Here is a 243,477-nt window from a genome sequence, read left to right on the forward strand (position 1 = left end):
ACTACCATCTGACTGTAAATAACAAAATGTTATTTTAAAAAATTAGTAGAGGATAGGGTTTCATGGGCAGAAGGTGATGGGCAGTTTTGTTATTGGAAAGGGACCTGGCCTTGAGTCTGCCTGCCTTGGGCCAGCTGGTAGTGTGTAGGTTCTTGATTTGGTACAGGAAAGATTTCACAGCACAAGTCCAGGTGATTTTTAGAGGATGTTTGTTAAAACGGGGAACAGCCGGGACCGGGTTTGGCTCAGTGGATAGAGCGTCGGCCTTCGGACTGAAAGGTTCAATTCCGTTTCAAGCGCATGTACCTTGGTTGCGGGCACATCCCCGGTAGGGGGTGTGCAAGAGGCAGCTGATGGATGATTCTCATCAATGTTTCTAACTCTCTATCCCTCTCTCTTCCTCTCTGAAAAATCAATAAAATATATATTTTTAAAAATAAATAAAATGGGGAACAGTGAAACGGAAGGGTCTTAGATAGAAGAAGCAATAGGAGACACAGTGAAATGAGCATAGGCTGTGCTGCTTTGGCTCACTAAGAAGTAAGAAAAAGGCCTTTGGGACAGGTTCAGGCCCATGGCTCCCTGGATGCAAGTCTTGTGGGAGTCCCTAGTTAGGAACTGCATGCCTGTGGAGGAAGAGAAGGAAGGGAAAGATGAGGTGTGCTTCCTGAAGGGAGTGCCCTGTGGTATCTTCATTTTTAAGGTTTTTAAAGGCTGGGAGTTTTAGGGAGGAGTTATGGAATGAGCTCAATAGAATATGTCAGCTCTATGCTGATGTGCCAAAATTAGATTTATTCCGTTAACCTCATCTGCCCTTGGGTGTAGTTGGCACAAATGGCATTAATAGGATTTCTGATTTAGGCTATTTACCCTATTTATCCTATGGCTGGGGAGAGGTGCCAGCCATTACTGTTAAGTGTCCTTGGTTTAGTGAAGATAGGATTTTGCTAGATGGTTGTAAACTACTTGGCGACTTAACTATCTGCCCCTGTTTCCCTACTCTTTAAAAAAAAAAAAAAAATATATATATATATATATATATATATATATATATATATATATATTTTTTTTTTTTTACTGATTTTTTACAGATAGGGAGAGGGATAGAGAGTTAGAAACATAAATGAGAGAGAATCAATCAGCTGCCTCTTGCATGAAGGTGCCTGCAACTAAGGTACATGCCCTTGACCGGAATCGACCCTGGGACCTTTCAGTCCGTAGGCCGACGCTCTATCCACTGAACCAAACCTGTTTCGGCTGTTTCCCTACTCTTGTTCTGGCTTCCGGCCATCTTTACCACAGGTGCTCTGAATGAACCTCTGCAGTGAAGGTGGGAGTCCCACAGGTGTGGGTGTGGGAGGCAGTGGATATGAACGGTGGGAATCCACTGGCAGAGCGGATAGGGAGGCCTGGAGATCTTGTGACCAAGTCCAGACAGGCCGAGGATAGCTGGAGCCCGCCGACCCACTCAGTTTCCCTGAAATGCTAATCCCAAACTAGGGAGCAGGAACCTGCCGCGGGGAGGAAAGGTTACCTCAGGAGAAAGGGCTGGGAAGTCCGCAGTTTTCCCGCCACTGCCGAGGGCGTGACCCCTGACGTCAGGCTCCGCCTTCGCAAAGTGGCGGGAGGCGGGCTCCGCCCTTTCCAAGATGGCGACACTCGTGGGAACGGAAAGAGCTTACAGATTTTGCGCAGATCCTTCGAGGTGGAGGCGGGACTTCCCTGCGGAGCGCGCCCACCCCTTCCGCTGTGCGCCCGCGCGGCTCGATGACGTAACACGCCCCGTCCGGACCTCGCTGGGTTCCCGAGTTCCTGAGTCGTGTGCATCGGCAACGGTAGTGACGCGTATTGCCCGGAGGATGGCGGACACCGGCTTGCCCCGCGTGGTTCCCAGCGACCTGTATCCCCTCGTGCTCGGCTTTCTGCGCGATAACCAGCTCTCGGTGGTGGCCAAGAAGTTCGCCAAGGCAACAGGCGCTGTAAGTCCCGGACTTGGGTCACCGGCCGGGGTGGGAAGACCACAGGGGTCCGGGCCCCGACATGATTAGGTCTCCAGGTAGAGAGGTCCGTGGAGTCCGCCTGGCCAGTGTCTGCGGGGCTTTTGTGCGGGTTTTCCGTGGTGACTGGAGAGAGCCTGGAGTCCGCGAGGTCTTGACCAGGTAATGCTGGGTCTTGTAGGTTTTTTTCTGTTGAGCGGTGCAGTGGCAGCGGCGTGGGACCCGCGTGGTCCAGGTCACGTGGCTGGCGGAGCGCGGTGAAGTGGGAGCCAGTCTCACCGGAGACATTGGAAGCTCCTGGTTCCTTCTTTTGGCTTTAGGTAGTTGGTGGGAAGCGTGACGACTTTAACTCTTAGTTGAATTTACTGGGGAGTCAAAGATACATAAAATGCTTTAGAAGGGTGGGAGTTTCCGTGGTAGAGAAAATGAACGAAAATAGAGGCAGGATTCTGCTGTTATGCCAAAGTAGCATAAGTGGTATTGAGCATCATAGTTATGCCATGCAGGCATAACAGTGAGCTTGGATCTTTAACTCGTGGAATCAAATGTAGGGTTGGAACCAGGTATTGCCATTCATTTAAAGATGTATAATTTGGGCAGCTTGATTAATCTGAGTATTTCTATTTCTATGGGGAAGTCATCGTACATTTTATAGGATTTCTGTGAGGTTTTTTTAAAAATATTGATTTTTTTACAGAGAGGAAGAGAGAGGGATAGAGAGAGAGAGAGACATCTAACAGCTGCCTCCTGCACACCCCTCACTGGGGATGTTCCCGCAACCAAGGCCCATGCCCTTGACGGGAATCGAACCCGGCACCCTTGAGTCCTCAAGCCGACACTCTATCCTCTGAGCCAAACCAGTTTCAGCGATTTTTGTGAGTTTTAGTAATATATATGAAGTGGCAATCCCATCCAGTGCCTGATGCTCATCAGTGAGTGAAAGCTGTTATCATCTGGTTGGTAACTTAGTATGTTCGGAAGACATGTGAAAGGAAGATGACTAGGAATGTGAAAGGTTTGGAATCTACATTTCAAGAAAAGCAGACATGATTGCATGGGCAAACACCTTGAGAGAGGATAGACTTTGTCTTGATCTTTTTTTTTTTTTTTTTTTTTTAACTTTTATTGATTTCAGAGAGGAAGGGAGAGAAAGAGATAGAAATGTCAATGATGAGAATCATTAATTGGCTGCCTCCTGCACGCACCCTACTGGGATGGAACACACGACCCTTCAGTCTGCAGGTCGATGCTCTATCCACTGGGCTAAACAGGCTAGGGCGGCAGTCTTGGTCTTTAATTAAGAAAATAGACTTGTTAGTGGCAGAATCCAGTTGTGCAAAGAGAATCGGATCAACCTCAGAAAGGACTTCCTTAAGCTGGGGCAGCCTGCCTTGAGATGAAATGTAAGTGTTTTTATGTTGTAACTGTTTGGAATTGACTGTTAGGGAGGCTGCAAAGAGTGTTTCCACAATGGGCTGGATGGAATTAAGCCTTTCAGAACCAGGATTATTATTATTTTTTTAATGATGTTTTTATTGATTTCAGACAGGAAGGAAGAGGGAGATAGAAACATCAATGATGAGAAAGAATCATTGATCAGCTGTCTCCTGCACACACACACCCCCACTGGGGATCAAACCCACAACCTAGGCATGTGCCCTTGACCACAATTGAACCCGAGACCCTTGCGTCCCCACCGTCCCCAGGCTGACTCTGTAACCACTGAAACAAACTGGCTAGGGCAGAACCAGGATATATTTTGTTTTTAATTTAATCTTTATTGTTGTGAGTATTTATGTTGCCCTTTCCCCCTCCCTCCATTGACCCCTTCTAGCCTACCTCCACCTCCTCACCCCCACCCCTGCCCCAGGCCTTCACCACCTAGTTGTTTGGCCCATGGATTATGCATATAAGTATACATCTCTTCCCACCCATCCACTCCCCCTCCACCTTCCCTCTGAAATTCTGCAGTCAGTTCTATGCTTCTAAATCTCTGAATCTATTTTGTTCATTTATTTTGTTCATTAGATTCCACATATGAGTGAGATCCTGTGATACTTGTGATACAAACTGGCTTATTTTGCTTAGCATAGAACCAGGATTTTCAATGTGGCAAAATCTTTGTGGAGGGCTTAGTAAGGGCCAGATGCTTTTTCCAGATTCTAAACACTTTATATGCCTTATCTCTTACCTCAATAATTTAAGATGTATAGTATTACCTTAGCCTTTTATAGATATAGAATAAACTTGCTTAATTAAAACTGTTTTCTAATTTAGCTAAACTTTTTTCAGCCCAGAGAAGCACCTCAACTTCTCTTTCAGTTAGTTGTCAGCAACACAGCAGTAAAGATCACCACAAAGCAGATTATTATTATAGGTCATTGAGGGAGAACAAAGGATAGAATATTTTTAAAAAAAAACTTATTTTATTGATTTTTCACAGAGAGGAAGAGAGAGGGATAGAGAGTTAGGAACATTGATGAGAGAGTCATCAATCAGCTGCCTCTTGCACACCCCCTACTGGGGATGTGCCTGCAACCAAGGTACATGCCTCCGACCGGAATTGAACCTGGGACCTCCCAGTCCTCGGGCTGACGCTCTATCCACTGAGCCAAACCGGTTTCGGCAAAGGATAGAATATTAACTGCAGCAGTGTTTGACTATATTCTTCACAGTGAGAAAACCTGAAGTCATTTTCAGGGTCCACCATTTCTTACTTTTTAGCCAGGTGTTTTCAAAGCTTTCTAAATCTCCATTTTTCAGCTAATGAAAAGAAAATAGGATTCCATCTAGTCTTCTCTCTACCTATTCCAGGACTTCTGTAAGGATCAAATGAGATGACACTCTATCCACTGAGCCAAACCAGCTAGGGGTATTTTTTTTTTCTTTTTCTTTTTCTTTTTTCTAATTTGTGCAAGTAAGAGAAGTCATGAAAGCTGTAACTTTTTAAAAATCCTCATCTGAGGACAGGCTGAGAGAGAATCATTGAACATGCCCTGACTGGGAATCGAACCCACAACCTAGACGTGCATCCCCAATTGAGGATCAAACTGGCAACCCTTTGATGCACAGGTGCACAGGATGATGCTCAACCAACTGAGCCACTGCCACTGGACTGAAGCTATAACATATGAACTATAGTAATCCTATATAATAAAAGGCTAATATGCAAATGGACCAAATGGCAGAACAAACTACCGAACACAAAACGCAGGAGCTGTACTCTGGTGGTTAGTGCACTCCCACAGGACGAGTGCCACTCAGGCAGAAGCCAGGCTTATGGCTGGTGAGCACAGCAGTGATGGCAGGAGCCTCTTCCACCTCTGGGGCAAAGCTAAGGATGTCCGACTGATGCCTCCCAGGCTGCAAGAGGGCGCAGGCCAGGCTGAGGGATCCCCAGTGCACAATTTAGTTTACCAGGCAACTAGTGGGTAGTTAAACAGGTCACTTTTAAGAAAGAGGTTTTTATTGAGTTTTGAGAGATAAAAGCATTATCATCAGAAACATCAATTAATTGCCTCCTATATACACCCCGACCAGGAATCAAATCTACAACCTGGGTATTTGCCCTGACTGGGATTCAAACTGGCGACCTTTCCATGCATGGGATGATGCTCAACCAACTGAGCCATACCAGGCAGGGCAGAGCGGGTCATTTTTAACCAGACAGTAACACAAAATCTGATCTCCCCTAGAATAACCAGGATAAATTTTTTTACCCAGCTCTTTGTCTTTTCTCCTAAAGACCCCGCAGGATGCCAATGCCTCTTCCCTCTTGGACATCTATAGCTTCTGGCTCAAGTAAGTCTTCCCCGGACCATTTTGGCTGTTTTCCCGCCTCAAGTGTACTGGGCTGTGTTTCTTGGTTTGGGAAGGTCCTGAACCCCCAGAAGTTAGCCTGATCTACCTCAGTAGGTCCACCAAGGCTCCAAAGCGGAAATTACAAGCAAATGGACCTGGACCAGTGACTAAGAAGGCTAAAAAGAAGGCTTCATCCAGTGAGAGCAGTGAAGACAGCAGTGAGGAGGAGAAAGCCCAAGGACCTCCAGCTAAGAAAGTTGGTAAGACGGGTGGGGAGTTGGGATTAGCAGTGTAGTCAGGGAAAAGGATGTGTAGTCTGCCTGTACTGCGTAGCTGATTCTTAGTGGGACCTGCGCTTTTGTTTAGCTGTACCTGCCAAGCGTGCCAGTCTACCTCAGCCTCCTGGAAAGGCTTCAGCCAATGCATCAGAGAGCAGCAGCAGTGAAGAATCCAGTGATGAGGAGGAAGAGGAGGACAAAAAGAAAAAGCCCGTCCAGGTTTGCAGCTTGGGAAGGAAAGGGGTTGCTTAAGGGATTGGCAAGAAAACCTAGAATCTTGGCTTGTAGCTTGTGACCAAGAGCTGGTGGTGGTCAGGCGATTATGGGGCAGAAAATCTGGGGGCTTTTTTTTTTTTATTTTTTTTTATTATTACCGTGTTTCCCCGAAAATAAGACATCCTCTGAAAATAAGACCTATCACATGGAAAGATAAGACATCCCCTGAAAATAAGACCTAGCGCAACTTTGGGAGAAAAAATAATATATAACACTGTCTTATTTTCGGGGAAACAGGGTATCTGTGTACATATTTTACCATTGCTCTCCCCTCCCACCCATACCCACTCTCCCCAGAGTTTTGTGTCCATTGGTTGTACTTATATGCATGTATACAAGTCCTTAGTGGATCTGTTATCTCCCAATCTGGGGACTTTCAGAGATGTGATAGAAGTATGAAGCCTGAAAAGGATATGCGAGGTTGAAGTTAGACTCTGAATCTAGAGTAAACCAACCCAGGTATTGGGTTTCCCTGGGACACTGTCTAGGACTTCAGGGGTAAGGGAGTGTGTTTTGTATACAGATGTTGGGAGCTCCAGATAGAGAATGGCAGGGACAGATCTAGTGGATCGTGTGGCTGAACTTTTTGTTTCTTATTAAGAGTTTGTTGTCTTTTTCATGTGATGTCCTGCTTAGCTTTCCCTCGCCCCTACTGCTAGCCCAAAAAGATAAAAGGAGCTTATGAAGCTTTTTACCTTAAGATGCTGCTGGATACCCAAAAGCTCTTGTGCAGTCTCTTCATTGTTTGTTTTCTCTCAGAAGGTAGTTAAGCCCCAAACCAAGGCGGTCAGAACTCCTCCGAAGAAGGCCGAGAGCTCTGATTCTGACTCTGACTCTGACTCAAGCTCAGAGGACGAGGCACCAAAGAGCCAGAAGCCAAAGGCAACACCCATGGCGGCTAAAGCTCAGGCTAAAGCCCCAGCCAAGCCAGGTACTCTTTCTGTTCTGTTTCTAAAAGACCAGGCCGAGACTAGCTTGTTTTGTGGATAGGTATTTAAATTGCTTATTCAGCACAAGGGTGAAATGGTATTGGTGGTTGAACCAGAGATATTGATTAGTGTTACATTTTTATTGATTTTAGAAAGAGATATCCATTTGTTGTTCCACTTGTTTATGCATTTATTGGTTGCATTCTGTATGTGCTCTGACCAGAGATTGGACCTGCAACCTTGGCATATTGGGATGATGTTCTAATCAACTGAGCTCCTCAGCCAGGACCTAGTTTATATTTTTTTAAAGATGCTAATATTTTTTAAAAATATTTTTTATTGATTTTTTACAGAGAGAAAGAGAGAGGGATAGAGAGTTAGAAACATTGATGAGAGAGAATCATAGATCAGCTTCCTCTTGCACACCCCTACTGGGGATGTGCCCGCAACCAAGGTATATGCCCTCGATCGGAATCAAACCCGGGACCTTTCAGTCCGCAGGCCAATGCTCTATCCACTGAGCCAAACCATTTTTGGCTAAAAGATGCTAATGATTAAATGTATAATAATTAGGGACTAATAACTAGAGAAACAATTTGTGGCAAGGGAAAATGTATTTTTTAAAACGGTATCAGTTTGTCATTTCTTAGTTGCATTTCACAGATGTTTTATGTTCCCACAAATTCCATTTTACTATGACCACTTGCACCCCTATTTCTTGTTCTTTTCACTACCATTAACCTTCCTAAATCTTCATTCCATAAGACAAATGAGAAGTTTTATTCTATAATCTTCCTGTAGTGAAGGTTAGATTATGATTTATAGGAGCTCCTCTGGAAGTTGGAGTGACAGACTTCAGGAGCATATTTAAATTATTTATATTATGTCACTTTTAAAGATAGAATAGATTTACTCCTTATGTTTGGCAGGAAAGGCCTCCTTAGTATAGTAGCAGTCTCCTTCATGTCTGCTCTGGAGGCAAGAAAATTGATATAGACTCCTAAGTTCTGGGCAAATAAGATGGAGGTTCTTATGGCCCTTTAATTTCTTGATACTTCTAACACTGTTTCTTTTTTCTTAGGCACACCCACTCGAGCAGCACCTAAAATAGCAAATGGCAAAGCAGCTAGCAGTAGTAGCAGCAGCAGCAGTGAAGACTCAGAGGAGGAGAAGGCAGCAGCCATCTCTAAGAAGGTCTGGACCATAACTTCTACCAGGGAAGAGAGGGGTCTGGGGGTTAAAGGGGCAGTCTCCATTTCCTGGCAGGAGTGACTGAGTCAACATTTTCCTGTGGTAACTGATTTCTTTGTACGATGCAGACTGTGCCTAAAAAGCAAGTAGCAGCCAAGACTCCAGTGAAAGCAGCTGCCGCCCCTACCCAAAAGAGTTCCAGCAGTGAGGACTCCTCGAGTGAGGAGGAGGAAGAAGAGAAGCAGAAAAAGCCCATGAAGAAAAAACCAGGTGACTAGATATGGGGAGTCAAGTACATGACTGTTACCAGGGCCCATACACGGAAGGACTTCTGTAGTCACCACGTGGACTCTCCAAAGAACTGCTTGCCATATCTGCTGGTTTCTCCCAGAGAAAGGAGAAAGGCACCCTATCTTGTATAACCTAGACTTTGAAAATGATGTGTCAGCATTCCTGCCGTATTCTGTTTGTGGAAAATGAATCACTAATTCTAACTCACACTTAAGGGAAGGGGTTAAGCTCCATCAAAGTTTGTATACCACCCCATTCTCCGTTTTAAACAGGTCCATATAGTTCAGTCCCTCCGCCTTCTGCTCCCCAACCCAAAAAGTCCCTGGGAACCCAGGCTTCCAAGAAAGCTGCAGAGAAGAAACAGCCCGAAGAGAGCAGTGACAGCAGTGATGAATCTGGTGAGTCATCACAGTGGTGAGTGGGTCTGGGGAGTGTTTGAGAAATAGAGGAAAATCTCTGTCCCTCTTTCCACTGAAGCAAGAGAGGACTGAAGCTCTGGTCTGTGCATCCTTTTTATTGCTCCTGTTTGGGTCAGGACTCTGGGCCCAGCCTAATGCCATAGTTCTCTCCAGATTCAAGCTCTGAAGAAGAAAAGAAGCCGCCAGCTAAGCCAGGCATCTCTAAAGCAGCTACTAAACCAGCTCCGGCAAAGAAGGCAGCAGAGAGCTCTTCCGACAGCTCAGGTGAGGCGTGTGGAGGCCCTCCGGCAGGGCCACTCCAGGGGCTCCTCTCGGTCTAATTTATAATTTGGGGAGCTATTCATTCTACCCTCTTGTCTAGACTCTGACAGTTCTGAGGAAGAAGCTCCTGCCAAGCCAGCCAGTGCCACAAAAAATCCCGCAAGTAAGCTAGCTACCACTCCTAAGCAGCCTGCAGCCAAGACGGCCACAGCCCTCAAGCAGCCTGCAGGCAGTGGCCAGAAGCCTCTGACCAGAAAGGCTGATAGCAGCTCCAGTGAGGAGGAGAGCAGTTCTAGTGAGGAGGAGGAGGAGGACGTGGGGAAGGCCAAGAAGACAGTGACCACCCCTAAGGCCAAGGTGATGGCCAAAGCAGCACCATCTGTGCCTGCCAAACAGTCCTCTCAGGGTGGTGGGGACAGCAGCTCTGAGTCAGACAGCTCCAGCAGTGAGGAAGAGGAGGAAGAGAAGGCATCTAAACCTCCAGCTAAAAAGAAGCCACCGAAGACAGCGGGAGCTGTGGCCCCTTCCAAGCCAGCCTCCACAAAGACAGCAAAGGCCAAGAGCAGCAGCAGTTCTTCAGATGACTCCAGTGAAGAGGAGGAGGAGGAGAAGCCCGAGGGCAAGGGTACTCCTAAACCAAAAGCCCTCAAAACCAATGGCACCGTCACACCACCTGCCCAGAATGGAAAAGCAGATAGGATCAGCAACAAGCAGGAGGCAGGAAAGACCAAGGCAGCAGTAGCAGTTTCTCAGCCAGGTCTGTATCCACAGAAGCTGCCCCCTTGGGTTCCCCCGCAATTAGGATGGGTATATGCTCCTGGGGGGTGGCGTAGAGAGAGGAGGCAGAATGACTAGGTTCCAGTTGCAGGCCCTCTGCGGCAACATGGCAGAGGAACAGGATACTGTCTGAGTCTGGCTTTTTTGTTTTGTAGGTTTAGGAAAGAAACGAAAGCAGAATGAGGCTGCCACGGAGGCAGAGACTCCTCCAGTAAAGAAGATAAACCCTCAGACCCCTAACACATTTCCAAAAAGGAAGAAAGTAAATTGTCTTCTTTTCCTCTCGGGAGTTAGCTTTTATTTATTTATTTATTTACTTATTTATTTTATTATTATTAACAGGAGGAAATAAAGTTTTAATGCATGTGTGGGCAATTCACATATGCATGAAAATTTCAGACTATGAGGCAACATTGGGTATATAAGCCATATTTGGACAAAGGGTGGGGGTGGGTATTAGATTTCATAAGTGAGAATGGGGAGCTAGTCTTCCAAGAGTAGAAGAATCTAGAATTATCTTACAGCTCTGCCCGGCCTGGTAAAGGTGCACATGTGTGTGGCTTAGGAGGGATTTTCTGTTATCTGACCACTCCATCTTTAATTTGGTACTTCATTCTTATCCAGGCAGAAAAAAGGGCATCATCTCCATTCCGAAGGATCAGGGAGGAGGAAATTGAGGTGGATGCTCGAGTGGCAGACAACTCCTTTGATGCCAAGGTGAGGAGAGGGAGTCCCCATTCTTGAGCAGTGTTGGGTGGAAGAGGACAGTTGCTTCAGATTGGTGGGAAACTCTGGGTTCAGGTTGCCTTGAGCAGGGACAAGAATGTGACAGGCCCTGGTGTTAACCATCTCTCTACTCACCAGCGAGGTGCAGCCGGAGACTGGGGGGAACGAGCCAATCAGGTCCTGAAGTTCACCAAAGGCAAATCCTTCCGGCATGAGAAGACCAAGAAAAAGCGGGGCAGTTACCGGGGAGGCTCCATCTCTGTCCAGGTTAATTCAATCAAGTTTGACAGCGAGTGACCTGGAGTGACCTGGCAACGCAGGGGTGATGATCCAAGACTACTGTCCCCAGTGGACCTAGGAGCCCTCAGCTCTGTTAGTGGGGAACATCCTCTCTGGTCCTTTTCTGTGTGTGTAGTTTTGTACAGATTTGTTTGTGAGTGTTGAGTAGCAAGGACAAGGTAAGGGGAGTGTTCTTTTTTAATAAAAATTAGTTTTAGTTGTCATTCCCTTCTCCCTGTTTTGTGGAAGTCCTCATGCTGAGAAATTTGTATATTTTCTATTGAATCATTTCCTATTGATTTTTGTTGTGATTTTTCAGAAGTGGGTTCCCATAGATAAAAGGTATTGCTCAAGACATCCTAAAGGTTACATGTGTGAATATTTATAATTGGAGAATTCTGCCTATGTGAAATGTCCACATTTCATCCCTCCGGTCACTCAGCCCTGGTGAGGGGCAGTTGAGAATGGTTTAATGTATATGTCTGTTAAGCATGCACTGTGTAGTTCTTCCTCATTCATGCGGTCTAAGACTGAAGTTTTTAGCCAGCATGGATGTAGCTAGTTTGGGGTATAAAATCAGCTGTTTTGTTACAGGCAAAATTATGGTGTAGTGTGAATGCTGTGGAGTCAGTCTGAATAGTTTGTTTTCTGTAATTTTATCATTATTATGGAATATTTGCAATACCTGTTTTTTTATTTGAAAGCATAAACTTTTCTATTGTTCAAAGACTTGTTTTGATAACTTGACCCTTAAACAGTGTTGAGTACTAAATTGAAAACTGCATCATCTGATTTTTTATATTTTAGAGAACAAAATAACATTAATTTAATCTGGAAAGTACATATCACTTGGTATGTATCTTGGTCGCAGTAGTGACACAAAATTGGTTTCAATAATTCCTGTGTGATTGGGAATCATTGATTAAGAAAGTGAAATAAGAAAAATAACCTCGATCCTCAGTAGGAATTAGATTATATTAGGTAAATTTATAGGTCACCTATGTATGTGCTAATGAAAATGGGAAGAACCTTTACAAAGCATATTATCTGGTAAAACTTGAATAGAGTGGGTTTGGGAGAGCATCCTAATAGGACTAATGTGTCTTGTAATTGCTACGTGGGAGCAAGTGATGTGCCCCTTTCAGAACCTTAACTGTCAGTAACAGTGAGGGAACAGCAAACACCAGTGAGCAGAGCTGTGGTGGGCTAGGCTGGCTGATGGTGAAGCTCAGGCCGAGCACAGTGGAGAAGGAAGTCAGCAAACGCGGCGGGGCTGTCCCTGTGGTGGGAAGGTGCGTCCAGTGTCATGGATGAGGTATAGGTCCTGAAAGGAACCTCTCCTCTTTTGGATTCCATTCTCTCCAAAGAACCTGATAATAACCTGGTTTTCCATGTAACTGCCTCCAGGTAGGAAATGCTCTGTTCATGCTGATATAGGTGTTTCAGTCTGCATGGTAAAAGTTACACATCTTACTACAAATTAATAAACTGGTTGGTTTCTAAAGTGTCTTGGAGTTTTATTGTGAATCCAAAGCTCTCCCACCTCCTATTCACACCAGAACTTGGGTGCCACTTAAAGGGCTGGGTCTAGACCTCAGTTCACTGCAGAGCCTTCTTGGGCATGGCCATACCTTGTTTCTTGGTGCCTTTTCTAGGCAATAGTCTAGCCAGTGTGTAGTCTCAGTTGGGGTTGGCAAATGGCCTGTGGGCCAGGTCCAGCCCACGGCTTGTGTATTATTAAAAAAAACAAAAAAACAAAAAACGAAACCGGTTTGGCTCAGTGGATAGAGCTTCGGCCTGTGGACTGAAAGGTCCTGGGTTGCAGGCATATCTCCAGTAGGTGGTATGCAAGAGGCAGCTGATCAATGATTCTTATCGATGTTTCTAACCCTCTTTCTGTAAAAAATCAAATATATTTTTTAAAATGACAAACTTCAAATGACCCATAAAACCTACGATATTTATTATCTGGCTCTTTACAGACAATGTTTGCTACCCCTTGGTATACATCAGTGGTTTCATAACTTTGGTTGAAAATTAGAATCCTGCCGAGACCGGTTTGGCTCAATGGATAGAGCGATGGCTTGGGGACTGAAGGGACCTGGGTTCGAATCCGGTCAAGGGCATGTACCTTGTTTGCGGGCATATCCCCAGTGGGGGGTGTGCAAGAGGCAGCTGATTGATGACTCTCTCATCGATGTTTCTAGCTCTCTATCTCTCTCCCTTCCTCTCTGTACAAAATTAATAAAATATATTTTTAAAAAAAATTAGAATCCTCTAGGATACTTCTAAAAACTGATACCCAGGGCCATCCCCTGACTGGCTGAGTCAGACACTGGTTCTCTGTGAGGCCTTTTAGCTCCCAGGTGACTCCTAACAAGCAGCCAGTGCTGAAATCCACCGAGGTAAGAGTATCTGAAAAATACTTTATTCTTTCCCCTCATGGTTCCATTAACAATGTCCTGGTTAAGTCTGTATAAATATCAAATATAATGTACATGCATTAACTTTTTTACTTAGATGAATAATGGGTACGTGTACTGGTTATTGTTTAAAGCTATGGCTTATTTTTTCTTTTGCATTTTATAAACCTCTTTCCCCTTAGGCCTGAACCTGCTACATGATATGCAGCGAAAGTGTTAATGCAAATAAGGCAGTTTAGCAAATTGTCTAACAGCATTTGCTAGGAAATTACTTAAATCTCTGAGTTGGTTTTCTCATACTTAAAATTAGAGTATTTTCTCATCTCATCTGTAAAATCTTGACCATTCTGAAGGGTTGTATGGACTGAGAATTTAGAGCTTTTAGCAGGGTCGCTGGCACGTTGTGAACACTCCTTGGCTATCACTTGGATAATAAGAGGATTTTGGAAATGCAATTTTTTGGTGTCCCTGTGATGTGCAACATGCCATTTCATCAAAGACTCAAATTGGAACAGAGTCAAGGACAATGTTTTCTTTTTCTTTTTTCCTTTGTTGTTTAGTATCTTTATTCATAATGCCAAGGATTGACATGCAGAATTGATCTTTCTTATTATAAACTAGTTTTGTGAGGGATCTGAAATTTCCACCTATCATTGATGGGTTCTGGCACTATTATTGAAATCCACAAATTCAGTGAGCTAAACACCTGATGGCTCATGCCTCTACCTCAAAATGCGCACAAGGCAGGATACTGTCCTATGCTCCTAGTTTCGTGCTACACAGCTTATCTCTCTGCAACCCAACTTTGTCAGGGGGATATTAATTAACTAAATCAGGGTTTCTTAACCTTGTTATTGCCATTTTGGGCCAGATCATTCTTTTTTGTGGAGGATTGTCCTGTGTGTTGTATGTGTAGCAGCATCCCTGCCCTCCAGTTTGGCTCAGTGGATAGAGCGTCAGCCTGCGGACTGAAGGGTCCCGGGTTCGATTCTGGTCAAGGGCATGTACCTTGGTTTCGGGCACATCCCTGGTGGGGGTTGTGCAGGAGGCAGCTGATTCTCTCTCACTGATGTTTCTAACTAATTGTTTCCCTATCTTCCTTTCTGTAAAAAAATCAACAAAATAAATATTTTTAAAAATGGTTTGCTTAGGGTTGATAACTGCAGTTTATTGGCACATGGAGACAAGAACCCAGGTGTCTCTGAAAATCAGCTGCCTCTAAAGGTGAAGTTGAAATGGGAACAGTTCTGTTCAGTGTCTCGAGTCCTGTCACCAAGGGCCAGAGTAGCACTGCAAAGGGGACAAGCAAGAAAATCTCTGGGCTGAAACCGGTTTGGCTCAGCCGATAGAGTGTCCGTCTGCGGACTGAAGGGTCCCAGGTTCGATTCCGGTCAGGGCCATGTGCTTTGGTTGCGGGCATATCCCTGGTGGAGGGTGTGCAAGGGGCAGCTGGTCGATGACTCTCTCATCAATGTTTCTAGCTCTCTCTCTCCCTTCCTCTCTGTAAAAAATCAATAATATATATATATAATAATATATAAATCCTTGGTTCAGGATCCTGAGGAGAGGAACAGTTTAATTTACCATGCAGTGAAGAGGACATTTTTTCAGTGGGATGGATCAAGACTGTGTAGAAGGTAGGGGCAAGATAATGCTAACTCTGACTCAAGATTTAATACCCATGGCCAAGGCAGGGGTTAGTACCTTATTTTATCCCCCCTGGGTATTTTAGGGAATTGATAGTCCAGTGCAATGTTCCTGGTGCTAATACAGCTGCCAGGAAAGCAAACTTCCCACTGATCACTTGAGTTTTCACCCTCTGCTCCCTGCAGAGCCTGCTTAAGCCGTCTGCAGTATCTGAACGGGCCAATAGGTGGGGCTTTTGCCCTCTACAAGGAGCTGAACTGGACCAGTTAAAGCCTGACATTGTCATCATTCCAGTTACATTCAACAAACTCGGAATCTGCCATGAATTTTTGGATACAAGCCATGTGATGAATTAACAGGCCCTCATTTGAGGGCACTTGTTCTGGAGTGAGGAAAGGCCCTTCTGATTATGTGAGAGGTCACATGTGACCTGGCAGCCATGGCAGCCAGCTTGACTTGTAGGCGGTGTCTACCATGGAACCTCCATCTTTCCTCTCAGGTTCTACAGGGCACTGGAGTTCCTAAAAGGGGGCTCAGCCACATGTCCCCATTGCAGACCTGAGCCTTCCTAGGCCTAGGTGCTCAGAGGCCATGGCACTTGCCCATCTTCCCTTTCTCCCCTCCTCTCCCAACATAATCCCCTTTGGAGCTCAGGATTGAGAATACATACCAGGCTTCCACCTTGGAAGTGGGTTGGACGGTGGAAAGAGTACAACATTTCGATAAATTAGCCTGCCAGACACACATTCATACATTTAGCAAATATAAGTGCTTACTTATGTGCCAGGTACATAATATGTGATTTTGTGTCAGAGACTTTGAAGACACAATCATGAGTGAATAAAAAAACAGCTCCAGCAATCAAAGTTTACCTAGTCTAACGTGGGGCAAAGATATTACCCTGTTTCCCCGAAAATAAGACATGTCTTATATTAATTTTTGCTCCCAAAGATGCGCTAGGTCTTATTTTCAGGACATGTCTTATTTTTCCATGAAGAAGAATACGGTACACATTTATTGTTAAATGAAAATAAAGGAAATGTATTACCTGTATATGGTACAGTAGTATAGTAGTTGTCAACACAAACCAGACAAACTGAATCCTACAGTATCAAGAATTTGCCGAAGCCGGTTTGGCTCAGTGGTAGAGTGTCGGTCTGCAGACTGAAAGGTCCCAGGTTCGATTCCGGTCAAGGGCATGTACATTGATTGCGGGCACATCCCTGGTAGGGGGTGTGCAAGAGGCAGCTGGTCGATGTTTCTCTCTCATCGACGTTTCTAGCTCTCTATCTCTCTCCCTTCCTCTCTGTAAAAAAAAATATATATATATATATATATATATATATATATATATATATATATATATATTTTTTTTTTTTTTTTTTTTGAAAAAAAAATATATGAATGAGAATTTACTCATTTATTCAATGACAATCATGTCATCATCTTCTGGAAATCATCATAACAATCCAATTCCTGAATTTCCTGGTGAATTTCTTGTGACTCCATTTCTTTCAGAATCAGTGGACCAAATCTCTCATGTTTAGCCTAGGAGGGGGCCTTATTTTCGAGGGGATGCCTTATATTTCACTCAGAAGGAAACCTGTAAGTAGGTCTTATTTTCGGAGGATGTCTTATTTTCGGGGAAACAGTAATCCTCACAAAGTATAAATGTAAACTTCAGTGCAATGAAGGCAAAGAGCTATGAGAACATGTAACAGGGGAACTGACTCATGTTATGTTAGGACTTGCTCATGGATAGGGTAACCATGTAATTTATCATTTAGACTGGGATGCTTTTGAGAGTGAAAGGAAGAGCTGTTAGTAAATAGGGTGAGACGAACAGAGGTAAACAGACTATCCTAGGCAAGTCAGGACATGGTCACTGCAGTAATAAAAGTCTTTACTGAGTGAGACTTGAAGGTGAGAATTACTTAGGTGAAGGTGGTGACCTGTGCATTTTTTCCAGCTAGAAGGAACAGCATATACAAAAGCCTTTTGGTAAGAGAGAGCTTGATGAGAATTAAATGGAAAGAAGGTATACTAGGTGTATCAGTTAATGCGGATTTTGTAATAAAAGAAAACACAATAATTTCAAGAGTAACTTCAAAAGTGCTTTATTCAAAGGAATATCCATCGCTAGCTACATATTTCCCCCATCTTTCAGGTAATTTGTGGATACCATCCTGATAGAACTTTCCTTGTTTTGAGGCAAATGATTTAGAGACCCAATTGTCCACTTTTTCATACGTTTTGAAGTGCTGCTCAGAAAGTTCGTGTGCCATCATCGATCAGAACAAGTGGTAATCTGAAGGAGCAAGATCTATGGTGGGTGGATTAATACTTCCCAGACAAGATCTTTTATTAAAATATATATTTTATTGATTTTTTACAGAGAGGAAGGGAGAGAAAGTTAGAAACATCGATGAGAGAAATATCAATCATCTGCCTCCTGTACATCCTCCACTAAGGATGTGCCCGCAACCAAGGTCCATGACGCCTGACAGGAATCAAACCCGGAACCCTTGAATCCACAGGCTGATGCTCTTTCCACTGAGCCAAACCAGTAAAAAAAAAAAAATCAATAAAATATATTTAAAAAAAAAAACTGAGATGAGGGCGGGGTGTGAAGGCATGTGCCAGGGGTGGGGGTCGGGCAGGCCGGGGGGAGGTCAGTGGGGGAAAAAGGAGACATATGTACTACTATTTGTAATACTTTAAACAACAAAATTAAAAATTTTTTTAAATGTAACAATAAAATAAAAAAACTGAGGTGAAATAGTTGCCCAGCTTCTGACAGGTGGGGGCTCCTCTCGCTGCTTCCTGCATACGGATTCCTTAGTAAGTACCAAAAATCATGTTTCAAAAATTGTGGTCTTTCCCAGACGGCATGGCTCAGTGGTTGAGTGTTGATCTATGAACCAGGAGCTCACAGTTCAATTCCTGGTCAGGACGACACTTGCCCAGGATGCGAATTCAATCCAAAATGGGGGGAGTTCAGAAGGGGGTCGTGAAGGAAGCAACTGATTGATGTGTCTCTCTCATGATGTTTCTCTCTCCCTCATTATCTGTGAAATCAATAAAAATTAAAAAAAAAACACCTGTGGTCTTATTTCAATAATATTACACATACAGTGAAATGTGATGCAATGTTAAAATGAATACAATAAGGAAAAGGAGGTGGCAGGTACAAAAGCTGCTAACATTGACTATTTAAATTTTTTTTTTTTTTTTTTTTGGTTTCAGAGAGGAAGGAAAGGCAGAGAGAAACATCAATGAACCTGGCTGGTGTTGGCCAGTGGTTGAGCATTGACCTATGACCCAGGAGGTCATGGTTCAATTCATGATCAGGGCACATGCCTGCCTGGGTTTCGGGCTCAATCCCCAGTAGGGGGCATGCAGGAGGCAGCCCAGATGATATGTCTCTCTCAGCAATATTTCTCTTTTCCTCTCCTTTCCTTTCTATCTAAAAAATGATAAAAACAAACAAAACAAAAACAAACATTTTTTTAAATCAATGATGAGAGAATCATTAATCAGCTGCTGCCTGCATGCCCCCCATTGGAGATTGACTCTGGGTTTCAAGCATGTGCCCTGGCTGGGAATCGAACCCTGACCTCCTGGTTTATAGGTTGATGCTTTAACCACTGAGCCAAACCGGCCAGGCAACATTGACTAATGAAGTGGGATAAATGCAGGTAAGCTCTTGTAATGATGCATATCTTTGAAGTAATCACTAGACGCATAATAAAAGGAAGTAGAGCCTAGCCTGGTTGGCACAGTGGATAGAGTGTTGGCCCTCAGGCTAAAAGGTCTGGGGTTCGATGCAGGCCAATGCCCTGTAGGGGGTGTGCAGGAAGCAGCCGATCAATGATTCTTGTTGTTTCTCTCCCTCTCCTTTCCTCTCTGAAATCAATAAAAATATTTTTCAAAATATAGACATAAAAAAAGAAAGTACAACTAAAATGCCAAACAGGAGGAAAAAAGTGGAGTGCAAATTACTTTATTAATCGAAAAGGAAATGAGAAAGGAGGAACAAAGAACAGGTAGAAAAAATAGAAAATAGTAAGATGGTAGTTTTAAGCCCATTTATAAAATCAGTAGTTACATTAAATGTAAATGGTCTAAGCACTTCAATAAAAAAGATTATCAGACTGTATATTAAAAAGAAAAAGAAAAAGCAAAGCTACTTAGAGGGTGCTTATAAGAGACAAGCTGTTTAACATTCAAAATCCACTTGAGCCCCTCTCTCCAGCTGCAGCTAATGTGCCTGGTCCTTCGGAGGAAGCTAAGCCACGTTGGGGTGAGATCCTCACTTCCTCCTGCCCCTAGCGCCCTCCCTCCCGGCATGCCCGCCCAGCACTTGCCCCCTCGATGGCTTTCACCTCAGGGCTCACCTGCATCTACTTGGCCTTTATCCTGCCTGAGGAAGAGGTGACAGAGGATAAGATCAATGCCCTCATTAAAGCAGCTGTTGTAAGTATTGAACCTTTATGGCCAGGCTTGTTTGCAAAAGCTTTGGCCAATGTCAACATTGGGAGCCTCCTCTGCAGTGGAGGGGCTGGTGAACCTGTCCCAGCAGCTGGCATTGCCCCAGCAGGAAGTCCTGCCCTCTCACCTCTGTTGCCCCAGCTGAGGAGAGGAAAACAGAAGAATCTGAGCAGTCTGATGATGACATAGGCTTTGGCCTTTCTGACGAAAACTCTTTTGTAACACATTTAATAAAAAGCTGAACTCGGGGGGGGGGGAGAAATCCTTTTTAAAAAAATATATATTTTATTGATTTTTTACAGAGAGGAAGGAAGAGGAAAAGAGAGTTAGAAACATCCATCAGCTGCTTCTTGCATTCCTCTACCTGGGGATGTGCCTGCAATCAAGGTACATGCCCTTGACCGGAATGGAACCTGGGACCTTTCAGTTCGCAGGCCCGTGCTCTATCCACTGAGCCAAACCGGTTAGGGCAAAAAATCCATTTGAAACAATCACCAACTAACAAAGGAGGAAAAAAATGTGATTTTTAAAATTATTTTTTAATTTTTTATTCATTTATTTATTAATTTTAGAAAAATGGAGAGAAAGAGAAAGGAAGTGAGAAGGAGAAACACTGCTTTGTTGTTCTAGTTATTTATGCCTTCATTGGTTGCTTCTTGTATGTGCCCTGACAGGGGATTGAACCTGAAACCTTAACATATGGGGATGAAAATCTAACCAATTGAACAACCCCGCCAGGGCAAAACATGATTTTTTAAACAGTTGACATACAATATTATATTAGTTTCAATATTATATTAGTTTCTAATCACAGCAAAGTGATTAGACATTTAGATACCTTATGAAGTGGTTACCCTGATAAGACTAGTAACTCCCTGACAGCATAAATAGTTTGTTCCTTTTTTCTTCTTTCCTGCTTTCCTTTGTATTAAATGTCTTTCATGGTTCATTTTGGCCTCCACTATTGGCATATTAATTATACCTTTATTTCTTTAGTTGTTCTAGAGTTTATAAAATACATCTTTAGCCGGGACCGGTTTGGCTCCATGGATAGAGCGTTGGCTTGGGGACTGAAGGGTCCCAGGTTCGATTCCGGTCAAGGGCATGTACCTTGGCTGCGGGCACATCCCCAGTAGGGGGTGTGCAAGAGGCAGCTGATCCATGACTCTCTCTCATCGATGTTTTTAACTCTATCTCTCTCCCTTCTTCTCTGTATAAAATCAATAAAAAATATAATAAAAAATAAATAAAAATGAAATAGCCAAAACCAGTTTGGCTCAATGGATAGAGCGTCGGCCTGCGGACCAAAAGGTCCCGGGTTCGATTCCCGTCAAGGGCATGTACCTTGGTTGCGGGCACATCCCGGTAGGGGATGTGCAAGAGGCGGCTGATTGATGATTCGCTCTCATCGATGTTTTTAACTCTCTCTATCCCTCTCTCTTCCTTTCTGTAAAAAATCAATAAAATACATTAAAAAAAATAAAAAAATAAAATAAAATACATCTTTAAGTCTACCTCCACATAATACATTTCTTCATGTGTTATTTCCTTCTTTATTATAGTCATCTTACATCAAGTGAAGTGGTATCTCATTGTGGTTTTTGATTTGTATTTCCAAAATTCATTCATTCTTTTTATTTATTTTTATTTATTTATTTTTTATTAAATTATCTGTGTACATATCTTCCATTGCCCACCCCCCTCCCATACATGCCATTCTTTCTTTCTTTCTTTTTTTAAAAAATATATTTTATTGATTTTTACAGCGAGGAAGAGAGAGGGATAGAGAGCTAGAAACATCGATGAGAGAGAATCATCCATCAGCTGCCTCCTGCACACCCCCCACCGGGGACATGCCTGCAACCGAGGTACATGCCCTTGACCGGAATCGAACCCGGGACCTTTCAGTCCGCAGGCCGAAGCTCTATCCCCTGAGCCAAACCGGTCTCAGCCATTCTTTCTTTTTTATTTATTATATTTTTATTGATTTCAGAGAGGAAGGGAGAGGGAGAGAGAGAAACATCAATGATGAGAGAAAATCATTGATTGGCTGCCTTCTGCACGCCCCCTACTGGAGATGGAGCCTGCAACTCCAGCTTGTGCCCTGACGGGGAATGAACCGTGGCCTCTTGGTTCATAGGTCAACATTCAACCGCTGAGCCACGCAGGCCAGGCCCAAAATTCTTTCTCTGTGCATCTTCCTCCTCTCAACACACTGCCCTGCAGTCTATCCACCTTGGCCTTCCTGACTGCAGAGACTTCTAGGCTACGTTTGCTTTCCCCTTCCTTGCACTGCAGCCCGGAAGCTGCCTCCACGCAGCGAGACAGCACCATCACAGGGCTCGCAGTGCTTGTTTCTCTGTTCTCAGGGGTCCCAGGCCCGTGTTGCCTATTGTATAGTGTCTGAAAACCATTGTCTTAGATATTTAGTTGTTTGTTTTCTAGTTGTTTAAGGCAGAAGGTAAATCTAGTGCCTGTTATTCCATGTTGTCCAGAGGTAGAAGTTCCAACTCCCTTTTTGTCATCACAGTTCTGAGTTCTGTGCTGCGTAAGCTTCCTCTCTAAGTTCTTCGCTGGTGAGCTGTATTTCAGACTTTTAAGCTGGAAGATAAAAAAATCTCCTACTTGGATCTGAGTGAGTCAAAAGAGCTTTAGCTCACCTGGTGGGTTAGGTGCTGTGCTACTTGGAGACAGAGATGTGTCAACCACAGCTGTCCTGGGACTCTGGCTCTCCAGCGGCAGGGTAGCAGCTGCTCACTGTATTGCCACAATGGCCTCGAGAACATTGTACTCCCACCACCAGGGAATGAAAAGACTTACGCACATCTAGCTTGAGTAATGCAGGTTTGTGGTGCTTCTGCCAAGGCAAATTACTTGCAGAATGTATACATGTGTGATTAGATGAGATTAATTTTCATAAAGGAATATTAGTTTTAAATCTGTTAAAAGTGTGTGATGGATAAATTTTATAATAAGACCCAGTCCCAGTACGCAAGGAACTTATAATTTAATAGGAGAAAAACAAAGTATTTATATGACTTTTATTCGTTAAATCAAAAGAAAAACAAAGGGCTCCAATTTCTGTACACTCTCATCAACATTTGTCATTTTTCTTTTCATTCCACAAGAAAGCCATAACTTTATCAATGACAGAAACAGATCGATGAGAGAGAATCATCGATCAGAAAAATCAATAAAATATATTTAAAAATATATATCGATATATTAAAAAATATATATATAATAAATTTTGAAATCGAGAAGCATTAAAGAGTTTTAAAGAGGAAAATAACATCAATTTATATTTTTAAAAGGTTACCTTGGGGCTCCTCAAAAAAGTTAAACATATAATTGTTAATAGTCCAAATATTTTAGTCTTACATATATACTCCCAGTGATTAAAAATAGGGACTCAAACAAATACTTGTATGCTAATGCTAATTGCAGCATTATTCTAGCCAAAAGGTAGAAACAACCAAAGTGTCCATCAGCAGATGAATGGATAAATGATGTATTATATAAATACAATGGAATATTAGCCGAAATCGGTTTGGCTCAGTGGTAGAGCCAAACCTCTCTCCCTTCCTCTCTGTAAAAAATCAATAAAATATATTTTAAAAATACAATGGAATATTAGTCAACATATAAAGAAATGAAGTTCAGATACATGCTACAACATGGATGAACCTTGTAAAACATTATGCTATGTCAAAGAAGCCAGACACAAACAAATAAATATTGCATGATTTCACTTATATGCAATTTCTAGGATAGACAAACTCAGAGATGAAAAATATATTAGAGATTATCAGGACTTGGGGTGGGAGAAATGAAAAATTATTGCTTCATGGGTACAGAGTTTCTGTTTGGGGTTATGATAAAAGGTTTGGAAATAGATAGTGGTAATGGTTGCAGCACATTGTAAATGTAACTAATGCCATTGAATTGTACACTTAAAATGGTGAAAATGCCCCAGCCAGTTTGGCTTAGTGGATAAAGTGTCAGCCTGTGGACTGAAGAGTCTTGGGTTGGATTCCAGTCAAGGGCACATGCCTGAGTTGCAGGCTTGATCCCCAGTGAGGGGCATGTGCAGGAGGCAGCTGCCAATGGCTCTCATCATCGATGTTTCTGTCACTCTATCCCTCTCCTTTTCTCTCTGAAATCAATAAAAATATTTTTTAGCTGAAACCAATTTGGCTCAGTGGATAGAACACTCCTGAAAAGGTCCCAGGTTTGATTCTGCTCAAGGGCATGTACCTTGGTTGCAGGCACATCCCAAGTGGAAGATGTTCAGGAGACAGCTGATCAGTGTTTCTCTCTCATTGATATTTCTAACTCTCTATCCCTCTCTCTTCCTCTCTGTAAAAATTCAATAAAATATATTTTTTAAAATTATGATGAAATAGATATAAAATTTGCCATTTTCACAATTAAAAAAAATATATATATTAAAATATATTTTATTGATTTTTTTTTTTTTACAGAGAAGGAGAGGGATAGAGAGTTACTGGTAGAAATATCAATGAGAGAGAAACATTGATCAGCTGCCTCCTGAACACCTCCCACTGGGGATGTGCCTGCAACCAAGGTACATGCCCTTGACCAGAATCGAATCTGGGACCCTTCAGTCCACAAGCCGACACTATGTTAGTATATATTTTATTGATTTGTACAGAGAGGAAGGGAGAGAGAGAGAGAGCTACAATAGAAACATCGATGAGAGAGAGTCATGGATCAGCTGCCTCTTGCACACCCCCTACTGGGGATATGCCCGCAGCCAAAGTACATGCCCTTGACTGGAATCGAACCCAGGACCCTTCAGTCCCCAAGCTGACGCTCTATCCACTGAGCCAAACTGGTTTCAGCTGTGTGCCCAGTCTTGTAATTAAGTCTTGATTGCTGCTTGTATCACTGGGAGGAATTGACCTCCAGGCCAATTGGCTGTGAGGACCAGCTGTGTCTAGAATGGGAGAACTGCTGTGCTGGAGACACACTTAAAGGGCAGGACTTGCTTCAGTGGGGCTTTAGTGCCCACTGGGTCTGCCCTTTGAGTGTGCGTTTATGGATGTGAAGAGTTGTAATCTGGTTTTGTCTCACACTGACAACTGGGTACACTGACTCTTGGATCTCCAAGGATGTGCTAAGTCAGCCACTGCCTAAAGCCACCCAGAAGGAGCTATAGAGAGATCTGCAGATTCCTCCTCTTTGTTTGGGGTTTGGAAGTGCCCAGATGAGGCCCAGCTGTGAAGCAATGCCTTCTTTTGGAAGCTTTGGAGCTCTCTGACCCAGTTGTAGTTTGTTAGGTTTTAGGTTGCAAAATGACAGGCCTTAGTCCTTCTTTTTGAAGCTTTGGAGCTCTCTGACCCAGCTGTAGTTTGTTAGGTTTTAGGTTGCAAAAGGACAGGTCATTCATATGCAAAAGCCACTGCACACAGCATGGGCGGGTTTGTAAATTGGGTGGGGTGGGGTCTCAAGGAGTCACCAAGGCAGAGCAAACAGCAATGGTTGCCATTCATCCCTGCCCCAGAGAGGTCCCCATGAGTCTGCATCCAGCGCCCCTGTGCAAAAACATTGATCACTTTGGGCACCTCTGAGAGAAAGCTGCCCTTGCGTTCTGGCCTGATGCCAGACAGTCCAGTTTCTCCCTGTATGAGTCTGGGTCCCCAGAGTCTCACCTGCAACTGGAGTTCAGAGAAGTTGGGAGCTTGTATCTCCCTCCTGACTGAAAACAACAGCAGCGCACCCAGTTGCCAGCCCGTTTCACATGCGCCTTCCTACCTCTGTACCTCCTACCAGTCTCAATGCACGTTTTTCTTTCCTCCTAGTTGTAGAACTTCCACTCAACCAGCTTTCCCATGGTTCTGGATGACATTTGTTTTGTTCTTTAGTTGGAGTTTTGATGTGGTTGAGAGAGGCAGCAAGTACAGGTGTTTACCTATGCCACCATCTTGGTTGTTCTCTGAGCCTTGAGGTTTTGATAAATTGGATGGTTTCACAGATATGGCCTGTGGCTATAAGAAAAGTTCTCATAAATTGAGTAAGATAGGACACACTGTCTAGGAGAAGAAAAAAAAAGGCAGCAAAAACACAAGATTCAGACTCATACCAACTAATTATATTCTGGCTATAGTATCAAGTTCCAAAGTGGCTGGGACAAGCTACTCAATGTACTAATCCACCTATTGACTTGCCTGTGAACAGAATTTACTCTTCTTCAAGCTCTCAGATTTGCAGGAGAGAAACTCGAGGAGGTTGGTTGGTTTCCACAGAAGGGTCAGAAGAATGGAGTGTCCCAAGGAAGCAGTGAAAATAGAGTTGTGTGTGTGTGTTTTTTTAAAATATATTTTACTGATTTTTTTTACAGAGTTCTTAGAAATGATACTAGGGAGAGTGTCTAATAAATTGGGTAAAGTGTCAAGATTCAGACACTGTCTTGCGATGGCTATCTCCCAACCAGGTCACCTGGAGATGAATGGGAACTGCAGTCTGTGGAGATGTTCAGGCTTCAGGGTTAATGAAGCAACACCCTGTTACATCCAGCAGCTGCCCTCTTGTGCTTATTACATCCCTGAAACCACACACAGGACAAAATGAGGGAGATTTCTCCATCACAGACCCTACACCATTTATACCCTCCAACTATTTCCTCACTTGCCCTCTTTGGCCTGAATACCTTTCTTCCACCTGGCTCTTCCAGCTGCTGAAAGGCACACATAAAACCTATGTCCCTGGGAGGTGGGGGAGCATGAGAGTTTGAGGTGTCACTCACACACTTCAAGTTATCCTGTGTCAGACAGGAAATCCTGCCTGGCTCATTTCACTTTGATTCAATATGAAGAACTCTGATTGGAGCTTAGCTCCACAAAATAATCCTTAGGTCTGGGCCTTTGGACCAGTTCTCTGAGGTCTGCTAGCTGTTTCGTTCCAGCATTTCAGACCAAGGCCCCGTGCGTGGCTGTGCCAATACCATGAACTCTCTTTCTTTCTTGTTCCTATTACTTGACTCCCACAAGAAGCACCCATCCTCTTAATCTTACTCCCTTCCATGCTGTAAGATCCAGACAGGACAGTCAGCCAGATGTATGATCTCAGGCCCATTACTTAACTTCTATATGCCTGAAGTTGTTACTTATTATTGAGCTCTTAGCCAATGCCTGGCACCTAGCAAACTCAGTAAATCTTAGTTGTTATATTTTAAAAAAACAGCAATATGTTCATGTAACTGGTACAACCCATTTCATCAAATTTGAGGCTTCTGCCAGTATAGTTCTGGTTTATTTTTTTAGATGGCATCATACAATATGTGTTTGACTTTTTTCATTTAGCATCATGTTTTTGTGATTTATCCATTTATCCATAATATGTTTCACATATTAATAGCTCATTTCTTTTTAGTGCAGAGTAGTATTACCTCATAAAGACATTTTGAAATCAATTATCAGTTAATAACTATTTGATTTGTTCCAGTTTGTGGTTATTATAGAAAATTCTATTTGATTATCAGTTTTGATGTATATATTCACATTTGTTCTTGGGTAAATACTAAGAGTGGGATTGCTGGATCATAAGGTAGGTGTATGGTTTACTTTATAAGAAAGACACTGTCAAACTGTTTCCCAAGTGTCCATACCATTTGCAATCTCACTTACAATTAGAGTTAAAATAGATGTATTTTATATATTTTTTTTCTTTTTAATCCTCCCCTGAGGATATTTTCCCATTGATTTTTAGAGAAAGTGGAAGAGAGGGAAAGACAGAGAGAAACATTGATGTGAGAGAAACACATGAATTGGTTGCCTCCTGCACTCGCCCTGACCAGGGCCTGAGCAGGGTGGAGCCTGCAACTACGGTAAGTGTCCTTGACCAGAATCAAACCCTGACCCTTTGGTCCGCAGGTGACACTATCCACTGAGCCAAACTTGCTAGCAAGCCTTTATTTTTGTTAATAGTTAGAGTGTAATTGCTGGACAAAAAGAGCAATAATGCAAATGTAATAAACATTAGCAATTGGTGAATCTAGAAAACAGTATATGTGTTCATTTTACTATTCTTTCCACTTATTCACACCCCCCCCCCCCCGCCACTATCTTTAAATTAAAAAAATTCAAAACAAAAAGCTGGGAGAAAAACTAAGTTGCATATTATATGGAATTGAACTGATTCTAAAGTTAATCTGGCAGGGAAAATGTGCAAGGAGAGACAAGAAAATTTTGAAAAAGAACAACGAAGGGGAATGGGTCCTACTAGGTATCCAAACTACCTCTAAAGCTATAGTAACTTAAACCTATTTTATTGTTGTACACAGAAACCTCCCAGATAAATCATACATAGAATCTAGAAAGAGATTCATGTGGCTATGGATATTTAGTTTATAATAAAATGGCATTTTAAAGTTAGAATGAGCCGAAACCGGTTTGGCTCAGTGGATAGAGCGTTGGCCTGCGGACTGAAGGGTCCTGGGTTCGATTCCGGTCAAGGGCATGTACCTTGGTTGCGGGCATATCCCCAGTGGGGGGTGTGCAAGAGGCAGCTGATCGATGACTCTCTCTCATTGATGTTTCTAACTCTCTATCTCTCTCCTTTCCTCTCTGTACAAAAATCAATAAAATATATTTTTTTAAAAACAAAACAATTTGCCATTTAAAAATAAAAAAATAAAGTTAGAATGAGCCGAAACCGGTTTGGCTCAGTGGATAGAGCGTTGGCCTGCGGACTGAAGGGTCCTGGGTTCGATTCCGGTCAAGAGTGTATACCTTGGTTGCGGGCTCATCCCCAGTAGGGGCTGTGTAGGAGGCAGTAGATGGATGATTCTCTCTCATTGATGTTTCTGACTCTCTATCCCTCTCTCTTCCTCTCTGTAAAAAAATAAATAAAATGTAAGAAAAAAAAAAGTTAGAATGAGTTAATATATCATAATGGGACTTGACTATAAAATATTTTTAAATAAACACTCTATCCCATTTATAAATATGAATTCAGGAAATACTGGAATTATAAATATTTTAGAAGTATAATATATTATATATTAGCAGTATAAAATATATTACAATACTGAAAGTATAAATATATTAGAAGAACTATATGTGCTTTTTTATAAATTTGGAATAGGCAAATAGTAAATAGTAAAATTGAAAAGGAATAAAGAAAATTACTAGCTGTACCGGTTAATAATGTGGATTTTTTTTTCAATAAGTGATTTAATCCAAGTTGGTTTCAATTCATTGCAACCTTATTCCTGCTTAAATGGTAGAATTTTTGGTCAGAGTGTGTTTATTTAGATTAGCTCTTGAGTCCTTTTGACACATCAGTTAACTTCTTTGCTTCCTGATGTGACAAGATATTTTTAGGCTCATCTTCTACAGAGTCTGGCCCAGACCTGGAATCAGCATCTCCAAGGAGTTCCGGTTACCTTTGCCAGGAAATTATATTTAAAACAACAGCCTGGCCTGGCCAGTGTGGGTCAGTGGATGATCATCAACCTATGAACCAGGAGGTCAAGGTTCAATTCCAGATAGGGCACATGCCTTGATCCCTAGAGGGAGGCATGGGTTCTGCCTTGATCCCTAGAGGGAGGCGTGCAGGAGGCAGCTGATGAATGGTTCTCTTTCATCGTTGATGTTTTTTTTCTCCCTCCCCCTTTCTCTCTGAAATCAATAAAAATATGTTAACACACATACACACACACACACACACACACACACACACACACACACCAAAAACCAGTCAGGTGCTAGAGATGCTCATTGGATTGGTCATGGATCTTAGATCCTTTTGGCTGATAGAGTTAGAAAAATTTCCCTCATGACACTTTGAAGTCAATCCCCTCCCCATGTTCCTTAGCCTCTGTGTATAATCCAATGGATTTTGGTATATTAATTTTTTTAAATTGTGGAAAAAATATATGACATAAAAGTCATTTTAACTATTTTGAGTGTACGATTCAGTGTTATTAATTACATTCTCAATGTTGTACAACCATAATCACTATTTCCAAAACATTTTCATCACTCCAAACAGAAATTCTGTACCTACTAAGCAATAACTTTCCATTACTCCCTCTTTCTAGCCCCTGGTAACCTCTAGTCTACTTTCTGTCTCTGAATTTGTTTATTCTAGATATTTTATGTAAGTAAAATCGTACAATAGTGGTCCTTTTCTGACAACAAATTCCCTTAGGTTTTTTGTTTTTTTCTGGAATAGTCTTTATTTCTCCCCCACTTTTAATTTTTCTGTATACAGATTTTTAGATTGATCAGTTTTTCCTTTCAAAACTTAAAATATTTCAACCCACTCTTCTTGTTTGCATAGTTTCTAAAGAAAAGTTCAATGTAATTCTTATCATTGTTCCTCTGTATGTAAGGTGGTTTATTTTTTCTGTTGCTTCTTGCAAGATGTGTTTTGTTTTGGGTTTCCTATGGTTTGAATACGATATACTTAAATATAGAATTTTTGGTATTTACCCTGTGTGGTGTTCTTAGATCTTCCTGGATTTGTGGTTTGGCTCTGTTATTACTTTTGGAAAGTTCCCAGCCATTATTACCTCAAATAGTTATTCTCTTTTCTCTCTTTTCTGGTATTCCTGTTATATGAATATTACTATACCTTTCCTATTCCCCACATATACTGTTTCTTTTGATTTTCACGATTTTTTCTTTGAATTTCATCTTGAAAAGTTTCTATTGATATATTTTCAAGATCACTTGCCCTATCAAATTATCTCACATTTTAATGTTTTTTTTAAACCTCAAGGCATCATCACTTTTATTTTATTTTTTAAAATATATTTTAAAATATATTATTATTATTATTATTATTATTACTTTTACAGAGAGGAAGGAAGAGGGATAGAGTCAGAAACATCAATGAGAGAGAAACATAGATAAGCTGCCTCCTGCATACTCTCTACTGGGGATTTGCCTGCGACCAAGGTACATGCCCCTGACCGGAATCGAACCTGGCACCATTCAGTCCACAGGCTGACGCTCTATCCACTGAGCCAAACTGGCTAGGGCAGGGCATCATCACTTTCAGATAACAGGTAATGGGGAAGATACAGTTTTCAATATTGTTTTTTCTTTCACATTATCTTACAAACATGGTTTCATGTTTCTTCATGTTATGGTTTCCACAAACTGTTTTGTAATATTAGTAATTAATAATGTAATCACTTATTGGTGGGTTTCTATTATTCTAAGTCACACTGACTTACATACAGATTTTATTTTGGCCTATTTCACTGGGTTTTTAATTCCTAGGTGAAGAGACCAGGACAAAAGGATACCCTTTGGTTCTTGCTAAGTATTACCTAAGTGTGCTTCTTGAAGGATTATGTCAGTTTATCTGGCCACTAGCCAGGTGTGAACGTATCTGGTTCCCAAAGCTTTGACCGGCGTTGGATATTTAATTTTTACACAGTTTAATGACTGTTAATTGGGACCATACTACACATAGAGTCTTTAATTTGCATTTCCCTAATTACTAAGGAAGTTGATGTGTTTAAAACTACATGTGTTTATTGTTTGTATTTCCTCTTAGGTGCCTATTCAACTCAAAGCAACAGACATCTTTTGAGTGCCCACCATGTGCCAAGTCCTGCGTGCTTTCCTCACAGAAGAATGACCTAAATAAAAGGACCATTTGAGATAGGGTGGGGGAGCCAAGGCAGTATAGAAAATAAATGACTAACTCTACTCAATTGGTAGAAGCACAATATTGGCAGGCAGTTTGGACAAAGTCCTGTGGGTTGCAGACAAAGTAGGAAGGGGTTGGTCTCCATAACAGATTAAGTTTTTGCAGGGCAAGTGACTTTAGAGCTGGGGCTGAACAATGGGTAAGATTTGTCCAGGTGCTAAAAACATGTCTGGGGAGAGGGAATAATCATTTGACTGTTTCATTATAGCTAAATGAGAGAGAGAGAGAGAGAGAGAGAGAGAGAGAGAGAGAGAGAGAGAGAGAGAGAGAGAGAGAGAAATCATTGATGAGAGAATCATTGATCTGCTGTCTCCTGCACGCCCCCTACTGGGGATTGAGCCTACAATCCCAGCATGTACCCTTGACCAGAATCCAACCCAAGACCCTTCAGTCCACAGCCTGATGCTCTGTCCACTGAGCCAAACCAGCTAGGGCGATAATGTTCTTCTTTTTAAAAAAAAATCTATTTTTTTATTTATTTCAGAAAGGAAGGGAGAAGGGAGAGGAAGAGAGAAATGAAACATCAGTGATGAGAGAGAATCATTGATTGGCTGCCTCCTGCATGCCCCACACCGGGGAGCCAGCCTGCACACTAGGCATGTGCTCTGACTAGGAATGGAACCATGACCTTCTGGTTTATAGGTCAATACTCAACCACTGAACCTGGCTGGGTGGGCAGATAATGTGTTTTAACATATAATGTGTTTTATATGATCTCCTTTGATTTATAAACATGCTTCTGAGGTAGGTGTTATTCCCATTTTACAGATTATAAAGTTGAGGCCAAGAGGTAAAAAGACCCAACAAATTTGCCATTTTTATCTCTAAAAAACAAAGAGCACTATACATATTTATAGGCTGAGGATTTCATTCATTTAGTCATTCATGAAATAAATATTACCTGAGTACTTATCGTATGCCCAGGTTAGGTGAATGATGTTGAACAAAATAGACATATTGCCTGCATTATGGAGCTCAAGGACTAGTGGGGGGAAAAAAGCATTAACCAATAAATCACAAAAATAATGAAGTAATTATAAACTCTCATTGAAGAAAAGAATACCATGTCATGAGAACAATTTCTATATAATAGAGATGCCAGACCACGTCCTAGGATCAGGGAAGGTTTCCCCTAGGAAATAATTTCTGGAGATATTTCTTTTTCTCTTCCACACACTGCCCTCAAGCCTCAAACTTCACAAGGATGACAATGTAAAATGTCTTCATTTGAGAGACACCCACGACGGAATATACACATTCTATGTGCATTTGTAAACCTTTCAAAATTATTCACCCTGACATTTCTATGTGTCTTAGTCCATAATATCCTTTCATTGGCATTATCTGGCTTGTATACTGACACCAACCTTGTGAAGTAGGCAGGCAAGCATGACTATCTACATTTTACTGATGAAGAAAGAGAGTGTAAGAGAGGTTAGGGCCTGGCTGGTGTGGCTCAGAGATTGAGCATCGACCCATGAACCAGAAGGTCACCAGTTCAAATTCCTGTTCAGGGCACATGCCCGGGGTACAGGCTTGATCCCCAGTATGGGTCATAAGGGTCATGCAGTGTCAATTTTTATCTCTCTATAACTCTCCCTTCCTTTCTCTCTAAAATCAATAAAAACACACATATATATATATATTTAAAGAGTTACCAAAGGGTTTTAAGCAGGAAAGTAGCATGCTCCAATTTAGGTTTTAGAACTCACTTCTGGATTAGAGGACAGAAAGTGATGATTTTTAAAGTATGGTCTGGGTCCAACTACTGGGTCAGAATCTCTGGGGCTAGAGCTCAGGATACTTATGACCGGCCAGATTTGGGAATTCTTTACAGGCTCTAATGCAATAGAGAGAGAGAAGCACTGTATTAGAGGAAGTGGTGCAACGAGTTAACATGACTCAGACAGTGGCTGTAGTAATCAGGTGAGAAGTGATGAATGAGGTAGAGAGACAAAGGACTGCACTTGTGACCCGATCCCCGACAGTGGCTGAGGTCAAGGAAGTGGAGCTGTGGTTCCCACCTGGGTCCTCTGGCTCCAGAGCCCATGGGCTTTGCTGTTTATAGCTCTATCTGGCTTATAAATACTGTATATTATCAATAGTATTCAGTTATCTGAGCACTTGTCTTGCAAATCTTGCATTTCTTTCTCACTTTTATAAAACCTAGCAGAGAAATAAGGGACAGACGAGTAAGTCCTCAAAAGGGCTGAGTACACAGGCAATCACAGGTTGGGGGAGAGAACAGAACATGGGAAGATACACTGCATCTCCTCTTCTATGAACCCCAGGAGGCCTCCAGGAAACCTTAAGGCAATCATCCCGGAAGCCCAGAGGGTGACCCCATATCCTTCCCTGGGTTATTACCGGGTGGCAGGCTGAGGCAGTTCAGGAATCCAGGAAATTGTAAAGAAATCAGGACAGCCTCCACAACTATCTCCTCAAACACAACGTCAACCACCTCAACAATAAAATTCATTGGCATTCACCTCCCTGCCACCCACAGCGGCAGACCTGAAGGAGGCAGAGGGAACTATGGGGAGAGGCCCTTCGCCGCCGCTTCCCCAGCCTGAGTTTCCCAGGGTCTCAGGGGAGCGGGAAACTGACACGCCCATTTCTGGGTCAGGGCCCCGGAGACTGACGTGTCTCCACTCTCTCCTCTCTGTCAAGTAGGTCAGAATTAGAGCAAACTGAGGTAAAGGCTGAGGTTGGCGTCCCGGGGAAGACTCGGACGCCCCAGTCCCTGGGAAGGAAGGCCACAGGAGCTAAGCCAAGCGAGGGAGAGTGGAGATGCTGGGGAGGGAAAGGCTGGGGAAGGCGTGGCCGGGTGTGTGTGTGTGTGATGCTGGGGAGGGAAAGGCTGGGGAAGGCGTGGCCGGGGTGTGTGTGTGTGTGTGTGTGTGTGTGTGATGCTGGGGAGGGAAAGGCTGGGGAAGGCGTGGCCGGGGTGTGTGTGTGTGTGTGTGTGTGTGTGTGTGTGATGCTGGGGAGGGAAAGGCTGGGGAAGGCGTGGCCGGGGTGTGTGTGTGTGTGTGTGTGTGTGTGTGTGTGTGATGCTGGGGAGGGAAAGGCTGGGGAAGGCGTGGCCGGGGTGTGTGTGTGTGTGTGTGTGTGTGTGTGTGTGTGTGTGTGTCTAGGACTGGCATTTGGGGCGGGCGAGTGTGCGGGAGAGTGACCAATCAGAGAGCGGGCTTCCGCAGGGGGCGGGGCCGCGGCCGGGCTCGGCGGCGATTGGATAACGGCGTTATATACGCCCAGGCGGCCGGGCGGGATGGGGTCCCACTGCCGCTGTCTGAGTCGGGCGCTCTCCGCTGCCCGCGGAGTCCCTGGTCCCGGTCCGTTCTGTCCTGCCCCCACGTTCGCTCCTCGGCCCCCTCCCCGCCTCTTCCAACCTGCCTTGACATCTGCAGAAGGAAATGGGGACAGTCCTGAATGCCTCCGACGGGAAAGAGCCGCTGCTCCAGCCCTACAAGTTCGAGCAGCAGGCGGACATAAGGCCCTTTTTGGAAGAGTACTGGTGAGACGCGGGGAAGGAGGAAGGATGACTGACAGTGAGCGGGGGTCGGGGGAGCCACTGCCCGCAATGGTTTTCTTTCTTTTTTTCTTTTAAAAATATATTTTATTGATTTTTTTATTGAAAGGAATAGAGAGCTAGAAACATCGATGAGAGAGAATCATCTATCAGCTGCCTCTTGCACACCCCCTACTGGGGATGTGCCTGCAACCAAGGTACAAGCCCTTGACCGGAATCGAACTCAGGACCTTTCAGCAGTCCGCAGGCCGAGGCTCTATCCATTGAGCCAAACCGGCTTCGGCTGCAATGGTTTTCTTTAAAAACAAAAGGTACTGGGCTCTCCCGTACTGGCTGCACATTCCCACTGTCCAAGGTGCAGGCAGTCAGTGTGAGGCTGCAAAGAGGTTAGATCTGGAAGAGAGAAGGGGGTCGGGAGAGAAAGAGAGAGAGAGGCAGAAATAAGAGGATGGATGGGCTGGGGAATGTGCGAGGAGACAGAAACCAAAGGGAAAGAGTGTAGTGAGAACTGGTCTCTGAGGAACGGGGGTGATTTGAACTCCTAGCCCCCACCAGTCTACAGACGGTTCTTCTTTGTCCTCTGTGTCCTCTGGTGGCCGGGGCGTACACAGTGCTGGTGCCTAGGGACAGCCAGCCCTTCACAATCATCACGTTGTTCTCCGAGCGTTTCATCGTCCCAGCTGCGGAGAAGGGGGCAAAGTCCGGGAGCTCCTCAGGCTCTCCCTCGGACTCTCTGGCCTCGCCCCGAGCCTCCTGCAAGGTGTCTGTGGGCTGCTCTTGTGCTCCAGCCAGCTTGGTGGAAGCTATTTGCCACATTCTTCTTGCACCATAGCGCTGTGCTGATTCTAGGCATGGGCCAGCACTTGTCACCCACGTCCATTGAGAGGGCAATTGCCTCAAAACCCCTGGACACAGCCCCTGCAATGTGCTATGTACTTTTTTTACTCCTCACCCGCAGATGTGTTATAATTGATTTGAGAGAGAGAGAAGTATCAGTGTGAGAAACATTGATTAGTTGCCTCCTGTTACGTTCCCTGATGGGGGATCAAAACCACAATCTGGGTATGTATGTGCCTTGACCAGGTTTGAACCCGCCACCCTCTGGTGTACGGGTCGATGCTCCACCAAGTACATCCTAAGTACTTAAATAGTATCGCTCTCAGGAGAGGAGTCTTATCCCCTTTTACAAATACGGAAACTGCGGCTCTGAGGACTAAGTAGTTTTTCCAGGGTCACAAAGTTAGTGGGTGGCAGAGGTGGACCCGCAATCCAGAGCACTCACTTGGAGAGATGAGTGGGTATTTCTCTAACCAGCACCCACCCACGAGCCCATCCCCTGTGCCTTCTGCCCGCCAGGACAATCTCCTTTCCCATAGCTCTGATCTACCTGCTGTCCATCTTTGTGGGGATCAACTACATGAAGGCGCGGAAGGGCTTCAACCTGCAGGGGCCTCTCACCCTTTGGTCCTTCTGCCTTGCCATCTTCAGGTAAGACACTCCTCGCCTATCCTGTACAGACCCTCCACTCCAACCCCACAAGCTTTCTAGAAACCTCAATTGCATCAACTCCCCAAGTTGCCCCCAGCTCTCCCTCTCCCATTCTCTCAGCTCTAGCGCCCCACCCCAGCTGCCCCTCTCCTTCTTCCCCAGGCACCCGACTGGCAGTTTCTGTTCTCTCATGAGTCCTCTTGTGCTCATGGAGTCTGTATACTTCCATCAATTTTCTCCAGCCTTTAAGGTCCTCTAGTAACTTCTCTAGCCCCTCATTACCATATTTCCTGCCCCATTGATATCCCCCATCCTGCCACCCATCTCCTCATAGGATTCTACCCACCCCAAGAATTCTGTTCCTTAACTCAACTTGCAGTCCCATCCTCCAGCATCCCCTGGTCCTTTCCCAGCCTTCATCTCCTCTAGATTGCTGGTTGGATTTTACCAGATTGGCTCCAGGATCTCAGAAGCCATGACTCCTGGAAGGATGGATGGGAAGGTGGTGGAGCTTGGGTCCTGACGGGGCTAAGGGGGAAGGGTGGATTGGTGTCTGGGAATGACCTTACACCCTTTTCCTCTGTCCCGTTTCAGTATCCTGGGGGCAGTGAGGACGTGGGGCTTTATGGGAGCTTTGATACTTAGGCAAAACCTAAAGCAAACTGTGTGCTTCACCACCTACATCGACAACTCTGTAGTCAGCTTCTGGTCCACCAGCTTTCTTTTCAGCAAGGTCATTGAACTTGGTGAGTGGCAAGGTTTTGTCCCTCTGGCACCCAGTCAACTGCATCCTTCCTCGCCCATCCCATGGAGAGTCCCTTCCCTACCCTTGGTCCTAACAACGCCTCTCACCCAAGCCCCCCTCCAGATTCTCTGCCACAAAACCCCCTCTCCCCGCCCTGAGAATTCCCCCTTTGCCCCCCCCACCACATTCAGTGCAGAGGGGTGGTCCCAACTCGGGGTGGTATGTCAGCTTTGACTCCCCATCTCCCAGGAGACACAGCCTTCATCATCCTGCGCAAGCGGCCCCTCATCTTTGTGCACTGGTACCACCACAGCACCGTGCTGGTGTTCACGAGCTTTGGATTCAAGCACAGGTTGGCTGCCGGCGGCTGGTTCATGACCATGAACTTCGGCGTGCATGCCATCATGTACACCTACTACACGCTGCGGGCTGCCAACGTCAAGCCCCCCCGGTGGCTGCCCAGGCTCATCACCAGCCTGCAGATCCTGCAGATGTTTATGGGAGCCGCCGTCGTCATCCTGGCTTACCTCTGGAGACAGGAGCAGGGCTGCCACACCACCACGGAGCAGTTCTTCTGGTCCCTCATGGTGTACACGACCTACTTCGTCCTCTTCGCCAACTTCTTCTACAAAACCTACCTGATGCCCAGCGTCAAAGCCAAGGCGAAGAGCGAGTGAAGGGTTGGAGAAGACGGGCATGCAGGCTCTCTCCTCCCCAGGGCACGCAGGGGTTTAGGTTTGGGAAGAATGATTTGGAGGTTTTCCCTGCATGGTTTCTCCACAGGATGTGTGTCCCAAGGTGGCAGGAAGTCATGACAGACAAGAAACATTCACCGTGGGAAGGGGATGTGATCTAGTACTTGGATGTTTCTATTTTTAATGTGAAGGCCAAGCAGACCCTGAGATGGGGCAGGGGACCGGGGAGGATCCCCACAGCCGAGTTATTTATATTTCTGTATAGAAACCTTTCTCTTCTTGCTCAATTTTTAAATTAAATATTTCAAGAAGACTTTGAGGGATTTTGGGGGAATGGCTGCTGGCAATGGGATGATCAGTAGGTGAGACGTCTAAGAGGATGTGTGGATGAGAAGCACATACGCAGACACTCAATAAGAATCCTAGTTTCGGTAGGCACTTAATAAATGTCTGTTACAGACCAGAATTTTATTGCTGTTGGAGGCCCCAGCCCCTCATTGGAACAGTGAGAAACAGGTGCAGAAGGGCGGAGTAACTTCTCTAAGGTTCGTAGGCTTCCTAAAGTTGCAGAAGTGACACACCTGCAAGTGTTACAGACCAGATCTTCCAGTTATCCTCCACAAGACCGCAAGGTGGCGCTGCAGCACCAGCTTTAGCCAACGCCCGCCAACCGGCGGGTCCCCCCTCAAGCCGACCACACAGACCCGCCGGCACGCGCGCGCCCCTCCTCGGCTCCCGGGCTCCCCCATCCCGGTGTTAGCGGCCGAGGGGGACTGAAGCCCTAGACACGTGGACCCTCTCCGCTTCCTGGACACCCCAGCTCTGTTTTAGACCTGGGGGAGGAATAGGGGAAAAGGGCTCAGCTGCAACTCTGAATCATCAGGCCTTTCAACTGTCCGCGCACGTTTATTTCATTGATCTTTGAAAATGATAAACGGGAGAGGAGGAGTCTGGAGAAGGCGGGGTGAGCCCAGGCCCAGGGTGCGTTGGCCCCCGGGGAACTGGTCCCTGTTCCTGGCCTTAGTCCCAGGGGCATGGCCTGTGTGTAAGGGCCCAGCCCGCCGCTCAGGGCTGGGCGTGGGAAGGCTCGCTCTGGAGCTGGCCGCCTCCCTCCCGCCCCCGAGCGGCCCCAGCATCCCTCTCAGGCTCCCGTCCAGACGGCCGCGGTCCAGGAGGCTATGGCTTACGGACCCCGTCCTCGGGGACCGTAGACTGGCTCGGGCACTCATACGGGCCGCTCCACGGCGTACTGGCAGGGGCTGAGGTTGGCGGCCGGGGGCGGCCCGGGGACGGCGGGGTAGCTGAAGGAGGCGTGCTGTTTGGCCTTGAGCCGCAGGCTGGCCAGGCTCGAGTTGCACGGGTCCCGATAGACGTAAGGGGAGGAGGAGGCTGCAGCGGCGGCGGCGGCGGCGGCGGCGGAGGCGTAGGGGCAGGACACCGCCCCGGAGGACACGGAGGCTGGAGCCAGCCCCGGGGGCCCCCCGCCCAGGCCTTGCAGGGCCCCGGGCCCCGGCACAGCGCCCGGCGCGGCCGCGGAGGGCACCATGGAGGCGGCGATGGAGCTGGGCGGCGAGAAGACGGGCTGCGAAGCCAGAGGCCCCACGTTGACCGAGTTGAAGGCGAACGGGAAGGTCTTGGCGGCGAGCGGCGGGCCGAGCGCCTTGGGCGGCCAGTTGCCGTAGGAGTAGCCGGGGTACACGTCCTCGTAGGGCGGCACCAGCCCCCCGAGCGGCGCCGCGAAGCCGCCCTTGCACAGCTCCGCCTGCTGGCTGCGCTCGCGCTTCCGCCACTTGGCGCGCCGGTTCTTGAACCAGACCTGCGGGCGGGAGGGCGAAGGGCTGTCGGGCGGGGAGCCGGGCATCCCGGCCCGGGTGGTGGGGGTTCAGGCCGCGGCCCCCGTTCGGAGGATTAGCTAGATGCGGGGGCTGGGCACGGGAATGGGATGGTGGAGGAGCACAGGGAGTCGGGGAGCTGAGGACCGAAGCAGTGGGCGCAGAACTAAAGGGAGTCGTGTGGGTCCGGGAGGGATGGCGAGAAGAGCAGCCATAGTCCCGGGGGAGAGGAAGCGTGCGGTCTGGAGTGATGGGGTGAAGGCTGGTGGGAAGAAGGCCATGTGGGGTAGAGGACCGGGGCTTTGGGACTTTGCCGGGTGTCGGATCCGAGGATGGGGCAGGCAGGGCAGAGCCACAGGTGGCAGGTGTCTAAGCTACTCGCCGAGCGGCCCCAGAGGAAGACCGGGGTGGGGCTGCGGATCGGGGAGCGCCATACCCGCACGCGGGCCTCGGTGAGGTTGGTCCACACGGCGATCTCCTCGCGCGTGCTCATGTCAGGGTAGCGGTTCCTCTGGAACGTGGCCTCCAGCTCCTGCAGCTGCTGGCTGGTGAAGTGCGTGCGCTGCCGCCGCTGCTTCTTCTTCAGCGAGCCGTCTTCGGGGGAGCCGCCGGGCAGCGAGGCCGAGGCCTTCTCCGAGTCTGGGGCCGGGTTGGGGCAGGTCACGGGGATTAGCGGGCTGGGGGACTACCTCTTCCACCAGCTTCTCGCTCCCACCTGGGCCCCACCCCCATTAGGGACTGAGCTGTTATCTCCCCTACGCCCAGAAGGGGGCGCGCTCACCACTGTGTTCTTGGCCCTTGCAGCCGTGCTCTGGGAGTGGGGGGTGGGGAGTGCCCGCGTCTGACAGCGTTAGGGTCGGGCTCCGGGCCTCCGCCTCGCTGAGCAGGCCGAACTCCATGGAGAGAAGACTCTGGAGGGAAGAGAAGACACAGACCAGGCCGATGGGGATAAAATCTCCGTGTTATCTGGTTCCCAGAAGTGTTTCTCCCTTCCCCCTCCCTCCCCAGGTTCACTGTCCTCTTGCACAGCCACCAACATAAAGATACTCCTGTGTGGGGTGCCCTGGGGTAGAATGGGGAAACAGCAGCCTAAGGGGAAAAAGGTGTATACTCAAAAACTTTATGAGTTTACACACTAGACTGTGTTTTGTTCACTGCCAGGCACCGAGAACTGTGCCCGGTGCACTATTGGTGTTCAATAGATATTTATTGAATTAATGAAAACCACAACGATTGCACACCATACCATCCCTCTCACATGAATGCCCAATTTCCCCATAAACTTATATATGCCCCTCAGTCCATCACACCTAACACATAGCCGGAACCTCTGTTGCTCACTGAACCAGGCCTGATACTTCTCCCATAATCACTGCTGTCAACTATGAGTGCTTACTGTGTGCCTTTATCTCGTTATCTCCCCCCTCACAGGAATGCATCAATGTTAAGTGTGATCACCTTTTTCAGGTGATGAAATTGAGACTTGAAGTAACAATGAAGGGTCACAGAGCTTGTAAGCAGTGGAACTGGGATCTGATCCTAGTCTGTGAGACTCCTAAGATAATGTTTTCTTTTTTCTTTTTTTTTCTTTTCTCCTTTATTTAAAAATACATTTTTATTGATTTCAGAGAGAATGGGAGAGGGAAAGGTAGAAACATCAATGATGAGAGAAAATTATTGGTTGCTTCCTATGTGTCCCATACTGGGGCTTGAGCCTGCAACCTAAACATGTGCCCTGGCTGGGAATGGTTCATAGGTTCATAGGTTGATGCTCCACCACTGAGCCACACTGGCTGGGCTTCATTTGCTTTTTTTCAAATTGTGTTCTTTAGGGCCCCTACCCTGAAACCCTTTCAGGGACTGGAACTCAGGGCTAGTCTCAAGGATGGTACCCTAGCCTGGTCTTGATTTTATCTGCTACACCTAGGGTAGCTCTGCTTTTGACTGTTTTGTTCATGCTTTCTGGAGAGACTTTGTTTGAAAAAAAAAGGGTTCCAGAATAAAAACCCAGTTTGAAAACCACTAGGCATTCGGCTCTGTCTGACTCTGTGCCTGTCCAGACACACTTCACTTCCTACTGGTCATTGTTCTACTCACATGCACAGCCTCTACGAGGCCCACCCCAGGCAGGCAGTAGATATGAGCTTCTGAAAAACCCCTTGCTACCTTCACTTCCCATCCCAAACCTTGCCTGATGTTACCCAGGAGCCTGCCTGGGTCCCTCTTCAAGTCTCTCCTGCAGACTTCTATTTCCTGTTGGCTCTCCCAGGCCCTCTCTGGTAGGAGGAAGGGAAAGGGACACTGGCGGGGCTTGAGAACTCTGGATGCCTCTACGTCAGAGGAGAACCAAAGGAGGGTAGGGACAGAGGGACAAGGGTGAAGAGCGGGGTGGGAGGGGTCCATCTACCTTCCCATGAACAGGGATTTAATAGTCTGTGCAAGGTGGCATTGATGTGGTGGATTAGCCCAAGTTGAGATGTTTTGTCACTCGGCTGCTCTGAATTTATTAGGAGCCTTTCTCGGGGAGGCACAGATGGGCAGTGGCCTGTATTTGCACATGGTAATGCCCCCTTCAACCGGCTCAGAGAGGACAGCTGGCCCCTGCCCCCCACCTCTCCAGTAATATTGGGGTGGGACAGAGGTCAAGGCAGGAGTGGAGGAACAGCCCTTGATCTTTCCACCGGCACAGGAGACTAGACCTTGGACCTTTTCCTAGGACTAAAGAGGCAGGCCTGATGGGGGTCTGGGAAGGAAGGAGGGAAGTCAGGCCAGGGTGGAGGTGCTCAGCTTACCTCTCTCAGGCCTGAGGTCAGGAGTCAGAGGCTTGAGGCTGGCTCAGTGCTCTGGTGGAAGGGAGATGCCCTTGGGAGGGGCCAGTAGCAGTCTTGACTAGTAGCTGAGAGCTGGACAAAGGGGTGCTCTGGACTCTCCTTTTACTTTACACCACATGTGTCAAACACAAGGCCCGCGGGCCAAATCCGTCCCACCAGGCCTTGCAATGTGGCCCGCACCGCGCTGTCATCACTGCACTCCGCTGCGTTTCCATCACAATGACAGTTTATGACTGTTCAGTAAACCATTCGGCCCACGATTTAGGCTGGATTTTAGATTTTGGCCCCTTCTCTGATTGAGTTCGACACCCCTACTTTACACCCTAGAGGACCAAGAAGGTAAAGGGGGTCCAGTAAATGATGGCAGAGGAGACTGGACTGTGGGTGGCGAGCACACAATAGAGTATACAGATGTCTTATTAGAAAGTTGCACACTGAAACTTACATGATATTAACCAATGTTACCCCAATAAATTTAATAAAAATTCAAATAAGATAAATATAGTTTTTAAAAGATGCCCTCAGAATGTAAAACCAGACCTCTGGTTTCTCCAGAGGTCCCAGGAGCAGCAAAGAACTGGGAAAAGAGACATTTGGGTTTGCCTGTAGGGGAAGCTAAACCCCACCGTTTGCCATTTATCCTCCCAGTCTGCTTTGGCTCCAGGCTTCTAATTTTCCAAACTCCCCTTCCCCCAGCATTCCATACCTGTGTCTTGGTTTCACCCTTTATTTCAGCAAAGGGAGGCAGGGTGAGGAGAGAGAAGGGCCAGAGTAAAAGATGAAGCTGAGAAAGCAGAGTTCAGGCAGTGTGTTCCTAGAGACAGACAGACACACATGCAGACTCACAGAGGCCCCCACTCAGACAAAATAAGCACTTGGACTTGGAGCGGGAGGCATACAAACACACACTCTCCCACACATGTGCTCCCACATTCAGGCAGACAGACACACTGTCACACAGTCTCCTCTCTCTGTGACAGGGACAGCTGCCTTGGCTGTTTTGGATCCAGCCATTACCCTCCCCCCTCCCTTTCCTGGCCCCTCTGAACCTCGGCTTTCAGTCCCAGGAACTAAGGATTCTGTGGGGGAGGAGGAGGCCAACGGAGCCAAGGGAGTGGTCTGCACTCAGTGGCTGCTGGGGAAGCCTGTGTGGCTGAATGGGGAGGTGGCACGAAAATGCTGGAGGAAGAGGATGAGGTGGGGATGGGCGGCAGAAACTGCCCAGGCCTCTTTTAGGAAAGTGATCTGGGATAGCCCAAAGAAATTAGGTTTAGAGCCATAAGATCTTGGTCCATATCCTGGCCCTCCAACTTACTAGCTATGTGATTTTTAAAAATATATATATTTTATTGATTTTTTCACAGAGAAGAAGAGAGAGGGATAGAGAGTTAGAAACATCGATGAGAAACATTGACCAGCTGCCTCTTGCACACCCCCACAACCAATGTACATGCCCCTGGCCGGAATTGAACCCGGATCCTTTCAGTCCACAGGCCGACGCTCTATCCACTGAGCCAAACCAGTTTCGGCTAGCTATGTGATCTTGGCAAATTACTCTACCTCTCTGAGCATATTTTTTTCACCTCTAAAAGGGAGATCATAACCCCTTCCCTACCTACCTTCAGTATTGTTATAAGGTTAAAATGAAATATAACATGTAAAAATGGGTACAACTCTATCCAAGTATTTTTTTTCCTTATTATTCATAGACGAGATGCTTATTTAGCACTTTCTATGACTTGGGATTGAGTAAGGCACCAAGGATAGAGTGGCAAATATGAGCTCATCCTCATCTCTGCCCTTGCTTGAGTGGTTCGCCTCCTTAGACCCTGTATCTCCCAGTGAAGAATTTCTCTGGTGAGTAAAGAGGTGAGTACACCGCATTTTAGAGAAGGACGCAACTGTGTGTTGTGAGCCCGCTGTCCTGAACATAAAGACGAGCCCAGTCAATAAGGTTAACAGCAAAAGGGGTAGAGTAACCCAAGTTGGGAGTCACTTTGGGGACTGGTAAAAGAAAGAATGAAGCCTCAGGCTCCTGACTGACTGGGGTGCTAGTAGGAGATAGAAGGGATGAGAAGGGCCCTGACTGTAAAACGGAAAACAACACTAAAGCCTGACAAGTGATAGGAAAACGAAGGGTGGGGCATAGGTCTCTAGCATACTTGTGCCCTGGTGGGGGCTGCAGGAGCCAAGTGGTTGTCTGAGCTGGAGACAGGTCGGCTGAGAATTAAGCTCCCTAAACTGCAAAACTGAGACTGAGGCCAAGGATGTCACCTCACTCAGTGGACAGGGACAAGCAGTAGGTCTTGTAGCCACAGGTTTGGCTGATGCTGATAGGAAGTGCCAGGCAGGACCAAAGAGAGACAAGAGGGAAGAGTGGTGCTGAGTTCAGCTTTGGGAGGGGCTCCCTGTCCCACCACCAGTCTTTCAGACCCCCCCCGCCCCCCCCCCTGGTGTCAGAGAGCAATCCTAGTCCTAAGGAGAAGGGAGGGCCTACAGGGGTGCTCTGATTGTGAGGTACAGGCTGGAATGACAGAAAGATGTCATAAACTGCAGCAAGAACAAAACACCCAATATATATTAAGGTGGAGAGCAGAGAATATCATGGGCCAGAGAGGCCATCGTGGGGAGGCCATGGTTGATCCAAGGGGTTCGTGGCAAGAGGTCAACTGCCATGTGTACCCACTTTTGTCCTGAAGCCAAAGGGGTAAACCAGAGCCACAGCCAGAAAGCCCCAAAGAAGTGACAACAATAAATGCCTAAGGTAGGAAACACACCCTGGAACGTAAACAGGAGAACTTCCTCCCCCAGGGACAGAATGGAGGAAGACAAGAGGGGACGGAGTTGTGATGCTGGGGCTCAGTCAGCAGCACGTTGGTGAACAGGTGCAAATCAGGTCCCTAAACCATTCTGTAAACCTGAGGCTGAAGCCAGGCCCTGAGTGCACACAGCTTCACATTCGCTGGTGATGCCGAGCACCCACACTGTCTGGCCTGCTGAACTGCAGTGACAAGTGGGAACGAACCAAGACAGCTGAAGACAAGCTCACAGCCCCAAGAGGGAACCCTAAGATTCAGGCGGAGGCAGCAATAACTTGATAGACTTAATTTACTAAGGGGTAAGGCAGGGATCAGAGACATGAACCTCCACACTCTTCCTTCCCTTCCTTCTTTCCTTCAGCAAGTGTTGGTGCTAAGACAGAACCCCAAGACTGGTAAGGCAAAGACCCTAACTTCTAGGAGCCTGCAGTCTAGGGAGGCAAACAGAGCACAGAATGAAATGATGGGCTGCATGAGTCTGTTTCTCAGATTTTTACAGATAGACCAATGGAAGCCCAGGGGAGGTGTATGTTTTGGGGCTAAGACATTGTAGCAGGTTCAGAGGGCAACAGGGACAAGGAGAGAACATAACAGAATAATGGGTCAGGCTGGGGAGGGGTCTCCAGTGAGGGGTGGTGGTTCAGGTTTGATACGATCTAGGCTAGAGCACCTCCAGATTTTCCATTAAAAACCCCACCAAGACTAGTAAGAGAGAATATCACCCAGGAAAAATAGGGGCACAACCTAAAACAGATGCCTGCCACCAGGATGACATTTCTTTGCGCTCTCCAGCCGTACGTTAAAACTGAAAATAATTTTCGCATTCCATTCCATACGTTGTTATGCTTGTTTTAATATAAAAATAAAGTGTTCTCTCCAAATCCCCAAGTGACATCATCACACCAGGAGGATAGATGGGCCATGGTTAGCCTGCAGCGTCATATTCCTTTCTCTCCTATATCGCCCTCTTCCATGTCAGCCCCCTACAAAGAGCATTGCTCCAAGCAGTGGGGGGTCACTGGAGGCTTAAGACAGGAGAGTGACATAAAAGCAGCATCTTGGGGACCTTTATTTGGCCTTGGTGAGCAGAATAGATTGGGCAGGGGAGAGATGGGAAAGGGGCTCTTTGAAAGCAGTTCTTTCTCATCCCACCACCTCTCTTTTCCTTTCTCTCTCCACCACTCTTATCATGGTCCCTGTTGGTGACTATGGGCTAGACAGTCTAGATAATCCCAAAGCTCGGGACCTAATGGATCCTTCAGATTGGCTGCCATCTCTCTCCCCCACACTCTTGGAAGCATCATTTAGAGTGAATAGAGAAGAAAAGAATTGGGTGGTTCCTTCCATCTCTCATCCCCATCCCAGCTCAGCGTTAGTCTGCCTCCCCTCCCCTCCCTTTCTGGACCTGGGTCTCAGATCCATATTCACATCCTTAAGCAGCAGACAGGCAGGGAGTAGATCAGGATATTTGGCCTGGTGGAGGAGTCAAGCATTTGGGGAGCTCCTTTAAACTCTTCTCAGAGAGGGGCAGGGGTAACGGCTGGCATCCGAAGCCTGAGATAGGCTGTTTCATCTGTCATTGAGAATCTCCCTGTGGCTGGATCGGGGATGCTGGCCGGCTGATTTAAGACTTGAGACACTACCCTTCCAAGCGAAGATTCTGCAGTTTGGGCGCAATAACGGACAATAATATTTCTTGTTTCTGTGGTGCTTTTCCGTTGGCAAAGGGCTTTCATATATATGATTTCATTTAATGCTTACAATCACTGTGAGTGGCAGGAATGGCCAACCCCATTGAACCTCTGAGAAGATGAATTTGTCCAAGGTTACACAGATTGAAGACCAAGAACTGAGGTCTTTTCCCTCCTAGCTGCGCCCCCACCCCCCACTCCCAGCAGCCCTCTGTGGCTCTGACATGCGCTGATCCTCCCAAGCCCCAAAGAATTCCATTTCTACTTCTTGACTCTCCCAGCCCTCTGGAAATGAGCTCTGGAAGTTGACTGCCCACCTTGTGCCAAGGGACATTTTCCTATTCATCTTGTGCTCGCATCATTCCAGCTGTAAGAGGCCCCTCATCTCCGGTTTTAAGATTTGAGTTTATTGATGCCCTTCATGATTTTGTGGATTTTTCACCCTATCTCACTTTCCAGAGGCCTCAACTTTGAAGTTTGCCCTCTCCAGCAGCCACTGGCTCCCCAATTTGTGAACTGTTTTCTGACACCTCTCTAGGTCCATGGTATTCTTCCTAGGAGCCATGATGCAGGCATGCCCTCCGCTACGTGGTTTTATGCAAGGATGCGAGAAGGTTCTGCCTTCTGTTTCCAGTCATCTTCATGATAATGCTGTTGCTTTTTGGTCTTTTTGGAAAAATCAGAACTTTGGGCTAAGGTCTTCAGGGAACCATCTGTAACACCTTCCCAATTCCTTTCCTGACTCAGAGACTTTCATCAGCCATAATGTCCGTGATTTTTCAAAGGTGATGGGAGCTCAAGCCCCTGACAAGGGGATCAGAATATGGTGAGAGTACTGGTTTGACTCTATGTTTATCAAAGAGGGGGAAGGAACAAAGAAGGCTGCGAAACAATGTTCTAGCTGGTAATACGTGAACTTTAAAACTGAAGAATGGAGGTGGGGGTGAGGGTAATATGCATTCTATGTCACTCATGGGTGGAGGATAGGAAAGTTTGATAGCCACATGTTTAAATTATTTACTCATTACTAAACACATCACCTTGCACTTGCCCCATGAAAACCCAGTCTCCAACCCGGCTGCTTTTCTCACTAACACAGACTGGGAGAGTTCTCTCTACTCTGTTCTCTTCAGCCTCACCGGGGTTTGTCTAGTTAAAGAGTTGGGGTCAGGGTGGGTGGTGATTGCAGGGGTCCAAAGAATCAGGGCCCTCCCCCAGCTAAAGGGAAAGCACACAGGACAGTGGGTATGGCTGAGACCTCCTTCCCAAACAGAGTTGGGGGTTTTATGTTGGACCTAAGAGTCTTGATTCCACATGTCTCCGTCCTACTTCGGCTCAGCCATCAGGGTGTTTTTGAGATCGGTGGGGCTGAGGGAGCAACAAGGGAAACAAGACCACAGGGTTTGCTTTGCTAATGGACTGCTGCTTTCTCTCCAGGCCTGGGTTCCTGCTCCCTGCAGAGATGGCACCTTTAACCTGCTAACGCCCAGGTAAGAGGTTTGGGGGTGTCTGATCAGCTGTCTTAGAATGAGGGGTTTCCTCCGAGTTAGTGAAGGCACCGAGGATTAGCAGGGGCTTGTGCTGGGCTCCTCCTCGGGCTCCCTCCCCACCATTGCCCTTTGTGGTTCACTCCTTTTTCTGGACTTGATTCCCACTAGCAGCCCCATTAATGGATTTTTCTGCTCAGATTCGGATTCTGGAAGTCCAGGCGATGCTTGGATCAGGTCTGAGTTGGAGAGGGAATCTCTCCCACCACCAGTCACATCGCCCTGAGACCCAGCTGTAGGCTTTACTCTCACTCCCTGCTCCCAAGCCCCACAGCCCCTTAGGAGCAGAAGCAAGTTTGCAAAGTGGGATTTGAGGCGACCCACCACAGCGAACCCCACTCTGCACACGCAGCACTGGGGAGGCGCTGCCGGGTAAATGGACAGGCCACTAGGCCAGGGACATTCTGTCACCGCTGCCTGACACAGCGCCTGCTCCAGGGAGACCCACCTCGCCGCCTCGGACATTCTGTCCGCTACCAGCCCTTCGCGCTGCGGGCGGACATTCTGTCCGACTTCGCGGCGGCCTCGGGCTGGGACCCGCGCGGACCCTGACACTCCACGCCGGACGCTCCAGCCCCGCTGCCTGCGATCCGGGCTGCCCGGCCACTACCCTACCGCCCGCACAGCGACCATCTGACCTGGTGGCGGCCAGCCGCTCACTACAGGCTCCTGACGCAACTGCGAAGCAGCTGAAAAGAGAAGCGTGAGCGACTCAGCGCACCCCTACTCCCAGTCCCCGCTGTCGGTCCTGAGCCCCATGCAAGGGGCGCTGGACGCCACCAACTGCCCCTATGCTGGGCAGCCGCTGCCAACCCTTCCCACTGGCCAGGGCCTCGGCAACCCCTTTTGCTCCCTGGCTGTCTGCCCTGCGCCCTCTGATTCTAGGGTGTTTCCTGGTAACCGTTACCCGACTTTCTCTAGACCCCGCTTCGCGGGGTCCCTGTCCTGGTTTCATGTCTCCGGCTTCTCTTCGGGTCCCCCGACTTCTCTCTCCTCTACCCCCTCCGCCCCGTTTCTGACCTCCAAGTTCTGACTCTGAATTTCCTTTTCCCTAAGTCCTGGCCCTGGGTCTGCAGTCCGCCCTCCTAGTTTCGACCCGTCCCTCAGGTACCATTCCCCAGTTCAGCCGACCCAAGTCCCGTTGTAGGGATCCCAAAGTCCAGCCATGGCCCCTGGACCCTTTGATCCCGTGTCCCCGCCGTGGTCAAGCACTCACAGTGAGTCCCGCAGCAGGCAGACTCCCGGCGGCGGCGGCGGTGGCGGCCGTCGTCTGGAGGGCAGGCAAGGGCCAGGGGCCGGACACCCGGCCTGGATGGGGGCCGCCCCCCTGCGCCCGGGCCGCCGCTCTGCTCGGGCGCTCCGGGACCGAGGAGCTGAGGGAGAGAGAGAGAGAGAGGGAGACTCGCCGCGAACTGCCACCCCCCGCCGGCGCCCATTCACTTTATGGCAGCCCAGGGCGCCCCCAGCCCGCAGCTGCGAGCCTAGCGGGCAGGGACCCGCCCCCTTCCAGCTGCTCTGCCCAGGCTTTGCCCCTTTCCAGCTGTGACTCTTCAGGCCCCGCCTCCGGGGGCGGGGCCCGCCCGGCGTGCTGCCAAGAGCCCCGTCCCCTGACCAATCGGAGGCGCTCCTCAGCCGCTGGGACACGCCCCCTCCCACGTGGCTGAAGCCACGCTCCGGCAAGAACGCTTTGGCGGAATCAGACCCGGGAGGGCAGGATGGGCTGTGCGGTCCCCGGCGCAGCCCGGTCCCGCCAGCGGCGAGGCAGTGCCGGGCCGCCGCCCCGAGCGCAGTGGAGCGGTGCCGGGGATAGGGCCGCCGGGGTGCCAGGTGGGAGGGCGCACGGGCCGGGAGAGGCCGCCGGTTTTCAGAGCTCAACTTTGTGGCCGCTCAAGTTTCCGCAATTTTCCCCACTTGTCGCTGTCTGTCTCTTTGCCCTTTTGTGTCTGCTCCAACCCTCCCACGTCTCGCCTTTCTTTCCTCTTTTTTTCTCCTTCACGGCTTTGCTCCTGCTGTTTATTCCTCTCCTTCCTCCTCTGCCACTTTGAAAGGCTGCGTTATCTTTCCCCCTACTCCTCTTTTTCCTCACATCTTTCTTTTTTAATTTGTTGTTTATTGTTTAATGTATTGCATAAGTCTTCCCCCCCGCCCCCATTCACCTTTTCTCGACTGCCTGCAACCCCAGCACGTGCCCTCAACTACCCCTCCCCCCCCGCGTCTGTGTCCATTGGTTATGCTCATACGCATGCATACAAGTCCTTTGGTTGATCTCTTACCTCCCCCCAGCCCATACCTTTCTCTCCTTCCTCTTTTTGACTATATCCCATCCTTTACTTCGTTTTTCTCCTCCAAGGAAGGTGGCTTCATGGAGAAAGCAAAGTTTGGAATGAGACAAAGCAAAGCATCATTCTAACCCTGCCACCAACCACACCATTACTGAATGACATTACTTTTTAAAAAAATTGATTTCAGAGAGGAAGGGAAAGGGAGAGAGAAAAAAATGTTAATAATGAGAGAGAATCATTGATCGGCTGCCTCCTACATGTGCCCTTGACTAGAATTGAACCCAGGACCCTTCAGTTCACAGGCTGACGCTCTATCCACTGAGCCAAGCCAGCTAGGACCTGAGTGACCTTGGACAAGTAACTATCACTCCCTTAACCACCCACTCCAAATAGTTTAAGGTGACTTTCACTGAACTTCAGGGCTTGGACTGGACATTCCTCAGAGGCCTGGACTGTTCACCTGTTAGTCTGTGCTTTTGGCTTGCCCAGGCTATGCTCTCCCAGCCTTACCAGGGCTAGCTTCTCCTTGGTGATGCCAGGTTCAGTTCTGTGGGTAAGGTGTGGCCTTGGTGCTTGCTAAGTAGGGAGTTGCAATGGATAGGACAGATGTCCCAAGGAACGTGTGGAGTCAGGTCAGGTTGTTTGGGTGCCTGTGAGGGCCCTAACCCCTATCACACAATATGCTCCTAAGATAAATCTGACCAGTCATGTCTCTGCTTAAAATCCTTCAATGGCTCCTGCTTAAAATCCTGATTGCCCTCAGGATAAAGGGCAAGCTCCCTTGCCTGGCACATAGGACTTTCAGGATCTGACCCTGCCTTAATGTCCAATCTCCTAGTGGTTTCCTGCACATCTCTGGCCTTTCTTCTGACAGTAACATATTTCTAGCCAGTCTTCATTTTTTTTATTAGGTCTAGTAATAATTAATGTCGTTTTCTAATACTTTTTAAAATCGAATTTATTTAAACAATACAACAAAATTTAATCAACAATATAGTTGCCATTGTTTTCTACTACTTGTGCCCAACGCTCAGGAAGCATTTTAATCCCTCTGTTGTAAAATTCTTGTGATTTTGATGCAAAAAATTCGGTCAATGCATTTTTGAGGCATTCTTCATTATTAAATTTTTTTCCAAGAAGAAAGTTTTGCAAGGAACAAAACAAATGGTAATCGGAAGGGGCAATATCAGGAGAATATGCAGGTTGAGGGAGAACTTCCCATTCCAACTGGTGCAGTTTTTCAGCAGTGATTCTTGCAGTATGCGGTCGTGCGTTATCGTGGTGAAGAATTACGCCCTTCCGATTAATCAGCGCGGGTTCTTTTTCTCTTAAAGCTTGGGCTAACCTTTCCAATTGGGCACTATACACTGCACTTGTAATGGTTTGGTTAGATGGTAAAAGTTCATAATGAAGAATTCCTTTAAAATTCCACCAACATCACTTTTTTCGCATGCAAGTCAGGTTTTGGCGTGGGCTGCGGAGCCTCATTTTTGTCCAACCATTGAGGCCGCCTTTTCAAATTAACATACAGCACCCATTCTTCATCTCCGGTAACAATTTGCTCTAAAAACGGCAAACGGTTTTGACGAGAGAGGAGCGAACTGCAAATTGTGATTCTTTGATTACGGTTGTTGTCGGTCAACTCATGAGGAACCCATTTTCCAAACTTTTGGACTTTGCCAAGTGCACGCAATTGATTGGAAATTGTTTTCTGTGAACAATTTAAAGTTGTCGCAAGCTCTTGTTGGGTAATTTGAGGATTTTGCACCAAAAGAACTTGAAGAGCTTCTTGATCAAAATTGGACACACGGCCTCGACCACTCTTGTCATCTAACGAAAAATTTCCCTCGCGAAATTTCTCAAACCAACGCTGGCATTTTCTGGCGCTAACTGCATCTTTTTTTTTATTTATTTTAAAATATATTTTATTGATTTTGTACAGAGAGAAAGGGAGAGAGATAGTTAGAAACATCGATGAGAGAGAGTCATCGATCAGCTGCCTCCTGCACAACCTCCACTGGGGATATGCCCGCAACCAAGGCACATGCCCCCGACTGGAATCGAACCCGGGACCCTTCAGTCCCAAGCCGACCCTCTATCCGTTGAGCCAAACCGGTCTCGGCCTAACTGCATCTTGACCAAGAGCACTACAGATGTTTTTTGCAGCCTCACTTGCTTTTCTTCCTAATTGGAACTCGTAAAGCATGCAGTGCCGAATATGCTCTTCCTCCATCATCTTCTTAGCCCTAGTTTTGCAACAAAAACCAAACCAAACACAAACTTTTTCAAGCAAAACTTGTTAATTGCACTTCACACGTTCTGTAGATACCACGTGTTTGAAGGTTGTGTCAATACAAGTCAACACTAAGCAAGATTTTAAACGAATGTTTAAAAACGACATTAATTATTACTAGACCGATAATATCTTTTCTAAAAAATTGATTTCATAGAGGAAGGGAGAGAGAAATAGAGATGAGAGAGAATCAGTGATAAGAGAGAATCATTGATTGGCTGCCTTCTGCACGCCCCCTACTGGGGATCAAGTCTGCAACCCAGGCATGTGCCGACCTGAATCAAAGTGGGACTCCTTCAGTTGAGGCCTGCGCTCTATTCCCTGAGCCAAACTGGCTAGGGTTATCCAGTCTTTATCTTGTCAATTTCTACTCATCCTCCTAAACTCCACTGAGAGGCCTCATTATCTCTGAGAAGCTGTTCCTAAACTCCTGGGTTAGCCAGATGTCTAGCCTCTTGCCCCACAATCCTCTTGTGCACATACTCTTATTACCCACACACTATATTGACGAGATCAGCTTATATGTTGTCCCCTATAATGATAAGATTTAGGAGGGTAAGTATCATATCTCCCTCATGTTTCTATTCCTAGGCATAACGTAGGTGCCCAATACCGAAATCTAAGAGGGAGATGTCCTGCCTGAGATGATTGAAGTTAGCAGAGTCTAGGGCACATGTGTCAAACACAAGGCCCGCGGGCCAAATCCGTCCCGCCAGGCCTTGCAATGTGGCCCGCACCGCGCTGTCATCACTGCACTCCGCTGCGTTTCCATCACAATGACAGTTTATGACTGTTCAGTAAACCATTCGGCCCGCGATTTAGGCTGGATTTTAGATTTTGGCCCCTTCTCTGATTGAGTTCGACACCCCTAGTCTAGGGCATTGTCATCGTTCTCTTCCTCATCTGTAACACACAATCCCATCCATCTTTTAGGTCGGTTAAATTTTGGAGGTATGTGGGAATGGAGATGGGAGAGTAGGTAGTTTTGGCCCACTTGGAGGATTTTTCAAATTTTGGTTATCTAGAACCTCTCCATCTGAGATAAACCTGAGACCAAATCCCAGTGTTCAAATGAAGTTGGAAAATAAATGGCTCAGAGGTACTGTGGAAAGAGGTGCTATTGAGGTTGTATCTTTTCCCTCTCTGGGTGATTTTAAGCTGGATCTAGAGACCAGGAGCCCAATGTTGCAGGTGCAGGAAGTTGTTTAGAATTTCTTCAGGTCTGATGCGTTCTTCAACTTAGAGAATCCTAGCACGTGGATGTCTGATTTTGAAACCACATTTCTGTAGGGTTAGGTATATAGACTTGGGTCATCTATGATTGGGAGGAAATAGGGATAGAGTTAGTTTCTTTTTTCACTGCTTCCCAGAAGTCTCTTCTGGTCTGCAGGGACATCTGGGCTCCATTCTAGGAGACAGGCTAGGAATTCCACCAGTCAATCTGCAAGAAAAAAACCATTTAACTGTCCTTTTCCTACACACTTTCACTTCTAGGTAATTCTAAATATCCTAGCAACCTCTATCATCTTGTGCAAGAGGAGAGGCACCTGGAGGTAGGACAGTGAAGACTGGGGTGGGCAGTTAGCCGTTAAGCTTTTTAGTATTTTAAGGCAAACAGGGAAGGCTTCAGTTTCCTGTCACTGAAGTGACTAACCCGTGTGATTAGCTTTGTTCCAGGTGGGTAAAGTGTCCAAGGCTTAGTATGAGAGGCAGAGCTGTGAGTCACAGTCTGATAGACTAAGACATAAGAGATAGTGAAGGGCAGCCGAAACCAGTTTGGCTCAGTGGATAGAGCGTCGGCCTGCGGACTGAAAGGTCCCAGGTTCGATTCCGGTCAAGGGCATGTACCTTGGTTGCGTGCACATCCCCGGTGGGGGGTGTGCAGGAGGCAGCTGGTCAATGTTTCTCTCTCATTGACGTTTCTGGCTCTCTATCCCTCTCCCTTCCTCTCTGTAAAAAATCAATAAAAATATTGTATATTAAAAAAAAAAAAAGAGATAGTGAAGGGCAGTGGGAAAAAAGAAAAAGAAAAAAAAAAAGCCTGAGCTGGCAGACTAGGACACCTGGGTTTGTCTTTCTGCTCTGCCAATATGTAGTTATGCAAACGTGGGTACTGTCTTTCCACTCTGGGACTTGGTTTCCTGCTTTATAAAATGAAGAGACCGGAATTAAATACCCAAGGTTTCTTCCACCTCTCTCTCTCTGTCTCTTTCTCTCTCTCTCTCTCCTTTCTATTTCTGCATGACAGGAACGGGATACAAGACACAGAAACAGATGGGACAGGCAACTCTATGAGAAGCCCTACAGGGTAGGCAGTAGGCAGACAGACGTGAGAGTGGGGGAGGGGAGGTTGGAATAAATTGTGGGACTGGTCCTAGGATGGAGGGAGCCCAGAAACTGCCTCCTGACGAAGTTTTCTTTCTCATGTTTTAAAAAAATACATTTTAAAAATTGATTTCAGCGAGGAAGGAGAGAGAGATTGAAACTCATTGATCCATTGCCTCCTGCACGCCCCTTACTGGGGATCCAACCTCAGGCCGATGCTCTATCTACTGAGCAAACCGGCTAGGGCTCCAAGCATTCTCTTAAGGGGCAGGGTTTTGGTCCAGCTGATTTTGATAGGGAGTGGCCGGGGTGGGACAGGGAGGAGGGAGCAGAGTCGTTCGCTCGAGCTCTCAGAACGAACTCCGCCCCCTTTCCAACAAATGTAAGCTTTCCTCCCCATAATGCCCAGCAAACACTTCCAAGCGCACTGCAACCGAACTCTACTAACTCCGCCTCTCCAACCGCCCAGCACAATTTCTCCCTTTTTATTGGCTTTTATTACTGTCACTCAGAGGAGTCCTTCTATCCATTGGTTGTCCCTTACCTACTCTTTTCTTTCCCTTTTAATCTCGCCTCCTCAGGCACAATCCACCTCTCGAAGACAATCTCTTTTCTCCGATTGGATAGCTGGGGTGCCACTTCCCACGGCGCAAAGTCGTGATTGGCTGTGCGCGCCGGGGCTCGCGCAGTTACCAGGCAGCGGGCTAGTCTGAGGCTAGTTACCACGTCAGTGAGCTGACAGGCAGGGTAGCCGGCTCTGCCGCCCGATCCGGCCGACTCTTCCCGGCCGCTGTGCGGTCCCTGATTGCGGCCTCAGCTCCCAGGAAAAGGGCTACGTCCCTTCTCCCACCTGCCGCCAGAGTCGGGAGAGCCGCTCGGAGACGCCTTCGAGGCCCGAGCTGGACATGAGCAGCGGCTGCCGGTCCTGGGACTAGGCCCCGCCATTTTGGATCCGCTGACAGGTCAGCGAAGTTTCTTCTTAAGAGTTCCAGGGGGTGCGAAGGCCGCCCTGACACCGCGATAGGGAATAAAGGGAGGAGGGCCCTTCCTTCGGACGAGCCGGGGCGGAGTGAGCGCACGGGGGCAGGAATCAAACGGGGGAGAGGTTGTTGTGGAAGGCAGCTGGGAAGAGGAGTGGGGGCAAAGGTCAGGCCCCGGCCGCAGGAGGGGCGGCTTCAGTCCTGACTCCTGATCCCTTGCAGGTGCCCCGTCTCCTCCCGGTGTTCCCAGACTTAACCTAGCCTGGAGGCCCGCCCCTCCGGAGCTTTCTGCATCCTAAAGAGCCCATTCCTCAGAAGCTGAAAGCAAAACCAAAGGAATATCGTATCTAGGGTTATTAGACCTCAGACATGAAAATCTCTTCGGATTGTGCACAGTGTCCATTTCCGTGGGGCTGCCCCATTCACAGCCGAGCTGCTTTATCGATACTGGATTAATGAAGTAGTGCAATATGGACTCAGGTAGTGAGGAGAGGTGTGGAAGGATGGAGGCCAGCAGTGCGGGGACCTGGGTTTATGAGAGGCTTTCTCCTCTTAGAGGGCAGCTCAATTGCCATTCCGGGTCTGTGTCTGTGGTTTTATCTTCTGAGCTGGTTTCTTCCTTTACACAATCTGTTTTACAGATAGTCTCTCCAGGTGTATGTTTTTGGTTGGCATTTTCTCCCCAGGTCTTCTCTTCACTTGGTCTAAAAGGACGAGGTTCAATCACAAAGAAGCCACTCTTTTATGACATCTTTGGCTGAAAACAGAGAGGGATTTGAGGATCGGTGAAGTTTACCATTTTTGGCCTATTATTTTTAGTGGGTAAAAAGAGTCATGAGAGATGTTCAGTCAATCTAAAAGCCCTGGCTGGTTTGGCTGAGTGCATAGAACTTCCCATTGCGGACTCAAGGGTCCCAGGTTCGGTTCTGGTCAAGGGCACATGCCCAGGTTACGGCCTTGGTCCCCAGTGGGGGGCGTGCAGATCAATGAGTCCATCTCATCGTTGATGTTTCCATCTCTCTCTTCCTTTCCCTTCCTCTCTGAAATAAATTTAAAAAAAAGAAAAAAAAAAGAGTAGGGTCAGAGGAGTAGAATGAATGATGGAGGATAACCCAAAGAGTGGTTCATGGCACTGTGATGACATTTGATAAATTACTCTATTGTAAATCTTAAAGTTCCCCAAGGGTAAAGAGTGCCTTTAGAAATGACGAATAATGCCGGAACCGGTTTGGCTCAGTGGATAGAGCATCGGCCTGCGGACTGAAAGTCCCAGGTTCGATTCTAGTCAAGGGCATGTACCTTGGTTGCGGGCACATCCCCAGTAGGGGGTGTGCAAGAGGCAGCTGATCGATGATTATCTCTCATCGATGTTTCTAACTCTCTCTTCCTCTCTGTGAAAAATCAATAAAAAATATTAAAAAAAAGAAATGACGAATAGTGAAGACAGTATTTTTGTTTATTTTTCCATTTAAAAATTTTTTAAACAATATATTTTTATTGATTTTTTGCAGAGAGGAAGGGAGAGAGATAGAGAGCTAGAAACATCGATCAGCTGCCTCTTGCACACCCCCCACCGGGGATGTGCCCGCAACCAATGTACATGCCCTTGACCGGAATTGAACCTGGGACCTTTCAGACCAACGCTCTACCACTGAGCCAAACTGGTTTCAGCTATCTTTCCATTTTAAAAAAAAATCTTTATTGTTGTAAATATTACTTAAGCCCAACCCCCATAAAACATAGAAATTTGTATTCCTTTAATTCAGGTACACAAGGCACTCCTCAGGGCCCTGTGACAGATACAAATGAAAAGGACTATTTTGGGATTGCTCTGCTCAGTTTATGCACTTCTTAAAAGCAGTACCATATATGTGCAGTGACCTGGTTAGAACATGTAGCAGGGATAAAGTAGTATCGATCTAATGTCTTTCAGCATGTAGTGGACACTCAATAAATGTTATCTGTACCTAGTATTAGTGTGTGTGTGTGTATATATATATATATATGTGTGTGTGTGTATATATATATATATATATATATATATATATATATATTTAGTCTATTGATTTGAGAGAGAAAAACATCAATTTGTTGTTCCATTTATTTATGTATTTATTGGTTGATCCTTGTATGTGTCCTGACTGGGGATCGAACCTGCAACCTTGGTGTATTGGGACAACACTCTAACCAGCTGAGCTACCCAGCTAGGGCTCCTACCGTGTTTCCCCGAAAATAAGACATCCTCCGAAAATAAGACCTAGTGCATGGAAAAAACAAGACATCCCCTGAAAATAAGACCTAGCGCATCTTTGGGAGCAAAAATTAACATAAGATACTGTCTTATTTTTGGGGAAACAGGGTAGTATTAGTTTTAATATGTGATCCTAAGTTGTGGCATGGTTCTGGTCCTGGCATTCGGGACTTTTGCATGGTGAGGTAGTAGTGACAAGGAGAGTCAAAACCTCATTGTATTAGAAGGGAAAACTATCTAGAATTTAGAGTGACTAAACTGTTTCTACTTAAAGCCCTCTGCCCTCCTGAAATTGTGTGTGTGTTGGGATAACATTTATTGATTTAAAATAAGTGGGATGGAAGTGGTACAGGCAATATTTGCATTTTAACTTTATGATCTAAGTTGCAGAATTAAAAAAAAAAAAAAAAAAAAAGGCTAACGACATGACATAACCCAGGAAGTACCTAGGTTTGATGGGCCTGCCTTGCTCATTGGGGTTGATATGCCCTGTTGAGTCCTGTTGAGTTGATACGCTTTGCAAGATAGTGTGACCAACCCAGCATCTTTTCAGTTGGGCCTGGAGATGACTCAGGCATCAAAGATTTTCCCTTTCTGTACTTAAAAAGTCATTTCCTAGATAGGAATAGGTTTTCATTCCCTGCCCCCACCCAAAATCAGAAAATTTGTGCTTCTTTCAAGACATGTTTAAGTTCATTTTTTTTTAATATTTTTATTGATTTCAGAGAGAAAAGGAGGAGATAGAAACATCAATAATGAAAGAGAATCATTGATTGGCTGACTCCTGCATGCTGCTCTCTGGGCATGTGCCCACAACCCGGGCATGTGCCCCTGACCGGAATAGAACCCAGGACCCGTCAGTCCGCAGGCCAATGCTCTATCCACTGAGCCAAACCAGCTAGGGCTGAGCTCATTCTTAAATGTAGATTGTATGTTCTAATCTTTACAGTGATGCTCATTGACACAGCAGAAACTCAGGTTATAGAAACTCATGTTATAGAAACTCAGGTAGATACTTCTCACGTATAGCTGGGCACCAATCCCAGTTGAACTTGTAGTTCTCAGAGTTCCTCTACTATTGCACTTTCCTGTGATCCAGAAGGCAGATATGACTGCCACTTTTAGATAATAACTTCATTGATAGGGTCCTTAGACTGGCTACTGTGGGCAGCAAGAGTGGAAAAAGACAACAGCTCCTGCTTTTAAGGAGACCCATTAACTTATACAGTACTCATTGGAAGGATTATCCTAGCGTTTATATGCCATTTGTAATGATTGATCACAGTCTGTTATTGTGGTTAGTGTGACAGAATAGAATGATTCTGTTTTTGGGATAGGGTGGAGTTGAGTTGGAGGAGAAAGAAAGGTTCATTTTACCCTCAGGCTGGAAGAGCTATGTAAATATAATTGGCAGCTATTTAGCTATTATTGTTCATCTTTTCTTTTAGTATGTTCAATAGTAATTGTTTAATAAAATAAAAATATAATGGTGTGGGGATTTGGAGTCCCACTTGTAGTGGAAATGATTGAGGAGGTAATGATTTGTTGCAGTTGATATATAAAACACGGATTACAAACTCAAATGACTGTATCAAGCAGGTAAATGTAAATGAGTGAAGTGAGCCAGGTGGGAATGTATTAGGATGTAATGGGGATTGTAGTATACTGGAATGTGGGCATAGTATGCTAACTTTTCCTGCCTTTCAGAAGAAATTAGAACTTCAGATCATTGGGTTTGAAACTGTTGGCAATATTTAATTTTTTGCAAACCTCTGCAGGTGGAACAAAATATGGATTCTTCCCCATAACAGTGGATGATTACCCTTGATACACAAGATGGGCAGGCCTTATGAGACTGTGGTTCTCTTTATATACTAGTAATCACACAGACTAACTTTTTATCTTGGTCCTACTTTGCCAACTATCGTCCTTATATTTTGGATGCTCTAAGTCTGTGGTCAGCAAACTGTGGCTCGCCAGCCACATGCAGCTCTTTGGCCCCTTGAGTGTGGCTCTTCCACAAAATACCACAGCCTGGGTGAGTCTATTTTGAAGAAGTGGCGTTAGAAGAAGTTTAAGTTTAAAAAATTTGACCCTCAAAAGAAATTTCAATCGTACTGTTGGTATTTGGCTCTGTTGACTGATGAGTTTGCCGACCACTGCCCTAAATTGTTTAAGGATGAGAGAAGCCTTATTTTATTTTTCATCTCTTAGCTGGCAGAAGGGATATCTTTGAACAGCTTTGGACATACCTTAGTGGCTTAACGTGGGTATAGTTCTTGGGATAAACTCAGAATCTCCAGAGGGAGGAGGTGCTATGGTAGAGCTGAAGTCACCTGATTATCAGGTTTGGGAGGATTTTCCAGTTGTGTCCTGTCAGGGCACCGGCCATTTTCCTGGTTTGACTTTCTCTTATCTCCACCCTTTGAGTAAATTTCTTGAGCCCAGTAAATTGTTTACTAGTACAGTAATTCTTGGTCACTTTCAATAAAGCACAACTATGGTGTGTTCCTTGGCCAGCTTTGGAAACCCTGTATGCTCTACATCTTTAGTGCTCCTCTTGGTTCCTGAGCCACACCAGCTGGGCACAACTACTTTTATAAAGAGCCTACTCATTTAAAAAATCAGTTAACTAAAATAAAAAAGTAGGCAATATTGTGTGTGACACAAAATTCAAAAGATGCAAATTAACATACAGAGAAAAGTAAGTGTGCAGGAGGCAGCCAATCAATGGTTCCCTCTCATCGTTGATGTTTCTCTCTCTCTCCCTCTCCTTTCCTCTCTGAAATCAATAAAAATATATTAAAAAAGAAAAATATCCTCAGGTGAGGATTAACAAAAACAGACAAAAACAAAAATTTAGTATTTTGTGTATGGTGGATTGGGTTTTACATAAGTGATAACACACATTATGTCTGACAGCTGTTTCCATGTCTTACCGTATTCTCCGGCATATAAGACGACATTTGAAACGAAAAAAAGTCAACCGAAAATCGGGGGCAAAAGACCAAAATTGCACAAAAATTACCTGCAGATCTTGACGGCAAAGTAAGTCTTTTCTTTGAAGTGGGGTGTAGTCTTATACAGCGAATATAGGCCTAAACCTATGTTTTAACTGTAAAATTAGGGGGTCGTCTTATATGCCGGAAAATACGGTAATTGTTTTGTATCCTTAGTACTCTGTTCGATGCCTTATGCATAGTAGATGTTCAGTAAGTAAATATTTCTGGAATTTCTTCTTCCCTTACCTATACTGTTTAATTATCCTTTTGCCTGATCTAAATGTTGGCCTAACTGTATACACCAACATGCCTACCTTTGTCTTTCTGAGAAGGGTTTCTAAATCATGGAAAGTGTTGATTTGGGCCGAGACCGGTTTGGCTCAATGGATAGAGCGTCGGCTTGGGGACTGAGGGGTTTCGGGTTCGATTTCGGTCAAGGGCATGTACCTTGGTTGTCGGCATATCCCCGGTGGGAGGTGTGCAAGAGGCAGCTGATCGATGTCTCTCTCTCATCGATGTTTCTGGCTTTCTGTCCCTCTCTCTTCCTCTCTGTAAAAAATTAATAAAATATATTTTTTTTAAAAAAAGAAAGTGTTGAGTTGGTCTTACATACTCCTAGGGTTTTCTCATGCCAAGAAGAAATTCTGTGTGTTTTTGTTAATCTTCACCTGAGGATACTTCTTTCATTGATTTATCAGAGAGTGAAGGGGTGGGGGAGGGCAAGAGAGAAACATTGGTGTGAGAAGGACACATCAATTGGTTGCCTCCTGTACACTCCCTACTTGGGCGGCGGCGGCGGCGGCGGCGGCGGCGGCGGCGGCGGCGGCGGCGGCGGCGGCGGCGGCGGTGGCGGTGGCGGTGGCGGTGGCGGTGGCGGCGGCGGTGTTGATGGTGGTGGTAGTGGTGGTAGCCTCTCCTGCTTCCTCGGCTGCGATAAGGACTCCTTGGGGAGCGGGCATTCCCTGAGGGGTCCTGGACTGCTGAGAGGGTGCAGGCCAGGGTGAGGACTTTCCCACCCCATGCACGAATGTCATGTACCAGGCCTCTAGTATCTTTAATAAACTAGTAACACAGATATATCTGCATATCTAAAGGCTTCATAGGAAATATATATATCTTTTTAAAATATATTTTATTGATTTTTTATAGAGATGAAGGGAGAGGGACAGAGAGCTAGATACATAGATAAGAGAGAAACATCGACCAGCTGCCTCCTGCACATCCCCCACTGGGGATGTGCCCACAACCAATGTACATGCCCTTGACCGGAATCGAACCTGGAACCTTTCAGTCCGCTCTACCACTGAGCCAAACCGGTTAGGGTGGAAAGATTTTTTTTTTTTATTGTTAGTATTGCACATGTCCCTCAATTCCCCCATTTCCCCCACTTCACTGAGCCCCACCCCACCTTTGAAGAACTTTACATGTTTGCTAGAGATTGTTGAGGGACCTTTGAGAAATTTTCTGGATTGATGCTTTTTAAAAATATATATATTTTATTGATTTTTTACAGAGAGGAAATGAGAGGAATGGAAAGTTAGAAACATCGATGAGAGAGAAACATCGATCAGCTGCCTCCTGTATACTCCCTACTGGGTATGTGCCTGCAACCAAGGTACATGCCCTTGACTGGAATTAACCTAAGATCCTTGAATCTGCAGGCTGACGCTTTATCCACTGAGCCAAACCAGTTGGGGCTAATGCTTTTTTAAAAAATTGATTTTTAGAGAGAGAGGAAGGGAGAGGGATAGAACAATAAAAACATTGATAGAGAAACATCGTCTATTGACAGAGAAACATTGATAGAGAAACATCGTCTATTGGCTGCCTTATGCACTTCCCTACTTGGAATCATCCCTTCTTGGAATTGAGCCAGTGATCTCTTAGTTCCTGGGTTGAAGCTCAACCACTGAGCCACGCCTGCTGGGCAGGATTGATGCTAAAAAAAAAAAAAAAAAAAAAAAAAGAAGTTTTAATTTATTTTAGAGAGAGCGGAAGGGAAAGAAAGAAACATGGATGTGTGAGAAACATCATTTGGCTGCCTCCTGCCCACCCCCCTACTGTGGATCGAGCCTGCAACCCTGGCATGTGATCTGACTGGGAATTGAACCTGCAACCTTGTTGTGCATAGGCTGACATTCAACCTACTGAGCCACACCAGCCAGGACTGGATTGATGTGTTTTGAATTGTATCTTGAACTTCCAGAAATCTTGGTATTTAAAAGTTAAATTATAATTATAATCTTAGCAAGTATTGATTTAAGCATGCATATGCTCTGGGTAAGAAATATTAACTATACTTTTTTCTTAACTGTTTTGGTAGGTTTGCCAGGATGGTGGATAAGAATATTTACATCATTCAAGGGGAGATTAATATTGTGGTTGGGGCCATCAAACGAAATGCCCGATGGAGCACCCATATTCCATTGGTAAGTGGGGAATGGGCAGAAAGCTTGATCACTGATTTGTTGTTAGGGATCTGTGCATAGTTAAAACGGTAATCAATTTCCCAGTAATAATGAGGATAGTAGGAATTCAAAGTTCTTTTTTTTCCTTCTTCACAAGAGGATATATATTTTTCCCCCATTCATTTTTATTTTTTTTGAAAGTGGAAGGGAGGGAGGAAAGGAGGGAGGAAGGGGAAAGAGAGAGAGAGAGAGAGAGAGAGACATTGTCATTGGAGAGACATATCAATTGGTCAATTGGTTGTTTCCCGAATGAGCCCCAACAGGGGCCTGGGATCAAACCTGCAACTGAGGTATGTGCCCTTGACCAGGAATCAAACCTGAGACCCTCAGGTCCGAGGGCTAATGCTCTAACTACTGAGAAAAACCGGCCAGGGCTCAGAGTTGTTCTTGATATCAAGGACATTCTCTTTTATTCCAGCTACTGTCAAATTTACAGGCGGCCTTTTTTTTTTTTTTCCTCTGGGACATAAAAGATGATACCATTCTTCTTCTAACTATTTTTTGTAAATAACTTAAGCTAGTATTTGGGACATTTAAAATGCCTAAAAATGTCAGATTCCTTATATTCTAGGGCTATCACATTTGATTAGTTTAGTTATTTATACATGGGGTATGGCTTGGTGATGGTATTTCTTGAAAATTCATCAAGCTTCTATACATAGAGTAGGCCATATCTTGCTAATCAGATGAATAAGAAATTTACCTGTTATAGCCGAAACCAGTTTGGCTCAGTGGTTAGAGCATCGGCCTGCGGACTGAAGGGTCCCAGGTTTGATTCTGGTCAAGGGCATGTACATTGGTTGCGGACACATCCCCAGTGGAGGCTTTGCAGGAGGCAGCTGGTCGATGTTTCTAGCTCTCTCTCTCCCTTCCTCTCTGTAAAAAAATCAATAAAATATATTAAAAAAAAGAAAAAGAAATTTACCTGTTATAAAGATAGCTTTCTTTGTTGTATACATATGTTTAAGGATATTTTTTGTACAGTTGTATAAAACAGTTTTTGTAAAAAAAGTTTAGACATTTTCAACTAGGAGTTTGGAAATTTCTTATGCTCATTTATAAAAATAGGTTTTAGAAATGAGAGTGGATTCAGGAATGCGTTTGAAATGAGCATGTGTGATTATATAATAAATATAAAGAAGAAGACAGAATGATTTACACTGAGTGGCCAGATTATTATGATCTCTGAACGCATAATAATCTGGCCACTCCATATATATATATATATATATTAGAGGCCCGGTACATAAGTTTGTGAATGGGTGGGTCTGGCCAGCCTGGTCAGGGGGAGAGGACATGGGTGGTTGGCTGGCCTGCCTGCTGGTCGAACTCCTGGTCGAGGGGACAATTTGCATATTAGCCTTTTATTATACAGAATATACTCTGAGTGGCCAGATTATTATGCATTCAGAGATCATAATAATATGGCCACTCAGTGTTTATGTCTAATCTGTTTGGGATGCTGTAACAAAAGACCACAAACTGGGTAGCTTATAAACAATAGAAATTTATTTCTCACAGTTCTGGAGCTTGGAAGTCTGAGATCATTATGCCAGCATGGTCAGATGAGGGTCTTCTTCCTGGTCTTTGATTTCATATTGTGTCCTCACATGGTGGAAGGAGCAAGAGAGCTCTTTTGGGATTCTATTATAGGCCATTAATTCCATTCATATGGGCTCTGCCCTCATGACCTACTCATCCACCTTTTAAAGACCCTCATCTCCTGATTCTGTCATATTGGGCATTAGTATTTCAACATGTAAGTTATCCTATATAATAAAGAGATAATATGCAAATTGACCCTCCACACCCTAACAAGATGTCTACTACCAGGCCAGCAGGAGGTTAGTGAGGGACAACCAAACGACTGTACAAGCAGGCTGCATGGAGCAACTAGCCCGGCAGGGGGGTTAGAGTGGGACGACCAAACGACTGAACAGCAGGATGCATGGGGTGACCAGGCCAGCAGGGGGAGCAGTTGGGAACGACCAGGCCAGTGAGGAATCCAACTGTGACCTCCTGGTTCACAGGTCAACTGCGCCATGCTGGCCAGGCAACATGCAAGCTTTTACGACAAAACCTTCAGACCATAGCAAATATAAAGGACGTGGCAATCTATGGTAGCTTGAGTGCTGTGGTCATAGTGTAGATTAAAACTTCAGGATTTACTATTTTAGGTAAGCCCAGAGAACCTCTATGAATTAAGAGATTAAGAAACTAGAAAAACTATACTAACTTCCTTTTCCTAAGAATAAAAACTTACTGGATTTTCTGGTTGGATTCAGAGAAAGAGCCCTTGATCTCTCCTTTGTTTCCTTTTTCCTCTGTGTTTGTAATGATTTTAAAAAACAACACCTATTTGTTGCAGGATGAAGAACGGGATCCTCTGTTGCATAGTTTCAGTCATCTAAAGGAGGTTCTAAACAGCATAACTGGTAAGTACTCACATCTATGTAAGATTATTTATCTTGGTAAAAAAGACATGTTTGATTTACTGCATGGATGGATAAACTTTTTTCTGAAAAGAACTATTGGATAAACTTTTTCTGTAAAGTAAATATTTTGGAGTTTACAGGCCATAGTAATTACTCAATTCTGCCATTGTAGCTCGGAAGCAGACATAGATAATACTTAAGTGAATGAGTAATAAATCAAATTTTCCTTAAAAAAACAGGTTGCAAGCCAGGTTTGAGTCATGAGTATAGATTGCCCCTGGCTTATTGTATTGCAGAACCTTTTCCTTGAGTTCCTAAAAGGACATCCCTCTTTAGTGGGGAATCAGCATTCATATAATTATAAGCTTCCTTCATTGTGTGAGTAATAAATAAATTATTTTGGTTTGAGCTACTTTCTTTGTCTACCTATGCATGCCATAAGGTAGGAAGTTGGTGGCACAAATAAAGTTTTTAGTATTTGCAACAACACCTTCCTGTTGCCCTAACTGGTTTGGCTCAGTGGCTAGAGTGTCGGTCTGCAGACTGAAGGGTCCCAGGTTCGATTCCAGTCAAGTGCATGTACCTTGGTTGTGGGCACATCCCCAATAGGGGGTGTGCAGGAGGCAGCTGTTCGATATTTCTCTCTCATCGATGTTTTAACTCTCTATCCCTCTTCCTTCCTCTCTGTAAAAATAAATAAATAAATAAATAAATAAATAAATAAATAAATAAATAAATAAAAATAAATAAAATATATTTTATTTTAAAAAACAAAAAACCTTTCAGTTATCGAAAGTCATTGTTGCTTTTAGGGCCTTAGCTCTCTGTAATACAGATCTTGAATCTTTGTGTGTTCCCGAATCTTTTTTTCCTTTTTCCCCATCATGTTTCCCTAATGATAATAAGCTTATGTAATATTTATATGTTTAAATCCATTTTTATGTTATTACCTTATTGAACATTTACATAACCCTATAGGGGAGGCGTGACATATATAGTCCCATTTTATGAATGAAGTTGAAGCCGAGAGACATTTTAGGTGATTTAGCTGAGGTCACACTAATCTCAAGAGATAGAGTCAAGCCAAAACCGGTTTGGCTCAGTAGAATAGAGCGTCAGCCTGCGCACTGAAAGGTCCCAGGTTTGATTCCAGGCAAGGGCATTTACCTTGGTTGAGGGCACATCCCCAGAAGGGGGTGTGCAAGAGGCAGCTGATTGATGTTTCTAACTCTCTATCTCTCTCCCTTCACCTCTGTATAAAATCAATAAAATATGTTTGTTTGTTTTTAAAAAGAGAGATAGAGTCAAAACTAAAATTCTGGCTCCTGATGTCTGCTTTAGTGCCCTGTTCAATATTTCTTTTGTTCATGCAATTAGAGGAGAATGTACACAGGAAGTGCCTTATATATGTACTAGAGGCCTGGTGCACAAATTCATTCATGGGTGGGGTCTGGCCGGCCCACCCAATGGGGCCCATTAGGCAGGGCCTGCAGGGGCGGCAGGGACCTAGGTGGTTGGCTGGCTGGCCCCAAATCGGGTATTGGGAGCCGATTGGGGCTGGGCTGGCCTTGGGTGGGCTGATCTGGGCCTGGAACAGGCCGGTTGGTGCTACAGTGCACATCGTAGCCACATGTCATTCTGGTTGTTCTAGTTGTTCTGCTGTCCTGGTTGCTGGGCTTTTATATATATAGATATATACATGTGTTTTGGGTGGGTGAGGCAAGACTCAACACCTTTGGGTTTTTCAACAGGAGTGATAAAGACTGAAAGGGAAAGCCTCAGATCTGTGTTACTCTTGACTGTAAAGGACTTTTGCAATGTATTATCCTTGAAAAAAACTATTGCAGGGATGGACAGCTAGTAACATATATAAGACCACAATTGAAATCATTTTTAGGCTTTTACAAATTACATAACAATAAACAAATACATTTTTCTCCTTTTATGAGGAATGTAGAAGAATATCTGGAGAAAATTTCCTTTGTATTTTTCCTAAACATGGGCTGATGTTATCTAAGGATTCCCTATAATCTTTTCTTTAAAGGAACAAATTCCACTTTATTGAAAACTATTGGAAATGTTAGGAAATGTTAGCCAAGAAGGATCAAGTATAGAGGAGGTGGTTGTTAACTAGTTAGCAGGGTGAATGTTGCAACTAGGTGGTAGATTCTTGTTTTATGGCCTGTATTGTAAGTGACTTTGATGCTTTAGAAAGAATTGACTGCCTGCAAAAACTTATCTTTTTTTTTCTTTTTTTTTTCTGAACAGATAAAGCTTACATATCCCAATAAGAAAGAGTAGATATTTACAACTCTTTTTGGTGGGTAAGAGTGCAGAGTACTATCTTTCTAAGAGATGTTAAAGGATTAAACAAGTGAATATATTTGGAAATATTTGGCCAACATTTTATGACACAGCATGGTTTTGGTTGGGAACACTCTAAAATTGCAGATTGTAATAGCTTTGTAGATCTTTTAGGCACTCTGGACATTGAGGAGCTGAGGTGGTGATGCTCTCCTGACAGCCACATATCCTGCTTGCCATCCAATCCATATCCTGTACTTGTTTTCCTCTCCTGACATATCCTGAGACTTAAGCTCAGAAACCATATCTGTGGTATATGGTACAGTCCAGGAATTGGGGTCTGTGGACTAGGGATCGCTAACCTTTCGGACCTCACAGACCTCCAGTGGTTCGAGGACCACTGGTTGGCGACTGCTGCTCTAGATCATGTTAGAGCTACCAAAGTTCAATCTGCTGCCTAACTTTCTTACATCCTTGGGTTAGGAATCCATGTTATCTGCTCTTTGAAATTAATAAAACCTGAATGTGCTGAGGAGCCAGTTCTGTCTGTGGTACTAGGAACATACTTGGGTGTAACCAAGCTTTCCTCCAGACAAAGATGAAAGGTGCTATTAATAGTACTTTCTAGAGGCCAACAGATGTAGCAGTTTTTGAAATGTTGCCAGCCAAGGTTGCCCCGTTGTTCTTGGGTTTTAGCTTATTACCTTCGTGAGAAAAATGATAGAGTGGACCCAAAGTAGGGCATTTTATGGTCTTCTGATTGGTTCTGACCCCCCACACAGTGTTGGCTTCTAGGAGCAGGTTTATGCGTGAACTGCCCCTGTGGTCCTGGACTCTGCAATCCATGACCAATTTCTTGTTTCTTTACTGAAACGAACAGATTTTTTTTTTTGATTGGCAGTGTCAGGAGGACTGCTTTCTTGGAAGCATGTTAATGTAGGAGGCTGGGAAAGGGCTTTGAACTTGGAGAGAGAAACTAAAGAGACTGCCCTTGCCATGTGACTGGAAATGGTGGACCATTTAGATTGGAGGAAGTATGGCAGGAATTCTAGGACTTCCACTCAGTTTAACTCATAAAACTGATTTGGGTTTGGTCTCTTTTTACAAGAAAGCTTTCTATTTGCATTCCCCCCTCCCCCCAGGCTTTCTGCTGGTTTAGTTGGTTAAGAATATCACTGTTGATACCCAGCCAGTGTGGCTCAGTAGTTGAGTGTCCACTTATGAACTAGGAGGTCATAGTTTGATTCCTGGTCTGGGCGCATGCATGGGTTGCAGGCTTGATCCCCAGTGGGGAGAATGCAAGAGGCAGGCAATCAATGATTCTCTATCATCATTGATATTTCTCTCTTTTTCCTTCTCCCTTTCTAAAATCAATAATATATATATATATATATATATATATATATATATATATATATATATATATATATTTTAAAAAGAATATCCCTGTTGGAAATAGGTGGTTCATTAGACATTGTCAGTAAACCAAAATGATGTTTTTTGTTGTTGTTGTAAATGGTCAGAGAATAATTTACATATATAAGCCCTATCTACTCCTCTAGGATTATTCGCATTGTGAAGGAAATAAGTCTATTATCTCTAGTAAGGTTGGTTAAGTCCATATCTATTATTCTTACAGATATATAACTCTGGATCACATTTATAGTCAGTATTTGCCCAAACTGCCTGACAATTTCATGTTTTGTAGCATTTAAAGTAATAGAATATTCTAATAAGAAATCTAAAGATAAGGTTACATTTGGAAGATACAGAGTATCTAAAAACAAAGTTTGAATGGTAAGATATATACAGATATAATACCTTAATAAAAAAAAGAATATAATAAAAAAAAGAATACAAAGTTTGCATATTTCTTCCTTAGCTCACCACCTGAGACTTGACAGCTGTCCTTTTTAGGAATTCTTTTAGGATGTTATTCTGAAGAAGATGTGTGATTACCAGGGTTGTTGAAGGGGTGTGGGAAATGACTGCTAATGGGAACAAATTTCTTTTTGGGTGTTGAAAATGTTCTGGAATTATATAGTGGTGATGGTTATATCACTGTGAATATATGAAAAACCATTGAATTTATAATTTAAAAGGGTAAATTTTTTAAATACATATTTTTTATTGATTTCAGGGAAGAAGGGAGAGAGATAGGTAGAAACATCAATGATGAGAGAGAATCATTGATTGGCTGCCTCCTGCACGTCCCCCACTAGAGGGAATAAAGCCCACAACCTGGGCATGTGCCCTTGGCCGGAATCGAACCTGGGACCCGTAAGTCTGCAGGCTGATGCTCTATCCACTGAGCCAAATCAGTTAGGGCTAGAAGGGTGAATTTTATGGAATATGAATTATATCTTAATCTTTAAAAATCAGAAAATGTAGATTGGAAAAGTGATGGGGTTTACCAGTTCTTTCTCCGGGCTCAGAGCTATGGAGAGAAGCCTCTGACTGTATCTGATGCTGTGTTTTGAACCCATTGTCCAGCAAAGGCAGAAAAAGGCTCTCTGTTCAGCTTCCTAGCCCAGTTTGTCCTTTTATGTCTCTCTCATTAACTCCAGAAGCACATGGCTTTTATATTTAAATTTATTCAAGCTGTAATCTTTGACATTTGAGTTAGCTTTTAGTACAGTTTTGCATTTATAGTAATATATATTATGTATTTTCTCTATCCCCAAAGAATCCGTTTTAATCTTTTCCGGATGCAAATTTCAGTCTGTCTTGTTCCATGTTCCCTCTCTTGCTCTCTTTCCCCTCCCCCAACAGAGTGTGTTTGATCAGGTGTGGCAGGAATATCCACTGTCAAGCTGCGCCCTTTATATTAGTCAATATTTTCTTTCTTTCCCCCCTCCCTGTCTGTCTGCCCCTTTGGGCTTTCCCAGTTGATTTATAATTTTGGAATTCTCATCGGAGTCTGTAATACAGTTTGTTCATTATTTAACCAAAACCTGTTTAATGAGCAGAGAGAGGCAATGTAAATGTTAGGCATGTTGCAGTGATGTACCTTTGTGCTTCTCAAACCGGGTGGGTAGTTAACTCTCTGCTGCCTGGAGGGGTGGGGTGTCCTGGCCTTAGGGGCAGAAGGACCACTGCTCTCCCAAAGCCCTGGCATAGACCCATTTCCTTTTATCCTTCTAGTAATCTTGTGGGGGTTCTTGCACATTAGAGATATCTTCAGTCTCATAGATAGTCTGTGGAAAGATCTGTGGCATGGGCTAGGCCCTAGGGGATGAAAGGGAAAGTGAAATATCAGGATATTGTACTTGATATTGTTTTTGGTTGTAGATCTGATTTAGAAGAATTCTTCTAGCTGACATAGTCTGTGGTTGTTCTATTTGTTCTCAGACTAGATCAGTGTTTGCAAACCTTAGTACCCTTCATCCACTGAACTTCATGGAAAGGGCTCTAGTAAGTTGTGATTTGTGGTGTTTGGCTGTGGTCTTTTGCTTCCAGATTTAGGGTGCTTTTGTCCTTGGTCTTTAAACTTATATCATCACAAATAAATTCTTTAAAAAAATTTAGCTTTAAAGCAGAGAGAGAGAGAGAGAGAGAGAGAGAGAGAGGAACAGTCTAAAAGGTCTAAAAGTCTAAATAGTCTAATAGTCATACCAGACTTTTCTCTTAAGGCATCATCTCTTGAGGACTTTAAAGCCTTTAAAAACTTCAGGGCCAGGGCTTGAGGAAGACTTCTTAGTGGTGTGTATGTCAGAGGTAGTGGGGTAGTGAGTTTGCCTTTGGAGATTAATGCCAGGCATTTTTAATTTTGAGGGCCTCTGAAGAATGAGGGTATTCAGCATAAGACTAAGGTGGTCTTGAGGTTCAGTGTAAGCACGTATAGGAACTGTGAAGCTGCTTTAGCTTCTTGGACTTGTTCTTTCTGGGATTCACCAAGATTTGGATACCTTCTGTGTATGGTTTATTAAATTGCTTCTAATCAGCCAAAGTCGGTTTGGCTCAGTGGTAGAGCATTGGTCTGCGGACTGAAAGGTCCCAGGTTCGATTCCGGTCAAAGGCATGTACCTTGTTTGCGGGCACATCCCCAGTAGGGGGTCTGCAAGAGGCAGCTGGTCGATGTTCCTCTCTCATCGACGTTTCTAGCTCTCTATCTCTCTCCCTTTCTCTGTTAAAAATCAATAAAATATATTTTTAAAAATTGCTCTAATCAATACTGTTAGACTATCAATTTGCTTAGGCGCTTAGCCATTGGGTCTGTCATGGTATACAAACAGGCAAACTTTTTTCCTGCCCCAATTACCACTGGTTTACAAGATTAATGGCTTTAGCTGACCATGCCATGGCTAACCTTGCGCCTTCTACATATGGTTCTCTATCGAGTATGGAATGCATGATAGTGAATGAGAGCAATCTCTTATGTTTTTATTCTCACTCTTACCTTTGTTAACAAAACAAGCCAGAGAAATGAACAAAAATGATAGCTTATACATTTACTAATTTGACTTTCTCATGTAAAGCCATTCTTGCCAGAGTTTAGATATTGCCAAAGGCATAGAATAATTCTGAGGAATATGCTATTTCTTTACTGAGCTTACCAGAACTACAAAAAAAAAAAAAAAAAAAAAAAAAAAAAATATTTGAGTTTAAGAGGGAGAATCAGGTGCCTGGAGAAAGTAGATATATCAGAAATTTATTTAAATATAGATTATTCTGGACAAACACACCTGTAGGGTACTGTCTGTCTTAAACTTTGTGAATTAAGTTTCTGAGCTAGGTGGTTTGAATCCATGTAACCTCCAGAGATTTGCAGGGAACATTTAAACAGAGTCTGCAAGCCAACCTTTAGGAGGAACTAAAACTGAACAGTTTTTGGCCTACGCCTCTTAGAAATAGACTTCTAAGTAGATAGAAGTAAAATTGTCCAAGGATATCTCAAACCTCAATTTTAATGTTTCAATTGGAAGATGGGGAGGTATAAATTTTAGTTGTCACTGTCAGGAAAAAGATTAAGTTAAGGACACATTATTTGAAAAAGAAAAAATTTTGCTAGTGTTTTCATCTTCCATACTAATTGAATGCATATTTTCATTTTTTTTGATAGGGGCTTATGGTTTCGGGAGTAGTAGAGTAAACAATATATCACTGTTAATCAGCATGAGAAGAAGGTTGAATAAGTCATTAGCTTTGTCCTACTTGGAGTTGAACTTGTGAATTGTTCAAGGCTTGACTAAATGGAGGCTAAAAGACCAAGTGTAATAAAATTTGGCAGACAAATTCATGTAATGGGATGAGTGTTGGAAGAGGCAAAGTTGGACACACTTATATAAGTATCTGTTTCCAGTGTCCTTTTTGACTTTCTTGTTCTACATTAAAATATAAGACTATATTAGTTTGGAGATTATTGAGTCAAACTGACTTTGGCACCTTAGAGTCTTGGTAGCTTGATTGGCCTCAAACTTATGGGCATTTCAATAAAAATACAGTGCCCTTCCTCCCCCAGAGAATATTCATATAAATAAGATAGCTCTAAGAGGCCTGTATTTAGATGACTTTACTTTGCTATTTCTTTTTACTGGAGCCCTTCCCCAACTGACCTGAACCCTCTTCACATGACATTTCTAAACCAAGTTCTTCCCAAACATTTACTTGTACTTGAGGTTAGAAAATGAAGACTTTCTTGAGAAGAAGCAGTTCTGTATAGTCTGGTTTCCTACGGGGTCCAGTTCTCTTTTTTTTCTCTTTCTAATAGTCAAACACAGTTAGCCATCAGAACTAGTCTGCTGGCACATTTTCCACTACATGTATCTGAAAGGGGGTTGTCAAAAAAAAAGTATTCTTAATAGCTTGGCTCTCATGGGCAGAGGCAAAGGAACCTAATTTCTAATAGAGGTTAGGGGTGATATGATAGTGTGGTTGTGGTGGATGTCAAAGTTGCTGGTATTGATCTCACTGCTATTGTTCTATTTAGCACTGCCACCTCTTAAAAGGCCTGGAATTATTCTCTGGTTATGTGCTCAATTTATGACAGCAGTCAGATGAGTAAAAAGAGGAAAAGCCAGCTGCTGCTTTTTTTTTTTTTTTTTAATATATTTTATTGATATTTTACAGAGAGGAAGAGAGAGAGATAGAGAGCTAGAAAGGTCGATGAGAGAGAAACATCGACCAGCTGCCTCTTGCACACCCCATACCGGGGATGTGCCGGCAACCAATGTACATGCCCTGGCCCGGAATCGAACCTGGGACCTTTCAGTTCGCAGGCCGATGCTCTACCACTGAGCCAAACCGGCCTCGGCCTGCTGCTTTGTTTTTAACAAGGAGACAGGCAGAGTCCTTTTCTTCTTTCCACTCACTCAAACTCAGGGCAAGTGCCAAAAGGGTTTCAGAAGAAGCCAGATGTTTGAAATTCAATGTGCAGTTTTGATTAGGAGATATAATAAAGAGTTATTTTATCAGCCTGGCCCCCTCTAACCACCTCTTTATGCTCATAGTTACTTAATTGGTCACCTCAATTTCTAAACAAATGTTTGTTGTTGTTAATCCTCACCTGAGGATATTTTTTCCCCATTGATTTTTTTTTGTATTTTGTTTTTAATATATTTTATTGATTTTGTACAGAGAGGAAGGGAGAGAGATAGAGAGTTAGAAACATCGATGAGAGAGAGTCATCGATCATCTGCCTCCTGCACACCCCCTACCGGGGATATGCCCGCAACCAAGGTATATGCCCGTGACCGGAATCGAACCCGGGTCCCTTCAGTCCCCAAGCCGAAGCTCTGTCCATTGAGCCAAACCGGTCCCGGCTCCCCATTGATTTTTAAAGAGAGTGAAAGGGAAGGGGAGAGAAAGAGAGAAACGTCAATGTGAGAGAGAGGATCGAACTGCAACCCAGGTATGTGTCCTTGACTGGGAATCAAGCCCATGATCCTTCAGTCCACAGGCCAATGCTCTAACCACTGAGAAACTGGCCAGGGCCTCAATTTCTAAAGTGATATTTAATATGTTTAGGGAAGGGGTGAGTACATTTGTCTTTCCTGGCACCCATTAAAAGATAGAGCCTGGTATACAGCAACATGGAGATTATATCATTTCAGTTCAGATCATTTCATTTAAAAAGGGTGGTAAATGGAGAGCAGTAACTAATTTAAGCTCTCCTGTTTGCTTCTGGAAACTAGGTGATAAGATGCTCCTTACCAGTTTTGAGGTCTTTGTTTCTTTACTTTGGTCTGGAGAGATTAAGTTAAGGGCACATTATTGAAAAAGAAAAAAGGACTTAGATGGACAAGCACTCCTGGCTGCCCGTTGGCTAGCTTCTCATTGCATGCCTCTTCTGTAATACCAGCTTTCTGTTACCACTGGTACTACTGTAGGTTGAGTTGTGAAGGGCTGCCACATGTGCATACATCACACTGACCTTTCCTTGTCTCATGCTTATTGAGCAATTACTTGCCCGTTTGTGGAACTCACATTATTGCATTGGACTTTTGGCTCACTGTGAAGTGGGGGCATCCAGCAAGTAGCCTGATAGACTGTACATCAGAGGGCAATAAATTAGCATTTGATTTGATGGAAAGGCAGGACCAGATGTGGTATGGGAGCAAGGGTTTTTCTGCAGTCAGCCATGCAGCTTGTTTCCAGGTGTTCTGGAAAGCAGCTTGGGAACTGGAGGCTAAGGGTACTTGGGGACATTAATTGTAGAGGAAAAGGATCAAAAGAACTTTAATGTAATATGCCCGGAATTGGAAAAATCCTCTAAAAGTAGGACAAATAAAATTTCCCTGACATTAATAGGACTTTTTCTACTGATTATTCTTAATTTTCAAATAAAGTAAGTTATTAATTGGCAGAAAAAATATAAAACTTGGGAGACCCTTGACAAAGGGTTACAAAATAAGAAAGCCTTATCCCACAGGAGTATTTTCATAAAGGTTCATTCTTCTTTTTGGGCAAACCCAGGCTTAAGAAAACTGACTCCAAATTGATGATTATGTAAGAGCTAAGATATTATTATAACTGCCCTACCATTGGCTACAGATTATATCTTACAGCCTGCGAGTTGCATTCTATTGTATTAGTGGATTGCTATATCATTTTAAAGGGTTGCACAGCATTTTCCCTCAAATTTTTATTATGAAAAATTTCAAATAAACCAAAAATTTAAATAACATACCACAGGACCAAAGGGTTTTGATTTCGGGTCAAGGGCATGTACAAAGGTTGCGGATTCCTCCACCCCAATAGGGATGTGATGGGAGGCAATGAGTTGATGTGTCTCTTTTACATCAATGTTTCTCTCTCTCTCTACCTCCTCCCTTCCTTTATTCCACTCTCTCTAGAAATCAATAGACAAAATATCATCAGGTGAAGATTAAAATTTTTTCCCCCATTTGTCCCCACATTTTCTTTTATAACTATAGTTGGTTTTATAAACCAATATCCAAGCAAAAGTCTCATTTCATTAAGTAGTAATATCTCTTTAGACTTTTAAAATCAACACAGTTTTCTCTACCTCTGTTTTTCCCCTGTTGGTATTGACTTTTTTAAGAGACCAGGGCATTTATTTTTAGGATGTTCTACATTCTGGATTTGTCTTTGTCATTGTGGTGTTATTTTACTTGTTTCTGTAGCCCAGTGGTCTGCAAACTCATTTGTCAACAGAACCCAATATCAACAGTACAACGATCGACCAGCTGCCTCCTGCACACCCCCTACTGGGGATGTGCCCGAAACCAAGGTACATGCCCTTGATCAGAATTGAACCTGGGACCTTTCAGTTTGCAGACCGACGCTTTATCCACTGAGCCAAACCGGTTTCAGCTGATGATTCTGTTATTAAAAATACCTACTAGAGATTTGAATTTTTAAAAAAATTTAATAAATCTTTATTGTTCAGATTATTACAATTGTTCCTTTTTTCCCCCTTCATAGCTCCCCTCCATCAGGTTCATTCCCCCCTACCCCCCCACCCTTGCACTGTCCTCATCCATAGGTGTATGATTTTTGTTCAGTCTCTTCCTGAATCCCCCACTCCCCTTTTCCCCGAGAATTGTCAGTCTACTCCCTTTCTATACCCCTGATTCTATTATATTCATCAGATTTTTTATTCCCTTGGTTTTTAGATTCACTTGTTGAGAGATAAGTATTTGTTGTTCATAATTTTTATCTTTATCTTCTTCTTCCTCTTCTTAAAGAATACCTTGCAGCATATCATATAATTCTGGTTTGGTGGTGATGAACTCCTTCAGCTTTTTAAAATTTTTTATTTGTGAAGCTCTTTATCTGGCCTTCAATTCTGAATGATAGCTTTGCTGGGTAGAGTAATCTTGGTTGTAGGTTCTTGCTATTCATCACTTTGAATATTTCTTGCCATTCCCGTCTGGCCTGCATAGTTTCTATTGAGAAATCAGCTGACAGTCGTATGGGTGCTTCCTTATAGGTAACTAACTGCTTTTCTCTTGCTGCTTTTAATATTCTCTCTTTGTCTTTTGCCCTTGACATTTTAATTATGATTTGTCTTGGTGTAGTCCTTATTGTATTCCTTTTGTTTGAGGTTCTGTGTGTTTCCTGGACTTATAAGTCTATTTCTTTCATCAAGAGGGGAAGTTTTCTGTCATTATTTTTTCAAATAGGTTTTCAGTATCTTGCTCTCTCTCTTCTTCTGGCACTCCCATAATTCTGATGTTGGTTCGCTTGAAGTTGTCCCAGAGGCTTCTTACACTATCTTCAACTTTTTGTATTGTATCAATATTTGTTTTTTGCTTTTTCGGAGGAGTGTTTTTTGCTTCTTTGTATTCCAAATCTTTGACTTGATTCTTACGATCCTCTAGTCTGCTTTTAGGTCTCTGTATAATATTTTTTATTTCATGCAGTGTATGCTTAATTTCTAGTTGATCCCTTTTCATATCCTCAAAGGTCTCGTTAAATTTATTGGCCTTTTCTAGGAAATTCTTGAAAAACCTTACAATTGTGGTTTTGGACTCTATATCCTTTCTTTTGCTTTCCTCCATTTCATTCATTTTAGGCCTTCCTCTTTGTTTATGCATTTTAGCTGCTTCCCTGAGTTGATGGAGTGGCTTTGTGTGGTAGGGTTCTAGCAGAGCCCAGTAGCTTAGCCTCCCCAGTTATCTGAGATGGACACTCTTGGTGCAGCCCTTTGTGGACTGTGTGTGCAGACTTGTTGTAGTTAAGCCTTGATTATTGTTGGTATCACTGGGGAGAGTTGATCTCCAAGCCAATTGGCTGTAAGGATCAGCAGTTTCTCCACTAGGAGGCCTTCTGTATTCAGCTTGGATGGGGCAGAGTCTCAGGGTGGCGCAGACAAGCTTTGGTTTCCCGTCAGCCCCGCCCTAAGAGGGCCCTGTTCTTCGAGTTCTGCTATAATGGCTGCTGGCGGCGGGCACCTCTGAGAGAAGGCTGCTCTCGAGTTTCGCCCACTGCCTGACAGTCCAATTTCTCCCTGACCGGAGCTGGATATCAGTGCAATAGGAAGGTTTTGTTTTCCTCCTGAACAAGAAAGCTAGCTGTGCCTTAGCTGCCTGCCCTCTCCACACACACGCACCGTGAATAAACCAGCAGCTAATTCAGCCACCCGCCCTTTCCGCACCTCCACAGCTCCTGAGGTTCAGTGTCCTTTTCTCTTTTTTTCTAGTTGGTAGTGCTTCCACTCAGCCAGCTTTCTGGTGGTTCTGGATGATGTCCACTCTGTTTTCCAGTTGTAATTTTAAAATTGTTGTGGTAGTCTACATTTAGGTGTCTATCTTATGCTGCCATCTTGGTTTCTCTCAAGATCTGAAAATTAGAGAAAGGTTTATTTCAGTCAGGCTTGACTAGGGGCTTGATAATTTTCTAGATTATGGCAACTTAATCCAACTGAAATTTGTTCTCTCTCTCTCTTTTTTTTTTTTTTAAATATATTTTATTGAGTGTTTTTTTTTTAGAGAGAGGAAGGGAGAGAGATAGAGAGCTAGAAACGTCGATGAGAGAGAAACATCGACCAGCTGCCTCTTGCACACCCCTACCGGGGATGTGCCCGCAACCAACGTACATGCCTTTGACCGGAATCGAACCTGAGACCTTTCAGTCCGCAGACCGACGCTCTACCACTGAGCCAAACTGGTTTCAGCTGAAATTTGTTCTCTATTCAACCAATAGCATTAATGCTTCTCTAAGCCAGGCTGGGAACGGCGACTTGAAGCTGATTCCCTTTTCTCTCTCTCTTTTCCCCTTCTCTCCTTTAAATAAGTAGGATAGTAATATGAATTCATCATCGTTTTTCAGCTTTTATTCTCAAATCTGTTTTAAAAGCCAGATGGGGCTCATTAAGAACTTCTACTTGCCTTAGCTGACTTGGCCGGTGGATAGAGCATTGGCCTGTGCACTGAGGGTCCTGTGTTTGATTCTGGTCAAGGGCACATGCCCAGATTGTGGGCTTGATCCCTGGTAGGAGGCATGCAGGAAGGAGCCAATCAATTATTCTCATAATTGATGTTTCTGTTTCTCTCCCTCTCCCTTCCTCTCTGAAATCAATTAAAAAAAAATATATATATATACACTAATACTGTAGCTTTTAAAAATCTGTCTAGTAGCTTTAAGAGAAAAATGGTTAAATAAGCATTCCCCCATTCTTATTTACTATCACTCTTTTCTCTCTTTTCTTTGCATTTTTTCCTTTCTGCCTCTGCCTCTATTTTCCTTTCATTCCTTTGAAGGATCTGGTCAATATGCATTCATGTGCCTCCTTAAGAAAAGATGACAGTTTTTTTTTCTTTTCTTTAGATCCCACCTATAAGTGAGATCATATGGTATTTATCTTTTCTCTGACTGGCTTATTTCACTTAGCATAGTAATCTCCAGTTCTATCCATGCTGTTGCAAAAGGTAAGGTTTCCTTATTTATTTATTTATTTATTTATTTATTTATTTATTTATTTTACAGCCACATAGTATTTCATTGTCTAACAAAATAGAAACAGAGTCATGGATACATGGAACAGACTGACAGCTGTTTGAGAGAGGGGCAGAGGGTGACTGAATGAAAGAAGGTAAAGGGATTAGCCAAAGAACATATATGCATAGCCCATAGACACAGATAACAGTGTGGTGATGGCCAGAAGGAAGCAGGGGCAGCGGCTGAGTGGAGGTGGGCAAAGGCAGGAAAATGGGGGCATCTATAACAGTTAAAAGAAAGAAAGAAAAGGCGAGAGAAAGAGGTATTGCTCTTGAGTCTCAGATTCTTTGCTGTAACTATTTTGGAGAGTAGGCTATTGATATGATATTACTAATGAAGACTTGTCAGCTATCATTATGTTTTGTTGAGGGAACCTTGCCCATGATAAGGTTTTCTAAAAGAGAGATAAATAGGGAAAGGAGAAAAGAAAAGTAACTGAGAGGCTGGAAGAGTGTAGAAATGAACAGAAAGGAGAAGAAAAGGACTTGGGACTTGGGGTACAGAAATGGGTGGGAGGGGCCAAGAATACAGAGCTGCTAAAATAGAAAAATGGAAGTCAACTCTAACATTTACCTTTACCCAGTCCAGTGTTTGGGCTTTCCCCCTTTCAGTGGAGAGTACTGTGAGGTAATGTGAATTGGGGTGAATGAGTTGGTTCCATTCTTGACTCATTGGATTCATCCACCCAGAACTGAAGAATTTACCCTGGAATAAGGTGACTTGATAGCCTGATCCTAGTAGGTTGTGTGGAAGAGGCTATTAAGTGATTTTTTTTTAGGTGACTATTAATAGTTATTTTTAACCTCCCATCTCAGTCCCTTCATTGTTTATGCTCCTCCTTTGGCTACCATGAGAGCAGTCAAAATTAGCAACTATATAAAATGAGGTACCTCTTATCTCTCAGTCACTTCCAAAATAAACAGGGACTAATACTGTCCATATTTTGTCTCACTTTACTCTGAAGGCTACTGATAGAGGAAGCATGGATTAGTGTGTAGTGATTTCTAGGCTCTGTCCTCTGGACAAATTCCCCTCTGAATGCTGTGGCTGAGTGACAGGACCATGTGGCAGGAGTGCAGCTGGAAGTATATCATTGGCAGATTTGGGTTGGGTAAATATAGCAGGAGCAGGATGTCAGTGTGGGAGATGGATTGTTCTGGGAAAGGAAGTGTTGTCTTTCGTCTGAGAAACAATTTCCTGCACTTCTGGGGCTTTCTCCTTCTTCTTTGTTTTCAAGTCAGAATAGAAGTTGGCAAGGCTTGGGTATATTTGCCCTATTCCCTCTCTGGGTGCCTGAGACATTTGAAGTTGGGAGTAGGTCTATTCCCAGATCTATTTCAGCCAGTTAAGAAATGGACCCAATAAAATAGCCATAACCATGCCTTACAGTTCACTTTTTATATTCTTAAATTAAAGCATATACCTGCATAGAGCCTCTTTAAAAAAATTAATCATTCTTTTAATAATACAGACAGGTTGAGAGACAAAAATAATTATACAAAGAAAATCAACTCTATTGAAAGTCAGACATGAGACACCAGCTGGCAGGAAACAGCTGGGATGCTTCTGGGGGCTAGACTCTTCCACCCCAGAACTTAACTCTTCAAGTTATCTGTTATTTAAGCTACTGAAAATGGCTGTCTACTTACCAACAACCTATACATATACACTAAAATATGCGCTATTTTACAATATAATTGACAAGGACTTTACAATTTAGAAAGTGCTTTTGCATTTTTTTTTTTACTTTTTATTTTAGAATATATTTAGATTGATAGAAAAGTTGTAAAGAAGTTTCCATGTTCCCCACACCAAGTTTTCACTATTATTAAGATTTTATATTAGTATGGTGCATTTGTCACAATTAATGAACCAATATTGATGTGTTGTATTAACTAAAGTTCTTACTTTATTAAAATTTTCTTCGTTTTCACATAATGGCCTTTTCTTGTTTAGGATTACTGCATTATATTTAGTTGTTATGTCTACTTAGGCTTCTGTTGGCTGTGGCAGTTTACATATTTTTTTTTTCATTTAAATTTTAAAACATAAAATAGAATGGGTTTTTGTTAGTATCATAAAACTAAGGCTCTAGAAAGGTTAAGTGACATGTTCAAGGTTACACAGTTAGAAAAAGCTTCTCTATGAAAATGTGATTATAATATATGAAAAAGGCAGTGAGATAACTATTTGCCTTTTATATGAATGAGGGCAGAATTGTAGGTAACTTTTGGGTGGAACATTTGCAGGAGAGAAACAAGAGACAGAGGCAAATATAGGTTACTTTTTTCTTGACAATTCTGTCTTACCTGAATACAAATTATTTATTATTTTAATTATAACTCCATGGGGAATACCCTTTTCCTTTGTAATTATGCTTTGTCTACCAAAGAAGCTAGTCCCAGAGAATCCTGAGCTGCCCGCATAGTTACCTCGTTCTCTAGCAGCATACTTCAGGCTACCTCATGGGCTCTTGTTAGACACCCAGATTCAACAGAAAGGTCCACTGAAAGCATGACATAAACACTAACATAACCAGGCTATTTTTGACATGTGTGAAGGTAACTATCTGGGACAAAAGCACACGAGTTTTTTAATTCTGATGTTTAGTTCGGCAGGCTGAAGTTCTGAAGAGGGGTTAGGAGATTCACAGTACTGGAATGCTGAGAGGTAGTAGAAAAATTAAAAATCTAACAAGACATGGCAATTACTGGCTCTGACTGCTCTACCCAGAGGGATGAGTGAGAGGGAAGGGTGAGAGAAGGTAAAGTGTAATATGTTACTCAAGATCCTAGATTCTATTGTATTTAAAGGTCATCTCAGGGTGATGGAAACTATGAAGGTATAAGCCATCAGATCTTTTTTGTTGTTGTTAATCCTCACCTGAGGATATTTTTCCATTGATTTTAGGGAGAGTAGAAGAGAGAGGGAAAAATAGAGAGAAACATTGATGTGTTTCAGGGCCTGGGCTGGGGAGGAGCCTGCAACCAAGATACCTGCCATTGACTGGAATTGAAGAGGAACTCTGGTCTGCAGGTGGATACTCTATCCACTGAGCCAAACTGGCTAGGGCCAAACCATCAGATCTTAAGGGAGGGAATACCACCTCTTGCCTATAGATGTAGTCATATGATTATATTTGTATCCTACAGGGCAACTTTTAAAGTGCTCTAACTTAAGCTGATGGGTAATTAGTTTATTGATATCATTAACAACCACTTTTATTGAGCAGTGTTTTTAAACTAATGGGCATAGGATACTTTTCATTTTATGCCTTTATAAATCTGTGAGCATAGAAGCTGGTTTGGGAACCATTGGTAGTGAGTGACTATTGCCCTTTTTTGTTGACTCTGAGGCTGGGAAAAACCTGATGTTTTTCTCCAAAAGAAAGCTATGAAAATAGCAATAAATGAAACAATGAAGAAGATCTTTAGAAAAGTTCACATTATGTTGTATATCTTCATGGCACCATACAGTGGGTTGAGGACAGGGTAGATATTTTAAAACACCAATTATAGGAGTTTTTAAACATCACAGGACGGATTTCATACTCTGAAATGCTTTGCTTCAATAATTTGAAAGAAAAAAATGTGAAAGAATAAGAATGACTGTTTGAAGTGTTTCTACCAGAAAAGCCTATCCATTGGTGAGATTGAAACTGTCCTTTGGGGACTAGGGGAGTCTAGGGGAAGGTCAATGGAGGTGGGGAGAAGGAGATATATGTACTACTATGTGTAATACTTTAAACAATAAAATTAAAAACAAACAAACCACCTGTCCTTTGGTAGGGAAAAGACTGAGAGGATCTCTTGTTCAGAATGCAAGAGAAGAGATGATGAAGTACCTCTGTCTCCAGGGAACTCTGCATTGAGCTCTAATGAAGGAGGGGGAAATTCCTTACTCTGGTCTTGCATAATGTAAAAATCTTCATATGAGTCTCAGCAGATGTAGAGTCTCCAAGGAGGAGTTTGTGGCTAGTTCAAGCAGCTTGGGTTCAGTAAGCCTCCAGTGGGAGTACAAGACAGAGTTGGCTCACTGACATTTCTACTTCAGGGCAACCAGTTTTGTTGAGGGGAAAGCTGCCATATATACTTCACTTTGGCAAGAATCCAGAATGATCCCTTTGCATTATGGACTGAGGTGACTACTTGTCTCTATAAAAGTTACACAGGAGACCCCATAGGCTTTAATTGGAGCTTACTTATGGTTTCCCAGAAACAAAACTCATATCCTATTAAAGAACTTTAGAAAAATAAAGTAGAACTAGAGATAAGAAAATCTATACTTTCATTCTCAAGAACTGTTTTTAAAAATTGGGGTGAAATTCATATAACAAAATTAACCATTTTAAAGCAAACAATTTAGTGGCATTTATTTCATTCATAATGTTGTAATACCACCACCTCTATGTAGTTTATTTTCTTCACCTCCAAAAGGAAAGCCTGTATTCATTAAGTAGTTGCTTTCCCTTTTCCCTCCCCTGCAAACCCTGACAATCACCAATCTGCATTCTGCAATCTGCAATCTGATTTACCTATTCTGGATATTTAATATAAAAATAATAATATGTGATCTTTTGCAATTAGCTTCTTTGACTTAGCATAGTGTTTTCAAGGTTCATCTACATTATAGCATGAATCTGTATTTTATTTCTTCTTATGGCTGAATAATATTCTATTGTATGTATATGTTTTTTCATTCATCCATTTGGACCGTTTTACTTTTTGGCTATTGTTAATGGGGCTCCTAGGAATATGTGTATATGTGTATTTGAGTACTTATTTTCCAATTTTTTGAATTATATGCCTAGGAGTGGAATTACTAGATCATATTGTTACTTACTATATGTTTAACTTTTTGAGGGACTGCCAAACTGTTCTCCTCAATGGCTGAACCATGTTACAGTCCCAACAGCAATGTGTGAGGTTTCCAGTTTCCCCACATTCTCACCAACAATTGTGATTTAACAGTTTTTAAAATTATAGCTTCAAAATCTTTTGAGACTGGATAGGTCTGTGATGATAAAACTTTTTCCAGTCCATATGGATCTCCTAGCATGCTTCTCTTGAAGTAGCTACATGGCTTTTCTATGCTAAATAAGACATTGCGGTTCTAGCTTTGTGCTGAAGAACGACTTTCTTCTAAAATCTGAAGCAAACAGCCGAGACTGGTTTGGCTCAGTGGATAGAGCGCCGGCTTGGGGACTGAAGGGTCCCGGGTTCGATTCCGGTCAAGGGCATGTACCTTGGTTGCGGGCACATTCCCAGTAGCGGGTGTGCAAGAGGCAGCTGATCGATGACTCTCTCTCATCATGTTTCTAACTTGCTATCTCTCTCCCTTTCTTTCTGTACAAAATCAATAAAATATATTTAAAAAAATAAAATAAAATCTGAAGCAAACATAGTCATCACAGCTGATATGGGTTGCTGATATAGGGCTGAAATATGATTTGCCAGAAAAAGAGTGTTGGTAACATTTTGGGTCTTGAGAGTAGATGGCAATATTTCAGGTTTCATCTGCCATTGCAATCCTGGACCAGGCAGTGGTCTGGGTCTTGCTGACTATATAGGAGGCTCAGTTTGCTTGCAGATTGCTTAGTATTTATTTTCCTATTTGCTGAATAACCTTCTGAAAAGGTAATTAACTCTAACTCCTGAGTAACTGGTTCTTTTAAAGATGTTATATAAACTGATTTTAATTGTTATTCCATTACTACTTATATAAGATTACATACAGTCACTAAAACTCTAGTGTTTCCATTTTTTTTTTATTTTTCTCTCTGGCAGGATAGTTTCTTATTTTGATGTCTCTCCATCAAATTTTTGTGTTCCTACATGTCTTTTTCTTCTCTTTTTTAGGCCATAATTTCTACTACTTGTGTCTATATATTGTGATTTATCTAATAATAGTCACTGTCGTTAATATTTTAGTATGCCTTATCTACATTTATTTTTTGTGTGTGACAATTACTTTATTCTTGTGGAAGGAGAAAATTGATGCTGAGATATGAGATACTTAAATTTCTATCAATAGTTCTTTCCGTTGTCTCTACTAATTTAGTTTTCCTTTTTTTCTCAACACTGTTTTCTCTAGTTTATGTGTTGGGTGGTTGATTTTTCTGACTTATAGTAAAAAAAAATTTTGTTACTGTACTGTTTGCTGTGTTATTATATTTCCTTGTAATATTTTAAGTCAACAAGTTTCAGTGTTTATTGCTTCCATTGGTTGCTTTAAAAAATGAGTTTGGATTAGTTTTCAAAATAAACAAAAAATTGTAGTCTCTACTGTATCTCCCTCTCACCCTCAACACACACTAGGTTTGCAAATGCATTCTAACCATTTGATCAAAGTCAGGCTTTGAATAAGGCTTTATATTATAGTCAAGTATGTTTGAATGACATGTGTGTCTGGATTTGGTCTTGAGAGATTTGGGGATGTACAAGTGTGAGGGTTTTCTTTCTCTCTTTTTCTCTCTTTCCTCCAGTAATGTACTGTGGTCTATAATAGGTTGAGTTGTAACATTTATTAAACCACTCCTCACATTGCCTGTTTTCAAGGCTTATCAGGATGACTTTGATTTAGTTATTTGGAACCAAAAAAACAGTTGTGGAGCCTGGTCTGGAGTTGTGGAGCAGTAATATATCAAAGATCAGACTTAGGTCCCAGTGGGATTATTCCTCAAGATTTATTTGACTGGATGTACACAAGGAGCCAAATAGTATGTATGGAAAGCTTTGCTGGAATGTAAATTGGACACATTTTGTTGGAACCTGCAGGGGATTTTCACTGTTTCATAATTTTTCAAAGGTTTGTTTTACATCAGACAGTCACTGCCTCTTCTTTAAATCTTTAAATCCCCCTTCTTTTTCCTGTTGTAAAGGTCAGATTTTTTTTGACAACTGTGTGCAGGAACAAGATTTGCTAAATCCCTTCATTTTTATTCATACAAATATCAGCATTCAGTGAGCATCAGTTATCCCAGCATGTAGAGGTAAGGAAAACTTAGGGAAAATCTTGTGAATCTCAGCTTAGTGCCAGGCATATATCTCTGGGAATAAGTTTGCTGCCTCAGCTTTAACCATTGACTTCTCTGGTATGGGACAACACCCTCACAATGGCTAGCATGTGAAGCCCACCTTATACTAACCTCATGTCTATGGCTGAAAGGTAGATGATATAATTAGTGGGAAGGAGCTGTGTTGGATTCTTCCGATGACAATCCTTACATTAGTGTTGAGGAGAAGGACAACTTATTCCTTCCAGTAGAGCCCCTTTAGCCTTACTTATATTTTAGTGGCATCTTGGACAGCAGATCATTTTTAATTTGAAGATGATTTTTTTTCACCCAGTTAGGTGAAATCATGATATACAATATACTACAGTTTCCCATCAAACTTATTTAGGTTGAGGTTTTGTTATCTATTGCTATATAACAAAATACCCTAAACTTACCTGCTTAAAAGTTGTTTTATTATTATTATTATTATTATTTTAAATATATTTTATTGATTTTGTACAGAGAGGAAGGGAGAGAGATAGAGAGTTAGAAACATCGATGAGAGAGAGTCATCGATCAGCTGCCTCTTGCACACTCCCTTACTGGGGATATGCCCGCAACCAAGGTACATGCCCTTGACCGGAATCAAACCCGGGACCTTTCAGTCCCCAAGCCAACGCTCTATCCATTGAGCCAAACCGGTCTTGGCTGTTTTATTATTTTTTACAGTTTCTGAGGGTCAGTAATCTGGCTAATGGTTCTGGCTTAGGGTCTCTCAGATGGTCCACTTGGGCTATCGTCATTTGAAGGGTTGGCTGGGCTGGAGGATCCATTCCGAAGCTCACTCATGTGGTTATTAGGAAGAAGCTCAGTTTCTCACAGGCTATTGTCCCGAGGCCTCAGTTACTTGCAATGTGGATCTCTCTATGGCAGTTGGCTTTCCCCCAGGTGAGTGATCCAAGAGAGAGCACAGAAACCACACTATCATTTCTGACCTAGAAGTAATGGACCATCAATTCTGCCATGTTATATTGGTCACCCAGACTAACCCAGATACAATCCAGGAGAGGATTGCACAAAGGTCATTGTTATTGGGAGTCATCTTGGAGACTGGCCTCACATGCTGTTAATTGGCTCTTTACTTGGAATAAAGACTGACTTCCCCAACTTCCCATTCTCACACTCAGCCCTCTCTCTGTCTTTTCTCAAACTCTCATCTCTGAAATTATTTAGGGTGTATGTGGAAATATGTAGGTGTGAATATTGTTTCAACACGTGAATCTCCTTTTCTTCCATTACCATCTCAGCCTTAAGCACTAATAAAAACCTTCTCTTTCTATTTTTTAAATTTTTTTCTAAAGCAAGCCAATAAGTTTTCTCTTTCCTCCACCCTTTCTCTTCCTTTCCAGGAAGTATCTTGTAGCTGTTGGTTCAAGAAGCCCTCTCCTTTTTAGAACCCCTCCGTTGGATTCAAGTAATCTTTTGTTTCCTCAACCCATATACCACTGACCTTTAAAATTTGTTGCAAATAGACTAGTGTGACCAGAGTTATGGGGCCACCATTGATCTTTCAGATCTTCTTGAATCCAATAGAGGGGTTTTAACCAGAAGCTCTGAAATGGAGATAAAGACCTTGTAAATGGGAGATATTTTAAAACTAAATTATTTGTCTGTTACTTGGTGGTTTTATTTGGTTCTTTGTATATCATTCAGAAAGGAGCCTGAAGAGTTATTTGCTATTGTTCACTTTTGTAGGACAAGCAGGTCTATAGTCATAGGTTGATCCTGAAGCTGACCAGGAACACTGTCCTGCTTGTTCCATGATTATGAAAGCTATGCTGTTATATTGACATCTTTCTTCCACCTTGGTATATTCCAAACTCTATACCTGATAACAGAAATCTTTGTTGTGAAATTGAACTTGTTCAGCCATTGCAAAGTTAAAACAGAGAATTAATTTCATTTCTCAAAAATTTCAGAGGATCTTTTGTTTCCTAGGAAAGCCTGAAACCATGAATGAACTCTGGTCTTATATTCTTATTATCATTGACTAGTAAAGTAGCAAATTTATACCTGGGAAAATCATTGAATGCTTTAATTGGGTTGGTCTTTACAGAACCAGAGATGATCCAAAATTATTGTGTTTAAGTCTATAGAAGATTATAAACAAAAGTAACAAAGTAGTCAAACAAGAATAAGATCTTTTCTCCATAAAATCACTTTTTACCTAACTCTCTGACCTCCTCTAATCCTTATTATTATACACACATAATTTAAATAGTTTAATCATTATTTTTGTTCCTTTTATTTAACAAAATTTAATACAGAATTTTCCATCCATTTACCTATATATTTATTATTTTTAACAGTATTATAAAAATACATCAAAGTAACTATTTAAAATGTTTTTCAATGTATTACCTACTAGAGGCCCCATGCATGAAGATTCATGCAAGAATAGGCCTTCCTTCCCCTGGCTGCTGGCACCACCTTCGCTACAGCCAGAGCCACCTTCTGCCTCTTGCTTGTTGCATGAGTTTGCATATTCCCTCCTTATTGGCTGTGGGGACCACCATCTTTGTTGTGGAGTTACGGTCAATTTGCATATTATGTCTTTATTAGATAGGATAGTGAACTTTAATTATCTTTGTATTGATAACATTTATTTCCCTTTCTAATTATTTTTATGAAATAATAGTCCCACTAGAGGAATGATTGAACTTTATAGCTGTGCTATATCTGATATTGAGTTTTCTAAGTTTTTAAAAAATATATATTTTATTGATTTTTTACAGAGAGGAAGAGAGAGGGATAGAGAGTTAGAAACATTGATGAGAGAGAATCATTGATTAGCTGCCTCTTGCACACCCCCTACTGAGGATGTGCCTGCAACCAAGGTACATGCCCTCCCCCCACTTTTCAAAAAATATATATTTTATTGATCTTTTACAGAGAGGAAGGGAGAGGGATAGAGCCAGAAATATCGATGAGAGAGAAACATCGACCAGCTGCCTCCTGCACATCCCCCACTAGGGATGTGCCCGCAACCAATGTATATGCCCTTGACCAGAATCGAACCCGGGACCCTTCAGTCCGCAGACTGATGCTCTACCACTGAGCTGAACCAGTTTTGGCAAGGTACATACCTTTGATTGGTATCGAACCCAGGACCTTTCAGTCTGCAGGCCAATGCTCTATCCACTTGAGCCAAACCAGTTTCGGGCTAACTTTTTGCTAATTTAGCTGACAAAATACCTTTATAATTTGTTTTATAATTCTTTAATAGCATTTTCTCAGGTGTTTTACTCTTTGGATATTTTCCTATGTGAATGATCTGTTCTTAATTTTTGGTCACTTATCTGACGGAAATTGGAGTGTCCTTTCGAATCTGTGTTAGCAACTTTCATACATGGATAATGCTTTTTTATATTTTCATATTTGTTGTCAGTATCTCTTGTCTACCCTGCCCCCCTTCCCCCTGATTACTATCGGCTGTTTGAACCTAGGTAGGTAGAGGTATTTTTAGTTTTTATAGAGAGGTACTTGGGTATCAACTAGTTTGTTTGCATTTGAAGTGTATAAATGAGAGGTCCTGTGAGAGCATTGGCTCAGAGTGTGCATGGGAGCCTCTCTGCGTGGAGAGTAGGCAATCCAAGGTGTAAGGAGGGGAGATGAGGACAAGGCTGACACCAGATCTATAAATAATCTAAAGTTTAGCTTTGTGCTTTGAAATAGGAATTAGGTCACTTTTATTGTCTTTCTCAGGTTATTTACTGTTTGGCTATGAAGAGGAGGCATTAAGATTTTTAGAGAAAATGTTACTATTTTCAGCTCTCAGAAAGTGAAAAGTGCTGATATGGTTCAGTTCTGTCTCTTGTTTTCTCATTTCTCTTAGAATGAGATGACTGAATGAAAAGTCTGGGTTTAGGGATTTAACTAGATATGATACCCAGCTTCCTAAGTAGGGAAGTGGAATTCTTACTAGTGGAAGGGCCTGTATCCCTTTGCAGTGGCACCATGCCCAGGACAGATTGATCATGTAAAAGGTGGAGGTGGTAATCCACCATGGAATTTTTTTTCACCATTGAGCAGTCTCTCTCTCTCTCTCTTTTTTTTTTAAACCTCTGTTATAGACTGCCATGCCTTATCATTTTCATTGGTATCTGCAGAGAGTTAGAGGTCCAGACTCTTAGAACTTTTTCTAAGGTCCCAGTTTCTAGTATTTGCTCTGAGCTGTCAATTTTCTTTCCTAAGGTTCTTTGGTTCCATTGTCCTCTCACAGTTTGGAAATACTTTCAGAAGGATTTTATTCTACATGAATGCCATTGAATTTTACTTGTAATGAAAAATTTGATGTTGGAATATTACAGAATGTAATTTAAAGAAGAAAAGATACACACTTTTACCTCTATGTATTTTGAGGCAGTGTGATTTTTCAATTTCCCTTTGTCCTGCTATTGTCTAGTTAGGTCAGTTTTCAGATAAACTGTGCTTCAAATTTGTTATGTAATTTTATAATGGCCATTTTAGTTTCAAGTGGATAATTTCAAGATCTTTGTTTTTTTGTTGTTGTTTTTTTAAATATATTTTATTGATTTTTTTACAGAGAGGAAGGGAGAGGGATAGAGAGCTAGATAGACCCTTCAGTCCGCCAGGCTGAAGGACCCAACAGTGCACAGATCTTATATGCATACTAGGCCTCTAGTATGCATATAAGATATTTGGTTAATCCAGGCGTCTTCAAACTACGGTCCGCGGGCCACATGCGGCCCGCAGAGGAGTCTGATCCAGCCCGCCAGGTTTTTTGGGCAGTGAGCGCAGCCGAGGTGTTACAGTAGGAATTAGTAGTTCATATAGTCCGGCCCTCCAGCTCTCTGAGGGACCGTGATCTGGCCCCCACTTTAAAAAGTTTGAGGACCCCTGGCTCTTCCCACCCTCCCTCTTCCCCTTTCCCTCTGAGATTCATCAGTCTATTCCATGTTTCCATGCCTGTTGTTTCTGCTCCTCGTGGTCAGTGTGTGTCATAGTTACTGGCCTGTTGGCTGGTCAGCTGATTGCTTAGGCATACACACACACACACACACACACACACACACACACACACACACACACACTAGAGGGCTGGTGCATGAATTCATGTATGGGTGGAGTCTGGCTAGCCAGCAGCAGGGAGGGGACGTGGAAGGTGGGCTGGCTAGCCCTGCTCCAATGGGGTAGGGCCGGGCCGTCTGGGGGACAGAGGTGGTGGGCAGTTGCAGGGGCTCATTAGGGTGGTTGGCTGCCACAGTGCATGTCATAGCAACCAATCATTCTGGCCGTTTTGCTGTTCTGGTCGCTTGGCTTTTATATATATAGATTATTCAACTGACTTAATTAAATAAGAAAAAAGGGGTGTGGTTTTATTTGGCAGTTTTTCTGTTTCTTAACCTTAGCTCTTTTTTTTTTTTTTTAGAACTCTGGCTAGAGATTTGGCTTCTTTCTTTTTGTAAGATGATAGGGATAAAAGATTCAGCCTTAAAGTCTGGTGGAAATCCAGGCCAAGGGGTGGTTATATTTCTTAGAATTATAAGGAATTGCAGAGCTTACACAAGTTATAAGCATAAAACTTTAGCTGAGACAGGACTGAGAAAATGAACCCATTGGTTCTATTTGATCCACAAGTGAGATTTTACTCCCACTAAAAATTATTTCTCTTTGTGAACTCTTAACTTTAAAACATATATATTTTAACTATTTTCTCCAAGTCCAAAGCACTAAGTCAGTAGCATAGATGTGCAGACTTGCCAACTGTGGGGAATGTGTTGCTAAGTAGCTGTGACAGGGTCTTGGTAAAATGCTTTACTATAAAGCTGTGACTATGTTTTGCTTCCAGGTCAAGTTGGGAAGTAAGGATTTGGACAGCCTTATTTTATGTTTTATTTACTAGTATATGCTTAATTTAAAAGCCTAATAAATCTGAGCTGACTTTCAAAGAGTTATTGCTGTACTGGTAAAGATGCACATAGTAAACATCTAGGGAAGAGGATTTATAGAAAGTTCCAGAAGAAAGTAGAATGACTCTTATAGATTTCATAGTCTTTCCCCCATTCCAGCTTATTCTCCTATTTGTTGCCTTCCTAATCTATACCTATTTGTTTATATATTTTCCCACTAAGACTGAACAGAGATAGGAGGGAAGGAAATGATTTTACAGAATTCCTTTTGGCAGAGAATTTAAATTCTTTTTAGATTTTAACTCAATAACCCTTTTGAAGCATGCCCTGCTTTCCTAGAGAACCAGTCACTTAAGTGTCACAGAACTCGGGCTTTTATGTATTTTATTTCCTTTCAGGTGTTAAAAATTATTAGGACAAATACCATTTTAAAGTTGATACAGACACCTGGAATGAAAGAGTTGGAACTAGCCGATTTTAGAATACATTCTAGATATTAACTAGTAAAAACTTCGCCCTTATCTATTCCTAGGAACTAGAAGACAGGTAGATTACACACCTGAGTCTTCATTTTTATTTTTAAGAAAATTAAATAGAAAATTAAAGCTATTGGCTAGAATTAAATTATGTTTAACTCCATATTTTATTTATAGATCCAACCACACAATGGGATATATTATGTAATGACATCGATTTTATTTTAAGGAAAATATTCATCTCAAACTAGAATATAGTAGTATACTCCTTGTACTTAGGGGTCATGCTTTTTAAATTTATCAGAGCTTAATGAATACTGACATATATTTAGTAGGTATTTTGTTTGGCATGCCTTAACGGCTATATTCAGTATGGGACACAATAATATTATACTGTTAGGAACATATATTATCTCATTTAATCCTTCCAAGAATATTTCAACATAATATCCTTATTATTATTATTATTATTACTTAATATTTTTATTCATTTCAGAGAGGAAAGGAAAGGGAGAGAAAGATAGAAACATCAATAATGAAAGAGAATCATTGATCAGCTGCTTCCTGCACTCCCCCTACTGGGGATCAAGCCTGTAACCTGGACATGTGCCCTTGGCCAGAATCGAACCTGGTACCCTTCAGTCTGCAGGCTGACACTCTATCCACTGAGCCAAACCTGCTGGGGCAATATCTTTATTTTATAGAAAGAACTGATGTTTCAAAAAGTTAATTCGGCCGAAACCAGTTTGGCTCAGTGGATAGAGCGTCGGCCTGCGGACTGAAGGGTCCCGGGTTCGATTCTGGTCAAGGGCATGTACCTTGGTTGCGGACACATCCCCAGTGGGGGGGGTGCAGGAGGCAGCTGATCGATGACTCTCTCTCATCGATGTTTCTAACTCTCTATCCCTCTCTCTCTTCCTCTCTGTAAAAAATCAATAAAATATATTTTTAAAAAGTTAATTTTTGTAAGGCCACATACTTAGTAAGTATCAAAACTGGGATTCTAAACTGAGGCCTGTTTCATTGATGATTATCATATTATATTACTTTAAGAGCTTTGGAATCATTGCTAGAAATCTTGACAAACTATTCTCAGTCTCCTTTTGGTAAATATGAAACTCATTCAATCTGTAGTTCCAAAAGAGCTCGTTTTGTTTAAATCAAGATTATGGACTGCTCTTCTGAGAGCCTGTGCTTATAGGGGGCAGTATACATAGTGGTTAAGAATATGTGTTCTAGAGCTGTGCAGACCTAGGTTTGAATACTGGCCCCACCTTGGTGACCTTCAGTAGGTTACTTAACCTTTCTGAGTCTCAGCTGTCTTATCTGCAAAATGAGGATAGTACGGAATATATGCAGCAATAAGAAGGAATAAATTATTGATTCACATAAGAGCTTTGATGGATCTCAAAGCTACAATATTATGCAGAATGAGTGATTTCAGTTTTATGGCAGAAAAGGTGAAACTATGGAAACAACAAACAGACTGATTGCCAGGGGTTAGAGGTAGGGACAGGATGTGATTACAAAAAGGGACAGAAGAGGGAATGTTTGAGGTGATAGAATTGTTCTGTATCCTCATTGTGGTGGTTACATGACTCTGTTTATGTTAAAACTAATAGAAAAATACACAAAACAAAAAAAGAAAGTCAATTTACTGTGTTCATTTTAGAAAATAAATTAAAAGTAAAAATGAGGATTGTAATAAAACCTTTTTCATGCCCTAACTGGTTTGGCTTGGTGGATAGAGTGTCGGCCTGCGGACTGAAGGGTCCCAGGTTTGATTCTGGTCAAGGGAATGTATTATACTTTGGTTGTGAGCAAATTCCCAGTGGGGAGTGTGCAGGAGGCAGCTGATTAATGTTTCTCTCATCAATGTTTCTAACTCTATTCCTCTCCCTTCCTCTCTGTAAAAAAAAAAAAAAAAAATCAATATTACATTTAAAAACACACACACCCTTTTTCATAAGATCATTGCAAAAACTAAAAACAAGATAATGTAACTAAAGTGGTTATCATACAATAGTATGATATGGTATGTAGTACACAATAACTAAATTACTGTTATATTGTTATTTTTATCATTAAATGTATGATATTAAATTTAGTGATACTCATTGAAAGGACGATGGAATAAACTGTCACACCATCTGTATTGGTACAGTTAGTAAACAGTGAGACAAATGAGTAACCATGAGTCAGATGGAGTATGTGTTTTCACATGACTCAGCAAGGGCCTTGAGGTCTTCTGGAAAGTAGGGGAAGATTAAGTCTAGTATTTCTGGAGTATCTTGCAGCTGGCTTCTTTTCTGGCTGTGTATATAGGTAGTTCCCTTGATATTATTCTTCAACAGAATAGCTTTGGTCTTGGAAACCACAGCTTTTACTGGCTTCAGATTAGATCTGAAGTTTTGATTGAGCAAGCTGATCAAAGAAGGAGCTGAAGTAGTTCTCATACTTGGAAGACGGTAACTGGTCTGTGTAACAGCTGTGGCTTCCAGAGCCATTTCCTCTTGCCAGCCAGTCTCTGGATTAGACAGTGACAGTAGGAGTGCAAACATTATTCAAGAGCTAAAAAAAAAAAGTTAAGGTCAAAGTGGCATTGCAGTTATATTAGCAGTGAAAAAGAAGCTCTCCTTTCTCCATCCTCTTCCCTTCCTCCTCTCTCACCCCTTTTCCCTCTCCCTTTCTCTGAAATAAGGAAAAAAAGAGAAGATCAGTAAATTCAAAAATCACCATGCTCACCAAAACCGGTTTGGCTCAGTGGTAGAGCGTCGGTCTGTGGACTGAAAGGTCCCAGGTTCGATTCCGGTCAGGGGCATGTACGTTGGTTGCGGGCACATTCCTGGTGGGGGTGTGCAAGAGGCAGCTGGTCGATGTTTCTCTCTCATCGACATTTCTAGCTCTCTCTCTCTCTCCCTACCTCTCTGTAAAAAAATCAATAAAATATATATTTTTAAAAATCACCATGCTTAGTTGCACAGCTCTGAATATACTAAAAACCAAACAAACATTAATTATATACTTTAAAAGGGTGAATTACATGGAATGTGAATTTTCTCTCAGTAAAAGCCATTACAAAAAAAAAATTATACTATCTGTACTATCACTGACCTTTTAAAAAAAATTTCTCACCTGAGGATATATTCTTTTTCACTGATTTTATAAGGGAGGGAGGGAAAGAAACAAACATTGATGTGAGAGAGAATCATTTGCCTCCTACATGCACTCCATAGTGGATAGGATCATATCGTAGGTAATTGCCCTGACCAGCAACCCTCTGGTAAAGATGTTGTAGCCAACTGAGCCACACTGATCAGCGCCTGGAACATATTCATTAAAAAATATATATATATATATTTTTAATTGATTTTTTTATATATATTTTATTGATAAATATATTTTATTGATTTTTAAGAGAGAGGAAGGAAGAGAGATAGAGAGTTAGAAACATCAATGAGAGAGAAACATCAGCCAGCTGCCTCCTGCACACCCCCTACGGGGATGTGCCCACAACCAATGTACATGCCCTTGACCGGAATCGAACCTGGGACCCTTCAGTCCGCAGACCGACGCTCTACCACTGAGCCAAACCAACTTCGGCTAAAATATATTTTTATTGATTTCAGAGAGGAAGGGAGAGGGAGAGAGTAATAGAAACTTTAATGATGAGAGAGAATCGTTAATCAGCTGCCTCCTACTTAGGACTGAGCCTGCAACCCAGGCATTTACCCTCACTGGGAATCGAACTGTGACCTCTCCATTCATAGGTCAATGCTTAACTACTGTGCCATGCCAGGTGAGCTGGAACATAATCTTGAAATTTCTAGTTATGTATAAGAAAAAATCCTTCCTGTGTAAGTAAATTTATAAAATTTCATACAAGAGATTGATTTAAAAAGAATTGAGATCAGACATTCTTTTTCTGTTTTTAAATATATTTTTATTGATTTCAGAAAAGAAGGTAGAGAGAGAGATGGAAACATCAATGATGAGAATCATTGATCAGCTGCCTCCTGCATGCTTTCCACTGGGGATCAAGCCTGCAACCCACCCAGGCATGTGCCGTGGCCTGGAATTGAACCATGACCACCTGGTTCATAGGTCAACACTCAACCTCTGAGCCACACTGGCTGGATAACATTAGAACTTATTTATGCACTAGAATGGGATTTAGGGATTAATAAACACCCTGAAATTATATGTGAAATTGTGTATATGTACACAAACTTTTTCTGGGAAGAAGATTCATGTCTCATCACCATCTCATCAAAGGGATATCCTAAATCTCTGAACTTGATTGAGCAAGTAACTTTGTTTCTGTGCTTCATTTTCTTTCACCTATAAAATGATGGAGCTATCCTGTGATTCTTAGTTTCCTTCCAACCCTGGTGTTAAAATTTCCTTTGCTTTTTAAAAAAATTATTATTTTATTTATTTTTATTTTTTAATTAAATCTTTATTGTTCAGATTATTACAGTTGTTCCTCTTCCCCCTCCCCCTCCCCATATCTCCCCTACACCAGGTTCCTACTCCACCCTCTACCTTTACCTCCCCCCCCCCCACTATCCTCATCCATAGATGTACAATTTTTGTTCCATCTCTTCCCACAACCCCCCTTTTCCACTCCCTTTCTATGGCCCTGATTCTATTATATTCACCAGTAAATACTGTTCATCAGATTTTTTATTCCCTTGGTTTTTAGATTCACTTGTTGATAGATACATATTTGTTGTTCATAATTTTTATCTTTATCTTTTTCTTCTTCTTAAAGAGTACCTTTCAGCATTTCATATAATTCTGGTTTGGTGGTGATGAACTCCTTCAGCTTTTTCTTATCTGTGAAGCTCTTTATCTGACCTTCAATTCTGAATAATAGCTTTGCTGGGTAGAGTAATCTTGGTTGTAGTTTCTTGTTTTCATCACTTTGAATATTTCTTGCCATTACCATCTGGCTTGCTTAGTTTTTGTTGAGAAATCAACTGATAGTTCTGTGGGTACTCCCTTGTAGGTAATTAACTGTTTTTCTTTTGCTGTTTTTAATATTCTCTCTTTGTTTTTTTACCCTTGACACTTTAATTATGATGTGTCTTGGTGTGTTCCTCTTTGGATTCCTTTTGTTTGAGGTTCTGTGTGCTTCCTGGACTTGTAAGTCTATTTCTTTCACCAGGTGGGGGAAGTTTTCTGTCATTATTTCTTCAAATAGGTTTTCAGTATCTTGCTCTCTCTCTTCTTCTGGGACCCCCATAATTTGGGTGTTAGTTTGCTTGAAGTTGTCCCAGATGCTTCTTACACTATCTTCAACTTTTTGAATTCTTTTTTTCCTTTTCTTTTCCGAAGGAGTGTTTTTTGCTTCTTTGTATTCCAAATCTTTGACTTGATTCTTACACTCCTCTAGTCTGCTTCTAGGTCTCTGTATAATATTTTTTATTTCAGTCAGTGTATGCTTAATTTCTAGTTGATCCCTTTTCATATCCTCAAGGGTCTCATTAAATTTATCGGCCTTTTCTAGGAAATTCTTGAAAAACCTTATAACTGTGGTTTTGAACTCTATATCCTTTCTTTTACTTTCCTCCATTTCTTTCATATGTGGCCTGCCATTTTGTCTTCGCATTTTAGCTGCTTCCCTGAGTTGATGGAGTAGCTTTGTATGCTAGGTGTCCTAGCAGGGCCCAGTAGCTCAGCCTTCCCAGTTACCTGAGATGGACACTCTTGGTGCAGCCCTTTGTGGGTTGTGTGTGCAGTTTTATTGTATAATAGTTAAGCCTGCATTGTTGTTGATATCACTGGAGGGAGTTGACCTCCAGGCCAATTGGCTGTGAGGATCAGCAGTCTCTCTGCTGGGAGGGCTACTTTCAAGACTTGCTTTTTTTATGAATTGGCATTCTTGAGTCCACATGCCTGAGGAGACGTTAGCTTTAAACTTGGTCACTTCAGTAAAATAATATTAGGAGGCGCCTTTGCACTTCTAATTATAGATAATATCTCTATCCTAGCTGTAGAAGTTGAAGTCTTTTCAACTATGTTTCTCTTCTAAAGATAATTTCAATAATTTTTTTGAGTGTTTTTTTGGTGCTTTGTGGAATATAATCACATTTAATGAATGTCATTAAGAGTAAAAGTTGAGCATTCCTGTAAAAAAGATGGAGGTAGGATAGTCCAGGGTGTGAGCAAGAGCAAGGAATCCAGTGGAAAAGAAGTTATAAGTAGATTGGATTCATGTTATAGAGGATCTTAACTGCCAAGAGGGAGGCCAATAGGTATAATGAAAATAGACCTAACTAGCCCTAGCCGGTTTGGCTCAGTGGATAGAGTGTTGGCCTGTGGACTGAGGGGTCCTGGGTTCTATTCCAATCAAGGGCATGTACCTTGGTTGCAGGCTCCTCCTCAGCCCAGGCCTTCTCACATTGACATTTCTTTCTGTCTTTCCCTCTCTCTTCCATTTTATCTAAAAATCAATGGAAAAATATCCTCGAGTGAGGATTAACAAAAAAGAAAAGAAAATAGACCTAATTGGAAATCTGATGACTTGAGATGTAAACTGGCCTTTGTCATAATTATGTGTGTGATCTTGGGTAAGAGATTTAATCTCTCTTGACTTGAGTTTCAATACTTACCCTCACAAAATGCTCTTAAAAAATACCAGGCAACCTCATGGTATTTCACTAAAATTCTGTTATTATCCTTAATTCAGTTAGAAATGGGAAACTATTGAAAGTTTCTGGCATGGTAATTTTCATCAACAGAATTTTTGCTGTTTTGCTGCTTGGATTCTTCTATTTGTTAATGCTGCTTCTTCCACAGTTATGTGATTACTCTGGAAGTACTGTCAATTTATTTAGTTCTTAATGTGGTCAAGGAGTTGGTTTGTTGTTGTTGTTGTTGTTGTTGTTGTTATTATTATTATTATTATTATTTTACATTAACAAGAACATGGAAATTACCAGGTGTTTGTTCTTGAATCAGATCTGAAGCTAGTCTTGTTTCCTCATGCTATCAGTCACTGACCTGAGAGCTAGACCAAACATCTAGAGTGTGGGCAGCAGGTAAGTGCTGACATTTTGATGGCCACATCAGATTTCAGAGATCTATGAGAAGTCCTGTAATGACCATGGAAAGCCAGCCAAGAATTTCCTTGCCATGGACAAATGGGAGAAGTTACTAAGTTTAGCTGACATTAAGTTTCAAATTATTTGAAAGGTGGAAAAAGATTCTATTCAGAGGCTATCTAGAATTTCCATTTACTAATCAGGCTTGTGTGTTGTAGGGACTTTTATCCCAGTGAAAGTATTGCCTTCTCTCTTCCTCTTTTCCTACACTTTGTCCCTGTTATATTGGGAATTTGCAGCTCTTATTAGGACCTGGCACGTTAGTGATGCCTGCTAGTCTTTTAAGCCGCAGGCCTCAGGTGATAGAATCAGAGGTTGGAACTGCTAGTTAAAAATGAGAATATGAGCTTAGTTGGACTTGAGTTTTATCCAGAGATGATAGAGACATGTATGAAATACAGTATACTCTTGATTTTTTTAGAGGAATACTTCTAGTGATATTCACATGTCAATAAATTTGGCAAACAAAAGAATCTGTAAGAACTTTTATAAATTAATAAGGGCCAATTTTTTCAAACAGAAAAATGGGCAAAAGACTTGAAAAGATACTTCACAAAAGAAGATATCTGAATAGTCAGTAAACATAAGAAAAGGTGCTCAACTTCATTAGTCATTAGAGAAATTCAAAGCCACAATGGAATACTACTACCCATAGAGCAGAATGACTAAAATGAGCTAATATGCCCATATGCTGTATAAATTCCTATTGGACATATCCCTAGAAACCTAGGCATATGTTCACTAAAAGATGTGTATAAGAATTTTATAACAGCGCTGTTAGTAAAAGTCAAAAAAGGAAAAACTACTCAAATGTCCATCAGAAATAAATAAAATGATGTATATTCTCACAATGGAATACTACACAGCAAGAATTTAGTGAACTATAACATACTACAACACAAATGAATTTTTTCAATGTAATATTGAGCAAAGGGAGCCAAATACAAAGGAGTCCATACTACATGGTACCATTTATATATTAAATGCTTTTCATTGATTATGCAAAATAAACCAGTGGTATTAGAAGTCAAACTAATAGTTACTTTTGGAGGGATTGTGACTGGAAAAAGTCATGGTAGGGACTTCTGGGTCTTGGTAGTGTACTGGTTACATGGGGATTAGATTTGTAAAAATTCATTGTGCTGTATTTTTAATGATGTAATGTATGTTAATTTAACAGTTTCCTAAAATGTGGAAGAAGAGTTTAATTTGCAGATGCTGAGTAGTTATCTAGGCTCACTCACAAATGAAATAACATTGCTAAAAATTAGCCTTAGAGCAGAATTCAAATTTTATCTCAGGAAAGTTATTTATTACAATTTGTCTTGAATCTTCAGAGTCACTTTATTTTAGCAGTTGGAATTCTGTTTACTATTTATTTATCTATGTATTTATTTGTTTTTGAGAGAGAGTGACAGAGAGAGAGAAAGAGAGAGGTTTATTGTTTCACCTATTCATGCATTAGTTACTTGTATGTGCCTTGATTAGGTATGGAACCCACCACCTTTGCATATAAGGGAGCTATACAACCAGGGCAGAGTCACTCTTTTTAAAAAATATTTTTTATTGATTTTTTACAGAGAGGAAGAGAGAGGGAAAGAGAGTTAGAAACATGGATCAGCTGCCTCTTGCACACCACCCACTGGGGATGTGCCCACAACCAAGGTACATGCCCTTGACCGGAATCAAACCTGTGACCTTTTAGTCCTCAGGCCGACACTCTATCCACTGAGCCAAACCAGTTTCCGCAGAGTCACTCTTAAATACTTGAAATAGTACATGTTAAATCTTTGGATATAAATGTACTATTTCCCTTGATTACACTGATTTCCCCCGTCAGAGTCGGACTCCAGAGGTTCTAAATGAGAAGCTTGTTCTTTCTCTTTAGGCAGCTAAGTTTGTGGCTTTTCTTAGTTTTGCCTTACTGTCCTCATTTGTAAGATATTGCTTGCCCACCTTCCATCATTGATAAGCATCTCTGATGCTCTATATTATTCAGATTAGGCTGCCTTTTATAAATGTATTTTAAATTTATTTCAAAGAGAAAGGGAGAGATACAAACATCAATGATGACAGAGTATCATTGATCTGCACATCCCCACTGGATATGGAGCCTGCAATGAGAGCATGTGCCCTGACCAGGAATTGAACTGTGTCCTCCTGGTTCATAGGTCGACACTCAACCAATGAACCACACTGGCCAGGCAGCCTTTTTTTTATTCTTTTGAGAATTTTTAATCTTTCTAGTTATGGTTTTTATGTGCCTTTTTTGTGAATCTGGAACTTTGTAGAATGAAAAGTAAAATATATTTTGTTTTCCCAAGTTTGCCCCCTATTCTAGATCTGCATTCATAAAGCTTTAATCAGAAGCTAATTTAGAGATGCTGAGTTAGGTGTAGAAATTCCTCCTTCAATTCTAGTTTAATTTATTCTGTTTCTGGACTATAGAAAAATCTCATTTTATGATTCTTGGTTTATATTTGTTTAATTTGGGAAAATAGGATCATCTATATTTTAAATATATATAGGTCTTTTCTGTTGGGTTTTAGGAGCTGTGTTGGATATCGTGAAACTGAAAAGAGGCCATGGGGATAGTTATGGGATTTAGGTGAATTTGTAGTTGATAGAAATGGTGAATTGGAAAAGCGGTAAGTTACACATATTTCTCATTCAAGTCTAGTCTATTGTTACTGTTTGATGTTGGAGTAAAAAGTGTTAGTAACTCCAAAAGATAAAAGCAGCCTAACAGAATGAAAAAAAGTTGTGTCTGGTGTCCTATTGATCAAGGAGAGGTTATACTTTTAAACTAGCTTCCTGAGATGAAATTGAAGTTGTATACTTGCCCTGCTTATTCTTCTTAGCACTGATTTTAGTTTTTCAAATCTTCCCTATTAAATATTATATTAGCATTAATATTTCAAAGTCAGCTATTCTTGTATTGGTTGAGATTCCTATTCATCTGTGTTAGATTTTTGGTCTCTATTAGGTCATTTCTACTACTGGCCTCTAAAATAGAAGCATGCATACATGCTTGTATTCTGGTGAGTATAAGAACTAGGGTTTTTTTCTTTTCTTTTTAAAAAAAAATGTATTTTATTGATTTTCTTACAGAGAGGAAGGGAGAGAGATAGAGAGCTAGAAACATCGTTGAAACATCGACCAGCTGTCTCTTGCACACCCCCTACTGGGGATGTGCCCGCAACCAATGTACATGCCCTTAATCGGAATCGAACCTGGGACCCTTGAGTCCGCAGACCAACACTCTACCGCTGAGCCAAACCGGTTTCGGCAAGAACTAGGATTTTTTTCTAGGATTGATAGAAAACGTTGTAGTGTAGCATTAATGTAGGAGAGATTTTGGAAGGGGGATGGTGATCAGCTTGTGGCCTCTACACCAAGACTATTCTTTATCAGCCCCAAGCTGCAGGGGTTGAGGAAGAGGGGTTGATTTTCTGTTTATTAGAGGTGACATGAGCAGTGGGGCAGCGGCAAAGAGGCCATGTTGCTCTTGCTAAATATACATCCCTGACAGTTGGATAATAGGTTCCAGGAAGTTCAGTGGAAAATTAAAACAAAGCAACATTTATAGCTGATTGAACTTGAAAAGCCATTTTGGTGTTGAATGGCAAATATGTAGACTTCAGCATTCCTGGGTTCTGATGCACCCATTGGATGTCACTGTTCCTGTGTACATGATGGCCTGGAGACTCAGCAGTACGCAGGGTGCTCTTTTTTTTAGAGTGTTTTGAGGAAAGTTTATTGCTGCTTACAGAAATTCCTGTCCCATAGACTTATGCAACACAGGTTCCTTCTGTCTGGGGAGCCTCTTTTCTCCAATGGTTGAGGACTTATTTGTTAGAAGGACAGGAATGTCTGGCAAGAGACAGAGGAGCGCTTAAGTACTATAAATACTCATACTCATTCTGTATTAGGGCTGAAGCTCTAAGCAAATTGCTGTGGTGGGTATACTCATGAACATAGCATGGTGGCACTTCTTATTAATGATATTAGCTATCATAAGGCCACTGGCTTGAGCCTTAAGCTGGTGATTGGTTGAAAAGAGGGCTTTGGACCCTTGTGTGTGGGGTGGTTAATTTTCTTGGAACTAGGAGAGAGACTGCAGAGGATGGGAAGATGAATAAATGGTACAAGGAATGTAGGTAGAGAAGAGAGAAAACTGAACCTTAAGAAAAGTTCCTGCATATGCCCATCTTTTTCTCTAGATAGTCTCATGCTGCTATTCTGTAGAGAATGAGGCATGATGGGAGCTTATGAGCTTTAGTTTGATTAGATTGATAAAGCCTCTGCCACTTAACCCCTTGGGAACATGCTAACCAGCCTGGCTATCAGGAAAACATGAATTGTGGATGTGGGTCTCATTTTTCTCTTTTCCCACTCCTGTGCACTATCTTTGTTGACTGTAGAACCAACAATTACTGTGCCCTGTGAATTTTCCCAAGTTGAACTCTCTGGTGAAACTGAGTGTTTTTATTTTTTATTTTTATTTTATTTATTTATTTATTTATTTATTTTTACATATTTTATTGATTTTCCCCTCTCCCTCCCTCCCCACACATCCCCTCCCTCCCCAGAGCTTTATGTCCATTGGTTGTACTTATATGCATGTATACAAGTCCTTCGAAACTGAGTGTTTTTAGATTCCCTAGTTTATCAAGGCATTTTCCCAGAAAATGAGAATTTTCTCCCATCTTAATTGAAATACAGAGATCCAGCCTTAACAGTTCCTTCCACTCCTCTACTTAATGAAGAGCTTGAGTAGGCCCCACTTTTAGACATGGTTCCTTGTTATGGTGGAATGTTTATAAACTTAGAAAATCTTAAATCTCTTTCTGCCCCACTCTGCTGTGGGACTGAGGCATAATACATTTAATGGGTCTCTTTCCTTCTCACCTGCAGCCATGGCAGCTCCGTGCTTAGGTTGCTTAGCAAGCATTTATGAACCGGGTAACCTGGCACCAAGCCCTTGGTTCACTTATATCAGGGGTATATATTAACGCTATTGAAGTTTAGCTTTTAGTTCATAGGGGCATAACTATTTTAGTTAACAATGTCATCCACTGCAAGATAACTTGGCAGCTTATCCACTGTTGTCTGTGCAGTTTAAAGGGTCGTTTGTTGGAGTAAAACCATTCTTTTGGTATTCCTAGACTATGAATCTGTGATGCTTCAAGATAGAAACAGCTGTTTTAGTTTGGTTTCTCCAGCATAAACAACTGTGCTCATGGTGTTTCCTCAAGTACCTGCAGAATCACTGTGGAAGAAATAGGTTTCCAGTGAATTGAGTTTAATTGTGTCCTATTTATCTGTCTACATCTCACACTGGCACCATTAGTTTGCTTCTTAAGCCAGTTAAAACAAAGATGTGCCTTATCCTGTGGAGATCTGAGGCTTGGTTAGGCTCACCTTGGTGGTCTCCTAATGATGAAATTAGGGCCAAGGCTTAAAGAACTGCTGGTTCCTATTGTGTCTTGTGGATATAGTGTTTCCTAGTCAGTGCTTACTTTGTCAGAACCAAGAAAGTAGTACTGAATGTGCACTCCAGAGGCCTGTGCAAGAGTAGCATACTATGGGTGCTAATGAAGAGGAATTGTGCCACTGGGCAAAGGAAAGATTTCATGACTTGAAAGCAGACTCCTTGTATTGTGGACTACAGGTTATTTTCCCAATTTCATAGGACTGACACTACACCGAGAAGCTTCATGCTCTTCTGAGTACACACAAGCCCAAACTTCAGTGAGTACTCTTCTTTTCCTGAAATAAGAAAGTGATTTATGAGGTGTGGGCTCTTACATGAAAGAAAACAAAACCAGCCTCGATATGGGCCTGCAAAATTCTTGTGCCATCTCAGTGGTGTGGGTTACAGGAGGAGAAGATGGAGAGGGCTAGCTGCCCTCCCTTGCTGGGGCTCAGCTGCCCCAAATACTTGTGATATTGTGGGTTATTTATGAGCTTGTCTGGGCTTGGATTCACTATCATACACCCTGGTAGGTGAAGATTTGCAGGCTGAATGTAGAAGCCCTCATTAATCTTCCCGGTCTTGTTGAGGATTTCTTGCCGGCCAGAGCTCCTGTTGGACTGGCCTTTCCCACTGAACTGCAATGGCTCAGATTAGTATTAATCCTTTTAATGCTGCAGTTCATGATATAGTCATTAGGTGACTTGGAACTAATCCTGTCTACCTAACTAGTGTGATTTATTAAATACACATAGAGATCGAGTCTGAATACAGCCAGGCAGAATCAGCAACAAATAAATACCTCTGGATATCTGTATTAATGCTGGTTGATTGGGACACAATTGCAAGCTGGGCTGGGGAGAAACAAGGGCAAAAGGAAGGCAGAGCTCTCTAATAAAAAGAATTTGCTCACCCTTAGCCTTCAAGTGGCAGAAACTATAAAAACTCAAGACATAAGCCCAAACTAAGGAGGAAGAAATTCCTTGAACATGTCAATTATTTGAATGACTTTCCTCCTACACTTTTTCTTTCTTTAGGTTTCAAGAATAATTACTAAAACAGAACTTTCTCTATGACTTAACTTGCTTAGATTCTTTAAGTTCTTAATTAATATACACAAGAGGCAGGACATTGTGTGTATACTGGTCTATCTTCTCTTCTGGCTTCAGGGCTTAAATTTTTCTTTTTGAAAGGAACAAGGAGATGGAGCAACCAAGCCTGCCAGACAACAGTTCTCTTCTTTGCTATCTATGCCCAAGCTATCAGAAGCATACTTTCTTTTGTAGAAATTGAAGTTCTTCCTTTTCTTTTCTTAAACCTCCTTATATTCTCCTTCGTTGCTGTTTTAGCAGAGATGGCATTAATATGAAAAACATCTACCTAGCTGGCTTTGCTTAATCAGGCAAGTCTGACATTTATGAAGCCTCTCATTAACATTTTCCCTAAAGAGCGCAAAATTGCTTCTTCTCCCTCTTCTCTTCCATTACAGCCACCTCAGAATTTAGGCTTCTTTCCGTCACCATTGGCAGGCTGTTCTCAGAGATAGAACTTCTCCAAACTTTCACTCTTGGCCAAGAGTTATTGGTCCCATAGGGAGGGCATCTTCTGTTTATGTGCTGCTCTATTCTTTTTTCTTTTTCTTTTTTTAAAATATATTTTATTGATTTTTCACCGAGAGGAAGGGAGAGGGATAGAGAGCTAGAAACATCGATGAGAGAGATACATCAATCAGCTGCCTCCTGCACACTCCCTGGGTTGCAGGCTCGGTAGGGGCAGTGCAGGAAGCAGCCAATCATGATTTTCTCTCATCTTCTATCTCTGTCCCTCTCTGAAATTAATAAAATTAATAAAAATATATTTTAAAAACAAAAAAAACCCACTTTAGTGATAAATATTTCATCAGATGCTATAATTTAGGCTGCTTAATTTTCCCTTTTTTCCAAACTAGCTTTTTATAAATATTAAAAATAATTTTTACTAATTATAAATAAGTTTTTGGAAAACATAGAGAAGTATAAAGAGATAGAAATAAAAAAATCTATAGTTCAGTCACTAGAAACATCATTTTTTCTTTTCTTGTGCACATATACAAACAATAATCTTTAGCAAAATTGGGATAGTGTTCTATATATTTTTGCCTGTTTTTTATTTTGTCATGTATTTTGTCATGGACATTTTCATACATTATTACATATTCTTAGGAAACAAAATCTGGCTGGCGTGGCTCATTGGAAATAATGTAAATAACCAATACAGGAATCTAAATAAATTTTGAAACACTCATACAATAAGTATCATTAGACCTTTTTTAAAGTATTTTTTTTATTTATTTCAGAAAGGTAGATGGAGAGAGAGATAGAAACATCAATGATGAGAGAGAATCACTGATTGACTGGATCCTGCATGCTCCCCAGTAGGTGTCAAGCCTGCAACTCAGGCATGTGATCTGACTGGGAATTGAACTGTGACCTCCTGGTTCATCAGTGGATGCTCAGTCATTGAGCCATGCTAGTCAGGCATGTTCATTTCTTTCTTGGTTTATTCTCTCATTTTGGATTAAAAAAAAAATCCTCCAAAGGTTCCTAGGAAAAAAACCTGTGATATAAATTTTTTAGGTCCTGTAGATCTGAAGCTATTTTTACTCTGTATTGACTCTCAATTGAAGATTTCACAAGATATAGAATTTTAGTTTCATTCAAAACATGGTGGCTTTGTTCCTTTGTCTTTTCATTTTTGGTGTTGATGTTGAATAGTCTGCTACCATATTGATTCTCAGTGCTTTGTAGTTGAAGTGGAAGTATTTTACAATCTCTTTGTTCCTAGTGTTTAAAACACTTGATGTGGATCTCCTTTTCTTCATTATGTTAGGTTCTTTTGATCTAGAAAAGTATATCATTTGACTTTGGGAGATGATTGTATATTCTTCAATAATTTTCCCTTCTATTTTTTTCTCCCTTATGAATTGGTCTTCTTATTTTCTCACCCAACTGGTGCCTCCATTTCGGACCTTGCTTCTCACTAGTGCTTCCTTTTAAAGGTACTTGGTATTCAGCCTTTTCAGCTCTGCTTCCATATCCTTTTCTTCGACTAAGAATATGTTTATGAATCTCATTCACTACATTCTCATGACCTAAAGCACATGTGTCAAACACAAGGCCCGCGGGCCAAATCCGTCCCGCCAGGCCTTGTAATGTGGCCCGCACCGCGCTGTCATCACTGCACTCGGCTGCGTTTCCATCACAATGAGTTTATGACTGTTCAGTAAACCATTCGGCCCGCGATTTAGGCTGGATTTTAGATTTTGGCCCCTTCTCTGATTGAGTTCGACACCCCTAACCTAAAGTCACTTTATTCTACCTATTTATGTTTCAGTTATATATATATATATATATATATATATATATATATATATATATATATATATATATTCATTGTTATAAGAAGGAATCTGATTGAAGGTGGGGTAGCAGAGATAATATCTATCTATCTATATTATTTTTTTAAATGTCTTCACCTTCTCATTTGCTCTTTGGACAGAAATACAGAGTTCACTTGAAGGTGAAATACCAGATATGGGACACTTGTAAATTGGCTTTGTTCTCCTGAATTCTGCCTACTTTCCAGGAAGGACAGCTTCCCCCTTTCTTCCCCAGCAGAGGTTCCCTCATTATGGCTTGTTAAGGGGTTCCCTCCTATGCTGGTCCAAGTAGAAATGAGAATAGTTATTCCTTTTCTTTTTTCACATAGTACTTCTTCCTACCCTGGGTTTATTAACCTCTAGCTTAAATATGCACCAGGCAAAGATGTATAGTCTTCCTGCCCTCCCCCCCTCAGTTTAGTCTGAAGGAAGGCAGCAGGTGATGGAATGCTTAAAAAGGATGAGGGCGCTGGAGGGGGAAGGAATCTTTTCTCACACACTGTGGATGTTGCTTAACAGAACGGGTGTGAAATTTAGTCAGAGCCACAGCATGTGTTTCAATTTTCCAGGGAATTTCCTCTTCCTAACTGTAGGTTTAACCCTTTCTCCTGTGTATTGCCAAAGGCTATCGAGATAGTGAAATGAGTTATTTTCAAGAAGAAAATGCTAGAATTTCACAGGACCCCTTTGAGATGTAGGGTCTCCAATTTATTTCCTGCCAAATGGTTGTGAGAAAAGCATAACTTTGGACTTGAGTGGACCTGGGCTTAAATCTCATCTCTACCATTGGGTAGTCTTGGGCAATTAGTTGACCTATTTGAACCTCCAGTTTTCATCTGTAAATGGAGATAAAAACTTGCCTTATAGGGTTGTTGTGAAGATTAAGTGAGATAATGTGTGCAAAGTGCCTAATACAATGTATACCTTGTATATATACTAGTAGGCATTTGATACACATTTGTTTTCTCCTCAATCCTCCCACTGGATTTTGAGAGCACCTACTCTTCATTTATCCTGTGCCATCTTGGGTTTGCTATGTAAACATCTTATTATATCTTAGATTTAATGCTTTTCTCCCTGAATCTAACTCTGAGAGTTAGAGGGAAGAAATCATTCCATAGATATGCGGAATCCCATTGGGAGTCTTCATTAAGCTAAAGCATGAGTCTCTGCAATAATGCTGAGGATTACAAGGCTTGTCTTCCTCATCTGATCTTGGAGACCATATGGACTTATAAGAGTTATAAAATCAGCCGAAACTGGTTTGGCTCAGTGGATAGAGTGTTGGCTTGCGGACTGAAAGGTCCCGGGTTCGATTCCAGTCAAGGGCATGTACCTTGGTTGTGGGTACGTCCCTGGTGGGGGGGCGTGCAAGAGGCAGCTGATGGATGTATCTCTCTCATCGATGTTTCTAACTCTCTATCCCTCTCTCTTCCTCTCTGTGAAAAATCAATAAAATATATATATATATAAAGAGTTATAAAATCATATAGTGGCCTGGCCAGTGTAGCTCAATAATTGAGTGTCACAGTTCAAATCCCTGTCAGGGCACTTGCCCGAAGTTGCAGGCTTGATTCCCAGGAGGGGCCTGCAGGAGGCATCCAATCAGTAATTCTCTCATCATTAATGTTTTTATCTCTCTCTTCCTTTCCCTTACTCTCTGAAATCAATAAAAACGTATTTTTAAAAATAAATCATATGGTGATGGAGCTAAAATGAAACATAGAGGTAGTCTTTTCCATTTTATAAAGAATTGTGACCTTTAGAGGTCATGTCTTGTGCAGGTCCTCACGACAGAGCAGTGGCAGTTTGGAACTAGAACTCTAACTCATTGACTATTACTGATTATAATTTAACTTTTTGGGAGACTGTCTGATTTGTAAGTCCCCAGGCCCTAGCTTTTTTAACATTTTAAATATTTATTTATTGATCTTAAAGAGAGAGAGGAAATGAGAGAGAGAAACATTAATTTGTTGTCTCACTCATTTGTGCATTCATTGGTTGCTTCTTGTATGTGCCTTGACCCGGGATTGAACCTACAACCTTGGTGTATCAGGACAATGTTCTAACCAACTCAGCTGCCCAGCAAGGGCGGACCTAACTTTTGTTATACCTGAACTTTCTTCTTCTAAATTGAAACTCTGATTTTACTTTTAGCAATGGGAAAGTAAACACTGTTGAAGACATTTTAGTGACATTTCTTTGGGGAACAATAGGGCTCCACTGAGGGTATATAAGTTACCACCTAAAAATCTCTTCTTTCCCCAAAGATTGCCCAAAGGACATTGGGATGGCAGCTCAGTTGGCTGTTGAACCTCTGCTCCCAAAATGGTGGGTTGGGAAGCAATTCTTTTTTCTTCTGTTCTATAATTTCACTCTCCAAATAATGCTCAGTATGGGTGCTTCACCCCAAGTCCATCCCCAGCTCTCATTTCTTTTTCTTTTGTTAAATTGAGGCTTAATTAACCCCAAGATAAAATTCTCAGACTTTAGGCATTCAGTTGATAAATTGTGATAATTGTGTAAATCCATCTAAGCACAATAAAAAAGATATAGAATATTTTTATGACCCCAGAAAGTTTCCTCATTGCTCCCTTGAAGTTACCAAACACAAATACACAAAATCACTTTCTCTCTTCTATTATAATAGATTAGTTTTGTTTCCGGATTTCATATAAGTGGAATCATACAGAAAATACTCTTACCTAGCTTCTTTTCACTAACATGTTTTTTGAATTTATCCATTTTGTTGCATGTATTACTATTTCTTTTTATTTTGTTTTATGTTACTGAGTAGTATTCAACTGTATGAATAAACCATAAGAGAATTTACTCATTCTATTATTGAAGGACATTTGAACTGTTTCCAGTTTTTGTCTGTTATAAATAGGCTGCTATAAACCTTTCTATACAAGTCTTCTTGTGAACATATATTTTAGTTGCTCTTGGATAAATACCTAAGGGTGAAATTGCTGGTCATAATGTAGATGGATATTTAACTTTAAAACAAACAAACACACACACATCTCTTTCAAAGTGGCTGTACCCCCCAGTCTATCTTTCCCTCCCCTCAGGGGCAAGGCTCTTTAAGTTGAGGATTTGGCAGGAACAGAGAACCCACATCATCAGGGTTCTCGCTGCCAGAGCACAGTGGCCTGAATCGGACACTTAAAAAGCTGAAACAGGTGTTTGAAATTCTACTCCAGCCTCTCTATTTGATGCCAGCCCCCCAACAGCCTGGGACTTGGCCAGCAGAATTCAGACCTAATCTAATGGATGCTGGATTAGGGACTTTTGTAGGACATGTCTGCATAATAGTGTATATACTGTGACTTGGTACATTTGAAGCAGGTAAATGAACACCTTCATCTAGAAGAGGGGCCTCTGGTGGCCCAAGTGCTTCTTGCGCATGGGCAGTCAGTCAGTGTGCCAGATAAAAGCCCCTCACCACTCTTGCTTCTTGCCCCCTTTTCTCCTTGAAGCTGAATGCAGTATAAGTCAGCACTTCCCATAGAGATGCTAATATTGCCAAGACTAGCCAGGTAGGATTTGGTATCCTGTGTGTCAACTATTATGGGAAATAAATTATTCCCTGGTATGTTTTTTTCTCTATCCTCTTCTTTCTTTCTTTCTTTCTTTCTTTCTTTCTTTCTTTCTTTCTTTCTTTCTTTCTTTCTATCTATCTATCTATCTTTCTATCTATCTCTGTCTGTTTATCTTGGAAGACAGGGCCTGGTATTAAACTGGATTATGTGGATGCCATTCTTGGTATGAATAGGTTGAGATTTGTAGATCAAGATTCTTTCAATACTTTTTTCCTTTTAATTATCATACAGTGAAATACACAGTTCTATGAATGTTGGCACATACATCGATCTCTGTAACCACTGTGGCAGTCAGGATACAGAACAGAAAACTTCCTCTGCTATCCTTTGTAGTCAGTTATACCCTCCGTAGTCAGTCATACCTTCCCTCTCATCCCTAACCTCTGTCAAACGCTGACCTTTTCTCCATCACCATAGTTTTATCATAAAGGTCTTATAAATGGAATCATACAGTATGCAATCCTTTGAGACTGGTTTCTTTCATTCAGCATGAGGCATTTGAGATTCATAAACTGTTGCATAGATCAATAGTTTGTTGCCTTTCTATTGCTAGGTAGTATTCTTTGCATGTATGTACCATAGTTTGTTGATCCATTCACTAGTTGAAGGACATTTGGCTTCTCCAGTTTGGGGCAACTTTGAATAAAGCTGCTATAAACATTTGTGTACAGATTAAAAAATATATATATTTTACTGATTTTTTACAGAGAGGAAGGGAGAGAGAGAGAGAGCTAAAAACGTCGATGAGAGAGTAACATTGGCCAGCTGCCTCTTGCACACCCCCTACTGGGGATGTGCCCACAACCAAGGTACATGCCCTTGACCGGAATCGAACTCGGGACCTTTCAGTCCGCAGACCGACGCTGAATAACACACACACACACACACACACACACACACACACACAAAGAAACACACGTGAAGCTTAGATCAAGGTTCTTTTTTTTGCATATGGATGTGCAATTGTTCCAACACCATTTGTTGAAATTAGTGCCTTTTTTTAGATACCAAATTCTTCTTAGGGCTGTAACTTCTTTAGGAATGAAGGAGTTACAGAGGATTCTCTCTTGGGTTCCTCCTTTCTTTCTAAGAAACACCTTTGTTCCTGTTCCTTGTTTCTTTCTGGGTCTTTCTGAATTTGGGTTTGTTTTGAATGCCATGTAATGAAGCACTCATTTATAAGTTGATTGAGTACAAAGTATTTCATTATAAAGTGGCCATCTATCACAAGAAGACATGTGGGCTGTAACAAACATTAACTGTACATTCTGGGCTGGACTACAACTTTTCCAGAATAATGCAGCTTTTGTATTGTGTGCAGTTGGAATAAAATGAGAGACAGATATTGTTGAAGGAACAGGTGTTGGCTGAACCTGGGTTCTGTCCCATGTTTTCTGAAGTTGTTTCTCAATTTTTTCAGGATGCTTCTCCAGATTCAGCTGTCTTAAAAGTTTTCTGAGTACCCTTCAGAGTAAATAATGTGACTTCTCAGAGTATTCCTGCTCTAATAAACGTTATTTGTTCAATCTTCAGCTCACAGACATGTCTTTAGAGACAAGTGTTTAGAATATTTGTCCTGGCTGGCTAAGGGTTACATTTTTTATGCCTTTGCTTTTCCATCAATAAAATGGGAAATGTCCCTTATTATAAAGTTCTTGAGCCGTCACTGACACAAAATAAGATACCTCTTAGTGTCACTAAGATATATTGCTATAGAAAACATTTGCAGCTGTTAGAGAAAGGTGAATAAGTAGGATTAAGGGATAGAGAGAGGTTGCTTACCAGTTCCATAATTTTAAAAATATATATATATTTATTGATTTCAGAGAGGAAGGGAGAGGGAGAGAGAGAGAAACATTGATGATAAGAGAGAATCATTGATTGGCTGCCTCACACACACCCCCTACTGAGGATTGAGCCTGCAACCCAGGCATGTGTCCTTGACTGGAATTGAACCCAAGACCCTTCAGTCTGCAGGCCAATACTCTTTCCACTGAGCCAAACCAGCTAGGGTACCAGTTCCATAATTGATACTTTTTGGGGACTCTCAATCTCTCTCTCTCTCTCTCTCTCTCTCTCTCTCTCTCTCTCTCTCTCTCTCTCTCTCTCAATTCTTTATTGTTGAAAGTATTACATATATCCTCCTTTTCCTTTGGGGAATCTCTTGATTTTTCTCTAAAAACTTTGGCTGTTGACCCTTCAGTCTTTTCTATCATCTATAGACTTTGCTAATGTCAGTTCAGAATTTAGTTCTTTTTTTTATTTCATCTTACTTTTCTTCAGGGCCCCTAGAGGGGATCTGACAGGTGGTAATTGATGATAAACCTATAATTGTCTTCTTGCTATTGTTGAACAATGAAATTTTTTATTAGACTGAAAGAGAGGAATTTGGACTGAAAAAGTTGCTCCAAGTGCAATGAATGCATAAAGCTGGAGTGAATAGTTCTGTTTTAAAGTATAGCAACAGTTTTTAAATTCTCCTGGGCTTTCAAATTGCCTGCTTAAGTTTTGGCTTGTTCTTGTACAATGCATGCAGAAAAAGGCAAGGCAGAGTTACCTGTTTGTTATAACCTAATTGCTTTCCTTTCAATCTATGCTAATTTCCTAAAGAAGTAAGAGGACTAGTGTTTAGAGTTGATACACATCAAACTTATGCTCTCTGTAACACACATGGATCAGTCTGTCCTTGAGCCTCTGCAGTATGTTTGAGGCAAGTCTCTATGGGCCTCATTTAGCCTTGCTGGCCTTGTTAAAAGGCCCTCACTCTTCCACTTGGTTTAGGAGGGAACCTCGGTAAACCTGGTGCTTAATTTGTATGGCAGTACAAAATCCAAAAGCAATACTTAGTCATTGGTTAGAAGGAAGAAAAGTGCAGAAGAAACTTCAATTCTAAGATAGTTGAGTTTTAAATTTTTATTTGCCATCCAGTCATGAAGTTAATATATTTAGTAGTAAACCTGTAATAATACTGTGATAAAATATTTAAGAACAAAATGCAATGTTTAGGAGCATGGACTTTGGAGTCCAAAACAGACCTGAGTTTAAACCCTACCTTTTCCACTTACTGTATAATCTTGGGCAAGTCACTTAACCTCTTAGAGCTTTGGTTTTCTTATCTGTAAAATGAAAACAGTAATAATATTTCTCAAAGTTATTGGGAGAATAAAATAAATAATCTGTGTATAATAATTACACTTAATAATCTAGGTAGCTGTTGCTGATGTCTGAGACAAATTAAGGTTTTTGTTCAATGGGATTTTTTTGTTTTGTTTTTTTTTTGTTCCACTTATTTATGCATTCATTTGTTGCTTCTTGTATGTGTCCTGAATGGGAATTGAACCTGCAACCTTGGTATAGAGGAATGATGCTCTAACCAACTAAACTCCCTTCCAGGGCCTGGGAATCTTCTTGTAAGGGTAGTGGATAGCAGCTCCTAACAGCAAGCTAAACTGGCTATTTAGCAGGAATGCCGAAGGTGGGAAGCTTATTTCTCTTCTGATCAGGATTCATACATCATATTGGAGAAAGTCATGCAACAGACCAATTTTCCCATATGTATGCTGCCTTTAAGTGCCTATCTTATATTCTGAAAGTGAATGATAAATCTGACTTCAGGAAGACCAGATGGCCCTACTCAACAAGAAGGAGATGGCAAAAGTAATTTCAGGAGCAGAGATTTACTGAAAGCAACTTATCATTGACTACATATGATATTAAAGATTTCAGTCCTGAAAAAAGACATTTATTCCTATCCTCTCCCTAAGGAGAGAGGGACCTGTATAGGCACAGAGAGGTGGCCAAGCTCCTGAGAAAGTGTTTGAGCCAGAAAGCATATATAAATGCCAAATACCCGTTTCTTTCTTGGTCATCTTGAACACTTTTAGGCCAGATATCTAGGGAAGAAGAGTTCTTCTGTCATCTCTGACTTAGGTTGGGACTTTATGACCTTTCTACAAATTGCTTATCAAAGACAATTTAAGGGAGAAAAGTAAAATTGTGATTCTAATCACTGTTGTTGTTGTTTTCAGACTTTCAATAAAATCCCAAGTTATGCAGTACAGGAATTGTTCATGTTTAACCAGAGAGAGAGTTAAATTTTTTGTATGCATAAAAAGCAGGTTGGGTTGGTTTTGAGGGGATAGATCCCCCTGAAGAATGAATACTTCATTTTAAAGAGTTTTTAAAGGATCAGGTATTAGAAGTAATTTGTCTTTCTTAGTGTAAGGTGGCTGGTACCATTATCTTCTGCTGCTGGCCCTATGTGGACTGATGGACCCACCTTGTGCCTCAATGCAATAGTAATTAAGCCAGTGCTATAGTTTGTCTCTTAAAGGGTCATAATATCAAATATAATCTCTCCCCCTTCTCTCTCTAAAGGCACCTTAAGAAACTAAGCATGTGTTTGAGAAAAGAAAACAAAACAGATCTGGGACCTGTTGCTTGATAGCTAAACAAGAGGTCCACTGTCAAGAGTTTAGACAAACAAACTGTGGTTGCTTTCTCCCCAGGTTACCTTTGTAACAGACTGTCTGCATTCATGTACATTTACTTCCAAACTGTTTTTGCATTTAGAATGAATTTTAGGGATCTAAAGAAGCCTTAAGTAATTTAATTAAACTACCACCACCACCATTATTTTCCTCAGGAAATCCTCATGAATGAGGAAACCGGACCAAGGAAGTGAAGTGTTTTGCCAAAGGTCACATAATACATGATGAACCAAGACTTTATTTAATTTCTCCTATTATATAAGTCAGGGTTGCAAAGGATTGTCTGGGTTTGACCCTTAAGCCTCCACTATGTGATAACATTTCTCCAAAAGCTGTCCTTTGGCAGTCTTCCCTCAAATCAGTTCCTGACCAACCATTCAAGGTGTGAAATAAAGGGATGGAAGGTGTGGCAGATATTCCAGAGGCTCTGACTTCACCAAAGTTTAGTTTTGCTCATCCTTTGGACCACTGCTCTTGATGTCCCATAGTGACCAAAAAGTGCACAGCTCCTCTCTACTAAACTTACAGTATCTCAGAAATTCCATTTACAGATAGTTCTCAATCTTACTTTTACTTTTATAAGAAATATTCCTGGGTATAGCATAGTCAGAAAAGGAGAACATGAGGACCTAACACTTTTCTCCTAAAATGGAATTTGCAGGCATAGACAGAAAAGCCAAAACCAAAAAGCTTTTTGTGCTCAAATAATTTTGTCCTATATCTCTGGATACAGAATGTCAAGAGGGATAAATGAACTAGGATTCTGTTTTTATCGTGCTGTGATTTATTAGTCTGTAATACACGACACCTTGTGAATGATGATATTCTGTCTCCAGGAATATGAGCCAATATTTGCAGGATGAAGAGCTAGGATGGAAGCAGGCTGGTGACCCTCTAGAAAGCAAGAATGGAGTAGTAGGCTCTCAGGGCAAAAGGGTCGAGACAGGCATTTCTGGAGCCAAATGTGTTGAAATAATATACCACAGGCCTTTTTCCTTGTCAGCGTAATCCAATTGAGAATGCCCAACAACCCTTGATAAAGAATCACTCAGGAGTGAAGAGCCTCGCCACCAGGGAAAGCAGCTTATGTGTGCATTTTGGCTCAGGAATGTGCCAGGCCAATGCTAGCCAAATGAGAAAGGGCTGCTGCAGGCTGGACAACACAAGCCTCCTGGAAGGATGGTGACTGCCCGCCCCCCTGTAGACTAAGAAGGAGAGAGTGGCAGCTCTGTGGAAAGAGACAACAGTGTCAGGACTCATCCCCTTCTGTACAGGTCATCTCATCATTTGAGAAGACAGGAGACTTCAGGGACTTCTCTGTTTTAATGTAGTAAAAATACAGGGAGTTGAGTTCCCTGCTCATTGGTGTTGAGCAGAACACCACCAAGGCATCTCTAAAGGGTTTGTACTTTGCTCTGTGTTGAAGTGGCCTATGGGCTTCTCCAGACATGGTTTAATAATTCTTGTTGTAATTGTTCTTATTTGGCACGGACTAGCCAAAATTTTAGACCTGGATTTTATTTTAGAAGCATGTGGGGTTCTTTTTTTTTTTTTTTTTTTTTTTTTAATGGCCTAGTACTAAAAGTATCCCAAGTGTTCTTTCTCCACTGGTGAGTTAATTTACCCTTTTTTGTATCCATTTCTCTTTTTTCTTCCCATCTTAGAACATGAACCAGTCACCTTCAGAGCACCCCTCTACCTGATCTGCTCTCTCTGTGTACTGGACTATTTGTGCCTTGAGCTTGACAGCCTTCCAGGGTGGGAGTTTGGCTGCTTAGCAGAGGTGTCAGATGTCTCCTTGGTTGTGAAACTACTCAGCCTCCTTACTATGAGCAGCATTATGGCACTTTTCCCCAGAAGAACTCAAGCAGCTCTTCTCACGCTTCTGAAGAAGATCGAGACAGTTGAATCTCAGCCCCAGGCAGGCTGAGCTAGTAGGTAGAAACCAGAAATTTTTCTGTTCTGGCTTCATAGGAAGGAATAGAGTTAAATGGCTAGGAAAACAGATTTTGGAGTCAGATGAATCTGGATTTTTTCAAATGTTTTATTGATTTGAGAAAGAGAGGAAGGGAGAGAAAGAGAGAGATAGAAACATGGATAAGAGAGAAACATCCATAGGCTGCATCCTGCACGTCCCCTTCCTGGGTTCAAGCCTGAAATCCCAGGCATGTGTCCTAATAGGGAATCGAACTGGTGACCTTTTGGTACATGGGCTGACACTCAACCAACCACACCCACTGGGCAGATGAATCTGGATTTGATTCCTATATTAACCACTTGCTAGTTATATAATCTTAGTAGGTACATCTACTTATTCTAAGTCTCATATTCATCTTCAAAATGGGAATAAGTGTGAACAGAGAAGGTATATAAACTGCTTAGCATGTAGTATGGCACAAGGCAATAATGGTAGCTGCTAATTATCTCTCTTCTAAAAGGAGGGTGAACATTTAAATCATTCATTTGAAAAAGGAAGCCTATTCCTTTTTCTGACAACTTGTATATATACCTTGGATGAAGCTAAAATTCTCAGAAATTAAAAGAGCTATTTCAGCCGGGACTGGTTTGGCTCAATGGATAGAGCGTCGGCTTGGGGACTGAAGGGTCCCGGGTTCGATTCCGGTCAAGGGCATGTACCTTGGTTGCGGGCATATCCCCAGTAGGGGGTGTGCAAGAGGCAGCTGATCGATGACTCTCTCTCATCGATGTTTCTAACTATCTCTCTCTCTCCCTTTCTCTCTGTATAAAAAAATCAATAAAATATATTTAAAAAAATAAAAAATAAAAAAATAAAGTAGCGTCACCCCAATAAATTCAATAAAAATGGGAAGTGAAATAAATTAGAAACTATTTCAAATTGTACCATATATAAATAACACCTTTAACTCGTATCCCTTTAAGATTTAATAATCAAAGGTAGAGGCTCACCTTTGAAGTTTTAGGTATTTGCTTAAATCTTAAACCAAACTTATAGTACCCTGCAGTATTAAGAAAATTGGACTGGGATTCTAGAGTTAAAAAACAAGAACAATAATATCTTAGTTATATTTATTGCACATTTAATTTATTCCATGTACTTGTACCACTTGTTTCAAATGAGATAATGAATATAATTGCTGAGTGCAGTACCTGACATATAGTATATGCTCGATAAATATTAGCTGTTGTTATTTATTTACTTACTTATTTTTGTTAATTCTCACTTGAGGATATTTTTTTCATTATTTTTAGAGAGAATGGAAGGAAGAGGTAGAGACAGAGAGAAACATCGATATGAGAGAGACACATCGATTGGTTGCCTTCCACAAACCGAGACCGGGGATCAAGCCTGCAACTGAGATACTTGCTCTTGACCAGAATTGAACCTGAGACCTTCAGTCCATGGGCCAACACTCTAAATACTGAGCAAAGCCAGCTAAGGCTGTTGTTCTTTATTTTTATTTATTTTTAAATATATTTTATTGATTTTTTACAGAGAGGAAGGAAGAGGGATAGTGCTCAGCAATATTTTTTTGTAAATGTAGACAAGTTTATCTTAAAATTGAAATGGAAAGCCCTGCCAAAACCGGTTTGGCTCAGTGGATAGAGCATCGGTCTGCAGATTCAATTCAGGTCAAGGGCATGTACATTGGTTGCGGGCACATCCCCGGTAGGGGGTGTGCAGGAAGCAGCTGGTTGATGTTCCCTCTCATCGATGTTTCTAGCTCTCTATCCCTCTCCTTTTTTCTCTGTAAAAAATCAATAAAATATATTTAAAAGAAAAGAAAAGGAAAGAAATGGAATGCCTTGGCCAAGCAGCTCAGTTGATTAGTGTCATTCCAATGTGCCAAGGTTGAACACATAAAAGAATCAACCAATGGATGCATAAATAAATGGAGCAACAAACCAATGATTCTCTCTTTCTCTTCCCTCACTCTCTTTGTCCCCCTCCCCCCACTCAAAACAATAAATAAAAAAATTTAATTGGAATGGAAAGGCTAAGGAATACTGAAAATGGTATTGAAAAAAGAAGAATAAAATCGAGCAATCATATTACCTGATTTTAAGAATTAGAATACAGCTATAGTAATCAAGACAGTGTGTCAGTGTCAGGGAGTTAGACACAAAGATTAATGGGAACAGAATAGAGAATCCATAATAGACTCACACAAACATAGCCAACTGATTTTTGACAAAGGCAAAGACAACTCAATTGAGAAAGGATAATTCTTTTCAATAAATGGTGTTGGAACAATTGCATATCCATATATACACAAAAACCCCTTTATCAAAACTTCACATTATAGAAAAATTAACACAAAGTAAATCATAGATGTAAATGAAAAGCATAAATCTGTATACCTTTTAGAAGAAAACAGAAAAATCTCTGTGACCTAGGTTTGGGCAAAGAGTACTTAGATATCAAATGCACAAAAGAAAAAAAGTTGATAAACTGGACTTCATCAAAAGTAAAAATGTCTGTTCTGTGAGAGATACTATTAAGAGAGTGGTCAGCAAACTATTAGTCTACAGAGCCAAATATCAACAGTACAACGATTGAAATTTCTTTTGAGAGCCAATTTTTTTCAACTTAAACTTCTTCTAACGCCACTTCTTCAAAATAGACTTGCCCAGACCATGGTATTTTGAGGAAGAGCCACACTCAAGGAGCCAAAGAGCCGCAGTTTGCCAACCATGGTGTTAAGAGATTGAGATGACTGGGAGGAATATATGTAAATAATTGTATTGCCAATAAAGGATTTGCATTATCCTGAATAGACAAAGAAATCTCTAAACTCAACAGTAAGGAAACAAACAATTCAATTTAAAAATGGGCAAAAGATGTGAACAGACACATCATCAAAAGAGATACATGGATGGCATATAAGCACACTCAAAAAATATGTTTATAGCAGTTCTGTTGGTCTATGCAATGATTTAGACAAGTCTCAAAGGCCTCATGCTGAATGAAAGAAACCAGTCTCAAAGGATTGCATACTGTATGATTCCATTTATATGAACTTACTTTTTTTTAATTTTTTAAATTAAATTATTATATGTGTACATATCTTACCATTGCCCCCCCACTCCCATACATGCCCTCCCTCCCCAGAGTTTTGAGTCCATTGGTTATGCTTATATGCATGCATACAAGTCCTTTGGTTGATCTCTTATCTCTCCCTACCCTCCTCGCTGTAATTTGACAGTCTGCTTGTTGCTTTACTGTCTCTATATCTATCTTTTGGTTCATCAGTTTATAATGTTTTTTATTATTCATAAATGAGTGAGGTCATGTGGTGTTTCTCTTTCATTGACTGGCTTATTTCACTTAGCATGATGTTCTCCAATTCCATCCAGGTTGCTGCAAATGATAAGAATTCCTTCTTTTTTATGCCAGCATAGTATTCCATTGTATAGATGTACCATAGTTTTTTGATCCAATCATCTGCTGAACTTTCTTTAAAAAAAAAAAAAAAGTATTTATTGATCTCAGAGAGAAAGGAAGAGGGAGAGAGATAGAAACATCAATGATGAGAGAGAATCACTGATTGGCTGCCTCTTGCACACACCCTAACGGGGATTGAGCCCCAACCCATGCATATGCCCTTGGCCAGAATTGAACCTGGGACCCTTCAGTCCGCAAGCCTACGCTCTATCCACTGGGCCAAACTGGGCTAGGGCAATATATGAACTTCCTGATAAAACTATAGTGATGGAGAAAATGTCAGTGGTTGGCAGAGGTTAGGGGTGGGGAGAAAGGGTATGACTGACTACAAAGGGATAACAGGAGTTTTCTGGTTGATGAAACTGTTCTATATCCTGATTGCCACAGTGGTTACAGGGATCTCTGTTGTATGTTAAAATTTGTTGAACTCTCTATATCAAAAGAAACAATTTTATAAAATTAAAAACCACTTTTTTTAAAGAGGCAGAATACATATTGCTCTGAAAGTATCAAATCATGGCTATAAAATTGCTCTGGTCTTTCTCTATGAAAGAAGACATGAAGCAATGTAATAGCAATTGTATGAAAGCTCAGGAGAAATGTACCCTGTCCCACCTCTCTCAAAGACTTTTTTCCTATCTAGACTTTTATATTTCAAATATGCCAAATATATTTTAAAGACAGACCAAATCATACTATATAATACAGTTGTGCTCCTAAAGCAGCAACTCTAGATTACTTTGAATCTTTTAATGTGCTTTTTCAAAAGTATTTAAAATGTTAAGACTATTAAGATAAGAAAAACTGTTTTATAGTTTTCAGGTTTTCCAGGTATTTTTATTCCTTGCTCTCAACTCTACCACCTCACACACACAAAGGTTTTTCTTCTGCAAATTGTACAGCTCCAGGTGGGGGTAGTGGGGGATGAGAAGCAGGTTTTATACAGCTGATGTGATCACTGAACAGACAAGCTTGGAAAATGCTACTCAAACTGCCAATTAATTAAAGCATTAATCTGTGGAGCAGCCGGGCCCAGGGAGTGTTTACCCACCGGGTGGGGGTGGTAGGAATTGAGTGGGAAGAAGCCCCTGTGTTATCATGAAAATGAAGGTGTTTAGGAAGCCTAGCTTTCTTTTGTCTCTAAAGGTGAGCAACCTTGATGTTATCCCTACATCTTTCTGGCCTATTTAGGAAGTCTTTCAGGGAGCTGGTTTCTGACTGATGAAAGCTCAGCATATTCTAGAAAAATAAATTAAACCCTGGGCAAAGCGGGGTAGGGAACAAGTCCAGTGTAGTATAACTTCTCAGACCTTCTAAATTCAAGAGTATGTGCTGGTGATTAGGAAAAAGAAATGTAATGGTTTTACAAGTTTCACAACCATATACTATACTGACTGGGCTCAAATCCCAGCTCTGCTTCTTATTAACTGTATAATTAATCATCTATCTTATCTAAGCCTTAAATTTCCCCTTCATCTAAGGGCAGTTAGCCCTCTGCTTGCTGTAGGCAGAAAGAAAACTAGAGAGAGGTTAGGACCATCCAAAATTACAATCTGCCTCCATGTGTAGGGACTGAGAAACCTTTTGTTCTTGTTAGGTTTACATATGAATGTATGTGTGTATGTATGTATATTCGTTTGTTTTAGCAAGGTTCTATAAACTTCAAGATTTCCCCCCCCAACCCCATCTTCCTGAGATGTGTTTATATATTCTTTTTTAAAAATATATTTTATTGATTTTTCACGGAGAGGAAGGGAGAGGGACAGAGAGTCAGAAACATTGATGAGAGAGAAATATGGATCAGCTGCCTCCTACACACTCCCCACTGGGCATGTGCCCACAACCAAGGCACATGCCCCTGACCGGATTCGAACCTGGGACCCTCTAGTCCGAAGGCCGATGCTCCATCCACTGAGCCAAACCGGCCAGGGCTATACATTCTTTATCTCTAAGAGAAGTGACTGATCATAATAGGGAAAGACAAAGACAGCAGCTCATCCCAGGATCTCTTTGACCATATTGGCTGTACCAAGATGAGGTTTTACCTCATCTATAAGGAGGATGGACATGGAAATTGACCCAGCAATATTTTATGGTATTAAGGAATTAAAAATTGTGGTAATAGATACATAACATAAAATCTACCTGACCCATTTTATTGTTAATTTAAAAACCATGATAATATTGCTCTGGCAACTAAGAATTCGAGCCTCATAACAAATAAGAAGGACCTTTTTTTAGAATTTAGCTTTTTGTTAAATGGCACCTGTTCGTTTCTCTTTCTTTTCTTTCAGAACTCTCAGAAATTGAGCCCAATGTATTCCTTCGTCCATTTTTGGAAGTGATTCGCTCTGAAGATACCACTGGGCCTATCACTGGACTGGCACTCACCTCTGTCAACAAGTTCCTGTCCTATGCACTCATAGGTAAGAGACCAGGCTTTTTGGATGACCATAGCACTTCATTTCCTGCCTTTCCTGCTGGTCAGGCTTTAGGCAATGAGCTGGTGATACTGGAAAGTTTTTCCCAGCCATCTTTCCTTGTAGAAGAGAAATAGAATTATTGCGTACTTATCATGCTAATTGATTCAGACTTTGCAAGTGAAGAGAGAGAAGAGGTTTCCTGGAGCTCTAATTTCTTTGTGCTTTGCAGGGAGTTAAGGGTTTGGTGGGTGTTCTTAGAGGTTTGTTTGGTTTCTCTTTCATTGTACTGGATGACTCTCCTAGCAGCTGAACCACATCATACAGGGCTTGGTTTGATTTATTTTATTTTATTTTTATTTTTTGGTTTGGTTAATTTAAAAAGTTAGTTTTTAAATGTAATGCATGCTTATTTTAAGATAAACAATAAAGAGGTATCTAAAATAAAAGTTAATGGACTCTCCTCTGTCTTTCTCAGTGCTACTCTTTCCTTAGGTAAATATGTTAACAGACTGGTTTGAATCTTTCCATACCTTTCTCCACATGTATATAAATATATAGAGAGTACCATCGGGTTTCCCCCCCCCCTTTTTCTTTATTTTTTTTAGTTTTTAAAAATATATATATTTTATTGATTTTTTACAGAAAGGAAGCGATAGGGATAGAGAGTTAGAAACATCAGCTGCCTCTTGTGCCCGCAACCAAGGTACATGCCCTTGACTGGAACTGAACCTCAGACCTTTCACTCCGCAGGCCAACGCTCTATCCATGAGCCAAACTGGTTTCAGCTCCCTTTTTCTTTCTTTTTTTAAAATGCGTTTTTATTGATTTCAGAGAGAGGGAGAGATAGAAATATCTCTATGCCTCCTGAATCCCACCCACCCTTCCCCCCTTCTTCCCCCCCTCCCGCCCCCGCCCTCACATACACACTGGGAATAGAGCCTGCAACTGGGCATGTGCTCCAGTCTGAATTGAACTGGTGCATGGGTCGATGTTGAACCACTGAGCCATGCCAGCTGGGCAAAAGTACCATCTTTTTAAAAAGCAAAAATAAAATAGGATTATGTGCTACATATTTTCTTTTTTTATTTAACAGTATTAACTTAACCCAACTGGCTCAGCAGTTGAGCGTCAATCCAGGAACCAAGAGGTTGCTAGTTGAATTCAGGTCAGGGCACATTCCCTGGCTGTGGGCTTGATCCCCAGTAGGGGGTGTGCAGGAGGCAGCCGATTGATGATTCTCTCATCATTAATATTTCTATTTCTCTATCCTTCTCTCTTTAACTCTCTCTAAAAAGCAATAAAAAATTTAAAAAATAAAAATAGACTATTTTTAAAATATTATTTTAAAAAATAGTATTGACTGCCCTAGCCAGTTTGGCTCAGTGGATAGAGTGTCAGCCTGCAGACTGAAGGGTACCAGGTTTGATTCCAGTCACGGGCACATGCCTGGAGTGTGGGCTCCATCCCCAGTAGAGGGCATGCAGGAGGCAGCTGATCAATGATTCTCTCTCATCATTGATGTTTTTATCTCTCTCTCCCTCTCCCTTTCTGAAATCAATAAAAATATATTTAAAAAAGAAAAAAATATTGATTTTGAAAAATGTACATTATATAATTTCTCTCCCCCCATTTTATTGAGATATAATTGACATATAACATTGCATTAGTTTAAGGTGTACAGCATAATGATTTGATATATGTATAAATACCAGAGTAGTTAAAATCTGTCACCTCATATAGTTGCAATTTTTTTTTTTCTTTTAATGAGACCTTTTAGGATCTGTCTTAGCTAGTTATGGTATTTGTTAACTATAGTGACCATGCTGTACATTACATCTTTAGAACCTATTAATTTTGTAATTTGAAGCTTATATATTCTTTTTTTATTGTCTTAAAACATATAATATAAAATTAGCCATTTAAATCATTTTAAGTATATAATTAAGTGGCATCATTACATTCACAATGTTGTGCAACCATCAGCACCATCTGTTTCCTAAACTTTTTCATCACACCAAAAAGAAATTTTCTTCTCAACCCTAGTAAAAAATTTTGTGTTTTTGATAGCTATATACTTTCCATAGTATAGATATAACTCAGTCCATTTGGTCATTATCTTATTGATTAATATTTAATACTTAGATTGTTTCCCATTTTGAGCCACTATAAATGCTGAAATAAGCATCTTTGTTCATATATTCTATTCTATTAATTTTCCTTTTGTATGATAGATTCCTATACTTGAAATTTATGGATTAAAAGGTCACATGCTTACTATATTTTCATAGGTACTACCAGGTTGCTTTACCAAAAGCTTACAGCATTTGCACTTCCAACAGTAATTTTTGAGAGTTTCCATTTCCCCACCCTATCACCAGCACTGAATATTATCAGTATTCTTTATTTGTGCTAATTTGATGGGTGAAAACTGGTATTTTGTTGTTTTTATTTCCTTGAGGTTGAACATTTGAATTTATTCTCCTTCGCCTATCATTTTATTGAGTTGTTTTTTGTTTTTCTTATCAGTTTGCAGGAGTTTTTTATATAGTGGGGATACTAACCCATTGTCTATCACAGTATTGCAAATATTTTCACCCAATTATTTTATCCAGTCTATTGTTTATCTCTGATTTTGTTTATGACGTCTCTTTTGAATTCATTTTAGTTGGTCTGTCACTCAGGATCCTGAATTCCTTTTCCCCTATTGATAGCCCATGTGCAAGGGTAAGAAACATAGAAAACAGGCTGCTGTCTTTGTTTCTAAGAAGACAAGAAAAGAGGAAGCTCAGAGTGAAGCTAGCCAGAAAGAAAAATGGCCTTCAATATAGGGCCAAAAAATTTATCTTTTCTAGAAAGTTGGATTTGCTTAGCTGGCATATTCAAGATCTCAGCTATTTTCTGAATAGCCACACCAGAATCTCCAGACACCCTAGTCCTAGCTTTATACTTTTCCTATGCAAAAATCAGGCCCAGCTACTTCCAGCCTTGTCCTGAGCACCACCTGCAGGTCATCTCTCTTCACAGCCTCCAGCAGCTGCTCTCTGTGTCTTTTCCCTGCTCTCCTGTTGATGTAACTCTCTCCCCTTCCTGGACTTGGCAGAGAAGCTGGTCATTGGAGACCTCAAGCCAGCTGGTCATTGGAGTTTCCTGTGGTGGGAAAAGAAAATGCTGGAGGTGGTGATTGCAGTGGGCATGAGAAAAGGAGCAGGAAGGAGTATATGAAAGCCAGAAGGCAAAGTAGATGAAATTGGCAAATTTCTCTGTATCTGCTCCAGAGTGGCCAAGGAATGACATTCTAAGGAATGGGTCCTGGGGAGCACAGGTCTGCTAAGTGACTTCAAGTCAAACACCCCTCTGTTTAGGCTGCCTTTTTAGAAGACACTACCCCCTCAATTCTGTGTCCCAAGACTTCTGGGATTATTTTAGGTCTTACTTCAAGGACCAGGCTTTTATTTGGCCACACACAGCTGCCAGACCAGAATTTGTGCCATTGATTGCCTGCCTTACTGGTGGGCCATGTCTACTATAGTTAAAGACCTGTCACTCTTACTACTTCATTCAGGCTCAGAGGATAAGGGCTACAAAAAGATCCATATAGCCTGGCCAGAGTGGCTCTGCTGGTTGAGCAGCATCCTGTGCACTGGAAAGCTGCCGGTTTGATTTTCAGTCAGGGCACATGCCTGGGTTGTGGGTTTGTGGGTTTGATCACCAGTTGGAGCATACAAAAGGCAACCGATTGATAGATATCTCTCTCTCTCTCTCTCTCTCTCTCTCTCTCTCTCTCTCTCTCTCTCTCTCTCGCCCTCTCGCCCCCCTCCCTTTCTCCCTCCCTTCCTCTTTCTCTCTTCACCCTCTTTCTAAAATCATTAAAAACATATTTATTTATTTTTTAAAAAAAAGAGTTTAAACTTCTTGAATAAGGGAGATTTCTGAAGGAGGGGAAGAAATGGGCCCCCAAAAGCCTTATGAGATGAGAGCAAGGCTGCCATTCACTGAGCTCTGAAACACCAGGCGACACTGAGAAGGACTTGGATTTCGTGTTCAAGAAAAGGTCCCTGGAGGCCTGAAAAAGGACTGTCTGGCAGGGCTGAAAGATGGGATTCAGGCAACTGCCTAGAGCACATGTGTCAAACACAAGGCCCGCGGGCCAAATCCGTCCCGCCAGGCCTTGCAATGTGGCCCGCACCGCGCTGTCATCACTGCACTCCGCTGCGTTTCCATCACAATGACAGTTTATGACTGTTCAGTAAACCATCCGGCCCGCGATTTAGGCTGGATTTTAGATTTTGGCCCCTTCTCTGATTGAGTTCGACACCCCTAGCCTAGAGTATACAGGCATACCTCAAAGATATGTTGGTTCCGTTCCAGACCACTGCAATAAAGCAAATCATAATTGTTGCTGGTGGAGGGTCTTGCCTTCAATTTCTACAAAATATCATCTGTTAAGTGAAATAAAATGAAACACAATAAGGCAAGGTATACCTTTGGATTTTCTGTGTTGATTGGGAGAAACAAGGAGAGTTGAGGTGATAGAAGGAGCTGGTTTACCCCATCTATACTATTAAAAGCCTAGATTAGGGGTGTCGAACTCAATCAGAGAAGGGGCCAAAATCTAAAATCCAGCCTAAATCGCAGGCCGAATGGTTTACTGAACAGTCATAAACTGTCATTGTGATGGAAACGCAGCGGAGTGCAGTGATGACAGCGCGGTGCGGGCCACATTGCAAGGCCTGGCGGGACGGATTTGGCCCGCGGGCCTTGTGTTTGACACATGTGGCCTAGATGGTCCTCGTGCCCTCACGCACAATGTCACCACAAGATGGCCACATGTATAGCGGAGGTGGGGTCCGATAGCTGCTCCACACAGTGAGGCCTGGAGGTCCCTCGCCTCCAACCTGGTACAGAGGAGGCGGGTCCTGGCAGAGGGGGCAGGTCAAAGCAGGAGAGGGCAGTTGTGGGCGATCAGGCTGGCAGGGGAGGGCAGTTGGGAGCAATTGGGCCGGGAGGGGAGCGGTTAGGGGGTGATCAGGCTGGCAGGCAGAAGTGGTTAGGGGCAAGCAGGCTGGCAGGCAGGTGAGCCATTAGGAGCCAGCAATCCCAGATTGTGAGAGGGATCCTAGATTGGAGAGGGTGCAGGTCGAGCTGAGGGGACCCTCCCCGCATGAATTTTATGTACTGGGCCTCTAGTATACTATATATATCATGAAATTGGCTTCCTTCTCCATGACCTCTAAAGTAGCCACTCTTGATGCTGAGTAAAGGCACGTTGTATGTAGGACAAAAGCAGTCTGACTAAGTGTCAGAGACTAACCAGGACAGAAAAGAAAGATGAAAATCACTTATAATCAATGAAAGTCTTCTGGCTCATTGTTGCAAGGGAAATGTTCTGGTTTCTTAGCCATCCCCTGAGCTTTAGGCTCAAGAACTCTGATAATTTCAGAGAACAGGATAGAGAAAATGATAAAGATTTCTTACAATTCCTACCACTTAAAATGAAAAGGTGCTCCTGAATTACATCATACTACCTCTAGAGCAACTTTTCTGTCAGTTGCAAAATTTTTTCATGTCCCTATCCTTTTTTTCCTACTTATCCTCCCAGTCAAGGACAATCCAGATAGTTCTCAGGACCCTTATAGACCTGGGGGGAGGCCACTTCTTTGGCTACTTTTAGTGGACACTTAACACATGAAAGGGACAGAAATTTCCCCTTGGCAACATTTGTGTTAGCTTCCAGCATGGTGCTGATTGACCTCTAGCTTTTCCCCTTATCTTATTCACAGTTGAAATTCTTGCCAAAACCAGTTTGGCTCAGTGGTAGAGCATTGGTCTGTGGACTGAAAGGTCCCAGGTTCGATTCCAGTCAAGAGCATGTACATTGGTTGCAGGCACATCCCCGGTAGGGGGTGTGCAAGAGGCAGCTGGTCGATGTTTCTCTCTCATTGACGTTTCTAGCTCTCTATTTCTCTCCTTTCCTCTCTGTAAAAAAATCAATAAAATATATATATTTTTTAAAAAAAGAAATTATCCCTCCCTCTAACTCCCCAGTAGCCACCTCTCAGTCCTGTTTAGTTTGTCCATTTTCTCTCCTAATGCCTGTTTAGTTAAGCTGGTAACAGGATTCTTGCTCTGTGTCATATTGTATTAAGAACAAAATGAAATCAGGAAGAAGTATGTGATTTGCTGTAATGTTGTACCCAGATATGAGTATTAGTGGCAGTGACTGTCCATTTCCTCCCCTACTTCCCTTCTCAGTGGCATCTGAACACAAAATTCCAAAAGCAACTTAAGAGGGATGTATGGAAAGAAAACACATGAAGAAAGAAAGGCTGCAACTTTGGCATTTAAAGATTTTGCCCTATTCGGCCTTTATTCTGGGCCAAAAATTCTTATTTCCTGTCCCTTTTTCTGTGAAATGAGTAGCTTTACACCAATGATTCCCAAAGTGTGGTCCCCATAAGCAGCGGTGTTAACATCACCTGGGATCTTGTTAGTAACACAAATTCTCTGGCCTCCCTCTAGACCTGCTATATCAAAAATTCTGAGAGTGAGCCCAGCAATTTATATTTTTAACAAGCCCTCCAAATGATTTGACATATGCTTAAGTTTGAGAATCACTGTTTTACACAGTGGAGTTTGTGCTGAGGAGCTTGTTAAAGTCATTTATAGGCTAAAATTCTCAGGTAGCCCAAAGAACCATGAATTAAGGAACTGAAGAGGAGAAAACCAAAGTTCCACATCATTTAGTCTTTCCTTTTTCATTGGACAGATCCCACTCATGAGGGCACAGCAGAGGGCATGGAGAATATGGCAGATGCTGTCACCCACGCCCGCTTTGTGGGCACGGATCCTGCCAGCGATGAGGTTGTCCTGATGAAAATCCTTCAGGTAAATGGAGGGGAAGAGCGTTAGGCTAATGGCCAGGAGCTGATGCCATTGGCTCTACTTACCCCAGTCTGCCAGTCTGCCGGCAGCAGGAAGCTGGGTTTTGACTCCACTGGGGCTTAGGGAGCTACTTTGTTTCCAAACAGGCAGCTCGGGTACCCAAGGTAAAAGCTTTTTCTAAGGAAAATAATTAAAAGCTTTAAATGAATTGATATCAAATACCAGAAGCCCTTAATACACTTGTATCTCTGGCAGCCTGTATCTGTGCCATCCATCTGTTGAGCTTGCAGGCTAGGCCTGGAAAGAGCTCTGAACTATATGTCAGGGTCATACAGAGTAAAGACACAGTTCCCAAGACAAGATTCTGGGAGACCCCACTGCCAAACTGAAGCAAGATCAGCATTCTTGCAAACCTCTCTTTCTTACTCTGAGGGCTTCCATAGGAGACTAGAGGAACAAGAGGTAGCTTCTTTCCCCTCAAGTACACCCTTCATCTTGCCTGCCTTGTTTATCACAGTATCTCCTCTTTCTTCCTTGTAGGTTTTGCGGACTCTCTTGCTGACCCCGGTGGGTGCCCACTTAACCAATGAATCTGTTTGTGAAATTATGCAATCTTGCTTCCGGATCTGCTTTGAAATGAGGCTCAGTGGTAGGTGCTTGAATATTGGGCCCTTCACCTTCCCTAGGGCTATTGTGAGTATGAATACAGGATGCTATCCCTGAATCCTGAGAGGTGGAAAACTTAGAATTTCTCTATCACCTACCTTGTGGACCATAGGAGTCTAGAATTCTCTCTGTACTTGACTGTTTTGCAGTTAGAATAGAGAACTTAGCCCAATGTGCCAGAGCAAGAATTAGAATAGATCCCTGACTAACTCAGGCCAGGCACCAAATCTCCCTCCCCAGAGATTTCTGGGATTGACACCAGCCAAGATCCCCAAGAACACAATCATTGCACCCCTTTTTTTCCGACTCAGTAATGCCACCTAGTGGGCCAGTGAAGTTATGGCTGCCGGCCTGAGCTGGATGGAGCTGGTTTTAATAAGTTTGGCATAATCCTTAGTAAACAAGGTTTGGAGGGGAGTCTGCTCTGAGAAGCCTCCTGATAATAGCACGGCAAGTAATGACACCTGTGTTATTTGTTTTTGCCTGTGCAGAGTTATTGAGAAAATCCGCAGAGCACACTCTCGTAGACATGGTGCAGCTGCTCTTCACAAGGTAAACCTGCTGCTGTTTGCTTCAGCCCTGCTGCTCAGGCCTCTTGAGCCTGCCTGCTTCTACACAGCCACTTCAGGGACCCGGCCAGTCCTACAGCCACATCAGAGGCCAATGGGATTATGGATGGGGGTACTTCTCTGGGCCCAAGGTTACCAATCAAGGGAGAAGGAGGAGGGAACTGGCTTGGCCTCAGGAGGAGGCAGAGGGTTATTTGATCTAGGCTAACAGACCTCATTCTGCTTCCCAAACTTGTGTCTGTGTATGGGTAGCAGCTGGGAAAGAGAACCCAGAGAGGAAGCCAAAGTCAAGGGAGCCTAGAACAGGTTGCTGAGCTCCTAGAGCTCAGCCCCATTTCTGTTAGAACTAAGGCTAGCATGACCAATGGTCCTGGTTTTCCCAGTTTATCCCAATTTTAGCATTGAAAGTCCCACATGCCCACAAATCCCTCAGTCTTAGGCAAACCAAGACTATTGATTATCTTAGTCAAGGCCCTCAACTTAGGTCCTAAGAGGCCTTTTCATACTATGCCTCACTTTCTGTTTCCTGTACAGCCTTTCAATAGGATAACTTTGAGAAGAGCTGAGGCAAGGGCTTTGAAACCTCCCCACCCTCCAGGGCATATTGATAATAGGGTAGGTTATGCATATGTGAAGACAGGGCTTTACAGAAAGTCAATGTAACTTCTACTTGATTTTGCTGTGAACCTAAAATTGTTCTAAAAAAATAATTTTTAAGCCTCTTCCTAGGACTTCTTTTTGCTCTCAGATCTATAAATAATAATCCTTATTATCTGCAGACTAGATCTGCCCCTGGACTCTGCTTTAAAGAGTTTCTTACTCCTCTGGCTCCAATTCCCTGGTTTCAAAACTTCAACCTGCCTTTTACATCTCATCCTATGCCCTCTCCCCATCTTGTGGTTTTCAGCAATACTTGCCAAGTGAAGTAGGAGGAGTCAGTTTGAGGATGAAAGAGGCTCCACACTTAGTTACTTTGCCCTGATGTCTACTTTCTTTTTTAGAAAGTGTCTATTAGCATACATCCCCCAAATCCTATGGCTCTTTGATGAAGCTCTGAAAAGGGTGAAATAGCTTGCTTCCTTCCTAGCTATCCTAAGAGACAGGCATGCTCTGTCCCAGAGCACCTTTGGGCTGTGGCTGGTGTGGAGGGGGAAATTTGTTATTATGCCTAATGACAGTCCATGGGATTCTTTGTACTATAGGTTACCTCAATTTAAAGAAGAACCCAAGAACTATGTGGGCACCAACATGAAGAAGGTATGACCTGCTGTCCCTCATCCAAACCTTGATCTCCCTGGATGGGGATTTTCCTGGGATACCCTTGCTTAGCAAAAACATGCTTTTGCCTAGACAGATTTGTTTGGAAGCTAGAAATAGCTATCACAACTTTAGTGAGCAATGTATTATTTCCCAGATACCTCTCTTTCCAGTCTTTTCTTTCCAGCTTATCTTGTTGATCCTACTACATAAGCTGATGAGCCAGTCCTTCCTAAAAAACTGGATGAAGCTCTTCGGGTTGGGCTAAAAATGTATGTTGGTAGAGGTGAAAGACCTACCATCCCCTTTGGGTCCAGGCTTATCAGCAGGTTAGAAGGTCTAGAGCACATGTGTCAAACACAAGGCCCGCGGGCCAAATCCGTACCGCCAGGCCTTGCAATGTGGCCCGCACCGCGCTGTCATCACTGCACTCCGCTGCGTTTCCATCACAATGACAGTTTATGACTGTTCAGTAAACCATTCGGCCTGCGATTTAGGCTGGATTTTAGATTTTGGCCCCTTCTCTGATTGAGTTCGACACCCCTAGTCTAGAGAGTCTATGCCCCAAATCTCACTCTAATGCTAAATTAGACTGGGCTCATGCTTGTCATGATGAGATAAATCAAGCCTGACTCCAGATCAGGAGGTTCTTAAATTGGTAGACGAGAATGGTGGTCAGAAGAATGGTCTCTTTCTATCTTGAATGGAAGCCCTGGACTTCACAGGCCTCTCATAAAGATTCTGCTTGCAGCCCTAAGAGGTTCTGTCCATGGAGATGACCCTTGGCTGTTTGATGCATGCACCTGACCTTCCCCTCTCCCTTGCCATCTATCCCCATTCCTGCCCTGTGCCCTGTTGGCTTGTGTCTGAGTTTATTTCACTCTGTTTAAATCATTCGTTTGCCTGTCTTTCACAGATTTCTCCATGTCTCCTCAACAAACTGGAGCTAAATAGTGGGGAGCAGACCAAAGCCCTGAACCAGTTAGAGAGGGTACTACTCTTTAAGAACCTCAAGGTCTCTCTCCCTCTCCCTCTCCTTTCCCCCCTTTATATTTATTTATTTAAATGTTTATTTTTTATACGTAATATGTGGTTCCCATTTCCAATGTTTAGAGCACAACTTACCCCTCCCTAGTAAACAGCATGGCTTTGGAAGAGTTGCATGTGTTGGTAGCTTTGCAGTATTGATAATTTTCCTTGGGCATCTAGTTGCCTAGAGGCAGAAGGAATCCTTGAACTGGTGATGTATCATATAGTGAGCCTAGACAGAGAGCTTGGATCCTGCTGACATATTGTGGGGATGTTTAATATCTACCATTTCTAGGGGAACTCTGAGAGACCTCCAAGTAAAACTCTTCCCTCTTCTACTCTTTTTCTGTCTCTCAGCTGGTATAGAGAATTTAAGCACAGTCCTTGACTCTTAGCTGGATACCTGAACTGGGTTTGGAAGGAAATGGTAGTTCATCTTATTGGGGCCTTTTATTCATTTATTTTTTATTACCATTAAAGAGGCCTTTCCAAGGTTTAAGACTAGATGGATGAAAAGAGCCCAGGACACTGGGAGAACTTTGGGATCTGCAAAGATGCCCTCTGTCCTTTAAAAGTCAAGATATATGGGAGCTTAGTGGAGAGGCCCAAGCTAAAGATTACTCTAATACCCATATCCCTCCCTTAAGAGGAAGAGCCGGGGGAAGGAGGTATGTGCTGTCTAAGCTATCTATCACAATAGTGGGCATGCTAGCAATATGGTTTTGGACATCCAGGTCACTGAAGATAAAAAGAAATGTGTGTGTGTGTGTGTGTGTGTGTGTGTGTGTGTGTGTGTGTACCTAGCTGGAGAGTCCATAGGCCTATGTTCTTTTTGCATGCATTACCTCAAGTTCCATTTGTGTGCTTGCCTAATCTCAAATTGCAGATCTCTTCATTGGCTACCTAGTATTTTGCCATGATTATTAATTTAGGACCTACCATTTCTTTGTAAAGCTTATACTGTCCTTTGGTAATATAGAGTTATATGAATATGATGGTGAGAGTCCCATGAACATCTACTGCCCACCCCCTACCTTAGCACCTTAGGACAGGGAGCATGGCTGTACTTTTTAAGGGCTGAGACATTTGTGAGAATTGGCAGCCTCTTTGTCCCTACTCTAGCCAGGAGGCAGAGAACACTCACTGAAATGATCAGATTGGAGCTAGCTTTGCTGAGGATAGAGAAGGAAACAGGAAAGATCCTAGTGTGGAAAGGAATATTAACGAGTGACTGGCTTCTCTGTGGAAGTAGGACTACCTAGAGTTCCTGAAATAGGTAGAGGGAGCTGCCTGCAGAGAAAGGATATCTTACAAAAGTAGATCCAGATGTTGGTATTTTTTAGAGCTCAGTGACAATTGCAAACAAAGCCAGGAGGTTCTTACTTTCCCTCATTGATCTCTTGTGCTTCTTACCTGTCTTTATGTTGGGGCAATTCTTACCTCCAGGACATGTTCCCTCCATGAACTTGACCCAGATGAGCCTCCATGGTTACTAGAGAGAGTATCGTACTTCCTGCTTAGCCCCAGTGCTCAGAGTACTTGAAGCTCCATTCTAGGTATAGGACTACAGGCATTTTGGAGATGGATAGACAGGAAGAGACCATGCAAGGCTAATGCTGTGTTACTAAAAGCTAAGGGCAGAGCTCAGCTCCTAGACTTCTCTTATTTATGGATGAAGCTATGTCTAGGGAAGGAAGAATTAAATAGTTTCTAAGTAAGGAATCAAAAGTTATCCAGGTTCTGGAGAACTTGGGAGAAGTTGAGGAAGAGAGCCTATTCCCAAATATCAATAGGAATTGAACAGGCCAAGAATAATAAAGGAATATTCAGCTTTTAGAGAGAGTCAGGGAGGAAATGTACCTCTACTATCTTTAGACTCATTCTGATGGTTCTCGGAAGAGAATTGCTGTTGCCCCATCCAGGAATGGTCCATCAGCCTAGGAATAGTTTGGTGTAACTCTGTAGAGGAACTGGTTTCAAAACTGAGGAGGCATTTGGACTAGGAAAACAAAATGGGCCTAAACAAAGTCACCGAGAACTTAGGGTGGAGAAAATGCATAAAAACTTATATTCTAGAATAGTCAATAGATGATAGAGATTTTCTTTGTGACTAAAAGGAAGCTATATGAAGAATAGAAATACAGCAAAAGAGAGAGAAATGGAATGGAGCAAGAGTCTAAGAAATCAGTAGCCTTACCATCTGAAAATATAAAATTGCATTTAGAAAGATCCCACAGTGAGAAGGACAGGAGATCTCATCCTATATAGTAATCCTATATAATAAAAGGCTAATATGCAAATTAACTGATTAGTGGAACAACCGGTTGTTATGATGTGCAATGGCCACGGGGTGCATGGGGGGGGGGGGGCGCGCAGATGCTTAACGCAGGAGTTGCTCCCTGGTGGTCAGTGCAGAGGGAGTGCCGCTCAGCCAGAAGCCAGGCTCATGGCTGGCGAGTGCAGCTGCGATGGCAGGAGCCTCCCGGGGAGCGGGCCTAAACCATCAGTCAGATATCTCCCAAGGGCTCCCAGACTGTGAGAGAGCACAGGCTAGGCTGAGGACCGACCCCCTCCTCCTAGTGCATGAATTTCATGCACCAGGCCTCTAGTTGAGATATAAAAATTGGGAGTAGCAGAGAATCCTTAATTCCACAAACCAATTGAGCTGCTCCTCCTTCTTAACTCCAAGGAATGAGCCTTTGACCAGTTTGATGCAGAAATTCCAGACAGTGAGGGGTATGGCCCAGTTCATGAAGCAATAGAAAAGCTAAGGGTATGGCTGGGAAGGAATAGGCTCTCATAATTGGATAAGAACTAGGAATAGGCAACTTCTGCAGATAGTTAAGGAGGAAAGCCCAAGAGTCTAGGACCTTTAGAACTAAAGCTCCAGGTAAAAGAGTCCCTCCCCTTACCCTTCCTGCAGGTGGTTTGAACACCGTCTAGTTCTCAGGATTGCCATCCAGGACTCAGGGAAGCAAGTGATGTGTGAGAGCTGCGCCCCATCATAGACCAATCTAAAAACAGAATGTAACCTTCCTGTCAGGGTCCCTTGTAAAGTGCCCAGTGTAGAAGCCAGGTTAGAGAAGCAGGAATGTACTCTGATGGTCTAGATCAGTGGTCGGCACTCATTAGTCAACAGAGCCAAATATCAACAGTACAACAATTGAAATTTCTTTTAAGAGCTGAAGACACTTTCGCATGGGCCACAAAGTTTCAATTGCACTGTATGTGTGCGCCTGCATGTGGTATTTTGTGGAAGAGCCACACTCAAGGGGCCAAAGAGCCACATGTGCCTTGCGAGCCGCAGTTTGCCAACCACTGGTCTAGATTCTTCCTTTGGAACAGATACAGGTTATAGGCTTTTTCTGAAGACAAGTAGAACCAAGAGAATGGAGATTTTAGGGATAAAGTTTTAGTTTGAATACCAGTGCTAATGAGGTGTGATATTTCCAGCTGAAAATGAGAGCAGGAGGCATGAGTGATTCATCCAAGTGGAAAAAACAGAAGAGATCCCCCCGGCCCCCACGCCATATGACCAAAGTTATACCAGGTTCAGAGCTACCCATCTCCAATGGAACCACCTTATCCTCTAATTTCACTGGTGAGTGCCCTGGGTTGCTGCTTCTGATTAAAATAGAGAGAGAGGGAGGAGGTGGGGGGCGGGGTGGAGAGAAAAACATCAACTGGTATAGAGAACCAGGTGCCTCCCATACCCACCTGGACCTGGACCAGGGATCCAACCAAGGTATGTACCCTTGACTGGGAATTGAATCCACGACCCTTTGATCTGTGGGCTGACACACTAATCACTGAGCAAAACCAGCAGGGCTCTCTCTCAGGGATTTTGACATTGAAGACCAGCCAACTGAAGGGCTTTGGTTTATTTCTGCTGAGAGCAAAAATGGGAAACTCCAAGTCAAGAACAGTGACCATTTAGAAATTCTGCAGTGACTTAAGTTTGTTCTTCTTCCAGGGGAACTCTGACTACTGTAGAGACTAGTGTATACAGAGATTAGTATGCAGTGTAGAAACAGTTCTGGTACCATAAAGGCTATATATTTCCCACAAAGTCTCTCTTCTTTAAGCCTCACTTACTTTGCTTGGCAGGTGGCATGCCCTTCATTGATGTGCCCACTCCCATCTCCTCTGCAAGTTCAGAAGCTGCCTCGGCAGTGGTCAGCCCCTCTACAGACAGTGGCCTGGAGTTCTCCTCCCAGACCACTTCTAAGGAGGACCTCACTGACCTGGAGCAACCTGGCTCTTCAGGGTACAGCACAGCTACAGAGCCTGGCAGCAATGAGCTAGGGGTTCCTGAGCAGCCTGACTCCCAGGTATGGCTTTCATTTTTAAAGGCCCCCCTCCAGTCTTCCACTGTGGACATTAGTTTGATCCTTTAGATCCTTTATCCAGGCCTTGGCTAAAAAGATAGTTGGGGTAGGGTGGGTTCTTCCCATTTCCTACAATTAGCTGTGCTGCTTAGAGAACCTACGATATGACTCACTGTGAGAGTTAGCTCATGGGATTTATCAAGTTATGCATATAGATAGGAAGTACTTGGCAAAGGTGAGGGAGCTGCCTGGAAGGAATGATAATAATGATTATAAGAATGAAGATAATGATCTAAATCTCAAGCTTATAAGAGCCTCTATTGCTTCTAGGTTTCAAATCCTTATAGGTCAGTGATGCCTCAGGACATGTTTTCTGAGTCCATCATATTCCTTCCATTGATTCATAGCCCACTGAGCTGGCCCTACACCTGCAATCCATTAGATACACTTGGAGGACAGATATTTCAGGGAAGTAATTCCAAGTTGCTCTTGTCTCATCCCTCTTCTATATCCCCCTGCTACTGGTCATAGAAGGAAGGGGCCCATGTAGAAAAGCCTCAGTCAGCATCCGTGGAATCTATCCCTGAAGTGTTAGAAGAATGCACATCCCCTGTTGACCACTCTGATTCTGCCTCTGTACATGACATGGATTACGTCAATCCCCGAGGTGTGCGCTTTACACAGTCCTCCCAGAAAGAAGGTGAGTACACTTAGGTAGGCTCTGCCTGTTCACCTCCCCATCCAATCCACTAAGCTGCCTGAGCCTAGATTGTCTTGAACATGTAGCATCTGCTAGTTCAAGCTCTAGTCAGGAAATGGAATCAAGTCAGAGGGCTATTGGCATGGATGGAGCCCTTCCCTAACTTGGTGGACAATAAGAAATGAGAGGGAAGAATAGAAAGCTTGAGGCTTTTTTTAAAATATGTTTATTGATTTTAGAGAGAAAGGGAGAGGGAGAGAGAGATAGAGACATGATTGATGAGAGAGAATCATTGATTGGTTGCCTCCTGCTTGCCCCCCTACTGGAGATCAAGTCCACAACCCCAGCATGTGCCCTTGACGGGAATTGAACCGGGGACCCTTCAATTCGCAGGCCAGTGCTCTATCAATTGAGCTAAACTGGGACTTTCAATAGAAAAGTAGGATCATCAGTTCTGACTCCCTTCAGTAAATAAATAGGCTCCTTATTTCCACAGAAGAAAACAGTTGTTTTGTTTTCTTCTTGAAGAGCGTCACTAATCTGAAATTACCTTGTAAAATGCAGGGTAAGCTAGGCCAAGCTATTAAGCCAGTTGTTTCTTGGGAATCTCACTTCCCTCTTGGCCTTCTCCCAGGTACAGCTTTGGTCCCCTATGGTCTTCCCTGCATCCGAGAGCTCTTCCGCTTCCTCATCTCACTCACCAATCCACATGACCGACACAACTCAGAGGTTATGATCCACATGGGACTACATTTGCTGACAGTGGCTCTTGAGTCAGCCCCTATAGCCCAGTGCCAAACCCTCTTGGGCCTCATTAAGGATGATATGTGCCGCCACTTATTCCAGGTAAGACTGGATTTCTAGAAGGGCTCAGAGCTCCTGGTTGTTTTTCAAGGTCTCTCATGGGGTAGGGAAGCACAGGGAGGTTTGACTGATTCATGATAGGAACCACAAAAGAACCTCCCACCCCATTTGGCCAGTAATCATGGTCAAGATGACTATTAATTTCTGGGGACTCTGGTAGCCAAAGGGAAATAGAGTAATGGCTAGATATAGAATCCCCTCAGCGCACAACCTTATTGAAAACTTCACTGTTTTCTCTGCTGCTTTTCTCTTGGTTGGACCATAGTCAGGTTCAGAAACTAATGCCTACCCTACTCTGATCTACAGCTACTCAGCATAGAGCGAATGAACCTTTATGCTGCTTCTCTGCGGGTATGCTTCCTACTGTTTGAGAGCATGAGAGAGCACCTCAAGTTCCAATTGGAGGTGAGTTTCTCAACCTTGAAAGACGAAAAGTATTATAGTAAGATGCATGTATGGCATCATCAGTGCAGCTAACTTTGTCATGGGTGAAATTTTGGGGCTTCTGTAGGAGAATGCTTCTAGCCTGTCTAGTTTGGTTTATTGGCTGGCCTCTTTAGTAGAGAAATCAAAAAGAACCTAGAGAAAATTGGCTGGCTAAAAAATGGGAGAAACCAAATATGAGCACTAGTAGGTAACCTTACCATGAGTTGATATACCCTCTGCCTAGCAGCTCCTCTGCAACATAGTCAGGTAAGTCACGCTGACTTAGCCACTAAATTGCAAAAAGGAACTCTAAATAGGATCATGTCAGGCTCACATAGCATTAAAATGGCAACAGGTAACTTGATTTGGATCAGGCATGAGATAGAGAACCAGGCCTTATCCACCCAACAGAAGGCCAAAGAGGGGATGTATTTAGGGATGGAATATTTATAAGTATCTATTTTTAGGAGTCTTTTTATTTAATGTATTAGGGTAATACTGGTTAACAAAATTATACAGGTTTCAGGTGTACAATTGACAACACATCATCTGTACACTGTATTGTGTGTTTACTATATAAGTGTCTCTTAATGCATGCCTTTTGACAATTTTGTTCAATTTTTTTTCTTCCTGTTTTGACTTCTTTCCCCACCCAAATGGCAATTAATGGTTTATTGCCAGATGTACATCAAAAAGCTCATGGAGATCATTACTATGGAGAACCCCAAGATGCCTTATGAGATGAAGGAGATGGCACTGGAAGCCATTGTGCAGCTCTGGCACATCCCCAGCTTTGTCACTGAGCTCTATATCAACTATGATTGTGACTACTACTGTTCCAACCTCTTTGAAGACCTCACCAAGCTGCTGTCCAAGGTGCTGAGCATTATCACTGGCTGCTAGGAAGAAGGCTATATTAAGGAAATCTCTTTGGTGGTAGTAAGAAAGTACATACAGGGAGGGAAACATTTGAGAATTGGGGAACAGGAAGAAGAAATGCATTTCAATATAGAAGTTATAGGAAGTTGGGGATTTTGGAAAAGAATCAGTTAAGTTTAAAGTATTCTAAGCTCAAGTCTACTGGATCTATTTACTTTCCAGAATGCCTTTCCTGTGTCTGGTCAGCTTTATACAACACATCTACTGTCTCTTGATGCCCTGTTGACAGTGATTGACAGCACTGAAGCCCACTGCCAGGCTAAAGTCCTCAATAGCCTTACTCAGCAAGAGAAGAAAGAAGCTGCCAGACCCAGCTATGAGGCAGTAGACGGCACCCGAGAAGTTAGCAATAGTAAGAGGCATTTCTTACTTTGAGGATCTCATGGTTCTATGCTTATCTCTTCTCCACTCTAAATTTTTTTCCTGCTCTTATATCACTTCCTCTGGGGTACTCCCACTTATTTGTTTTTGAGGTTTGGTGGTTTGAATCACAGGCCACAAAGCAGATTAACAGACTTTACCTTTTCTTCTCCTCCACACTTTGGCTTTTTTAAAGAATTATTTATGGAGAGAAAAGAAAATATAGATGAAAGGATATAGGACTTCTGTCCCTAAAAGTTCCAGGTCCTCCCTTCCCTCACCCCCAGTATCTCCTTCCACTCTAATGAATCTTCTCAAACTTCCCCTTGAGATTAAGGTTGCAGAAGATCAAGGAAAGTGACTGGGTAATTTCTTTATTAAATTCTATAATCTAATGCGTGGCTGACCTGGGACAGTGACTGTTTGTTTGAGCTTGGGTTTGTCCTGTTCAAGACTGGCAACCTATGAGGGAGAATGCAGGTCTCCTTGGCCAGGGACTCAACTTCCCTTGCAGCTTTACTTACTCCATAAGTTCACTTATCTTCTTCTCTCTTACCAGCTGAGAGAGCAGCCAGCGATGGGAAAGCTGTAGGCATGGCCCCAGACATCCTAGACCTGCATCTTCCAGGTGGAGGGCGGCTGCCAGCAGAACATGGGAAGCCAGGATGCAATGATCTGGAGGAAGCTGGTGATTCTGGGGGTGGGTACTGGGTGTCTGTAATCCTAAACCCCACTAACTGGGGGGCCTGGTGGAGAGCAGAGGCGGGGGAACAGAGACACCCTAGGGTAGTACTTGAGTGAACCTTAACTGCTCACTATGCCTTCAAACCCAGAGAGAGGAAAGAAGACATATGGAATCCTAGAAGATAGAACCTCTAAGGAAGTGGAAAATGGATGAGGACAAGAAAATGTCTGAAGCATTCTTTTTCACTGTAGAATATATCAGCAATTTCCAAAAGTCACTTTCTGGTAAAAGAGGTCTTAATGGGTTTTTCTCTCTCTTCCTCCCATTCCTAGCTGACAAAACGTTTACCCGGAAGCCGCCTCGATTTTCCTGTCTCCTGCCAGATCCACGGGAACTGATTGAAATTAAAAACAAAAAGAAGGTACATACAGATGTATCCAGAGCCCAGCCTCTGCCCACTTCTGTCTGAGTGTTCTTTGTAGGGTTTCTATCCCAGAGGATGAGGGTCAGTCTAGCAGCTCATTGTACAACTTCCCCAGTTTCCTTTGAAGTCCTTCCCTTACTCCAAAGCCATGTGGTTAGTTATGCCTACCTTGGACAATTGCTTTTCTGAGAGTCAAGTGTTCCTGGTGGTCACAAGAGCCCTGATAGCTGATATCATGTGGGTCCCTGAAGATTATTGGTCTGGTCATCTGAGCTCTGGGATGATGATTGGCAATAAAGGGAAGTTGAAATTAATCCTGGTGCTTTAGTAAAGTTCATATAACTGTGTTGTTTTGGTTTTCTTAAAACAAAGAAAACCTTCTGTTTAACCCTTTCTTCCTCTTATTGGTAGCCTAAATGACTTTGATTTATGTGTGCCCTTGATTGCAAAAAGACTAAAGATTAAGTTATCACAGTTAATTCACCTTTTCCTTGAAACCCCAGGGCTAGAAAATCAAAGACAGGGAAACCAAGCGAGTCCATAAACAAGATGCTGCCCATAAACAGATTCCAGGGATGGCTGTAAAACTAGAGTATAGAGAAGAAACCTTTCTCTAGTCCCTTCTACTTTTTTCATAGATGGAGAGGCTGTGGGCTGTCCTATGTAGCACTCAAGAAAGGAGTGAAAAGAAGCTCTCCAGCCAGTTCTAATAAGACATGAAGACTGAGGAAAGCTAGGGCAAGAATGATCCAGCCTTAGTCCTAAAGCCACTGAGAACCACCTTTTAGGAGACTGTTAGGTGATGAGCTGTGGACTATGATGAATTCTAGCCTGGCCTTATCCAGTTAGGGGAAGAGCAGTTTCTAATACCTCTAGTGTTTTTTTCTCCAGCTTCTGATCACTGGCACAGAGCAGTTCAACCAGAAACCAAAGAAGGGAATCCAGTTTCTACAAGAGAAAGGCCTCCTCACCATCCCAATGGACAATTCAGAGGTAGCCCAATGGCTTCGAGAAAACCCTCGGTTGGACAAGAAAATGATTGGAGAGTTTGTGAGTGACCGCAAAAACATTGACCTCTTGGAGAGCTTTGTGAGGTGAGGAAGCTGCAAGAAATATGGGACATAGTTGGTGATCATTGGAGAGAGCATCCTTCCCTCAAAGCAGTCTCAGTCAGTTTCTGTTAGTGACCCAGGTCACACACACTCTTCTCATTCTATCACTTTTATCTGTTAGATCTAAAAGAGCAAGATAGCTTTGGAAGCCGGGATGGGGCAGGGTCCCTGAACACAGCATAGGTTCTGGGTTCCAGGGGATGAGATTTCTAAGAAAGGCAAGAGTGCACTGATGTGAAAAATACTAAGCTTAGGAGTTGTCAAATGCTGATCTGTGTTAGAAATGGCCAGGAGATGCCTTCTCTTTGCTATTGTAGCACCCTCAGCCTGTTCTTTTCCAGTAGATTAGAACTGTAGCTAATAGAGGACCTAATATTTATAGATTGTATATCTTCAGCATCTTCATCCTTCTTCCTCTCCCTATAGCACCTTCAGCTTTCAGGGTCTTAGACTGGATGAAGCTCTTCGCCTCTACCTGGAAGCCTTCCGCTTGCCTGGGGAAGCACCAGTCATCCAGAGGTTGCTGGAGGCATTCACAGAGCATTGGAGGGTGAGTTTGAGTGGCAGGGGCTAAGCCTAACCTCCCAAGTTAATTTGACTGAAGGTGTTTATGGCTCCAACTGAGGGACACAGCTACTTCTTCTCCTAAGAAGGCTGAGAGCATCATCAGTGAGCTTTCCAGTCCAGCTTCTGTTTAAGAAGTTGGCAAGAGATTGGCCACTTTCTGGGTGGTACCTCCCCTCTGTGTCAGCATTGATCCAGTTGGTTGGTACTGAGGGTTTAATGGGCTGGAGAAGGGCATTCACACAGGTGGGGTCTTTGCTTTTTCAGAATTGTAATGGCTCCCCATTTGCCAATAGTGATGCCTGCTTTGCCCTGGCCTATGCTGTCATCATGCTTAATACTGACCAGCACAACCACAATGTTCGTAAACAGAATGCACCCATGACCCTGGAGGTAAGCTTGAATCCCAGCCAAGGCAGAGAAGATCCAGCAAGCTTTGGAGAAAGCGGAAATGACATGGGATGTCCAGTGGGCAAGGCAGACAGGGTTCTGGAAATCAGGGGAGGCTGGCCAATCCAGAAGAGGAACTGGGGTGGGGAAGTGGGTTCTTTCACTTATTGTTTCCTAAGTCCTATTTATCACAGACCCAGGGGTTCCTTGTGTGGGGTTTCAGCATTGACATTAGGGGCAAAGCTTCTTGGTTTGTCTCTAGGAGTTTCGCAAAAACCTAAAAGGTGTGAATGGAGGGAAGGACTTTGAACAAGACATCCTGGAAGATATGTACCATGCCATCAAGTGAGTATGTATGGAGGATGATGTAGCATCTCTGTTAAGTAGAAGAACACTGCTCCCTTTTCCAGATTTTAGAGTCACATCAGGCTGCAATGACCCATATGCCCTGAATTTAGTCTTAGGACTTCAGTACCTGGGCAATCCCTCTCTCCAAACTTTTTTCTTCCTTAAAGAAACCTAAACAATATTGGGACTAGTACTTTAAGCCAGGTTCCAAACTGTCCCTGCTAAGTAGAGTGTCATGATCCCATTTCCCAAACCCAGAGCAGCTGACTTTTCCTGTCTAGTTCCCCCAAGTTGCATTCTGAGCTGTTAGAGACCCAAGAAATACAAAGGGCCTGTAGAAAGAAATTATTGTTAATCAGAGGTCAAAGATGGGACACTTAGTTCTTTATTACAAATCAGAAAAGGGGGATCATTTATCTTACTATAGAACCAAAGGCCTCACTTAGAGGCAGGTCCTTGAGAATTATGGCACATCTTTCTTTCTTTCTCCCTAGTGACTGGGAAGCCAACCACTGAACTTCAGTTTTGATGGCCTCTCATTTGTGAAGAGTGCCATGGTTAAAGTCCCTTATCCTAGCTTGGGAGCAGTCAGGTTTATAGCAGTGCCCTTACTCCTCTTACTTCCTGATAGGAATGAAGAAATTGTGATGCCTGAGGAGCAGACAGGCTTGGTTCGGGAGAACTATGTATGGAATGTACTGCTTCATCGAGGTGCCACCCCAGAGGGCATATTCCTACGTGTGCCTGCTGGTAGCTACGATCTTGACCTCTTCACCATGACGTGGGGCCCCACTATTGCTGCTCTCTCTTATGTCTTTGACAAAAGCCTTGAGGAGACAATCATCCAGAAAGCCATCTCAGGCTTCAGGTAGCTCACCTTTGGCCTTAATACTGACCTCTTAACTACCTCTCTGAGCTAACATAGTTGCCTCCATACCTCTTTGAATCCTACTCTTATTTTCTTTAGAGTTGGTTCTTCCTGAGTTTTTGGAGGGAGGCTGAAGCTTGGGAAAGCGCTCTCTCTCTCTCTCTCTCTCTCTCTCTCTCTCTCTCTCTCTCTCTGTGTGTATATATATATATATATATATATATATATATATATGTGTGTGTGTGTGTGTGTGTGTGTGTGTGTGTATATATATATATATATATATACACACACAATATATTTACTCTTTATTGTTGAAAGTATTACATATGCCTCCTCTCCCCACCCCCACCCCCAATGACTTCTAGCCAATCCCCACCCCCTACCCAGACCTTCACTACCCTATTGTCTTTGTCCATGGGTTATGCATATATTCATACAAGTTCTTAGGTTGATATCGGGAAAACTCACTCTTAGACTTAAGAGTAAAAGGGCTGAGAGACCCAGGCAGCCTGCATGCGGTGGAGCCTCCTGCGTGGGGCAGTGGACACGAGGGCGTGGGGCGGGGTGGGCACAGCGTGTCCCCTAAGGGTCCTCAGGGACAGGGAGGCCTGATCCTGTCTAAAGGAAAAAAAAAAAAAAGAGTAAAAGGTTTCTTCCTGGGGCTGACTGGGGAAGAATGCCAAGCAATCCTTCTCAGGGACTTGGAAGGGCTGCCTGGCCTTCCAGTGACTCTGTTTCTGGGATGGGGGTGACATTACAGGAAGTGTGCCATGATCTCCGCCCACTATGGCCTCAGCGATGTGTTTGACAATCTCATCATCTCTTTGTGCAAATTCACAGCTCTTAGTAGTGAGGTGAGTGTTGAGCTGGGGCAGGGGGGCGGGGGGCGGGGGGGAGGGGGAAGATATGTACCTAGAGTTCCAAAGGAGAACCTCTTTTAGCCATGGATTACTTTTATCTTCAGAGATGATTCCCTCAGCATATTTCCTCACCTCCCACTTGATTACAATAGGGCTTAAGCTATTTCTGTCTGTACACCTAGAATGAGAATAGCATTATTCATGTAATTGGGGATAGGAGAGGATATGCAATAGTAGGGAAGGCCTTACCCAGGTTAGCCTTCCTACTAGTATTGTTGGGGATTGAAGCAGAGCCAGCAGAAGAAGCCTCAAGGCACCATAGGTTGAGGCCTAAGAGATTCTCTTTTTCAAACATTTATCAAGCCCTAAGCTTCTTCCCATCTTGTTTTCCAGTCTATTGAGAACCTGCCCAGTGTGTTTGGAAGCAACCCTAAAGCCCACATTGCAGCCAAGACAGTATTCCATTTGGCCCATCGTCATGGTGACATCCTTCGAGAGGGCTGGAAAAATATCATGGAGGCCATGCTACAGCTCTTCCGAGCCCAACTGCTGCCCAAGGCTATGGTGGAGGTAATTCTTGGTAGGAGACTAATCGGTAGTAACAAGGCAAGCCCTAGCTGGTTTGGCTCAGTGGATAGAGCATCGGCCTGCAGACTGAAGGGTCCAAGGTTCAATTCCAATTCAAGGGCACATGCCTGGGTTGTGGGCTCGATCCCCAGTAGGTGACGTGCAAGAGGCAGCCAATCAGTGATTCTCTCTCTTCATTGATGTTTCTATCTCTCTCTACCTCTCCCTTCCTCTCTGAAAAAAAAAAAAAAAAATAGTAACAAGGCAGGAGCTCCAAGATTATATGCTACTACTATATAGAACTGGTTGAGAGTATCACTGGGCCTGCTGCCTGCTGAAGCTTACCAGGAATACCTCAAATGTAAGACCACAGATCTTGAGTGTGGGCATAGCTACCAAGGAAGACTGGTAGAAGTCATTGGCAGTCACCATATGGAGGGGGCCCAATTAATAGGAGAGCAGAGAGCTACAAGAAGAAAGCAAGAGAACTGCATGGGGGAGCAGGAAATGCAAAGGGTATGTAGAAAGAAATTATTTTTGGTCTGCTTTTCCAGGTAGAAGATTTTGTGGATCCCAATGGCAAGATCTCTCTACTACGGGAGGAAACACCATCGAACCGGTGAGGGCTGATCAGAGGCTAAAGGCCTTGGGGAGAGAGGGTCAGGACTCTGGAGCTCACCAGGGTTTATACTGTTTCTACAGAGGAGAGTCGACAGTGCTGAGCTTTGTGAGCTGGCTGACACTAAGTGGTACTGAGCAGTCTAGTGTGCGGGGCCCATCCACCGAGAACCAGGAGGCTAAGAGAGTGGCCTTAGAGTGTATCAAGGTAACTGCCTGCTTACCCCTGGATCCTTCCCCACTGGACTGTGAACTGAAGAATAGAATCATTGAGAGCTTGTGACCAGAACTGACTCCTGCTCTCTTTCTGGCTCTTAAAGTTCTCTTCCCTCTACCCCTTGTCACTGACACCTTTCTTTTCCTCTTGTGCCCCCTATAGCAATGTGACCCAGAAAAGATGATCACAGAAAGCAAGTTTCTCCAGCTGGAGTCACTGCAGGAGCTCATGAAGGTACAGAATGAAGAGGAAAGAAAAGAAAGGGCTGGCTGAATCTGGGAGGGGAGACAGGGACAGTGGTGTAAAGTCAATTTCTGTCAGGGCAGGGCCAGTGGCTACCTACTTTTCTACTGTTGTTCTCCTCTAGGCTCTTGTCTCAGTGACACCAGATGAAGAGACATATGATGAGGAGGATGCTGCTTTCTGCCTGGAGATGCTGTTGAGGATTGTACTAGAGAACAGGTAGAAGGCTGTCATTAGGCAGGCCTCACATTGAGCTTATTCCAAAGGGATGGAAGCCTGTAGCCATCTTGCTGAGTGGGCTCTAGAGACAAAAAGTACATGAAGCTATAGGCAGTGGAGGAGAAGCTTGCTCGTTATGAAGCTTGCTCATTATTCTTGTCTGCTCAGGGTATAATACCAATGAGCCCTGAAAGGCCTAGCCTGAGTCAGAAAGGGAGGCTTATTGCCCAGTGACTTCTCTAGCTGAGACTATCCCCATCTCTTATGTTCCTAAGGGACCGAGTGGGCTGTGTGTGGCAGACTGTTCGAGACCATCTATATCACCTATGTGTCCAGGCACAGGATTTCTGCTTTCTTGTGGATCGGGCAGTGGTGGGGCTGCTGCGCCTGGCCATTCGGCTACTCCGGAGAGAAGAGATAAGTGGCCAGGTAAGCAGAGTACAGCTGGGAAGGCACGAAGATATGCAAGGGACTAAAGTCACAATGTTAGTTATGGGTATGGCCTGAGACAGAATACATTTAGTGCTCCATAGAATGAGCCCAGTGACCAACTATGGGGCTGGGGGAATCTAACAGGTGGCAGTGGGAATGAGTCTAGAACATCCTCAGGTATGAAGCTGATATTCAGCGCCTCTGCTGACTCCTGTAAATCAGCTCTGAGGGGCAGATGGCTGCTGCTTTGTAGCAGCCCCAGCCCTATATCTGGTTTCCTCTAATGCTTTGGACCCTCCTGAGATCTCTTGGCCCAACTATTAAAGATAGCCAGCATAGAACTAATAAGTGAGTTTATCAAGGTCCCAGGATATAAAATGAACACCCCAAATTAATCACATTTCTATGTACAGTACTGACAATGAACATGTAGAACTTAAAAAAACAACACAATACCATTTACAAGTGCTCCTCGCAAAAAGAAATACTTAAACATACATCTAATAAAACAGGATCTGTATGCTGAAAATTACAAAATGTTAATGAAAGAAATTAAAGAAGACCTAAATAAATGAAGGAGCATATCATGTTCATTGATCTATAAGTTTAATGCAACTCCTATGAAATGCAGGAGACATTTTGTAGACATAGACAAGCTTATTCTAAAATTTAGCGCTACCTGGTTTGGCTCAGTGGATAGAGCATCAGCCTGGGGACTGAAGGGTCCCGGGTTTGATTATAGTCAAGGGCACATGCCCAGGTTGTGGGCTCGATCCCCAGTTGGGATCGTGGAGGAGGCAGCTAATCAGTGATTCTCATCATTGATGTTTCTATCTCTCCCTCTCTCTTCCTCTCTTAAGTCAATAAATATATATTTAAATAAATAAATAAATAAAATTTAGATGGAAAAGCACAGGCCTTAGAATAGCCAAATCTCTTGAGAAAAAAGAAGTAATATTAAGGCTTACTATATTGCCATAGTAATCAAAACTGTGTGGTATTGGTAGAGGGATAGACACCCCTCTACCAATGGAGCAGAAGAACCCAGACATAGACCTACACAAAAATGCTCAACTAATTTTTTAGAAAAGGTACAAACCCAATTTAAAAAAAAATCGGGGAAGAATAACTTTTTCAATTGCCAAAGCAATTGAAACCCATAGTGGAGAAGCTTCATATCTTATACAAAAATTAATTCAAAATAGATGAAAGATTTAAATGTAAAATATAAAACTATAAAACCTTCAGGGAGAAACATAAGTGGATTTCTTCAGGAGCTAGGCAAAGAGTTCTTAGTCTTGACACCAAAAGAAAAACTGATAAATTAGCCGAAGCCGGTTTGGCTAAGTGGTAGAGCGTCAGTCTGCGGACTGAAGGGTCCCAGGTTTGATTCCGGTCAAGGGCATGTACATTGGTTGCGGGCACTTCCCCCGTGGGGGGTGTGCAGGAGGCGGCTGGTCGATGTTTCTCTCTCGTCGACATTTCTAGCTCTCTATCTCTCTCCCTTCCTCTCTGTAAAAAATCAATAAAATATATTTTTTTTAAAAAACAAAAAACTGATAAATTAGATTCATCAATACTAAAAAGTTCTCTATTATAGGCCAGTGAAAAGAATGAAAAAACAAGGAACATATGTTTGCAAATCACATATTAAAGTTTTGATGAGATATCATTATACACATCAGAATGGCTAAAATAAAAATATCAAGTGCTGGTAATGATGTGGGTCACTCACACATTGCTGGTGGGAATGTGAAATGGTATAGCTACTCTTTTGTCACGTTCTTCTAAAATTAAATATCCAGTTACCACACAATCCAGCAATTGCATTCCTGGGCATTTATCCCCCAAAAGGGAAAATTTACTTTCTCATAAAAAGTTTTCATTGTAATAGCCAAAAATTGGAATCAGCTTAGATGATTTTCAACAGGTGAATAAACTGTAGTTCATCCATACCATGGAGTACTTACTATTAAGCATTTAAAAAGCAACAAGCTATTGATACATGCAACAACTTGGAATTATGCTGAGTGAAAAATGCCAATCCCATAAAGTTATAAACTATATAATTCCTTTTATATAAAATTTTTAAAAGCATATATATTTTTTTAAGTTCCTCTGGGGTTTTTATGGTTATTTGTTTTGGGTTTTTTTAGATAGAGGAAGGGAAAGGAGATCGATAAAAACATCAATGAGGAGAATTATTGATCAGCTGCCTCCTGCATGTCCCCTACTGGGGATACAGCCCATAACCTGGGTATGTGCTCTGACCAGGAATCAAACCGTGACCTCCTGGTTCATGGGTCAACATTGAACCACTGAGCCACACCAGCCGGCCATTTATATAAACTTTTGAGATGACAGTTTTAACAGTTGTGGACAGATTGCCAGGGGTTAGGGATGGGCACAGGAAAGTGCAGATGTGATTATAAGGGGAAACATAAGGGATCCTGTGGTGTTAGAACTGTTCGGCATCTTTACTAGTGGTGGATACAAACCTACACAAGTGACTAAATTGTGTAGAATTTTTTTATTTTTTTATTGATTTTTTACAGAGAGGAAGGGAGAGGGATAGAGAGCTAGAAACATCGATGAGGGAGAATCATCGACCAGCTGCCTCCTGCACACCCCCCACTGGGAATGTGCCTGCAACCAATGTATATGCCCTTGACCAGAATCGAACCTGGGACCTTTCAGTCCGCAGGCCAACGCTCTATCCACTGAGCCAAACGGTCTTGGCTAAATTGTGTAGAATTTAATACACACAACTTGAGTAGAAGTCAGACAGAGGAAATCTGAATAAACCAGTGGATTATATCAATGTCAGTATCCTGGTTATGATTATACCATAGTTTTGCATAAAATTGCCTTTGGGGTAAACAGGGCAAAGTGTGTTTACTACTGTCTTGAGGCTTGGGATCTCTTTGTGTTCTTTCTTACAGTATAATACATACAACCTATAATTATCTGTAAGTATCTTAATATAAAAAGAAAAGACCAGCTGCTGTTTCCTAAGTTGGGTCCTAGTCAAACTGTTCTTACTGGCCTAAGAAGACTGGTGGGACAGGAGAGTAGGCAAGAAGTTGTGTTCACTTCCCACTTCCCACCCCAACCCAGGTATTGCTGTCCCTGCGCATCTTGCTACTAATGAAGCCCAGCGTGCTGTCCCGAGTCAGTCACCAGGTAGCCTTTGGGCTCCATGAACTCCTTAAGACCAATGCAGCCAACATTCACTCAGGTGACGACTGGGCCACCCTCTTCACGTTGCTGGAGTGCATTGGCTCAGGCGTGAAGCCTCCAGCTGCCCTGCAGGCCACCACCAGGGCCGATGCACCTGATGCTGGTAAGCCCATTCCCAGAGAGACCCATGCTGGCAGATAAACCATTTTGGCCCCAGAGGTTGATACAGGAAAAAAAAAAACACAAAAAAAACAACACAGGTTATTACGTTCAGCAGATTAAATACCCGTGGCTTCTGCCATCTGCTCCCAGAATTTCCTGTACCAGCTGGCCTCTCCCAGCACACCCTCAAGTTAAACAGCATGAAGGCAAGTAGGCAGCAGAGAAGGCTCTGAAGCCAAGCTTACTACTGTCTTGAGGCTTGGTTTATCAAAAATTGTGAGAAACTGCCACCTCCCTTCCCTGACAGCTGCTAGATGCCATCAGCAACCCAAATTAGCCTGCTGCCCTATTTGGTCAAGAGAGAAGCTGTCCAGACCATCCTTTAGCCCTATGATAGCAGGTCTGAAACTGAGCCAGACCAAGAAAGAGAAGCCAGGCTTTCGCGCCTTTCTTCTGAGAGCTGAAACTATTCCCTCAACCCACTGTCCCCTTCCTCACTTTGACTCTGCCTTTCTCCCTGCCGGCTCAGGGGCCCAATCAGACAGTGAACTCCCATCCTACCATCAAAATGATACGAGTCTGGACCGAGGATACACTTCTGACTCAGAAGTCTATGCTGACCATGGCAGACCTGGCAAGATCCACCGATCAGCCACAGATGTTGACGTGGTCAACAGTGGTTGGTTAGTGGTAAGTGATGGACAGCGAATGAGACTTCCCTCCTTGGCCTGTGGGAAAGATTCCTAGTCCTCTGAGAGGGCATCCTGGGGAAGATCTGGTTCAAGCCTGGGTTCCAAGCTCCTCTGTGTACTTTACAGGTGGGGAAGGATGACATCGATAACTCCAAGCCAGGGCTTGGGACTGCGTCCAGCCGGCCAGGCCCTTCACCCCTGGTCAATCAGTACAGTCTAACAGTGGGGTTGGACCTTGGACCTCATGACACTAAGTCTCTGCTTAAGTGTGTGGAATCACTGTCTTTCATCGTGCGTGACGCTGCTCACATCACTCCTGACAATTTTGAGCTCTGTGTCAAGACTCTCCGCATCTTTGTTGAAGCCAGTCTTAACGGTGGTGAGTCAACTGATGGGCAATTGGGGAATCGCCATGTGAATATACGGGGGATAGAGATATCTGTGTTAATGGATATGGAAATATGACCTGGATCTGACTGCTCAGGGTGCAAGTCCCAAGAGAAACGTGGCAAGAGTCACAAATATGACAGCAAAGGGAACCGCTTCAAGAAGAAATCCAAGGAGGGCTCAGTGCTTCGACGGCCTCGAACCTCTAGCCAACATGCTACTCGGGGAGGGCACAGTGATGACGATGAGGATGAAGGCGTGCCTGTCAGCTACCATACGGTGTCTTTACAGGTCAGTCAGGACGTAAGTATGGCACCCTTTACTTCCTCTTCTCTCCCTGCACCTGACTTTGGGAGTGTGGATGGGACCAGGGACAGCCAGGCTGAGAGGAAGAGCCGAGGTCCTCAGCCACCACCTCTAGTTTCCCACCTGTAAGTCTTTGTTTGCTTAATATTTAAACTAAGGTTTATTTTTTTAATAAGTAATACATGCACATGGTACAAAGTTCAAACGGTACAAAAGGGTAAACAGATAAAAGTAAGCCCCATTCCATTTCTGTCCCTAAGTTCTCACTAGCCAATAAGTTCTCACTAGAGGCAACTACTGCCACCAGTTTCTTGTCTCTCCTTCCAGAGTTATTCTGTCTATTCAAGGCATATAAAATTTATTTTATGAGCAGAATTTATATCACTAACTAACTGGATAACTAATTGCCTTTAAAGAATAGCCTTAGAAAAATGATGACAACAAATTATTAAATCTAGCCAGATACTATTACCCATCAAAGCCTCCGAGCCTGAGGTATGCTTTCTGTTTTTTAAATAACGTGATAAGGTTTTATATATTATCAGGTGTGAAAAAGAATTGGAAAGAAAGTGTATTTCTCACTGTGTAACTCAGTATTATTAAATACTTGGTCCCCCTTCCTCCTCAAGTCTCCTCTACTAGGACTAATACTCAACTTTGGGAAACACTTGCCAGGACGGGGCAACTAGCTCATAAAGTCAAGAAGGGAGCAGTGAGAGGGTTGAAGTATATGGTGTGACTGGTACTAGGGGCTCCCTTGAGGACTCAGTCAGGGACAGTAGGGGGTGGGGGACTGACCAGACATAACCCCACTCACGTTTTGCCCCTCCTGTGATCCCAGTTGCTAGACCTGATGCACACCCTGCACACTCGGGCGGCCTCTATCTACAGCTCATGGGCAGAGGAGCAGCGCCACCTGGAGACAAGTGGCCAGAAGATCGAAGCGGATTCACGCACCCTGTGGGCCCACTGCTGGTGCCCCTTACTGCAGGGTAAGCTTTGGGGGAGCAGGCTGGGCAGGGGTAGAGGTGGACCTGGAGCTGGGAAGTACCAGGATCAGGATGCCTGAAGGGTCCTGAGACTGTTCTTGCTCTCAGGCATTGCCTGCCTATGCTGTGATGCCCGGCGCCAGGTGCGGATGCAGGCACTGACCTATCTGCAACGAGCACTACTGGTACATGATCTGCAAAAGCTGGATGCCCTGGAATGGGAGTCCTGCTTTAACAAGGTAGGACTTCCCTCTAGTCTTTTTTTTTTTTTTTTTTAACGTTTTTACTGATTTTTGGAGAGAGGGGGAGGGAGAGGGATAGAAAGATAGAAACATTGATCAGCTGCCTCCTATACACACTCTCCTGGGGATCAAGCCCGTATCCTGGGCGTGTGCTGTAATTGGGAATCAAACAGGCAACCTCTTGGTCCCTGGACTGATGCTCAGCCGCTGAGCCACACCAGCCGGTCAGACTTCCCTAGTCTTAAGGTAAAGTTCAAATCTTTAAGATAAGGAGAACAAGGCAGCCTGAAGAGCCCCTGATGTCAATCCTCAGTCTGCATAGACCTTCCCCTTCCGCTCAATACTCATCCATCCCAGCCCATGGCTTCCTTGGGGCAAGGCTGCCCTCTGCCCTTGCTAGGAGATGTTGGCTGTTTACCTACCAGGTGCTGTTTCCTCTCCTGACCAAGCTCTTGGAGAACATCAGCCCTGCAGATGTGGGTGGGATGGAGGAGACCCGGATGAGGGCTTCCACCCTGCTCTCTAAGGTATTGTTCACCACCGTACTCTCCTGCCTCTTCACCCACTCTCCCGCCTCTTCACAAGGAGGGAAGCCAAGGCTTCTGATAGGACCTAGAGATGCAGTGTAGGTGCTTAGGACCCAAGCTATGGATACTCAGTGGGACTTGGGGACCTGGGACGTTTCTGGAATTCAGAAGCATTTTCTAATCTAAGATTCCCATGCAAGATAGGACAGGCTTGCCTCCCAGCCTTGGAGAAGGGTATAGACGGCCCCTACCCTACCCTCGGCTGAGAGTGGCTGGCGGGCCATAGGTCTTCCTGCAGCACCTGTCTCCACTGCTGTCACTCTCTACCTTTGCGGCCCTCTGGCTGACCATCTTGGACTTCATGGACAAGTACATGCATGCAGGATCCAGTGACTTATTGGTATGTTCCACCTCAGCCTGACTCCAGTCTGGCTCTACTGGGAAGACTTACTGTTTACCCTCTGGGTGGCTACCTCCTTACCATATTCTCCCATGCCCTCTTTTCTGTTCTCATGGTCCACTGCCACCTGTAGTCAGAGGCCATCCCTGAGTCTCTAAAGAACATGCTTCTGGTGATGGACACAGCGGAGATTTTCCACAGCGCAGATGCCCGAGGAGGCAGCCCCTCAGCCCTCTGGGAGATTACCTGGGAGCGCATTGACTGTTTTCTGCCCCACCTACGAGATGAGCTCTTCAAGCAGACTGTCATCCAGGGTAGGGGGCTCAGCCCAGCTTCATCATAAAGAGTCTGGAGCTCAGCAGTTCTCGGTGCTGTAGGTGGGTGGGAAGACTGGTGGGTAGTCATGGCTTGAAATTATAAGAGCTGCCATCTGGATTCTTCACCCTCCTCAGACCCCACGCCTATGGAGCCTCATGCCCAAAAACCTCTAGCTTCAGCCCACCTGACACCTACTGCTGGGGATACCAGGACAACTGGCCATCCACTTCTCCCAGAGACGCCCTCTGAATTGGGAGCCTGTGGTGAGTCCCTCTGGGCCAGCCTCCTGGGTGTTGAGCAGGAAAGAGGAGGCCTAAGAGGAGGCCCATGGTAGCTTGGGATTGCTGCTGAGCATGGGCTGTGAGCCAGGGGAAGGGGAGACCCTAAGAGTCCTCTTTGCCTGCTCCTCCTATCAGAAATGGCAGGACCAAGTAAGCTATAATGGAGCTAGCTGCTGGAGATTTTCAGGCTTAGGAAGAGAAAGCTTGGAGAATATGCAAAGGTTGCCCTTCAGGGATTCTAATAAAGACCAGACCAAAATTAACCTAACTAGAAGCATAGCAAAGGAAATAAGAGGACAGAGATAAAGGATCTGGGCATTGGAATGAGTTTCAGGGGGAGACTCCCAACTGTTTAGCCTGGGAGGGGTCATTTTGCTCACGGAAATTGGGAGGAGCAAAGATTGGTGTAAGAGAGTTTGACTGCAGCCACCTCTGACTTTGACTCTCACTATAGACTTTGAGAAGCCCGAGGGCCCCCGACCTGGCAACAGCAGCTCCCCTGGATCACCAGTGGCATCCAGCCCCAGCAGGCTGAGCCCCACCCCAGATGGGCCTCCACCCTTGGCTCAGTCCCCACTGATCCTGCAGCCCTTGGCTTCTCCGCTGCAGGTGGGCGTGCCACCCATGACTCTGCCCATCATCCTCAACCCTGCTCTCATTGAAGCCACCTCACCAGTGCCCCTCCTGGCCACACCCCGCCCCACAGACCCCATGACCACCTCTGAAGTTAACTAAACAGGCCCCTCGGAGATCAGGACCTGTCCCTGCCCCCCCTTCTAGCTGTCCCAGGGGCCACACTCTTCAGGCCCAGCTCAAGCTGCTATCGCTGCTACTTGTATGGGGACCTACAAAACAGAACTTGTATAGCCCTTCCTGGGACCCACAGTCAGGCTGCAGGACCTTCCTCCTCTGCTCTCCATTCTTGGGGGTCCAACCTGAGAGCACACTCAGGTATCACCTGCCGCCTGATAGCTCTGGGGAGGCATCACTGTGCCAGCCCTGCAGTGCCTGCCCTTGTGTCCCTCCTGCCCATGGTTAGGCATTGAGAGCCAAGCCAACCACTCTGCACTTTGTTTCCCTCTCCCATCCCCACTCCCATCAGCTCTGGGCCGCCACCTCCAGTTCTTGCTCTTTTACTAATTTGTTGGTCAGTTTGAAGAGCTGATTGGCATTAAGGGTGGATAGATGGGGCTGGACAGGGGGGATTGCCCACAGAAACATGTACATATGGAAAAACAGGACAACAGTGAACTTTTTATGATGTAATAAATGTCTTAGTACAATTAATGCTTTTCCCTCTGGTTTTCTTCTTGAACTTGTGGGCACCGTGTTCTTAGGATACCCAGGGAGTAGATCTTGCATGAACAGAAGTGACACTGAACCTTCCAACAGTCTGGTCCATGTGGCCCCAGGCCAAAAGCCAGCCAAATGCCAAGACTAAGGTCAGGATTCCTTTACCGCTGCCCGATGACCACCATCAGCACAGCAGTGCCCCTTTGCCAGCAGGGATGTGCCAGGGGTTTGGGCAGTTGTCCTCTTTCCTGACTGCTCCAAGGAAGACACCTGAGACTCAGATCAAGGGAAACCAGAGCTGAGATGTAGTTATTCAAGAAGTTTTCCTTCTTCATGTGCCTCATGGTCCAGGAGCAAAAGGAGCCTATGGACTTATGAGAGGGCCATCTTGCCCATAGCTGTGATCATGTGTATGTGGGCTCAGGGGCATTCATTTTGGCCCAAAATTGAGGAGGGACCATTTCTTCCACCCTACAGCCTCCATCCATCCCAATCCCTGAAGCATGATCGGAGAACCTGCCCTCTTTCCCTTTACATCAGGGTAAGAAGGTGGGAATGTGAATGAGGCAGGCTGTGTAGCTCCTGCAAAGCTTAGGTACTATGGACAGGATGCAGAATGCTATGTATTAAGCTTTCCCAAGTGAAGCATCTACATCATCTTGGTTTCCTCCTTCTTTATGGCCCCGTCCCCCAGTGGGGGAGGGAGTGGTACCCTATTGAACTACCAGCTGACATCCTCATAAAGAGTTAGGGACACTCACCCTCTTCATTTGGGCCCAGTTGGCTATGTGATCACTTAGCACCTTTGCTCAGCACAACCGTGTAGATGTTCCTGGGAGTCTGAACCTCTGTAAGTATCCCCCTCCGGTGTGGAAGAGGCTGCCTTGGAAGTGGGGTTAGCCTGATGTGAAAAAATACTGACGTGAGCCGAGACCGGTTTGGCTCAGTGGATAGAGCGTCAGCTTGGGGACTGAAGGGCCCCGGGTTCGATTCCGATCAAGGGCATGTACCTTGGTTGCAGGCACATCCCCAGTAGGGGGTGTGCAAGAGGCAGCTGATCGATGATTCTCTCTCATCGATGTTTCTGGCTCTCTATCTCTCTTCCTCTCTATATAAAATCAATAAAATATATTTTTTTAAAAAAATACTGACGTGAGACCTGAAACTCCTATACTAGTTTCTACCTCTTCCTTTCCTTCTTCCCCAAGTAGCCCAGACTATCCTTGGTTTCCCAACCCTGCCCACGGGGAAATTAGGAGTATGACTGCCCTTTTCTGAATGAGTGCAGAAAACAGGCTCTACAGTCAGGTTGACACTGGGCTCTTGGCTTGGTAACAGTTATGATGTCTCTGTCCTGCCATCTGAGTCCCACCCACAAGCTCTGCCTTCAGAAGCTTGCATGTGTTTCCGAGGGGAGGAGGGGGTCAAAAGTTATACATGAATTTTTTACTATGGGATGTCAGTACCCCTAATCCCGCATTGTCAACTGTACAGAATTAGTTCCAATGGACGCACACGCCCCCCAAAAATCCTAGAAACAACAGAAAATGTGGCTATCCCAGCACTTGGGTATTTAGCTTTGCTTAGGGCTCACTGCTTTGGGAGATGAGTGGGCTTGGGGAAGCAGAAGCCCTCAGTCTCTGGGCCTCTGTTGCAGAGAAGGAACTTTAGTTCAAGTAAACACCCCCTCTTTGAAATATTTTTCACTCGGCTTCTGAGACACTATTTTCTTGGTTCTCCCCTACCTCACTGGCCACACCTTTTTAATTTCCTTTTTGGCTCCTCCTTATCTCCAGCCTCTGAACATTACTAGTATAATAGAATGCCCCAGAGCCCCTCAAGTCCTTTCCCTATACTCAGTCACTGGATAATGTTCACTGTCAAGACTTTAAGTACCATCCATTACACTAATTATGTCCAACTACCCCTTTCATTTCCACTTGTATGCCTCATCAGCTCTCAAACATAACAAACGTAAAAGGAAAAATTCTTGATTACCCCCCCCTTTACAAATCTGCTCCTTCCCCGGTCTGCCCCATATCACTAAAGAACAGCTCCATTCTTCTAGGTTCTTATGCCAAACTAACCCCCTCTTTTCTACATCCAATTCCTCAGCCACCACTGGTCTACTGGTCAACTTCCTGTTTTCTAGTTCCAGGATCTCTATTCTCTCCACACTGAAACCAAAAGGATCCTTTTAAAACCCATTTTCATTCCATTGCTTAAAACTACCTATGGCTTTCCATCTCATTCAGAATAAAATAAAAAGTTCTTACTTTATCCCACCTACCTAATTTTCTTACTGTGCTTCAAATATGCCAAACACATTCATATCAGACCTGTACACTGCTAATCCCTGCACCTGGAATGTTTTTCCCCCAGATGTCCCTATAACTCAGTCCATTTTTTTCTAATCACTTTTCAAATGTTAGAGAAGCCCTCCCTGCCTGCCACATATAAAACTTTTATCATTCTTTGCCCCCATACCTACTTTTTCTCCATAGCACTTATCACCCACCAACTAACATTTCTCCATTTGATTTTTTTATATATTTTTATTGATTTTTTTACAGAGAGGAAGAGAGAGGGATAGAGTGTTAGAAACATCGATGAGAGAGAGACATCGATCAGCTGCCTCTTGCACACCCCCTACTGGGGATGTGCCCGCAACCAAGGTACATGCCCTTGACCGGAATCAAACCTGGGATCTTTCAGTCCGAAGACTGACGCTCTATCCACTGAGCCATATGGGTTTCGGCTCTCCATTTGATTTTTATCTTCAAACAAGGACATTGTTTTCTAAAGTATGTCCTCACTATTTATTGGTGAATGAAATAGAATGAGTTTATGGTGCCTCTGCTTTGGGCCAGGTGCTAGGGCTGCATACAAAAACAGAGAGAGCCCAACCAGCATGGCTCAGTGGTTGAACATTGACCTGAGAACCGGGAGGTCACAGTTTGATTCCGGGTCAGGGCACATGCCTGGTTTTTCGGGCTCCATTCCCAGTGTGGCACATGTAGGAGGCAGCCAATCAGTTATTCTCTCTCATCATTGATGTTTTTATCTATCCCTTCCTCTCTGAAATCAATGGAAATATATTTTTTTAAAGTCACTTTAGAAACAAAAACAAAAAATCATTAGGCTGAAAATTAACGGAATAGACAATGAAGAAGTTTCTCAAGCCCAGCTAGATGAGGCGATAGCAACTGACAATAAACCTTGAGTCAGTTAAAATTTCCAGGCCAACATTGTGAATTGCTGGAATTGATTAATGGGAACATAGGGGTTCATTATACTATTTTCTGCACTCTATGTTTTATATGAATTTGTGGAGAAAGAGCTTTATCCTACAGTTAACGGGCTGGCTTTGAATTCTTGCTCTGTCTTTTCTAGCTGTGTTACTTCACCTCTCTGAGACTTCATTTCTTCATCATTAAAGTAAAGTAATATTTAGCCAAAACTGGTTTGGCTCAGTGGTAGAGCGTCGGTCTGCGGACTGAAAGGTCCCAGGTTCGATTCCAGTCAGGGGCATGTATTGTACATTGGTTGCAGGCACATCCCCAGTAGGGGGTGTGCAAGAGGCAGCTGATTGATGTTTCTCTCTCATGATGTTTCTGGCTTTCTATCTCTCTCCCTTCCTCTCTGTAAAAAATCAATAAAATATATTTTTTTAAAAATAAAGTAAAGTAATATTTATCTCCTAGGGATGTTGGAAGAAAGAACAAGACTTATAGTAAAGAACCTTAATACAGTACCTGGCACATTCCACTTGTGGGCAAGGTGAAGAGGAAGGGGAAGTAACAGGAAAAAGCCAAACCAAGAGCTATAATAGTCTTCCGTTATGTAGAGCTAGTGCATTCCTGTAATTCCATTATTAAGAAGGTTAGGGGAAAGTTACATGACAGATCTGAAAAAACAACCTGTGTTCTACTGTGAGCCCAAGGTAGGATGACTCCGGGTATGGAGGTACTCATGGCATTCCTAAAGAGAGTGTACAGAGCAGAGATGTCCAGCCTCAGAGTTAGTACTTTGTGAACTTCTGCACTAACCTTGCTGCTTCTAGAAGTGTACAAGCGGACGTTGGGGACTATATAAAAGGCAGTTTCCTACATCGGAGGGAGTTTAAACTATTAAGATTGTGGATACCTTTTGAGTTCTAATACCCCGAGTCTCTGTGACGGATTAGCAAAGCCTTTCCAGGCGCAGCGGTCCTGAATTCAGTCCTGTCTGAAAGTCTGGCCCTCTGTAAACCTTCCATTTATAGAATACGTTTTAGGTCCAGAGTCTCTTCCATGGGGGGAGGAGTTAGAATCTGAGAGGATGATTACAGAGTCTCCTTGCAGTTCCAGAGAGGCCGCCAGAGGGCGTCCTAGGACCGACTGGAAGATCAACTTCCTTCCCCTTCCCCTGACTCTTCCCCGCAGGGGGGCCCTCTCGGGGCGGGGGACCAGAGGGCTGGGCCGTCAGCTTCCCCCTGGGGGTCTCCAGCCAAGCGTTAGGCACAGCAAAAGCCGGTACAGCGGGGACTACCACCTGTTTGAGGGAGGCCTGAGTGAGAGAGGAGACCAGGGTCGGGGCCCTTGGCCGGGGGATGGCGCTAGTTTCACGAATCCGGCCTCTGGCTGATACTCCTCTCCTCACCCCCCGCCCCGCCCGCGCTGGGGCCCCGCGCCTGGCTGACACCCCCCCCCCCCACTCCCCGCTCCCGCCCCTAAGGGGCACGCTAGAGTCGCTCCCGATTGGCTGTGGGCACCCGGAGTTAAACTTTCAGCCAATGGAAGAGGGCGGAGGGCGTGACGCACGAAAACGTCACGGGAATTCCCCCCTCCCGGGGGCGGAAAAGGGGCTTTCCCCGCTGAGCCCTGGGACTGGAGAGGTGTCGCGACCCGTCCGAGGTGGGTCGGGCCGGGAGAGAAGCCGGGACCGAAGCCGCCGCCGCGGTGAGTGGCCGGGTTCAGCCTGGGTGGCCGAGACACGGGAAGGCGGGAGGAGGGCCCGTAGCTGATGGAAAGCGGCATTTACACACACACACACACACACACACACACACACACACACACAGCACACACATGACCCAGACACCCGGATACACATCAGCATCCTCGTACAAAGACACGCGGACCCGTACCTATGCCGGCGAGTGCACAGCATCACCCATGCACTCAGCTTCGCACACACGTACACATGCAACCATACCCTTCACGCACACACTCTAACATATGTCCACCTGTGCCCTTACACATCAAGACAAGCTCAGGCATGTGTCCACCCTGCGAAGTTTAAGGTCGCTCACCTGTTGCCCGCACGCCAGCACAGGGGCTGGAATAGCTCGGTGTGCCTGTGATGGAGACACTGTCACACAGGGCCACGGCCCGGAGCAGGGCATGGGCACCATAACCAGTGCGGGGTGCGTAACCGCTGCCCAGATGTTTCGGGGGTAGGAGCCCATCCCAAAGAGGAGACACTTTTTCTCCCTCCCCCCCGCCCCCCACGACCCCAAGAGACCGGTTCTTGGGGCAGAACCCCGGAGCCCCCCACCGGGAAGAGCCCCCGCCTACAGGCTTCGGGGAGCAGGCCTTTCTGCAGTAGGAATGTCCCCCCAAAAGCCCCCGGGTGAATCAGCCGTGGCCTCCCTTTGGGTAGAAAAATCCCAAGGTTGCTCCAGCGTGGGGGAGGCGAAGGGGGCGGGAGGCGGGCCTCGTCCCTCGTCCAAGAGCCTTCCCAGGCCTTGGAAGACCCTGGAGTCCCCGGCACCTGCCCCGGAGAGAGGAGGGGAGCCCGGCCCACGGGGGCTTCCCTGGGCCTGGCTGCCCCTCTCCCGGCCGGGCTGCGGGCGCCCAGAGGCTGCTGCGGACCGCGCGCCCCTCCCGCGCGGGGGCGTGGCCGTGCGTCATTTCCAGTCCCGCCCCCTCCGGGCCCGCCTCCCCCTGGTATTTTCGGGACTTTCCTAAGCTGTTCTAACTTTCCTGCCCCTTCCCCGGCCCGGCCCAGCCCAGCTCCGGATCTCGCCCTCCGCCGGATCTCCCCCGCCGCACCCGGACGGGTGGCTGGAGGAGATCCGACCCTCCCCCGAACCGGGGGCCCCCTCTCCCCGCACCCCGGCCCCGATCCGTCTCTCACTGCCCCCGCCACTCCTCCTCACCCAGGGCGGGCGCCTGAAGCTCTGGGGAACAGAATCCGGCCGGAGCCGCCGGGCCGAACCGGGCCTAGCCCAGGGACATGGAGAGCTGCTACGACCCCGTGAGTCCCTCCGCCTGGCCCCGAGCGGCCGGCGGCCCCTTCTGTCTGCCAGCCGGCCCGTGTCCCTTCTGCTCCTGCTACCTAACGCCTCAGGGTGTTTCAGCCTGCCTTTAGTCTGCGTGCACACTGCTTCCTCCGGGAGCTCTTTCGTGGACCTGGGAAGGAGAGGGGGTGATCACTGAGGGTGTGGAGAGCTGGGAGGTGGAGGGCCCGGTGGGTGGCCCAGAACCAGCTGCCACCCCAGTCTGTCTCCAAACCAGAATCTGGATGGCATCATCGAATATGACGATTTCAAGTTCAACCCTTCCCTGATGGAGCCCAAGGAGCCTGCCCCAGAGACAGGTCAGTAAGTCTTCGAGCCTCTCCTAGCCTTAGCGGGCGCGGGAGGGACGGAGGAGCGTGCGCCTTCTGCCCTGGGGATGGGCTCGGAGATCCTGGATCAGCAAGGCCCCTCTGTCCCCAGCTGACGGCCCCTACCTGGTGATCGTGGAACAGCCCAAGCAGGTGAGTGAGTGGACGGGATAGGATGGGGTGGCCTCGGCTTTGGGGGCACATGGGGTAGTTGTAGCTGGGTGGTCATGGGGAGGAGGGTCACTGACCACAGTGGTTTTCGCTGCTGATCACCGTGGTATGGTTGTGATTCAGACAGACACCACCAGTCATTATGGTCACTGCTGGCAGGGCGAATGGCTGGCTCTGGGGGGGGGGGGGGGGGGAAATGGGGGTCCTCCCTGGTCACATGTCACTCTATCCTGGGACCTTCAGCGAGGCTTCCGATTTCGATATGGCTGTGAAGGCCCCTCCCACGGAGGGCTGCCAGGTGCCTCCAGCGAGAAGGGCCGGAAGACTTATCCCACTGTCAAGGTGAGCAAGGATGGTGCTCGAGGGTGGGCTCGTGGACAGCGTGTCCAGCGGCATCACTGACAGCCCTCCACCCTCACAGATCTGTAACTACGAGGGTCCCGCCAAGATCGAGGTGGACCTGGTGACACACAGCGACCCCCCTCGTGCCCACGCCCACAGCCTGGTGGGCAAGCAGTGCTCGGAACTGGGGGTCTGCGCTGTGTCTGTGGGGCCCAAGGACATGACTGCCCAGTAGGTGTCCCCTACCCCTGGCCCCTTCCTGGCATGCCCCCCCCTTACCTGCCAGTCCTAGGCCCCACCCAGCCCATCTCTAGGGAGAGACTTAGGTTGGCCCCAGAACCCAAGGCCACAAGTAAAAACCAGAAAAGCTTCCTAGAGGAAGTAAGGCTGGGCTGAGCCTGGCAGTGGGGAGGGCAGCTCAGGAGGAAAGAGCCACCCTCTTTCTGCAACACTTCTGACTCCCCTCTCCCCCCCCACTCAGATTCAACAACCTGGGTGTCCTGCACGTGACCAAGAAGAACATGATGGAGATCATGATTCAGAAACTTCAAAGGCAGAGACTCCGCTCCAGGCCCCAGGGCCTTACAGGTACAGTGGGGAGGGAGCCACGGGAGGGGGTTGTGAGAGGAGAAAGGGGAGCAGTGCCGAGGTCCTGGTGCTCCCTGTGCAGAGGCTGAGCGGCGGGAGCTGGAGCAGGAGGCCAAGGAGCTGAAGAAGGTGATGGACCTGAGCATCGTGCGGCTGCGCTTCTCCGCCTTCCTCCGAGCCAGCGACGGCTCCTTCTCGCTGCCCCTGAAGCCTGTCATCTCCCAGCCCATCCACGACAGCAGTGAGTACCCCCGAGCCTGGGGTGTGAGGCCTGGGGGTCAGAGAGAGCCCGAGAGGCACCCTCACGCTGCGGAGTCAGACAGGCCTGGGTTTGAACGTGGCCCTGCCACGTATGACTAAGAGATCTTGAGCAAGTCATTTCCCCTCTCTGAGTATGGCTCCTTCTGTCTCGGGTCAATGCAGTTACTGGTGGTTCCTCTTGGGGTTGTTCAGATAAGGAGACAAAGCACGTGGCTCCACCAACGGGGCCGTCACTCTTACAACATCTCAAGTAACTGGTATTCCACCCCCGCAGAGTCTCCCGGGGCCTCCAATCTGAAGATTTCTCGAATGGACAAGACGGCTGGCTCCGTGCGGGGCGGAGACGAGGTTTATTTGCTTTGTGACAAGGTGCAGAAAGGTGAGGCTGAGAACTAAGGATGCTGGGAGTCAAGATTGGGGGCGAGCCAAAACCGGTTTGGCTCAATGGAGAGAGCATCGGCCTGAGGACTGAAAGGTCCCAGGTTTGATTCCCGTCAAGGGCATGTACATTGGTTGCGGGCACATCTCCGGTAGGGGGTGTGCAGGAGTCAGCTGGTCGATGTTTCTCTCTCATTGATGTTTCTAGCTCTCTATCCCTCTCCCTTCCTCTCTGTAAAAAAATCAATAAAATATATTAAAAAAAAAAAAAAGTTGGGGGAAAATGGCCCTGAAGGTGCCAGTCGGAGCTGCGGCCAAGCTCTGGTCTTCCCTGCAGATGACATTGAGGTTCGGTTCTACGAAGACGATGAGAACGGATGGCAGGCCTTTGGGGACTTCTCTCCCACGGATGTCCATAAACAGGTACCCCGGGGACCCTCTGGCCAGGGGCGGGGGCCCATCGAGGCCAGGCCTCAAGGACACTCTGTCTTCCTGTTGCCCAGTACGCCATCGTGTTCCGGACGCCTCCCTACCACAAGATGAAGATCGAACGCCCCGTAACCGTGTTCCTGCAACTGAAACGCAAGCGCGGGGGCGATGTCTCCGACTCCAAACAGTTCACCTACTACCCTCTGGTGGAAGGTGGAGCGGGGCTGAGGATCCCAAGGGGCCGGTGGAGGGCTGGGACTGGGCTGGAAAGTCCCAAGAACTAGATCAGGGTGCCCATGAGTCAAGTTCGGAGGGGGGAAGGTCCCAGAAAGAGGTGGTCCTCGGAGGGCTCTGGGGGGAAGGGTCATCCGGAGCGGCCCGGAGCTGGGGTTCTAACACCTCCTTTCCCTCTGCAGACAAGGAGGAGGTGCAGCGGAAGCGGAGGAAAGCCTTGCCCACCTTCTCCCAGCCTTTTGGGGGTGGCTCCCACATGGGCGGAGGCTCTGGGGGCTCGGCAGGGGGTTACGGAGGAGCCGGAGGAGGTGAGTGAGGGGTGCTGGTGGCATGAAGGGGGAGGGAAGTTGTGTGGGAGGGAATCTGGGAGAGCCAGGCTGGTGCCGCCCCTCCACAGTCTGCTTGTCTTCACAGGCGGCAGCCTCAGCTTCTTCCCTTCCTCCTTGGCCTACAGCCCCTACCAGGCCGGGGCAGCCCCCATGGGCTGCTACCCGGGCGGCGGGGGCGGGGCGCAGATGGCTGATGGGGGTGCGCCTGGCGGGGATGCTAGGGAGGAAGCAGCAGCGCCCAGCGCGCCCCCCGAGGACCCCCACCGCAAACCGCAAGCTCAGGGGCTGCTGCAGCGAGGTATAGCCCCGGGATTCGGGCGGCCGGGGCGCCGGGGTGGGGGTGGGGGGTTGGACCTCGCCCGCGCCCACGGCCCTGTCGCCCTCAGCCCAGGAGTACAACGAGCGCCTGTTCGGCCTGGCGCAGCGCAGCGCCCGGGCCCTGCTGGACTACGGCGTCACCGCGGACGCGCGCGCGCTGCTGGCGGGACAGCGCCACCTGCTGACGGCGCAGGACGAGAACGGAGACACGTAGGTGGCGGTAGGGGGCGGGGGGAGGGCGGGGAGGACATGGCTCCAGGGTTCGGGTTCGGGATGGGTGTGCGGTGGAAGGTCGTGGGGTGCTCTGGAGTTGAACAGACCCGCTTTCAAGTCGGGCTCGCTATGTGCCAGTTCTGTTCAAGGGACTTCCTCTCTCTATACTTCAGATTTGTCAACGGTTAAAGGTATTTATCTACCAGGTCAGTGTTTCCCAAACTTCTCTCCTGATGAGAATCACCTGGTGGAGTTGTTAAAATACAGATTCCTGAATCCCAACTAATAGTATACAATTTTACCTATATGTTCCCAAAAATTCTAGTTTAGCACTTCTTAGTTGGGATTCAGGAATCTGTAGTTTAACAACAGGTGATTCTCATCAGGAGAGAAGTTTGGGAAACACCGACCTACCTCAAAAGGTGCTCGGGAAGGATTAGGTTCAGGTGCTGCATTGCCCTGAGAGAGGTCTGGGCCTAACAGGCCCCAGCGAGGCCGGCTGTGGAGGCCGTGGGGTGCTGAGGGTACGAGATGCTCCCGCTGCCCGGGCTTGCTGAACCAAAGTCTCCATCCCCGCCCCGCAGGCCGCTGCACCTGGCCATCATCCACGGGCAGACCAGTGTCATCGAGCAGATAGCCCACGTCCTCTACCACGCTCGCCACCTCGGGGTGGTCAACGTCACCAACAACCTGCACCAGGTGAGGGGCCCCTATGCGAGAGGCCGAGAGCTGGAAAGCGAGTGGGCCTAGGCCGGGGGCGGGCCTGGCTCACTCTGCCTGCGCCCCCAGACCCCCTTGCACCTGGCGGTGATCACCGGGCAGACCGGCGTGGTGAGCTTCCTGCTGCAGGTGGGCGCAGACCCCACGCTGCTTGACCGGCACGGAGACTCGGCGGTGCACCTGGCCCTGAGGGCGGGGGCCGGTGCCCCTGACCTGCTGGGGGCGCTGCTGCGGAGCGGGGCTCCCGCCGTGCCCCAGCTGTTGCGCATGCCAGACTTCGAGGGTGAGTTCCTCCCCTCGGCTGCACCAGGGGCCGGAGCGGGGACCGGGGAGGGTAACTGAGTGCCCAGTGGGGCGGTACGGTGTGGGGGCCGGCTTGTCGAGCCACAGCTGCAGGCTGAGGTCCCGTGCCCCTAGGGCTGTTCCCGGTCCACCTGGCCGTCCGGGCCCGGAGCCCCGAGTGCCTGGACCTGCTGGTGGACGGCGGGGCCGACGTGGAGGCTGCGGAGCGGCAGGGCGGCCGCACAGCGCTTCACCTGGCCACGGAGATGGAGGAGCTGGGCTTGGTCACCCATCTGGTCACCAAGGTAGGAATGAGGACCATGGAGGGACGAGGATGGTGAGGACACGACACGGCGAGAGGAAAAGCCAGCCCGCGGGGGCTGTCACCAACCACCCCTTTGCCCTCCACAGCTCCGTGCCAATGTGAACGCGCGCACCTTTGCGGGAAACACACCCCTGCACCTGGCGGCTGGACTGGGGTCCCCGACCCTCACCCGCCTCCTCCTGAAGGCTGGTCAGTCTCGCCCTCGGGGGCCCAGGAGGAGGACTGGGAGGAGAAAAAGGGGTGCCTCCCACGCTCCCCACGTGGCGATCCTGAGTGTGGGTTCCCATCCGAGGTGCTGACATCCATGCTGAGAACGAGGAGCCCCTGTGCCCGCTGCCTTCGCCTCCCACCTCTGGTAGCGACTCAGATTCTGAGGAGCCTGAGCGGGACACCCGGAGCAGCTTCCGCGGCCACACACCGATCGACCTCACTCGCAGCACCAAGGTGAGGCGGCCTGGGACACAGAGTCCCGGGGAATGGGGTGTCTGGGCTTGGGGGTGGGGTTCGATGTACGGAGTGGGGTGGGAGTAGTGAGGCTGAGGCTGTCTCTCCAGGTGAAGACCTTGCTGCTAAACGCTGCTCAGGACACCATGGCGCTGCCCCTGACCCCGCCCAGCCCTGCAGGTGAGCTCTCTCCACTCATTCCTCGCCCCAGCCCTGCTCACAGAGGTCTTTCTCTTTAGCTCTCTTTAGGGGCCGGCCCTGTCTGTCAGATTGCCATGGGAGAAAAGTGGTGTCTGAGCCCATCTCTGGAGGTAACTGACACATCTGTGTGTCTGTCCCCCTCAGGGCCAGAGCTGCCCCTGGAGGATACCGCCCTGCAGAACCTGGAGCATCTGCTGGACGGGCCCGGGGCTCAGGGCAGCTGGGCAGAGCTGGCAGAGCGGCTGGGGCTGCGCAGTCTGGTGGACACGTACCGAAAGACAGCCTCGCCCAGTGGCAGCCTCCTCCGCAGTTACAAGGTCCGTCGGGCCCTGTCCCCTGCTCCCTGCCTGCTTCCTGGGCCCTGGGGCTCCTGACCCCACATCTGAGCTATGACTGCCGTTCTCATACCTCCTCCTCCTCTCCAGCTGGCAGGTGGGGACTTGGCAGGCCTCCTGGAAGCTCTGTCTGACATGGGCCTAGACGAGGGAGTGAGGCTGCTGAGGGGCCCCGAGGCCCAAGACAAACTGCCCAGCACAGGTAAAAGGGTCACCCTGGGAGGTCATCTGGGCCTGGCGGGTGGGAGGCCTAAGGCCCTAACTCTCTTCTCCCCTCCCCATTCCCTCCCCCTCCCTCTGTCTGCTTCCCTGCAGAAGTGAAAGAGGACAGTGCCTACGGGAGCCAGTCGGTGGAACAGGAGGCCGAGAAGCTAGGCCCATCGCCGGAGCCACCAGGCGGGCTCTGCCACGGGCACCCGCCGCCTCAGGTGCACTGAACTGCTGCCCATTTGCTGCCCCCTTCCTGGCCCTCTGTACAGCATCCCCGCCTAGTCTAGTCCTTATTTAACACCCGTGCCCGCCCCTCAGTTGGGGGAAATAAAGGATTCTCATGGGAGAGGGAGGGGGCCTGGCCCCGTCCCGAAGTCAGAGCCGCTCTTGTGTGACATGTCGTACCCGGGCCCAGCGCCAGGCACTGAGAGGAAAGGAGGTCCAGTCGGCAAGTCCAGAGCAGTTTTAATGGGGCTGGAGGCCGTGTAAAGGGCAGGGCCCACGGGAGGAGGGAAAGCAAGGCCATGCTGTCCCCAGCTGGTGCACAGGGGCCTGGGCACAGACACCTTCCTCCGCCTCCGGAACGGGGGAAGGTGAGCCCTCAGGAAGAAGGAAAACCAGCTGGTGCCCAGCTCCCGGCCTCTGTCTGAGCCGGGCCCCGGGACAGGGGAGGGTTGCTGGTGTCGGGTGGGGGTGGTCTCAGCAGAAAGCAGAACCGTTGTCAGCCTCCCCTCCCCTAGCCCCCGCCCCAAAAAAAGCATCAGAAGTCCAGGGCCCTGGCCCCTCCCACCCCAGCCCCCAATACGAAAAAGTGCAAAACATTATCACAAAATGGGGGGAGGGGTGTCTCCGAGGGGCTCTGAGCCTAGGCTCCTGCGCTGCCCCGGACACCGCGTCCGGCGCGGTAGGGCCCTGGGCCGAAGGGCCCTCGGGTCACCGAGGCCGGCCCAGGCTCGGGCAGGGCCATGCCATGCAGTGCCCAGGGGGCACCCCCCACACACACACTCTCACCCCCGACTCAGGGCCTCCGACGCCCACTGCCCGCCCCTGCCCGAGGCTCCGAGCCACGACGCTGAGCCCGGGGCTGGCTGGAGACACGGGGCTGCAGGGAGGGACTGGAGCGAGGTGGGGGGGCTCCGTCCTCCGGGCTGCTGGCTTGGGCCAGGGCTGCCTCTACCACGTCCAGCTCTTCACTGCCCACCTTCAGCTTGACCCGAAGCAGGGCTGCATATGTGCCATAGCGGGATTTCTGAGGAGAAGGCAGGGGCCGTGAGCCAGCCCTCCGCCCTCCGCCCCTCCCACCCCGTCTCTGCCCGTCTGGACCATGGAGGGAAGCCAACGAAGGCTAGGAGAGGGCAGGTTCTTGCCCACGCTGGACCCCCAAGGAGGTGACATGATCCCCAGTAGGTTGGTGACCCTCTATGGGCTCTCAAGACGGCCAGTTGTCACCGCCATTGTTTCCTGAGCCTGTACCAGAGCTGACAGACATCTCACTCCCTGACCCTCGTGAGTACAGAACAGTCTCCCTGACCCACAGAAGAGGGAGCTAACGCTGAGAGGGATTAACAAGCAAGACTTTAGGAGTCCATGCCCTTGACCACTAGGCTGACCCTGTGCTGGGGACACAGAAGTCCCGCTAATGGGGACAGGTGGCACGTAGGTGCCCAAGGCCGGAAGGCTCACCTCAAACTCCAGGTAGGCCTCCTTCTGCCGCTGCTCCTCAGCCTCTTTGCCCCGGGCCTTCTTGCCCAGCAGGGCAGCCTGGTGCTCCTGCAACTCACTCGCCATGGCCTTCAGCTTGGCCTCATGGGTCCGCACTTGCTCCTCCTAGCGGCAGAGGGGACACGGTCAGGGTTCCTCTAGCACACACACGGCCTTGTGCACGTTTATGTAAAAGGTGCCCCTTTCTTAGGATGAGCAAACTACTGTCTGGGCGCACAGCATGGCAAGGAGAGTGGCAGCTGGGTTTCGGCCTCCATTTGCCCCCACCACCCCGTGACCATTGTCCTGGTGCACACTGGGCGTCTCCGTAATCAGAGCCAGCAGCCTTGAGACTGCAGCTGGCCTGAGCCTGCCCGACTCCCTCCCGCTGGCCGGGGGGACAGAGCTGGGAGTACCTGGGAGAGGCGGGTGGCCGCGCTGGGCAGAAGAGGGCGGCTGAACTTCTTCTGGGAACTCACAGCGGCTGGGAAGGGGGGTGCGGAGAACATGGCGGCCACCACATTGATGCGAGTGATCCAGGACTGCATCTGCTCCAGGCTCCTGAGGAGATAGCTGCTTGGGGCCTGGGCCCAGGACTCCTACCCAGGAGTGCGAGTCCTGGCTCAGGATGTGGCCCGAGAAGGAAGGAATCCAGGAGGGAGGGAGGGAGGGAGGGGAGCACGATGGGGGTGGAGAGCAGGGGTCCGGGAGGGGCAGGAGGAAGGTACTCACGGAGCCTGGAAGAGGAAGACCCGCCAGTCGGCCGTGCGCAGGTAGAAGACGTGGGGCCTCTTGCTGTAGTCCTTGGCGCGGGTGGCCAACGCGTGGTGGATGCTGATGGCATTCTTAAGCTCTGCCTCCGACAGGGCCTTCCCGGGCTGGTACTCCTCCTGCAGGGGGCCCGTCTCATCCTGGCCACAGGCCCGGCCCGGCCCAGCCCAGCCACCTCCCCACCCCGCGGGCTGGCCCCGAACCTTCTGCAGGTACAGGATCATGCCCTTGAGGATCCCATGGAAGCTCTTCCAGCCCCGTTTGCCCCGAGGTGCTGAGGGAGGGAGGGGGAAACGGGTCACGGGAGCACTGGGACAGGCCCACTCCCTCCCGTCCCCCAGACCCCGGCCCCAGGCCACGTACTCTTCCTGCAGTCGGGGTCCGCGTGCACCTTTCGCACCAGGGCCCCGTGCTTGTAGACCGCGGCCCCGGGCTCAGGAGTCAGGTCCAGGAAAGGGCTGGAGCCGCTGCCGCTGCCCCCGCTCACCCTCTTGATGACCTTGGGGTTGGGGTCGGCCAACTCAGACAGAGAGCGCCTCAACTCCTCCTCGTCTCTGCGGGTGTGACCGCCTCAGAGGGCTGGCTAGGAAGCCACAGCCCTCCCCCCCTTTCAGTCCTGGCCTCTGTTCACCCAGGAAAGCCCCTCCAGTGTTTGCAGACACGGGGGTGTGGCTCCCCTCAACCTGAGGCCCCGGAACCATGGTTCCCACCTCACACCAAGTCTCCCCAGAGGGTAGCTGTGTCTCCCACTCCGATCAGGGCGCCATGAGGCAGAATGGCTCCTCCGATCAGAGCCCCAAGGGTAAGGCCATGTCTGTCCCTTCCTCCCCTCGCATGTAGCCAACCCCATCCTCTCCATTTCTGCGTGTGCGCACGCGCACACACACACACACACACACCCCTTTTCTACCAGGACAGACATGTCTGACTCAGCTGTCTCAACCACACGCAACTCCAGCTCACAGCTTGTTGGCAAAATGGTGTCAGAAGTAGCTGCTCCCTAGTGGTCCCCTGCCTCACCCCTGTCTGCAGGCCGTCAGGTGTCCTCTGAAAAGTGATTCCGTCTGGTCACTCCAAGCTCAACCTGCAAGCTGCCTACTGCCTCCCCCGTGGAGCCTGTAATACATCCCTGCCAACACCCTCCTTCCGCACTCCCAGCAGGCCTGCCTCCTCCTCGTCTCCCCACCCCATACTCACAGTCAGACCTCACATGTTTGCCGCCCAAATACCAACTTCCCTTTTTCTCTTCCCAAATGTTCCCCCTATTTCAAATTTTTTTAAAATATATTTTTATTGATTTTCCACAGAGAGGTAGGGAGAGAGAGAGAAAGCTAGAAACGTCGATGAGAGAGAAACAGCGACCAGCTGCCTCCTGCACACCCCCCACCGGGGATGTGCCCGCAACCAGTGTACATGCCCTTGACCAGAATCCAACTTGGGACCCTCCAGTCCACAGACTGACGCTCTACCACTGAGCCAAACCGGGTTTCGGCCCTCTTTCAAATCTTGCTCCCCAAGTCCCAATCCTCCAAGAAGCTTTCCCTGTACCCCCGTCCTAAGCTCTGCCTCCTGAGGTTTTCGCTCTCACCTACTGGGAACTCCCACTAAACGGGGCAGTGACTGGACTCTTAGCAGATCCTAGAAAACATGAGTGAGGTGAGGGCTCTCCCCTCAGACTGGGGGGCCCAAGGCTAAAACTGGACCTTCTCCCTCAGATGGACTCTTCGAGAAGCTCCAAGATTTCTTCTGAGTCTCTGTCTCCACCGGGACTGTACCAGTAGCCACTGTGGTCCCTTGTCGGTGACACTCAGGGCTCCCTAGCACCCAAGAGGGGTGTCTCATGCTACCGGCCCAGGGCCCTTACCTCCAGCGACTTCTGTTTTCCCACTAGGATTGCCAAGGGACCTCCCCTTCTGCAGCCCTCCTCCTAGGCCAGCTGACAATGGCCACTTACCCCAACCCAGCTTGTCATAACAACCCAGCTAGAGACAAGACACAGAGCCCCGAGTCCAGGCAAGCATCTCCAAAGAAGGAAGCGAGGCCACTTCACTGCCTCTCATGGCCTCACCCACCTCCCCTGCCCCACGGCCCCAAGACTCCCAGGGCCTGCCTCCGCTCTCTCCACCTCTCCAGGCAGACCCTTCCCCACACCCGCATCTCCACCCCCACCACACAGCCCCAGGACTCACATGGCCCACTGCAATTTCTCATTCTTGATGGAGCTGTACAGAGCCTGGGGAGGGAAGAACAAAGCAGGGCGGTGTGGGTCAATCCTGGAGGAAGGAAGGTGCGTCACGTACCCCAATGCCAGAGCTCAGAGCCCTCCCTCCCATAAGCGGGAGAAGGCAGGACTGAGGCGGGGCAGTAGGGAGGAACGACCAGGAACGCAGGCTCTGGAACAGAGCACTGGGACCCGGGCCCAACGTGGCCGCTTTCGCTGGGTTGCTCTAAGCGAGTCTCCCTGGGGAAGGGCACGGTGGGTGCCACGTGTTTACTAAAGGGAAAGCCATCGGCACAGGGCATCCTCACGTGTGACTGATGCACAATTAATGGCAACGGCTAATATTATCTTTGTTGTTGTTTTGCTAAGAGGTCATCCTGCTCGGATCCTCGGTGTGAGAAACACAGCTCTGGAGGAAATGGAAAACAGTAATTCAAGAAGCTCTCCTTTTCCCAGACGGCCATGCTCTGGGCCCGTTTTACAGCCTGAGACCACACAGAGCATACGGGGAAACTGAGTCCCCAGAATGGGAACTCACGGTCACATCCTTCCGTGGCTGAGAACATACCCTGATGGCTCCCAAGCCCAGGACAAGCTGAAACCATCCCCAACCCAGGCTGCCCCACCAAGCCGCATGCCAGAGTGGTCCCCAGCCGACTCCCACACTTCCTGTCCCCAGGGAGTGACCATTGGTTTAAAAGGCAGCACGCCCCCACCTCCCTGTGGATTTCCCAACCAGTCGCTTTCCTTCAGCACAGCTGCCCTGGGGGACCTGCGGGGACTTCGTGGTGGTGGAAGGAGAGAATGGGCTGGAGGAGTAGCATAGGGGACCCCTCTTCTCAGGAGAGGCCTGCAACACAGGTGCTTCCCACAGCCTGTCTGTGAATAGGTGTGTCCCCAGCATGCGTGTGTCAGGCGGAGTGTGAGTGTGATGCTGTTTGTGTGTGAGCTGGGTGCAGCGGGGACACAGGCTACCCCCAACACACCAAGACCTCTGCCTCTCACTGCCCACGGCCACGCAAAACAGTCCCTATGAGCACACCCTGCCCGGCGCCGAGTACACCCACAGCCTCTACCTCACACACAGCACAGCCAGGCTTGTGCACACACAGCTTCGCAGCACACACCCAGCCCAAACCCAGCAGAGCTTGGACGCGAAGGCTTCACTCTCCAACTCTCTGGCCTGGAGGCTGAAGTGGCAACCGCCATCCAACCCACAATCCTTGTCCCCAGCCTTCCAGTTCATGTCCTGCCCCCAACCACATCTTCCTCCCAAGACCTGAACCCCATCCGTGAGCCCTCAGCCATGCTCCCACCTAGAAGACCCAGACAGAGGCCCTTTCGCTTGAGGTGCCCATCTTGACCAGAGGGTCTGCGCTCTTCCCCCCTCCAGTCCATGCCCATCCCTGGCCCCTCTGTCCCTGCCGGGCCCCCTGCCTCGGCGCCGCGGGCGTCCACCTCTGCTCGCTCTGCCCAAGGCGCCTCCCTCCAGCCGCCCGCGCCGCCGCGCCGCCCTCGCGGCCCCCGAGCCGCCCCAGCCCGGCGGGGCGCAGCCCGGCCTCACCGCCTTCTTCTTCCTGCGGCCCTGCAGGCGGCTGACCACCAGGTCGGTGTAGAGCACGGGCCGCAGGCTGCGCGAGCGCGGCGGCCACCCGTAGCACAGCGTCTCGGCGCCGCGGTGGGAGCGCCCGTAGCGCACGGAGCACAGCGAGCGCGAGCGCAGCCGCCCGGCGCTGCTGTGGATGCTGTTGACGCCGATCATCCTGGCCCGGCCGCGCGGCCCCCGGCCATGCCCCCGCCCGCCCCGGCCGCGGGCAGCCCGTGGACGGCTCCCCGACACCCGCGAGGCCCGCCGCTCCCTCCGACCGACACAGCACCGCGCGGCGGCGGCAATGTCGCTCCGCGGCTCCGTAAGCGGGAGGGGGCGCCGGCTGGGAGGGAGGGGAGAGGGGAGGGCGAGGGCCGGGGCGGGGACGCCGCAAAATGGAGGCGTCTGGCCGAGGGGCGGCCCCCAGCCGCGCGCCGCCGCGGGGAGGAGCCCGGGGAGGCCGGGGAGCACCCCCGCGTGGGGGCGGCAGCCCTGGGGCGACGCGGGTGGGGGGCGCTGGGAGCCCCGAGCCGGGAGCTGGGAAGGTGGGCGGACCCTGTGCGTCTAGAACTCCCTCCAAGGCAAGTCAGAGTTGGGGGGTGGGGGCTGGGGGGTGGGGGGTGGGGGGTGGGGGTGTGCAGGTGGGGGGTGGGGGGCGTGGTGGTGAGCAGAGAGGTCGGAGCGCCCCCTGGCGGCCCCTTTTTGCCAAGCCGGGATCTGCCACGAGGCCGGCGAGAGGGCGGCGCCGGACGGAGGCTGCAGCCTTGGGATCGCGCTGGTCTCCTCCAACTCAACGACTCGAAGACACCTCACACGCCGTGTGTACACCCCAGCTCAGGTACACACTCCCCGGTTTGCAGACACACACCTCAACTAGCCACATGCGCCAGTTCACATTCACCCCAACTCACGGACAATGCGGATTCAGATCGCAGTCATTAACGTTAAAACATCACGGACACATGTCCTAAACCAGACAGCCGATTCACAGATGTACCTCCCAACCACGGGACACCTCCAATCAAACACACACTCTAAGCTCTACTGCACAGCCATACCCAAATCAGACACACCCATCGCTTCCCTGGCACCCTAGGTCATACATATACAGCTCAACCCAAGCATCCCCCCACTCCCAACGGACACCCCCACTCAGATACATTCCCAAACTCGGAAGTCCAGCACAAGCCCCATCACTCAACAGACAAGCTCACAGTCAAGCCCAAGGACACTCCTGTGCACTCACATTTATGGGGTGGCCCAGGGACCCCTTTGCCAACCTTGGGGGTTTCTTGGATGAGACTTCACCAATCAGGGGGCGGAGGGAACCCCCGGGCTGGATGCCCCTCTTCCTCCCATCCTGCCAGCCCCAGGTCACAAACCCTTCGGGGCCTGGGCGCAGGCCAGCCCAGCAGGAGCTAGGAGCCCAGTATGGGATCTAGCTCCAGTTCGGCGCTAACACTCCGCCAGAACTTGGAAAAGCCTGTGTCCCTCTCAGGCCCCGCTACCTCCCGGTGCCTCCGGTGCCTCCCCTCCCGGTGCCTCCGCTGCGGCGGTACCGGGATGACCTTTGTGACTCTGAACCCTGGGCCGTGGGAGTGAGGCGGAGGAGGACGCGGTATGCCAGGGTGGCCCCCACCCCACGCAGGGGGACCCCCCCCGCCATCCTCGGGGAACACAGCGGGCGGGGCACTAATGCAGACAAATGCGGGGTCCAGGGCCGCCAGATCACGCGGTTTCAGAGCTCCCCTCCCCCCGCAGTGCGCAGCCCGGGCTGCACGGCCAGTGCGCATGTTCCGGGAGCCCGTCTGGGAGGCGGGGGGCGGGGGGCGGGGGAGGGGGGGCGGTACCCAGACTGAGCCTAACGCGTCTAGGCTCTCCAGGCAGGGCCCTCACCTTGCCTTTCTCGTACACCCGCCAACAGGCCCTTATCCCTCCCCCCGCTCCCCGTGCCCCGCCCCGCCCCGCCCCCACCTTGAGCAGCTCCCGGGGGAAGTCGCCGCCTTCGTTGAGGCCCTCCAGGTTCCCAATGAAGTCTCCGCAGGTCATGCGCTTCCCGATGTTCTAAGGGAGGGAGCAGAGAGAGGCCTGTGAACCTGGTGGCCCTTGGCCCTCCGGGCCTCGGAGTCTTGGACAGGGTCTTGTTTTCCCGCTCCTTCCCGCCACACCCACTCACGTGGCCATGGAGGTCGGTGTTCAGAAGCATGAGGGCGCAGGTCAGCGTGTGCGCACCGTCTAGGGCAGAGTCGACATTCAGCCTCCCCGGGACTCTTCCCGCAGCTCTTACTCAGCCTTCCAGCTCACGCCCTGCCCCGTTTCGGGACCCCCTTGGCCCACAAGCACACTTTTTGTAAGTCCTGAAGCCATTAGGGAGCCAAACCTCGGCAGAGATTTCTCTTTTCCAGCAGATCCTTTAGGAGGGACCTCACCCCTTTCTCAGACCACCCTCCCTAACACCCATGTGCCTGTGTCTCTGCATGAGACACAAACAAGTGTGCCTCACACACGTACGTGGGCCAGTGCAGCCAAACGGAATCCCCGCTCAAGCCAAGCGCTGTTTTGCACACATATGTGGACAATGGTATGCAAACACACCTGTCACCTGCCTCTTCACAACACACACTAGGCCCTAACAACATGCCTGCCCACATGCACTGTTCCACATCCATGTAGCCACGTCTGCGTTGTCTGCACACACGTATGTGCTCCCATGACTGCAAGCTTGTGCATTCGTTCACTCCTGCACAGGCATTCATGCTCCCAGGCACACATGCAGCGCCCGTTTGCCAGGAGAGCCCTGCCCTGGCCGCCTCACCCTCTGAGGACAGAGCTCCGGGATTGCACTGGAAGTATCTCTGGGAGAAGTGAGCCAGCACGCGCTCCCGTTCCTGGGTCTCGCCCATTAGGGCCAGCTCCTTCAGAAACACCCTGGAGAGGAGGGAAGAAGGAGCATGTCAACCCCGCCCAAGGTCCCCTCACCAGGGAGCCCTGGCTCTTGGGAAGGGTGTGGTCAGGGCAGCTCAGAGGAAGTCCGGGGGCTCAGAGGAGGCGTAGCGAAGGCCCTGCACCCCAGGCCTGGAGAGCTGGGGCTGCACTCGGAGGGCTCGACACCCACCTGAGAGCTTGGTCCAGAGTCATGCCCGTGAAAACAAAGAACTTGAGGTACTCTCCAGCCACGAGCTTACTGAAGTCATTGCTGTGGGCGGGGCAGAGAGACAGGTAGAATCTCAAGGGGAAGTGTCAGGGGGTCAGATGGAGGGGGTTGCCGAGTAACCTGGGGCATTAGATAGAGGGGACGCAACCCTCCTTCCCCCTTCTCGGGCCCAGCCCAGAGGCTTTACTTCTTGCCCAGGTGCCGGGCCACATCAGCCTTCCGGAAGCCGTCTAGCCGGTACAGCCTCTTAGCCAGGCGCTGCGCAGCCTCCAGGTCTGCTTTCTGCCCGTTAGACAAGGTGTCCGTGCTTCCCAGGGCTAGCCGCTCGGTGCTGTCCAGCTCTGAGTCTGAGTCAGATACCAGCTGGCTCAAGGGTGGTTCGCTGCCAGGGTAGAACACCAGCCAGCTCAGAGGTGGGGCAGGTTCCCAGGGCCATCCAGACCCTCCCTCTGCCTCCGGAGCAGGGTGACAGAGGGGGGACTGGGACGTGGGGAAGGCATTTCCTTTTCTCCAGAGGGGATCTTGTCCAGGTTCCCTCCGTCATCACCACCTCTCTGCCGAAGTCCTGCCTCAAGTCTAACCCACACCCATTTTGCTGCTGTGGGCACTCCTCCCGAGGAAGGAGAAGAGGAGGCTACAAGCTGCTGTGGGTGTGAGACGGAGAGGAAAGCCCCACCACACTCCCCATTCTCCCACAAAGCTGCCTCAGTGTGCTGTGGCACATAGATTCCCCATCATCACTGCTCCTTCTCAGAACATAGACTTCTCTCTCTAAGAATATGGGCAAGGCTAACACAGGCTGTCGGGGAAGAACAGTAGACAAACATTTGAGGGCGACAGGGACAGCTTCCCACTCCTCTATCCTTCCTCCTCCCACCCTTTAGGGAGAGGAGCCTCCTCCTTGGTCCTTCTCACAAAGAAGCAGGTTCTGGGGTAAAAGGAACTGTGGGTCAAAGTGCCCCCCCCCATCTCCCGTCTCGTCTCCTCCTCTCCTCTCCTTCCCTTCCCTTCTCTTCCCTTCCTTTCCCTTCCCTTCCCTTCCCACCCCAGCTGCTCTACTTGCAAAGCCACCTGTCACCCAGAGACAGAGGCCGGAAACTCCTGGTTGCTAGGCAACCCTGTATCTCTGGCCACCCCCTCCTGTTGCCATGGCTTCCATGACTGAGAGGGTAGCTGGCAGAGGAGAGAGCAGAAAGGTTAGACTGATGAATGGACTTCCTGGATGAGGGCGGGAGACTCCTGGTTGGAGAGGGAGGTGCATGGGAGGGAAGCGAGGGGAGAGGCTGATGGCTGCATCTTTGGAAGAAGCCTCAGGCTGGATGGGTGTTAGGTCACAAGAATTCTCGGTGGGTTGCAGGCTCTGCCTGGGGACGGAGGGGCCCTCCTGGAGAGGACATCCTTCAATGCTGAATCATGGTTTCTCAAGTCACTGAATTTGAGACCAAGGGGAGGGGGCACTAAGGGGCTCCCCCTCACAGTCAGTGGAAAGTCCTCCAAGTGGGACACAGGCATCTGCATTCCTTAACCTGCCTATCAGGAATATAAACTCCATCCTCACACTCAGGCTCTGGCCCTTCGAACAGCTGTTCCTAGAGCCCTCAGGGCCTTGAATCTAAGAAACCGAAGGGGTCACTCACCTTCCCAGGGGTGCCACCCCCAGCCCAAAGCTGTCCTCTGAGCGGCAGGGACTAGGGGGCTCCTTCCCTGGGGCTTGCTTGGCTGCAGCCTCTGCCTCTTCTTCCTCCCCTCTCCGTGTCCAAGGCCCATCGGTGGCAGAGCTGGTACCAGAATCCGGTTCGAGGGGGGCAAGTGGGGCGGGAACGGGGGGATCAGGCCGGGGGATGGGGGGCTGGGGAGGCAGCTCAAAGGTGAAGAAGGGGCTCTGGGTTGGGCCAGGTGAGGCCAGGGCCTCCAGGGAGGCAAGGCTGGTGTAGGAAGTGCCCTTGGCCCGGTGTGACTCCAAGATGGCTTCAAACACACAACTGAACGAGTCAGGCCCGTCAGCCGAGGGGCTGGTCCCAGGTAGAAAGGGCACAGGTGACTTGAGAGGCCCCAGGTGAGACGTCTGGGTGCCTGGCCTGCAGGGGCAGGTAAAATCTCTGATCAGGGCCCCAGAGGACAACTCTCAGGCAGCATTTCATTAAACTTTCATACTGACTCTACAAAGGGGTTTATCATCTTCTTTTCACAGTCCCCCAAACCCCTTTAAAAAAAACCACAACAGGTCCCTCAAGCTATTTAGTGCCTTGGGGCGCACCATCCCTATCCATCCCCAGCACCCAATCCTCTTCCTCTCTCCCTCCCTGCTAATCTCCCTTTCTCCTCCTTCTCCCTGATCCTCTCCCCTCCTGCCGTCCCATTTCTATTTCTGGCAACATCTTAGGAGAAGAAGATGAGGCTCCAGGCTACAGTGGGGTGTGAGATGAAGGGAAAAAACCCAAACTCCCCATGCTTCCGCCAAGACCCAGGATATGGGGTTGATGCTCCCACACCCCCAGGCTTAATTCTGGCCTCTGAACTCTCACTCAGCCCTTTCTTTCCCAGAACCCCTTTCCTCCTCTACCCTGGTTACCCCCTGGGATCTTGCTGATGCCCCCACATTCCAGTATCCTGCCAGGCCTCAGGCCTCTGTCCAGAGTCTCCTGCCACACCCTGCCGGTGGCACCACCAGCTTGGTCCTGGCACTCCCAGCCCCACCTTCGTCTCTATTCCAGTCCCATTGCCCCCAGCTCTGCCTCTGGACCAGTGGGAAGGAGCGAGCCACTTCCCTCGCCCTCTCCCCCACTCACCGTGCCCCCTCCAAGGCCTCAAACACCTCATCGTCCACATCCTCTTCCCCGCCTGCCTCATCCTCATCGCCACTGCTCAGGCTGGCATGAGGGCCAGGGCACGGGCCAGGACGTGGGGCAGGTGGGCGGACGGCGCCAGGCAGGCCCTCGGAGCTGGGCTGGCTCTCGATGGCCGAATCAGCCTCTTCCCGCTCAGCCAGCACTTCATCGATGTTGGTCTCTCGGTAGCACCTCAGGGGCACCGTGTCCAGGTCGGTCTCGGAGTATTTGGCCGCTCGCCCCACAGCCACCCCAGAGCCCTGCCCTGAGCCCGCCCCAGGTGGAGATGGGGGGGCCTGCTCTGGGGGCTTAGCACCTGCAGTGTGCACAGGCATCCGGGTCAGGCGGTTATCCGGGTCAGCTTCCCGCCCTGACTGTTCTAGGGAGGAAACCATCCCCACGGCCTCCTACTGGCAGGAAGTTCTTTCACTATCTCACCACCGTTCCTCCTGCCACAGACTCAGCTTGTTCCTGGGACCGGCGGAGTTCATTTTCTACTCCAGGGACTGATCCTTGATATCCTGCCATCCCCTCCTTCCACTACCCAGCTGCCTGCAGGTGCCCAAGCCAGCCATCATCCCCAACCCCTGCATCCTAGCACAAGTGGGAAGACTGTGGCCCGAGGCCTGAGGCAGCACTAGCTGATGCCGGAGCCCAGGAGAGGCCTGGGGGAGGTGTAAAGGAGGACTCCCTGTGCCTCAGCTGCTGGGAAGGCCCTGCCCTGTTCCCCCTGCTCCAGGCCCAGGCCTTACCTGAGCTGGGGGGTGCCAAGGAGCCATAGAAGAATTCCCATTTGGCTCGAGCGATTCTCTGGGCATGAGAGGAGACTTCCCAGGGTGAGGACCAGGTGTCTCCCTAAGCCAAGGAGGGAGAGACAGAGGACACCCAGAGATGAAGCCAGACACACAAAGACAAAAGAACATGGGATAGAAACACAAAGAAAAACCCTCAGGGACAGATGGAGGTGCAGACAGAGGGACAACCCAGAGGGCAAGAAAGATAGGAGTGAAGGACTTGACGAGTAGCCCATGAGGCCAAAACTGCCAAGGAGCCAGGTCTTGCCCCCTCCATAGGACCTGGGGTTCCGGGGAGCTCGAGGGAGGTCGCGTACCTTGTTCAGGAGTCCAGTGTCAGCAGATCCGCGGAACAGCGTGGCCAGGTGCTCAGAGGGCCCCCCCAGCCCATTGGGGAGAGAGGAATAAAGGCCATCGGCCCCAGCCTGGGGTGGGGCAGGCGGCCCGTGTAAAAGGCCCTGGCGGCCGGGCAGAGCGGCACCTCCTCCTGCCGGGATTGGGTCTGATGTGGATGCCTCCAGCCGCAACTTGCGGCCAGCGCCAGGCCCGAGAGCTGGAGCGGGCCTGGGAGGAGAGACCCCACCCAGGTCCCAGCTCCGACTCAAGCCTCCGGGAGCAGGTAGCCCATTCAGCGGCCTCACGCTGGCCTTCTCCACAAAGCGGAATATGACCACGGAGCTCCTGGCCCCTGGCGGAGGCTTCCCCGTGGGTGAGGAGGGTGCCCAGGGTGAGGGAGCAACACGGGGTGAAGGGGGGCCACGCAGGGGTGTGGAGGGTGCTGTCACACGTCCCAGGTCCCGGCCTCGGGGACCTGGACCGGGCACCCGCCGGAGCAGGGAGCCTGTGCTGCCATACATGCTGGCCGGGGGACTCTGAGGCACGGGACCTTCGGGAAGCCAGCGGCGTGGGCATCGTGGCGGGGAGATGGCACAGTCACCTTCAGAGCAGAAGCGCATGGCACCCTGGGCCATGCTGGGGCCCGGGGGTCAGGCTGGGGGGGCAGGGATGGCGAGGCCAGGCGGGGAGTGAGGGGGCAGCATGCTCTTCAGACAGGCCTGCAAGAGAGGTAGGGGAGCAGGGGGTCAACTGCCAGGGAGTTGGATGGAGGAGAGCGGAGACAGGAAGGGGAAAGCTGGCTGGGGCCATGAGCACCAGGGGCCTCGCCCACCCTGGGACTATGGCATCACTGATCTCTCCCCTGAGGGTGACCAGGCCTCCTGTTTGGGCTCCTTCCATGGAGGTCTGAGGAGAAAAGATTGTTCCCTCCAAAAGCACCCTGGATTCCCTCCTTATGGCTGGGGACCCTGAGCATCGCCCCTGGGGGGAGAAAGGAAGCTATGTTGGAAGGAAGGAAGGAAGTTGAGAGAGCCTGGAGTCTTGGTGGCATTTTGTAGCTATTTCTGGTGTGTGGGGAGGGGAAGACTGGTACCCCCACCCTCTGAACTGGGAGTGTCAGCCAGCCATCACTATCATGCAGCCATGAGTGCCCTACAATTAGTTCCTTTTATTGAGGCCCCAATTCAGGCCCCCAGGAAAGAGGGGAAAGAAGAATTGGAGAAGGGGGATCCTATAAGGACCACCAGGAGCTGAAAGGCATAGGGTCAAGGGGAAGAAAAAGGCCTGAACAGGAGCCGCTACCCCTCATACATACATGATGGATGGGAAAGGGACATTTTTGTTCTTAATATAGGTACGCACACTCATGCACACACACATACACTTAAGGACCAATGTGTCATATACATTTAAACACAAATCAGAGGCTACACACAGACAGGCACACATACACATTGCTCAAAGACACACCCTCACACACTCTCACAGTCATAACAACTATGTGTATAATGGAAAGGCACATGCCTGTTTTACACACACTGTCATCACACAGGAACACACAAAGAGACACCCACATGTACCCAGAGGGACCCTCATTCTTTAAGGCTCACAGACACATAGGCATGTCAGCTACAGAGACCTACTGGTCACAATACATACAAATACAGATGCACACTCACACCCATACTTGAGCAGGGACACACACCCTCTCTCCCAACCCCCACCAGTCAGTGGTCCGGGAAGGGGGAGACTGCACCAGACTCTTCTCCCCACAGGGGTGGCAGATTTTGTCGGGCCCAGGAGAGGCCATAAAGAGGTAACGGGGCCTCTTGTGGCAATGCAGGGGAGGGACCCAGGTCAGGAGCAGCACCCCTGCTACTCAGGTCCCTGAAACTCAACTGAGGCCCAGCATACCACCCCCCTTCCCCGTGCAACCCGGACTCAGTACTCACCGCCGGTGGCCTGGAGCTGAGGCCGAGGAGAGGGAGGGGAGGCTGGGCCCAGCTCCGCGGTGAAAGCAGCGCGCGGCTCCCGCTGGCTCCCGCTTTCTCCAGGCCCGCCCGCCCGCCTCTGCCTCTCAGTCCCTCCTCCTCCTCCCTACGTGGCTCCAGCAGAGCTAATCTCACCCCCCTCCCAACCCCCGCCCTCTCTCAGGGCCTGAGCCCCGGAGGCTGCTCCCCCCCCCCCCCAACACACACACACAGGTTAGGTCTCGGCTGGACTCTCCCGCCAACCGGAGACCCGCCCCTGCCGAAGGGGAGGATGCATGGAACCCCTTTACCTTCCTCGACCCTCACGTGCCCCACCCCAATTGTGTCCACGTTCCTCTCGCCCACTGCCCCCCTGAGCCACACGCGAGACCCCGCTCCACACGCGTGTCCCGCTCCAGACCTCACGCGTGTCCCCGGGAGGCTGCCACATGACCTGTTACATGCCACACGCGCTCCCGCCCCCACGAGCCCGCGGCCGCGCCAAGCACACGGGCCCGCCCCCTACACCCAGGAGGCCATCAATGCGTGGAGGGGAGACTTAGGGTCCCCCGCCTCAAACCCCCCGGGGTTCGCAGCCTCAGACCCGGGAGACACAGCCCCGACCACTCGCCCGGGACGCAGGAGGAGGTGTATTAGTCAGACCTCAGGAAGAACGTCCCTGATGCCTGAGTGAGGCGCCCATTTACATAAGATAAGAGGTTCGAAGGGATGACGCGGGGACTGAAGGTAGCTGGGGGGCGGGGGGGGGGGGAAAGGCAACCCTTGTGCCCTTGGCCAAGGTAAAAGGGGGGGCCTATCTATTTTTAAGTAAGAGCCGCTAGAGTTGCTATGGCAACTGCTCTCCTAGCGAAAGCCAGGGCCTGCAGACGGTGACCTCGGAGAGGAGAGGGGGTCTGTTTGGGTGGTCGGGGGCGCGAGGACGTGCGAGGCGGGGACGCGCGGGGCTCACCGCGGGGAGGGCGGCTCGGGCTCCGCGCGGTGCTGAAGGGGACAGCGCCAGATTTGTCGCACTGCGCAGGCGCAGAGGCGCTCACAAAGCGGGGAGCGGCGGCGGCGGCGCGCGCCGGAGGGGGTGCGCGCCCACGTGGCTCTATTTGAGCAGAGTGGGGTCCTTCCAGCGGTGGCCTCCCCGAGCAGGCGGAGGAAGAAGTCAGTCCTCTCCCAAGCTGACCCTCTTTGATCCTTCCCCTCTGCGGGCTTCTCTGCCCTCACTGCATTGGGAGATGAAGGAATGTGGAAAGAATTCTGAGAAACCCAGGATGCTTTAGTTCTTTAAAAAAAAAAAAAAAAATATATATATATATATATATATATATATATATATATATATATATATATATCAATCTTTATTGTTCATATTATTACAAAGGTTCCTCATTTCTTCCCCCCTCCACCAGGTTCCCACCCCACCCTCCGCCCCCTCCCCCTCCCCCATTGTCCTCATCCGTAGGTGCACAGTTTATGTTCAGTCTCTTCCTCCCTCCCTTTCCCCGATAGTAAATCCCTTTTCAGATAGTAAATCAGTTACTTAGCATTTTCTCATATCAATAATACCTCCACATGCCCAATGATACACTTCACACAAAAGACATTTCCAAATAGGTCAACCAGCCTCATCCAGGCCCCACCCAAGGCACTCACAGATCAACACCCCAGCGCTATACTAACTCAACACATCCAGATCTAAGCCTTCATCACTTGATTCAGCAGACCCTCAAGTTCCCGCAAAAGTTTCCAGCCATGTCTGAGAGGAGGCCGTGGGGCAGGAGCAGGTGAGGAGCGAGCTGTTCTGGGCCTGGCTGCTCCGGGCCTGGCCTCTGTTGCTCTGGTTCGTTCCACAACCAGCTGCTCCGGGTCTGGTCACTGCTGCTCCCGTCCTAGTTGCTCTGGACTTGGCTGCTGCTGCTCCGGGTCTGGCCGCACCCGACCTGGCTGCTCCGGGCCTGGCCGCTCCCAGCCTGGCAGCCGCTGCTCCGGGCCTGGCCGCACTTTTTAAATATATTTTTATTGATTTTTTACAGCGAGGAAAAGAGAGGGATAGAGAGCCAGAAACATCGATGAGAGAGAATCATCGATCACCTGCCTCCTGCACACCCTCCACTGGGGACGTGCCTGCAACCGAGGCACATGCCCCTGATCAGAATCAAACCTGGGACCCCTCAGTCCGCAGGCCGACGCTCTATCCACTGAGCCAAACCGGTTTCTGCGATGCTTTAGTTCTTTATCCCGGGTTCGCTCGACCCTGGACAAGGCGCTTCCTCTCCAGGGCTTTGGTTTCATCTTTAAAATGGAGTGACAGCACAGACCTGCCCACTTTGCAGAGGTGCCAGAAGCCTTGATGAGATAATGGATGGGAAGTAACCCAGCTGGGGGACAGCTTTCAGGGACACCAGTAGCTCTCGGAGCCACTCACACCCTTACCGCCAATGGGTGATGGGAAAGCATAGCTCCAGGAGTTCCCGGGGCAGACCCTGGACCTGGGACCTGGGACGCCCTGAGAGGGCAGCTTAGAGTCTGAGGCCTGAGCTCAAGGGTGTCAGTGCGCGAGGGTAGCCCAGACCCAGACCCACCACGAAAACCCCAACCGGGAAGCACTACTTCTGGCGGCTGAGCTGAGCACGCATTCTTCTAAGGACTTTAAACCTCCTAGGGAAGGAAAGGGGCCCAGCTGGAGATGTAGTTCTTTTTATTTTATTTTATTTTATTTTATTTTATTTTATTTTATTTTATTTTATTTTATTTTATTTTATTATTTCAGAGAGGAAGGGATAGGGAAAGAGAGGAACATGATGAGGACGAATCATTGATCCTCTGCCTCCTGCACGCCCCACAATGGGGATCGAGCCCTGACCTCCTGGTTCATAGGTACGTGCTCAACCACTGAGCCACGCTGGCCAGGTGAAATGTAGTCCTTCTTAATGTGCCTTCCCCAAGGTGTAAACCCGTTCCAAACCGTCCGGGAGTGGAAGGGGTTGGATAGCTCAGTACTTTATAATTAACCAGGAACGTGAGGTTTGGGCAAATTGCTTGATGAAGAAAGAAAAAAAAAATAGCTTCACTTATTCAATTCATTAAACAATTATTGAGCACCTACTACTAAGAGACTAAATAGTTTCTTCCCATTTTTCAAAGTCCCTAAAAGCAACCAGAGGGCAGAGGGTAAACCCAGAACCTTGGAATTCTGGCTCTGCCCCTTCTGCGTTTGGCCTTGCTTGCTCCGCCCTTCACCACTTCACTCAAAATCATCCACTGGACCAAGGCAATAAAGGAAGCCAGTCTCTGCAGCAGCAGCACGTTCTTTAGACTCGGGCTTCAAGCCCTATAGCGGAGAAGGCGAGATGTAATGTTGCAGGACAGGTCTGCTCCGCCCTACGTTTCCGTATCCCTAAGGCTTTCAGAGGGGATCCTCAGTGAGACGGCAATCGATTGAATTGGTCTGTCACTACAGCCCTAGGAGGCGGGTTCGCGGCAGCTGTTCCTGAGCCAAAGCGAGAAGACCTTACTGCGCACGCGCAGTAGACAGCCGAAGGAGCTACCGATGGAGCCGTCCGGAGGGGAGCAAGAGCCGGGAGCCGTCAGGTACCTAGCACCGAAGGGGCCACGAGAGTGAAGAAGGACCTGAGGGAGAGGAGTAGACCCGGGACCTGGCCTCGGGGCCGCTCTTAGAAGCCAGGGCGCAGGAGCGTAACGGAGGCGGACTCGCAGGCAACAGCGGTTCGGGCCGCCGCCGCCAACGCCCTTTTACCCGCAGGCTCCTGGACCTGCCCTGGGAAGACGTGCTGCTCCCACACGTCCTGAGCCGGGTCTCGCTGTGCCAGCTGCTCCGGCTGCAGCGCGTCAGCCGCGCCTTCCGGGCCCTGGTGCAGCTGCACCTGGCGGGGCTGCGCCGCTTCGACGCCGCTCAGGTGAGCCGGGGTGCGGCGGGGGAGAGCGGGAGACAGAGCTCCGCCCCCATCTGGGTACCGCCCTCGCCTTGTCTCCAGCCCAGTTCCCGGTCCCTGCCTACCCTTCCAGACCCCCTTAGCCCTCCAGCGGCGCCCTGGAAGGGATCCGCCTGCGGGAAGTACTCTCAAAGGGCGAGTACCCGGTATCAGCTCAGAGGGCGCGTGGGGCGTGGGGTCTCTCCTGGGAGGGCAGGTGGCAAGCCCCAGAGGGCAGGCTGCTGCCAGGAAAGAACTCATCTGGGGCGAATAGGCAGCGCCAGTCCCACCCCCCGCACCAGCTGAGAGTCGAGGTGCCTCCCTGCCTGCAGGTGGGTCCGCAGATCCCGCGGGCCGCACTGGCCTGGCTGCTGCGGGACGCCGAGAGGCTGCAGGAGCTGGCGCTGGCGCCGTGTCACGAATGGTTGTCGGACGAGGACCTGGTGCCCGTGCTGGCGCGGAACCCGCAGCTGCGGAGCGTGGCGCTGGCCGGCTGCGGGCAATTGAGCCGCCGCACGCTGGGGGCGCTGGCCGAGGGCTGCCCGCGGCTGCAGCGCCTGTCGCTGGCGCATTGTGACTGGGTGGACGGGCTGGCTCTGCGCGGTCTCGCAGACCGCTGTCCGGCCCTGGAGGAGCTGGACCTCACCGCCTGCCGTCAGATCAAGGACGAGGCCATCGTGTACCTGGCGCAGAGGCGCGGTGCAGGGCTCCGAAGCCTCTCTCTGGCGGTCAACGCCAACGTGGGGGACACGGCCGTCCAAGAGTTGGCTCGAAACTGCCCAGAACTCGAGCACCTCGACCTGACGGGCTGCCTCCGCGTTGGAAGCGACGGTGTCAGGTGCCTGGGCCCGGGATCAGTGGGATGGGAGGAGGGCAATCAGCCTCTAAGAATAGAATTGAGCAGTAATCAAAAGGCAGAACTGGGGTTTCTGCTACCACGGCACCCCCATTCTGAACAGGAAAGGCCCCTGGGATTGTCTAGATCTGAGAGCCCACAGTTTAGAAACTTTATTGAATCAGTATCCACACAGTTTTCACCTACATAGATTTCTGGCTTTTCTTCAACCAGGGGAGCTGAGGAGCAGTAACCCTTTTAAGAGACAGGAAATCTCCAGTTCACTGGAGGCATGAAGTATAGGACCCCGATCCAGGCCCCCTTCCTTGTGTGTGGAAGCAAAAAGTATGCCCCGAGATAGTGGGATACATAGAAGCTTTGCTGGATTCCCCCACCCTGGGTGTAGCCATTTCGCGCCCTCAGCCTCACCCCGCACCTCCCCTAGGACTTTGGCGGAACACTGCCCTGCGCTGCGCTCACTGCGAGTGCGGCACTGCCACCACGTGGCTGAGCCCAGCCTGAGCCGCCTGCGGAAGCGCGGCGTGGACATCGACGTGGAACCGCCGCTGCATCAGGCTCTGGTGCTGCTGCAGGACATGGCGGGCTTTGCACCCTTTGTCAACCTGCAGGTCTGACCCTCCCGCTGACGAGGCACAGCTGGACTGTGTGTCCCGGCCTATGAACTGTAGGAAACTGGACTGTGTGGGCCTCTGCTGAGAGGCCAGTGACCCACCCCACTCTGGAGCTTCAAATAAAGAGCTTTCCACCCCCTCCTGACTGGCGCGGCCCTGTTGGAGAAAGGGGACAGGAGGTTGGAAGAGAAGGTCAGACAGACACAGTCCCCCGGCACCCCAGCTCTGGGGCAGGAATGACCAGAGTGCACTCATCTTCTTGGGGCTACCTTTACTGTGCCCAGGGGCAGCTCCGAGAAGGTAACATGGTGGAGAAAGGAGGTAAGAGAAGGGGTCAGGGGTTCGGGTGGGCCCTGCTGGTGGTAGGGCTTCTGCATCCCTCTGGCAGAGTCTGGCGGACGACTCAGTGGAAGCGGTATTTTCTGGCCGGCTTGAGGTTGATGTAGGTGGCCTTCATCTCCTCGGCCTCAGGGTTCCGCACATCTTTGAATCGCTCCCCCTTGGTGCTCACCACCTGGTTGTCGATGTATCGGATCAGCTTTTTGGGGGCCTGTCGGGCAATCAGTTAGTGAGTGGCAGAAGCCAGGAGGTAGTCTCACCCGCTCCACACACCCCCACAGCCCTCTCTCTCACCTCCTTGGGAGCCATGGGCCGGTGAATCTTCTGATCCTCTGCACTGTCCACCATCATGTACCTGCCAAAAACGGGCTGGGTGAGGCTCCTGCCCGCCTGGGAAAACCCTTTAAAAGCCCAGCCCAGCCCAGACTCACTTCTGCAGGATGAAGGACTTCAGATCATCCTTTTGGGGGCCTCTGAGGCGCCTGGATAGGTCCTGCAGGGAGGAAAGCCTGGTCTAGACCCTAGGTCACCAATAAGAGGAGCATATGGTGATAGGCCAGGGGTGGGGGCTTAACACTGAGGAGGAATGTAGCTCCATGGGTGAGGGAGGGTATGGCTGAGGATACCTGGTTGGGGCCGTCCCAGGCTGGAGGCTCCTCCTTCCCCTCTACCAGCATCTGCACGGCTTCTTCCAAGTCCCCCCGAGCTTTGGCCAGCACCCACTGGGCCTGCTCCATTGAACAGGCAGGGAACACCTCCAGGAGTACATCCACCCCTGACAGCAGCTCTTCCTCAGCACTGGCTGCCTGTGGGCATAAATGTTGACAAAAGGCAGGACTTCCTCCTTTTCTGCCCCTAACCCCCTCACTGGTACTCTCCTCTACCAACCTCATCTTGAGTATCCCCAGCAGCAGGAGAAGCCCTAGTCTCTTCTTTGAGCTTTTCAGGCCGCTGCAGGGGCTCTGGGGAGATGGGCACGTGACCTTGGACCTCAGAACTCTGTGGTTGCAGGTTCTCTTAAAGAGGCAGAGAGAGCACCACGTTTGCCAGATCTTTAGGGAAGGGGGCTATAAGTCATCCAAGTGCCTGCTCCCCAGACTCACCTTTGTTCCTGGCACCACTCAACTGCACTGAGAGCTTCTGCATCATGTCCCCTATCGTACCCCTGAAAAGACAGTGAGGGTGGTAAGAAGGAAGACAGCTCTGCCTACCCTCCACAATCAGCTAGCACCCCTCCTCTTGGCCCCAGGCAGACCCCACCTTGGGATATGGGCGAAGCCAGGCACATAGGCCTCCATCATCTCAGTGAAAGCCTCCATATCGAAGTTCTCCTCTGATGGACCTGAGGGGCCCAAGTCCTCCAGGACCCCGAGCACATAGGAGAAGATGACCTCATCCAGGCCGCTGCAGGAAGGGGACAAGACAACCGTGGGTAAAGCACTGGATACTCCCACACTCCCATCCATCCCAAGGCTCCAGCCCTCGCCTTCATCGGCCCATGAGCCAGACCTCAAGCCTTGAGGCCAGAGAATATTCCGCCCTCCCTCAGAGCTCTGGTTTATCCAACTAATGGGACGAGGACAGGATAAGACGTAAGGCCGAACCACAAAATCATAATCAGCCCTCCCCCACCTCAGGGACAGGCCCAGTGTTCCCATCCCAGTCTTTCCATTGGCCATGGCCCACATGCTGCGACCCGGCCCGAGCACGATTCTTCTAGGAGAGCTGCTTCTACCTGAGGTCAGCCTCTGGGAGGTGCGCCTGGACAAAGGCAACGAGGGCCGCACTGACGATCCTCTCCAGCTCCATTCTCTCTCCTCTTCTGAAAGGACACAGATGTAGGTTTATCAGGCCCTCCTCCTGCCTGCCCCTACCCACTAGGCCCAGGGGCAGCCAGCTCCTCCCTCCTGTCCTGTGGAAACCATTTGTTAATGCTGCCCACAGCTTCTAGCTCTCAACCCTCCCCCGCACCCCCAACAGAGCCAAGCCTCCTCCAGCCTGAGACAGGGCGGGTACTGTGGCAGGAGAAGGCTTCCAGAATGGCAGTTCCCCTCACCCCTCCTGATTACCTCTCTCCATCTCCCTCCCCATTCCCTAGCAGCAGACCCAGACGCTGTGTCAAGAAGACAAGGTCTTGGGGTCACATGCCTCCTGGCTTAGGAATCCCATCACTGAGAGGGCCACTTAGCCCCCAACTCTAACCACAAGGGGCCAATTGTCCAGCCCCCCAAGGAGCAGGCTTAAGAACTGAGCACAGCCCTCCCCCCCAAGAATGGCCACCCACTTTCTGGCACAAAGGGGCTTTTCTGGCTCCAGGGCCCAGATAGAAGGGGTAGTCTTCCATGAATTTTCCTCCCGACCAATCCCTGCCCTTCTAGTGGCTTGGGACTTTCTACAAAGGACTTTCCATCTTCCTTTCCAAGGCCTATGGAGCCCTACAAGGCCTGGCCTTTGCCTACCTCTCCAACTTTTCCACTTCCTCCTCACTCCACTCCTACCACCAGCCTCCTTGCTGTTCCCCAAACTTGCCTACCTTCTTCCTATCTCTGCAAATATCCACATTCCTCATTCCTTCACCTCCTCCAGGGCTCTGCTCAAATGTCTCTTCAGAGAGACATTCCCTGACTAACTTACCAAAATAGGTAATCCTCATACTCCTTAATCCCTTACCCTGCTTTATCTATACTAATAAAAGAGAAACATGCAAACTGACCATCCCTTTGCTACACCCACTAGCCAATCAGAACGAGTATTCAAATTAACCCAACAAAGATGAAGGTTAATTTACATAGTAGCAGACATGGGAGGGAAGCAGGCGGGGCAGCAGAGAACCCCTATTACTCCGGCTGCAGGAAGCTCTATTTTTTTTAAAAATAATTTTATTTAAAAATATATTTTATTGATTTTTTACAGAGAGGAAGAGAAGGGATAGAGAGCCAGAAACATCGATGAGAGAGAAACATCGATCAGCTGCTTCCTGCACACTCCCCACTGGGGATGTGTCTGTAACCAAGGTACATGCCCTTGACCGGAATCGAACCTGGGACCCTTAAGTCTGCAGGCTGACACTCTATCCACTGAGCCAAACCAGTCAGGCGACACCCAAGTCTTTTACTCATCCACCTCAGTTAATGGCATGTCCACACACCAGCTTTTCCTGTCACACATATGGGAATTATCCTTGATACATCTAATCAGTCACCATGCCCTGACCATAAATCTCTCAATACATCTACTTCTCTGCATCTTTATTCCCACTCTGCTCCATCTCTTACCTGCAAGAGCTTTCTCATACTTCTCCCCACAACCAACTTTCCCCTAACAATCTATTCTCCACAAAAATCGCAGTTGCATGATCTTTACCAAAAAGTGTTTTTACTGCTTGACTTCCCTTCAGTGGCCTTTGACTCGGGGCCTTCCCATGCACCACTGGGTCCCTGGCTTTCTCTCAGTTTGCTAACACTCAGACTCTTCCATGGCAAGGGCCTCTGCAGGAACTGTTTCCTCCACTGAGGCAGCCTTCCACCTCCACCCCTTCACTTGTCTAGTTCCTTCAGGCCTGTTTCAAATTCCCTTCTCAAAGGATGTTGTCCCTGACCCCCTAGAACGGGTTTGGGTCCCTCCACATTATACCCTCATTGTATTTCGACGGCGCTGAATCTTTCTTCTAGTTGTTTCATAAGGGCAAGGACTGCAAACCTGGCTTATTCATCCATGTCCTCTTAGTATCTCCTGTCAGGTAGACACTCAATAAACACTGCCTGCCTGCTTTTCAGAAACTGAAGCTCAGTGGGTTGAGTGACTTGCCCAAAGTCACATGGCTTGACTGTGGTAGTCGACTTAATTCCAGGTCGCCTAATTGAGTGTGTATTTTAGGGGGTAGAAGGATATCAAGACTTCTCGGTGGGTTGAGACAAGCCTACCATCTATGATCTGTTTCCTGGTCCCTGAGTGTAACATAGAGTGGCTGTGACAGCACGGGGGTCACTTTGACAGCAGGACTAAGAAGCCGTAGCCTACCAGGGGCATGCCTGTCTCTCGCTCCAGACCTTAGCGTGGGCCCTGGGGAGGAGGAGCAGCACTTCTCAGACCAGGCATGCCAGATCCCTTCCTGCAGCTCCTCCCAAGAAGTCAGTCCCCTAGAGAGACCACATCTACCTTCAGTCACATCAAATCATGGCTCCTATCAGTTGCCTGGCAACCTCACTGGGCCAAAGGCCCACAGATGCTGCATAAAAGCCCCATTTCTAGGGAAGCAGCTGTCAGGGATGTGTCTGATGCCTCTAGATTTCTATCCAAGGTCTGAGGGCTAGGGGGTTGTTATATGGGAAACTCCTCACTGTGTTCAAAAAAATGTCTTCTCCTGAGCTTGTGTCCCAAGGAAACATCTCCCTCCTCCTGTTCTTGAGCTGCCCAAACTCTACCTAGTCTTCAAAGCTTGCCACTTCTTTCTTTCACCCTTCTCCATCTCCATCCCCCTAGCCTTCCTCATTTCTCCTCCATAGTCCCTGAGTCGGGAAGCTGCAGCCTGGGCAGTCAACCTTCTGCAGAGTAAGAACATGATCTCCATAAAACTTTTCAAATTCCGGATGTAGCTTACAGAAGCCCATTACTCCTGGGGGATCTAAATCGAGATTCACTGATTATTGGAAAAAATGAAATGTGGCTTTTGTCCTGTCATAAGTTCTGTTTAAATACCTTTGATAATGGTAATAATAGCTAGCACTTACTGACTGCTTACAATGTGCCCAGGACTTGCCTAATGCACTTGACATGTATTAACTTACCTAACCCGCACAATAACTCTAAAATATTAGAGACTAATATTATCATATTATCCCATTTTACCTAAAAGGAAATGAGGAATTGATAGGTTAAGTAATTTGCCCAAGGTCACAGTGAGTTAATAACAGATTTATACCCAGGCAATATGGCTCCAGAATCCTCGCTGTTAACCACTACCCTGCACCAAAGCTCACAAGGTAAATTCTCCTCTTTCCTGGGCTGGCCCTCTTGCCTACTTCACAGTCTCTGCTCACACCAATCTCCCCATTCATAACATCTCTCCCTCTGCCTCTCATTCTGCAGCCAAATCTGATGGCCCCATCCTCTCTGCCCGCTGCTGGCCTGACAGTACCCCCAGAACCAGGCACAGGCCTGGACTCTGCCACAGGACGAATTTAAGTGAGCCTGGGGGAAGGGAGTACCTGGGGGAAGGAGGGCAGTTCCTTTGTGGTGGGGAGGTGCTCAAGGTGCAGGGAGGACAGAGGCCATGTGGGAGGAAGAGTTTTGGACGCCAGTGTGGGATAAGTCCCATGGCACTCAGAGGTCCAGGGTGGAGGCATTCTCTGCTTCTCCCCGCCCCCTCTGAAGCCCGGTTCCCGGGGCCCCAGTTCCACATTACAGGCTCCAGAGGACATCGCTGTCCCCTCACCCCCAGTCCGGTCTTAAAGGCGCCAAGGACACCGATGGCACCAGCCATTCCGGCATCCCAAGTCGGGCGGGAACACACACGGGCGGAGGGGGCAGCACAGGAAGTGGGACTACCATGATGGCCGACCCCTGTAGCAGGAGCTCCCCAAACAAACCAGCGAGGTACCCGCAGGACTCCAGAATGGTGGGCGCGAGGGCGCGAGGGCGCGGGGATGCGGTGGCGGCCCTGGGACGACAAGTGACGAGAGAGGCCTGAGCACGCTGGGATGTGCACGGCGAGAGTCAGACACGGGGGTCCGGGGGCGCCGTGGGGGAGCACACAGGACGGGCGCCCTGGGCCGGCGCTCCGCGGCTCCCCTGGCCGGGCCGGGGCCGGGGCCGGAGGGAAAATCACCTGCTCCGTCGGGCGCCGCCAGCCACTGGTCCCGCGCAGTGCAGCTCTCATCCCGCCGTCCCACCAACGAGATCAAAGGCGGCGCCCAGAGCGGCTCGCTTCCAGGGGCGCCGCGGCCACCATGTTTGAGAAGGGCAGGTGCCCGTGAGTGGGCGTGGCTTCGGCTTCCCTTTTCATTGGTCCCGGGGTTTGGACGGGCTCCCGCAGCGGACAAGTTTATTGCGGGGACGGAGGCGTTGGATTCGGAGGTGCCGCCAGTGGGTGGAGTCGCAGCACTGACTGGTTGTTTCTTTCTTTTCTTTTTCTTTTTTTTTTTTTTTTTTTTAATGTATTTTATTTACAGAGAGGAAGGGAGAGAGTTAGGAACATCCTGCACACCCTCCGCTGGGGATGTGCCTGCAACCAAGGTACATGCCCTAGACTGGAATCGAACCCAAGATCTTTCAGTCCGAAGGCTGACCCTCTGTCCCCTGAGCCAAACCCGTCCATGCAGCACTGACTGTTTCGCCGCCTCGTTCCATGTCTTCCACTCAAGCCCCCGTCCAGTGTCTTCCCATCCGCCTTATTTCTTTCCCACAAAGTTTCCGCTTTATAGCTTTCTCTTACTCTTCTTGTGTCCCCCGTCCTTCATTAAGGTTCCCTGGCTGGATCTGGTGGCCCCTTTTCCCAGACCTAATCTTCTTGCCCAAAAATCCCAGTGCCTCTTCCCCTTCGTGTCCAGTCCAGGTTCAAGTCCTGTTACCCAGTCAACGCTTAGGTGTTGACTTCCTCACCATATCTGTCCCCTTTACGTTCCCTTAACAGAAATGTCTCCCCACGACTGGGCATGGGGGGAGGATACAGGGTCTGGGTCTTGGATTGGGCAGAGGCGCGGGTGGGAAGGTGGTGTTCTGGGTGAGGATGGACCTGAGCTCAGACCCAGGAGGCCTGCAGGCCATGCTGGCCGCCAGGCCTTCATGCCCGTGGTGACAGAGCTTCTCATTGAGGACAGGGTACCTGAGCTCCGGGACCCACCCCCGCCTCAGCTTCCTCTTTCGGTTCCTGCTGCCTCGGGTTCCGGGCGCTACCCTGTGGGGAAGCTACCCTGTGGGGAGTTTTCGTCTCAAAAAACCCCCACAGTGGGCCATCAGGGAAAGAGTTCCCTTTAAGAATGAGCTCATTCATCCCCAATCTGCAGGGATGAGCTCCTTTTTCAGGGCTAAGTCCCTTGGTACCGTGCTGAGGACCCAGAGACTGTCCGTTAGAAAGTCCCACCCTCCCCTCTCCCCGAGGACCTGAGGCAGTACCAAAATAGGGACAAAAGGGGAATCACTGCTTCCTTTTCCAGCCGTTTCTCACTGCAGCTCCCACCAAAAAGCAAGATGTTGGCTGCTGGAGAGAGGGGGCAGAAACGGGGAGGGAGGGAGAGAGGAGGGAGCACATCGGGCCTTGTGCTCCCATAAAACATTGCCGCTGCCAGCCTGGCGCTGCTGGGGTTAATGAGGGGTGTGGTAACAGTCACTTTGAACTCGGGTAGACTGGCCCCAGGGAAGGGAGGGTGGGTGGCTCCACAGCCTCACTGACCATTCTCCCCTTCCCCAACCTCTCCCGCTGCACCCCGCCTGTTGCACAATACTGATGCTCACTCTTCCCTCCCAGCGCCCCCATGACAGGAACTGCCAGTTCTCCTCAGTAGCTGTCCCTCGTTTGGGCCCTGAGACTCCTGTAGCCGTCCCTCGCACTGCCTTTCTCCTTCCCCATCACCTGTTCTTGGATGTGACTAGTTGTCTTCATCAGAAAGAACTTCTGATCCTTCAGGGAAGGATGATGGGAAAGACCTCCTGGGGTGAACCCCTAAATTCCCAGCTCAAACTTCGGAGAGCGCCAACTCTGTGTAGCAGGGGCCAGGCTCTGGGGCAGAGGACAGAGGGTGGACCGAGGAGAGAGACAACCACAGACACAAGGACACACACCAACTGTCAAGTGGGGGCTCCAGGGAAAACACGTCCTGCTCAGCATTCCCCAGCTGGCCAGACCTTAAGATGTTTGTTTTTCTCTCAGTCTCTCCCTCCCTGAGATGGGAACAAGCTCCACCTGGCCTTTGGGTGCAGTTTAAAGCCACACAGGTTGAAAGGACGTAGGGGTGTTGAACTCAATCAGAGAAGGGGCCAAAATCTAAAATCCAGCCTAAATCGCGGGCCGAATGGTTTACTGAACAGTCATAAACTGTCATTGTGATGGAAGTGCAGCGGAGTGCAGTGATGACAGCGCGGTGCGGGCCACATTGCAAGGCCTGGCGGGACGGATTTGGCCCGCGGGCCTTGTGTTTGACACATGTGACGTAGAGCGATGCCTCCCCGTTCCCTCTCAAGTGAATTTTGCAGCTGGTGTTTGGGTGCGTGGGTATCCTTAGCCGATTGGGAGGCTTATGTTTGAGGAATTAGGCATGAAGGGCAGATTTCCCAGACATTAAGAGCAGAGAAAGGACCCAGCTGGTTGGTCTCAAAGGCTGGGAGAGACTCAGAGACTGAGGTGAGGAAGGGGACACTCCGAAGGGGGTGTGCAGAAGGGATGTCCCCACTCTTGCTTGAGGTCAGAAAGGGCTCTCTGGGCAGTGTGCCCAGCCCTCCCACACCTTCCTCCTTTCTCAGAAGAGCCAGGACGGGGCGGGGGCAGGAGTTGGCTGGGGCAGATGGGGCCCTATTTAAGAAGCTCCCTCTGAGAGCATCGCTGCAGATCCAGCCCTGGGAGCGAGAGAGGAGGCTCCATTGGTAAGTGCCACCCCCTTTCTTTCAACTCAAGCAGGGTGAGGGTAGGGTGGCTCCCGAGCCTGCTGCCTTGCTTTTCCCTCTTGAGGGATAGGCTGCGGCTCTGCCTTGTGAGTGGCAAGAGTACTCAGCCCTCAGTTTGATGCTCTAGATTAGAAAGTGAAAGTGTGTTTCAGGGAAATCGTTCTCTCCCGTTCTCCTGTCTTTTGGGTACTTCAGATGAGATTTTCGGGGAGCTGGGACTCCTGGGCTGCTGTTTTGGGCATCCATATGAGGAGCTCCCTTCTGGCTCAGGAAGCCACTTCGTCTCTAGAAAGATGCTGCCTTTCTCAGTAGGTAAGTTCTGACTCTTCTCCCAACCCCTAACCCCTCCAGCTTCACATCTGGTCCCACTAGGAGGAGGAGCACATCTGGGCATGAGACGATGGGACTAACTGGCAGTGCCCACAGAATTCTTGCCTTGGCCCTTAGTTCCCTCCCCTCGTGTCTTACGTGCATGCCTTTTGAAACTTAAAGATCCTTTGTCCCTTTTCCTAGCAACGGGCCCTATTTTCAGCTCCAAGCTAGACCCTCCTTGGGATAGTAGGAATCTTGAGATCCCACGTTCCTTATCTGACCCGTCCTGGGAACTGGGGGGAAATTCACAGACGTGAGCATGGGAGGGCAGCATCCGGGCTGAGAGAACTTTGGCCACCTGGCTCTGAGAACTGAATTCCATAGGCTGTGAGCTCTAGCAAATGCCCTCGGGACTCAGTTCTGGTGCCCGGCTGTGCTACCCGCCAATACCAAGGTCGTGGCTCAGGCTCACAGCGGCCCAGCCAGGTGCTCTGTGGGCTACTCTTCTGCTCAAAGACTGGAAGGACCCTCCAGAACTCCTTCCCTTTCCATGAAAGTCTTTCATAGCATGGCCTCCACGTAGCTTTTGAAGCTTGATCTTCCAATGAAACCCTGCTGCTTCCTGCTTCTGCTGCCATGTTCCTCCTCAGTGCTTCTTACGACCCCTCCTCCCCATCCCTCTGCTGGAATCCTGTGCATCCTTTAAGGGGGGGGGGGGCCCTCTTTCAAAAAGCCTCTCCCCAATGGTACATACGATCTCCTAGAAGTCCTCCATGCTCCCCTCCATCACGGCTCGATTCGTGAGTCCCTTAGTGTCTAGGCCAGTGTTCTGCACACAGTAGCTTTTTAATGAATGTTCCTTAAACTTTTCTGAGTGTGTCTCATCAATAAAGAGACAGGCAGTGTGGCCTAGAGGTTAAGGCTACAGTCAGATTTCCCAGGTGCATTCTCTATGTGTGACCTTGAGTTAGTTGTTAACCTCTGTAGGCCCCATTTTCCTCATTTTTATATTTTATTTTTTATATTTTATTGTGTTTTTGTTTATGTTTTTTTACAGAGAGGAAGAGGGAGGGATAGAGAGTTAGAAACATTGATGACAGAGAAACATCAATCAGCTGCCTCCTGCACACTGCCCCCCTGGGGATGTGCCCGCAAACAAGATACATGCCCCTGACTGGAATCAAACCTGGGACCTTTCAGTCCACAGGCTGATGTTCTATCCACTAAGCCAAACAGTTTAGGGCATCATTTTCATCATTTTAAAATGGGAATGATAATTATATCCACATCAAAGTTTTGTGAAGATTGAATTGAGTTACAATAATAGTTTCTACACAGGACTTTAGCTCATGGCCTGCTCCCTTGAGTAGAATGTAAACTATCCAGTTGAGAGGTGGCCTAAAAATTGGTCAGTCAGAGTTCATCGAGTGAAGGGCTCCAGATGAGATGCCAGGGTTGGGTAAGGCTGGGACAAGGCTAGGAGGAAGAGGCCATCAGGATCAGGGTTTGGTGGCCCAAGCCCTGCTGGGATCTCGGACCTCTGGATTCCTACCCACTGTGTGACTGGGGTGAGTCACTTCCCTTGGCCTTGATTTCCCAGCGTAATGTAAATGAGGGGGTTGGACCGGGATGACCAGCACGATCCCTGGCAGCCCAGATGTTTTATGATTTCTAAGCATGTAAATGTCAAGTTCAAAGAAAAGATCAAAGAAGGAAGCATCCAGGCTCCCTGAAGGACTCCCTTACGTCCACAGGACGGGGAGCAAACGCTGGGGGTTGGAAGTACAGGGCAGGCGGAACTGAGCTGAGTGGCAGCACCTCCTTCAAAAGCCTCTACTCAGAGGACAGGGATAAACTCGTGGGCATTTCCAGAGTGTCAGTGGGAGCCTTGGCAGAAATGTGTGTGAGCAATGCAGACCCCTCAGAGATGGGGGAAATTGAGAGACTCCAAGGATTTGGGCCCAAGAGGAAAGAGAGGGAAGGGGAATCAGGACACATGTTGCTTAGTGTGAAACCCAAGATTTACTTGAAACCTGCCTTGTTTCAAAACAGGATTTGAGGAGGCTTACAAGCATAAAGACAGTTCTCCAAGATTAAAACAAAATCTGTAATATAGATAAGTAGTACATCTTTTAAAAAAAATATATTTTAGTGATTTTTAAAAAATATATATTTTAGTGATTTTTTTACAGAGAGGAGAGGGGGATAGAGAGCTAGAAACGTCGATGAAAGAGAAACATCGACCAGCTGCCTCTTGCACACCCCCTACCGGGGATGTGCCCGCAACCAATGTACAATACATGCCCGACTGGAATCGAACGTGGGACCTTTCAGTTCGCAGGTCGATGTTCTATCCACTGAGCCAAACCGGTTTCGGTGATATGTAGTACATCTTAAATGTGTATCCTTTTGACCCAGAAATTCAATTTATTTTTTACATTTTTATTTTTAGTTAAAGATTATTTCATTTTTCTTTTTAGTTTTTTTTTCTTTCTTTGTTTTTCTTTTTTTATTTTTTCTTTAATTTTTAAATTTTTATTATTATTTTTCTTTTTTCTGTTTTATTTTTTTTATTTTTATTTTTTATTTTAAAGATTATTTCAAACTTACAAAAGAGTTGCCAGAATAGTGCAAAGAACTCTTGCTTATCCTTCTACCAGATTGACCAACTGTTAACCTTCTGCCTCGTTGCTTTCTCTCTCTGTAGTCCTTATTTCAAATCTTACTACTTGTCCCAATCATGTCCTTCATAACAATTTTCATTCTGGGCTGAGATCCCAAACAGGATCATTGCATTACTTCCATGTTTCTTTAGTCTCCTTTGACCTGAAACAGTTTCTCTGACTTCCTTTGTCTTTTATGACATTTTTTGAACAATCAAGACCAACGGGGTTGTGTCTCAATTTAAGTTTACCTGATGTTTCCTCATGATTATGCATTACTGCTGAATTGATGTGTTTTTTTCCAGTTTAACATATCAGAGATCACATGATGTTGACTTGTCTCTGGTAAAGAAAAAAATTTCAAGACACTGTTGTTAAAGATGATAAGAATGTCTTTATTCAAGGAGTACTGCAATGGAGTTCAAGTGTTATTCACTGTTTTCCCTACTATACTACTAAGTTGTTACTATTTGCTTTATGATTAATAAATACCTTATTGGAACATACTTTGAAACTATATAAATACCCTGTTTCTCATCAGACTTTCACCTATTAGTTTTATTTGTTTGTTTTTTTAATCCTCACCTGAGGATATTTTTCCATTGATTTTTTTAGGAAGAGTGGAAGAGACAGAGAGAAACATCGATGTGAGAGAAATATATTGATTGGTTGCCTCCTGCAGGAGCCCTGACCAGGACCCTGAAACCAAAGTACGTGCCCCTGATCAGAATAGAACCCGGGAACCTTTGGTCCACAGGCCTACGCTCTATCCAGGGGTCCTCAAACTTTTTAAAGTGGGGGCCAGATCACGGTTCCTCAGAGAGCTGGAGGGCCGGACTATATGAACTACTAATTCCTACTGTAACACCTCGGCTGCGCTCACTGCCCAAAAAACCTGGCGGGCCGGATCAGACTCCTCTGCGGGCCGCATGTGGCCCGGGGGCCGTAGTTTGAAGACTGAGCCAAACCGGCTAGAGCCCACCTACTTGTTTTAGTATCCATGAATGATTCTCATCTGAATCAGTTACTGAAATGGTTGGAAATGGTGAATTTCTAATTTCATTATTCCTTCTACTGTAAGAAACAGCTTTCCTTTCATATTTATTTATTTATTTAGATAATATTAGGATATATTTATGCATCCTTACTTACTTCCAGTTATAATCTGTTCCTGTGACTATTTGTTTTGATGCTTACATTGTCCCTGATTTGCTAGTGGAAGTCCCTTCAAACTGGCTCCGTTGTTTGTTTGTTTTTTAATCCTCACCCAACAATATTTTCCCATTTAAATTTTTTTTCTTTTTCCCATTGATTTTTAGAGAAAGTGGAAGGGAGGGAGAGAGACAGAAAGAGAAACATAGATGTGAGAGAGACATATCAATTGGTTGCCTGCTGCACCAGGCCCTGGGGCTGGAAATGAGCCTGCAATCAAGGTACATGTCCTGACCAGACCCGAACCCAGGACCCTTGAGTCTGTGAGCTGATGCTCTATCCACTGAACCACTTTCCAAGGGACTTTGCTCCTTGTAGTGGAGAGTGGAATTTAGAATCAGAGATCTGGGAGCTGGCTGTGCTTGTTGCTACTAGAGAGTCATTGTTCAATGATTCAATTTCTTATTTGAAGACTTATATTCTACAATTTAACACTTGTGTTTGGGATCAAGCTGCATATTCAAAGTTATTTGTTTTCTCACTACTACTACCCTCACTACTTCCAAATATGACCACATCATCATCTTATTTGCCTGTATTACTTCAAAAACCCATTACAGTCTCTTTTTCATACAACATCCAGAATAGTTCTTTAAGCCTGGTCACATTTTTTCCTGCTCACAACCTTCTCCCCCTAAGAATAAAGTCCATAATTCTCAATATGGCTTCAAGGTGCCATAGGATCTAGTTGGATCTTTAATCTCACTAAATACCACTTTTTCACTCATTCACTCACAGGAAAAATCATTCCAGCCTCAGGTTGTTGCACCTGCTTTTCTCCCTCAGGTATTCAAATGGTTTGCAAAGGTCTTTGTCTCCACTCACAAGTCACTTCTTAAGCCCTAGCCAGTGTGGCTCAGTTGGTTAGGCTTTGTCCCATGCACTAAAAAGTTGCTGGTTCAATTCCTGGTCAGGGCACATTCCTGGATTGCAGGAGGGGCATGCAGGAGGTAGTGGATCTATGTTCCACTCTCACATTAATGTTTCTCTCCCTCTCCCTTCCTCCCTCTCTCAAAAAAAGAAAAAAGTCACTTTAAAGAAGCCTTCTCTAAATATCCCACTGAAAACAGCACTCCATCACTTATCAGACATTACATCATGAATGCACCCATTTGCTTATTGTCATCCTCTGTTTCTCTACATTGCATCTCTAAAGTAAGCTCCATGAAGACAAGGATTTACTTGGGTTTCGCCTGTAGCCCCAGTATCTCAAATACTGTCTGACCTATTGTAGGCTCTCAAATGCCTGTTGAATGAATGAAGATAAATGTCACTACTTGTGGCTTTGGCACCCACCATACCCTCAGCCCAGCTTCCCCCTCACCTTCTGTTTGCAGGGCCAGCTTCTTTGTACTCAGTTTAAATGCTACCTCCTCAGAGAAGCCTTCCCTGATTACCTCATTCTAATTAAGTTCCACTACTCCACTTGCATTGTCCATTTCAACCCCTATTTTCACTGTAGTACTTATGAAATTTCCCTTTATTCTTTGCCCCATCCCTATATGTTCCTACTAAAATGCAAGTTCCATAAGAGCAGAGACTGTCTAATCACTACTGTCTCCCAGGGCCTAGTACAAGTTGCTGGCAAATAATAGGCACTCAAGAAATTTATCGGATGGACTTTCAATGGCTAAAAACTGGAAGGAATTAAAATGTTACAGAATATTGGGGAGATGTTAAAGAATGAGGAAGCTCCATGTGCATGGACATGAAATGATATCCAAAGTATACTTAATATAAAATGCAGGTGGCAAAAACAGTGAGGTTCCTTTCAAGTAATTAATACCATGTGTACAGAAAAAAATAGATTGGACCCCAGTGATCATTTGGGGGTGAGGGATATTAGAAAAGATTTTTAACTTCCCATATTCTATATTTTTTATTGCAAACTTTTTAAAAAAATCACTAATATTTGCCGAAACCGGTTTGGCTCAGTGGTAGAGCATCGGTCTGCGGACTTAAAGGTCCCAGGTTCGATTCTGGTCAAGGGCATGTACATTGGTTGCGGGCACATCCCTGGTAGAGGGTGTGCAAGAGGCAGCTGGTCGATGTTTCTCTCTCATCGACATTTCTAGCTCTCTATCCCCCTCTCCTCCTCTCTGTAAAAAGTCAATAAAATATATATTAAAAAAAAGTTTAAAAAAATCACTAATATTTGAGCATTTAGTATCTGCCAGGCACTGTGGTAAACATTTTTGTTGTTAATCCTCTCCTAAGAATATTTTTTTTCCATTGCTTTTCAGAGAAAGTGGAAGGGAGGGAGAGAAACATTGATGTGAGAGACATACAGACTGGTTGCCTCTTGAATGTGCCCTCCTGGGCCGAGGAGCAAACCCCCAACCCAGGTATGTGCCCTTGACCTTCGGTGCATGGGCTGATGCTCTAACCACTGAGCAGAACTGTGGCAAACATTTAATGTGCAGAATTTTACGGCATCTTCTCAAAAACCTTATGATAATAGGTTCTAATACCATCATATCGGTTTGCGATGAGGAAGTTGTTTCAGGGACATTAAGTAATTCCCCTAAGGTCACACGGAAGGCCTGTAATCACCTCTCTATGTTTTATAATTAAAAAGAAAAAAGGAAAGGAAAATAAGATGAAATTAGGAATTACAAATTAGGATCCAGGCTTTGTACAATACAAAAGATGCAAGAAAACTTGGCTTGGAGCTCCCTAGAAACCAGGGCAGAGAGAAAAATATGAGCAGTTTTGAGATACTTGGTATTTCAAAGATTAAAAAAAAAAAAAACACCCACAAATGAATGAAAAACAATAACAACAACAAAAAACACTCACCAGAAGAAACCTTTCCCAAGTGCTGAGGTTTCAGGAACTTCTCCATGAAGCTCCTCATAGACACAGCAGTGTCCAATCGCTTCAATAACATAGCTAAATACCCAGGCAGCTTTGGCCACTTACAAATGAAAGTTCAGTAAAAGCAATTCCACAAGGAGCCACATTTATACAGCCGAGGTATCAGCTCAGGTGGTCTGGCTAGTCCATAGTTAAAATTGGATCTGTGGCTGAAACGGGCTTGGCTCAGTGGATAGAGCGTCAGCTTGCTGACTGAAAGGTCCCAGGTTCGATTCTGGTCAAGGACATGTACCTTGGTTGCGGGCACGTCCCCAGTAGGGGATGTGCAGAAGGCAGCTGATCGATGACTCTCTCTCATTGATGTTTCTAACTAACTATCTCCCTTCCTCTCTGTAAAAAAATCAATAAAATATATTTTAAAAAATTGGATCTGTGGACCTAAACCTCCAACAAACTCTCACAAATATTGCAAATTCAACTTATTAAAGACTATTAGCAAGAATCAGGGAACTAGAAGTGACATGCAACTTAAATTGCAGCCCTAGTTAATTTTCCAGGTAGGCTGGGTTGGTTTTATGCTTTGTAGCAGACAAAGAAACTAAGGCTCAGTTTCTGTATGACTAGAAACTGTCAGCGCCAGCTCTGTCTAGGTTTTAGATATCGCCTCCCCAGCCATGTCTGCCACCTGTGCTTCCACAAGAGCTCATGCCCTCAGCAGCGCTCTGTGGGATGAGGGGAGGGGCGGGGACGGGGGGGGGGGCACATTTTTCCCCAGAGGGCCACTCTAACCCCTCCCAACTCTCTGAACCCCAGACAGGGAAGGAAGGCTTGCATTACACAGAAAACACCCCACCTCCAAACATACAAATGATCTCGCACTATACACTTGACTGCGTTCATTTATTTTTCATTACAAGCTGGAGATAGGCGGGCCCTCAGCTTGGGGACCTCGGGGAGCTTTGCTAGAGGGAGGAGAAGAGAAAGGGGAAATGGGGGGCTCATCGCAGTCTGCTAAGGGAAGAGATGGGGAGGAGGAGAGAGAGAGGGGAAACAAAAGGTGCAGGCCCTTCTTCACCCCACACCCAGGTAAAAGGGAAGAGGAACAGGACACCCCCCCCCCCCTCCCCAGTGATGTCCTTGACCCCTCCTCGCTCTTCCCCACCATCCAGCAATAACAGGAGAGAAATCAAGGTGGTGCAGGAGAGGGGCGGGGGCAGTGCTGGTTAAAATAATAATAATAATAATAATAATAATAATAATAGCCGAAACCGGTTTGGCTCAGCCGATAGATCTTCGGTCTGCGGACTGAAAGGTCCCAGGTTCGATTCCGGTCAGCTGGTCGATGTTTCTCATCGATGTTTCTAGCTCTCTATCCCTCTCCCTTCCTTTCTGTAAAAAAATCAATAAAATATATTTTCAAAAATAATAATAATAAAAAGCAGACAGGTGACAGGTGCACCCCTTCCTGGTGCAAAGCCGAGGTCCCCCTTCTCGCCCCGGAGGAGAGGCGCGCGTGCTCCCCGCGGAACCCGCTCCCCCCCCCCCCCCCCCCCCCCGCCGCGCGCGCGCTCAGCCCCGGCCTTTGCCCGCTTCCCGGCGGCCGCGCTCCGCCGCTCCCCGCGCGGGGGCGCTGTCGCTGCCGTCGCTGCTGCCGCTGCTGCCGCTGCCGGCGGGCGGGCGCGGCCGGCGCCTCCGCGCGCGGACCTCGGGCTCGCCCACGCGCGGCGCGGCCTCCAGCAGGAACTCGCCGCCCCGGAAGGTGACGCGCACGTCGGTGCGGGGGAACGTGCCATACGCGCGCCGCAGCTCGCGGCGCACCGGGTCCGGCAGCGCCAGGCGCGCGCCCCACGCGCGCTCCACGCGGCCCCAGCGCAGCTCCGCCCGCAGGCTGCCGCCTTCGGGCCACGGCGCCCGGCTCGCGGCTGCCGTCTCCGCGGGCGCCGGCGCCAACGATCCCGGGTCGCCGGGCGCCGGGAGCGGCGGCGCCAGGGCCGCGGCGGAGGCCGGCGGGAGGGCCCAGCAGAGCGGCGCGGGCCCCGGCGGCGCGCCCGGGCCGTGGAAAGTGTGGTATTCCCGCGGGGCCGTCCAGCCGCCGGCGCCCGGGGCCGGAGGCCGGCCGCAGACGGTGTGGGCCCGGATGCAGGGCAGCAGCAGGGGGCCGGGCAGGTAGGTGTAGGCGAGGGGCTGCAGGGGCGGCCAGGCGCCGTGCCCGGGCGCCAGGCTGCTGTAGGCGTACATGGCCGGAAGCTCAGGCGGCAGGCGCTGTCACTGGGGCCTGGTCCGGTCCAGACCTGTAGGGGGTGTGTACGGATACACTTCATTCTTATTAACAGATGCCAAGTCCCTGGGACCCGCTAGTCAAGGGCTCTGGGTCATCGCTTGTGGCTGAACTAGCCTCCTGATTTTAGGGAACTCTTCCTAAGATGTTGACTCCTACCTTACCCCGTCCCAGGGTTGGGTGGGAACCCCGCTCTCCCAGCACACAATAGGACCCAACACCTTTTCAAGCAAGCCCTTAGCCCAGAAGTGCCGTTCCACTCACTCACCTCCTTCAGCCAGGGGCAGTAGGTCCTCACAGGCAGGGGTTCCTCTCCCGCTTTTTCCTTGAGCTGCTCCCCTGCAAGCCCTGTGCCTCAGCCACACCTTCCCGTTTCCAGGCAAAGGGAAACACCTTGAGCTGGCCAGGAGCTAGCCAGTCTGAATGAGCCTGCTGGTTGTGCCCACAGTAACCTGGATGTTGAGCCCTGTGCTCCATGATACCCTCACCACAATTTGCTCAGGCTCACACAGCCAGTTATGGTAAAGGGGGCAGTTCACTCTCATGTCTGTCTCAAGTCCATGCTGTGGCTTTCTTACCATCCTCCTGCTCTACAATGTTACATAAAAACTTAAGAGTCATATATATATATATATAAAATTGATTTCAAAGAGATGAAGGGAGAGGGAGAGAGAGAGAGAGAAACATCAATGAGAGAATCATTGATTGGCTGCCTCCTACACGACCCTTATTACTGGGGATCCAGCCTGCAGTGCATGTGCCCTGACCAGGAATCCAACGAGACCTCCTGGTTCATAGGTCAATGCTCAACCACTGAGCCACTCTGGCTAGGCAGAACTTCTAGTTCTTAATAATCGTGTGCAGAACATGGTGATATCATTCTCATTTCATAGATAAGGAACCAGAAACTCAGAGAAGTTAGGCCATTTCCCAGGCTCGCTGTTGGTAGGTAAGTAGCACAGTGATTTGAACCCTGGTTCTAGCCGAGACCGGTTTGGCTCAATGGATAGAGCGTCCGCTTGGGGACTGAAGGGTCCCGGGTTCGATTCCGGTCAAGGGCATGTACCTTGGTTGCGGGCATATCCCCAGTAGGGGGTGTGCAAGAGGCAGTTGATCGATGACTCTCTCATCGATGTTTCTAACTTTCTATCTCTCTTCCTTCCTCTCTGTACAAAATCAATAAAAATATATTTTAAAAAAAAGAAAAAAAAAGAAAAAAAAAATGAACCCTGATTCTAAAGCCCAGAAGCTAGTTGGGGGAAGCCAGAAAGATTGCTTCCAGTCACTCCCTCCACCTTTTTCTTCCCTGGTAGGTGGATAGTAAACACTGAATGATTAAAACCGGTGCCCTCTCCCAGCTGCTGCGAGGCCAGGCCACCATCATTTCCTTCCCCTTTCTGTTGACTCAGACAGCTCTGGGTGGAGTTTGGGGGGAGGGATTGAGGGGAAAAAAAGAGAGAACTCGTGGACATTGACAATAGTGTGGTGATTGTGGTGGTGGTGGTGGGGGAAGAGGTGTGGGTGAAGGTGGAGGAGGGTATAGGGTGATAAATGGTGATGGAAAAAATAGTATATATTAAAAAATAAAATCACAGAGTTCTTAAAAGAGAGAGTGTTGAAAATGGAAACTTGGGAGACCCTCCCTCCACTTTTAGAAAGCGCTAGAAAAAAGTGAAGGAGACTGAGAAGTTGTTAGGTAGGAGGAGAACCTGGGTCAGAGAAGTTGGAAGGCAAGGAAGGAGAGAATTTCAAACAAAGACATTTTTGTTTGTGCATCTATCTGTACCAGGATCCAGGAACTCTGATATCATTCAAGAAGTCAGGCAAGCAGTATGACCTCAGTCACACCTCCTGTCCCCTCCGAGTTAGCTCTGTGCTTGGCAACCAGGGAGGGAAATCGGAGATAAGCACAGGGCCCAACCCAGGTGACAACACTAAAGGATAACTGGCTACACTGACTAAAACCGGATGGCTGGGAAGCCTCAGCGGGTAACCCATAGGGCATCAAGTGCAACCCACGGGCCAAAGTCTTGCCTGTTACTTCACATTAGTTGTGGCCCTTCGGCAGTCTTCCCCTTCCCTTGTTCCCCAGTGGGACACCCAGGGAGGGCTAAGTAAAGACTCAGGGTTTGCTTTGGATGAAGGCACATGCTGGCCAGAGATGGAAAGGCAGGGGCACCTCTTTCATCCGTTTGCGGAGGCCCTACCGTGCCAGGCTCTGAGCTGAATTGTTGGGTTTCTTGTCCTCTGTTCTCACAGCCAGGAATGCATAGATGAAGGTCAGGAGGGATGGGAGAAATGGCCACCTTCCTTCTAGTCATGAAGCTTCCTGGAGCAGAAGGGGTTGCTGCAATTGCTCGAGGTCTAGAGGAGAAATGATGTGTGTGTGTGCCTGTGCGCGTGTGTGTGTGTGTGTGTGTGTGTGTGTGTGTGGCTTAGGAGAGACTCGGTAGGTAAGAAGAGGGTCTGAAGGGGCAAGATCGGGAAGGAGGGAAATGGGACGGGCTGGCGGGAGATGAACTCTGAGGGCAAGGCCCTGGGGCCCCTGGTTGCACATGTTCTGGTCCTTGGACGTCAGGGCTCTTGTGTTGGACCATTTGCTGCGAACGGGCCCTTTGCCAGGATGTCAGGAAGGAGGAAGAGAATGATATTCCTGTTGACAACAATCAACAAAGGCATAAGGACCAAAAGTTTGCAAGGCTTTTATGCCCCTGCTTCTCATTTAATGCCCACAAAGTCCACGTAAGGCATACTCATGGCTTACGGAAGTGGGGTCCCATCACCAAGAAGTGGAGGCAGGGGAAGGAGGCCAGGTTCAGCAGCTGAAGGCCATGCTTGTCGCCCTCTTTCCCGGGAAACAGCAGGTCTTGGGTGTGTGCTGCTTGATTGCCTGGAAACCTAACCAGGCCTACAGGCCTGTGGGAGAAGACGTGGGTCATCCTCCCCAGACTAGACTGAGCAAAACAAGACGTGAGGGCCTGCAGGGGTAAGAAGAGGAAAGACTCTTGTTCGGAGATCCAGCTTGTCTGGCCTCTTTGCTTATTGTGTGAATGTCAGTGAATCTCTTTGAACCTCAGTTTCTTCATCTGAAAAATGGTGATAATAGGCACCTGCCTCCAAAGAATGATGTAAGGACTCAACAAGAGAATGCATATAGAGTTCTTGACACAATACAGGGCTCAGTGTGAGAGCTCATTTCTCCTTATATTTTATTATTACTATTATTAATAAGGAGGAGTTTGGGCTGCATGGTAGCTGTCTTAGGGCCGGTGCCCACAGCTCAAGCTGGGTCTGTCTGCTCTTGAGGGGCTCACAATCCAGCGGTAGGGAGTCCCAGGTCATGCCACTGCCATCTCTTTATCTGTGTCATCTGTGCATCCAGTCAGACAAGCCTTGAGCTCGCATTCTTTTTTCTTTTTTCTAAATATATTTTATTGACTTTTTACAGAGAGGAAGGGAGAGGGATAGAAAGTTAGAAACATCGATAGAAGAGGAACATCGATCAGCTGCCTCCTGCACACCCCCCACTGGGGATGTGCCTACAACCAAGGTACATGCCTTTGACCGGAATCGAACCCAGACCCTTGAGTCCACAGGCCGAGGCTCTATCCATTGTGCCAAACCGGTTTCAGCTTGAGCTCTCATTCTTTAGTGCTAAGGAAGGACAGGGGAATTGATTTAAACTTGTATATAAATGAATCAGGAGGCTTTGGCTAGACATAAACGATAAAGATTTATTTGATGGTCTTGGGATTTGCAAATGGGAAATACATGTACAACTAGGCAATACCCAGAGTGTTCCTAGTAAGAGACAAAAGCTGAGAGCTCTTACAGTAAAAAGTACATTCTTGAGAAGAATCAGTCCTTGTCCTCTTAGCCTCTGGGATTGATCCGAGATAGGAATCTCACAGATGTCAGGATCTGGTCTGGACACTCAACATTCTTTCCTAATGTTTGCGGGGGGGGGGTGGGGGGGTTATCTACACATTTCCATACTCCGGGCATTGTTGCACAACTGAAACGTTCAAAAGTTTAAGTTCCCAGGCCGATTAAAGCAAGACTAGAATCATTTCCTCATGCCTCGGCCTACTTTGATGTTAGTCATGTAGCCTTTTGACCACAGGGACTCCGTTTTATTTCTTCACTCTGTCCTCACCCTGAAAGGACGTGAAGAACTGAGAAGGGGATGAGCAGATCGGAGTTAACAGGCAACCCGCCCCTTCTCCCACGTTCTCCTTTGTGGTCCCTAAGGGCAAGTGCCCACAACAAACATGGCGGCAGCGGCCTCGGGCGCGGGCTCCCACCTGCCAGCGGCTGGGCGGTCCCGGGGCTGCGCCGAGCCAATCGCTGGGCGGGGGCGGGGCTACGGGCCGGGGTAGCCGCTCTGGGCGCGCAGGAGCACGGGCTGGCACCTGGCTTCAGGCAGCCGGGAATGGGCTTCGGCTGCCACGATTGCGGTGAGGGGGTGGCCGCGGCGGGGCTGAGGGGCAGGAGCTGGCCGGACTGAGGGCCAGTCAGACCCCAAAGGCAGACGGGAGGGGGGCGGGAGTGCAGTCCGCTCTGGGAGTCCGGGTGCTGCCCGCGGGGTCCCCAGGGTGACCAGGTTGTGGGTTGGGAGAGCCTTGGGTCAGGATGGGAGAAACCTGGGCGCGTGGAATCCTTGCACGGGGGGCTCCCTGGGGCTGGGGCGCAGCATGCTTGGGGCCCGATCCATTTTATTAACCTAAAGGCCCTTAGCCCAGGTGTGGTAATAGAACCTGTTGAGGAGCTTCAGAGGAACACCATGCTGGACCCCATCCCTAGAAATCCTGATTTAATTGGTCAGGGGTGAGGCCTGGGCTTGGGTGCTATTGATTAGGTGATTTTTAACGTGCAGACCGGCTGGAGATCCATCTCGTGTTTCAGCGCCAGCTCCTGAGTAAGGAGCTCCTGCTGGGCACGGAGAGGGAGAAGGTCCCTCCCCTAATCAGATGAAATTCCATTTCCAGCCTGAGGAGGAGGAGGAGGGCAGGCCCACCTGTGTGGGTTCCTCCAAAGGCCCTGTTCGGCTGTGCCCTGCTGTGGGGACACTGGGCAGGAAGACAAGGTTCCCTATAGCCAAGGAGAAGGCAAAACTGAGAGACAGTGGGGTCTGGGGGTGCTGCTCTTCCCGAGGGTTGGAGGATGCTCATATTGGCCTTTTAGGGGCAAATCCACCCACCATGTATTAGTTGAGCACCTACTGTGGCGAAGGAGCCTGGTGGAGGCAGGGAGCAGAAATCAGAAGTGGATCTGACCTGGCCCTGCCCTTAAGGAGCCCATCGGAGGCGGTAGGAGGATAAGGGAGGCACTGGGGTCCTGATCCAGGAGCCAAGGGATTTGAAAAGGAGAGAACACCTGACTGGGTGTTCTTTGGAAGGCTGGTGCCACCAACCTGGGCCTTGAACCAGCAGGATCTGATAAAATGGAGGTGGGCATGGTGACGTGAGGAATGCTGAAATGTTTTAGTCAAAAACCCTAGTTTTGAATCTTGGCTTCAGAGATTAGTAGTAATAGTCTCTATAGTGCTCACCATACATACCATGCTAAGTGCTTTTCTCATGGACTCATTGACCACTGACAGTAGCCTTAGGAAGGTTGGCCCCTATTGCAGATGAAGAAAGAGGCACAGAGAGGTTAAGCAAATGGCTCCAGGGCACACAGGGACTAGATAGTGAAGCCAGGACTTTGGAGACCTCCAGTGTGTCTTCTCTCAGCTCTGTCATGTAGAAAGTGCCAAGGAAACTTGTAGGGTGACGGATATGTTCATGATCTCAGTTGTGGCGATGGTTTCACAGGTGCATACATGTTAAAACTGACCAGCCTGTACACTTGGAATATGTGCAGATCATTGTATGTCAGTGAGACCTCAGTAAAGCTGTGAAAGGTAAGAAAAGCATTTCCCACCAGCCGTTCCTTCAGGGCCTCAAAGTTCCAGAGAGAAGCCACTTGGCCATCTTCCTGCTTTGGGGCAAGGTAGGACCATTGTGGCCTGGGAGAGGTTCTCCTAGACTGAGTGGGTGGTTTCAGGTAGTTTTGGCTGGTTCTCCTTTTCTCATTCCTCCACCACTAGGCAGAGACTGCCAACAGGTTGGGGGTGCGTACACATCTCTTGAGTGACGGCCACTTGGCTTCCAATGAGTCTGAGAGCGACCCCAGTGAGATTCTCTCCCATAAGACACTCTTTTTTTTTTTTAATTTTTTTATTAAATATATTTTATTGAGTTTTTACAGAGAGGAAGAGAGAGGTATAGAAGGCTAGAAACATTGATGAGAGAGAAACATCGATCAGTTGCCTCTTGCACACACCCCACTGGGGATGTGCCCGCAACCAAGGTACATGCCCCTGACCGGAATCGAACCTGGGACACCTTTCAGTCCGCAGGCCTATGCTCTATCCACTGAGCAAAACCGGTTTCGGCCAGACCCTCTTTCTTTAACAGTCAGTTACTCCCAGAGCAGAAGTGTCAAGTTCAGCCCATTCTCCTTGAGCGGTAGGTAGAGGGAGAAGACACTGGCCCTGTCCTCGAAGGCCCCCAGGCAGGCTGCAGTGGGGGCAGGCAGGAGAGTCAGCTGGGCAGGGGCAGAAGGCAGCAGGGGAGTTGGAGAAGGTCTCCTGGACACAGTGCTGGCTCCTGAAGGACGGGTGAGATGGAGACAGGGAGGTGGGGACGGTGCTCCTCGGGGGAGGCTCCAGCAAGCACAAAGGCCTGGCCAGAGGGGAGGGTGGCTTGAAGATCCAAGGCAGGCCAGGCTGGACAGGCTGGGAGAGGCCAGAGAGCAGAGGCCCCTGAAGGCTGGGCAGTGAGTAGGAGCCATGGTGGGTAATGGGGGAAGGATAGGTCCCATGTATGAGAGTATGTGTGAGTGTGTTTGTGTGAGTGTGTGTGTGTGCGTGTGCGCGTGTGCGCGCGTGCGCTCACCCACGCACACATGTGTGCAAGGACATGTAGATGAGGCCCATGGGCAGGCTTGAGTCACAGAGGATCAGTCCCCGAAGGTGGATTTAAGTCTCCTAGGGCTGCTATCACAAATGACCACAAACTGGGTAGCCTGAAATAACCAAAACGTATTCTCTCACAGTTCTGAAGGGTAGAAGTCCAAGATCGAGGTGTCAGCAGGGTCATGGTCCCTCTGGAAGGAGGATCTAGAGGTGTCCTTCCTCGCCTCTCCCAGCTGCTGGCGGCTGCCCTCATCCTTGGTATTCCTTGACTTGTAGCTGCATCACTCGAATTTCTGCCTTCGTCTTCATCTGGCTTCTCCCTTCTGTGTGTGTCTCTCTCTGTGTCCAAATTTCCATCTCCTTATGAGGAAACCAGTCATGGGGCTAGGGCTCCCTCTAATTCAGTATGACCTCATTTTAACTTGGTTACATCTACAAAGGCCCTGTTTCCAAGTAAGGTCACACGGGTACTGGGGGTTAGGACTTGAACATATCTTTTGGGTGCAGTTGAACTCACAACAGGGAGTGTGAGAAAAGGAAGCACCCGTAGCTTCCTGCTGGGGGTCATTCAAGCACAAATGGGATTGTTTTTCTAACAAGAGAACGGCAGCTTTGCCGAAACCGGTTTGGCTCAGTGGTAGAGCGTGGTAGAGCGTCGGTCTGCGGACTGAAAGGTCCCGGGTTCGATTCCAGTCAAGGGCATGTACCTTGGTTGTGGGCATATCCCCAGTGGAGGGTGTGCAAGAGGCAGCTGATTGATGACTCTCTCTCATCGATGTTTCTAACTCTCCCTTCCTCTCTGTAAAAAATCAATAAAATATATTTTTAAAAAAAAGAGAGAGAGAGAACGGCAGCTTTGAGCCTAACAAAAACGATGGACTTAGTGCTTCACTGTTTCCAGTGCACTCATGGGCCAGCAACGAGGTGTCAGCCTGTTAGAAATGCAGAATCTCAGGTTCCTCCCCAGACCTTCTGAGGAGGAACTGCATCTTTTTTTTTTTTTTTAATATATTTTATTGATTTTTTTTTTGCCCCCCTCTCTCCCTCCCTCCCTCCCTCCCTCCCAGGAACTGCATCTTAACACAGCCCTCGGGTAACTTGAAAGCACATTGCAGTTTGAGAAGCAGTGCTCTATTAAAAATCCTACTTTTATTTCCTTTCCCATCCATGGTGATGAGTCCCGTCAGCCAGCGTCTGCACAAATCGGCCTGGTTGGGAACCAGGCAACCACGCTGTCCTTTGTTCTCCCTTTTCACGCAACGTGTTCTTGAGTTTCTCTCCCACGTGTCGAGTTTCTCTGTGTGCTTCCGCTTTCTAGAGAGCACCAGCTCGCTGAGCCAGTCCCTTTGTTGTGTTCTTGGGCTGTGTCCGATTTGTTGTTGTTTATAAATGTGGCTGCCATGAACATCTCTAGTCACATTCCTTTGGGGTTAGCAACTGGAGGAGGAATTTCTGGAATCAAAGTGCATGGGCAGTTGTGTCCCTTATTACATTTTATGCTTCTGTATCATCTCAGCAGCTTTCTCCATTTTATCCAACCGTTTTGTAGGAAGCCGATTTGGGAGGCCAAGTGGCAGATAAGGCTTTGGAGCCAGAGAGACCAAGGTTCAAATCTACATTTTTTGCTGTGTGACATTGGGCAAATTACTTAACGTCTCTGAGCTTGGCGTTGCTCTATAATATTGTAATAGTGCTATACACTTTGTAGGGGTTTTATAAAGCTAACAATGACATCGCCAACACCCATTTACTGAGCACTTTCTCTGAGTTGCCTTATTTAATCCTTTAAGTTTCTCTGCAGAGTAAGCACGATCATTTCCTTTTCCCTTCACAGAAGAGGAAACTGAGGCTTGGGTTAAGTAGCTTGCAGTTATATTGTAAGTACGCCACCTGCCCAAGCCCAAGGTTGTAACGTCTAGAGATCACGAAGGGCAGATGGTGCCCATGAAAGAAGATACTGAGCACAGAGCTGAGCAAGGTTGGACCTGGCTCAGCACTTGTCTGACACCTGCCTCTGCTTCCCACGCCTTTATCGGTTTTCTCGGGTTACTCCTGGGCATGGCAGCGAACGCAGCCTTGTTTCAGCTGTATGTCTTTACCAGCTCCCCGGCTTTATTTTACGTGCAAACTTTCTCCCAGTTGAAAATGAGTTTTTAAACAACTCAGGCCTGTGGTTTGGAGCACAGCTGGCTCTGATCTTTGCAGCTAACAAGCTCCTCTTTCCCAGGGACAAGGATGGCCAGGTGGCACGTGGCCACGAGTGCGTCTCCGTGCTCCTAGGCTGAGGCTGGGCTGCCCGCCATGGGGCTGGGCGGGCCCCAGGCCTGGCTGCTGGGCTTGCCCACAGCTGTGGTCTATGGCTCCCTGACCCTCTTCACCACCGTTTTGCACAACGTGTTCCTGCTTTACTATGTGGACACCTTTGTCTCAGTGTACAAGATCAGCAAAGCTGCCTTCTGGGTCGGAGAGGTAGGCCAGTGCTGGGGGGCGGGGGAGGGAGGGTGCGGGCAGATTGCAGTGCTGGGTCCCGCCCGGAGCCAGGAGCATGGCGCAGGCCAGGCTGCCCACTGAGGCTCAGCAAGAAAAAAAGCTGAGCTGGAGGCCTTGATGACGCTTCAGTGGGGATTGCACCCGCTCTGGCCACTGTCCTATGAGCCAGGGACTGTTTTATGTAGTCACACACATTAATGGCCAGGTGGGAGTTTGATGGGAGCAGTGGTGTGTAGAGTGGGTTTTAACAGAGGGACTGACCTGAGCAGAGTTTGCAGGCAGGAAAGCTGTTGTCATCTTTAAGAGGTGGTGAGCAGGCGGGGGAGGGGAAGCCTGGAAAGGAAGCTGCCTGGAGCCCACCCATCTCCCCTCTGCCCGCAGACGGTGTTTCTCCTGTGGAACAGCCTCAACGACCCCCTCTTCGGCTGGCTGAGTGACCATCAGTTCCTCAGCTCCCGGCCCCGGTTTGTGTCCTGGGGGAGGATCACCACGGGTCCTGTCCCGCCCCACCCTTCCCCAGGCCTGGAGGACCCCCCACCTGTGTTTGGGGTGGGGAGGGGAAGGGAGACCAGTTTCAGCTATTGTCCAGGCTTCCTCCGCTCCCCGAGGTCAGGGCAGACTGTCCAGGCTGGCGAAGTGGCCTTGACCAACTGCTGGCCTTGATCACCTTGTGGCGAGATTGACCTCAGGTCCGCTTGTCTGTCCCTCGGGACTGGGCACTCAGTGCACATCACACTGCTGCTTCCGGCAGATTACCCCAACCCCGCCCATCACTGCCCCAGCCCTGAAGAAATGGTGTCACACTTCTCTTTGGCCCTCAGCCCTGGCAGGCTGGCAGGGAGCAGAGGAGGGAGTACCCCCTGGGGAGTTGTGCTTCCTAACAGGAGGCTGAGGGCTCGAAGGTCAGTGGGACACCCTGGGGCGAGTCCCACATTCTGGGCCTCTGACCCTCTTCCGGGTCCTGAGCAGGGGGAACTGGGACCCAAGGCTGCACGGGCACCTCCCAACGGCCCTCCTCTCCCCGGCAGGTCAGGCACTGGGCTCTCCTCGAGGGCTGTGGTGCTGGCACGGGTGCGGGCACTTGGCTGGCATGGGCCACTGCTGGCGCTGTCGTTCCTGGTGTTCTGGGTGCCCTGGGCCCCGGCGGGCCTGCAGTTCCTGCTGTGCCTGTGCCTCTATGACAGCTTCCTGACGCTCGTGGACCTGCACCATCACGCCCTGCTGGCTGACCTGGCCCTCTCGGCCCACGACCGCACCCACCTCAACTTCTACTGCTCCCTCTTCAGCGCAGCTGGTTCCCTCTCTGTCTTTGCCTCCTACGCCTTCTGGAACAAGGAGGACTTCTCTTCCTTCCGTGCCTTCTGCGTGACACTGGCTGTTGGCTCCGCGCTAGGCTTTGTGGGGGCCACACGGCTGCTGAGGCAGCGGGTAGAGGCGGCTGGTAGGGAGCCAGGGTGTCCAGAGCTGGCTGCGGATAGCGGGTGAGTGGCCAGCACTTCTGAGCCTGATTTCAGTGCTGATCCCCTTTCTGAAGGGTGGCTGCCCTGGGGCGGGGGTGGATCTGGCCCAGCCCTAGGCTGTTCTTGACTCCCCTCTGCCCCATAGCCTGTGTGGAGAGGAAGTGGGCAACATCACCTTGGGCCAGTACCTCTGGCAGCTGGCGCATCACCGGAACTTCCTGTGGTTCGTGCTCATGGACCTGGTGCAGGTACGGGAGCAGACTCCCCACCCAGGATGGGCAGCGTAGGCCTCACTCAGCCGAATAGGTTTCTCAGACGCTGGAAAATCCCGGGCTTCGAGTGATGACTGTAGGATGATGTGAAGGCAGGAACACAGGTTGGGTAGGTAGAAGACCTGGGTTCTAGCACCATCTGAGCTTTTTTTTTTTTTTTTTTTTAAATATATTTTATTGATTTTTTTACAGAGAGGAAGGGAGAGGGAGAGAGTGTCAGAAATGTCGATGAGAGAGAAACATCAATCAGTTGCCTCCTGCATACCCCCCACTGGGAATGTGCCCTTGACCAGAATCAAACCTGGGCCCCTTGAGTCCACAGGCTGACACTCTATCCACTGAGCCAAACCGGATAGGGCACCCTCTGAGCTCTTAACTCCTTGTGAAGTCTTGGGCAAGACTCAGCCTCTCAGGGCAGCCCCTCTGGGGATTGTGACAAACTTGTAAAAATACCAAGAGCCACACCTAAAACACTGGTAGTATATAAGCTAGCCAAATAGTTTTTATGTCATTAAGCTTGTTTACGAAGGTGTTTTTATTTATTTATTTATTTATTTTTAAATATTTTTATTGATTTTGTACAGAGAGGAAGGGGAGAGATAGAGAGTTAGAAACATCGATGAGAGAGAGTCATTGATCAGCTGCCTCTTGCACACCCCCTACTGGGGATATGCCCGCAACCAAGGTACATGCCCTTGACTGGAATCGAACCCGGGACCCTTCAGTCCCCAAGCCGACGCTCTATCTATCCATTGAGCCAAACCGATCTCGGCATACGAAGGTGTTTTTAATTGAAAAGAAAAACACCTTTAATTGTTCTAATGACAGTGCTATCATTCCTAACTTGCGGCAAAGTTCGGTAAGCAGCAGGAATTGGTTTTAGGTGTTCCCTGTTGAGGGCGGGATAAAGGCCGCTCCTGCTCGGCTGCCTCCTCACCGCCTGTTGGGTTTCAGGTCTTCCACTGCCACTTCAACAGCAACTTCTTCCCGCTCTTCCTGGAGCATCTGTTGTCAGATCACATCTCCCTCTCCACCGGCTCCTTCCTGCTGGGTGAGTGGGTGTCTTGGGCAGGCTGGAAGGACAGAGGCTTGCACCCCAGGACCCCTAGCCCAGCTGCAGGCACAGCCACTCCCCAGCTCGGGCCTGGGTGGCAGAGGGCAGAACCTGTGGTGGGTTACACCTCCAGCCCCAGCTCTGTTTTCCTGAGGAACGGGTGGAAGGAAGACTCTGGTGGGTAGGAGGGGGCGGGACTGCTCTCACAGTGGTCCTCTCGGTGATGGTGCCATCCAGAAGCAATATGGCACAGTGTGCCGGGCCTGGCTGTGAGTCCGGACTGTGCTTATTGGCTGTTTGGCCTTGCGTGTTTATTTTATATCTTTGGGTCTCCATTTCTCAGCTGTGAAGTAGGAATAGTAATATTACTAACCTTAAAAGGCAGTGGGGACTAAATAAAAGGATGCAAACTAGCTCTCAGCAGAGCCTGGCAAACGTTGATTCTGATTGTTCGAATGTGGACGATGGTGGGAGCTGCCGCAGTGTCCCGATAAGGCCGCACCCCTTCTCCTCAGGCATCTCCTATGTCGCCCCCCACCTCAACAACCTCTACTTCCTGCCCCTGTGCCGGCGCTGGGGCGTCTACACCGTGGTGCGGGGGCTCTTCCTGCTTAAGCTGGGCCTGAGCCTGCTCCTGCTTCTGGCCGGCCCCGACCGCCCCCGCCTGCTCTGCCTCTTCATCGCCAGGTATGCCCTGCCCTCCCTCCCCCCGCGCCTCTGTTGCACCCCTTCACTTTTGCCTGCTCTCTCTCTCTGCTGGCAGCAACCGTGTCTTCACCGAGGGCACCTGTAAGCTCTTGACCTTGGTGGTCACTGACCTGGTGGATGAGGACCTGGTGCTGAACCGCCGCAAGCAGGCAGCCTCGGCGCTTCTCTTTGGCATGGTGGCCCTGGTGACCAAGCCAGGCCAAACCTTGGCCCCGCTGCTGGGCACCTGGCTACTGTGCTTCTACACAGGTGAGAGCCCAGGGGCTGGCACACTACCCGAGAATGGCTCTAGGTGTGGTGAGGGAGAGAATGGCAACTGGATCACCCTGGGTGCCACACCTCTCCCCCATGAGTAGAAAAGCTGGGTTTCTGATTCTTCTTTCAAGAGTTCATTCATTGATTGAACAAATATGTATACACTGTCTCTGCCAGGTGTTGCTCTGAGTGCCACGGAGGTAACAGTAAGGCATACGGGGTCCTTGCCATCATGAAGCTTATGTTCTAGTTGGGGAGGAGTGGGGTGTAGCCAAACAAGAAAATAGCAGATAGTGGTAAGTGCAATAGTAGAAAGACAGCCGATCTTCACAGGTGGGGTTTTGTTCAGTGTTGTTGCTTTAGAATGTTGAGATGCTGTAGGAGTGTAACTTGTCTATATCAGTTATCCTATGCTAGAATTGGTTCTTTACACATTGTTTCACTGAGTCACAGAACTTACTGATGGCATTGAGTGAGGACTTACTGTAATGTGTCTGAAAAACTACTCAGTGTGGCCTGGGAAGGTCTCTCTGAGGAAGTGACAGCCAGACGTGAACTGGATGGGAAGGATTTGGTCTACGAAGATCTCAGTGGATCCAGGCAGAGGAGTGACAGGTGCAAAGGCACAGGTAGCAGGAGTGGTTAGATGAAGCTGGAAACGTTGATGAGGGCTCTGGAGAGCAGGGCAGGGTTTGGATTTTATTCTCAGTTCAAAGAGAAGCTATTGGAAGGGTTTTAAGCAGAGGGTGACACGGTCTGATTTTTTAAGAGCTGGCTCTGGCTGCTGTATGGAGAGTGGATTGTAGGGAGGCTGTGGCGGAGGCGATAGGGGCTTGGACCAGGTGGTGCTAGGAGGCCGGGAAGAAGTGTTTGGGGCTGGGATGTGTTTTGGAGTTGGGGGGAGGTGAAGGATTGGCTGTTGGGAGTGCTAAAGTTAACCAAGGAATATAGGAAGACTTTTAGGTTTTTGGCCCATTGGGTGGATGCTGGTGCCATCAACTGAGAAGTAGACAGGGAGGAGCAGGGTTGGGGTAGCAGTCAGGGGCTGTGTTTTGGTTGTGTACGTGTGGCATCTGAGATGTGGCACCGTGAACTTGAGAGGAGCACAGGGCCGACTGTGCTTTCTGCACGCGCTCTTGTCGTAGGTCACGATCTCTTCCAGCAGCCCCCACGGACCCCTGTGGTGAGTGCCCAGCCCCGGCCAGAACCCCCGGCCCCACCCCCGGCCCAGGCCCCTACGCTCCGCGAGGGCTGCTTCTACCTGCTGGTGCTGGTGCCCATCGTCTGTGCTGTGCTGCAACTGTTCGCCTGGTCCAAGTTCAAGCTGCATGGGAGACGCCTGCGCATGGTCAAAGCCCAACGCCAGAATCTGTCACAAGTCCAAACCCTTGGCATTAAGACAGTGTGAGAGGGGCAACAAGGCCACTCTGATGAGGACACTGCCCACAGCTCTGGGCAGGAGCCACTTTTGCCAGCCTGGTGTCCTGCTCCCCTGCCTTCATTGGGTGCAGCCTCGAGATCAAATGGCAGAATGGGAGCTTCTGGGTCTGAGCCAGGAGAGTCATTGGGTTTAAGACCTTGCTTGGCTATCTGGCCCAGCTTGGGCGAGAGCTGTGCCAAATTTGCTCAGGGACCTGCTTGCCCCTGTGGGCAGGAGTAAGAAAAGGACCAAGAAGGGATGGGACTGCCCTGTGGTCACTTGGGGTTGCCACAGGGCACAGAGGCCCATCCCGCTGCCTGGGGCTGGGGCTTCACTGCGCTCAGGAACCACTTTGATACTGCCTTTTGTCCAGTCGGGGGAAGCTGACTGGGAGCCCCCCCCTCTCCGCCCGCCCAGTGGTCTGGCTCTCTGCTTCAGTTGTGCCTGAAGTAGCTGCCCCCATTGCTGCAGGGCTCTCCTCGCCCACCGGGCCTCCTAAGAGGGCCGGCTCATCAAACGGATTAAAGTCATTCTGTTCCCATTCCTGAGGTCTGTGCTGTGTGGGCGTGGTGGGGTTGGGGAATATGACCCATTTAATGTGAAAAGCACTCAAGAGCACTTTTCCAAAGTGAGTTGAGTGGCCACCCACATCCGTCACAGAGGCAACAGGGAATCTGTGGAGCGGTAACTGCAGGGGCACCTGGGATGCAGCCGTAGCCCCAGGGCACTCCAGGTACCACTGCGACACGGTGATCGGAGGAGTGGCCCCTCTTAGGCCAGAGCCCTCCACCTTGGAGACACAGAGAGCTTTCAAAGATGGTGATGTCTGAGTTCTGTTTCCCAAGGTTCTGCTTTCAAGGGTCTGAGGTTTGAAAAGCTGTGGTTATTTTACCTGTTCTAGGCCTTGGCAGCCCTGGCCTCTGCTTAGATGCCAGTAGCAGCACACCTGCCCGCCCCATCTTGTTGTGACAAAAATTTCCAGGCATTGGCAAATGTATCTGGAGGGCAAAACTGACCTGATTTTGGGCCAATGGTTTGTTGAGGCCTCATAGTGCCTAAGAATGTAGGCTCTAGAGCTACATTGCCTGGGTTCAAACCCTAGCTTTGGGAAATTACGTGATTTCTCCGGCTCTATTTCCTCATCTATAAAGTGGGTGATAAAAATATCCTATATACGTTGTTGGATCAAATGGGTTAACATTTGTAAAGTGCAGGGCAATTTCCCCCCAAGTATATAGAATTAAAATAGAGAACTGATTAATCAGAATACCTGAGCATGGGCCTCAGGAACTGCATTTTAATAAGCTCTTGAGCTTCTTACACACAGAAGTTTTGAGAACCTCTGACTTCAGGGATGTCAAATTCTGCTCCCCTCATTTGGGTGGTCTCACCCATGGGCTTGACAGGCTGGCACTTGGGCTAAAGCTGGCCTAGTTTGGCTGGGGCAACAGTGCCCTCTAGAGGACGAATGAGGCCTCAGATTAAGGACCTTGGCTCCTCCCTCTTCCCCGCCCAGCACTGACTAGACAGAAACCCAGCTGACGTGTCTATTGGAAGGACTTTATTTAAGTACACTGGGCCCCACCAGGCAAGGCTGGTTTGTGGTTTGTGCAAGGCTGTGTGAAGGACAGGCTTGGGCTAAAAGAAGGGAGGTGAATTGGTTAAGCACACTGCAGTCCGCGGGCCACAACATCGCTTTCACACACACCTGCTGCTGTGGCCCACACCTAGACGGGCCTTTCATCGTTGGATGGCATGGGGAGAATACTGCCTGAATCTGGGCTTGGGGCAGACCTTGGTGTCAAGTGAGGGTGCCGGCGAACATTGGTCAGCCCAGCTTTGTACCATCGGGGCTGAAGGGCCTTTGGACCACTGCTAGGCCAGCCCAGCCCAGAGTACATGCTTGCCCCACTGGACCAGAGATGAACCTGAGCTCACCAGCTCCTGGCACCTGGGTCTGGCCTCCTCGCTAACTAAATAGGTCCAAAGTAAAGAATGGCACAGTATCAGTCCAGAGGGGGCCTTCTCATCTCTATAACCTAGCCCCTCAGGTCAGCTAGAGTGGGAAAAGGCAACTTGGTTCATTGCGGCTCTTTCTCCAATCCTAAGGGAGCTAGGTCCCCCAACATCCCTCCTTTGCTAGGGCCTCTGCCAAGGAGTGATTCTACCACCAGCTTCAGAAAATCCAACCACAACCAGCCTGTGGATTCTAGGGAAGTGAGCAAGTGGAAGAGGGAGAGAGAGAGGCTGTGGGAGTGACTTTGAGTGTAGCCTCAGATCCCAAATGGCGTCAGCCTATGGATACTGTCAGTTCACCCTTAGCAGGGAGTGGCGGGGCCCTGGAGACTATGCTAAGCTTAGATGCTGTAAACATTAGTGTGAACAGGGTGACTGGTGGGCAGGAGGCAATAAGCTCCCTCCCTCCAGTTCCCATACTGCACAAACAAATAAATAACATTGTTTGAAAATGGCATTGCCCAAGGATGGATGAAAAGTAAGTAATGGCCTGGAGCCAAGAGGCTCCTTAAGTTCTCCCAAGATTCCCTAGATGGGGCTTGGGATTGGAACTTGGACTCTGCCGCCAATCAAAAGTAGCACTACTCCTGCCTTCCTCAAATGCCCAGTGTGGTCCTGGCCCCCAGGTAAAGTTAAGAGCATCCTGCCCTCCTTTCCAGCCTCCCAAACCCAAACTGCAATCAAAACCAGATAGAACTCAACCCCAGTTCCAGTCCTCAATCCATGATCAAGAGGCATCAAGAACAGAATGATGAACAAGGAAGGCAGCAGCTGCCTTGGGCCTCGGCACCCAAGGATGGGGCCGGGGTGGTGTTTAACTAGCCTAGGATGGGCAGCAGCAAGGTCTCCCTGGGGTTAGGTCTACCTCCCTCTGTCCCTATGGTAGGTAGTAAACAGTCCCGCACAGCCAGACAGAGGCCCAGTAGACGAAGGAATGGAGCCCTCTGCCAGCATTCTGTCCTGTCAGGGCCAGTTAGTGGTCAACCCCAGGCCTCAGGCCATCACCATCGTGGGTAGTTCATCGTCCTTTCTGGGCCCTGGGATCCCTGGGCCACACGGCACTCGCATAGGTGCACATACTTGTACACACACACACACACACACACACACACACACACACGCTTGCACACACGCAGTTCCTCGCAAACACTCCGACTCAAGAAAGCGAGTTTTAAAGTGGAGTTAACTTCAGAGAAAGATGAAGATGATGTCCCAGCATTAGAAGGTTTTCCTGTGGATGGATCGGGCACCGTCTTCCTCGTACTCCTTCTTGGAGACCCACATCTTCTTAAAGGTGTCCAGGGAGGCGAGGATAGAGCCCCTGGAGCAGAGGGAATCCAAAGGACCACGGTGAGCAAAGAGCGTGGGTGTTTGCTTCCTGTTCCACTCGTATTCCCAGAACTACTCACCCGATCCATGTGGAATACAGTCTCTCCTGAGGTGCAGATATCTGCAAGAGGAGCAGAAAGAGGAATCTGAGATGTTCATCCTCTCCTCTCACTTTTCCTTTCAACTCTCTCCTTTATGGCTAATTCTCACCACCCAAGACAGTGGATGCATTTCACACAGCAGACAATGTGGACCTGTTGGACCCTGTGGCCTCTCGCAGTCCTAAGTACAATTTCTGAAAAGCTGGGGCTATCTGGGGGTGAGATGCCATTGCAGGAACCACACTCCACTTAGAACCCCGCCTTTCTCAGGCAGGCTAGCTCCCTCGGCAGTCACTAAGATGTTGGGCTGTGTCACAGGGAGTAGCAAAAGTCAACCTCCTATCAATGTCAGTTTCCCTGGAAGAACACACGTGGGGCCCTCGACCTAGCACCCTGCGTCATCTGAGTATGAGAACTGTCCCCCTTTGTCCTCCACTCTGGCAGGCCTCAGGGTGAGGGTGGAAATGGGAGCATCTGGCAGTAAAAGCCTGAAAAGCTTGGGCAGAGCTGGAAAGGGGGCCATACCTTATGGCATTATGGACCCTTGGAAGCCCAGTTCCACCCAGCCCTAGCCTGCACCGCGCTCCTACCCTGATCTTCACATCTTTTGGAGCCAGTTTCTTCACTTCACTCAGCAGCCTGTCACCAAAACCTGAATGGGCAAGAAAGGAGAATCGCAAGTCAATTCTCTGGGCATCTGGGCCCAGCAGGATCTGGAAACTTTCTGGGGAAGGGCCCAAGAGCAAAGACCAACCTTTGAACAGGGTGGAGCCTCCCGAGAGGACAATGTTGGAGAAAAGGGTGCGCCTCAGGTCCATGTCAGACTTCTGGATGGCAAACACCAGCACCTCGTGGATGCCCTCGCTCTCCTCGCCGATCAGGTCTGGCCTGAACAGAAGCTCAGGTGCCCGGAATCGGGAAGGACCGATCTGCAGGGTGGAGGGCAAGCTTCAGAGGTGGGACTGGGGATGGAAGAGGCCCCTGTGCCCACCTCTTAGTAACCAGGTGGCTATGAAGGCCAGGCTTAGGAAAGACCTCGGATGTCAAGGTCTCCAGGAACAAAGACAGAATTCCTGGGAACAAATAGGGAACAAAAAGAAACAGGGCTCCTAGGAAACTAGAGAGAGGAAGTTCCTGTGCTTAATCCTAGCTCTGGGATTATCCAACCCAGAGACCTTTGGCCTTAATACCTGGACTCATTCCCTCATAAAAACTTCTTCCAGTCCATGGAGGTCTGGGGAGAGGCAACTCAGCCTCAAGTAGTTAAGGACAGCACTAACACCCTCTTCCTAATCCTATCTTGACCTAGGAAAACGCCTCCTCCCCACACAAGAGAAGCAAAGTCCCTGGCACTCATCGCTGGGCAGGAGACGGTGCTGCTCAAGAGCTCCACTGCTCCAGGCCAGGCTGACAGACTGGGACATCTGACTCCAGCCTCCCCATGAAAAGTTCTGTTCGAGCCCAGAGCTTTTGGGGGCCTGAGGGCATGGGTTCGGTCGCCTACCTCAATGGTGCTGCCATCGGGCAGGTAGTACTGAGCCTTCTCCGTCTCTAGCGTCTCATCCTTCTGGGGGTTTATGGATAGGTAGCAGGCTCTCTGCAGAACCAAGCACGAGTCAGGCAGGCAGGAAACCTGGCACCTACCTGGTCAAATCCCTGAAGACTGACATGCTGCTGCAGAAGTCTGCCCATCGCAGTGATTGCCCTAAAGGTCATGAGGGCTGCTGCCCTACAGCAGGAGCAGGGAGGTTTTGTTGGCGTCCACTAGATGGCATTTAGGATAGGAGTTCCCACCTATTCCACCTTCCTGGTGGGCAAGTGTGGAAATGTGGTTCCCTGGATCTGGGTCTGAGAACACAGCCTAATCTTAGTCCATATTCAGGCATCCTTCTTCTATTGCTCATATGGTTCTGGGTCCCACTCCCCAGCTCAAAGGTTACCCTACAGCCCCAGGTGCAGGAGGACTCAGTTTACTTAAAAAGATAAATGTATTCTGAATTCCTCAAGGATGGAAAGAACATGTAATTTGTATAGAAGGTCTGAAAAACATAATTATCACCAGTGTACCCATCACCCAGCTTAAGAAATAGAAGCAGCTCCCTTTCCCCTACAAACGGTAGCTCTTTGGAAAGGGGAGTGTGTCAGGAGGTCTCCCGCTGTCAGGAGGCCTGACCCAGGCCCTAGGACAGGAGCTTCACCTCTTTTCACTCCAGGTCCTGGAGGTCCTGATGCTCCGTTCCCATCCCCTAGCCCATCCCTGGCCCCACGGGGCAGCACTCACTTCTTTGATGGCCTTGACAATCTCAAACTCTGAGGATGAGTGGAAATCATAGCCCTCCTTACGCAGGTAGAGGCGAAGGAAGCGAGAGACATCTCGGCCAGCGATGTCGATGCGCATGATTGAGTGAGGCATGGCAAAGCCCTCATAAATGGGCACAGCATGGGTGACGCCATCCCCAGAATCCAGCACCACTCCTGTGGTCCTGCCTGTGGCATAACTGAAGCAAAGGGGGCAAACCATCACCACCCCCTGCCTCCTCACTCTGGGCAAAAACTTACTTTGTTTAAAGTTCAATGTCAGCTGAACTAAAGCTGGGGCCTGCCTTTCTCCAGGGCCCGGAAACTGGACTGAGTACTAAGGATGCTGAGCACTGAAGCAAGCCGTGGAAGATCTGAATGAGAGGAGCTGAGTCTCTCCAAGCTCCCTGCCCAGGCCCAGAAGATGGCTGGCCTTCAACGGTTCATAGACCCAGCCTGAGGGAAGATTTTACTCTCTAGACAAGAGGAAAAAACCCAAATGCCTACAAGGGCTAGGCAGGGCAAGTAAATGAGTGAAGGAAAACAAGGATTTTTTTTTTTTTAAAAGAATATTTTCACTTCCACAAAAACTAGCTTTTCTCCCACATGATTCCCTAGGTCTCTTCTTAGTTTTTTCTCATTTGGCAGAGACAAGGAGACAAACATACTTCTGTGGTATGGTGGGGGAGAGGGTTAACCTTATAATGTTTGATAATTTAACAGTTGACACACAGCCTTCGTGTTGGGAGGACAAGAAATGGAGTGAACTGTGGTGAAGTCAAGCTGGCAAAACCTAATAATGGCAGCCTATTTTAGCTGGTATTTTGCCCTATAGGAATGCCAAAGGAACTGCTTTCCCCTCAGGCGCCAGGCTGCTACTCACAGGCTGAGCACAGCTTGCATGGAGATGAAGAGGGCTGGCACATTGAAGGTCTCAAAGAAAACTTCAGCAGCTCGTTCTCGGTTTTTCCGTGGGTTTAAAGGCGCCTCTGTCAGGAGCACAGGATGCTGGTGAAAGATGCCCAGACAGCAGTCAGGTTGAGGCCAGACGCCCACCCTCATTAGTGCTGGAGGAGAAGCCCATGTATGGATGGCCAGGGGACCTTAGTTGGTCTCTCTCCAAAAAAAGGCAAGCTGGGCCTATTACTTACCCCTGCCCATGTCAGACCCTCAATTTTCCAAAATCATGCCCCTTTTAAAGCCTCATTCTGACCTCACCTCCACCCCTTTATTACTCTTCTGTTCTTCCATGATTCTTACATTACTATTTCTGCTATATATCTCCAGTTGTCAAAAAGATTTTGCTAATAAGCTATTGGAATTATAAAAATAGTTTAAATTTTTTTAAAAATAGAAAGTTAAATTTTAATACTGAACGTTCTTTTAAAAATTAGAACATATCTCTCCCCTGGAAATTCTGGTCCACCTAGTCTGCACATTCCTTGGTGTTTCTGAGTGGAGAGTTACTCCTTAGAAGTTAGAGTATACTCTCTGAAATCTGAAAGATGTGGGTTTGAATCCCAGCTTTACTTTATTCATTGGGTGATCTTGGAAACACTACTTGGCTTTTCTGAACTTGTCCCCCTGTTTGTAAACTAGAGAGAATACTACCTACATCTCATAGGAATGGTGTGAAGATTAAATGCAAACATGTCTAAAAAGCACATGGTCTGATGCCTGGTACATAATTAAGACTCAAATACTCTTGGCAGCTATTGTCATCTTTCTCATCTCTGAGTCTCTGCTCTGCACTCCCTGCAGGGCTGCCTCCCACACAGAATCTCACCTCCTCTGAGAAAGTCTGCAGCTGGTCCTTAGAATAGACATATTGCCAGATGCGCTCCATGTCGTTCCAGTCCTTGACAATGCCATGTTCCATGGGGTACCGGATGGACAGCAGCCCTCGGTGCTCCTGGGGAAAGAGAGCAGGACTTACAGCAGCAGCCAGAGTAGAGGGCTTCTGCATTTCCATGGACCCTTGGGTGTCCTCAGGGCAAGTGACAGGAAACATCCTCTTCACTGCCTGATCCCAGGACATAATCTCCTGGCCCCCGCCTCTGGGTCTCAGCACTTGGAGCAAGGCTGGCAACTATGATTCTGTTGTTCTGCTTCTAGAGGCTCTGCCAAACTGTTAATTAACTCATCCCCAGGGTACCCAGCCAGGATCTACCCCCCAATCCCTTTTGCCAAAAAATAACCACGCCAGTCATTTTGATTATTGGCAAGGTAGTGGCAGAATACAAAAGGAAGGCAGAAGCTCTGTGTCCTAGACTGCTCTCTGTTTCACAAATTAGTGTTTTCTTTCCAAAACCAGAAGCTGCTCCTGGGAGAAAGAAATGGATGAGGCCTAGGATAAGAGACCTAACGGGGAGATTTTAAGAAGAAATCACTTTTTTTACTCATCGCTATGTCCCTCTGCTGGGACACTGTCCATGTGGGGACTAAAGAAGGTCTTCTGTTAGCTCGAGGGGTGGGAATTACCTCAGCTTTGGGGCCAATGAAGATGTCACCTTCGAGGGCTCCTGCCATGACACGAACATGCTTGGGTCTGCCCACACTACAAAAGAAAGTGGGGAGGACTTTTCATTTCACAACACATGACAGAACACAGGAAAGTTCTATAGAGGCACACACTTAGGAAGAAATATACTCAATGCTACTATGATTATCTTCAAGGAGGGAAGTTACAGTTGATTTTTATTTTCTTATTTCTCCTTTTCTGCATTTCCCATAATTTTTACAATGAACATGTATTATTTATGTTTTATTTTTATACTAGAGGGATATGTCTGATTGCAGGTTTAGGCCCTATTGGACAGGAATCGGGTCTAAGCGGCAGTCAAATATCCCTCTCATAATCCAGAGCTGCTGGCTCCCAAACATTCACCTGCCTGCCAGCTTGATCATCCCCTAACCGCTCCCCTGCAGCCTGACTGCTCCTAACTGCCCTCCCCTGTTGGCCTGGTCTCCCATAACTACCCTCCCCCGCAGGCCTGGTCACTCCTAACTGCCCTCCTCTGCAGTCTCTCTGCCTGAGAGGAGAGTCCCGAGAACTCATTCTCACTAAGGCTAAAGGTATGGCTTCATAGTTAACCCCATCCTGGGTGACAGGAGAGTTTTAGAAAGAGGGCTCCACGAAGAGACAGTCACCCAAAGCAATGAGTTCCTGATGAGAACATTTTTGGCATCAGATAAAATCTGCCAGTGCCTCTCCAATTGTACTATGTAGGCTGTCTCCTTAGCTTCCTCCAAAAGCCAGCTCCTGTCCTTTGCTTGTTGTTTTGAGTACCAGGGCTGTCCTGAATGACAGATCCCTTCTCCCTAAAGGATGGAGGGCTGAGCCTGTAACAAAGCTGACAACCTTCTAAGCTTCTAAGTTACAGAATGACTTACTAGTTTGGAAAACAGTATTTGGGGATCTGATCACCAGCAAAACCAGCTTTAATCACACCGGATCCCTAAGGAGAAAGGAGAAAGAAAAGTCAGAAGTATCACAAAAACAAGAGATTTATATCATACAGCATGTATATGGTTCTATTTTTATTATAAGTGAGAAACCTTAGAGTTGTATATGATATATCTATCTATATAAGCATTTGTACAGTGAATGCATGCCAAAGGGAAGGAAGTGAGACTGGAGAGGGTGAGAACTTCCACTGTACACTCAGAGTATCAATTGATTTTTCTGTATTCTTTGACTTTTCTACACTGAACATGTTTTACTTTTGGCATTAAACATAATGTTAATAGCTTTCCGGTGACTGAGAAGCTGGGAGGTCCCGGTGGGCTGAGAACGCCAGATCTCACTGTCCTCCCGGGCTTCAACCGTCCCCTAAAGGTCCTCAATAAAATGGTTTGACTCCCCCTAAAAATATCCCCCTTCCCCCAATATTAATAACGGGGAGAGAAAGAGAAAACCTGAGGAGAGAAGAGGAAAGTAGCTAGAAGCACCAAAGCAGCCAAGTTCAGGAACACAACCAAGGGGGGAAGACGGTATGACTCAGCCATACACCACCAGATGTCGGAACTCTCCCTGCCCAGGTGTATGACAGACACCACCATGAGCACTCCCACGGAACACACACTGTCTGCTTCTTACTGCAGGGGCAGACACTCTGCTTTGTAGGGCTTTGTGGTTATTGTTGTGTTTTTTACTCTGCTTTGTTTTACTCACTCGTAGGTCTCCTGATGATAAGGAGGCCTAAACCATTGTCTGAGGAGAGAAGAGACCCAACATTACAATCCTGCTGCTCCATCCTTGGTACGCTGGGTAGGATGCCCAGAAAAGAACCCAACTCCTCCCTCCAGCATCTCTGATACCACCCTGAGCCCAACCAAAGTAAACACTGATTCCATACACACAGATACTAACTCCACGCAGGGCTCCATATTGTTTGCAGATATAACCTGTTCTCTTCCTTCTCAGCTCTTCTACCTCCACAGCCGATACCCATCTCTGATACCCTTCCAGCCCAACACAGTTTGCAGCTAACTGGGGGCAAAACTTTTCCTGCTGCCTGTCACCAGGGGCTACTAATCCTGGGATGGAGTGTGATATTTCCAGAACCCACATGCAAGCAGTAAACATATTAGGAGACACTAAATAGCCAAGGTTGTCTGCGCCAAAGGCTTCCCAGCAACATCCCTGGTTCCCTCCCTGCCTCTTATTTCTGCTCTTCCCTGAGGGAAGGGGTTGAGATGGGCCATCCTGGTGCCTGACTCCGGCATCACAGGCAGTAAGTAAGAAGTGGCTGAAGGACAGGGAAAGCAGTAAGGTGAGCAGAGCAAGCCAGTTCTCTAAGACAGCAAGAACCTCTGCCAATAGGAAAGAGAGAAAATGGGAGTTAAGGGCAAACTCATCGGCCTGAGCAGAACAGCAAGAAGCCTGGGAAAGGTGCAGCTATACACGGAGCTGAAGACTGGGAAGAAGGAAGAACTCCCCTACTGCAAACACCGGGCTCTGGGACAGCGGCATGGGAGTGAGCACAGTGCTGCACGAGAGAACTCCGGGAGCGTGTCAGTTCAAGCTTCCTATAATTGCTCGCTGCCTTCATCTGGGTGTGGCGATGCCAGCAGACTCATGGGATCTCCTGGCACAGGTTGACAAAAGAAGAGTAGAGATGAGACCTGTACCTCAGACTCTAAATATTTCCCTGGATATTTGATTTTGTGTTTACTAGCAAAAGGACTAGAGTCTAAGTGACAAGGCAGAGTAAGATGATAGGTTCATTTCTCCTCTCTGACCTTCCTAGCAAGACTATAACAAGCCCAGTTCAAATATCACTGCCTTCCTCCTGAAGAACTGTCCCTAGGTGGGATTAATTATCCTCGTCCTATTATCTCACAAAATCACCATTACCTATACCACTAGGTAGATGCGTTTCGTTCTGCTCTCATGGTTTCCATTTATGTCTCTTTTCAGCCTATGTTCCTCGAGGTCAGAGACTTTATATATCAGCAGTAGCTGGCATTTGCAGGGTACTCAAATAGACGCTGGATGACTAAAATGAAAATCAAGCTCATTTTTGGCAGATGATGTCTAATATATGAAACCCGAATGAGCAGCGGGAATGCCAAAAGCCCCAGGCAGAGGTGGGGCAGAAAAGACCAAGGCAATGTTGGGAAGATGCACAAGACCCAGGAACCAGACCCAGCTTGTTCCTGCAGCCCCACGAGCTGGCCTGCCAGGCCAGCAGTTGGGTGAAGAATGGGTGGGGCAGAGGGAGATGGTTTCCTCCTTCTGTGTTGCCAGAGTTAGGCACCAGGATGTCTCATTTCTCTATTCTGCTCAAGCCATACCATGAGATCACATAAGAAGGTAATCAATTTCTTTAACAGTATTTAACTAGGAACTGTATACTTGGCAAATGGGCTGCCACTCTATTATTCACTGTGGCAAAACCAAGTAAACGAATGCCTTGTAGAGGCTTCTTGAAAAAGTAGCCACCTGAAATATTGGATTTCTGAGGACTCAAATCTGTTGCCAGCCACTGCTGACCAAATATTCATTCTGCTGCTGCAAGCAAACAAATAGCAAATCCCTTAGCAAGGCTCTCCCAGTACCTGCTGGCTGTAGGCCTTATGGCTTGGGTGACCTTTATTCTAAGCTCAATGATTATTCCAGACATGCTGAAAAGAAAACTAAATGTCTCCCATTTTACAAGTGGGAAAAGGATGCTACGAGATGGAGCCTCAGATTCTAGGATTTTGGCCATTTTGGGCCCAAAGACATATTATGTTTGGCCCACAAAGTACTTTAAAAAAACACACCCAACTTTATTGACATAAAATTCAATTTACCCATTTAAGGTGTATAAGTCAATGGTTCTTACCATGTTTCCCTGAAAATAAGACATCCTCCGAAAATAAGACCTACTTACAGGTTTCCTTCTGAGTGAAATATAAGGCATCCCCCGAAAATAAGGCCCCCTAGGAGTCACAAGAAATTCACCAGGAAATTCAGGAATTGGATTGTTATGATGATGTTCCAGAAGATGATGACATGATTGTCATTGAATAAATGAGTAAATTCTTGATACTGTAGGATTCACAGTTTGTCTGGTTTGTGTTGACAACTACCGTACTACTGTACCGTATACAGGTAATAAATTTCCTTTATTTTCATTTAACAATAAATGTGTACCGTATTCTTCTTCATGGAAAAATAAGACATCTCCTGAAAATAAGACCTAGTGCATCTTTGGGAGCAAAAACTAATATAAGATACTGCCTTATTTTCGGGAAAACAGGGTAGTATATTCGCAGAATTATGCAATCATTACCATAATCTAATTTTAGAACTTTTTCATCATCCCCCAAAGAAACTCTGTATCCATCAGCAGTCACTCTCCATCTTATCCCTCTTCTCCCACTCCTAGTCCTGGGCAACCACTAACCTACTTTCGGTATCTATAGACCACAAACTACCTTTACATTAACTTCTGACAGTTAAAAACTGGAGACTCATACGACATTTAAAATTTCCAATTTATCTTGAAAAATCAGATCTGGCAACACTGGGTCTACATTCCTGCAAATATGGTAAATATCAACATTTATTAAATATGGGTGGCAGACACATGCTATGTAGGTGCTCATTATATACCTCTCTGAATTTTTCTTTAGGTTTAATGTCTTTCATTTATTTTTTTTAAAAAAGGGGGCTGAAGCAGCACAACATTCCCCAAAACAGTAAAACTCTTATTGATACTGTTCCCGCATTTAGGCTCCAATAGCCACAAAAGCAGTATTTTTGTAAAAAAATATATTTTTTATGTTTTCAGAGAGAGGAAGAGAGAGGGAGAGAAACATCAATGATGAGAGAGAATCATTGATTCATGCCATTGAGCCTGCAACACAGGTATGATCTCTGATCGGAACCCCCCCAATTCTCCCCAAATGGTGGTGTCTCACTGAACTCAACCTCCTGCTTTTCAAGTCAGAAGCCATACTCCTAGAGAGAAGGAAAGCTAACAACAAAAACACCTTTCCTTGAAAAAAGTGAGAAACTTGGCACCCGATCTCAATTTGAGTCTCAGCTCCTCAACTCACCAACCTGGCGGTCTGAATACTGTTATTTAACCTCTCCAGGCCTCACTTGCCTGCATCATCTGGGTTAGTCATTCCCATCTACCAGCGGATCGGAAGCTTAAATGAGACGAAGCCAGTGAAAGGACCTTCTAACTTGCCTAAAGTCCCAAGGGCTGAGTCAACGGAGCGAATCTGACAGTGAGTTCAGGACAGAGGGAACTGGTAGTTTTGCCTCAAAGGACTTGGAAGGGGCACAGAAAAGGTCAACCGACCTCGGTGGGACTAAACCTACAACTGGGAGACAGAAATGCAGTTGTTTTACAATTGTCCCCCTCTGCCCACAATAAGAGCACTGTCACTATGCCTTTTCGTGGCGTTCTGGCAAGAGGAAAAAGGAATAAAGCACTGGATTTAGGGTGACCTTGGGCTCACTTTAATTCTTCGCGCTTCCATTTTCTCATTTATAACATGAGAATCAAACTTCCTGCCTTAGCCATTCACCCAGTTTTTGTGAGGATCCAATTCGAACGCATGTGAAATTCCTCCTCCGTAAGCTCCAGAGAGCCTGGCAAATATTTTCACCAGCAACTAGGCGTCCCTGCTTGCTTGGTTCCTCTTTTAGCCTGTCGACCATGATTAACGCGGTGATTTACAATCTCAGCAATAAATGAAATCCTATGGTCATTTCTAGCATCATATCCTCGGACCCCACCCAAATGCACAGCCTGGCTTCCCGGCTCCGGACAGAAGGAAACTTAGCCCTTCTCCACCCGCGGGCGGGCGGGCCCTAGTCCGTCAGACCCCACCACGGAAAGTTCCGGAAGCCAATCCCAACAGCCCTCTTGCAGCGCCCCGCCCCTTAGAGCTGAGAAACATGATGGCGGCCCGGAAGAACTGCAGGGGCGTAAGCCAATCACTGCAGAGGCTAGCCCTCATCCGGCAAGGCTCGGAGGCGGGGTCACCGGTCAAGATCGACAGCCAAAGCAGCCAATAGAGTTACCGAAAACTGGGAAGGGGTGGGTACCGGAGCTCACAGAGCGGTTAAGGCCCCTGGAGCCCCGGGCCCAAGGACCCGGCTCGGGCTGACAAGTCTTTATTCATCCCAAAGCGCTCCAACCCATGGTTGCCGACCGGCCCCCGCTGCCTGCGGACTATGGGTAGGGGCAGGATGGAGGCAGCGGTGGTTGAACCCGCCTGACAGGCCTGGCCAGTGACAAAGAACTGGCGGCATCGGGAAGCGATCCCTTCGGGGAGGACAGCGTAAGTCCCTTTAGAGATAGAAAAGACGCAACTCACGTTGTCGATCACCACAGGCTGGTTGGCGATAACATCGTAGGACTCCATGGCAGAGGAATCTCTCCCTCCGAGGAAGGAACTGCCTGCCCGGTTCGCTGCTAGTGCCACTGACACGCATGCGCAGACTAGCCGCCGGTGCAGGGCGGAGAGGGAGCGGCCCGATCTTGCCTTCAAAGAACTACAACCCCCAGCATGCCTTGCAACTGAGGTTAGAGGGCCAGGCAGTTTCCGAGCCACACCTAGTTTTAAGAGATGGAGAGACACAGTACCCTGGGTTTTGTAGTCTCTTTGTATTTGGGTAAATACAAAGGAAGCAGATTTCCCCCCCCTTTTTATTGAATTTATTAGGATGACCAAAATTACACAAGTTTCAGGTGCACAATTTTACAACATGTCATCTGTACACTGTGTTCACCACCCCAAGTCAGGTCTCCTGCATCACCATTTATCCCCCTATACTCTCTTTTCCCCTCCCCCCCTTCCCCCAGCAATTACCAGACTATTATCTGTGTCCATGAGTTTTTTCTTTTTTGCTCAATCCCTCCACACACATCGCCCCTCTCCCCAGCTGTCAGCCTGCTACCTATGAGTCTCTATTTTACTTGTTAGTTCATTTTGTTCATTAGATTCCACATATCCTATGTAATAAAAGGCTAATATGCAAATTGTCCCATGAAGAGTTACACCTACCAGGGACAATTTACACCGACCAGGGACACCATGGAGAGCTGACTGCTTGCTATGACATATGCTGACCACCAGGGGGCGGTATGGAATGAAGGAAGGCCCAATTGGCTCTTACCCAGCCAGGCCTATGGACCCTACCTGGGCACAAATTTCATGCACCAGGCCTCTAGTGAGTAAAATAATATGGTACTTGTCTTTCTCTGATTGGCTTATTTCACTTACAGTAGGACTCTCCAGTTCATCTATGCTGTCACAAACCTAAGATTTCCTTTTTTTTTTTTTTTTTTTTTTTTTTTTTTACTGTTCAGTAGTATCCCATTGTGTAGATGAACCACTTCTTTTTCTTCTTCTTTTTCTCCTTCTTTTTATTCTTCCTTTTTTAATGCAGCCAAGGTGGAGCTTTATTAAAGAACAAGTACAGACACCCACATGGGGAGGGGGAGAGAGTCCCACAGAATGGACTCCCATGGGTGGAGGGGAAAAAGAGTCCTATTGAGTTCTTTTTTCCTATGTGTACCACAGCTTTTTTATCCACTCATCTACTGATGGGCTACTTCCAAATCTTGACTATTGTAAATAACGCTGCAAAGAACATAGGGGTGTAAATATTCTTTCAAATTAGTTCTTTGGGTTTCTTCAGATAAATTCCCAGAAATATAATTGTTGGGTCATAAGGCAATTCCATTAAAAATTTTTTTTTATTGATTTCAGAGAGGAAGGGAGAGAGAGAGAAACATCAATGATGAGAGAGAATCATTGATCAGCTGCCTTCTGTACAACCCCTATTAGGGATCAAGTTCCCAACCTGGGCATGTGCCCTTGACTGGAATTGAACCTGGGACCTTTCAGTCAGCAGGCTCACGCTCTATCCAATGAGCCAAACCAGCTAGGGCTGATTATCATGTTTTTATTTGTTGATTTATTGATGATAGCCATTTCATAAGACATTAATATATATCGATCACTATCAACACTCTAGTAAAAAATTTAATACCCATGGGGGGAAGGACATATTCCCAGAACAAAGGAAAATAATTTAAATTGCATACAAGTACTTTTTTTTCTTTTTCTTTTTGTGTATTTTCCTGGATAGGAGTAAACTTTGCAGGAGGCTAACATTCATTTGTCTGAAGACTAGCACTTGGAACTACTGGCATATAATTGACACTGATAAATGAGAATATAGAGATGAAGAGAAGTTATGTGTTTCTGCTTTCAAATGAGCTCAGCACATTTTTCTCTAGATTATTTCCTCCCCCGATTCAAGTTGCAGGAACCCTTTTAGCTAATAGCACTGTTCTCTCCCTGTCTCTTGGGATTCTTTAAGATCATTGAGTGGAAGACATTACTTTTTGTAAACAGGAAAATAATTCCCAAGCAGGTGCGTTAGGAATTAAAAATTCTCCCATTAATAAAGTCAGAGTAATGGGGAAGGGCAGGCCCATAGTAGATAACGAATACTGGTATTCCTCAAGGCAATCTGCATATATATGCCTAAAACACAACAAAGAATAGATTATCATAACTAAAAATATTGAGTAAATGATTATCATTTTAAGAATTGATCATGGTTTACTTAATTGTTACTTTCCTGTTTTTTAAACTTTCCTTTTTAAAAATCTATTTTTTATTGATTTCA

General features: G+C 46.7%; 11 protein-coding genes, 3 long non-coding RNA genes and 1 pseudogene across 37 annotated transcripts; 8 read left to right on the forward strand and 7 right to left on the reverse strand.

The window, feature by feature from the left end:
* The first annotated feature begins 1,773 nt into the window (after window positions 1–1,773).
* Window positions 1,774–12,729, forward strand: NOLC1 (nucleolar and coiled-body phosphoprotein 1). Of its 5 annotated transcripts, XM_045582036.1 has the most exons (14): window positions 1,777–1,979; window positions 5,743–5,798; window positions 5,910–6,058; window positions 6,165–6,295; window positions 7,112–7,283; window positions 8,363–8,475; window positions 8,601–8,742; window positions 9,036–9,161; window positions 9,336–9,446; window positions 9,544–9,758; window positions 10,041–10,200; window positions 10,376–10,482; window positions 10,845–10,937; window positions 11,085–12,729. In XM_045582036.1, exons 1-14 carry the CDS (start codon window positions 1,860–1,862, stop codon window positions 11,241–11,243), a joined length of 1,854 nt encoding a protein of 617 aa, XP_045437992.1. In that variant the 5' UTR covers window positions 1,777–1,859; the 3' UTR covers window positions 11,244–12,729. The 5 variants fall into 5 exon arrangements, with proteins under 5 accessions (XP_045437993.1, XP_045437992.1, XP_036293855.1 ...); XM_036437962.2 differs by having other exon boundaries at window positions 1,778–1,979; window positions 9,544–10,200; XM_045582035.1 differs by having other exon boundaries at window positions 1,778–1,979; window positions 7,115–7,283; window positions 9,544–10,200.
* Window positions 12,730–19,575: 6,846 nt separating this feature from the next.
* Window positions 19,576–20,028, forward strand: LOC118719023 (annotated as a pseudogene).
* A 14,772-nt stretch (window positions 20,029–34,800) lies between these two features.
* Window positions 34,801–37,931, forward strand: ELOVL3 (ELOVL fatty acid elongase 3). Its single transcript, XM_036437947.2, has 4 exons — window positions 34,801–34,994; window positions 36,366–36,497; window positions 37,092–37,243; window positions 37,492–37,931. The coding sequence occupies exons 1-4, from the start codon at window positions 34,894–34,896 to the stop codon at window positions 37,917–37,919; spliced, it is 813 nt and encodes a 270-aa protein (XP_036293840.1). The 5' UTR covers window positions 34,801–34,893; the 3' UTR covers window positions 37,920–37,931.
* Window positions 37,932–38,386: 455 nt separating this feature from the next.
* PITX3 (paired like homeodomain 3) lies at window positions 38,387–50,151 on the reverse strand. The gene is made up of 4 exons (XM_036437931.2): window positions 49,874–50,151; window positions 40,551–40,680; window positions 40,206–40,408; window positions 38,387–39,753 (listed from the first exon to the last, which is right to left on the reverse strand). Exons 2-4 carry the CDS (start codon window positions 40,666–40,668, stop codon window positions 39,163–39,165), a joined length of 912 nt encoding a protein of 303 aa, XP_036293824.1. The 5' UTR covers window positions 40,669–40,680; window positions 49,874–50,151; the 3' UTR covers window positions 38,387–39,162.
* Window positions 50,152–56,258: 6,107 nt separating this feature from the next.
* GBF1 (golgi brefeldin A resistant guanine nucleotide exchange factor 1) lies at window positions 56,259–160,594 on the forward strand. 14 transcript variants are annotated; one of them, XM_036437823.2, is made up of 41 exons: window positions 56,259–56,519; window positions 64,114–64,219; window positions 66,627–66,693; window positions 126,125–126,256; window positions 133,020–133,138; window positions 133,676–133,784; window positions 134,293–134,353; window positions 135,573–135,627; window positions 136,544–136,642; window positions 140,110–140,257; window positions 140,764–140,987; window positions 141,516–141,684; window positions 142,319–142,530; window positions 142,855–142,953; window positions 143,656–143,850; window positions 144,076–144,265; window positions 144,833–144,973; window positions 145,291–145,379; window positions 146,274–146,476; window positions 146,921–147,044; window positions 147,326–147,451; window positions 147,711–147,793; window positions 148,428–148,664; window positions 149,428–149,521; window positions 149,921–150,097; window positions 150,649–150,713; window positions 150,797–150,920; window positions 151,092–151,163; window positions 151,297–151,391; window positions 151,667–151,820; window positions 154,941–155,166; window positions 155,695–155,855; window positions 155,984–156,236; window positions 156,342–156,547; window positions 157,392–157,542; window positions 157,648–157,778; window positions 158,207–158,308; window positions 158,595–158,708; window positions 158,842–159,022; window positions 159,161–159,289; window positions 159,762–160,594. In XM_036437823.2, exons 2-41 carry the CDS (start codon window positions 64,124–64,126, stop codon window positions 160,040–160,042), a joined length of 5,694 nt encoding a protein of 1,897 aa, XP_036293716.1. In that variant the 5' UTR covers window positions 56,259–56,519; window positions 64,114–64,123; the 3' UTR covers window positions 160,043–160,594. The 14 variants fall into 14 exon arrangements, with proteins under 14 accessions (XP_036293716.1, XP_036293720.1, XP_036293718.1 ...); XM_036437827.2 differs by having other exon boundaries at window positions 144,833–144,961; XM_036437825.2 differs by having other exon boundaries at window positions 141,519–141,684.
* LOC118718935 lies at window positions 160,172–161,557 on the reverse strand. The gene is made up of 2 exons (XR_004987992.2): window positions 161,362–161,557; window positions 160,172–160,870 (listed from the first exon to the last, which is right to left on the reverse strand). It is a non-coding gene; the product is annotated as an uncharacterized LOC118718935 (long non-coding RNA).
* A 3,861-nt stretch (window positions 161,558–165,418) lies between these two features.
* Window positions 165,419–173,709, forward strand: NFKB2 (nuclear factor kappa B subunit 2). Of its 3 annotated transcripts, XM_036437848.2 has the most exons (23): window positions 165,419–165,540; window positions 166,748–166,840; window positions 167,101–167,182; window positions 167,304–167,344; window positions 167,606–167,704; window positions 167,784–167,935; window positions 168,186–168,292; window positions 168,375–168,533; window positions 168,828–168,932; window positions 169,269–169,354; window positions 169,435–169,573; window positions 169,777–169,902; window positions 170,009–170,221; window positions 170,310–170,451; window positions 171,039–171,153; window positions 171,244–171,457; window positions 171,592–171,761; window positions 171,868–171,970; window positions 172,074–172,225; window positions 172,336–172,405; window positions 172,571–172,743; window positions 172,852–172,963; window positions 173,077–173,709. In XM_036437848.2, exons 2-23 carry the CDS (start codon window positions 166,820–166,822, stop codon window positions 173,196–173,198), a joined length of 2,703 nt encoding a protein of 900 aa, XP_036293741.1. In that variant the 5' UTR covers window positions 165,419–165,540; window positions 166,748–166,819; the 3' UTR covers window positions 173,199–173,709. The 3 variants fall into 3 exon arrangements, with proteins under 3 accessions (XP_036293741.1, XP_036293742.1, XP_036293740.1); XM_036437847.2 differs by lacking the exon at window positions 165,419–165,540 and having other exon boundaries at window positions 166,527–166,840; XM_036437849.2 differs by lacking the exons at window positions 165,419–165,540; window positions 169,777–169,902 and having other exon boundaries at window positions 166,526–166,840.
* PSD (pleckstrin and Sec7 domain containing) lies at window positions 173,420–188,454 on the reverse strand. The gene is made up of 17 exons (XM_036437843.2): window positions 188,317–188,454; window positions 186,346–187,083; window positions 185,987–186,089; window positions 185,196–185,550; window positions 184,044–184,484; window positions 182,594–182,788; window positions 182,368–182,448; window positions 182,068–182,180; window positions 181,429–181,487; window positions 181,227–181,316; window positions 177,633–177,676; window positions 175,807–175,997; window positions 175,647–175,717; window positions 175,405–175,562; window positions 175,089–175,233; window positions 174,655–174,798; window positions 173,420–174,220 (listed from the first exon to the last, which is right to left on the reverse strand). Exons 2-17 carry the CDS (start codon window positions 186,997–186,999, stop codon window positions 173,990–173,992), a joined length of 3,075 nt encoding a protein of 1,024 aa, XP_036293736.1. The 5' UTR covers window positions 187,000–187,083; window positions 188,317–188,454; the 3' UTR covers window positions 173,420–173,989.
* A 2,797-nt stretch (window positions 188,455–191,251) lies between these two features.
* FBXL15 (F-box and leucine rich repeat protein 15) lies at window positions 191,252–193,880 on the forward strand. Its single transcript, XM_036437932.2, has 4 exons — window positions 191,252–191,934; window positions 192,107–192,260; window positions 192,608–193,113; window positions 193,556–193,880. The coding sequence occupies exons 1-4, from the start codon at window positions 191,894–191,896 to the stop codon at window positions 193,743–193,745; spliced, it is 891 nt and encodes a 296-aa protein (XP_036293825.1). The 5' UTR covers window positions 191,252–191,893; the 3' UTR covers window positions 193,746–193,880.
* Window positions 193,881–194,000: 120 nt separating this feature from the next.
* Window positions 194,001–200,063, reverse strand: CUEDC2 (CUE domain containing 2). Of its 4 annotated transcripts, none has more exons than XM_036437934.2 (9): window positions 199,909–200,063; window positions 195,817–195,903; window positions 195,342–195,485; window positions 195,185–195,246; window positions 194,970–195,097; window positions 194,708–194,887; window positions 194,513–194,595; window positions 194,376–194,436; window positions 194,001–194,292 (listed from the first exon to the last, which is right to left on the reverse strand). In XM_036437934.2, the coding sequence occupies exons 2-9, from the start codon at window positions 195,888–195,890 to the stop codon at window positions 194,146–194,148; spliced, it is 879 nt and encodes a 292-aa protein (XP_036293827.1). In that variant the 5' UTR covers window positions 195,891–195,903; window positions 199,909–200,063; the 3' UTR covers window positions 194,001–194,145. The 4 variants fall into 4 exon arrangements, with proteins under 4 accessions (XP_036293827.1, XP_045437998.1, XP_036293826.1 ...); XM_045582042.1 differs by having other exon boundaries at window positions 194,513–194,574; window positions 199,909–200,062; XM_036437933.2 differs by having other exon boundaries at window positions 195,817–195,993; window positions 199,909–200,058.
* Window positions 200,064–202,245: 2,182 nt separating this feature from the next.
* LOC123652390 lies at window positions 202,246–205,994 on the forward strand. The gene is made up of 3 exons (XR_006741715.1): window positions 202,246–202,658; window positions 202,875–202,991; window positions 205,960–205,994. It is a non-coding gene; the product is annotated as an uncharacterized LOC123652390 (long non-coding RNA).
* LOC118718936 lies at window positions 205,563–209,886 on the reverse strand. The gene is made up of 3 exons (XR_004987993.2): window positions 209,666–209,886; window positions 208,049–208,112; window positions 205,563–205,996 (listed from the first exon to the last, which is right to left on the reverse strand). It is a non-coding gene; the product is annotated as an uncharacterized LOC118718936 (long non-coding RNA).
* Window positions 209,887–211,246: 1,360 nt separating this feature from the next.
* On the reverse strand, window positions 211,247–212,288 carry CUNH10orf95 (chromosome unknown C10orf95 homolog). The gene has a single exon (XM_045582043.1). The coding sequence runs from the start codon at window positions 211,919–211,921 to the stop codon at window positions 211,253–211,255; it is 669 nt and encodes a 222-aa protein (XP_045437999.1). The 5' UTR covers window positions 211,922–212,288; the 3' UTR covers window positions 211,247–211,252.
* An 8,854-nt stretch (window positions 212,289–221,142) lies between these two features.
* Window positions 221,143–227,122, forward strand: MFSD13A (major facilitator superfamily domain containing 13A). The gene is made up of 8 exons (XM_036437903.2): window positions 221,143–221,391; window positions 221,794–221,876; window positions 222,441–222,893; window positions 223,018–223,120; window positions 224,099–224,195; window positions 224,714–224,885; window positions 224,962–225,155; window positions 226,307–227,122. The coding sequence occupies exons 1-8, from the start codon at window positions 221,224–221,226 to the stop codon at window positions 226,567–226,569; spliced, it is 1,533 nt and encodes a 510-aa protein (XP_036293796.1). The 5' UTR covers window positions 221,143–221,223; the 3' UTR covers window positions 226,570–227,122.
* Window positions 227,123–228,120: 998 nt separating this feature from the next.
* ACTR1A (actin related protein 1A) lies at window positions 228,121–241,306 on the reverse strand. Of its 2 annotated transcripts, XM_036437928.2 has the most exons (11): window positions 241,152–241,306; window positions 235,719–235,783; window positions 234,807–234,882; window positions 234,112–234,237; window positions 233,209–233,333; window positions 232,309–232,525; window positions 231,532–231,624; window positions 230,782–230,956; window positions 230,618–230,679; window positions 230,007–230,047; window positions 228,121–229,918 (listed from the first exon to the last, which is right to left on the reverse strand). In XM_036437928.2, exons 1-11 carry the CDS (start codon window positions 241,197–241,199, stop codon window positions 229,816–229,818), a joined length of 1,131 nt encoding a protein of 376 aa, XP_036293821.1. In that variant the 5' UTR covers window positions 241,200–241,306; the 3' UTR covers window positions 228,121–229,815. The 2 variants fall into 2 exon arrangements, with proteins under 2 accessions (XP_036293821.1, XP_036293822.1); XM_036437929.1 differs by lacking the exon at window positions 234,112–234,237.
* Window positions 241,307–243,477: the final 2,171 nt, after the last annotated feature.

Source organism: Pipistrellus kuhlii, unplaced genomic scaffold (assembly GCF_014108245.1).
Source record: "Pipistrellus kuhlii isolate mPipKuh1 unplaced genomic scaffold, mPipKuh1.p scaffold_m20_p_15, whole genome shotgun sequence".
Taxonomy (NCBI): domain Eukaryota; kingdom Metazoa; phylum Chordata; class Mammalia; order Chiroptera; family Vespertilionidae; genus Pipistrellus; species Pipistrellus kuhlii.

Excerpts from the sequence above, each read along its gene's own strand:
- NOLC1 (XM_036437962.2), top strand. The coding sequence starts at position 1,860 with ATGGCGGACACCGGCTTGCCCCGCGTGGTTCCCAGCGACCTGTATCCC. Across the intron at positions 9,162-9,335 it reads TGACAGCAGTGATGAATCTG|ATTCAAGCTCTGAAGAAGAA; the intron begins GTGAGTCATCAC and ends AGTTCTCTCCAG. Across the intron at positions 9,447-9,543 it reads GAGCTCTTCCGACAGCTCAG|ACTCTGACAGTTCTGAGGAA; the intron begins GTGAGGCGTGTG and ends CCTCTTGTCTAG.
- ELOVL3 (XM_036437947.2), top strand. The coding sequence starts at position 34,894 with ATGGGGACAGTCCTGAATGCCTCCGACGGGAAAGAGCCGCTGCTCCAG. Across the intron at positions 34,995-36,365 it reads CCCTTTTTGGAAGAGTACTG|GACAATCTCCTTTCCCATAG; the intron begins GTGAGACGCGGG and ends TCTGCCCGCCAG. Across the intron at positions 37,244-37,491 it reads CAGCAAGGTCATTGAACTTG|GAGACACAGCCTTCATCATC; the intron begins GTGAGTGGCAAG and ends CCCATCTCCCAG.
- PITX3 (XM_036437931.2), bottom strand. The coding sequence starts at position 40,668 with ATGGAGTTCGGCCTGCTCAGCGAGGCGGAGGCCCGGAGCCCGACCCTA. Across the intron at positions 40,409-40,550 it reads CAAGGGCCAAGAACACAGTG|ACTCGGAGAAGGCCTCGGCC; the intron begins GTGAGCGCGCCC and ends ACCCGGCCCCAG. Across the intron at positions 39,754-40,205 it reads TCACCGAGGCCCGCGTGCGG|GTCTGGTTCAAGAACCGGCG; the intron begins GTATGGCGCTCC and ends TCCCGCCCGCAG.
- GBF1 (XM_036437823.2), top strand. The coding sequence starts at position 64,124 with ATGGTGGATAAGAATATTTACATCATTCAAGGGGAGATTAATATTGTG. Across the intron at positions 146,477-146,920 it reads CTCTTGGAGAGCTTTGTGAG|CACCTTCAGCTTTCAGGGTC; the intron begins GTGAGGAAGCTG and ends CTCTCCCTATAG. Across the intron at positions 150,098-150,648 it reads TGCCCAAGGCTATGGTGGAG|GTAGAAGATTTTGTGGATCC; the intron begins GTAATTCTTGGT and ends CTGCTTTTCCAG.
- NFKB2 (XM_036437848.2), top strand. The coding sequence starts at position 166,820 with ATGGAGAGCTGCTACGACCCC. Across the intron at positions 167,705-167,783 it reads AGACTTATCCCACTGTCAAG|ATCTGTAACTACGAGGGTCC; the intron begins GTGAGCAAGGAT and ends CCACCCTCACAG. Across the intron at positions 169,355-169,434 it reads CCACGGATGTCCATAAACAG|TACGCCATCGTGTTCCGGAC; the intron begins GTACCCCGGGGA and ends CCTGTTGCCCAG.
- PSD (XM_036437843.2), bottom strand. The coding sequence starts at position 186,999 with ATGGCCCAGGGTGCCATGCGCTTCTGCTCTGAAGGTGACTGTGCCATC. Across the intron at positions 185,551-185,986 it reads CTTGGCACCCCCCAGCTCAG|GTGCTAAGCCCCCAGAGCAG; the intron begins GTAAGGCCTGGG and ends TGCACACTGCAG. Across the intron at positions 175,234-175,404 it reads GTCTTCCTCTTCCAGGCTCC|GAGCCTGGAGCAGATGCAGT; the intron begins GTGAGTACCTTC and ends CTATCTCCTCAG.
- FBXL15 (XM_036437932.2), top strand. The coding sequence starts at position 191,894 with ATGGAGCCGTCCGGAGGGGAGCAAGAGCCGGGAGCCGTCAG. Across the intron at positions 191,935-192,106 it reads CAAGAGCCGGGAGCCGTCAG|GCTCCTGGACCTGCCCTGGG; the intron begins GTACCTAGCACC and ends TTTTACCCGCAG. Across the intron at positions 193,114-193,555 it reads GTTGGAAGCGACGGTGTCAG|GACTTTGGCGGAACACTGCC; the intron begins GTGCCTGGGCCC and ends CACCTCCCCTAG.
- CUEDC2 (XM_036437934.2), bottom strand. The coding sequence starts at position 195,890 with ATGGAGCTGGAGAGGATCGTCAGTGCGGCCCTCGTTGCCTTTGTCCAG. Across the intron at positions 194,596-194,707 it reads CCTGGGACGGCCCCAACCAG|ACCAGGCTTTCCTCCCTGCA; the intron begins GTATCCTCAGCC and ends CCTAGGGTCTAG. Across the intron at positions 194,437-194,512 it reads AAGTCCTTCATCCTGCAGAA|GTACATGATGGTGGACAGTG; the intron begins GTGAGTCTGGGC and ends CGTTTTTGGCAG.
- CUNH10orf95 (XM_045582043.1), bottom strand. The coding sequence starts at position 211,921 with ATGTACGCCTACAGCAGCCTGGCGCCCGGGCACGGCGCCTGGCCGCCC.
- MFSD13A (XM_036437903.2), top strand. The coding sequence starts at position 221,224 with ATGGGGCTGGGCGGGCCCCAGGCCTGGCTGCTGGGCTTGCCCACAGCT. Across the intron at positions 221,877-222,440 it reads TTCCTCAGCTCCCGGCCCCG|GTCAGGCACTGGGCTCTCCT; the intron begins GTTTGTGTCCTG and ends TCTCCCCGGCAG. Across the intron at positions 224,886-224,961 it reads CTCTGCCTCTTCATCGCCAG|CAACCGTGTCTTCACCGAGG; the intron begins GTATGCCCTGCC and ends CTCTGCTGGCAG.
- ACTR1A (XM_036437928.2), bottom strand. The coding sequence starts at position 241,199 with ATGGAGTCCTACGATGTTATCGCCAACCAGCCTGTGGTGATCGACAAC. Across the intron at positions 232,526-233,208 it reads ATGCAAGCTGTGCTCAGCCT|TTATGCCACAGGCAGGACCA; the intron begins GTGAGTAGCAGC and ends CCTTTGCTTCAG. Across the intron at positions 230,048-230,617 it reads CAAAAGATGTGAAGATCAGG|ATATCTGCACCTCAGGAGAG; the intron begins GTAGGAGCGCGG and ends CTCCTCTTGCAG.